Source organism: Phyllostomus discolor, chromosome 5, assembly GCF_004126475.2.
Source record: "Phyllostomus discolor isolate MPI-MPIP mPhyDis1 chromosome 5, mPhyDis1.pri.v3, whole genome shotgun sequence".
NCBI classification, from domain to species: domain Eukaryota; kingdom Metazoa; phylum Chordata; class Mammalia; order Chiroptera; family Phyllostomidae; genus Phyllostomus; species Phyllostomus discolor.
In genome coordinates this window covers 63,635,304-63,923,661 of record NC_040907.2, presented here as the reverse complement: position 1 = coordinate 63,923,661, position 288,358 = coordinate 63,635,304, and the positions used below count along the sequence as shown (strand labels likewise).

Sequence of the window (288,358 nt, the reverse complement as noted above, 5' to 3'; positions counted from 1 at the left end):
TGGGGAAGTAGGAAGAATGGAGGTTTGAGTCATAATCCAAGATACTCTGGCTGGTTGTGTGATGACTTATATGGCAATTACTGTCACGAAGCCCAGTGTGGAACATGGGAGAGACAGAGCCCCCCAAATCCTGAAGCCCACTGTCTGCTGGGGGTTAACAATAACAACACAACGAGAACAGGAAACTCTTATGGAGGGCTTCTATAAGCAAAGCCTGGTTCCAAGCACTTTATATATTCGCTCAATAGGAATAGCCAAGAAGAGTCGGTCCAGGTCTATGCAAGAGGCTCTCTAAAACATGCTGACTTCGCAGACATGATGGAATTGGCTCGGTTTCAAGTACCTTCTCAGGGGAGGTCAAGATTAGAGCAAAGGAGAGTGTGTGTGACCCTTGAAGAATTAGAGAAGCTGCTGGCCTGTGGCCTTAACCTGGCCCAGCGGCCAAGACTCTGGTAGGGGGACCTTTCGGGGTCTCCTCTCAGCAGACTTTTCTGCTGCACAGCTTGGGGAGCTCAGGGAGGCTCTGCCAGCCCCTGGTCCCTGGAATCTGCCCGTCAGGATTACACTCCCTGCTGGGAGGAAAATAAATATGGATGAAGCCTGGCATCTTTAAACAGTGTACAAGAGCAGAGGGACAAGCAGATCCAAATGATAATATTTTGAAAAGCCACAGGGAGCCTCTGCCGCTGTTGAGTTAGAATCGCTCCTCTTCTGTGTGATTAAAGAAGCCCTCCTGGGTTTTTTCTTTTCCTCAGAGGCTTACCAGGGCTTCTCCCCTCCTACTACAGCACTGATTGCTTTTTAAGGCTTCTAAGTGCACTGCATTTACATTTACTCCTCATTCTCTAAATGAAAGGCAGGATGAAACACATTAATGAGCCCTCTGATTGCTGCAGCCCTTAAGAAATTAATTAACGCCAATGCAGCGTGCACTTAGCACACCTCCCGCTCTGTGACTGGAGAGGCCGGGAGCCGTACTTTTCTCCACACCCATGGAAGACCCCCAGTGTGTCCTCAGCCATGAAGAGACCTTTCCTGGGCGCATTCTGGACTGCTGGTCCCAGAGGATATACAATTCCTTGGATACTTACGAGATAATATCTTTCTCATGGCCAGGAATTATTTTCCCCTAAACTAGGTGGTTTTAGCTGGAAGCTTCTTGAATTTGTCTTGTTTTTTTTTTCTTTTTTTCCTCTTCTCTTTTGTTTGTTTTTACACACCAGTATTAAGCACCAGCACTTAAACATTCCTTTCCTTATACTAATAGCCAACACTTAAATGTTGCTTAATTTGTCAGGGACTGTTTGTATGTGAGGGCACACACATGTGCACGCTCACACATTTACTTATTACATCTCACAAGAACCCTGGGGTAAATGCCATCATTATCCGAAGGGTGAAATAAAGGTACAGAGATGTCAGGTAAGTCAATTAAGGTAACACAGCTAGCAAGGGGCAGGGCCACTCTCTGAACTCGAAGGGATTGGTTCAATAGCCACACTTTAACCACGAATCACATCTACAGCCACTCATACATGTATTTGTATTTTGGGTCATTTGAGGTTTTAAAATCCAAAATGTGTTTATTGAGATGATGTCCTACTCATCTTGACTCTGGGTGTTTTCCATGCCGCTTCTGCGTCAGGCGACCAGCATCCTCCAGGACCTTGCCCTTGCTCCTGAAGACGGTGAAGAGCCAGCCCACACACAGAACTGCTGTTCGAACATGCACCACCACCAGGGTGAGGTCACAGCACCCAGGCATTTCCCGCAGGAGATGGCACTGGGCTCTGTCTTGGGTGCCTCACCCGCTCCCTCTCCTGCAGAGGGTGGAGGGGCTCTCTCACAGGGAGCGTCTTCTCCTGGGGGCTGTCGTCACCACTGGAAGGGTAGGAAGAATGGGGCCTGATCACCCCCGTTTTCCAGCTGAGGACTCTGAGGCTCAGGACTTATCCGCTTCAGATCAAGCAGACTTTCTTTTTTTCCTAACTCTTCAAAACTGCAAGCTTCTGGATTCCAAAGGCTGTTCCTCTCGCCACACTGCACTGTGGCCACGTGGTTCTGCCGAGTGAAGCGTTCACTCCTTCGATAGTCATTTCTGATCTCAGGGCTCACATAAGAATGGAGGAACCCATCCAAGGTGAGTTCCAGATCCCGGGTTCCTGGAAGAGCTGCGTAAGTTTTGGTACCACCAGGAAGCCCTGAAACGAAGCTGAGGACCGCAGTGGCGTCGGAGGTGGGTCCCTGGTAGCAGCCACATGTACTGCATAAAACCCGAAAGGCAGCAGGGGACTCAGCAGCCACCTGAGAAGCAGCTTTGGTTGGACCGTGTTTCCAAGTAAGAGAGAGAACAGCCATCAAAGAAAACACTTTGTGTAGTGAGCAAAGCACTTTCCAGGCAGTGCGCAGCTGGCCCCTGGGCCTGGGAGTGCTCCCTGACGGGTGTTAGATTCGGGTTTGGGACTCAGATTCAGGATTCAGGGTGTTACAGTTCCTACTGACTGTGTCTGTTCCTGTGCCTGGTCCAGCAGCCTGTCACAGCTGTGTCATATGGCACGTGTGTCCACAGGGAAACACTGTCTATGTCACAGACAGCAATTCACAGCGAAGGGCGGAAGGCAGCTCTGTCCTCCTCGCCAACGCCCCTGCTCAGTGCAGACACAGAAATGCTGAATTCTAACATGAACTGTCGGAATTGCTCGAGTTCAAGGAGCACACTCTACCCTTTGCTATTTATTTCATTTTGTCATTTTTTCCCCTTGCTAGACTTCTCTGTTCCCTGCAGGCTTTGGGAAGCCACCCATCACTTATTATAACCTCTAAAAGTGCCTAGAATTTACAGGCCTTGCGCTTTGGAGAAATTCCATGCCCTTTGGGGGCGCCTCTAAATCAATCTCCACTGATGGCTCTCGGCACGTGGTTGCGCCCAGTTCGCCCTCTCTCTGGCTCTCAATGGGCCATGTGAGCCAGGAGCCCTGGCAGGCAGGTGCCAGAGTGTTTACCGTTCCCTGAGCCGTGGCTCCTCTGCCCTTTCCCAGGCACCAGCAGGAAGGAGGCGGCGCTTTGTCCAGAATGCCCTCATGCGGATCCCCACCAGGTGCCATCCTCAGGGTAGGACATGAGGAACATAGGTAGCCACACCTGAGCGGCAGCCAGGCAGAGCCAGGAGCAGCCCTCATGTTTGCTGTTACTGACTGAAAATCATGATCTGGGATGTGTGCTGCCATGAAAAGTAATTCCTGGGTTTAAAAGCATCCATTGCCACAGGTTACTCTGCAGACATGTTTTCTGTCCTTGAGGATGTTGTACTCACTACCCAGTAACAATCCTGGAGGGAGGGAGAGAGGGAGGGAGGGAAGCACTCCTGGGAGGGGAGCTCCTGCAAGGTCGCCTCAGGCTGTAACTTTCCGAGGAAAGAAAGTGGTGCTGTGGCTGACTTGCACTTCAGGGCTGGAGGGCTGGCTCCCAGGACCACAGCTCAGAGCATCACTTTGGGTCACTTTTCTCAGGGATCTGCGGGCAGCTCTGGAACCCGAGGCTTGCATATATCTATACAATAGCTCCTGTGCCCAATGTCTAGTTTCAGGCTCATTGAATGGCATCATAACCTGTTCACAAGAGAGGCCCTGTGCTCGCATGTCTCCGACACATAGTTACTGGACTGCTCATAGGGCAGACACTGCTCTAGGCTCCAAAAATCCAGGAGTGAACTCAACACAGTTGCTGTCAACACAGGGCTACTGTCCTTTGGGGGAGACGGACAATGAACAGATAAGCACAGTGAGTGCAGTGTACATCTGGTAGTGATCTGTGCCGTGAAGAGCAGGAAGCAGGTGGGAGGGTCTGAGCTGCTGGGGGTGGGGGAGAAGGTCAGGGAAGGTCTGGGGAGGGGCTGCCCTCTGGGCCAAGTCCTAAAGGGAGAGCCTTTCAGACGGGACAGCAGGCGCGGGGTAGATGGGAGAATCTGGCGAAGGGCACTGTGGCCTCTAAGTGCATTGAGCCTGCCACGTGCTCCTGACGTACATTGTCTGTGATCATCACAGCAGTCCTGTGACACAGGTACAATTACCCTCCCAGTTTATAGATGATGAAACAGAGTCCGAAGGATGACGCGGTCGTCCTCACTGCATAGTCAGGGCATGCCAGAGCTGTGGCTTGAGTCTGTGTCTCTGTCAGGTCCGACTCCAAACCTCCAAGTCCCTGACCTCAGAGACAAAGTGCGCTGTGCTGCTCCAGACCACCGTGAGGATGCGGTAGCGTGGGCTGGAAGTGTGCGCTGAAGTGTTTTTTCTTTAATCATTCCACAGAAAATCACAAAGTGTGGCTCACTAGCTAGATTTCCTAGGCAATGTTCAGGCCTCTGACCATGGGTGGGTTGCTTCTTCTGTTTATTTACTTATTTTCTCCCCAACTCGAAGTATTTCTTAGATACACATAGCTCTTAATGAAGAAAACCTCTGTCTGGGATTTCCTGGGCAAGGTTCTGCCAAAGTGGGAGTGGCCTCTCCCCAGACAGCCGTGCTCTTAGGAGGGTGCTGACAGCCTGTTGTCCGACCCTCCCCTGGAAGCTTGGAGAGCTCAGTCCCTGCCCTAGACACTGGCCCCACCAGGCTGGGCAGACAGACAGCCCATGACCTCAGGGCCGGAGCCTGGCCAGCTGATCTAAGGGTACACGGGAGAGCTCCATGTTGCCACTTTTACTCCCAAAACAATTGCAGGTGGTGGGAAGCTTCCCCCACTCCTGCAACTTCTTCCCCATGGAGGAGCCATTGCTCCTGCTTCGTGCCCAGTCCTGAACCAAAAGCGCCCTTCTACATGGCACCTGCAACATTTTGTACTGGGTTTTTTTTTCATATGTGCAAGCTTCTTGGGGTACCTGGAACATAGTGGATACTCAGTACATGCTTATTCACAGATTTGTCTGAGGGCCCTTCCTGCTGAGGGTGTCGGGGAGTGCCTTTATGCGCAGCAACGGCTTCCGCCTGCAATGAAACGCAGAGACATTCGTGGTGGATCTGCACACTAAATGGGGCCAGGGGGATAAAGAAACCCGACAAGATGGCTTGGGTCAGAATGCTTACAAAAAAGGCTTGACCTCGTTCCATGCTCGACCAGCTGGGACTCAGCTTGGTCTGAACGACAGTGTTCCCTTCTCTCTTGCATGGCCCCCATGGAACCCATAGAGACAGAAGCAAAGCCCTAAATCTTCACTGGCTGATCGAGAGTCTGCCTTTGACAGTGAGTCCAGGTCCCTCGGGATCCAAATGATGCTTGGTGTCAAAGCCTGTGTTGGCAAAGTCAACACACCGGCCTCTCAGGGCTCCCCTGGTTGAGGAATGTGTGCCCTGGCGGCAAAGAAAGGAATAACCCTGTGGAAGAAAAGCAAGGCCCCTTGGAGAGGCAGCAGTAACTGGGTTTCTTCAATTGTTGGTTGCCACACCAGGCCTGGGAAGGCTGTTACTTTGTTACTCCCAGCCTGGTGGGAGCTGGGTCGGCCCTGAGTGGGACGGAGGAGGAGCGGACGGAAAGACCTTGTCCAGGCGCCGACAGGAGGCACGCTCCCTCAGAAAAGAGAGGCTTTTCCCTCCTCCTAAAGCCTGGATCCGGAGCCCTTTCCCTGGCGGCTCAGAGACTGGGTTGTGCCATTCCTCGCCTGAGGAGAGGGGGTGGCGAGTGTGTCTGAGGAAGCCCACGTGCACTAAACCAAGCCCAGGCCTTCCCTGGAGGAGGAGTCATGGCCCACAAAGCTGCAGGAATTCCTCCCTAGCAGCGTGTCAACTGCACCTCTTTTACCTGGGATTCTGGCAATAGTGGATGCTTTCTAAAAGATTAGATTTCATTTCATTGCAAACAGAGGGGCATTCAGGCTCCTGGGCCCTGGATGGGTGCCAGCGCCTCCCAGGCCCAGAGCCTAGGCTGCCTGCTCTGCCCAGGCAGCATCGTCCCTCCCGAGCCTGGTGACCCGCTCCCTGCACACACTCAGGTCAGCCTGGAGAGAGAGACAGTGGACCGCCGCAGGCACGCCTGCTCTGTGGGAACGTAAAGCCCAGGCATCTGCTCTGGGCAGCAGCTCCGGGGTGCCCGTGAGAAAGCCGCCAGCACCCTCGGTGTGCAGTCAGGGGCAGCTGATGCTCTGGGCACTCGCTGCCAGCCGCAGAACACAGAATGTTCCTTCACAGTACAGCGAGTCCACCTGGGTGGGGAGCCCCCCCCCCCCCCCGCCCCACCAACGGCCAGCCCCTCTGGGACTGTGCCTTTGCCATTTGCAAGGCCACAAGCCATCACTGTTCATTCAGATGCTCCTCTGTGGAGGCAAGAAGGCTGGCCTCGTTGTCCCCCTGCCCTTGCCTCTCCTTCAAAAGCTACCTGTCAGGTGTACAAGTCCTCCCACTACATCCTGGGAGCCTCTCATCCTGCTGCTATCTGTCAGGTGTACAAGGTGTATCTTCCAGAAGTCTCTCCTGGGACTGACCAGGAGGAAAAAGGCACATATTAATGGGAACATGAGTCTTTAGAGCATTTATTAAAGTCCCCTGGTCAATCTCCTGCCAAGTGTAGGCTTTCTGTCCCACAGAAAGGAAGAATCACGTATGTGAGGTGTGCACAGTTTCTCAGAGAGAGCAGACAGAGAGCCTGCTGACAAAGCACCATCTGTTTCTTCTTCTTCATCATCATCATCATCATCATCAAAAAACATCTTCTAAGCACCTGATTGCCATGACACCCAACAAGAGGGAGGCTTGGGTGGGACGCAGCTGAACATGGAGGAAGGAGGCCTGGGTTCCCACCTCTTCTCGGCCTCTCAGTAGCCCTGTGCCTTTGAGCACGGCGTGGTTTCCCTCAAAACCACTGCTGGTTTCAGTTCTCCACTGCTGTCAGAGATGGAGCCCTGAGCTCCCACACTTGCCCAGCCCATGCCCACGGCAGACGTGGCTAATCGATCGGTCTCCTGTGGAGCCTTACAGCATTGCCTCAGAAACGCTAACACGAGCTCCCGACAGCCAACGCTCACTCAAGACGAAACACGTGTCATCACTGCCCTGAAGGAGTTTTAACCTGGGAATGGAATTCTGTGCCAAAAAACAGGCCAGGTCACTCAGAGGGAGAGAACAAAAGAAAGGGGGGGTGGGGAGAGGATTTAAAAATCAATGAAGAAATAAATCTACTTGAACAATCTGATCTGGCCAGGTGAATGATACTTAGTTACTAAGCAAAGATATTCTCACTGAATTGCTTTATTTGGATAGATCAGGATTAGCGGTATTAAAACTCACAAATCAGAAACATGCCTTTTCTTTATCCACAAGGAGTCTTGGAAGGCAAGGAGCCTTCACCAGCCCTTTCTTTCTGAGACGAGGAAATGAAAGCCTCAGTGGCTGTGATTTCCTGGCCGCTCACCTTGGTGGTGGCCATGTCAGAAAAGAACCCAGACCTTCCCGTTCCCAGCCCAGTGCTCCTTCCGCCTGCTGACCACATTGCCTTGCTTTAAGGCATGGGCAATTGATGGTTTTCAATAGTGTTTGTGGTGAACATTAACCGATGGCCCTTGAGATCATAAAAAAAAATTCTCAAACACTCCATGATTGAACAGGGAGTCAGAACTCCTTCGTTCTATTATCATTCAACCACTCCCTGTTTGGATACCTGCAGAGAGTCACCCAACCTGTTTTTGACCTTGGTTTTCTTGCCTGTACAATGGGCACCTGTAATGCTGTCTGTACTTGACTCACCAGATGCAGAAATCGAAAGCAAAGCCATGGAACTCCCTGTGCCAGAAGACAGCAGGCATCAGGAGAGGGTGCTGAGCAATCAAGTGGTGGCTGTCCTTCCCGGATCAGCAGCAACTTTTGGCAAATGCCAGGATCACTGAGATAAACCATCACAGCTCAAGGACGACTCAGGTGACTCAAACAGGCTCAGGCAGGCTTCAGAAGGAGCCTTTATTTAGATGGGAATGTCCAGGAAAGGAAAACCCCAGAGGGACCTTCCAAATGTTGAAGGATCGCTCCAGGATCAGCAGGAGACCCATGGGGTCCTTCCTCCTCTTTCTGCTGCAGACGTCCAGAGGAGGGTCTGACAGCAGGGGACGGCCCAGGATAGAAGTATTGTATCCATGCCTAATGAATGTTAACTGGGGAGCAGCTGAAAGCATTAAGGACCAGCAGGTAACAGATCAGCACGCAGGGAGAAACCCAAGCACATCTCCTCCTGATTGCATTTATCAGGGCACCTCGCTGGGTGTTCTGAGATCCGGAGCCCAGCTTTGTAACCAGAAGCCCACCACACCAAGGCTTTTGCCATAGTAAGTGGCAGTGTGCTTACAGAAAATAACTTTCTAGGACATGAATTGAACATGCGTTTCTCCCAGGTCTGGCAGTTTGCGGTCCTCCTGCAAAGGAAGGGCTGAACTGGCTTTGTTCTCTTGCTTCAGTTAAGCCCAGACCTATGAGCAGAAGTCACTTTAGGGAGAAAGAGGCCTCTGAGTTGGCCACTAGGTGGCGCGAGAGTTCTATGGATGAGACTGCTGCAGGTCCAACGCCCTTTCAGGGAAATTCTGGAAAGGAATTTGAAGCTTCCAAGAATTTCAAACAAAGCAGGATAGGGCCTTAGGGGTCATCTAGTCCGAACCTATCATTTTAAGCCCAGGTAGGTGATGCTCAGAAAAAGAAAAGATTTCTGCCTGGTGTAAACGCTAGTTAGAGCAAAACTGTCATTAGAAACCAGGTCTCCTACCTGTGGCTCAGTCTCCGTCAGTCAAGTCCCCATGTTTTCCTGCTCTAGTTCTGTGCGTCTTAGATTCTTGGCCTCTACTGAAGCAGGCGGCACCCTGGGTGTTGAGGATTAAACACAGAAAAACAGGAAGAGAGTGGAATTGTTAGGTCTCTTCCCCAGCGATGTGGATCAGGCCTCACCGGGACCAAAAGGACGAGAGAATGGCCCACGGAACGGAGGCTTCTCCTGGGATGCTGCCCACCCAGGCTGTGCCTCTGGGACACTGTCACCCAGCCCGGGGCTGTGGCTGGTCACGTAAGGAGGGTCAAAGGCAGGTGAGAGTTCTACCTGGAGATCTCAATGCGAGCGCTACTCCGCTCACCACTCACCAATGCGAGCCGCTCCCACCCCTCAGCCTTGCTTTTCCAGCTTTACTGACGCAGCAGGGAGGAGGGAGGGCGAACTCTGCCCTCAGATTTCCATCCAAGACCATGGAGACCTGGAAAGTGAACCTGCCACTGTCTGGTTTTGTTTGTTTTTACATGGATGCCCTACCATGTTCCAGAAAGAAATTATTGTACAATTGAACAGTAGAAATAGTTTACTAGTAGAGACAGAGATCAAGATATATTTAATGAAAATAAAGATTCATTTAACAAAATTGATTCAAAAGCATTTCCTGGATGCCAAGTTTGTTTTTATAAATGAGTCTATTTTATTTGACATTCCATCAACCAGAAATCACTTATTTGGCACTTCTGCATTTTTTATGCCAATTAATAATTCTTATTTATAATAAATGAAGTTTTTGCCTATTGGGGAGGTTTGGAGTACAGGATGTGCTCTGGTTTGAACTTTCTCTGCTACTTGTGGACTGGGTGGTACTGGGCAACCATGTAACCTCACTGATCTCTATACTTCTCATTTCCAAAACCGGAATCGCATTTTGACTCTAAACTATCTTCCAATGATATCTAATGCCACCTAGCATGCAGGTCTTGCTTCTACATACCCTCCTCCAATAAAAGGAACCAGAGCCCCTTTTGAAAAGTGGGTGCTTGTAGGACTGAGGCAGGGGAAAATCCAGGGTATGTCTGGAGCCTTTTACGGGTTCCAGAAAGTAAGGAAGTGACACCCTCCCACTCACACCCCCCAGACAATGTCACATCCAAAGGGCATCGGAGCTCATCTGAAAGAGATCTCAATGGCCAGAGCTGGCACAATTTGAGCAGTGAAATAATGATGGTATTGGATTGTGATTCGTAGGATAAAAAAAGTCCCTGAGTCAATATTGATATCAATTAAAGGTACAAATATCCTTTACAGGAGAATTACAATAGTAGGTGAGGGACTGAGAGACAGATAAAAAAAAATCCCCTTTTGAACGCCACAGGCAAGATCCACAGATGGATGCTAAAATTAGTGGGCAGAGGTTTGAAGGGAACAGGTTATTTAAAGGAGGTTCCTGCCAAAGCATCTCCACAGACAGCACCCTAACAAATGGTCACGGTCAACATCACCAGTAATGAGACACCCTGGCATCACATATCTCTGGAGAGGATGGACTGAGAAAGGCACAGGGCATTCTTGACATTTGAGAGTAAAAAATGCATAACCTCAATCTAATCATAAGAATGCATCATACAAACCCAGTCTGAGAAATACTCTACAAAAATAACTGGCCAGTACTTTCCAAAGTGTCAAGGTCATGAAAAGAGAACATTAATGTTCCTCGCTCAGGGGACGGCAAGAGATGAGGCTGAAATGGGCTTGACTCTGCTTCCACACTGCACAAATATTAACATTTTTCACATGAGCCACAATGGGAATGAAGGCAGTGCTGAGAGTAGAGGCCAGACCAACGGTGACCCTTTCTTCTACCCCTGCAGCCTCCCAGGGCAGGCTGGTGACGGTCTCAGAGCAGCCTCCGATGTCCATGACCCCCAGACAGGGGCCATGTGTTCTGGGCAGACTCTGAAATCTGCAGGTGCCCACTTGGGCCTCATTTGACTTTCAATGGACAGTCCAGAATGTACTGTACATTCTGTACATCGTATACAGTAGAGTAGGAAAAGCTCTGAGATAAAACACACCTGAGTTTAAATCCCACTCACAGCTGTGTGATCGTGAGTCACTTAATCTCTCTTGTCTTTGGTTTCCTCACCTATAAAAAAGGATTAATAATGACATTTACTTCTTAGGGCTGTTATTTGGAAGGATTAAATGAGACATGCCAAAGGCTCAATTAGTAGGTTGTTTGCCTCTTTCTATACCTGCATCTTCGGTGGTGCTGGCGAACGAATGGCAGGTTCCCTCAGAGGCACTGGGTTTCTGTTTCAAGAGAGACTGCAGCCTGGCTGGGTGGAGTCGCTCTGTCTGGTCTGTTCTGGCTCAGGTGCATCACTAACAACGCCACAAATGGCCCCTCCACAGGAAGAGTAGATGCTAAACACTCAAAGCAAAGCACTGATTTAAGGAAGAACCAAAACCCAAAGAGCAGAACTCAGACAGACCTTGAGGGTGAAGGAAGGGCAAGCAGAGAGGAGATGAGACAAGTCACATACTGATTGCTTCTATTCAATATCCATTCTTCCCTGTTTCCTTAGCAACGAGGCCACATTCCCCAGCTTCCCTGACACAGTTATGCCCATATGACCAACTTCTGGCCAATGACATATAAACGGACGCTGTTAGGTGGGACTTCCAGGGAGGTTCCTTAAAAAGGAAAAATAATTGAGATGCATACTTTTTCTCTTCCTTTTTCCTCTTGCTTTCTATCTGGAAGGCAGGCTTAATGGCTGGAGCTATTGTGACCATATTTGAAACATGAGGCAGCCTCCTGGCGGAAACCACATGTGAAAAACTGAGAGAGGAACCGAGTTCCTGATGCCACCACAGAATCAGCAGACCAGGCCGAGACCAGCTCTTTCCAAACTACATGTGTGTTACACAAATATATCCAGTCTGTTATTGACGACTAATAGAAGTTTCTAACTGACACAGGGGTATGGAAAGGCACAAACAAAACTAAAACCTGATGATCAATGTTGATCATTACAGTATAATGGGGAGAAGAAATCCATTTGGTGATCTTGACCTATTCAATGCACAAGGAAGAAACCTTGGAGGTAAGAATGAACTGTACACACACACGCTGATTCGTTTTCATAGACAAGCGGTTTTGGGCTCTGCAGGGAAGAACAGGTGATACTCACTGGACCACTTGATCAGAAGCTCAAAATGAGTGTGTTGCATTACTCCTCAGCCTATGCTTCAACACCAGGTTCCAAATTTAGTGGTCTCTTCAGCAAACGAGAGAGCAGCTACAGACACTTAGATACCTGATTAACTTGGCAAGTAGAAGTTTGTTATTGTGAATTTTCTCTTTTCTTTTTCTTTCTTTGGCCCTGATGGCATTATAAAAACACCACTTTTCCTTTGCACTAAGCAGTCTTCTTAAAACTCTTCTGTGCCAGTCACCTCTTTCTTCCTGGAGAAAAAACAAGTCACATTCTATAAAGGCTTTGCAGTATATTGAGATGTTTTATCAAAGCAATAGACAGATCTGTTCATGCTGGGCTGGGAGCACATTTAAGTGTATTCTTACCCAAAGTAGAAACCTCCTTGGATAGACTATAAAACATCACTGGTTAGAGGTTTAAGATCAGAAGTGCCAGATTCCCATAACAATCTGATTTTGATTTATTTTTAATGTTACACAGAACAAGAAATTACCAGACCTGATATCAAGCAAGAGGGGGTTTTGCAGAGGCTCTGGGGTTAGCTTGCTTGTCCATCCACCTGCCCATTCATCTACTGCCCATGTGAGAACACTGCTCGGGGCTTTCTGTACACAAGGCCTGGAGCTCACTGACAAAGACAGTCCCTGGCCTCGAGGGCACCTGTCCCAGGGGTCCAGGTAAGGATATGAGCTACTCAACAAATATTGAACTGATGAGACTTCACCTCATTTCCCAACATGAGCATAAACTAGTGTGCTAGTGATACTGAAAAGTAGAAAGTTAAAAAGCAAGTAATAACAGATCCTTACTTTCCCCAGGTATTAACAGTAATAATTACAGGTCACCACTTAGGCAATGACAGTTTGTGTCAGGCACTGGACATGCAGGGTCTCAGTACGTCTTCACAACATTCCTGGGGGATGTTGTAGGCTGGAACTCGAGGAGGTCACAGTTATGCTTGTCCAAGTCACACAGGTGGAAATGACAGTTCAGAAGAAAGTTCAGGAAGCTCTGATCTTGAGTGCAGACTGAAACACCACTCACCTGCCGTCCAAGACTGCATCCGGTCCCGCAGTGAGCCCATTCGCTGCACTTCCCTGCTCTTCCCCTGCACCTTACCGTGAGGCTCAATGTGGGAAATTCTTCCTTGAAGGCAAAGAGGCATGCGCAGTGTCTCTGCAGCCTAGCAAGGGCACTGAAGCGCATAATAAACATAATAAAGTTTCAGGAAATGAATTTAACGGAGTGATGAGGGAGGTATTTGTGTGGCGTCGGCAATGCGGTGAAGCCGTGAGCTCAGCAGTGATGCTGGAAAACTGCCATTCAGACAGGGATGGGGATGAATGTTTGCTATCCAGTAGCATTTTTGTCATGGAAATAAAGTTTAAGGTAAAGGTCATTTCTCAGCCATCCAACAAACTTGGTTAACACATATGCACCTTGAGCATAGTGTAATTTCAGTGGTTTCTCCCTGTGATTTTTAATACTGCTCTGTGCTCACCGGAAAATGCATTCTAATTTCTGACAGGCTATGCTAGGACTCAAATGCCCCTTGTTGTCATGGTGATTCAACAGCTTCTTCTAGCAAGCATGTGAGAAAGAGTGGGTGGGAGAAATAACTTGCTAACCCTACCCATCAAGCCACAGGTGGGGAGCCAAGCTTAAGGCATAACAGAGAAGAATTATGCCTTGGGGGACTTGAACCCGTGGGTGTGGGCAGAGAGGGTCCCAGCTCCTCGGTTACCCAGAAGGTAGCAGAAGGGCCAGGCTGCCCCAGAGCTGCATGCAGTGCAGGACCCAGGGTGACAGGAAGCCGTAAGGAGAGAGGATGAACGGCTGGAGTGAAGAACTGGAGCCACTCAGTCTCACTGGGGAGGAATGCCGGCAGCACCAGCACCCGGTCCCAGCGGGCTCAGCTTCCCCCTGACTCCTGAGCGACAGCTCCCGAGGCAGCTGGCATCTCTGCCGTGCTGGATGCTGACATTGGACCCTCGCGGATGTGTCAGGCAGAATAATGACCCTCCCCAGATACCTAGTCCTAACCCCAGGAACCTGTGCATATGTTACGTACATGACAAAGAACCTGTCCATGAGATTAAGGATTTTTAATTAATTTAAAATTTCTATTCTTATTGATTTTAGGGAGAGAGAAGAAGGGGAGAGAGAGAGAGAGAGAGAGAGAGAGAAACACAGATTTGTTGTTCCATTTACTTATCCATTCATTGGTGGCTTCTTGTATGTGCCTGGACTGGGGACCGACCCCACAACCAACTGAGCTACTCGGCGATGGGGAGAGCATCCTGGATTCCTCAGGTGGGTCCAGTGGAATTACCAGGGTCCTTATAAGGGAAGAAGGGGAGCGGGCAAGAGGGTCAGAGAGAGATCTGGAGAGGCCTTGCTGCTGACTTGGAAGACAGAGGTGAAACAGGAGCCAGGGGATGGAGGCAGCTTTTAGGAGCGGAAAAAGACAAGAAATGGGTTCTCGCTTAGTCTTCTGAAGGGACCAGCCCTCCAGAACTATAAGAGAATGAATGTGCTGTGTTTGAAGCTACTCTGCGGCATGCAGCAGCAATAGGGCACTGATACATGAAGATGGAAGCGGCACCCACTTGGGTGCCCACAGATAAGGGTGAGATGGCCCAGGTGCCAGGACCCAGACAGGGGGAGGGGCAGGGGCAGGGGGTCTGTGTGAGGACACTGTCCCAGCCGCCTGGAACCTCCGTCCCCCCCGCCCCCGCCTCCCCCTGCTGTCTACATTTGTAAACTATTCTCACCACACCGGGCCCCACCTCTAGTCTCTGTGCTAGACACACACAAAACAGCTTCTCTCAGGGCTGAAAGGCTGATGACCAGCCCTGATTTCAGGGGCTCCTGCCCATCTCCTGGGCCACACTGGATGGCCCCACTGTGTTTCTCTTCCAAAAGTGTTTTCCTTGTTCTAGTTTTAAATGACTCTGCAGATGGCATTGCTTGCTCTGTCTCTGCTTTCCTGGGAGTCTTGGTTCATTACGGCCATTAGCACTCCCCGTTTCTTCCCAACAGATTTGCTGAAGCGTTAGCACCAGCCGGCTCCCCTCCAACAGAGCCCTGGTGTCCTGGCTCAGCTCTGGTTCCCTCCAGGACCTTGGCAGTGAGACATCCCAGGTGGCCTCTCTACATTTCCCAGGCGACCTCTCTGCAGCGTGAGCTGCATTTCTGGTAAAACCAACGTCTGTGCCCTTGGGCTTTACAAGGATTGCATTCCTTTGCACTGGTTCTTCCCTGCCTGGGAAGATAATCACTTTCAGACCATAAAAAAAAACACCCAGAGTGTATAACTCAGGAGTCCCCCTAGTCTCACCTGAGCTGACCTCAATCGCAGGGCTGCTCAGGTGAGGAACCTGCCAGGGAGTGGCTGAACAAAGGCAGGGACCCATCCGTCTGAGCTCCAGACTTCTGCATGTTGCCCCACTGTGGGTGGGCACCCCGTCAAATAAGGATGGGAAGAGGTATGTTGGTCTTTTACAAGAGCATTTGTATCCCAGTGTGCTGGATGAAAATCAAACCGTGCTTCCTTGTTAAGCATCCAGAACACGTCACAGCTGGATGTGAAAGACGGCATTAGGCAGGGCTAGCCATGCAGAAATCAGCAGCATTTGAGGCTCAGAACATTGAAAACTAAGATTACACATGATGATAATGCTTTAATAATTCCAAATACCAACAGAAGCTATTTAATCCAGCTGCATTTTCTTTTTAAGACCTTTATTTTTCTCATTATCTAGCCAGAACTATGAATGATAGGAACTTTGATCCAAGTGGAAGCTCTCGAGAATCTACAGGCCAGATGCAGATGAAGTCAACTGGAAGGGCAACAGGCAGCTGAAAAATGGGCTCATAACAACCAAAACATATTATTATATTAGTAAAAAGTCACAAACAACCAGAACTACATTATATTAACTACAACAAACACGTGTGGCCTCTGAAAGCTTCTAGTGCAATGATAGGGAAATGCCACACCCTGCCACCCGCCTCCTGCGACAGTGGCAGACCTCGTGAATCAGCCTCCATACTCGCCCTGTTCAGCCAGAGTGTCGCCTTGAGATCCTCCTCTGCATAGTCAGAAGGTGGGGTTTTTGGCATGCAAAATAAAACTCCAGTCTGCAACTTAGAGTCACCTGTTAGCAATTTTATTTAAAGTCTCTCAGATTCTGAGGATTTCACTCACCAGGACACCTTCATGGCGAGAGCAGTGTGCTAGTCACTGAGAGAACGGGGATATGATGGATGCTATGGATGTTCTGTTGAGCTACAGGGAGTGAGTTTGTAAGACAGGGGAAATCTCCCCAAGAAAGATCGTATTTGAGCTGACCCTTTGGAAGGAAGAGGGAATAGAGACCATCAGAAAGGAGCAAGAGCACGAACAGCCCGGAGACAAAAGTGCATCCCTGGTACCGTCCAGCAGCTGCAAGGCTGAGGTGGGGGCTGAGGCCAGGAAGGCAGGCTGAGTCATTCTCTGAGGGGCCTCAAATGCCACACCAGGAGTTCCCTGTAGCGAAAGGAACATGGGTAACGGTTTGTGAAGAAACACCCAAGGCTGTCCATGTTTGGAAAGGTGACTCTTTCAGCTGCATACAGCAGGGTTTGCCCGGGGTGAGCTTGGTGAAAGGACTCAAGCATCTTAAAGGAAAGGATGTAATCCTATCATCTCCCTTCCTCTCTGCCCACATTACAGAGCCTTATGATCAGTTCATTTCTGGGTTGATGGCCTTTACACTGTTCTAGGGGCATCTTCCTGAATTCTGGGAGTCTCTCTTCTGCTTCCATTCTCCCCAGGGTCTGGAGGCCTCCAGTGACCTGCCCTTCTCTGGCCTGACCACCAGATTGACAGCTCCTAGAGGGAGGGCAGGGACCAGGGAGAAGGCCCTGCTGTCCCAGTACCTGCCCCTGGCAGGTGTCCCACAGATACTTGTTGAACTCATTCACTGCAGGATAGTCCCCTTTTTAGTAAGTACATCCCTACTGTGTGTCCACCCTAGTTGAGCAGATCTGGATGTTTTACACACGGGGAAGCCACTACCCAGACTCCTTTCGTTAGCCCCCTTCTACGAGAAGAGAAGGGCGTCTCTCCTCCAGTCTTACACACACAGTTCACATCTGTGCCTTCTAAGAAGAATAGTCTGAATAATACACAGACCCACACCACATTCCAGACCCCGGGGTCTGGAATGTACCCCGGGGGTACACTCACTCTGTGCCCCTGCCTCTGGGGGAGGTTTCGCTGCCCCTGTGGTCTCCAAGGGCTTTGTCAGCCCAGAGTAAGGAAATGCCGTTGCAGAAGCAGCCAGGTACAGCCAGCTCTGTTCCAAGCCCTGCTCTCCAGAAGCCTGTGCACTGCAGAGTCAGAACCCACTCAATTCCCACCTTCCCACCGGCTAGAAAAACTCACAGCTGCCCCTCCTATTCACCCAATGCCAGATCCACGGGCTTTCCTCAGTCATTATGGAGGTGACAAGCATGTATAGATTACTGACCTTGAAAGAAACATTTTTTTTCAAATAAAATCCATTGTACACTATAATGGCATGGAACAATTTTTAGGCGGTGGTAGTGCTTCGAGGGCACGTGACAGTGTCATCTCACAGTGTTTGCGTCAATCCCAATCAAAGTCACCACACTGGCAGATGCGGTCGACACAGATGGCTGCCGGAGCGGCAGAATTCGAGGGCAGGCCGCCTGTGTGAGACGTAGCAGTCACAGAGCCCCTGGCACAGGGCGGGCCTGGCCTGTTCTTGGGTCTCGGACTGGTTATTTTATTGCTGCTTGTGTTTCCAGATGCTGTAGATCAGGCCTGAGATGTTACCATTCACCCATGAAGGGTCCAGGAGAATGTTGGGGGGGCGGGAGGGGAGAGGCTCACTGGACTGATGGAGAATGGGAGAACTATCGCTTATTGAGTCCCAGCTCAGAGCCAGGCAAATGCCAGAAACTGTGAAATCTCACTTAGATATCCCTCTTTTGATTGATTTTAGAGAGAGAAAGGACGGGAGATAGAGAGAAAGGAACATGGATGTGTCGTTCCACTCATTTATACACTCAGGTTGATTTTTGTATGTGCCCTGACTGGGGACTGAGCCCACAACCTCGATGTATGGGGACGATGTTCTAAGCAACTGAGTGCCCGGCCAGGGCAGGTATCTCTTTATCCCTCCCAAGCCCAAGGAGGCAGGCACTGTCGTTCAAGTGAACTTTATTAATGCTAGCTGTCAGTTACACACCACTGCTGGGAAATTTGTTGTGAATTGCATGTTGTGTTCATTTGTTTATCTTTGCATTATGCATACTGTTTAAGAACATAAATCATTGCAGTAATGGATTTCCTTTCTGTAAAAGCAGTTAATAATATTTCCTACTTAATAGTGTGGTCATGAAAATTACATGAGGCAACGCAGCTCAGATGCTTGAGTCTGACTCACAGCAGCACCCACTCGAAGTTTCCTTTTAAACTGCAATTACTACCATGATGATGATTGATGCTGTTTTGGTTTATTTGAAGCTACATGTTTTGTTTCCTTTTCAAAATGAAGCTATTTCTTTTGAATAACAAAAGTAATACATGAAAAAGAAAATACAGAGTAATAATGAGTAATATTTAACACTTTTAATGCATTAGTTACATTATTTTAGAACCTTTTTGTGTACCTATGCATATACATATAAGTACACACACAGATTAACCTGGAGGGCGTTGTGGCCAACCTGAGAGATACAAACTCTTTTCTTAAATATTGTTACACATATCTGTTGCATAAGTTCAAGGTCATGACTAGCTTGAACCTTATGGCTTAACATTAGTCATGTATAAACACCTGTGCACCCAATATACACAGTCTGTCCAGAAAAAAATCCAGCCATTGCTAACAAAACAAGGTGATTTGCATGACATCCATGTAACCCGGCAGCCAAGGAGAGTGGACTGCAATGTGCACATGTGTGAACAGTGATGACTTCACTGTACTAGTCAGTGGGGGGTGGTAGACACTGTTGAGTGAGCATGTGTACTGTGTGGCCATAGCATTGAAAATGACTGAGTGAGTAGAGCAATGGATCTGCATCAAATTTTCTCTTAAGCTTGAACGTTCCTCTGTGGAGAATATTCAGATGATTCAGAAGGCACAGCTATGGGTAACTGGTGATTGGTAGGTTCATTGACAACACACCCGCTCATGCATCACATCTCATGCAGAGTTTTTGGCGAAACATCAAATCACTCAGATGACTCAGACCCCCTACAGCCCAGATTTGATGCCCTGTAACTTCTGGCTTTTCCTCAAACTCAAATCACCTTTGAAAGAGAAGACCGTCAATGAGATTCAGGAAAATACAAAGGGGCAGCTGATGGCGATTGGGAGGACTGTGTGAGGTGCCAAGGTGCCTACTTTGAAGGGGACAGAGGCATCACTGTCCTATGCACAATGTTTCTTGTGTCTTGTATCTTCTTCAATAAATGTCTCTATTTTTCATATTACATGGCTGGATACCTTGTTAACGTGCGTGTAATAATATTTAAAAAAAGAGTTTGCATCTCTCAGATCAGCCAGGACCTCTGCAGGGGAAATGTGTTTCCAAAATACAGTTTAAGCTATCAAGAATTTATCTAACCCTAAAAGCAGTCATTCGTGTAACCACTCATTCCCTCATCCAGTAAAAATCACTGAGAATTTAGGATGTGCCCTGCACTGCTAGGACTGGATAAGACATTGAACAAAGCTGTGATGCCTTCAGATGCTTTTCACAGCCTGAAATGGGTGACTTTGAGAAGCATGGAGGCTTTCTGTACACGAAACACACCTGGCTGGCAGACGGCGAGACAGACCTGCAGGGTCCTTCACCTAGGGTTCTTTCCTCAGGAGCCTTGAGGCCCCTCAGACCCTGCCCCCACCCCTCCTGCCTGCATCCAGCCCCCTTCTCCAACACACACAGTGGGCAAGGTGATGGGGACACCCACTGCCCCAGAGGACTTTGTAAGAAGATGTTTGGGTTGCCTGAAAACAAAGATCTTAATTTTCATGGGGAAACATGATTATTTCAGCAAAACAAACAAACAAAAAACCCTCATTCACTGATTAAATATGAGCAAAGCCATAGGAGTACTGTTTTCTGGTGGCAATTCATCAGACTAATCCATCTGGTGGCCAAGGCCAGCACTTGTACCCAGCGGTGCTCAGGGAAAACTTGGGCACTCCCAGCTCCTGCCAGGACTGCCAGCAAGCTCTGCACAGATTGCCAAGGAAGGAGTAGTGGGTGTGTAATATTCATGCTCTCCATTCAAAACAAACTCAACAAAGAACAAAGCTTCCCTTCTGCTGGCAGTGTGAGCAGCTTCGACGTGTGGCACTCCCTGAGCTTCCTGCTGAGGAGTGGGTGTCCAGTTTGCTCCAAGGTGCAGCCTGCAGCCATCTGCTGAGCTGAACTCTAACGGTGAAACAGGGTCCGGGAAGGAGGGGAGTGGGGAGAAGAGGCTTCGATGAAGGCATGTGCCCATTTCGTGATGGGGGAAATGTGCCCATCCAGATTGCCACTTGCTCTCCAGGGGAAGCATGAGACTGCGTGTTTGAGAAGAACAGAAGGTGAAGGGCAGGGATGTAAAGGGAAGGCGGAAGGGAGAGCTGAGAGTGAGAAGCTCAGACACACAAAGTGAAGCTATTTGTAGTTTCCTGACCACAATTTAACGCTAAAATGTATTGTGATATTTCTTGCTGTGGGCACTAAAAATATTCATACATCTCTTCCCACCTTCTAAGTTCTTCTGGCTGGGCCAATAACCAAATTAACAGAGAAAGGTTAATGGGAGAAAGTCAAAGTCTAACATATGTGCATGGGGAATTCACATGGACGTGATAAATCCATGAACCTCCAAAGACAGTGAGGCAATGTCGGGTATGTGAGACCTCTTGGACAAAGGAGAAAAGGGGGCACAGGGATTTAAGGAGTAAGCACGGGCGATTGACTTGTAGTTGAGGAAGAGTGGCGCACGAGCGTGCACACACACACACACACACACAGGCAGGCAAACCCTTGCTAGGACACTCAGAAACAACAGACACAGGGGGTCTCGCTAGTTACCAGCAGTGGCCTGAAAGCACAGTCTATTTACTATGCTTAGTTCAAATTAGGCTAAGGCAGCATCCTAAAAGCTCCTTCCTGAATCAAGTTCTACATCTGAATCTCTTGGATGGGCAGGGGGAGGGTCAGAGATTCTTTCAGAGTCTTGTTTCTTAATAGTTTAACATCAGTACCCCAGACAGCAGCTTCAGGGTGGCAGAATTTGGGTCCTGTTTTAGCCTTTCTTCAGATGCTTATGAAAACAGTCACAGCAAAAGTGCCACAGTGGGTGGAAACTGTGTTTTGAAGAAATGTATTTGGGTCACAAAATTAATGTGCAGTAAACTGATCTGAACACAATGAAACGAAATACACGGAGAACTCATACCAGACTGCAGGTATTAGTCCAGCCTTTCTTTGGCAGGAAGCTTTGCTTCTGTGCCTCTGTGATCAGGCAAGCGGCAGAGCAAGAGGCAGGAGCAGAAGTCAGAGAACTGGAGCTAGGGTGTGTGTGCATGGGGGAGAGAGAGAGAGAGAAATTCCTTGAACCAATGAAAAATACTTAGAATGTGTGACTTTTAACGCCACATAGAGCATGTTGTGCCCAGAGTGACTTGCCGTGTCCAGGCACACTGGTGCTAAGAAACACAAGGACGCGCATTTAAAAATCAACTTGAAGCCCAAATTTGTCCTCGGAGATTGTGAGATCCCCTGGAGACGGCTGCTCTTTGGCTCACCCCCTGAGCAGTGGGATTGGTTTCCTTCGGCGAAGATCACCTGGGCACCCCTGCCTTTGTTTCTCCTCCTCTGGGACACCCAGGATCATGCCCACCTTGCTGAAACCTCCACGTCACAGGTGTGACGGTCACCAGATGAGCCCTTCCTTCTAGCCCCCCCCCCCCCCCCCCGCATGCCCTTAGACCAGAGCCTTTCGAGGACGCTAACCCCTCGGCACAGGCAGAGCAGGTGGGGATTTTCAACTTTTTTTATCTCGTGGCACACATAAACTAATTACTAAAGTTCTGCAGCACACCAATATATATATATATATATATATATATTTGCCAATCTGAAAAAATAGATATGATTTCAATTCATTCACACTGGACGGCTATTGTTATGTTGGCTGTTTTCACTTTTTTTTTATTAAGAATTTAAGAGAAAAGAGGTTAGTGTTCCTGACTAAATCGTCAGGTATTGCATGTTTTAAAAATTCTTGTGGCACACTGGTTGACAAATCACTGCCTTAAGCTAAGATTATTTTCCCCCCAGACTGGGGTGGGGGGAATGCCAAATATTTTTGAGAAATTTGTACCCTTTCATTTTCTTAAGGGTATTTCTCTTTTGGGGCAAAAATACCATGGCGGTCCCTGCTGCCTGCCGCTACCACCCTCCCCGGAGTGGCCCCTCAGCATGGTCCCAGACCCGGGCTTGTGTGCGGGAGCCCTGCCTGGGGAACGTCTCACTGGCCCCGGAGTGAGGGGAGACGCGGGTAACAGGCGCGCGCCCTGTTTCTGCTGTTTGCCTGTGGAGCTCAGTGAGGTGTCTTTCTCCCGAGCCAATGAATCAAGTCCGAAAGCACAGAATTTACTTTGTAAGAAAGAGGAGAGAAGGAGGGATCCAGTGTTTTCCTTTGCCAACAGGCACTCCCTCATGACAGGCGGAGGCTGTTGGGGTGTCCATGTCTCCGCCCCACAGTGAGGCAGTTTTGCTATAGAGTCACTAGGGCTGAGGCCCCATCAGGAAACGCAGGCCCTTGGGTTCACGGCAGCCCAAGTCGGGAAACTGAGTCCCCGCGCCGGGCAGGTGGAGCACTTTTCCTGTAAAAGACCGGAGTGTGCAGGTCTGAGACTTGCCAGGTCAGGAGAGAAAATTGGGTGACTGTTCTCGCTGAAAAGTCAACAGACCTTTGGCGTTTTACAATTTACATTAAAAATGTTTAAAAACTATTTTTAGTTCTCAAGATGCACAAAATGTGTGGCGGATTGACAGTTGAAGTCCCTTGGCAGCCGCCCCACCAGCGGTGGTCGGGACTGCACTTGAATGCCTGTAAGCCACGGCAGGCTCACCACCCCGCCCAGCAGCCGGTCCTTTCCTGGGCAGCTCACATTGCTAGGAAACACGCTTTCTGTTGGACTAGAATTTGTCTTCTGCCTTTCGTTACTGAAAATTTGCTTTAAGAACGGATTTAACGCATGTTAAGAACAGATTTAAGTTCCACAAAGGGTGTTTGGTGTCACCCTCTGTCGGCATGTTAGAGCCCCTGCGACGCAGCCGGAGTGGCCCCAGGAGGGGCCGCCGGCCGCAGAGCCCTTGGCCCGCGTGCTCGGTGTCCCTGCGCCGCGATGAACCACTAATTCTGGTTTCTCTTTTCAGGTTTTCTGCCTGACCCCCGGTGGGCCTGTCGCGCATGTCGTCTGCAGGCCTCCCCAGCGGCTGGCCCCCACGGCTGGCTCAGCTCTGCCCTTCGTCCAGGGCACAGCCAGCTAGCTCCGGGGCCTTCGGGGCTTGGCCCTAGTGCTTTCATCGGTGAAGTATTTAAACCACACAGAAGCAACTTCTTCCTCTTTCTCTCTCCCGGCTGCCCACCCTTTGTAAATGCCAGGTGGGCTGGTTTTCAAGCCAACGTGCAAGTGTGCCAGAACTCACTGTTACCATGTGTGGCATTTCCCGAGGATGCGTTCCTTGAGGGCAGTGACTTTCTTTGTCAACGTCATCGGCGCCTTGGACCCTAGCCAGTGCTCCCAGGACAGGGAGAGCTCGGTGAGTGTTTCTGAACAAGAGTGAGAGGCGGGGGGCAGTGCAGCGTGGATTCGCTTTGACCTATTTTAGTTTGTAGTGCAAGGTTCTGTTGTTTGTTTTATGGGCAGTAAGATTAGAACTACAGTATTGTGTAACATGGTTTAGAACCTGAAAGAAACCCACCCTTAGAGACAGAATTGGATGGCGACAGAGACAGCCAGCTTCTCCAGTGCCGTCTGCACCCGCAGGGCTGGCACTGACCGCCATCCAGCACAGAGCAGCTGCCCGGCGCTGCCGCCGAGGACGCGGGAGCCGGGGGCGGCAGCCTGGCTGCGTGGAAGTGCGCTCTGTTTGTAGTTCCGGATGCTGGGAGTGAGCTTTAACTAATTACACCTCGCATCACCCCCAGGAGGTAGGTAATGATTATAGACGTGCTTGGCTGAATGTCTTAATAATCACTTAATAGAATCTTATCATGAGAAGCAAATTGCATTAAATGGGCAAATGAAGTTGACTGCGAGAAGCAGAGTGAGGAAATAAAGTGCGATGGGGGGTTTTATGTGGGAAAAATCCAATTAACACCTTTTTAAAAGACTTGTTCCCATGGCTTTTTATATCCTTCCCAGTGCCCATCAGAGGGTTATGTCCTGAATAACGACTCTCTCGGTCAATGTCAAATAAATTACAGGTAAAAATAAAGGATCTGAAAGGAGGCAGGCGGAGTAGCCCGGCGACACACGCCACAATTCCACCCAGAAGCAACATGCAGAATGCTCTCATTGTGGAGCTATGGGGACAAGCTTCACAACAAGGACACTTTTCCCCTTATTTTATTCTGTAGGGGTTCAGAATGAGTCACCCCAAGATGTGTTTCAGTGGTGTGCAGATTATTTTGAGCTACAGGCAACTGAGACCCTTTGGGCCGGAGAGAAGCTTTGCCCACCACCCCTTCTTTACAGAGAAGAATTTAAATTCGAGGGCTTGCCAACAACAACAGATTTTTAGAGGTAACTTTCTGACATATCCATATGGCAGGGCAAATGGCCAGATACTGAGCACCCGCCCTGCTAACCGTCCTGCAATGAGCTCCGTCCCCTCGGAAGCCCCAGGACCCCCGACCTCATCCTCAGCTTCGTGCAGCGAAGGCACCTTATTTTAACTTCTGTCCCTGAACCTCTCATATATGTGTGGTTCCCACAAAGACATGGAATTAAGTTTGCTTATTTTTGCTTGTTAACCTGTCTCACATAGATTTAATTATCAGACCACCTGAAAGCACCTCGAAGGGCAGAAGAGTCTTCCTCCCCCACAATTCTTAAGCAAGAATGGCTGTCTTTATGTCAAATGCCCGACCAAATAGATTGTGTGGGGGAGGGATGGGCCCTCCAATTCCCATGTTAAGGCAGAAAGATAACAAAGTTGGTGCTCAAAGAGAGCTCAGGGGTCCACAAGACGCCCTGTGGAAGACGGGCGTAATCTTGTGTCACAGCCAGAGATAAGGAGACACCATAGAAGCAGCTGGGGAGCAGCTGGGGAGCTCCTGGGATGCTGGAAGTAAAGGAGGGGTGGACTTCACTCAGGTGAGATGATTCTGAGAAGCATGATGGTCAGCATGGGAGCTGGGCCTTTACAGGAAAACCGAAAGTGGCAGAAAGGCATGGACAAAACCCAGACTGCATGCCCAGGATACACAGCTCCAACCTGCAAGGAGCCGGGGCCTGGAGGGTAGGGAGGCCAGCACCACGGGGTGTGGAGGAGTCAGGAGACCAAGGAGGCCTCTGTGTGAGACACAAACTGGACCCAAATGAAGCCGCAATAGGAACTGCACTCAATAAAAAAGCCCAGCAAGAGCACTGAGCCCTAAAGGTTAATTATATACCTAAATTGAATGTGTACACACACACACACACACACACACACAGAAAACTATACACCGAACTGCTCCAAGGTGGCCCCCTATGGAGAGGTGCATAGGAAAGGGATAAGTTAAGGGAACTTTTGGTTTTTCTATCTGTAGTTCTGTGCTCTTTGATTTTTCCTTCTTTTATGTGGAACATACATTCAGGTAAAACAACGACCACATATTTGCCATTGTAAAAACAAAATAGGGAAGGAGTGGAAGCACATACTGCTTAACAGAAAGGACTCTGAGGCTTTGATCTTTGCTTGGAGAAATGACCTCCCTTTTACTTCAAGGACAAGATGGAGCCTAACACGGTTTGATAATGTGTAAGGCTGAGCTGGCATCTATTTTTCTCACAATGCAATTTTTTTTACCTTGGTCTTCTTCCTGGGAGCTCTTGTGCCACTGACAACATGAGCTGCTTGTTTTTTTTTGTAACCCGAATTTCCTTTACTCAATACGTCCATTGCCCATGGCCATGAGACAGTTTAGCTCTGTGAAGCCTCCCTCAATTACCCGCTTTCCCCCAGTCCTGAGCCTGAGGCGTGGCCCGGGCAATTGCAGCCTAATGGCCTGCTCCACGCCCTCATTCCCTTCATGTCTGTGACGGACAGACCTCAGCGGCCCATTTCAGAGTCATTCCGCTTGGGCAGGGAACATTCTGCTTCCCTGTCTTGGAGGAATGACTAATGAGAGAAAAAAAAAACAGGTGTGATGAGCAATCAGGGCCACTTTTCTGGCACCAGGACCAGCCACTGCAGAGAATGAGGCGCGGATGGCAGGAAATGAAGAGACAGGCAGGCTTTTCCATCATCATCCAAAGACTTGTGTCTCCACTGCAGCTTCAGGCCGGTGCTCACTCTGGCCATGACAAGCAATAATGCCCTAATGGGTTTTCAGAACGTTGAGAGTGGTGCCCAGATGGGAATCACTGACGCCTCCGGAATGCAGTGTTTCCTCTCGGTGCCAGCAGATTCCTGCTGACTCCTTCGGGGAGTTTAGTAACATGTCATTTAACAAATTAGAAGGTGAGGCAAATTAAATGCGGTAAATCAAAGCAGAGTTCAAAAAATAAAGTAGAAGCAAGCAGACCTTTTCAAAGCACGCAGATTTGAAAATGTAAGGTTTCCAAGTGCTTAGCAAAAAAAGGGGGGAAGTTACCATAGCAACTCCCAAAGTCGGCTTGCCTAGCTAGCCTTCACAGTCCTTCAAATGTCCTGTTCTGTGGAGGGGGAGAGATGAGAGAGGTTTAAGGGCAATTTTAAATTTTTTAAATAAAGGAAATAAATAAAGAAACAAGCTCAGTGGATGATGGTTCTCCTTTAAACACCAAGAGCAGTATTCTAAATGCCGAGATTTCTGGAAAGGAACAGATGCCTTGGGTAATGGTGACTGGCCACTTGGTGGCGCTGTTGTACCACTGCTGGGCTCTGCAGAGGCCTTTCCCTTATTCCTGAAAGATGAGGGGCTCTTTCTGTGAACCGCTGTAATATTCATTTATTCAAAAAATGTTTACAATGTATCTACAAGGTACCAGAAATCATGTAGATCTCTGGGGATAGGCTGATAAACAGAACGTTTTGTGGAGCTCACAGTCTAGCAAGAGAAACAAGGAATCAAATGAAATAATGACATGTTGTGATCAGGTCTGTGAAGGAAAAGATCAGGCTCCTATGAGAGGGAACAATGGTGGGCAACTGCCTTCATATGAGATGGTCGGAGAAGACCTTTCTGGTGGGTGTCTCGGCTGCACACTCAGCTGCCGAGGGATGGAGGAAGAGTGGGCACACAGAGGGACGGTAGGGGGCCACCTTGGCTAGGGCACAGCTAAGCAAAGAGCGTGGAGAGGGATAAGCAGGTAGGGGCCAGATCAGGCAGAACCTTTGGTCACAGTAAGACTTCAGCTCGGATTTATTCTTAGGGCAAACGGAAGGCTTTGGAAAAGTTTCAGCTACAAAGTAAGGTCATTCAACTTGAACAGCTTGCTTTTCATGCTGTATTGTAATTCTGGTTTTATCTTTGCTCTAGATACATGTAAACACTTGGAAAAAACATTCAGGATTATAACACTTCACATTCACAGATGTGTTTTTCCATAATACAAGCTGTAGGATCTAAAGCTTAACAAAGTCTTTGCTGGCGGGGCAGAGTGTAAGAAGTTTGAGGGAAGGAGACAAACAATTTGGTGAGGGAGCACTGAGTTACGACTGAGTCAGCAAATTGGGGTAACTGCCTCCTCATAGCACTTCTCATACTGCGTTGTCATTGCTCTCCACCTGCTCTTCGGGACTCAGAGGCAGGACTCTCACCCATCTCAGCAACCACGGTGATTAGCACAGGAATGCAGTAGACTGAGTATGTGCTGGATGGATGCATGGGGTCCGGGGGTGAGGGGAATGAATATGTGTGTGGGTGGGTGGATGCTGGATAAGTGAGTCTCCTGCAGAATTTTAGTGACACTTTCTGAAAGATAAATCATTTTCAGCTTCCAGGTAGAAGAAAAGCATTTCTGTGGCTTCCTGGTGTATGTACCAAATATCAATTGAGCACCTACTGTGTGCAAGGCACTGTACTTGATCATGGACACAAAAATGAGTAAGAGATTATAACAGTCCTCAAGCTACTTGTAGTCAATAAAGGAGATAAGACCAAATCCTAACTAATCCGTGGTTTAGTAAGTGTTACATTCACAGAGTAAGGTGTGAACTAAGTGCTGCAGGTGTTGAGGAGGAGGAGGAGGAGGACTTCCTACTCCAAGAAGTTCAAGGAATGTGTTCAGGGAAATGACATTTGAGTTTGGTCCAAAGGGTGAGCGGTGTCCTCCTGGAATGACAGAGCTCCAGGGGCCTGTGCTAAGAGTGAGGAGCAGTGGCTTGTCCCTGGCAGAGCCGTGCTGAAGGAGAAAGAAGGTGAGGCCCTGTCTCACCCCCATCCCCCTCCACCCCCTCACCCCCCCACCCTCCGTCCATTGTGTGAGCACGGGTGCAGCGGCCCAGGGCATGCAGACAGCCTCGCCCCCCAGACCGGGAGCCACTGCTGATGAGTGTGTTCTGGTCCCCAGCTTGTCCAAACCTCCCAAGCGGTCTCTGTGGCTGCCTGTTGGAGTCTTTCGTTTGAGGACACTCTATCTTTCTACTGCAGTATTTTTCCAACTGAAGATCACAGTTCATTAGTGGGTCAGGTAATCAATATAGTGGATGTGACCCGCATTGCAAAAAATGGAGTACAATAGGATGGAAACTATTTAGGTACATGGCATGGAAAGGAAATGTCATCTTGTGAAACTTTCTCAGTTGAATGTAATGTGTGAATGCTGGTGGCCCTGCTGGGTGGTTCTTTTCGTGGAGACTCCAGGAGACAACCTTGCCCGCAGGAGCGCTGGCACCCTACTTGTGTGGTGCTTCCAGCCTTCCTGATAATTGAGGAGAGAGCTCCCCATTTAAACTTAGATCTCCTGGAGAGCCCATGAATATGTAAACTCATGATATAATTTTAGTGGAATCAGAATACATTTTTGTGCTCAACATAAACTTTTTTTTAAAGATCTCTTTTCTGGAGTGCCACTAAAATGTTCTCAATTCCCCGTCTGTGCACGCCTGTCCTCCCACAGCTGGCCGACGAGACTTTTTTCTTTTATGGAGGTGACATTGGTTTATAACATCGTGTGTGTTTCAGGTGTGTGGCATCATAGTTCAACATCTGCACGTAGGGTGCTGTGCTCTGTCAACACCAAGCAACGGGCCTCATCGGGCAGGAAAACAGAAGCCAAAATACTGGGAGATGTGGGAGCTGGGGGTTCAGCCAGGGCCCCACAAAGCCGTGGGGCCTGTTAAAGGACCTACTTCCATTTTGTTAGAAGTTTGCAAATATGTGGCTTCTGCCACCATAGATTTTATTCGAGATTCTGTAAACTACCAGACAGATGAGCAATGGTCTTTCTTCACTTTTAGGTTTCCTAGAATTTTTATAATTTTGTGGTGCTGTACCTCCTGACCTCAGCCTCTCTTGGAGAAGGGGCAGGGCATGACCTGGTGCAGCTGTGGGTACAGTGGCCCACAAGGGCTGGGGTGGAGCCACCCACCGTGCAGGGGTCACAGGCAGGGGGAGAGGGCTGGGAACACCAACAGATGCCAGGCTATGCCAACCCCCCTTGAAGGCTGTGACCCCAGACCCCACCACCAGCCAAGCGCAGCTCCGTTCCACGGTTCCTGGGTCTTTCTGTAGGAGACTCAAAGAACAGTGTAGTCCGAACCCCCTGCAAACTCTCGCACCACTGAGCTTGACCACAGAGGACCCCCAGCCCAACCGCTGTCTGCCTGCCGCCCCAGAGCTCTCAGAAGCAGAGTCGACCTAGAGATGACCCACTGTTGTGTCTGCACTTCAGGTCCCCATCTGCCTCTGTCCAAGCCCACTGGTCTCAGCGGGTAAGCCAACTGGACTCATTCATTCTGTGCCATCTTGCCTGCGACCAAGAAAGAGGCAGGCGAAAGGGAGTGTGAGCCTTGGGAAGGTTTGTTTTCCTGCCTCACACGAGAAAACGTTTACTCATCCTTGATGAGTAAGATTGCCCATCTAAATACTCCGAAATGAAACCAGAGGTGACTGGCAGAGCTCAGCTGCCCAACAGCAGTCTCGGCCCTGACTGTGATTGGCTCACAGACTTCCAGTGTCCTTCTGTCTGAACGTCAGATGTTTTTGTGACGGGATTTGCACTGAGCGGATAACAGCTGGAAACATACTCCTTGGCTCATGGACCCTCCTCCAGCTGCAAAACCAGCAGTGACTGCTCCCTGCAGGGTCCTCCCTGCATCACACCTCTCTGAGCCTTCCACTGGCATCGCTTCTCTCTCTTTGACCACAGCCAGAACAGGCTGCCTGGTTTTATGGACTCATCTGATTAGATTGGGCCCACCTGCATAATCCAGGATCATCTCCTTATCTCAAGGTCCACAACCTCAATCTCGTCTGCCAAGTGACCTGTGCCATGTACCGTAACTTACACACTAGGCCTGGGGACTAGGGCTTGCGCATCACTGGGGACTCATTATGCTGCTTGCTCCACTGTATATCAGTTTACTCACTGACTTCTGTGGACCAGAATGACTAAAAAGGATAAGCTGTAGCCAAATTATAAATGACATTGTATGTCTGTTGGGTCAAGGAGTATTCAATTTATGCTGTGAGGGACCAAGAACCACTGAAGGTTTTAAGCAGGGGGGTTCCCTCTTAGAGATCTCTTCATCTGTACTGGCTGATTATAAGAGTTCATGGAGGGGGGTGCTTGTTACTAAGATTCTCACACAGACTTGGAGACTCTGACGTAATAGGTGCAGGGTGAGCATGCAGGAATGTGCGTTTGACCAGTCGGCTTGCAGCACGCCACTAGAGAAGATAGTTGAGCGTATAGGAGGTGCGGAGACCACTGAGGAGGAGGCTGTGCTGTCAGTCCTGGTAAGGGCGAATAGGTGCACAATGAAGGTAGCCAACAGCCCTGCAGACGGAGGCAAGAAGGGGCATTTTAGTAGCATTTAACAGGAAAATTTGGCAAACCTATTGGTGACCTATTGGGTGCTACCCTGGGGAGTGAAAAATGCATGTGTTTTAGAATCAGACAAATGTGGGTTCAAACTTGGACCCCACTGTGGACTTTGCTGAAATAACATTTCTGAACCTCAGGATCTTGGACTATTAAATGAGTATAGTAATAGGAACATTGTATGATTTATAAGCACTAGTAATAATGTATATAATAGGCACTCAAAAACGGCCACATCTACCACTATTATGGTGGTGGCTGATGTCGCTACACAGGTGTAAAGAATAATAATGGTGGGAGCCAGGACAGAAGGAAGAAGAAGGCAGAGGACTACTAAAATTTTGGACTTGGAAGACAAATGGGTGGAAGGGCCTTTCGCCCAGATCGAGAAGAGAAGCAAGCTGGGAATGAGAGGCAATGAGTTTCAGCTTTGAACAAGCCGAAGTGGAGAAGAGGGTGGGACTTCTGGGTGGAGTTTCCAGAAAGCAGTAAGATTACAGGTTTGGAGTCAGAAGAAACAACTGGTGAACGCTGCTTTTACCAACCCCCTGACAATTAAAAAGCCTGTTAATAGAACCACAAGGTCCTAAACATTCATTTTGGGCCCTGGCCTGTGTGGCTCAATTGGTTGGAGTGTCATCCCATAACTGAAAGGTTGCTGGTTCTATTCCCAGTCAGGGCACACACCTAGGTTGTGGGTTCAGGTCCTTGGTCTGGGCGTGTACTATCTCCAGTATGGGCATGCATGGCAAACAACTGATCGATGTTTCTCTTCTGCATTGATGTGTGTCTCTCTCCCTTACTCTCTCTCTAGAAAGCAATGAAAAAATGTCCTTGAGTGTGGATTAAAAAAAAATTAAACATTCATTTTGAGCCCTCACAGAGCAGTTTGGTTTATGATGTTCCTGGAAGCAGGTCTCGACGAGACAAACTGGGCTGTAATTCTTCTGGGATGGTTGGCGGGAGCCCAAGTACAAGTCTCTGCCTCCTGCCCTACCACTCCATTCGTTTTCTTGTGTTATTAACCCAAGACTGGACCTTCCTCGTGAAAGTGTAACCAAATGCGGATCCGGGTGCCTGCCACTAGAGAGCCAATACTTGAGAGGCAGGTGCTGATGTAAAGGAAAGTGGTTTATTTGCAGATGCTGACCACCTGGAAGATGGGGGATCCATGTATTGAAGCCCATCTCTGCCTCTCAGTGCAGGCAAAGGTTTTTATAAGGAGGGAGAAGGGAAAAGAACTAAGGGATCAAGGGGAGGTTTTGCAAAGCTCTCTACATGCAGATGAGCACAGTCCTTTCTGATAAGGAAGTGACAGTCTGGTGTGCATCATCCTGGCTTCATGTCATCCTGGCTCCACATCATTCTGGTGCCACGGATGAAGGTCAGCAAATCTCCCCAAAACTGAGATGCTTGGGGGTCAAAGTCTGTTTGAAGTTAGTTCCTAGGATTCTTATACAAGCATGCTATTCACCTACAAGCTACATATTAGGCAGAGTCAGCAGTTACAGACACAATGTCAAAAGAATGGTGGGTGGGTAACAATTTTCTACAAAAGCATCCTGTGCCTTGCCAGTGTCTCCTCTGTGGGGCCTGCTGACGTGACTCTCTTTCACGCGGGAGCTCTAAAGTGACCACTTCCTTCTTTCTATGGATTCTGGGACCTGGGAAGGGGCTGTTCATCTATCCACAAGCTGCATATTATTCAGAGCTACATACAAGTCCCTGACAACCACTGACTTAAGGATGAAGCACTACTGTGTCTGGGTCCCGAGTCTCCCAGGTACGTTGATTCTTTGAACTTGTCTTTCATAGCCAGGCCCCTCCTTTCATGCTCAAAGCTCCCACGGTGCCTGACTTAGGCCCCCCTAACAGATGGCGTCATCTGCTCGCCCTCCCTTCCCTGCAGACCACCACCAGAAAAGTACAGGCCCGGGAGCTGGATTTCTAGGGAACTGTCCCTGCCCTCCTACCTCCCATCTGGGTGACCTGGAATGAGATGCTTAACCTCTGTGCACAGCAAGCCATGCTCTTCCCATGTTTTCATTTTATTATTTTAGACACAAATCCCTCATTCAAAGGAAGTCTGAAGTGGAAGCCCAGAATAGGTAATAGGCAAAGTGCTCCATAGAAGTGGGGATGGCAGTTCAAGGGCCTGTGCACTCGCCCCAGCTCAGCAGAGGCCCCGAGGCAGCCCTGGGCAGCAAGGTCCCTTCGCGCTCTCATGGTCTTCGCTTCTGAAATTCTGCTCATTGCATCTCCATCCCGGACCCCACCAGTGGCCCAAAGATCACGTCTAAACTCATTAGTGTCTCATTGAAAGCTGCACAGCCTGACTCAAATGGACCTCTCTGACTTTCAGTTCTACCGCACCCCTCACAGCAGCCCTCTGGTCTAATGGCTGTCTCTAAAGCATCCTTTATGTTTCCCTACCTTTGCACTCCACTCCCAACCATGTTATACACCTGGTTAGTTTCCTATTGCTGGTTTAACAAATGACCATAAACTTAGTTGCTTAAAAATATAAATTTAATATCTTACAGTTCTGGAGGTCAGAAGTGCAACAAAGTTCTCCCAGGGCTAAAGTGCAGGTGCTGACAAGGGTCACCTCCCCTCCAGGAGGCTGCAGGGGAAACATGTTTCCTGGCCTTTCCCAGCTCGGAAGGTCGGCCCCTTCTTCCATCTTCATACCAGCAAAGCCGCACCTCTCTGTGTCTTCCTTGTGTAGTCGCGCCTCCCTCTCCCTCTTCACCCTCCTCCTCTGCCTCCCTTGTCCACTTTCAAGGATCCTGGTGATTACATGAAGCCCACCCAGATAATCCAGAGTAATCTCCCCACCTCAAAATCCTTAGTTGAATCATGCTGTAGAGGTGTCTAATGTAACCATGGGTTCCAGGGATTGGGACAGGTTTGGGGGCCACTATTCTGCCCACCACCTAGCCCGGTCCTCATTCACACAAGCCATGTGAATGCGTAGCAGACTGTACTGAAGGGCGGAGAAGACTGTGGAGAGGAGGGATGTTTTGTTGCAGCCATGCAGACTGCTTCACGTGGACTCTCAAAGATCGTCCTTTCGGCCATTCTACTACCGGACAGGGGCCTGGCCCTGAGTGGGTCTGCTCGCCCAGGCCAGCTCTTGACTTCGAGTGGGGAAGATTTCACTACACAAGTCCAGGTGACTATGAGGGTACATTTATTAAAGCTGGGGACAGTGAAACGAGGAAGGGCTTAGCATAAAGCCTTCTCTAGGCTCAACAGGGGAGCCCAGGCTGGGCTGCCTTAGCTCACTGGGAAGTCAGAGAAAAGGGGGCTTTGGGGACAGTTCAGGGGCTCAGCCTGGGACACTGCCTTAGAGTTTAGGAGACACATGTCTGTGAAGAAAGAGGTGGGGGGAGGGGAGAAAGGAAAGGGGATGGTGCCAGGGAGAGCGCTCGGGGATTTCTCTCTCTCTTGTGGGCAGGAGTCTTAGGGGAGGTCTCAGGGGAGTGTTTTAGCTCTCCAGGTGTGTCCTTTTAGGGTCATAATTTCCACTGGTTGGTCAGTGACAGGGCGGGGTCCTTAGTCATTGCAGTTGGTTCTGGCGTCACCGCCTGGTTCTGCTGCTTGTCTGGGCCTGGAGCTGAAACACAGGGAGACCTAGATGTTGTCTCCAGGGAGGGAAGGACAAGGGAGAAGAGGTTCCCCTGGGGGTGAGGTCCTTGTTTGCCCAGTTTTTCTCCCCTCCAGGCACTGGGGGCTTTCCGCCCTGGTGACCATCTGCACCCGGCTGTAAATTGTTCAGCCAGTTTGCTCAGCTCTCTGTCTCAGTTTTTCTACTCCACGTGCCAAGGAATTTCCCTAGCTGCTCGCTATCCTGCCTCACCATCCTGCAGGTGGTTCCCTGGCCGTTTCACCACACAGGACATCTCAGCGTCAGCCTTCTCTGACTCCTCCCAGGTGGCTTGGCACGAGAACTCCCAGTTCTTCTCACTATTTTGCAAAACAAACGTCCTCCAGCCCTGCTTCCATGCAGGGGCACACTGATGAAAACGGCCTTCACTGAACAAGAGCCACCCTCAATGGGACATGATCATATTCGTGAATCCCAGTTCATGGGCACGTGATAGCACATTGACTCGCCCGTGGACACGGTGCTGCTGCCCTCCCCTGAGCCACACCTGTGCATTCGCTCCTCTTTAGATGAAGACACCTCAGGAGAATGTTGCAAGAATCATTTTTAGCTGAACAAAAGGGCAGGAATTCAAGTCGATGCTTTCCTTCTCAATATCTTAAAGAAGAGACCGGTGCTCAAATAAGAGATGAGTCTAAACAGAAATGTGGCATTTTAAAAGATTAGTTGGCAGCTAGAAGTTGCATTGCTCTATGGCAGGCAAGTGCCAATGCCCTCTAGACTGTTAGACCTTGAGTTTGGAGACCACTTCATTCACTGTCATGTCCCCAGCACCCTCGCATAGTATCTGCACATCACAGATCCTTAATACAGTTTGATTGATACAATTAATAGATGCAATATAAAATCTATTTTTTATAAATTTCTGTATATAAATTTTTCCCTTACAAATGCAGTCCTTTCTTTTCTAACTCAGCAGGGAGGTTGTCCCACTCCACTTACGACCTGGCCTACTTGAGGGTGAACTGTGTTTCTTGGTCTCCGGTGAGCGCTGGTGTTCAGGGAGTTGAGTGACGCAACAGGAGAAAACCCTCCACAGGGGACGGAACAACGGTGTAATGGAAGTGTTTGAAAGCCACACATTGGCATTAACATATGTGCAAAACAAGCTTTCAAACTGTGAACCAACGGGACCGGCAGCAGACTATTAATCTTCTCTGTGTTCCTGAGCCATGTTTATTCTCAGGAGAGAGTCAGTCACAGACGCAAGCTACAAAAAGCAGCGATCTGCAACACCCCAAGAAGCACAGGGGAGACTGTGGAAAATGAATTCTCACTCTGGTAATTAAGTATAACATTTTACATTTTGTTTCATGTGGTTGACAAATATAACCCTTTCCCCAGGAACAGTTTTGTAAACAAAATGTTAAGCTTTTCTTTATAGAGTAGGGACGGCAGGAGAGGCCCTCAGTGGGAGTGTGAAGGCGTTGCATGCCTTTTCCAGGGAGACGTGCAGTGATGGGCGGCGGGAGCGGGGGGTTGGGGTGCCTGCCTGTTGTGAGTGTATGGAGAACAGCAACACTTTCACTTCTACCAGTGCAGTTAACTCACTGCTGTTTGTGCTGGCAGAAAAAGGGCAAAGCATGGTTAAATCTCCTAACTTCCTAAAATAAATTAGTTTCATACCTTTATCACATGTGCCCACCCAAAGCAAAATACAATGTCTGTCCAGAAAGTATCAGCCATGTAATATGACAAATAGACATTTATTGAAGAAGATACAAGATACAAGAAACATTGTACATAGGACAATGACACCTCAGTCCCCTTCAAAGTAGGCACCTTGGTACCTCACACAGTCCTCCCAACCACCATCAGGTGCCCTACTGCATTTTCCTGAATCTCATTGATGGTCTGAAAACTTCCATTTCAAAAGTGATTTTAGTTTTAGGAAAAGCCAGAAGTCTCAGGACACCAATCTGGGCTGTAGGGGAGCTGAGTCACCTGCGTGATTTGGTGTTTCACCAGAAACCTCTGCACAAGACATGATGCATGAGTGGGTGTGTTGTCCTGATGAAGCTGCCAGTCACCAGTTGCCTTCTAAGTCATCTGAGTAGTTTCCACAGGAGAATGTTCAAGCTTAATGCAAAATTTGACGTAGATTCGTTGCTCTAGTCACTCAGTCGTTTTGAATGCGATGGCCACACAGTACACATGCTCACTCAATGTCATCTACTGCCCTCACTGACTAGTACAGTGAAGTCGTCATTGTTCACACATGTGCATTCCAGTCATTCTCCTTGGCTGCCTGGTTACATCCATGCATGCAAACCATTCTCATTATATTAACAGTGGCTGGAATTTTCTGGACAGATCTCATAGACCAGTTTCGAGAATCACCTTCATCCCTCAAAATTGCACCTATCCATTTGTCAAACACTCACTGTGCACCCGCTGACACCGTGGTTGGTACAATGACGATGTACTCGGCGATGTGAAGACACAGAGAAGCGGTCCTTCATCCAGGCTGGGCAGCAGGGGGAAGGCATAACCTTGGGGTGGTGTCTGTAGAGCTGGGTTGTAAGGGAAGAGTTGTGCAGAGTGTCTGTGGCATGTCCGTGGGTGAACTGGCTGGCTCCTGGGGCTTGTGTAAGTAGGTGAAGCTTTGGTAGATCCATACCATCAGGGAGTTTTCTAAAGTGTTTTACCAATTTTATACTCTCCTGAAGCCTCTATACCCTCAACCAGCATTCAGAATCAGGAGACCTCAATGTTTGACGATCCCCTGACCACGTTCTTGTCCCTGTGGTCATCCACCAAATGAACTGAGCCCAGTTCATTTGCTAATCAGCTGTTAGGATTTCCTCTTAATGTGAAGTGACTAACTTTTTGCCCAGTTTTCTAATTAATTTGAGTGAATTAGTTATGTATTTTACCTATTAGTCCTTTGTTGTTTTCATGTGTTGCAAATATTTCTTCCCATTCTGTGGCTCGTTTTCTTCACTCTTCATAATATCTTTTAATGAACGAATTTCTTGATTTTAATGTAGTCTATTTCAGTGCTCCTTAAACTATCTGTGACAAACTTTTTGTCTTGGGTATTTCGGGGGGGGTTAATTTCCAATCAGTCATAGACTGGTAATTCTGTGAAATAGCACAAAAATAAACTAATATAAAAATTAAATAGCGTCCTTGCCAGGTGGCTCAGTTGGCCGGGCATCGTCCTGTACATCAAAATGCTGCAGGTTCGATCCTGGTCAGGGCACATACCGGAGGCCACTGATTGGTGTTTCTCAATCACATTGATGTTTCTCTCTCTTTCCCCACTTTCGTCTTTCTCTAAAATCAATAAAAACATATCCTCAGATGAAGATTTAAAAAATTAAATAGTAAAAACATTAAATATTTATTTATAAAAGAAATTAATATTCACTTAAAAGAAGAAGAAAGAGAAACAGAGAAGAAAGAGTCTGCTACACTCTCCACATCGAAACAGCTCAGTCTTGCCCTCCCTCATGGATGGCTTGGATCTTGCCATGCACCATCACTCAGGTCTCCTCGCCAAGCCTCCCCTTCCTTTGGGCTGAAAGAAATTGTCAAACCTTGAACCCATGATAGTTCTCAGCAGATTACCTGAGTGATGATCCCAGCCTTACGCAGGATAGTGTGGTACAGATTGTAAGCACCATCCTCCTGAGAGAAAAAAGAGTAAGGAGATCTTACTGCCTCAAAGGATCCCACCTTACACTTTTCTCCTCTTCCACCACGGGCTCCTGGAGAGAGAGTGTATTTCTCAGGCAGTTGTAAAGAGAAGATGGGGGTGTAGAGGCAATTATTGTTAAAATAAAGCCAGCCCTCTCCACTCCCCAAACATGAGTGAAGCACTGGTTGGGAGAACTATCATGTATGCAGTCACTTCCCATAACCACGACAAACAACTACTATAAGATCAACATTATTTGGGTCGTAAAGTAAAATTTCAGCATCAGTGGGAGCTATATCTTCACAGCCAGGCAAAGAAGCTAAGGCCCAAGAGGTTTAAATAATGTCATTCAACCGACAGTACTTTTTCATGACTTTTAATTGTGAAACAAAGCAAAAATACAAAAAATCACACAAAACCAATATATAGCTCAGTGAAGTATTACCAGCCAAACACCTTCATGATCACTACCCAGGACAAGAAATAGAGGTTCGCCAACACTCCAGAGATCCTTCCATGTGCTCTGACTTAAGCCAAGTCACAACCTCCTATAGTTCTCCAAAAGTAGCCACATTCGACTTTCGGCTAATCATTTCCTTATGCTTCTTTATGGGTTTTTTCCCCTCAAGTGTATATCCTTAGACACTAGGGGTTAGTATTGCTTATTGTTAAAAATGTGATAATATCTTTTCAACTATAGTGTCTCTTCCATCCTTTGTTGTTTACACCTCCAGTGAAGAACCCTGCACATTTGACCTTCAGCAGGGGTTCTCAAGCATCAGCCTGCATCAGAGCCACCCATGGAGCTCATTAAAATGCAGGCGCTGAACCTCACTTCTAGAGTTTCTAATTTGGTAGGTCAGGATGGGGCCTGAGAATATGCATTTCTAGTAGTTCTCAAGTGGTGTGGGTGTGGCTGGTATAGGACCACACCTTGAGGATCACTGACCTATGGAATTTTGCACAGTTACGATTTTGCTGATTGCAGCCTTATGGTGCGTTTGATAAGTTTCACTGTCCTCTCTGTTTCTTGCAGATTGGGTGCTAGACTCAGAGTCCTGGCCAAACTAGGGTTTGTTCCTTTGGCAAGAGTATAGGTTCTGTGTTCTTTCATGAGGAGGCATAAAATGTCTGGATGTCTCTTTTCAAATGTTGGTAGCAGCCGCTGATGTTCATTTCCTAGGCTCATTAATTCATTAGTGGTTGCAAATCAGTGATGTTCAAATGACATAATTTGGTTTTCATTTATCAGCTCAAATAATATTATAAAGAGATACTTTTCTTCTCTATTATTTGGTTACACATAATAAAGTTCATGTAGGAAAGACAGGATAAATGTTTGATTTTTTTCTATCTATTTACCAATTTTCAAGGTGACTAATTTAAAGATAATCTATTATTTTTATATTTTTTAAAATAACATCATGCCTTGGCCAGGCGGCTCGGTTGTTTGCAGCATTGTCCTGTACACTGAAGGGTTGTGGGTTTGATCCCTGCCTGGTTCCATCCCCAGCTGGGGTGCAGCCGGGAGACAATCAACCTATGTTTCTCTCTCACATCGATGTTTCTTCTTCTCTCCCCCTCTTTCTCTCTCTCTAAAATTAAAAACATATCCTCGAGTGAAGATTTAATATATATATATATATCAATATAAATTCAATTCAAATATATTTCATGTGTTGCAATCCATGGTAGTTATTATCATTACTGGAGTTCAAATTATTCCATTTTTGGACACGAAGGAACTCCCCAAGTTGGCTTCGCGTCTTTTTGACACAGCCCTGCAGCCTCTGACAGCTGCCTTCTCTCTGGAATGACAGGATGGCACAGGCTTATTCTGTGCACTTCCTGTCCCACACCCGGAACCAGCCGGTTCTTCAAGAATAAGAAGCCTGGCTTCTTGAAATAGTATTTCAAGACCACGATCAGCTCTAGGGGTGTTCATGGTACCTGGGTTGGTCATTGTTTCTAGAACTTTTCAGTAGATTGATATAAATATAGTTACACACATATGCATTATTTGTTTTTTAAATACTTCCTGTGTTCATATTGACATTTTTTCAAACATGAAGACTGCCTATTTCAAGACTCTATCTTTCATGTAAGAATTTTGGTTCTTGAGCACACAATGGATGATAAGATTAAAATATCTCAATTATTCACTTGCTTTATTCCACATTAAAGACTCAAAATAATAATACTAATGCTATCATGAGCAACTACGATTACTAAAAACAGCTTAAAATTTTTTGCAAATGTTATTTCCATTCTTTTTCCTTTAAAAAAGTATAGTGGCTTTATATCTGCATTGTTAGGGTGTACAACCACGCTATATGGTGGATGCTCTATCCCTCTTAGTTTCATGTGGTCTGATTTTACAGGCAGCTACAGCTTCAGTGCTCACCACTAGTCCGTATGTCAATGTCATTCTGGTGATTCTAGTTTTCTGAGAAAGGGCTCAGGGGACAATCATCTCTGGCTTCTTGTATATTGATAACAGCTTGTGCCTTTTGTATTTGAAAGACCATTAGCTGCATATAAAATTCTTGATTCACACTTACTTTCTCTGAGTATCTTAAAAATGTTACTAAAATTTCTTAGGTCATGAAGCGTTACTGTTAAAAAGTCTAAAGCTAATCTAATTTTCATTCCTCTAGTCACACGGCTGGTAAGTGGCAGACATAACATGCAAACCCAGGCATTTGACTTCAGGCTCTGTAGTGAAGACCTTCCATCTGAGGCTGTTAAACGTGTGTCAGGCCTCCTCTCTACATTTTGATAGTTTCCCACATTGAACCCCAAGCATTTCCCAGATTCCCTCACAGCTAGACTGCAGAGGTATGTCATTTGGGTTTCACCAATCAGATGCACCCAGATTTAGCAAATACTGCAGGATGATGACAAGTTTTTGTGTGAACACATGTTTTAATTATCTTGAGTAAGTTAAGTTTGAATTTCAGATAAATAGTGGATAATATTTTAATATAAGTATAGCTCAAATATTGCATAGGACAAACCTATTTAAAAACTGTTGTTTTCTAAAACTCAAATTTAACCTGAAAATTTAAAAAATTTTCACCTGACGTTATATTCATTGATTTGAGAGAGAGAGAGAGAGAGAGAGAGAAACATTGACTGGTTGTCTCCCAGACACGCCCCAAATAGGGGTGGAACCCACAACCTAGGTATGTGCCCTGACTGGGTATCAAACAGGATGACACTCCAACCAACTGACTAGCCAGGGCTGGAATTCTGTATTTTATCTGTCAACTTTACCCAGGTGAAGATTGGATAAAAAGTGAAAAATATAAAGAAGTGCCATTAGTGAATTCTATCAAATATATAAGAAAGAAATAATACTAATTCTATACAATCTGTATCAGAAAATATAAGAAGACGGAACACTTCCCAGCTCATTTTATAAGGCAAGCATCATTCAAAGACATTACAAGCAAAGAAACTAGGGACCAATATCTCTCATAGATGAAAAATCCCTAACAAAAACATTAGCAAATTAAATCCAAAACTACATTAAAAGGATAAGATGGTAACGAGATCCAAATCCTTCAGACTCGGCCCTGCTCTCTCAACCAGCACAGCCCTGGGATTCAAAAGCATCCACGATGCAAGGTTCACGGCCACTATCCTGGGGTTCAAATTCTACCCTTCGATTAAACTTCAGACAGTGACATGCCAAGACTGGGTTATTTTGCTTCACTGTGGAATTTTTGTTTCAGAATTAGTGCTTTAGGATACTTTATCACAAACAGTGGTACGAAAAATTATAAATGTATGTATTTCAGTAGGAATTTTATGAGTGGTATTTATCATATTTCATATCTGTAGGAGACTTGAAATCAAGAGAAATTATTTTTCTGGAAATATTTTATTTTCTTTTTACTTATAGAGCATTCTGAATCCTATAACTGATCATATTTCTCATGTTCTTTTGACCACTGGAAAGATGTGTGAGAGCCAAATTTGTGGCCCATCTCTAGTAAACATTAAAATATGTAGGTAACATTGTATGTGTTAATCATAACTCTGACTTTATTTTCCTTCTGTTCTTCAGAGTCTTGTATTAAAAATTTTGTCATAATAAAGAGTATATTTTTTGCAAAATGTCCCAAATTCCCGAAAGAACAAAAAATTCTGTTTCTATGGGTATATCAGACAAGGCTTATTTTAGGGATACACTAATGTTCAGGATATTTGAGAGCTCAGATGTAGAAAACAATATGATATTTAAAATTATTACTTTGATGGGAAAAAAGGACGTATGATGTCATTGAATTACGAGTTAGAATGTCAGGCTGATGGCATAGAATTAAATCCTGGAGCTCCCTGTTGTATGTCAGTGGGCACCCTTACCATTGGTGAGCAACAGATTCATGGCAAATTATGGCCCCTCTGGAGTTTGCCATTTGGGCAAACTTTAAGAAGGGTGAGAATTTCAATAAATGCAAGTTTTACTGGAACTTCCATATATCTTAGTTACTTTTTGATTACTATTAAGAGGGAGCTATGAGTTTTGTATCTTGTTTACCCTCCTAAAGACAAAAAGATTAAATAACTCCAGGCATTTGGCAAGGTCACAAATGTACATTTCATTTATCCCAGAGTTAGTCGGCTCTAAAAAATGAACAAATAAATAAAGCCTGTGATGGTTAATTTTATATGTCAAATTAGAGAATTTTTTAAACATTTAATAAATTGTTTATTCATAAATCAACAAATGTATGTATACTAAACCAAAAGTTTAGACAATCAAGGCTGCATATAGTAATGTGTGGGCATGTTGAGTGAGACTATTTGCACAGATCTGAATATTTTGTAAACAGCATAATTATTGTATAAAACACACTGAACACACAGTGTTTATAATCTCATTTTTGCTAGCAACTCTCCTCAGAAAAGATCAGCTCTACTTAGTTCTATACTTGAAATATCATAATTCCCAAATCAACAAAACCTCACTATGTTGGAGGACCACTCTGGCTAAGGTACTAATTGCTTCAGCCCATTGTTTCCTGCTAACATAGGTGCACACCGGTAAATTGCATGTGTGTGGTGTTTTGTTTTTAAAGTTTAATACAATGTAACATTAGTAACTGGCACAAATGTGCTATGAAAAATTACCCTTCAGTTCCATTCTAAACATAGATTTTGTGTGTATGATTGTCATGCATGAGAGTAAAACACTGGGACCTTCAGTCAGAGTGGTTATTTTTACTATTTTGCTGAAAATTCATATTTAAATATAAATCAAGATGTTAATCTATGAAGTTTGAGATATTTTAGAATCCTATGTTCTGACCCTATTATTCTTAAAAGTAATGCATAACTTCTGGAAAATTTAGAAAAAAGTTATAACAGTTTCAGCTTGTTAAAAAAAAAGTTCTTCTTTTTATTAAATTTCTCAAAGAGTTTTGGAGAATTTCACTAGCCTTAAGCAAAGGTCTGAAACCTAGCTAACTACCAGGAACCATGAAACCCAGTTAGAGAAGTTTTTCTTTTCTTTTTTTTTAAGATTTTATTTATTTATTTTTAGAGAGGGAAGGGAGGGAGAAAGAGAGAGAGAGAGAAACATCAATGTGCGGTTGCTAAGGGTCATGGCCTGCAACCCAGGTATGTGGCCTGACTGGGAATCCAACCTGCGACACTTTGGTTCGCAGCCCGCGCTCAATCCACTGAGCTACACCAGCCAGGGCGAGAAGTTTTTCAATGAAGCTAACAGTTAAGTTGGTAAACTTTGAGTAAGCAGATTGCCCTCCTTGATGTGGTGGGCCTTATCCAAGTAGTTGGAGGCCTGAATAGAACAGAAAGACCAGCCGCCCTGAGCAAGAGGGAATTCCACAGGCTGCCCGCCTTTGGACTGGAACTGCACGCCGGCTTTCCTGGGTCCTTGCTGCCTGTCTACAGTGCCCATTCTGGCCTTGCTGGCCTCCACAATGGCATGAACCAATTTCTTATAATAAATCATATATATGTATCTGTATAGATATTCTATTTGTTATATTTCTCTGGAGAATTCTTAATAAGGCAAACCCACAAACAAAAACAAGATAGCATGAGCTGCTTTAGAGCAGCTATGAATTCTACTTATGAAAATAAAGCTGTGAGATATGTGACAGATGGATCTACTTTTTACCTTCATAAAGAAGAAAAATCACAAATTCTTTCAAAGTACTTGCGGGTCTCAAAGGAGAAAAGACTCAACATGCTTTCAGAAAAATCTCAGAGAAATGTTACATGCAAGTTTTGTTTAAATCAGTTAGAGGTTCTATTCGGTTGTGAGTAATTGAAACCTCTAAAAACAGAGATTTAAACAAATTATATGCTTGCTTTCCTCATAGATATGAAGTCTGGAGGGAGGGAGTCTGGGGCTAGGACCAAGGACCTAGAAGGCCACCAGGGGTGCAGGCCCCTCCCAGCCTCAGACCCTCACACACTCAGCGTGTGACTTGCCTACTCATAGCCATCTCTTCTGCTGCGGCCCCACACACCAGAGAAACAGTAGGGTTAAGGGCAAAAACTATCTAGACCCACTTTCTTTTAAGGGCTTTCCAAAAGGCCTTCCCAGCAACTTGATTTACAACTCCAAGGCTGAAACCCATGTCTCTTCATCACCCTCAACTACATAGGAAATGGGGTCAGGTACATTGTCACCTTGAACAAAACTGAGAAACTGTCTTTTTAAAAAATTATTAAATTTATTGAGGAGACATTGGTTAATAAAATTATATAGATTTGAAATGCACAGTTCTATAATCCATCATCTGTATATTGCATTGTGTGTTCACCACCCCAAGTGAAATCTTATATCAATCTTATATAAATTTGACCCCCTTTACCCTTTTCTACCTCTCTCCCTGCCCCCCTTTCCCTCTGCCAACCACCACACTGTTGTCTGTGTCTATGAGTTTTCATTTGGTTGCCTTGTTGCTTTCAGTATTACATCCCACAGATGAGTGAAATCATGTTGTTCTTGACTTTCCCATCTCTCAGTATGATGTTTTCAAGATCCAGCTATGTTGTCACAAATGGCAGTATTTTATCTCTTCTTATGGCTGAGCGGTGTTCCGTTGCATGTATGTACCACACCCTCTTTCTCCGATCCTCTGTCAAAGGACGCTGGTTGTCTCCATGTTTTGGACACTATGAATGATGCTGCAATGAACATAGGGGTGTATATACCTTTGCAAATAAATGTTTTCAGATCTTGGGGGTAGATACCCAGAAGAGGGATTGCTGGGTCATATGTTAACTGTAGTCTTAATCATTTGAGGATGCTGTATTCTCTTTTTAATAGTGGCTGTATCAATTTACATTCTCACCAGCGGTGTATAAATGCTCCTTTTTCTCCACAACCCTCTAACACTTGTTACTTGTCATGTTGACAACGGTCATTCTGACAAGTGTGAGGTGGTATCTCACTGTGGTTTTGATCTGTACTTCCCTAATAGTAAAGTTGAACATCTTTTCAAATATCTGTTGGCCATTTGTATGACTTCTTGGGAGAAATGTCTGTTCAGGTCCTCTGCCCATTTTTTAAGTGGATTATTTTGTTTCTTTTGTTGTTGTTGAGTTGTACGAATTCTTTATATATTTTGGATATTAACCCCTATTTGTAGGTGTCATATGCAAATATCTTCATTGGTTGATTGCCTTTTTGTTTTGTTGATGGTTTCTTTTGGTCTGCAGAAACTTTTTAGTTTGATATAGTCTCGTTCATTAATTTTTATTTTCATTTGCTTGCCTTTGAGGTAAAAAAAAAATGAGAATCTCTTAGTCATGAGGGAAGGGAGAATAGATAGTAGGTAGACAACCAGGAGTATCTGTTCCTTATAACTGTGCTCAGGAACTGTGAGGTAGTTTCTGGGACATGAGTTGTTTGGGTTTCCCTGTGCCCTCTGAGGTCAGGAAGGGAATTATTTTTAAATGAAGTTCAGCTTTTGCCAGTTTCCTGGTTACCTACTTTGGGATGTATCAGCCCGGGGAGGACTCTTTGGGAACTGAAATGTCGCTCGAAGTCATCAGAGAGTCCGTGTTCTGTGCCTTGCTTCAGGGTGCCCGGAAGGAGACGCCTAGGAGTGAAATGGCATGGGGTGGGCTGAGGTTCACTTCCTCACACAAATGTGGGGTATAGCTCGGGGCTCCAATGCATATATTCTGGATGAACTCTAAACTCCATGTTTTTTCCATGTTCATTTTAAGGGTAATCTAAGAAGAAATTATTTTGTATATTACATTAATAAAACTTCTATGATAATATGTAATTGAGGGGCATTTTAACAGGATCAGATATCATTTAAGAAAATATTTTTCAGCTTGGAGTTTGCAGATACATTTTAATGGGCCTTAAGGACTGTCTTCCTTGAAGAGTCTGTGCAGAACTGAAATTTGAACAACCTGCTCCCTGCCTGGAGCAAGGGCCTTTGGAGAGGAACCTGCCTGGCACTGCTGTTGCCTGCTTACTGAATAAGTAAGCAGCTTACTGCTTGCCTTTTTGCACAGCTTACTGCTGTGGCAGCTTACTCACTAAATACAAGCAGTCTCCTTGGAGCTGATGCTGAGATAGTCAGCCCTGGGGCTAAGGGTCAAGGACTTCACAAAATGCTGAGAATCAACAGGCACCTTAAGAATGCTACTAAGGGGAACAGGCATTTGGGAAGCTGCTACCATCTTCAGGGAGTTTCTGGAGTCATCTTCTGCTCATGACGTCCTCTGCTGCTGTTGAAGAGGGCAGCAAGGAGGCCTACTCATGTGGCTTGAGCTACCCAACCCCCAGAGGGGCAGGTGGAGTCCTGCCGGGAAGGAGGGACCCCACGATGAGGTAATGAGCACCTGCACTGTGCTCTGCCTCATTTATTGCTGAATTCCCAATGTCTAGGCTACTGCCTAGGTATACATTACTGGCTTTGTATTTTCAAGAATGAAAACACATTGAATAAACAAATAAATGAACTGTGACTAGAAAAAATGATTAATATTCGTGTTTTCACAATTATTTACCATCCCTTCTTGACAGTTCTGTTTTCTGTCTGTTCTTCTCTTTACCTCTCTGAAGTGAATTTGTTTTCTGTCTGTGTAGTTTCTCCTCTTCTCTTTCCACCCTCTGAGATTTCTGCCTTTGACAAACTTGTTCTTTGGGCTTTTGTGATGAAAAAGAGGGAGAGAGATGGGAGAAAAGGAAAGAAGCTCAGAGGAATGGGGAATTGACTTAGTGCAGCTCCCTCCGCTCTTCATGGGTCCTCCCCCATCCGAACCCTCTGGGAGGCTTGTTAACACAGAGATCTATGGCCAGGCTCAGCTCTCTCTGGAAATTGTCCTACATTTCCCAAATCTATATCTATATAGTAATAGATAGAAACCACTGGATTAAAGCTTCCAAAGAGAAGTTTTGACATATTATCATAGAAGTTTTATTAATGTAATATACAAAATAATTTCTTCTTAGATTACCCTTAAAATGAACATGGAAAAAACATGGAGTTTAGAGTTCATCCAGAATATATGCATTGGAGCCCCGAGCTATACCCCACATTTGTGTGAGGAAGTGAACCTCAGCCCACCCCATGCCATTTCACTCCTATCCATAGTAGTTCTCATAGTTCTCTGAAATACGTTCCCCTCAGTTTTCAGTTTTTCTTTCTTTTAGACAGAGAAACTTCTTGTTATTTCTCTTTTATTTGGGAAATGTAGGACAACTTCTAAGAAGTTTATTGTTATTATTTTATTTGTTTAGGCTAACTCTAGCAGCATCAAGAGGGGGCAGGGCCACAGCAGGGGTTTGGGCTGTGTGCCCCTGGCCCGCCCCCCCAGCACCAGTGTACACCAGGCTTGAGCAGGGATGCAGGGTCTGCTCCAGGCACTCCTGGACCGGCCTTTGGGTCAGGGTAGGATGCGGGTGGGAGGGTGAGCACCAAGATGGTAAAACTGTCCTCTAAAGCTAGAGATGGTTCATTGAGAAAGAGTCATCTTGATCGAGGAAGTCGTGAGTTCCACCATCTAGCATGAAAGAAAGAGGGAAGAGGAAAGACGCTTACCCAGTCATTGCTAAGGCACCATTGTCTGTGAAGAAGGCCAGAGAGGGTCCATTTGCGTCTCTGCCACCCTCCTTACCCGTAACACCCAGACAAGCCCATCTTGGCAAGGGCAGCCTGCACAGCACAACCAATGGTGCCTGATCCCTTCCTTCAACTCTTGTGGCATTTATGATCGAGCTAGGGGTGAATGCCAAGTCCCCACTCCTCATCCAGAAGAAAAGAACACAGTCAACTTCCTTCTGCCCATCTAACTTCTCCTCAGGAAAGGAGACTTATATAGTCAGTGAATTTGGTGATGAAACTGAGTGTACTCATACCTGACTCAATCTCTTTCTCTCTCCTTTCCTCTGAGTTTCCAAGTTTCCAAATGGTATGTCTGCTAGTTCTCCTGTATGTTATAAGTTACAGGGCTTGTTCCTGTTGCAGAAACCTTGGTTGCATAATTGAACCAGTGACTTGCTAGATAAAAGGAAGGGTATGGGCAATTCTGTTTCACTATAAATCTAAAGCCATTTTTGTGTCTCCTGTAACTTATTTTTTAAATCATTTGAACTTTGGCAGGACCTACCACAGTGACAGGTGTGGGAAAGGGAGGAACAGTAATTATACCACCCTCAGCCTCAGGGATGGATCGAATGGGCTGACTTCATATCTCTTAGGCCAGGCTGTTCAAATTGACTAAAACCAAGAGACCAGGTGGCACCCTGTGGCATGCCAGCATTTGTGGAAAATAGGGGTATCTGATTACCTCCATCTGGATAATGAGAAAGGAGTCCAGTGTTAACCTTCACGTGCCCAGAACTTCTAATTCCAGCCACAGAACTTGGCTTCCTGTCCATCATGAGAAAACCACTGACCAACTAGCTACATCGAGGCCTAGAAACTGTGGGTGATGAAGACAACCAGGTAAGGCCATACTCATCAAGATGTGTGATATAAATGTGAATTTCAGTGCTCCATCAGTTTATAAAAATTTGGAAAGACAAGGAAAGATGTCCACAGTGCACGTGTTGGAAAATCTTTTCTACACTAGACCTTTCCTGACCCTACACACAGATTCAATAGAGAGAAGAAAGGCTTGGAGTCTAATCCATTTCCAATTAAGCCTGGAAACACTAAAAGAGGGATTTCCAATTGTGAATTTAAACTCTCTAAGATTGCTTTCATTAGAAGTTCATATTTATGGGTCAAAGTGTGAAGAGGATGAAGCTGAAAGCAGATTTGCTGCTTTTTTCAGGGAAAGAATAGTCAACTGGCCCAAATGGAAGAAAGACATAAATCTGGGCATTGGGCTAATTGGAAAAATAGAAAACAAAATAATCTATTGCAATGTAGTCATGGGATTGAAGGCTGTAATTATATCACAGTGTGTATTACCAACACTGGATAGAGTGTTGCCTAAGAAGGGTGGTTTGATCTGCAAGGAAGCCCGGCGACTTTGTGGCAAGGTGTCCGCTTTATCTGGTGGAGAGGGAGGCCCTGAGTCAGCAAGCCCCGTCTGCTCTGTGAGGTCTGTGGTGCAGCCGGAGCGCAGGTCCCTGAGAACCACAGACACCGTACAGAGGTGTTTCATGGCTCTCAGTCGAGAAAGCTGTTTCTTCATTTATACTTTCTCCTATGTAAATTTGCATAGACATCATTTTTATTTCAAAAGGGAGTCCTGAATACACATATGTTTGTAAAACAGGGTTAAGTCTTATCTACAGTTTAAGTATTATAGAAAGGGTCTTCCTTTTTGTTTTTCTTTTATGTATCGAATTTTCAGTCACTAATGCCCAAAAGGAATCTTACCTAAATACTCACTTTGTTTAAATTTTGTGTGGAAATAGGTTTTGACCCCTTAACTATTTGAAAACTGATAACATTATGCCATAGCAAAAAACAAACAAAAAACAAGAAAACACCAAGTAATTCCATAAGAGGACCTTTCTTTCTTTTTAACCAGTCACCTGAGTTAATTGGCTATAAGCCCCATAATCAGCATTAATTAATTGAAATTTAACAGTTTTAACTTTTCACATTGGTGGGGAAAATGCATGATATATAAGGGAAAGGAGTAACAATTTCTTTATTTTCAGTGAGCTGGAAATTCTGGGAGTGTGTGAGACTGATAATGAGGTATATATGTGACCTTTTGGTCACTTAATTGTTAGATTACAATTAGTGCATTTTCTCTTGCTCTTTAGCTAGGGCTAAGAACTTCAAGTTACAATAGGTGTTTATTCCAAGGAGGGAGTTTCTAATGAGTCTAAAGCACAATCCAGTCTGCAGTGTGCTGGTTTAGAATGTGCCTTGGTAATGCGATGTTTTCTGCTGTGGCAGCAGGATTTCATCTCCATTGCTCACCGGATTTGCACTAGAACAATACTTCTAAAATTCATCAGACCAGTAATAACACAGTGGCATTTAACCTGATATTCAGATGACACAATGTACTCTCATCGCCCTGCTCTGTTTGCACAGTTACACACTAATAAAGGGCCTTTTCATTCAATCCTCAGCCTGTTCAGCTGAAAAAACACTGTTGATGTTTTTTTCTTAGTCACACATCTCTTAACTACACATTCCTTAGCCTATAATAATTAATGTTTCTGGCCAAAACGCTGGCTTAATGGTTTTTTAAATTCAGACTCGTCAAGTTGGATTAGGAAACAAGGCCCAATACATACTGAAGAAGGACCAAACAGCCTCCCTCTTCATTGTAACTGAACCCCTAGCACAGGGCCTGGCACACAGTCTTCCCAGTGTTCAGTGAACTCAGGACTGGATAAATAAATGAAAGCACCAGCCTGGCATGATCTCCCAACGCACAACAGAATGGGAACAACTCAGCACTAAAACCACAAACACACACACAAAAACCACAAAATAGATTCTATTTTGTCTTAAAAAAAACAACAACACTTTGCTAAAATTTGAACTTCCACCTAAAATCAAAAGTGCTGTAAGTGTGAAGTCTGAGCTGATTGACTTTTACTAGTTGTAGTTTTATTGGAATAGGTTTTATTAAGGAAAGAATCTTCTTTGTACCTGAAGCCCACACTGGAGGGTTCATCTGTGCTTTTGGGGGCTGGGAGGAGGGCAGACACTCAACAAGGTTCTCATCCTGGATGTTCTGAGACACAGCCAAGCTGTCTTCACTAAGAATGGGAGTTTGAAAAGGTTAAGGAACTCAGCTGTGTACTTTTTCCATTCGAGCATTGTTGGAATGGAAGGGAAAATAACTGAAATACTTATGACATATTCTCCCATCATTTCCTTTCCCGATTTAGTCAGCTACTCTTTCTCCAGTCATTGCCTCAAGAAGGAATATAGCAAGAGAAAGCAGAGAAAACAACACCTTTTTTCAGCACTTGAATTTTAAAGGGACACAGAAAATTATGTGAGGGAGTACAGCTGAGGAAGATCAAGGGCTTCCCAGGCTGCAAGAGAAGGCAGTTTTCAGGGGAAATAACAGATATGTGGGAAATTATTTTGGTGGATCTCAGAGAAAAGAAGCCTCACACCTGCTCCTGGGCTCTGCCTGGACTGGGGAGCAGTGGAGGGGCATGACCCTGGGCAAAACCCCAACTAGGTTTGTGAGGTTCTAAAAAAGAAGTCAGAGCCTTATCTCTCAGGTAGAGCCTCAGAAACTAGGAAAACCCCAGAGAAGAAACAACTTTGGAGAGTCTAATAAATGACCCATTGTGGTGGGAGCAGCATTATGAGTTCCAAGGGCCTGAGACTGACCTGCAATTAGGTTAGACTGAGGCAACTTGAAGAAGGGGAAAAGAGAGAACAGGAAGGCGAGTGGGCTACATAGAATGATGATGTCTCAGCAGATGGTAGGTGTGGAAAAAAAGACATTGAAGATCAGAGAGGCTCACCATAGAGTTAGAGGCCCCCCAAACTCTAACACTTAGATTTCTAGACATCTCTGCGATGTAGGTACAATTACGGGTAGAAGTTAGAAAGAATCTTAGAATTGGCTGAGCTTTGTTCTACCACCCTAATAGAAAATGGGTTTTAAAAAAAGAGATGTTCAGTTGCAGACAAAGAAAGCTGTTTCTTGTATACTTGCATTTGTAGACTAAGATTCAGACGCACTACATGTAAGAAAATGGGAACAGTTAACATTTATTGAACACGCATCAGGTAGTGTACCCAACATCACTGTAAGTGCTTTATGTGTATTAATTCATTTATAAAAGAGTCTATGTTTGTGAACTTTGATTTGACTTTTCCAGTACTGTTATATAAGAACATTAGAAGTACTATAGTATATTTTTGACAAGAATAATTTGTTTTATTATTCAGAGCCTGCTCATTAAAAACAAACCCTTTTATTATGGATAAATTCTACCATATAGAAAAGTAGAGAGGGTAGTATAAAGGATCCCCAAGTATCAAACCCTCGACCTTAATAATTATTAACCAAGGACAAACCAATCATGTTTCATATTTTGAACCACATCTTAGACATTGTATCATTTTATTTATATAGTCAGTGTGTATCTCTGAAAAATACAGCTGCATTTCATCAAATATCCCCAATTGGCTCATAGACTTTTTTAAACATTTGTTTACTTAAACCAAGATCCAGACAAGATTCACACTTTGCATTTGGTTCATATGTCTCTTACATCTCTTCTATTGTTTAGGTTTTCCTTTCTTCTGTTTATTTTTTCCTTGCATTTTATTTGTTGGAAAATCCACGTCCCATCTGTCCTGTAGATTTTTCTACATTCTGGGTTTTCCAGATCTCCATCTGATCATTTAGCACGTTACCCTGACAACTGTGGGTTGCTGTAGTTATTGCTAATCTTTAGACTCATTTTTTGTCCGTTGACTCCATCCTTCCAGCCACACATACCTACCGCATATTAGAGGCCTGACTAAAACACAAAACCACTATATAACAACTTTCGATGGTAGGACCACATCATCTTTATTTGCAATGATTCTAAAGCTTTCACCTGTGAAATTTAAATCTCACTTGTTCTATTGAACAGGGATTGCCCCCTTTCACTCTCACACCACAGTCTAAGCAGACATTTAGTTATAGAAGACTCACCACTGGTCTCAAAAATCTGTATTTGAACAAAGGTAAACATTATCACACGTAAAGCATTCATTTGTCTTGGCTTTTGTGTACTGCTCCTGTGTTTCTAATTTCTTTTTGTTTACCAGACAATGCCTGGTGCCCTGGGATCTTCGATATGCTAATCTGTTCCCCAGTCACTGTGGGATTGAGGTCATGCCTCAGGGAACAGGCTTTTATCTGATTGGACGTATTGAGTGGCTGATTTATTTCCATTCAGGCCGCTATGGAGAAGAGGACAGTGGACTCTCCCCTGGGAGAAGGTGGGCCTGATACTAGACAGCATTGGATATACTCACAGCTGAGAACTCCTGAAAACAGAGTGCAGGGGGAGGGTGTGTTGTGTCTGTTCAGAGCAGGTAGTTGCAGTTTAACAATCAGATGAGCCACCTGCAGCTGGCATATTGTGTATGAATGCTGACTGGTATAATTATTATTTCAGATTTGGCTTTTTGGGTGATGGTAGCATTGACTTACATCCACTCATTTGGCCTCGACATTGTGTCATCTCTAACACTCTTTAATGCCTCTCCACACTCTGTTGTGTAAGACATGTGTATGCTAGTCATCTAAGTGCATCCTTAAACTGGCTTTGTTATAAATAATTCCCAGTTGCATCTAGCTTCAAATCTATTTTATATTTTGGGAGAATATGATTATTTTTACTGCTTCTGAGTTCCAATTATGACAAATGAATTTGCAAGCAGAAAAAAGCTTAAAGAAATGAAAACCCAGAACCATACTACTAATGGAGAAAGCACGTTTTGTGTTTGAATGTCAGTTTCTGAGGGAAAAATGTGGTGTCCTCAGGAGTACAAAATGGTGAACATTGCTAGATTTACTACCTAGAAAGGTACTTCAGAAAGGTTGTCGATCAGTCTAAAGCCCATGTGAAAAATGAGATTTGCTCCACAATTAAAAATACCCATGCCTTTAAAAGGAATGGAAAGTAGCTGCTTGGAAGAAAGGGCATACTAATACTTCATTTTATAACCTTGGCAATTTACAAAATGCTCCATCATTTTAATTTAAGACATCCTTGTGGAGTGTGACATTATGCACATTTTTAAGAGCAATAAATGAAATAAAGGGAGACTAAGTGACTTGCCAAAAATCACAGTCAATAAATAATAGGTTTGAAAGGTCTTTGGATGCCATCTGCATGCGCCCCACTAGCTCACATCACAAAGGCCACATATTTCAGAGTACCTGCTTCCCCATGTCCTTCCCTTTGCTGCCCAGGTGAGCTCTGAGCTGCCTTTTCTGGTTCCTGTAAGAACAATAGGAAATGGCTCCCCTTCCTCACTTCCCTTTGGTGCACTGCTTGATATCTATGTGCTAAGTAACTTAGTGGGTATCCTTGGAGATGAGCTTCATTTTCTTAATCGTTAAGATTTCCTCTACGACTTAAATGTTCTATTTTTTGACTATTACAAAAGTTGATTTAACAAAAGTGTTCAATATAAAAATGTACATGACTCAATTTTTATACTGTGGTACAACAGGCAATGTGGTGAGGGGATGTGTGGAAGCAGCTGGCTTCCCTGGTGAACACAGCCATCCTTCATTCATTCCAAGGCTTCTAACATGACGATAGTATTTCCTCATATTACCACCATTACAGTATTGTTCTGTTGCCCGCTAGGTGCCATCTCCTCATGACAATATTTCTTAGACATGTCTGCCACCATGTAACTTCTTGTCCATAATTATTATTTTTTTTAATATTTTATTTATTTATTTATTTTTAGAGAGGGAAGGGAGGGAGACAGAGAGAGAGAGAGAGAGAGAGGGAGAAATATCAATGTGCAGTTGCTGGGGGCCGTGGCCTGCAACCCAAGCATGTACCCTGGCGGGGAATCGAACATGCGACACTTTGGTTCACAGCCCACACTCAATCCTCTGAGCTATGCCAGCCAGGGCTCTTGTCCATAATTATTATTTTTTTAATTCAGGAGGGTGAGCGGGTGAGCTTTGCTCATGGTGTCTTTCAGAGAGCTCAAAGATACCAAACAGAATTTGTGGTTTCCTTCACACTCCTGTGGGAGACCCCAAATGTTCTATATTCTTTAAAATTAAAACTGAAATGTAAAGCATAATGAAAACAATAGCTACCATTTCTTGAGCACTATTTGGCATGAAGTCCTATACTGAACTCTTTTACATGTATTGATTTTACAGCCTACAACATTAACTTAACTGTATGGTAAGTTTCCTGAGCCACAGAGACATGAAGCAGCTCTCCCCAAGTCTATGAACTCCCATCAGCTCTCACCAGGATTATTACAACAGCCTCTTAATTGGTCTTCTTGCTTTTGCTTTGGCATCACCACTTCCATTTTCCACATTACATTCAGAGTAATCTTGATAAAGCTGACAGCAGAAGAGGTCCCTGCCCTGATGGCTTTCCATCCCACTTAGCCAGCCGAAGCTCTAACTCCCCACCACTCCCTCCTTTACACTCTCTGGTGGTCGGAATAATGCCCCCTCCCCACATAAGATACCTGTGTTCTAATCCTGGAGACCTGTAAAACTGTTACCTTACATGGCAAAAGGGACTTTACATATTTAATTAAGTGAAGGAACTTGAGGTGGGGAGTGGCTTTTGGTATTATCCTGGATTCTCTGAGTGGGTCCAATGTAGTTACAAGGGTCCTATAAGAAAAAGAAGGAGGCGATGGGGAGGGGGACAGGGAGCGGTCATAGAAAGATTTGAAGATGTTAGCCAGCTGGCTTTGGAGGTGGAGGAAGGGGCTATAAGCCAAGGAATGCAGACAGCCTTTAGAAGCTAGAAAAGGCAAGGAAACTAATTCTCACTAAAGCCTATATGGGGCATATGACCCTGCTGACACCTTGATTTCAGTCCAGTGAAACCCATGTTGGATTTCTGATTTACAGAACTGTAAGATACAGTTAACATAAACATGTGTGTTTAAGTCACTAAGTTTCTGGTAATTTGTTACAGCAGCAATGGGAAACTAATATACACATGTGTTCTCTCACGGATGTTCTGTGCTTCAAACATGACAAACTTGTCCTGGCTTCAGGGCCTTTGTACTTGCCCCCTCTGCCTAGAGTGCCCTGCCCTGAAATCTTAGAATGACCACCCCACCTGAGGCATCCCACCTGCCCATCACTCTCTGTCACATACTTTATTTTGTTTTCTTTATGTTAGTAAGACCATGTTAAGCTGCCTTATTGATTAATTTGTTTGTTTTATTTTTGTTTCATCTGACAATAAGTGTAAGCTCCACGAGAGAAGGGTCTTACCTGTCTCTTTTGTTGCTGTATCCATGATGTCTAGGACATTGTCTGCCACACGGTGTCCCTCTGGCTCACTGTAGACAGACGGTGACTTGGGGGAAGTTTAGGAACGGAAGTGGCAAACATATACACAAGCTGGGGTCAGTTTACTCCTAAACATTTGTAAAATGGGCCTATTGCTCAGCCACCTTCCCTCACTCTGTAGATGGTTTCTTCTGAACCCCTGCCAGATTTGGAAATCAGGGAGAAATGAAATCTATTCAGAGGAATAATTTCACCATGCCTTTCTCTTCATTGTTGGCATTTTGTTAGTCACCACAGAAGACCTCCAGGAATGGAGGAGAATGGATCCATTTTAGAGGTCCTTGTTGGCACTAGCACTCTGAGACCTTTACAACATCTAGGGTATCTTTATTGGATATACAGTGAACTCAACACTTACACTCCACACTTCTAATTAGAAAACCTGAATATCCATTTAGCGTCATTCTAAGAGGCTAGATCAAAAAAGAAAACTCAAGTGATTTCTTACAAATGCATATCTGCCCTTATTCCTCCTTGTATGAATATTAGCTGTAATATTACATAGGGTTACATGGTTCTCCTAGAATGTGTGTTCTGGGATTTGTGTGGAAAACATGGAAGTCAGCGCTTAATAGACACCATTAAAATCATTCTAGAGTACTCAAAGAGCTGGAAAATGTCAACAAGGGGCAGCGTTGGCCAGCTCCAAGGGCCCCGGGCAAGAGTCTGCAACGGTGCACCCTGATCCCAGCCCCACAGTGGCTGGTCTCGGTGAGAGTCTGGGGAGATGGAGGGGAGGGGGTGAACAACACCAGGCACACCAGGCACACCAGGCACATAGCACTCCAACTCCATTAGCTTCCCCAGGGAAGGGAGAATTGCCTCTTTTCTCAGTCCCTCTATTCAAAGTCTCATGAATGAATCTCATTGGGTTATATGTCTGTTCCTGAATCAATTTCTGTGACCAAAGGGATGCAGTACTCTGCTTGGTCAAGACTGGATCTCATGACCACTTCCAAGTTTAGGGTCAGAATCAATTCCATTTAACAGCTTCAAGGATAGCTAGGAAGAAGTGCTTTCCTAAGGAAACCAGGATGTTTTTACCAGAAGGAGAAATAGATGCCGGGCAGGCAAAAGCAAGATATGTCTTCTACCTTCTCTAGTTGCTAAAGGAGGAATTTCAAGCACCAAGAATCTTGGATAAGGGAGATATTTCTGAGGTGCTTTTTTTGGGTCCTCAGATATACTGTGTTACCACCAGCCTACTTAAAAAGCATTAAAGAGCCATCTGGCCTGGGTTTGAATATTCTATCCATATGCTTAAAGTTCTAGCTTAAATCCCTTGGCTTGTAAAATCAGGTAGCAGCATTTAAATGTGCTGAATTCTGAAAATGTTGAGATTATAAATAGTTCATCATATTTTGTAAGTGCAAACAGCAGTTCTAAGAACCTTAGCATCTCAAACACTCCAGCAGGATGTATGGGTTTCTCTGTTTCAGTGTATGTTTTTGTTAGGTTTTATTTAGTTGAAAAATAGGATATTTTATTATCAACAATTATTTTTACACTAGACAAATGATATGACAAAAATTTCTGTACAGATAGAAACTTTGAAATGCTTATATCTGTTTCTCAGGACTATGTTTGTTGGATTATTTTAGAATGTCTTTTGTGTTTTTTATTTCCTATACTGGATTGGCAGAAAGCATGTTAAATTTAAACTGTAAAAGCTCTATTTCTTATGAAAATAAAAAGTGAAGGTATTAATTGTGTTGCTCTGATTTGAATGTCTTGTGTTGTTGATTTGCAACATTTAAACTCTATTCCTTTTATCTTTTCTCAAGTTGTACTTTATAGCACTTTGCTTAATATTATTTTATAAAAATGTTTTATGTATTATTTCATTCATCTTATTTATATTTATATTTTATAGATGATTGGACTAGGCATCGAAATTTATTGCACGGACTCCACTTTGGCTATGGACTACATTCTAATCTGAATATGCTGCAGTCATGTCTTCCAAGGTTTGTCTGGTGCCTACTTCCCCAGGTGTCTATTCCACCTTAGGAGCTTATTAGGGGTCTCTGCTCTTTTCGTTTATCCTGCATCCCTTTTTCTTCAGTAGCAGCACCAGCATCCTAACTGCTCCTCCTGTATTCCGAGTGATGCTGCTGGGACTGCTACTTGTGGCAGCGTTGCCTTTGGCAGAGGATTTCAGTAGGTGATCCAGGCAACTCGAGTTGATCACTGGAAATAAAGAGGTTGAGGAATGAAGAAGCCATGAGACTGGGTGGACCTTTCATGTAGGTATTGGAATCAACAAGTATGAGAGCAGGAAACTGGAGGAGAGAGAGAAAGTAAACCTGATGCTGAAATCTCAGAGAGATGCGTGGGAATGGCTGGCTGGGAGGAGGAAAGAGCTGTGGCAAGGAGGGCTGGAGGGAGGGGCAGGCTGATGGCAGGAGCTTTGAAGCCACTGTTGGGGAGAGCAAGAAAGGGAGCATGGTTTGGAGGTGGTGTGAGGAGCAGGAAGAACACCTGTTCCACCATCTGGCCCTGTGGGTCATGGTGCTTGAGAGAACACTGGCCGCCACCACGGATGAGGGCTGCAGGTGCTTTGGTGTCCTGGGAGGAAGTCAGGTCTCCCTCTGAACTGGCGAGGGAAGGGACTGTTGAGAAACGAGTGTGGATAGAGGGGATTTTTGTGATGACAGCAGTACAGGGATAAAGAAGCTGACCTGGGAAGCTCAGACATCTGGAGGTCCCTGAAATAAACATCTAAGACAGGATGAAGTGCCCTGGTGGCAGCTTAAAGAGAGAAGACAACTCTAATTATTCTTGGAACTTGGCTCAGGCAATTCTTAGGTGAGGCGAGAACAGGAACTAAATTTATGAGAATCTAATTGATTCAATAATGCTGTCCGTTCTTCTTCTTTAGTAACTCAGGTTGGCCCCCTTTTCCATCTGCACTGATTCTGTCTGTGTTGACTTAGGTACTCATTAGTTCTTTCCTGGATTATTATAATTGCCTGCTAACTAGTCTCTCTCTTTGGCCTCGCCTCTCCATTCTCCACATCTCTGCCATCGCGTTCTTACTAAATCATTCATTTAATTGGGCCCCTCATCTGCTCTGAGTCCATGGATGGCTGTCCTGCTGTTGCAAGGTAAGATCCAAACTCCTATCCTGGGAAGGTCCTTCAAGGACTGATCCTTGTTCTGTCCTGTAGTCCCGTGGGCCCCAACTCCCCCAGAGGCTCAGGCTGTTTCCTTTGGCCACAGTGCTTGGTCCCGCTTTTTCACTTGATTATATTGTATTCATTCTTTAAAGATAGGATACAAATGTCTGATGGAATGTACAAGACACTGGCAGAGCTGTTTGTCCCAGAGAAGGGAAACGGGGTGGCCCGGGAAGAGCAGTGGGAGGCAGGGGTAGAAAAGAAATATCCACAGCAGGCCCTTTTGCTCATTGTGAACTTTATATCTATTATATGAATGTATTGCCTCATCTTTAAAATTCATGGAAACTTATAAAATTCGAAAGCATCAAACGGACAAAAAGCACACTTACATGTTTCCTTCCATGTGACGTTTCCCCTAACTTGACATTTCCCTCCATTGAGCCCCCACTGTGCCCACCACATTTCTCTATGTAACATGTATCGCTCTGTATTGTAATTACCCGTAAACAAGTTAACAGTCTTACTGTCTTCGTGGCCTAGAAGTGCCCTGAGGAAAGGGACTTTGTCTCATTCACCCTTGAATCTCCAGCACCCTGCACGGCACTGGTACATAGCAGGCGCTCAGTGAAGGTGTGTTGGATTAATGAGTGAATAGAACTTCTGCACAGAAGGGACACAAAGACATGGAAGTAATCCCACTTATTTTATAGATGAAGAAAATTAAGCCCAGAAAAGTTATTCATTAAGGATTAGCAGCAGAATAAAGACTTTCAATAAGATAATGGGCTTAATAAGGATTATACCTATTTATTTTGACTCAAATCCCCAGACTTTGAGGAAATTATGATTTCCTGCCAGTTTCACCCCCCAAAGGACACTTTTACACATATCAGATCATGGGTCCTAAATTTGGGTTTGGAAAGTATATATCCTAAGTAGCTCATAGATCAGGTTTATATTGACAGAGAAATCACAGGAAAATCTCATGGCACATTTATTTATCTTAAAAGCTGTGTTTTGTGGTATTGTTTCCCTGAAACACATACACAGTACGGTAGGTGTAGCTACATAGAGTGTCTTTGGAGATAAAAGAATGGCATTGGGAAATGTGATATATTTAGTTCTCATTTTTGTTAACATTCACTGAATATCCTGGGCATGCAGAGCAGGACCAAGGGCGTCTTGTTTTGCATGTCAGCCTTGTTCTCCTGTAGGAGATGGCAGTGTGGATGGGCACCCGCACCCCGAGGAGATAGGTGGTCAAGGTCAATAGTCTTCAAACTTTTGCTCACATGCTTCCCTGAAAGAATCTTGAAAAACTTATATCCCTCCCACATTTTTATGTTGCCACCTATGATTTTTCATTATAAGTTTGTAAAGGGTGCAATTTCCAAGGTATGGCAATTCATATATTTTTTAAAAAGCTCTTAGCTCACTTTTGTAGTTTTTCCCAAAGAATTTACATCCCACATAATTTGTTACCGTACATTACTCATGTTAAATACAGATGACCTAGCTCTTTAACAGAAAATTTACATTGTTCTTTCTTCTTCTTGAACTCTTATTTTCACTCTATTTCCCCTCAGAATGTTATCTGATCGTGTATTTTCATGCTTGAAAAGTGTTTATTGATCATTTAATCATTCTTTACAGCGGATATTATAATTACAAATTTACATAATTTTACTTTCCTGTGACGATGAGGATCTAAGTGTTAAAAATGCCTCTGGTTGAAGTCACTCCTATAATTGTTAGTAATACACAATTGATCAAACAATAGCTGTATTGCAGATTGGTAACTGTGTATTTTTAAACATAAAATAAGATTTTATTGAGAGCACATCTGTTAATGAAATGGAACTTTTTCTTTCCCAGTGGATTTGTGGAAGAATATTATTTATAGCTAGAATGAGACTGAGTTCTGCCTCAATTTTATTCATGCATCTGTTCTTGGGGATAGAAATGCTGAGGCACTTGGTTCACAGAAATAAGTAGATGGGAATGGCAGGAATTTGTTGTGGCAGTGTTATTCCATTCCTCAAACTCCTTCCAATTATATGCCAAAATTATGTGGTAATCTAGCGTTTAAATTACTTTTATTGGTCTATCGGGTGACAGTTTTTTTTCCAACCATCATTGTCCTTCCCTTTCTCAACACTAAGGCAGGCTTCCAATGTTCTCTGTATTTGTGCACCTGGGGTCAAAGCGCCGGAGTGGGGCGTGGGATCTTCAAGAAGAATGACTTTCTTTTGTTAAGTGGAAAAATGGCAATTGTGAAACGGGGTGGAAAAGAGACCACAAGCATGTTCTCAGGCAGATACAGTTTAGGAAAGTGCAGAAATGAAACTGAGGATGTGAAACTGATTCCCTTAGAATTGTCCACACTCTGGACCACTCAGAGAGCCTTCACTTGCATGGGTAGAAGGTGGCTATCTAGTTTGAAGATTTCTCTAAATTAATCAGCAGGCATTTGAGCCAAAAAGGTGGAGAACAACAGAGATTAAGACAATCCTGAACAGACTGGTGATGACCTGGTGGTTAAATGAAGAGCTCTAAAATTTACTAGATGCATAACCTTGGGCAAATTTTTAACCTCTGTCCTCTTAATTCTTCTTCAGGAAGTAAAGGTAATAATGACACTTACCTCATATGGTTGTTGTTAGGACTAATTGAATTAATATGCAAAGCAGTTACAACACTGCTTGACAAGAAGTAGTTACTCAATATATCCATAACATTAATACTGGGGAACGATTATATATGACATAAAAATGGAGATAACTCCTCAATAAGTTAAAGTTCCATACATACTTTGCTATTAGTGAAGCTAGCTGGTTTAATTTGTAAATTAAATAAAAAGTGCAAGTATTCACAGCAGGTAGGGGCAGAGCCAAGATTCTTACCCTGAGCTTGTACTGTACTCTTAATTATCTTGCTATGCTGACTCTTGAAAACCACATGCAATAAAAATAAATGAAAATACAAGGTATATGAGTTTCTAGATCAATGGGTAGCCTATGCTAGGGAAAGTTTACAATAAGCTTATTTCAAAGAGGCAAAAATAGTGTTTGATGTGTTCTTTCCTCATCTTCCATGACCACAGAAAGTTCCATTAGTTCCACTTAGGACACCTCCCCTCCCCCTACACATACACTTATTACTAAATATATCATTCAACTTTTGGTGCTTAGAGGGTCAGTTGCCTTGCTACTGTTACAGGGGCTTCAAGCAGATCATGTTCAACAGTTTTATCTTTGTTAAATGAAAATTAGGGTTTTTTCCAATACTATTTTATTTTCCAAGTGTTTCTACTTGTTCCCAACCCACCCCATTCTAAATTTGGGTTTTGTGTTTGATAGCACATGCCATAACTTGAAAAACACAACAAAAGAGCTTGAAAAACCTCATTTGAATAACATCAACTTCAAGAACAGCTGCTAAGATAAAATAAATCCAAGAGAGCTCAGCAACCAGAACCCAATTGCTTTCCTTTTTAAAGGGACAGGCAGATTCACATGTGATTGTAAGTCTTAAATGGTAACTTTAAATCAATACTATATTTTAATTGATATCAAATAAGAATTTTCATATGGGTGTTTTACCCAGTATATTGAGGATCCTATTTCACTGTTTTTCAATTTGCACAATTATTTCATGACATCATTGATAGAAGTGCACAAAGCAGAAAATAAAATCCATCAGGAATCAAGTCTCCAGATTCCTCCTTCATTAAAAATGCAGAAAAATAAAATTTGTCTATTACAATATAAATAATGAAATCAAATGGAAATTTATAACTAAGATAAAACAGAATTGCCAGAACAAAACTATTTGAACAGTTTTGTTGATTGAGACACCTCAGCCTTCTGTAGTGTGGTTCATATCACAGAAAACTCATTAAAACAGTTATGGAAAAAGTCTGAGTTTTGAATAATGATACGTAAAACTCTTTTAAAGAAATCTAATGTTAAAATGTAATCTTATACAAGTGATAAATGATAAAGAGATTACTTGTTCTACAAAGGTGCCATTCATCATGCAAAAAGATTACTGTAAGTTTTTAAAATCTAGTTTCATTAGTGCATTTAGAATGTGATTTGATTTCCAAATATATTATTTACACCTGTCTTTTACTAGAAGAGATCTATAAAATGAAGAAAGTACTAGCAGGAAAGATAGTACTATGGCCTGAATATCTCAGCATAGCAAATCATTTTGTGAAAAGATGTATATATATGAATATGCTTTAATTTTTCTGGCCTAGTTAAATTTATATATATGTGTATTTTTACAAAAATTTTAATATGCTAGATATAAATTTATAACTCAAAACATAGAAACAGTTCCACATTTTCCTGCTTCTAATTTAATTATTCTAGTCAATCAGTCCTTTGCAAACAGCTCCTATACTTAATTTCTCACTGACATTTTTTGTTCACTTAACTGTTTCCACTTGGGACACTTGAGTATATTTGTACTAACAAAATAAAATATTATACCATCAGGTCACCTTATGAGAGTTCTCTTTTGGTGTTCTCTCAGATAAGATGCTTTTAGCTGCAAGTAACAAAAAACCTAACTAGTAGTGACTTAGGCCACAAAGTACTTATCGATTATTAAACGGAGTGTCAATAGAAAGGAAGCCCCAGGTTGGTTAGGGAGCCAATGATGCCATCATGAACCTGGAGGCTGAGCCTGTGTTTCAGCCCAGACAGTCTGCCACAAGTGCCTGTGGTACAGGTCACTTCTTCTCTCCAGTTTTCAGACTGTCATTATTCTGTCTTCCTGGGAGACTTGGAGTTTCTCTGGTGAGCAGGCGCCTTGGATCCCTCACTGGTAATCACTGGCACATGATAATTATTAAATAAATATTTATTAAACCATTGAGGAAATTTTCAAGTAAGAGTGAAGGAAACTAAGACTACGTAAAATAAAACAGTGCTTTGGTGCATAATTAAATTACTTAGAACTATTCAAGTTGGTGCTAGATCTTTGTGCTCTGTGGTTTTTAAATAGATTTCAGTACAATAAAAACACCCCATTTTTGGTAATTTATAGTCCCCCCACTTTCTTGGAGGGTCTTTTGTTGGTTGATCAGTGCTGTGGGCTTAAACATGCAAGTTTAGGATGTAGACTGAGCTAAATTGCACTGTGTAAGGAAGGTTTAAGGGCCACTTTCAGCAGCAAGGTTCAGCTGCGTGTACGTGTGTGCTGGAAGGGAAGCGGGGGCCAGCGAAAACCAGGCAGCTGGAGGAGAGACCCAGAAGGAGATATGTATGATTGGTGAGGTTTTAAAAGGTGGAATGTTATGTACTGTGTGATGGGAATCCATAAGATTTCAGTAAATTAAAAAAGAATGATACTATGATTGGGTACTGAAGAAAATGAATTCATGTCAAGGACTTTAGTAAACATGGTCGAAGTGTTATATTAAAATGTTCAAAATGATTACCTATCGTGTGTGTGTGTGTGTGTGCTGTGCGTGTGTGTATGCTGTGCATGTGTGTTCACCGCATTTATTAAAGGAGGCATGCTTTTCTCTTGCAGATACAGGAATTGAGAACTCTTCTGGTTGGTAGCTAACCACTTTTCTACGATAGCACCTTATAAACTGTTTGAGTGATTTATGCATAATCAAGTTTTATATAGCATATTTTAAAATTAATAAATTAATTTGGAGGCAAACGGAGAGTTGGAAAGCGATGTGTTAGCGGTTAATAAAAGTCTATCAGGTATTCTTGCCCAAAAGGAATCCTTTCAAAAGGAATAGTGGGGCAAAACACTCAGCAGGCCAGGCGAAAATCTTAAGTACTAAGAATGGGGCACCCAGAAGGTGGTCAGGCATGTGTCTTCTGCTCTGTGTGTTTGTGTCTGTCAGGGTGAGTTAGGGCAGGGTAGGGCAGGGCAGGGTGGGTAATGAGCAAGGATAGTTTTCTGTTTTGGGAATTTTCACTCCGGAGAGGTGAGAGGGAAAGGGAACCACAGTGGTCTGTTTTTCCTGTACACTCAGAGAGCATTTCTTAAGTGGCACAGGACTGTCATTTCAAGCTGGACTGCTACTGGCCCAACGCCCAAGGGATTGGTCAGAAATGGATCATCCCTGGAAGTGCAGCATGATGCAGAGATTCGCTCAGATAGGCAGAGGAGCCGCACCCAGCTGACTGTAAGGCCACCTTTAGAAGTCAGGAAGCAGAGCTGGCAGCCTGGTGTTACCTGGCTGGCAGAGTGAAGACTGCCTCAAGGCCCTACTCCACTGCCTCCCCTCCCATGGGGTGGCCCTGGCTACGTCAGCCCATGTGTGGGGCTCTGAGGTTTTGTGGCCCTTGGAAGCTGTTCTATACTATCTGACAGTTCATTACTCTCAGCCTTAAACTTATCTTGAGTAAAATGGGATCACAGACATGAAGTTCCCAGCACAGTATCCAGCAAGACTTTGTTTATACACCTGCCACTGCCAGAAAGAAAGTCCTGGCTAGAACACAGAATTAATGAATGTGGGGCCGTTAAGGAAAGGCAGCCCAGCCCATCTTCTCATCTGTTACAGCATACAGGCCCTAAGAAATTCTTCGCTAGATCCAGAAATTGTTGCTGTTATTGAAACAATTCAGCAAGCTGTAATTCATAAAAACCCGTTATTACCCAGATTTGCATACATGTATTAGTAGAAGCTGTGTGGCCTGGATGTTTGCCAGGGTATTTAATACACTAGTTTCTGAGAAACATATATGAATAAATAAGGGTAGATTATTAACTCAATACATAGTAAAGTCAGAGCCTATTTATTTCAGCAAAATTAAAGTGTTTTAAAATTACAATACATACTTACAAAAATTCATTTATAACAGAAGTTAATAAAGTGAAAAGTGGATGCTCTTTTCCTAATATCCACCTCCCACCTAATTTCCCCATTAACAGTTTGGTGAACAGCCCTCAGTGCAGGCATGGAGGGGCTGGGGCTACGGGGGCTACGGAGGCAAACTCGACCGGTAAAGTCCCCATCTTCGTGGGCTTATTATGTTCTAGTGCAATAATGCAGACCATAAGCAAGCAAACAAACAAACAAATAAAACCAAGCCTGCAAAGTTTGCTTTATATATGAATGTGGGATCCAAATGATGAAAAAGAACCATAGCCTTGAACCCTGTGGGAAGAGCCTTCCAGGCCTACTGAGTAGCAGGTGCAAAGGGCCAGAGGACCAAAACACGGGCTGCTGTGGCTGGCACTTTGTATGCCAGAGTGAGAGTTACAGGTTCGGGGCCAGATCATGTGTGCAAGACTGGGCAGAAAATTCAGTTTCATTCCAAATACAATGAGAGGCCATTAAAGGTTCTTAATTGTAAGGGAGTGGGAGAGAGCATTGGATTTTTATTTTTGAAAGACTCTGATGTAATGGGGGCAAGAATGGAAGTCTGCAGACAGATTGGAAGAGAGTCGTTCCACATACACACAAACATACAGAATATATGTATATGTATATTTTTTCCTGAAACTTGTTACCTGTGTACATTTCTAGAACTCCTCTCTGAAATCATGTTCAGAGTCAGTTTACTGTGTGTCTTAAAAACATCAAATACATCTTATTTTTTTACCTTTCTCTATCCACCCAAATGCAGTAACTTAGTTGGAAAACACAGGTTTGGCATTTTCAACACTCCTCCAGAATGTGTTCGACAGAATTGGCTCTAACTTTTGGATTGTTCTGAAAATTAGACTTCTTCTCAAGGAAAGGATTCAATAACTCAGTGTCGACTGATGTGATCGCTTTTGAGCAGCATCGCTGTAATGAGTATACATTAGCTTGCCAAGGCAATTCTTTGAAATTAAAAAACATTTGTTCGAAGTTATGTTCACCAAATGATTATTGAGCACCAACCACTAAGTACCAAGCACTGTTTTCGGTGCTGGGGACACATCAGTGAACAAGCAAACAAAACCTCTGCCTTTGTTGGGCTGACATTCCATAAAGGGAGGATGGACCAAACAAATGAATGAACAAATAAAATAAGTAGGTGTTATACTATAGTTGAAGATTACATTAGAGGGAGATAAAAGATTTGGAAAGCTGGAGGGGGGTTCCCACTTTAAATAATGTTGTCAGGTTGGGCCTCACAAAGAGGGTGACTTTGTGTAGACTAGAAAGGGGAGAGGTAAATACAGATGTTAAGAGGGAGGACGTTCAGTCAGAGGGCATAGCTGATGCAAAGGTCCTGCAGCACTAATGTGCCTGGCAAGACTGAGGAACAGTGAGGCAGCTCATGGTTACCTGAGAAAGTGAGAGCGCTGCAGAACACGAGGTAAGGAAATGGAAGACCAGCCATAAGAACCTTGTAGTCATGGAAGAATTTTGGCTTTAATAATGAATGAAGGAGAAAGCAGAGGAATGACCTGCTATAAATTATGTTTTAAAAGAATTACTCTGACCACTATGATACAAACTATAGAGAAGTAGTGGTGGATGTTTTGATATGTTTTAGAAAACAATACTTGATAGTCATACTCCCTTAATTTTGCAAAAAAGGGCAAAGTAGCCAAAGTAAAGCATTTAAAAAATAGTCCAGATTGCACCTTTATCCTTTATCTTTCCTTACCATAGCAAAGTTCTATCAAGTCCAATTCCTTTAGCCCTGTGTTTAATGTGTCCTTACATTATTTTCAGGCTGATGCCAAATTCCTTATCTTGTCCTATATATCAGTCAAGATGTCTTGGCTGTAAGAAACTGAATAGCTGACCCACACTGCTTTAAGCAACAGGCCATTTACTAGCTCACATGTGCACATGTGACTCACATGTCCAGAGTCGGTTAACTTAGCCCCTCAGTGACATCTGGGGTCTGGGTTGCCTTTCCTCCCTCCTCTTTTCTCTCATTGTTTTGGGATGCGCCACCACAGCCCTAAACATATTTTGCTCACTGGTGGATGACCAGGAAGGGAAGTAGGGAAAAGACTTCCGATAGGCTCTTGGGGGGAGGGGTCTGTTCACAGAGCCCCACTCCCATCCACCACAGGTGAGAATAAGTCTACCAAGACATGATATGCTTAAGGAGGTGAGAGGTGGCCAGTCTCTCAGAGGAGAAGGGCCAGGAACCTGTTCCTCAATGAGATTTTATTGGGTTCAATTTGCACAGGAATACAGGTAAAGCTCATCAATCATTGTCAGGCAGTACGGATCAAACATTAGATAACATACAAAGGATTCTGAGGGCTTATTCTGAGTCAGGGTCAGTTGACTAAAGGGCCATAAAACTTTGGGAAACAAACTCATTTAATGCTTGGATCATTATCAGAAAATTGAGGGCATTCTTAGCAAAGCAGTTTTCACAGGATTTTATGTATTCTTGCTTAGGCCTGATTGCCCTGGGGAACTGCCAGTTCCAACATAGGGCTGCGCCGCCCTCCAACATTGTTTCAGGCTTAAATCAGGTGGGGGAAGTAAGGCAGCCAAGAGATTAGGAGACTTCTTCCAGACAGAATGAGGACTCAGGCTATATCAAAGCTGAGGGGTGAGGATCCATCACCCCTTTTTTCTATAGCCCCCCAAGTCCTTCCCTGAGGGCCCCTTCGAGACTGTGCCTGTCATAGATCGTCCCTCTCTTGAGGAATCTTACCCATCATTGGCTAACCAGTCATCTGCCCAGGGCCAAACAGGGTGAAGTGAAAGGGGGCAGTAGACTGTGTGCCCTGCCAGGAAAATAAGCTTTGTCTCCTTAGTGGTTTATGGTCCTAAGGTCTCTTTACTCAGCCTTAGCCATGGGGGGGTTACAGCTTCTGAAACCAGGCAGAGCAGTTCCCAACAGGTTCTCAGAGATAAAAGTCTGCCCTTAAAGACCCCTCCCCTACCACACACAAACACATACTTCCCATTATGTACTCAGAGTGGGGTACATTGCAGGTTTAGGAACCTGCTCAGTTCCTAAACCAGTCCTTGAAAAGGGTACGGCATACCAACACAGCTTTGGACCAATAGTATCCCTAAGACCATCTCAGAACATCTATAGACTTACAACTATTTTTTTTTAATGAACCTTTTTTTTTTAAGATTTTATTTATTTATTTTTAGAGAGGGAAGGTGGGGAGGGAGAGAGAGAGAGAGAGAGAGGGAGAGAGAGAGAGAGAAACATCAATGTGCGGTTGCTGGGGGTTCTGGCCTGCAACCCAGGAATGTACCCTGGCTGGGAATTGAACCTGGGACACTTTGGTTCCCAGCCCGTGCTCAATCCACTGAGCTACGCCAGCCAGGGCCCGACTTACAACTATTTTTATTTTAATACTAAAATGCTAACTTTTACTCCCATTCTCTTACAAGTGTACAGTTTTCCAAAGGCTGCCTGAGATAGTGCAACAGATTGAATGCAGCAGGTGTGAAAGTCCAATTGCCTTCCACTAGGCCAGATATTAAAGACATTTGAAAATGTTTAAAATAATGCCACTCTCTTTCAAAAATACAGTTGTTCTCCATTAAAATGTGCTATTTATATTAAGATGTATTTTTATCCTTATTATTTTATAAATAAACAATTTTAAATTTCTCAGTTTTAATTTTTGGTATGGTAAATATCTATAAATACAACCCTTTGGGGGCGGTCTCAATAATTTTTAAGAATGAAAATTGGGTCCTAAGAGGTAAAGATTAAAAACTGCTGATTTATTCACACAGGTCTGATTGATCCCTGGGGATCTGGGCAGGGCTGAATGTTTTGGAGTTTACCTCAGCCTGATCCAAACCTTCTTTAAAATTTGATTCTGTGAATGGTTAGGTCACAAAAGGGTGTGCTAGACGCTGCTTGTTTAATTCATCAGGCTCAACTCCTCTAGTTAATTAGAATGAGCTCTCATTTTTACTGTGAAGAGGCAAAATGGTCAAAATGAACGCTTAAGTGTTACTTCAAAGAAAACCTGTCACATTAATTTGTTTCTTCTTAGTATAGGAAGTGATATGGGATTTTGGGGGTGGACAGTTGAAACTGCAATCCCCCTTTTTGTAGCAGAGGTTACCCCCACTCCAACATACACATCATCAGTACTCTGGAGTAGGGAGAAAGGTAATTATTGGTAATAATTGGTTTCTTCTTCCTCAACAGCCCTGCCTTAACACTGATGGTCCTCAACACTGATGGTGCTCAACACTGATGGTCCCTAAAGTGTTATGGGTCTGTCATCATTCAACTAAGCTTAATAGCATCCAGCCAGATCTCCTGAAAGCATAGGCCACTGGTCCCCAACCTTTTTGGTACCAGGGACCGGTTTGGTGGAAAACAATTTTTCCACAGACAGGGGGTGTAGAGGGGGCGGGGAGACACAGGAGGTAATGCAAGAGGGGTAATGAGAGGCTCGCCTGTTTCCCTCCCGCCGCTCACCTCCAGCTCTGTGGTTCAGATCCTAATAGGCCACGGACCTTTATAAGTCCTTGGCCGGGGGGTTGGGGACCCCTGGCTTATGCCAAAGGCAAACAGGAGGATTTCTTTGGATTCTGAAGTAGTCACTATGGCGTGCTTATTTTCTTGACTTGATCTTTCATCCAGGATTGGGGATATGTGCTTGTAAATTGGGAGGAGGGCGCTCGCCCCTCCTTTACTCTTCATTGTTAACATTTTGGGGGGGCTCATTATTTTGGTATTTTAGTTTCAATGTGCTCTCAGGAGCGTCCTTAAAATAGCAAGCCTGTTTTCCCCCCTCTTGAATAAATAAATCCTCTGTTTTATACACACGCACACGCCATCAAAGCAAATCTTTGTGTTTATAGCTCAACCCATATGCCTGTGATTTCCCATTGGATCTTTCCTTTCTCTGGCCTCTGCTTCCCTGGAGAATTTTAGGCTGACACGGAACCGGTAGGAGCAGGCCTGACCCAGGCTACGGGTGCAGCAGTAGGGATTCACTTTCTTTTCACATATTTTGCTGGGTGGGCGTGGGACATTTCTGTATGGACTTGTGGACCTTAAGAGCCATTTCTTAGTCTTCCCGTTGTCTTCCACCTAGGTAATTTTCTTCGCCTTAGTTTTCCTTGTAACTCCTCCCGCCCCCCGGTTGTTTGCAACCACGATTCCCGAGGCTTGAAACTCCCTTCTCCTGTGCCTGACCTAATTCTGGGTGCCGGCTGTTGTTTGGTTTATTTCTCCACTTTTAAAGCGCACGTGGCTCTACAGGGGAGCTTCACTTTTGCTCCCAGTATGGGTGTTGGGGTTCACCGGTACCCAGAACACGTGTTTAAATGCAACCACGACCCCCTCCCCCACCGGGCCCCGAGCCGGGTCAGCGTGAGGCGGGGCGGGGAGCAGAGCCCGGCCGGGTGAACCACAGGGCGTAACAGGTGCCAAAGCCACAGCTGCGCCAGCATCCCACTTGGCCCTAGGGATAAGGTTTTCTTTTTTCAACGGGTTTTCTGGAAGTGGGGAGGAGACTCCCAGGCCCCCACCGGACCAATGCAGGCCGCGGTTGTTCACTGCCTAGCAACGGGCAGAGCCAATGGGAGGTAGCCGGGCCTGCGGTTTGGGCGGCGCAGGGGCGGGGTGGGAACCTAGAGGACCTGCCTAGGCGGGGAGGCTACTGCGAGGGGCGGAGCGGAGCCAGTCTAGGGACCGGGAAGGCGGGAGCCGGGGCCGGAGGCGGGGCCGCAGGCCCCGGGCGCTGAGTGCCGCGCGCTTCAGCGGGCCCTCGGGGCTGTGCGATCTGAGTACGACGCCGTGCGGTGTCTCCCGGCGGCTCCCGGGGACCGTGACGGTGAGAGCCTAACCCCGCGGCGCGGATAGTGACGTGCCCGCCTGGGGAGGGGCGACTGCACCGGCGGGACCGGGGACCGAAGGTCCGGGCGTGGGCGCAGGCGGGGAGCGGGGTTGAGGGTCGGCGCGGGGTTGAGGGTCGGCACCTGGCTGGGCGCCCAGTTTGTCAGCGAGAGGCTCGGCGCAGCCGTTCGGGCCGTTGGAGCTGGTGAACGTTGACCTCCCTGGCCGCGCCCAAAGGTAGATGTGGGAGGTAGGTGCCAGCTTGGGGATCGCTCCCGCTGGCTGTCTCAGTGCTGTGCCTACGGTAGGGCTCTGGCCCAGGGAGCCTAAAACCCTCTTCTGGATGGAGAGAGGGTGGCGCCTGGCTTGGAATGACGAGCGACGCGGAGACTGGTGGGGAGGAGATGGCAAATTTGGGGCTGCGGTGTCTCAGCAGAGGCTGCGGGTTTCGGAATTTTTTAGCGCAATCCGCAAGAGTTGTCCTTAGAATGAGTTACTAGGCGTCCCATGGTCGCTGCAAAACAAGAAAACCCTGACGATAGTTAAATGTGTAGAGGAAGAACTTGCATCATCTTAGAGGCAGGCATATGTGAGAATATTTCCATGTAGGATTTCGTAGTATAGTACAGTAAACTGAATTATGAGCTCCCTGCCCCCTTTTGAGCCTATGCTGGCTGCCCAGTTATGCAAGTCACTTGGGCCCAGGAAATGGAATCTGCTAAATAATTTGTTCTCAGTACGTGTGATACGGGAATCTTGAGATTATTACCCCACTTCGGGCCCTGTAGTTATGATTGCTAAATTATCATTACTTGCGACGCTGATAGAGTGCTTGTTTAATCTGAGCGAATTGAGATTTCCCAATTCTGGACTCCATATTGGGGTGAGGATTAAAAGAGGCACCCCTCCGAGATGGTTCAGGAGTGTAAGAGGGTGTTTCCTGAAATTTGAAAATGCTGGGCTTCCCTAACAATTCAGATTGGAGTCTAGGTCAAGATTTGGCTATGAATTGTGGGTGCCTTGGAATTCTTCACGACAAAGGAGGGATTGGTTTACTGTTGAGGTAGGAGAAAATCCTGGCACCCTTGACCCTGACCTGAAAAAGTAGGTATGACTTAACACATTTAGAAGACTGAACAAAATATGAAAAGAATGTGAGGTCTGGAGAGAGGAGGGGAAAAAAAAAAACGCCTTTAGAGTTAAAATTTAGGTCAAGCTATCCTGAAATTTAGAAGATGGGCTTATGAACTTGATTTCAGCCAGGAAAACTTAATCCATCCAATCCTATTTTAACCTACAGGCCTGGGAGGATTAAGTTATTTATTCAAACTAAATAAGTAAAATTACTGATTTTGGTGGAAATACTTGACACTCCATTCTGCCTTCTGTCAGTAAAAGTTTCTCAACATGGTTCTTTTGAAAAGAGGATGAAGAAACTGGTAGTTAAAATGAAGGTTCTTTTAATGACTTGGTGGGTCTTTTCAGCCAAGTCATTTTATACCCTTCCGCCTCTTCTCTTCTTCCATGTGTACAATGAAGATAATAAAGCCCTAGGGTCATGTAACATGAGTGAAACAAGTTTGAAGATAACTGCAAGGACTTGGTTATTCTAGGATGAAATGTGAAGACCTCATAACACATTGTGCCTAATGACAAAACTTGTTAAGAGTATATTATGTTCCAAACACGCTGAGGCGTTATATGAGAAAACCAAAATGTTAATTGTTGAGATGACTTGCCAAAGGCCTCAAGGCCAACATGAAATCAGATGATATCCTTGGCCTACCCAGAATCCTGACATAGCTGCTCTTTGACAAAGCAGCCTATGACACATATTTTATAAAAGGAGACATTTGAGTATCTTCTATGTAATATGCACCTACAAATAAGAAGATGGAAAGGCACTGTCCCAGAATTGTGTGATTTTAATTCATTTCCTGTGCTTAAAATGGAGCAGTCCCAAAACTTTATAAGTGATGTTTTTCCTTATCACTTATCAGTGAATATATAAGCCTTGAATATATAAGCCTTATTAGTTTGATAAGTTCATAGAGAGGTTTTAGCACTCTGTGGGTCTGTTTTGTGTCTCTGGTGGTGGTGATCACAATTAGTTGCTCATGAAGGTACAAGTTATCTTGAATTCATGAAGTTATGGATTGAGATAGAAAAGTGCACCGTTCATTATTGATAATGGAAAACTACCTAAATTTTTTACTTGTGATAGTGGGTCAATATTGTATAGTACCAACAGATTTACTGTATTATACTTTAATAATTTATCCTTTTAATAAATGTTTATTAAACACTTACTAAGCCCTCATCAACCTGCCAGACCTGAGCATAAAAATGATGGGTGTTGCCTTATGGAGTTTATTTTAGGAAATTGACAGTATAGTAAAGGAGAGAGCAAAAATAGAAAATCAAAGATGCAAATATGGGAAGGCTTCGGAAGAGAGAATTTCACCTGTGTCCTGACAGAGGGGAGGAGGTGGTGGTGTGGTTCCCCTGTGGAACACACCCTGGCCTGTCCTGTGCGGTACACCTTTGGGGACGCACAGGCAGTTTGCCAGTTAGAGTCGGGCGGGGTGGGTTAGTGATAAGCTTGGAAAATAGCGATATGACCTTTGACCTGTAAGTGATAGGGAATCTTGAAAAGGTTTTGTTCAGGAGAAATATATGTGATTTTTACTCTAGAAGTATTTTCATCAAAATCAGTAATTTGTATGATCCGGAAGTGTTCTGAGTATAGACAATCTAAGTAACATTTGAGGGACAACAGCCCTACACAGCAATTAAAAACTAAAAATATTTTGTTGAACCCCCCAGAAGCTTTTAAAAAGTAAAAATGCTTATTCATATAACCAACCTTTATTGAGTATCTTTTTTGTTTGTTTTTGTGTTTTTTACTGAGTATAATTGACATAACATTAATTTCAGGTGTAACAGTGATTCAGTATTTGTATATATTGTGAAATGATCACAGTTTGTCTAGTATCTTCTGCTGTTAAGATGAGAAGTAGAGATGCAAGACAAATCAAGTACAGCCCTGTTTTCGAGCAACTTGCCACTCAGGAGGAGAGAAAACACAGTTATAATGCAGTGCAGAATCCAAGTGTCATAAGAGGCATAAAAATGTTAGGTCCTAGCAATGTAGGATCTGAGATGAGAGAAGATAAACTCAAATTAAACACAGTTCTTAAATAGAAATTAAACTGTGGCCAGTTTAACAATCAGTGCAAACCTAGCTAACATTTACAATTCTCTGTTAACCCTTATTTCGTACACTGCCCTCCCTCACTCTTAATTCTTTTGAGTGAAATTTTTGGTTTGACCACCATTCTGCTTAGCTGCAGGACCTTGACTCAGTTGCTAGTTGCCCTTTTCTTCTCTGTGTCATGGTTGTCTCATTTGTACATTAGGGATGATGGTGCCTGCTTCATAGGGTTGTGATGATTAAATAAGAAAGTATGTTCGTATCTAGAACAGTGCCTGGAAAAATACATTTTCTGAGCTTACATTCACTGAGCACTTAATATTTCTATTTGATGTAAAGTGCTGTAGTTGAATAAGGACCAACTTAAGGAGAGGATCTTTTTTTTTATCACTAGTGGATCTGTCAATGAGCCTCTGATAAAGTCTGTCCATTCAAAGACACCAAACATATTCTGTCACTCTAAGCTTTGTTTATTATCTCCTTTTCGTGTTTGCTGATCACTTCTCTGAAATCCAATTTCCATTTTTATTCCTCACTAATCACCAAGTTCAACATATTTTTTTCTGTTCAGATCTTACCATTTCAATGGCATTTGTTGCCATTCATCGCACTTCCCACTTGAAAACTTTTTTCCCTTGCTTTTCCCAAAGCCTGGCTACGTGTTTGTTTTTTTTTTTTTTTATCTCTTATATCTAGATTATCTTCACTCACCTGGTATATATTGATGTCCTTTAGGGGTTCCTTCTGTTTCCCCTTTTTTTTCTGTATGAATGCAATGATCACATACATGCCAAATCTGCCTGGATGCCTTTTGACCTCCCAGCCCCAGAGTTTATCCCCGTTTGAATGTTTCATGACGGCATCTCTAAACCCAGTGCGTTCTACACTGAGCTCATTCTCTTCACACTAAACCAAACCCAGTGTTAATTAACCTTACTCCTCTGTTCTCTTCATCTAAGAGACAGTGTCTTCTGTCTGGTACCAGAGACAAGTTTTTTCATAAAGAATAAGTGCCTCCCTTTTTTTTACTTGTCACCAATTTTATTAGTATAGCTTTTGAAGTATTTCTTGTCTGTCCTTTGCCATCCTTATCGTCACAGGCTAAGTTGGCCAGCCAGTCCCTGACCATCAGCTGCCCAGTTTGCTGTAATGTTTTTGTGCTGGGACTGCTGAAAAAGGAGCCCATTTTGGAAACATTAAGATGGGAGGCCACTGCTCGAAGAATATTGTTCTAAAAGAGTTGTAGCACTACATATGATTTTAAAATTGTATACAGAGCTTGAGTGGCTAGTAGATGCTATAACCAAGATGAGTACCAGCCACAGGGCATACTTTCTACCTGAGAGTTAGTCTAGGTTCTCAAGGTCCCCGTCTTGGGTTGGTCAATCTGTTGCTACTTGATAGTAATCTGGTGGTTGTGCTTTCCTAGCTAAAAAGTGGCACCTTCAACATTACTCCTTCTGTATCCAAGTTTTAGAAATATCCTACGTAGGACCTAGCATATAAAAGCAAGAAAATTTAGAAATCATCAATAAATACAAACCATCAGCTGTGTTACTTTATAACAAGGAGATAGGCTCAGAGAATTTATATCTTGCTCTGGATACTTGCTCTGTGTCAAGAGGAGGCCGGGGTCTGTGAGGCTTTGGAATCATTGTTTTTATTCTTATCTTCCAGGTTAAATAGCTGGGTTTTTATACCTGCTTTCCCGGTTTGTAACTGGATAAGTCAACTAATCTCTCTGAGCCTCAGATTCTTCCATCAATAAAATAGTGTTATATCTACTTCTTACTACAGCCATCGTGACACAGATAAATGGCATAGCCGATGAGCCACATCCGGCCGCAATAGGGGCTTAGAGTGGTAGTTCTCTCCTACAGTTCCACACAGTTGGCTAGTACAGGGGTCCTTAACTTCCTGTGCATGGATCTTTCGAAGATTTGTGTATGCTTCATAGATCCTCTGGAACTAGCTCAAAATGCCTATTTCAATACAATGCTTTTAAGGAGGGAGGGTCATTGGTATTGGATTCTGTGACCCAAAACAGTTTAACCCCTGAGTTTGGCAGTTGGCAGGCCTAGGACCCAGGGCTTTTGGTGTCTCGTAGCCAGACTGGGTAGAATTTAGAGTTGTTTAAAATATTTTAGGAACATTATATATTAAAAAATATATTTAAAAGTACTTTAGGTACAGAGAATCAGATTAGTTATAATCCTTGGCTCATGACACAATCTCATAATTGGTCCATTTATTTATTTAGTTTTAATAATATAATAATAAGAACCACCTAACATAAAGCAAAGACCTTGACAGGAACCTCTAAAGAACCATGCGGGCCCCTCCATCCCTTTTTCCTACTTGCCTCTTCTGATGCAACTGTTTACTGAACCCTATATTCATCATTTCTTTGGTATCTTTTTAAATACAGTTTTATTGAAACTTGAAGTTTTTCATACACACTACATTACTAGAAACTGTATGTTATATGCCCTATCTTTTGAGATGTTTTTCACTTTATATAAGGCTGAAATTCATCCACTCAAAAGTATATTGTTGAGGTTCATGTACATTGTACGTCACTGATGTTTTCCCATTACTGTATGACAGTCCATTTTTCAGAGATGCTGCAGTCCACTTTCCTGTTGATGGGCGTGAGGGCTGCTGCTTATTTTCACACCTTCTAGCGTACACATGCAAGAGTGTTTCTTGGATTTATACACAGAAGTAGACCGGTTATGTTGTAGTTATGTGAAAAAGGTACATGAATTTCAACGGTCATGCTGTTTGATTTTCAAAGGTTCTCCTCACCTTCCAGTGTTGAGGAGGCCTTAGCCAGGCGTTCCCCAGGACTGTTACATTCAACCTTTACTTGGTACTTTGGGACACTTTTACATTCTGGAGCCCATTTGATGGCACCCTTAGAAAAGAATACCTTTTTGGCATTCTCTAATCTAAACTGCATAAATAGGGTACTAACTTACACCAAACCAATTTTGTAGAGAACAGCCATGTTCTCAAACTGTACTCGTCAGAATTCCATGGAGGATCTGTTAAAGCACTGATTTCTGGGTCCACCCCAGGAGTTTCTGCATCAATAGATCTGAAGTGGGACTTGAGAATTTGCGTTTCTAGCAGGTGGCTAGGTGCCATTGATGCTGCGAGTCCTGGGACCACAATTTGAGAACTGTACCTAATGACTGAATTTGGGCTAACCACTGAAAAAATATTACAGAAAGATGACTACATTGTTACAGAACAGATTCACAGATGATGTTTAGTTTCTGTGTTATTTCCATTTAGATTTTGTTACTATTTTAGGAATGAAATACTAATAAATGGTAATTGTTTTTAAATTTTATTTGAACTTATTAGCTGACTTTCAGCTTTACAAAGAAAGCTTCTTTTTTGTTCTTTTTCTTAGTAATTCTCATGTAAGAATGTGATCGCTGCTACTCCTACCCCTGCACTGGAAGAATTTGAAGTTGGTATACCGTCTGTAAATTGTCACACTCTTGGTTCATACACTAACTCAGCCTCCTGCTTCTGTAAGCTGGCACCAGTCAAGATCTGACTGAAGGCCCTTCTGAGTCGCAGCGTGGCCTGAGTGTTGGCTCTTCTTTATCATGGTATTGCAGTGGCATGCCTCACACTAATATGTCATTGAACTTTGTTGACATTTATTCAGCAGACTTAATTGGGTTCCTACCATGGGTCAATTATGGTATCTCATAATGAAGCAGGGTGCAAACAGTGCGATGACAGGCCTGCTGACCATAAACTCAGTTTAGGTGCAGAGAGGGGTTTCATTACGGTTAGCTCTGTGCTGTAGTTGGGTTAATGCAAAGTTCCAGAAGCACAAGGAGGAAGGAATAATAGTTTGGGGAAAGCCTGGCAATTGGGCTCTATATTCTAGATTTTTCAAAAATGTTTTTGTGTATTGCTTGTTTGAATTTTAATATTTTATATGCTTTGCAATGCATTCTAGTTACTCAATTGGAACAGTTACTCTCTGATTATAAATTTCATCTCAAGGTGAGCTGGTAGAGAGATGAGTACCTGTGTGTATGTTCAGTCTGAAAAAGCAGCTCACACACTGTATATTCCCTTCTCTTCTACATTAAAGCCAGGAGGGTATAATAATTAAATGTGCTGGACTACTGTGGCTTGAATCTTAGCTTTGTCACATTCTAGTATGCCACCTTGGGCGAGAAAACTCTGGGTGGTCTGTTTCCTCATCTGTAACGGGGAAAATAACTATTTGAGTTATTTTTGAGATTGAATGAGTTAATACATGTTTTTAACTTTGTTGTGCTTTAACTTTCTTGTTCCAAGTAAATGGTTATGCATAATAATTTTATTTTTATTGTTGAAATTAAGTAGAATCTCATTTGTTAAACACGTGGTTGTGAAGACAGTGTGCTCACATTCTGTTATAAAAATGTGATAAAGAGATTTTGATATAAATAGCTATACTTGATTCTATTTTAAGCCCCATGAGGAATGTAAAAATCATAGATGATAGAACTGAAAATTCTTTAGAGGTCATCTAGTTTGACCTCCTAATGTGGACACGGAAAACCAAAGAAATTGGGACCGGCTCAGGGTCACTTAGTGAAATGGTGGGAGTGGCACTGCCCCTGGCGCCCATTCCAGTCATCCTTCAGCACCCTCTGCAGCTCCCTTGGAACAACGGTGTCCAGAAGAAAACTACGTTTAACTGGAGAGCCAAGACCAAAAAGATGAAAACAGAGCACTAAAAAGTCAGTCTATAATGAAATGCCAGATGGTGTGACGTAGATTCTAAGTATATACCTGTGTAACTTCATGCGCTGCTCTCTTGAAGCAGCATGTAATTAACTGATTGACCTGGATGTAAATTATATTATATATAGAGAGAGAGACTATATATAGACTATAACATATATATATACATATATACATATGTATATGTATATGTATATACATATGTATATGTATAATAACATATACATATATATGTTATTGCTCATGCCATTCTGCCATTGGTTTTGGTGTTTGAGAGTGGTGCTATTCATCCCCATTGCCTCTGCTTATTACTAATTTCTTTTTAAAAACTTGGATTTTTTCCTCATATGAAAAATATATTCACTCATAGACAATTTGGAAGATACAAAAAAGTAGAGATTATTCATAATACTTTATGGGTGTGAGAATGTGTGAAGAAAGGGAGGAAAGCCCTGCCCTCATCCTTCTCTTTCCTACTCCCAGGCTGGTCTTGTCTTCCAGTTTTTCCTGTTCTTCGGTCTTTATAGGACAGAATTTATACCTGTACTTATATACTCACATATAATTTTTAAAAGATCAAATAAGATCATGTTTTTGCTGCTCTGCAACTTCTAAAAAGTTACTTAACAAAATATCATGGAACTCTTTCCAAATAGTAAAATATCTAATAATAGCTAACTGGCGTTTTTGGGTGCTTACCATGTACCCCAGGCCTCTTACATGTATATACTTATATTTAATAATGTTGTTGCCTAAAGTTTGCAGCTAACTTTAGTTTTTTATTTTTCAGATTTTATTTATTTATTTTTAGAGGGGAAGAGAAGGAGAAAGAGAGGGAGAGAAACATCACTGTGTGGTTGCCCCTCACACGCCCCCTACTGGGGACCTGGCCCACAACTCAGGTATGTGCCCTGACTGGGAATCAAACCGACGACCCCTTGCTTTGCAGGCTGACACTCAGTCCACTGAGCCACACCAGCCAGGGTGCAGCTAGCTTTATTATTTAATCACATTGTAATCCTTCGAGGTAAAGACTGGTTTTACTCTCCTTTTGCAGTTGAGGAAAATGAAGACCTGAGATTTCTGTTCTAGGCAACTTACCTTGTAAGTGCTAGAACTGGGATTTGAAACCAGGTGGTCTGACTTTGGCTCCTGTGTCATTATAGCATGCTGTTTCTCATACTACAGCAATAATTGGTGTATATAAGGAATGTAATGTAGCATTCTACTCTGTAAAGTAGCCTTCTAATGGCAAATTCTGGCTTGGAGCTTCACTGAGATTGTATTCCTCAACCCAAAGTGATACACCTGAAATATTTTACTATGATTTGTGTCTTCACACTATTTTGGGCAGTCTGTCCGGTTGGGAGATTTGGTGTAATGATTGGTAGTAGGACATACTGCTTCCTGAGTCTCACATCCACTGAAGCCGCAACACATGACAGTTAAGAGAATGGGTTCTGGGGTCTGGAATGGGGAATACACCCCAGTTCTGCCATTTGCCAGTTTTAGGACCTTGGACCAATTACCTAATTCTTCTGTGCCTTGGTTTCCTTATTCTGTAAAAAGGAAATAATATAACACTGAGGGTAGTTGTGAGGGTTGACCTCGTAATATTACAGAGCATTTAGAACAGCACCTAGCACGTGTATGTTAGATTGGTCCCCTGTATCCCAGTACACTCCACTCAGTTTTACCCATTATCTCATATACCCATAGCCACCCTGCAAAGTAGATGGTGTCACCCTGTTTCCCAGGTGAGGAAACAGGCTCATACTTGTCAGGGTGCGAGCCCAGTCTGTCTGACCCAGGACTGTGAGGCTTGCATTGTTCGCACTGGACTTTCCAACTGTAAATTCTCATAGCCACAAACTGAGCAAGGGGGCACATTCTGAGTTTTAGCCATTCAGATATATATTAAAATATAGTTTGTGAAGAATTTTCTTCTGTGGAAAATAGCTATACTACTAAATTATGCCAGTCAAATCAAATCATTTAGATTTTAAATGTGTAAAAAGTAGATTTTCTAGAGGTTGAATTTTTATTGTGTTTCTATTCTGATATGCATGCCTGAACTGGGATTTTGTTTATAGTAGCTGAGGCGTTTGCAGTGGAATTAAGAATTGTATGTAGTCTTCTTTGGAACAAAATTATAGTAGAAGGTAGTATTAATTTTTAAATAATCATAATTTGTTTCTTGAGAGCAAGCATGTCTCTTAAAGTATGCTGATAACTAAATTCTCAAGTTTTATGACTGAGTTTGTAAGATAGAACTAGTGTTTAAATACTTAGTTTTAATAATTTTATTTTCTTAAACTAACAATGTGGTGGCTTTGACTTTGTGAGATTTTAACAAAGACCTTTGTTTGCTATTTGTGAAAAATTCTGCACAATATTTAGAAGCCCAGGTGGTATAATGTTCCTATATAATGAAAAAGTATTATTTTCTGACACTTGATTGAAGTTTGTTAGAATTCTGATTAGATAAGCAAATGCACCTTCTCAAGTTTGAATTCCCAGTGAACTTGAAAAGAACACTTAAAATAGTGTACAGTGTGAAGGAAGTATTGTAATCCTGATGTTACTTAGGTTTCTGCTGAGCTCTTGTCAGTGAGCAGATGTGTTAGGAGAGGCTTGGGGGATGGGGAGAAATGCTTTCCCCTAAAAGGCTCACATCTTTTGCATCGTTTCCATTGCTGTTTTTCTTTAACCACTTTTGCTTGCTGGAATGAACATGTTACTTTACAATTAGTTATTTACCTGAGTATTCATTGATTATTCCATCCATTAAGATAAGTGGGAAGAATACAGAAATATAAAATAAGTGGTATTTAAAGACTAGCTGAGAAAGATGAAACACTCTAGTAAATGGTTGGAGGACCTAGAGAGTGGAGTTTAGAGGGCTGTGTGGAGGGCATGATGGTGGCTGAGCTGGGCTCTGAAGAAGCAGTAGCGTGAGTGAGGTGAGAGAAGCAAGCAGAGATGGAGAGCACAGGCTGGAGTGCGTGTGCCATATGTGGGACTCAGTGCATTTATAAGTATTTACTGAGCACCTGCTGTGTTTCAGAAACTGTTGGATACAGAAATGAATGATTCCCTGTCCTGTAGAAGTTCATATACTAGTGGGGGAGGCATCCAACTATAACAACATGGAGCAGTTAATTACAGTGCTGGATGACATCATCGTCCTAGAACTAAATAGTTGCTTTTGTAGTTTATGTTATTAGTTTAGTTATGTTTCAGCAAGAGACATGTAAATTAAGGAAGGAATTCAGAAATGTATACAGTTGGTGGGTAAAAGTAGGTTTACAGTTCTTATGGAAAATAATACAAGAATAAGCTGTTTCATGTGCTCACAAGTGTAAACCTACTCTTGCCCACCCTATATATATATATATTTTTTTTTTTACAACTTTTATTAATTATTTATTGCTCAGTAACAAGTTACTCTAAAACCTAGAAGCTTTTATCTCCTGATTTTTTTCAGGGACCTTGAAAGTGCTAGGCTGCTTTTTGGCTGAGGTTGCAATCATCTCAAGCTTGACTGGGGGAGGATCTACTTCCAAACTCACTGTTCTGGCTCTGTGCAGGCCTGAGGTCCTCACTGGCTGTTCACGGGAGACATTAGTTCCTTGCCACGTGGCCTTTCCTGGGGCTGCTTGCAACAAGACAGCTTGCTTCCCCAAGAAAGAGGGATCCAGGGGCAGTGAGTGAGAACTGATCCCAGATGGAAGCCACAGCCTTTTTATAACCTAAACTTGGAAGTGAAATCCCATCACTTCTGGTGTATTCTAATTGTTAGGAGCTAGTCGCTAAATCCACCCTACACTCAAGGAGCAGGATAACCAAAGGTATGTATAACAGGAAGCAGGAATAATTGAAGGCCAACTTAGAGGCTGCCTCTTCCAAAATTCTTCAAGTGGTTGATGCATATAGAGAACTCCTGAGTCTTTGTGTAGAAGGAAGAGGAAGAACCAGCCAAGGAAGTTTTCCGATGGGGGAAAAAAAACAGGCATAATTAACCTGAACCACAAATGTTTTTGCTAAAGATCTATAAAGTTACTTTGGATGTTGTCTTAATATTTAGTCTACTGCAGAAAATAGTAAGATGAGTTATTTATCCTCATTAAACATTGTATGTAACTGATCTAATTTCTGGGAATTGTTTTTATGCTTTTTCAAAGCACAGTGTGTGTGAGACACTATTGTTTGTGGCATAGCACAGTTTAAAAGTGTGCCTGAATTTCAAATAGTAGATAAGTTTCTTTAAAATTATGTGCTCTGAATAGAATAATTAATTGATGAGAACTCAGTCTTTTAAAGAAATTATGAAAATATTTTTTATTATATTCTACTTTAAAGATAGGTAGATGGAGAGATTTGAATGTGCAGTGCTGAAAGGTGGAATTGGTGATAAAATGAAAAGAGCACAGTTTTGAAGACTGAGATTTTTGTCCAAACTTCACAACCAATTAGAAATGATTTCAGGTAATACTGTTGACTTTCTGAGCTCAAGTTTCTTGTCTATAATACAGATAAATACATATGAAAGAAAATTCTTTGACATGAAAATACTAGATTTATGAAACTTAAAACTGCTTTCCAATTTTCTGTCAGTTTTCTAACCTAGAAAATGCTACTAGACCATTCTTATGTTCTGCACAATCATTTTACCCAAACAAACCCAAGTCCCCTTGTTTGTTTTATACCTGAACTATATGGCATTGGTACTTTGCAACACAGAGGGAAGCCAAAGTAGTTCTTCAGAAATAGTAAGATGGTATTTTTTCTGAAATGGTTGCCATTTTACTGTAATTAGTAAGATTTTCTATTGTGAAGTGTATGTTAAGGAATACTTGGAACAAGGAAGTTTATGAGATGCCTACATGCATATTACCTACCAGTAAGGTATAAGCTGTCTCTCTGAATAGGAGAATTTTTTTAATAGATCAATTATTTGATTAGGTTCTTTGTAAGAAATTTAGAACACCAGTTTGTGAGGATGAAGCCTGTTTGTGAGAGCAAACACAGAATGGGCTTATCTCTGGAGTTGAGGGACACTGATTTTAGGCAGAATTTACGAGTCCACAGCTTTCTGATCAGCCTTGTGCTACTGTGTAATCTCATCTTCCTCGGTTGAAGATCTCGCTCTCCTGGTGTCTGGGCTGGCACAGCTTCTTGAAGTAAGCATCTGTGGGATGTTTGGGGATTTTCACACACTGATACCAGATTTGGTGGAGGTGGCAATGGCAGACTTCTGGTGTGTTCTCTGTAGAGGTACTTGATTAAGGAACAGAGGTCTGGTCACAGGTAGCTGGCTGCTGCTCAGCTGCTTCAGGAAAACCAGTCTCTTACCTCTGTGACACCAAATATGTAGCCAATTGGCTACACATTCCTCTGACTAGGACAGGGCTTCCGCTGCAGTGGGGCTTCCCCTTCCTAGGCATCTCGGCCTTGAGGATAACCTTCTTAACCTTGCCGCCAGCATTAGCCTTCTTGGCTCCAGGTTTCTTCTCCTTGGTATCTGGTGTCTCAGTTTTTTCAACCCCCATCTTGTAAGGTGGGAAAAAGAGGGGAAAGAATTCTTACTTATGGAATACTTTATAGGTTTTTATTTGTTTTTATATATTTTCCGGTAATTTCCTAACAATCTTAGATGAATGAAATGACATTTACAAGATGTCTAAATTCTTTAAGCTTCAATTTTTGTTCATAAAATCACTTGTGATTTTGACCTATCTTGGAATCTGGGCAGCTGTCCTAACAGCTGGTATATAGAGAGAATTGGGGATTCCAGATCACTTGAACCAAAACATGATCACTATTAATTTTTTTCCTGTTGTCTTCTTTAATGAAACTATAGTAATGAAACTATAGTAACAATGTTAGCATAACCAAATTTGTGCAGTGACTTGTAATGGATAATTGTGTCCACTATATAATGGTTTGCTATGACTTAGTATATTGGGTGGGCCAAAAAGTGCGTTTGGTTTTTTCTGTAAGATGGCTCTAGTAGCACTTAGTTGTCTTTAACTTCATTCAAAACAATTTTGTTAGATTGTATTGTGACAGCTGGCATATCAGTGTGCATTTAAAAAAAACATCAAAATTGGTGAATTTTTGTGTAGCCATTTTACTATTGAAGTTGGAAGAAAGGATGCAACATTTTCATATTATGCTTTATTATTTCAAGAAAGGTAAAAATGCAATTGAAAAGCTAAAAGACTTGTGCAGCGAGTGTATAGAGAAGGTGCTGTGACTGATCGAATGTGTCAAAAGTGTTTAGCAAAGTTTCATGCTGGGAATTCTTTGCTGGATGACGCTCTACGGTCAGGTAGAATGATTGAAGTTAATAGTGTTCAAATTGAGACATCAGTTGAGAACAGTCAGCATTATACCACGCAGGAGATAGCCAACATACTCAGAATATCCAATTCAATAAAGTTATTGGTGAAAATGAAGAATGTGTCTTTCATTTTATGGAAAAAAACATACAGACTTTTTGGCCAACCTATTATAATAATATACATTATATATGAAATATGGAACTTAATTCTGGGCCAATGCCAAGTTTTAATGTAGTCCTTCTTGGCTCCTTTGGAGCTTTCAAGTAGAAATGAACTTGGGGTGGTATAAGATTTAGTTATAATTAAACTAGAATAGACTACTGTGTTTAAATTAGTGTCTTGTTTTTTGAGGTACATATTGATTAAGAGTCTTAAGACTCCTTTCTTGGAAAAACTGAAACTAGTTGGGTAACTTTTTATCACAAGCCTTGTAGTATACAATTAGTTGCATCATTGAACAGAAGAGGTCATAGAAGTTTGGGGGGGCTCTGCCCGCAGGGCCCCCCCCCCCCCCCCCCCCCCCCACGGATGAGAATAAGTCTACCAATACATGATCTGCTTGGGGAGGAAAGGTGGCCGATTTCTCACAGGAGAAGGACCAAGAGCCTTTTCCTCAATGGCTTTTATTTAGTTTGCATAAGAATTCAGGTAAAGCTCATTACTCATTGCCCGGAAGTATGGATCAAACAATAGATAACAAGGAACTCTGAAGGCCTATTTTGAGTCAGAGTCAAAGAGCTGTAAAACTTTAAGGAACAAACTTCTTCCCTGGACCCTTATCATTCAACTGAGAACATTCTAAACAAAGCAGGTTTCACAAGATTTTACATATTCTTTTTTAGGCCTGATCACCCAGGGAACTGGTCCTTTCCAACACAGGACTGCACCACCCTCTGTCATTGTTTTAGGCTTAGGTGGAGCAAGGGAACTAAGAAAACCAAGAGATTAGGAGATTTTCTCGCAGACGATGAGGACTCAGGCTATGTCAAAGCCGAGGGGTGAGGGTCCATCACCCCCTTTTGCTGTAGCCCCCAAAGTCCTTCCTTGGGGGCCTCCCACATAATCGTGCCTGTCTTAGGTCGTTCCTGCCTTGGGGAATCTTACCCATCATTGGCTAACCGAACAAGCATTCGGGGCCAGGCATGGTGAAGTAAAAGGAGCAGAAGTGGTGCTCCTGCCAGGGAGATAAACTTTTGTCTCCTTGCTGGCTTATGGTCCAAGGTCATTCTCTCAGCCTTAGCCTTGGCAGGGGTTATAGCTTCTGATACCAGGCAGGGTGGTTCCCAACATAGAAGCTTCTAGACTGTGTGAAATCATATATTGGAAGTTCTTTGTTTCATAGCAGTTTAAAATGGAATTCTGGTTTTCATTGTGAACATTTAACTAGACCTGAATATTTTGCAGTTGATTTTATCTTAAGCGATTGGACATGCTACAATATTTACTATCTAAATCTGCGGACACTGGAGAGCTAAATTCACAGAGAAAGAGCACCTGACTTAAATTACAGTTTTACAGAATGGATATGCAGTAGACACATTTTGGTGTTTGATCTTCCTGTATGGGGACAAAGGGCACTTAGGGCACAGGGCACTATTGTGTCTTATTTTCAAATATCCTGAAAGATAAGAGGACTTGGAAAGGTGCCGTGTCTGTTTTCTTCTAATCCTGCCCCTCCCCACAACTTAATGATTACAAAGTTAATCTACTGCCTGATAGATTTTTTATAAGGACATCTGTCTTCAGATCCTTTAAGGATTTATGTCCAGCTTTCATTAGGAACAGCAGTGCATTCTGTTACAGGTTTTAGAATTCTGTCATTTCAACCATCAGATCTGTACCTTGATGATGATAATTGCTGATATTGATTCAGTGTGTTTCAGATTCCAGGCAATGTGCAAAATACTTTATGTGCATTATTGCACTAATTCCCAGGGAAAACTGTGAAGAGCCACAATAATGACAGTTTACCTGCGAGGAAACTTGGTTTTAGGAACATTAACTTACCCAAAGCAGAGCTGAGTTAGAGTAGATGGGTTATTATCCCTTGGACTCTGTTTTGCTTATAGCTCCTATCCCTGGAAGCCAAAAGTAAAATCATTGCTGCCTTGATGCAAACTCAACCTTTATCCTGCTCATCCTGTTGTTGAAGGTACCTATCTGGACAGTGGGAAGTGCAAAATGAGTAGAAAAATGGTAAAAATTCAGCACCAGACTGAATGACCTTCTGTGTATATGTATGTGTGACATCATAATGTTCCATACCACTGCCCATAAATTCTAGAGGCAGAGGTCTCATAAAAAAGGAAGTCTTTTTTTTAAAGGCTATACAATTTCTGAAGAATAATGGCTTCTGCCTTATTCCCTTTAAAACGGCCAAAGGTAAATAACCCCACCACCCTCTGCCAGATCAGTTCAAGGCTGTATCTGGAATCCCCTCTCCCATTCAAAAACACTGTCCTTTGGGAAATACAGGTGGCTTAGCTGGTTCCCGGTCACAGTTTGGCTCCAAGTGTCTTTTGCAGTTTTCTAGCCACATGCTGGAGCTCAGTGTCACCATGCTCACCTCCATGATACATGTGTGTTGCGACCTTTTCAGCCTGTGCAGGCTCTGTGCAAGCTGTGTCACAAGCCGCATTAATTGTTTTTACCCTTCCCTGGGGTATGGCAGCCTGTCACTTCCCCGCTGCTGCTTCAGTCCATGCCTTGGGGTTTCTTGCAACCCCTCCCTCACTTTGGGACTGCAGCCTTTTTCTCTGCCTCAGCACTTCCCGATCCCTGTCTGGCGACCCTCCCCTCTGCCCAGCGTTCTGGCCAGACCTCTCTGTTACAGTAACATGTAATACGTAACATCATTTACATTAGTATAAGTAGTATGCTGCTATGTGGCCTAGGAATCATCTGTGATTTCTCTTTTGCTTATATTTTAATCCATCTGGGAGTCCTGAAGGTACTGTCTCTAGCATACATTCCTAACTTGTTCACCTGTCTGCCTTCACTGTCAGAACTTCAGTGTAGTACTGACCTTGCCTGAACAATTGTAGTAGCTTGGTTTCTTTCACTGTTGCTCACCTGCAATCTACTCTGAGGGGAGAGTAGTTGGAGTGATCTTTTTTTTAAGGCCTCAAGGAGATCATATTGCTTTCCTGCCCAAACTGCTTCAATAGTATTTTGTTGCAATTCAGAAAAAGTCCAACCACCTACCATCTATTCTTGCTCATGTACCTGAAACTTACTGACCTTTGCGTTATTCTTACTTACCGAGTTCATTTCCATCTTGGGTCTTCCTACCTACTATGTCCTCTACCTCGGCTGTTCTCATTGATCTTCTTGTGGCCGACCCCTTGTTATTTAGATCTCAGTTCAAATGTCAGCATCTCAGAGCAGCCTTTCTTCGCTGATCTAGATACCCTACCCCAAACTGCTCTCATGTTAATTGTGTTTTATCTTCTTTATAGTTCTTATTACCCTCCTAGTGTTATGTTAATTAGTTTAAGTTATTTCTTATCTATTTCTGTCCCCACTGAATGTGAACTTCCTGAGGGCAGGGCCGCCCTCACTGCCCTCAGTGTACACTATTCTAGTACACTGCTTAGAAGAGTGTACTTGGCACATAGTAGCACACTTAAAAATTTACTGGATGAGTGAAAATTCACTTTAACATTGTATCGAGAATATGTCCCTACAGTTTTACATATTGAGGAAAGAGGTTGTGAACCCTGATCCACAGTCCACATCTGGCCCATTAAAACATGTTGTTTGAGGAATAACTTAGATCCAGTCAAATGTACAAATCTTAAGTGTTCATTTTGATGAATTGCACTAATGTGTATACCCGTATAACTGCCTTTTCATCAAGATGTAGAAGGCTCTTTCATATCCTCCTCCCAGCCCCTCCTCCTTTCCACAGGATAACTTGCATAGTTAATCTTTTTCATTGGTTTCTAACTTTAAACATTGGGAGATTTCACACAAATATCCAGAATTCCAACATCTCTTAAAAAATGGAAAGATGTAGCAACACAGGACCTACTTTCTCTTTGACCACAATTTGTTGTAGCTGAGAAGCAGCTATGCAGAGATTTGGGGTGCATTCTCCAGTGTGCCTTCCGTCTTCACTCTCCTCCTTCTGTCCCTGCCCTTGAAATCAAGTTTAGTTGCCATTTATAGTTTCATTGCATTTTTTTATGATGGAGAAATATTTATTCAATTATTTCTATTAAAAATGGAAAGATGAATGGCAGACTAAAAACATCTGTTTCCTAGTCTATTTCATTCATACTTATTTCTTGCCTTTTATATATTTATTACCACCCTAATTCCATTGGATTGGCCAAAAAGTTCATTTGTTTTTTTCTCTAAGATGGCTGTACTTGTGCTTAGTGTCTTTAATTTCATTCAGAACCATTTTGTTAGATTGTGTTGTGACAGCTGGCATATCAGCATGCATTTAAAATTGGTGAATTTTTGTGTAGCTATATTACTATTGAAGATGGAAAAAATATGCATCATTTTGTCATATTATGCTTTTATTGTTTCAAGAAAGGTAAAAATGCAATTGAAATGCAAAAAATACTTGTGCAGTGAGTGTATGGAGAAGGTGCTGTGACTGATCGAATGTGTCAAAAGTGGTTTGTGAAGTTTCATGCTGTAGGTTTCTCTCTCTGGACGATGCTCCACCACTGGGTAGACCAGTTGAAGTTAATATCGATCAAATCAAGACATTAATTGAGAACAGTCAGCATTATAACACGCAGGAGATAGCTGACGTACTCAAAATATCCAAGTCAAAAAAGTTATTGGTGAAAATGAAAAGTGTCTTTTATTTTATGGAAAAAACCATGCGGACCTTTTGGCCAACCTAATACTTGGTTATATTAAAAAGTTGCACAGTGTCCTGTTGCATAAATGTATCATTTATGTAAACAGTCCCCTACTGTGGGACATGTAAATTATTTTTTTTGATATTGTAAAGAATACTAGATGAATCTTTATACAAATCATTTTATTAGGATAAAATTTTAGAAGTAGAATTTCTGAATTAAAATATATTTTCATTTTTAAGAATTTTGATACATATGGTCAAATTGCTTGGTAGTAGTGTAAGTTGATATCTTTCTGGAGAACAATGTATGGGGGAGTATTCATTTCTGCACATCTGTGTCAACACTGGGGATTAACAAGAAAAGTATTGCTGATATAGTTTGTAAAAACAAAAAATGGGAATTGCTGGCCAGAAATATTTTCATCTTCTTATCTATGTAAATAAGAATTATACTTTTATTTTAAAGGACATAGTATAGAAATACTTATTACTTAGTACAGTGCTGTACCTTGGATATATATTGTGAGTTAAATCATGTATGTACCATGTACTTCGTACATGAAGTAATGTATCTCAGTACAACTGGAGAAGCCCTTACTCTTGACCATCACACACATGTGTGCACAATACACCCAGCAGTTATTACTGAGCTTTGCCGTGTTCTATCTGGCTATATGTGAGAGTAAATAATGCAAAACCTTGCTGTTTTGAAGCATATAGAACTAATTTTTACACATTGGTTTAATATTTGCCTTCATATTTTTAATTGGATGCTGCTGTTCTGTGATTTGCTTTTTAAGGAGATGCCTACATAGAAGAGCGACAGCAGCGGGACTCAATGTTGCAGTGCTGAACTGGTCCCTCAGGTACCCCGGCTCTGGCAATTGCTATGGGAGATTGGATGACCATTACAGATCCAGGTCTGTCTTCAGGTAACTGAGTTTAAAGTAATTGTAAGCTAAAGCAGTGATTGTAACAGTGATTTTTTTCAATGAAACTGTAATTACCACAACATTGAAGATGTGACAAATGAGAGAGACAAACAATTATAAAATATCCGATTTCCATCTTAGGTAAAATTGGGGAGAGCTAAGAATTATGCCATAATTAGTGGGGTTATGTGTTTTAGATGGATGATAGACTTCTTGATTGCTACTATTTTTGAAAAAACTTTTGTGCATTTGAAATAAATTCATTGACTACTTTAATACATTTCTCTGATATATTCCTTCAGTTGCATAAACTTGGAGTGTGTAGACAAGAGATTTTTTCTGTTTTTATAAATGTAAAGCACTGTAAATTAAGGTAGCAAATTGTAGCTTAACATGTTTATTTAGTAAGAGCATCACTTTATAGTTGTATCTTTTTGGAAGAATGTATATAGTCTTCATACAAAAACCAACTTTGTCCTAATTTGAAAATACTTAAAACTATTTATATAATTCAAAATCTTTGATACTGGAGATTATATTAACATTGCATGCATTTTATAAATTATTTATGTAAGTACCTTTTTTTCTTTCAGAAAGCAAAAATCTCTCTCAATATACCTCAGAAACAAAGATGTCTCCATCAAGTTTATACTCACAGCAAGTGCTATGTTCTTCAATACCTTTGTCAAAAAATGTGCACAGTTTTTTCAGTGCCTTCTGCACAGAAGAGAATATTGAACAAAGTATTTCATATCTTGATCAGGTAACATGTTTTTTTTTTTTGTAAGAATTGTAAGAAGCAAGAGTATAAATCATGTTTTATAGTAGAACGTATTCTGTTAACATTAGGAGAACACTTGCCATGGCAAGCATGTTGCCGTGTGGGGGCCAGGCCTTGCATTAGTTTTGTGGAGATATTGGTGATCACCTCTCTAGATTCAAGGTGAATGTTTTCCCCTGGGGCAGGGTGGCCCCCCATCACCCCAGGGGCTCTGAGTGTCCCCCTTATTTTCCTGATGTTGAGACCTGAGTGCCTTGCTGTAAGCGAATGCAGAGCAGAGGCAAAAAGAACCCAGTTCTCTCAATTATGTTTCCTTCGGGATATCTTTCGTTTCTTTACTAAGTTGTCTGGTAACCAACGTTTAGGAAAACGTTTTCTCCCCCCAGGAATTGACTACTTTTGGTTTCCCTTCATTATATGAAGAATCCAAAGGTAAAGAGACAAAGAGAGAATTAAATATAGTTGCTGTTTTAAATTGTATGAATGAGCTACTTATACTTCAGCGGAAGAACCTTCTGGCTCAGGAAAATGTGGAAACACAAAATCTGAAGCTGGGAAGTGACATGGACCATCTTCAGAACTGCTATGCAAAACTTAAGGTAGAAATTACATGTCAATCTGAATTTTAATGCAATTATTATGTAATTTGATGGTATAAATTTTCATTGGCTTTATCAAATTTTAGAGTTAATTTTTAAGTTTTATTATTTTTTAAATGGCTAATTAAAAGTGAACTTAAAGTAACTTGTGCAAATCCATTATACTGCTTCCTAATATCTATATTAGCAACATTGATTTAGTGAATTGTTTAGTGACTTGCTGAATCTGTAGACAGTTAGATTAGGAAATATTTATATCTGAGAAAAATAAGGATTGCCCCACCCCATTCAGTCTTGCTTAATAAATTAGGTGCTTAATTTACAGAAGTCTTAGAGTGACAGGCTGCATTAGTTAATTCCAAGAAAAGTATTCTAGAGGGCATCTAAGTGAAAGTTGCTGAAAATCTCAGTAACAGAAGCAGGCCAGGTTACTCGTAACTTGTAGAAGTCTCTGGGGCTCTAGAGACGACTACAGAAGAATGCTTCTGCAAACTTGCTTGTTTCTCTGAGCAAAGGAAATATTTTTCACAGGGCCATTGACCTCTACCTTAAAATATAGAACATCTGTTGCTGGCTTCTGCTTTACTTTCATTCTTTCCTTGTATGTTTTCCTTAACAAAATTTTTTTTTATTTATTGAGAATGAAAGGGAAGAATGTGTTGAAAATCACATTATGGTAGGGACTCCTGATTGCATATTATGAAGGATGTAATAGAATCAACCAAGGTAAATTTTAATAAAAGCTGTTGAATCTGCATACTCCCAGAGGATCAGCCTCCTTTTAGTTTTTCACCTGTTGGTCCATGCCTGTCTACTTATTTTTCTTCCTCCATATCCCCTCACCCCACACTCCCTCTAAGAACAGAAAACAAAACAACACTTAATACTTTGAATCCCTGAGCTCTGTTGGAAAGCAGTAGGATCTCTGTATGTAATATTTGGAAACCCCTTAGTAGGCAGTGTACAGTAAAGAAGTGGCTCGGAGTTGGCCTCAGTGAGAATACTGGGAGCATTTGGTAATTGACTTAGAGAAGCATCTTAGCTCCTGAGCAACACCTGCTCCTACCAGCCCCTCATCACCTAGTGCTATTTTATATTGTCTTCCAGCTCATGTACAGTAGTAACAGTTTATTTTCTCTTTAATATTCTTGGATTTTGTACATCCTATATGCCTAAGGGATAGAGATTATCCGACTGTGCATCTCGGCACACTGGGGAACTGGAGTGGGCCGGAGGGGCTAGTTGGTACCGCCAGGCTTGTTAATAGGCTGCAAGTTGTGGGTACTACTTTAATTATAATTGAAGAGAACCTGTAAAAGGTCTTATTAATTAGATCAACCCAGAGTTGTGAACCCTAGACTAAGGTTTAAAACTTTTTATATCTGGGCACCATTGGCCAAGTGTCTTACAAGTAGCTACTGATAATTAATTACATAGTGATTTTGGTAATTTGGGGCTGTTGAGCCTTTCCTCTAAGAAATGATCATTTATTAGGACTATGCAGAGCATCGAATGTTTTACAGGATACCTTCTAATTTAGAATTTGACCTGGGTTAAAATCAGGTATTTTGGGTCAACTCTGGACCGAAATGTGTGTTTAGAGGAAAAGTTGTTGATCTGTCCTTGAAGAGTTTCTAGATCTAGATCTAGATCTAGTTCTAGATATGATTCATTCAGTTTTTTGAGCAAAAGTTGTAGAGTGTGTACTAGGCCCTGGTTTTCAAAGATGAATGGAACCCAGTCCCCGCTTTCACAGAGATTGTAGTCTAGTGGAAGGAGATACCTTAAACTGTAATTATTTGTTTCACTAATTGTTCTTGGTGTGGGTGATAAAAAAAAGCTTCACAGGGAGATAACAACGCTTGAGCTGAGAGTTGAGGGATGAATAGAAGTTTGCTAGTGTTTGGAAAATACATTCCAGGTAGAGCATATTACTTGCAGGAAATAGCATATAGTTCTGTAGGGGCTGATGTATATGCTGCATGACGAAAAGTGGTAAGTGGTGAGTCTGGGATCCAGGCCCCAGGTGATGTGAGAGGTGTTGTGCAAAAACCTGGGGGCACTGAGGAATGTAAATGGGAGGAATGTATCATGTAAATATCAATCTGGCAATTGAGTGGAGGGGAGGTGTGGATTTGTACTTGAAATGGAAGTGGAGGGGGTGGGGCTCAGAAAGCCTGGTGGAAGGGACAGCTGTTAGCAGGCCTCAGCAGTCACTCACACCAGGGGAATTTGGACTTGGACAAAGGCAGTGCCAATGGAGATAGCAAGAGGGAGATGTGAAGACAATTTAGGTGGTAGGATTTTATGGAAAATTGAATTTGGGGAATAAATCATGCATTTAAGATACTTTTCAAGTCTCTGACTTGGTTTTGCTGAGGATGGTGGTGTGATTCACTGAGATAAGCAATGCAGGAGGGCAGTGTATGGATTTGCAGGGATGATGATGAGTTCAGGTAGTGTTGATAATGACTCTGAGTGAATCTCTCATTTGACAGATAGAGGACATGTCAGCTGGCCTGGAGGCTTTAAGTTCAGCCATACCAAATGGTCTGGCCTGGTAGGAAGTTTTAAACAAGAGGGTGCTAAAAGTTTAGACAGCCTTAGAGTTATCAAGTTAATAATAGTTCTAAACGTATGGATATCTTATTGAGGTCGATTGTTATAGAGATTGTGCAAGTATCAATTACAACATAACTTGAGTGGCTTTTATATTTTATAAAGATAAAAAGAGGATTTAAAAAATACTCCAGTTTCATGTAGAACTTGGCGCAGTTTCTCTAGAAGCATACAGAATGAATTGAAGGGAGCACCTTATTCTGTACTGATTCCAGCGTCACTGCCATTTCTTCCTGAGGAAAATCTTCAGAGTGTGCCACTGTAAGTGAGAACTGGTGTCACACTGCAGTCCCACCTTTCTGACCTGCAGTGTTCCTCTTTGCTGGTCACCAGTCTTCTTCAGCCTTAGCTTTGTCACTTCTGGCTCTTTATCAGAGTGTGCTATAGAGGGGTTAAAAAGCATTAAAAAGAAATTTTAAAAATCTTGGGCATGACATCACTGGAATAAGTGAAGAGCCTTACAAGGGATCCTCTTTGAAGATCTTCTGAGTATACATTAAAAATTTGGTAGTGCTTTCAAAATATTTTGCGTACCTCCAAAATTTTAGCAAACACTAGCATATGTAGCTTGCTTTTACAATCTTTTAAGAATTTGTTTGTTCTGAATCCTGTGTTAATTTTAATTAAAATTGCATGTGAATGTTTTAGGAACAACTGGAAACCTCCAGGAGAGAAATGATTGGGCTGCAGGAAAGAGACAGACAGTTACAGTGCAAGAACAGGAATTTGCATCAGTTGCTGAAAAATGAGAAAGATGAGGTGAGTTGTCAGGTACCGCAGATAAAGTTTAAGTGAGTTTTAAGAAAAAATAATTTGAGGTGACACTAAGAGCCTCTTCATTTTAAAACAAGAAAAAACAATTTAATCATCCTCTGTCAAATCATATGGTGGACCTCTGTGTACAGTGTTAGATCATATTTAACTGAGGTCAGGAACCCTCTCTGTAATCCCCTCTACCAAGTGGACCCATTTGGCTTAGTATACTAGTCCCTAGCTCATGGCAGCCAGTGTCCTCGGCCATCCCTCCTGGATGCACACACACTGTCACTTTTTCTTAGGCACGGGGTGCTTTAAATGCAGATCTCTTATTCTCTACCATCCCGGTGCTTAATATCTGGCCTGCCTCTTCTTGCACTGTCTTCAGTACTGATGTTGTTCAGCCAGTCAAGCAATTAATTGATTAACTGAGCACAAGAGTTATTGTTTAAAAAAAAATCACATTAAAAAAATCTCATTTCTGAGGCTAAAGATACCATAATCCTAATCTCATTTTTGCTTTAGTGGTTACTTAGTATTTGGACCTGTAGAGTCAATACATTTGAAATTATTTTTTAATTTATGCAAGAAGAAGCCATTATATTTTTATTGTTCTGCAGTTTGATCCTTAACCATGTGATAACTGTAAATATAATACTTAATATATAATTTTAGTGTTGTATATGTTGTTTTAGCTATAATTAAAGATTGATGATATAGTATATTTCTTTAAGGACTTTGTAGTGATTTAGACAGATTTGTTTTACCAAATTTGGTTATTTAGTAGCATATTTAGTAAGTGGTTAATGAAACATCTTAACTAAACCCCAAGGTTGCTTATATATTTCCTTGAGTTATTTCTCAGAAAATTTTGACTTAATCTGTAGGTTACACATACGGTGGTTTGAAAATAGTTCATCTTTAATGAGGATTTAGTTAAACATGATCATCTCCATGATCATAAACATTCATGATCTACATGAATGTTTATGTGGAATAGAGCTTAGTTCTATTAAGGACTGCCTGAGAAGCCATAGTAGAAATTAGTACTGACCACTAGTGTCTGGTATGTAGTAGGTGCTCAGCAAATGTCAGAACTGGGTTCTGCTGTTTGTACTGATTCTAATTTCAGAACTGCTTGTGGTCGGAGAAAAATGAACCCATTTACCTGCTGCCATCCATGTACCGTGACTACTTTGTCTTGTCACAGTTTGATCAGCAATAAAGTGATTCAAGTCCTTTGTAGGGGGAAGTCACTGCAAATGATTGGATGAATTCTGCTTGTTTCAGATGAAGCTTTGATCACTTGAACACTTTCATGAATGAGTTTCTGGCTAAGTGATCAAGAGTCTACATGTAGGCTGAAAGGTGTAGAACAGCAACCTGCAGCCGCTGTGCCTCAAGAATTGTTAAAACCTGCAGTGCCTGACTGTTTAGTCGGGGGCACTGACTTCTTTCCCCTGAGATGGTCAAATGAAAAAATGACAACAGCCAATTCACCAATAGCCATCCAGTGTGAATGAATCAATATTATACTTATTTTTTTGGCCAGATGGGCAAAAAATATGTTTTTTGGTGTCCCTAAGTTTTTGGTGATTAGTTTATGTGTGCCATGAGATGAAAGGGTTGGAAATCTCTGATGTAGAAGATCATTTAGGAAGCAACAACAGATTCTCAGAGTTAAAAATAAAAATTTGATGTGATTAATTTAAATGATATCTTAAAGAATGATTTCAGTAGTTATGGGGAAGGAAGAATAATCCTAGAATGCTGAAACTATTTTATGGGGAACTGAATGCTAGGACCTCTTTTCTCTTTTGAATTTGTGAAGTTTAACTGGGTTTATCAACCCTTAAGGGACAGATTTGATAGAAATTCTTTTTTCAGGTACAGAAATTACAAAATATTATTGCAAGTCGAGCTACTCAATATAATCATGACATGAAGAGGAAAGAACGTGAATATAATAAACTAAAGGAACGTCTACATCAACTTGTTATGAACAAGAAGGATAAAAAAATAGGTAAGCAGCTGGTGAAGACGGAGTGAAGGAAGAAATAAGCTAATACTACACTAAGAAATAAATGTAAAAGCATTAAACACAATTAACTCCTGAAGTGTTATTTTCATACTTTATATAATTTTTAAATGATGGTATATATAGATATAAATTAGAAATTGAGACTTCTGGTGAGTGAAAAATAGTGATTTTGTTTTGCTGATTAGTTGCATATGCAGATTGCATTTCTTGTTAACATGGCAGCTGTAGGATTAATCCATAGAGAAAAACAAAGGCAGAGGATGCTCTAATCTTCCATAATAAAGAACCAGTAGTATTAAAAATCAGGATCAGTTTCTGGTATCACTAGAGGTATGTTTTTGAGAAAACTGTTCATCAGACCAGTAATTTGTCAGTTTGAGTTCCTTTAAGTTGAGTTGTGCATTTTTTGAAACAACTATTCAAAAGGATGGATTATGAAAGTTATGCTTATATTTGTGTCTAAAGTATACTTCTGTCTGGTATTCTTTTGGAAATTAATGTATAACTTCATCCAAGTATGTGCCTAATTTCAAGTAAGTAGCATGGAGTAAGAAGTAGGTCTACATGGAGACAAAAGATAGTTTTGCTCACCTGATAAGTCTCAGGGAACATGAAATCTGTGCATTTATTTATTGAAGCGTGGTTTCTAAGTGGACGATAGTCTGTCCTGTAACCTATATTGTACAGTCATACCCCTAAACTGTCTTTTGACACTAAACTTGAACTTGCATGCAACAGCTGACAAGCAGATGTTTCAAGCTGTCACATGCTGAGCTCTAGGTGCTCCCAGCAAGCCATTGTGTTGACCGCATCACTGTCATGCGGTACAGCAGAGATGTGCATGCAGCTATTCAAATACTTTATTTTAAAAATCATTGAAAACTAAAGTATAATAAGCAATTAAGACAAGGTTGAAAATCTTTTGGTATTATGAGGTAATAAATCTTAAAGTGTATTTGGACACTCATTGGTTTTTAAGATTGGTTAACCTGGTTTTTATTCATGAAGAAAATAAAGAAATGCTAGAAGTGTAAAATGTATTACTTAGTTAGAAAAGTTTATTAAAAATTTTACCTTGGTAATAGAGCCTTTATTTTATGTGGGAGAGGGGTGGTCTGGCTTGTTTCACCTAGTCCAGACCCAGGTAAAAGTGACAGTTTCACAATGATGTTATCAGCTCTAAAATCACGGTAACTGACCCCCTCATCTTATTTCTTATGCCAGCTGCGTCCCATCTCCACCCGGTGCAGACAAGACGTTAGCCAGGCACGGGGCCTTGGCCCTTTCACTGGTGCTTGTGCTACAGGGCGTGGCAAACTTCTGTAAAGTTCAGATAGTCAATATTTTGTGTTTTGTGCGGTCTAAACTATTCATCTCTGCCATTGTAGCACAAAAGTAGCTGTAGACAATGTATAAACAAATGGTGTTCTAATCAGACTTAATTTACAAAATCAGGCAGATAGCCTGTAGGCCTTGGTTTGCCAACCCCTGGTGATAAAATTAATGATGATAAAATAACATTTATTAGGTACCTACTGTGTTAAGTGCTTTAACAGTTTCATTTGCTCTTTACAGATTATCTTTGGTAGATACTTTTGTTATTACCTATATCAGGGAAGAGACAGGCCGAGCAGTTAAAGAACTTGCTACGGTCTCAGTGCTTATCAATGATGCAACTATAATTTGAAGTCTGGCTGACTGAGCCCAAATCTTAATCTGTGTACCAGGTTGACTCACATCCCTGATGTGTTGTAGAGTGTATTATGACTTTAAATACTTTATCGTGCATGGTGAAAATTGGTTCTGTTCTGTGTGTTCACATTTGTAGCTATGGAAGTTTTAAATTATGTGGGGAGAGCTGATGGAAAAAGAGGCTCTTGGAGGACTGGTAAAAGTGAAGCAAGGTGAGATCCAATTTAAATTGATAAACTTAATCAGGCTTTTCTTTCTGTACTGCATTTTCATACTGACAGTTTCTTTTTCAGGAATGAAGATGAAATGTATAAAATTCTCTTGAATGATTATGAATATCGTCAGAAACAAATCTTAATGGAAAATGCTGAACTTAAGAAGGTTCTTCAGCAAATGAAAAAGGAAATGATTTCTCTTCTTTCTCCCCAAAAGCAGAAACCTAGAGAAAGGGCTGATGATAGCACAGGAACTGTAAGTGACTCCTTTCTTTTATACAGTCTTCAGATTGCGCTTTAGACGGTTGAAATGCTAGATAGGTGTTCTCGGTGGGGGCACTGTTGATATTTTGGACAGACATTCTGCTACGCTAACCCCAGTCATCTGTCACAACCAAGAAAATGTCCCTGTGTGTTTTCAGATGTGTCCTGGGAAATGATGGGTATTATTTTCTGAGGACTTAATCTGAGTGCTATCACAGTGCTGAACACTGTGATAAATCCTTTTATAAACATTGTGTCATTTCATTCTTATTATAATTTGATGCTTTTGATACTACATTATCCCCATTTTATAGACGAAGGCACCTGAGGCACAAGACTTAGCTCACTATCACACGTGACAGACCAGGATTTGAATCTAGGTCTGTCTTGCTCCAGAGTTTGTGTTTTTAACCACTGTTACAATATTCTTTAAATATTTTAAGTATTGTGTACTTAAACAGGCTCTACTTTTCAGAGAGTGAAACTTGTTAACTTTAAGAACCAAATAATCATTCAATTCATAAATATATTGAGTGTATATTATGTTCTAGTCCCTGGAAAGAAAAAGCTAAAAAGACTTTTACTTTTCCCTTGTCTTTGTTTGGGCTACTATAACAAAATACCATAGATTGGTTTATAAAGAACAGAAATTTATTTCTTGCAGTTCTGGAACCTGGAAGTCCAAAGTCAGGGTGCCAGCAGATTTGGTGCCTGGTGGAGGACCTCTTCTTGGTTGCAGATTGCTCACTTGTGTTCTTGCTTGGTGGAAAGGGGGCCAGAGAGCTCACTGGTCCCTTTTATAGAGAAGGCACTCATCCCGGTCATGACCCACTCAGCACCCAAAGGCCTCACCTCCTGATACTGTTACGCTGGGGGTTAGACTTTCATCATAGGAGTTTTGAGGGAGTACAACATTCAGTCCATTGCATCCCTCAAGAAGCTCTTTTTGGTACCTGGCTGGTATAGCTCAGTGGATTGAGCGCGGGCCTGCAAACCAAAGGATCCCGGTTTGGTTCCCAGTCAGGGCACATGCCTGGGTTGCGGGCTGGTTCCCAGCAGGGGGCGCACAGGAGGCAACCATACATTGATATTTCTCTCCCTCTCTCCTTTCCTTCCCCTCTAAAGATAAATAAATAAAATCTTAAAAAAAAAAAAGAAAAAGCTCTTTTTCGGAGAAAGACATATGTAGAGAAATAATAATTCTATAATTATTATAGGCTGTAATAGGTGGTACAGTGTGTAAAAGAAAAGTTATGGCAATCAAGGAAGGCGTCACAGAGCAAGTAGCATTTGAATTGGCTCCTTAAAAAAATTAGTAGGTGTCTTTGAGGTAGCAAGTACGAGAAAGCATTTGACAAAGGGAGAATAAAATGCATGGCTCTCTGAAAAAACAAGTTGTATAGTGGCAAAAAGTTCTTTTTATTTAATTGTTTTACATATAAGTTTAAATTCTGGATTCAAGATTCGTGACTAAAATCTGAAAATAGCAGCATTGATGGAAAATGATAATTACCAACAAGTCACCAGAACTTTTTTTTTAAAATCTGTGTTTGAGGACTACAGGTATCCTCCCACTTTTTGAAAGTTTGCGGTATACCACTTTGCTTTTATGGAAAAAAAAAAACTGTATTAGTACATGTTTTCATCGACCAAGAAAAAATCCAAAGAGGATTGTCACTTTTAAATTAGTAGGAATTGCTTCTTTGCTGTACACCATTCCAGTCTATGGAAGGCTTCACAGCAGCACTGTGCTTTCGGATATCAGGGACCCCAGTATTTATTTGTAGTGTCAAAGATCCTTCCAACCAATAAGCCATCTCAACTCTTACTTTTTTCCCTCTTCTTTAAAAAACAACATTACCTGAATGTTCTTTTAAACTCTATGGTTTGGGGCCTGCTTGATGTCTTATATTTAGTCAACCTTTTCTCTCAAAGTCTCTCTTCTGGTCAATTCTTAACATTCACTAATAATACTTCTCCAGGATTAGCATAGTTTCTGTTACTCCTGTAGTCTCAGTTTCTGGCCCAGCCTTTACTAATCTCTTCATTACTAGCTTTCAGTAAGTAAAAGTACCATATTTTGCTGTATATAATGTACATCCATGCATTATACATGGGATTATTATACCCATTATTATACCCATGGTATGTAATCACTGTGCCCATGTATAGTGTGCATCTTTATTTTTCCTTCAAAAATTTGGGCAAAAAAGTGAGCATTATATATGGCAAAATGCAGTAGGTAGTAAATAATGGTCTTCTCAAATAATTAAATTCCCCCCCTCCCTCATTACTCAGCCAGTAGTATCTGTATAATTCATAATTCAAATGTTTAGCTTTGGAGAAACAATCTCTTAGGATATTTTGTGTTTTTAAAAGGTCTGTGTTCTAGCCCTGGCTGTTGTGGCTCAATGGATTGAGTGCTGACCTGTGGACCCAAAGGTTGCCGGTTCAATTCCGAGTCAGAACACGTACCTGGGTGGTGGGCCAGATCCCCAGCTATGGGTGTGTTGAGAGGCAACTGATTGATATATCTCTCACACATCAATGTTTCTCTCCCTCTCTTTCTCTACCCTTCCGCTCCCTCTAAAAATAAATATTAAAAAAAAAAATAAAAGATCTGTTTTCTAGATGCTTCTGTTAAAATTGAAGTAAGTCAACCATGCCTGCCTTTTAAGACAACATTCTGGAGCATTATAGTAAGAGGAAAAAGCTGGAATATATAGATAGGTAACATCCACATTTTATTTATTGTTTTGCTTAATTATAGCCAAAGTTTATACTAAAAATTTACATTAAATGAATTTTTTTTCATTTTGTGGTTTTAGAGTTTCATTCAGTTTGGAAATGTGCAACAATTTGTTCATTTTTCTGAAAAATAATGGATTTGTAGTATTCTTAGAATATATGGAAGAGAAGGTGTAGCTCTTTGGAAGAGTTACTGGCAAATAGGTCTGGAAGATTGACAGCCAAGAACCACTGAGTCCGAATGACCAGCACCATAGGCATTTCCCCACCTGCTGCTGTGGGGTGCTGTGACCTCTATAGCCCATCACTGACTTGAGACTACTAATACAGTTCTTCAGACTCAGGATCATTCTATGTAGATTCAGATTATTATGACATATTCATTTTAATAGTTTCCATGTATTCTTTATTCTGCTTTCATTCTGTTTGATAATATGCAGTTACTAAGTTTGCTACATTTTGCTATAATTTAATGTCTTAGTAGAATTAACAAAGAAAAATAATCTCCAGTTCTATTTTTAAAATTTATACAAGAAAAATAGGATTAACAATTGCTTTCACTTTGGGTATGATTTCATAGGATTGTTTAAGCAGTCTAAGATTGGAGACCAGTGGATCTTTGTCTCGATTCTACCTTGTGGCTGTTGTGCACTGGGCCAGTTACTCTCCTCTTGCCTGCGTTTCCCCATATTGTACCATGACTTGAGGATCATGTAACATGTGAAAGCATCTAACACATTAGACAGGTCATAACTTGCTCACACAGCTCCATGACTCTTGTCACTAACTATATTTGGATTCAAATTCAGGTTTGAAGAGACCTGAATTGAAGAATTTCTACCTTCAGTTATTGCTTTTTCTTGAGTTATTTATGTTAAGTACTGAGTCATATATGCTTAAGGTACAGCACAGAAATGATTTTGATAAGTATTTGACAGTCAATCTGATTGCTACTGCCTTTGCATGGAGGGACCTGGAAAGCGTTAATGCCAAGTGAAATAAACCAGTCAGAGAAAGACAAGTACCATATGGTTTTACTCATGTGTGGTATCTAATGAGCAAACTAAACTAACAAGCAAAATAGAGAAAGACTCATAGAGAGCGGACTGATAGCTGTTGGGGTGGGGGTGGGTGGAAAGATTGAGCAAAAAAGACAAAAACCCATGGACACAACAGTGATTGCTGGGGGTAGGGGGTCTTGGGAGGGTACAAGGGGGAGAAATGGTGATGGACTTGGGGAAGTGAGCACATGATACAGTGTACAGAGGATGTGTTGTGGAATTTTGCACCTGAAACTTGTATAATTTTATAGTAAACCAGTGTCACCCCCAATAAAGTCAATAAAAAGAAAAAAAGCCATTTTAAGATACTGGTCTTTTCATCTCTTGTAGGTTATCTCTGATGTTGAAGAAGATCCTGGGGAACTGAGTAGGGAGAGTATGTGGGACCTTTCCTGTGAAACCGTGAGAGAGCAGCTTACAAACAGCATCAGAAAACAGTGGAGAATTTTGAAAAGTCACGTAGAAAAACTTGATAACCAAGGTAACTACTGTCTAAAGTGGGCAGACTGAGTTGTGACACAGTTAATGTGTCACAACTTTCAGTCACTTAATTTTCAGTCACTTAAAAAGACATGTTATGAGCTCAGTCCTGAAATACTTTAGCTCAGTTTGGTGGTTTAAAAAGCCAGACTGCCCACTTGCAGGCGTGAGGTTTGAATCTCACTGAGAAAATAACGCTTGACTCTCAGAGCGAAACTTTCTCTAAAGAGAGGACACTGTGATTCATGTGCTCTGAGTACAGCATGCAGCTGGGGGAAGTCAAGTCTCTTACTGAGTCTTGGAAGTCAAAAAATATTAATCATCATGTAGTATAAACATGAACTTTTTCTTATTCTAGATAATTGCATTTTCCCAGGTACCTAATAATTTATTTTTAATCATTTTCAAAATAGTAGATGTTAAGTGTTTTTGTGTCAATTACGGAGTACATAAAGTATACTCTCCAGGTTCTGTTCCCTATACACAACACTTAACAGGTTGGTGCATATATTTCTAAACTTTTCTCCTTGCATTTAAAAAATAATTTATTTAAAAATACATACAAAATAAAAATTGAATATTTTAGACCTTCCCCTGTCAATACAGATAGTATAGAAAGATCTACTACATTAATGAATATATCTATAATATTTCATATTTATTAAAGTTTACATGATTTTAAAGCAAGAAAATTAAGCTCCGAGTAGTGAAGTCTATTCTGAATTGTCAAAAATAACAAGCACAGTGTCAGTTGTGTTAAAAAATAAAGAGCAATTAGCAAAATTATTATAAGTACCGAAAGTAGTTTACATGAGATTTTATGGATTTGAGTGAGTCATCATTGTCTGTTGTTAAATAGCAAGTATGTTTGGACTTTGTTAAATGTAATACCAGAGGGCAAGATTTGTAGCACCGCATCGACCTTTGAAGAAGTGTCAAAAGAACATAGTTTACGAATGTTAATTATTTTTCTCTTCTGTAAATGTAGGTCATCCATTTTTAATTAGGACATAATCTTGAATAAATATGGATTAAAAATTAAATGTTGGCACTAAAGCTCTGTTTGTATGGATATCATTAAGTCCAAAAAGAGTACCAATTTATAGTTGTCATAAACTCCTTATAGTTGCTTTGATTTTTAAGAATTTTTCAAGTGTTAAAATAATATAAATTTAATTTCATTATATCTTATGAAATTTCTAAAGGGCAGTGGGAAGTAACTATCTTTCAGAAAACCTATAAGAATCCAGAAAGAGAAAAGTTCTGAGAGCCTTGAGTTTTAAATATATGTCCAACCAAAAAAACAGCATGAACTGGTGACTGTTAAACTTACATCAAGTTACTGCTTCTGTGTTAGTCTCGAAGGTGCACCTAGAAGGTTTCAATGATGAAGATGTAATCTCACGACAAGACCATGAGGAAGAAACTGAGAAACTTGAGTTAGAAATCCAGCAGTGTAAGGAAATGATTAAAACTCAACAACAACTTTTACAGGTAAATGTGTTACTTTTTAAAACTGTTCTCCCTTGAGAAGGACCAGAATGTTACTGAACCTTACTAGATTTTTATTTATTTCATAAGATTTGTAGCATTTGACATTGCCTGATCTAAACTAAGTTCTCTGCTTACTAACAGGTAGATTTTTTTTAAAGATTTTATTTATTTATTTTTAGAGAGGGAAGGGATGGAGAAAGAGAGAGAGAGAGAGAGAGAAACATCAATGTGCAGTTGCTGGGGGCCGTGGCCTGCAACCCAGGCATGTGCCCTGACTGGGAATTGAACCTGCGACACTTTGATTCGCAGCCCGTGCTCAATCCACTGAGCTACGCCAGCCAGGGCAGACTAACAGGTAGATTTCATACCATTCCTTAGTGGGTGCTTTGCCAGTTAGAGTAGAAGAATTTGAGGAACGACACACCTCAGTCGAGTTTCTCATTGTTCATAATTTCCGTCCATCCCCTGAAATTTGGCCTGCCTTCCCTGTTTCATTTCAACTTGTTGGAGTGCTGCAGGGACCTCTGGAGCTTAACTATGTTCTAAAATCCAATAGCAGCAGCTTGCTACTACGTGTGACGATGATACCACTTCACTGCTCCGAGATTGTTATTTGCTGGAAGAAAAGGAGCGCCTCAAAGAAGAATGGTCCCTATTTAAAGAGCAGAAAAAGAATTTTGAGAAGGAAAGACGAAGCTTTACAGAAGCCGCCATTCGCCTAGGATTGGAGGTATCTTAAACAGTTAGCTTTCAGAATGTAGAGCTTTTGAGAATGTAGGAAGGCCTTACTAGAATGGTCTAAGTTCTGTGTTTCCCTGGTGTCCATTTTTTAAAAACAGTATTTTTCCAGTGATTTCATAAATAACTTGAAATATGAGAGATGCTAAACACATGAATTATGGGAAGATATCTAGTTTTTACTTTTAAGTAAACTGTTTAATGCTTCTACTTCGTGTTTGCTCAGCTTCAGACAGTATTAGTTTATCTTTGCAATGAGAGGTGACATTCTCCTGGTTACACTTGTTCCACTTCTCTTGCCCCGGCCAGTACTACCCAGTTTTTGTGGTGTTATTTTTCATTGTCAAGTGTTACCACGTTTATGTTATGTCCTGTCATATAACCCAGGTGTAAGTATTTTGTGTTAGGTTGAGATGTAAAAATTGAAAACCAGGAAAGAACATTGATTACATCATAATTATTTGAATTTTATTCATTTTATTACCAAGTAGTAGGCTTGGACGCATAGAAAATATTCTATATTATTAAGACTGTCAGCTGGAAGATGATGATCTTCTGTGTATCACTGCGTGTGAGTTCTTTGACTTTCTTTGTACAGTGAGTTTCCGTTGTGATTTCCTGACTCAGATTCACTGTCAGGTTTCTTATATCTCACGGGCACCTTCTTTCTTGGGTTCCTTTTTCAATATGCTGTGTTACCTTACTAATTTTCTCACAAGTAGTGTATGAATGAAAAATATTCTGAATTCTGGAATATACAAAAATGTATTCATACTTGATTGGTTTGGCTGGATATAGAATTTAAGTTCCAACTTTTCCCTTTCAAATCTTCAAAAAGTTACTTCATTTCTTCTAGTATTTGGTTTTGCTGATGAGAGAAGCCTGATTATAATGTAACTTACATTAATTTGTAGATACCCTGTGTTCGTTTTCTGCCACCTCTGGAAGCTTTGGAAGTTTATATTTGTGAAGTTCCGAAATTTCACCAGAACCTGTCTCGTTTGGTAGCTCCTTTTAGCCTGAAGATACACTAGATTTCTTTAGGTCAGGGGTATTTTCTTCTGTGTTTTTTCCTCCTCTGACTTCTCTTGCATTCTGGAGCTTTTATTAGACAAACGTTTGGCCTTCTGAATATATCTGTAGGTGGACCTGATATTCCGAATTTGGGGATAGTCTCTCACCTTTACCTTGTGCACCATCAACCTGGTTTCAGCAACATCAGTATCATTCATTTTATCCACTGAATTTTTATTTCAGAGCTTATCTTTTTAAAATTTTAATGTCTCTTTTCTTTTTTGCTTTTCTTTGTATAGCATTGTATTATTTTATAGGTGTTCATAAATGTCTGATAATTTATATTCTAGTTTTTTAAAAAGATTTTTTTCTATCTTGAACTATTATCCATCATCAATTCTTTTTTAATTATTTTTTACTGTTCTACTACAGTTGTCCCAATTTTCCTCACTGCTCTTCCCTACCACCCACCCAGCTCCCATGGTTAGTCCCTGCCCTGTCGTCCATGACCATGGGTGTTTCACACTTGTTCCTTGACTACGCCCTTTCCCTTCTTTCCTCCCTCATCCCCCCATCTTGGCCTTTTTTCTCTTAGGCTATTACTTTTTTTCAAATATCTGGTGATGCCTGATTTTGTTTTAATATCTATGAGTAAAAGACTATTATATGTTGATTATTGTGAGTGGCTGGCATGAATTTTCTCCACAATTATGAAAGTCTACCTCATCAGTAGCTACCTTCCTCAGGAAACCAGAGCAGTTTGCAGCAGCACTTTCTCCTACAGGGTCCCCTCTGTTTCACCCCCTCCAAGAGACACTCTGACCACTTCGCATACCACTCCCAGTTCTCGGCCCGAGAATCTCTGCCTCTGGTCCTTGGGGGACGCCAGGCCCAGTGAAGGATGGGAAGGAAGGAAGGACCAGAACCCTGGGGGCAGGGGGAGAATTCAGTGCAGGACCCATCAGCTGTGCAGAATGGGGAGGTTTGACAGGTGCCCCTTGTGGCTTAGTGGCAGCTGCTAGTGCTGGCAGATGGTTGGAGGACAACAGCAATGCTTGGTGAAGCCTGCCCTCCGTTCTCACCTGGTTAATTTACAGTGGGGTATCTTCTCTGTTTGTTTGTGTGTGTGTGTGTGGGTGTGTGTGTGGGTGATTTTATAATCTTCTATGTGTTCAAAATTTATGCTAATATGCTAATTTTTGTATTCATTTGAATTTATTGAAAATTGACATGAAAAATAGTGATTAGTTGGTTTATTAGGTGAAATGGGTGACTTTTTATTTTTTAAACAATTTTCTTAAATATTTTTTAGTTTTCTAGGTTAATTCATTGGACTTAAGAAATATATACCTGATAGCCAGAAGGCAAACACAAATAGCTAGAGAAATCATGTAAAACGGCAGTTACATGAATGCTAAAATACTGATCAATATTTCTTTGGTTTGCTTGTTATGATAGAGAAAGGCATTTGAAGAAGAAAGAGCTAGTTGGTTAAAGCAACAGTTCTTAAATATGACTACCTTTGACCACCAGAATTCAGAAAATGTGAGACTTTTCAGTGCCTTCTCAGGAAGTGAGTACTTCATAAACTCTGTAATTTGAAAATGCATGTAAATAAAATACTGTAAATTATTAATATAAAACTTTGGAGAGCACCAGTAAGAGTTTTCTAATTGGAGCTTAAAAAAATCAACTTTAGTATTTTATTTATTGTAGTGAAAATGAGAGTGACGGCAGGACTGTGCACACCAAAGACCAGTGTTGTGTAATAAGATTGAGTGTCTTTTAAAATTTATGAATTTATAAAACAAATATTCTTAAAACTAGATCCTCCCAAACGTTTGTGGAATCTGTGTAACAAAGACTGCCTGTCTCCGTCTCACGCCTCACTGAGAACTATGAATGACCGTCATAGTTGATCACCTGTGCTGCATTTAACACCTCACCGCATGCTCTGCCCCACAGGTTCTGACCAGGACAATCTTACAGCGCACTCACGGCCACGACAGAAGCCTCATGGTGTGTCTAACGGGGCTCCAGTTTGTTCCTCTAAATTTACCAAATCTCTTCCTGCTTCTCCGTCGACGTCCGACTTCTGCCACACACGGCCCTGTGTGTCGGAGCACAGGTATTGGTCTACAGCCGTCTCCTCACATAACGGAGCTTCGCTAGAGTTCTAGGAAGAGTTGGCCTGTCTGTAGTACGAGCAATGGTGGAGGCTTTCAGGAGCAATTTAGTCATTTGATTCATTGATTATGCAAATATTTAGTGGGTGTCTATTACATATGGACAGCTGTTAGGTGTTGGAAATGCAGATGTGAACAGGTAGATCTGGTCCCTGTCTTCTGGGAACAAAATGATATAATGTGATTATTTTTATTTCACATCTAAAATACAATTTAAAACATACTCTTATTTCTAGGAATCACTTAATATTTTAAGTTCTGTAGTTTTATTAGATAGAATATTGTTTTGACAGTTTTTATAGAGTACATATTGCAAAGTTTCTTTTGATGTGCCCATTTCATTGGTGTTGAAGGGCAGAGCCCTAAGGAAAGCCCACTCACCCTGACTTGTAAAGAGGACCTGCACCCAGGGGCGACAGGGTGAAACTATTGCTCCCCAGCCCCATCCCAGGAACCCTACATATTACTATTAACTGCTGCATTTTGGCATTTTCCTCTGTCTCAAGTTGTTAAATCATTTTCTAAGGTATAATGTCAATTGTCTACCCCACAGCCTGCTCTGAGTGAGTGTTAACTAAGCGGATAGACCATTCCTAGTGATACAGAGGAATAGAAAAGGGCTAGGAGGCTCGTTGCAAAGTCAGCTGGCGATCACTTGCCTCTTAAAGCAGGAGACAGCGGTGAGGGCCTACAGTCTGCCAGGCGCCCTGGAAAGAGGAGCCAGGCGGGCTGCCCACTTGGCCCGTGGTGGGGAGACACCGGTGTGCAGTGAAGTATCGAAGAAGCCGAATAGCCCAAGGACCAAGAGTTGTTAAACAGATGAATTTTAAAACAAAAATATGAAGCTTTAAAAAAAACAAGATTCTTAACTTATAGTTGATTTTTGAAAGGATTAGGACTCTAAGTAAATATTGGGGGCAAGGAGGGGCTGGGGGAAGAGCCCTTTAGTTTAGGCAAGCGTAGGGACCCTGAGGTGAGGACACTGTGTGTGGGTGGTGAGTGTAGTTAGCAAGCAAGACAAGGAGGTGGGAGTTGGGCAGGAGGGTCCTACCTTTAAGGCCCTGGGTGAATAGGTTGGGATTAAAACATTATTATGTATAAGTTCAAGTGTATATAGATATAGAGAAAATGAGGTCAGGAACCCCTGTATACTCATCACTGTGCTCCGGTAGTTGTCCGCTGGTGATAATATCACCCATATGTAACCCCACTCCGCTGCCCACCCCTGCACGCACTTGGGATTTTATCCATAGAACAATTGAGTCTGTATTTGTAGGTCAGATATTATTTTAAGGGCATTGGAAAAGCATTGGAGACTTTTAAGCAGGAGTGTGAAAAAAATTTAAGTTTTAAAAATATGACTCCACTTTATTATGTAGGAAGCATGCTTGGAGCCAGTAATATAAGCTGGGGGGCTCAGGAGGCATTAGTGCAGCAGAGGTGAGAGGCGATGGTGATTGGGGTGAGGGTCATGACCCAGAGATAGAAACGTTTGAACTTGGGGGTCTGTTTTGCAGTTACAGCTACTAGGTTGACTGATGGATTGAGTATGGGAAAGGAACATTTATTTAATTTATAGTAAAAAAAAAATAATGCGAGCTAAAAGTGTTTTCTTACATAGAATGTTATTGAAACACTCAAATTAGCCCTGGCTGGCATAGGTCAGTGGATTGAGCGCAGGCTGGGAACCAAAGTGTCGCAGGTTCGATTCCCAGCCAGGGCACATGCCTGGGTGCAGGCCATAACCCCCAGCCACCGCACATTGAAGTTTCTCTCTCTCTCTCTCTCTATCTTCCTCCCTTCCCTCTCTAAAAAAAATTAATTAATTAATTTAAAATCTTTAAATTAAAAAAAAAAACACTCAAATTAGACCAATCAGAACCATACTCAACTAGAATGAATGTCTAAATTTACATATATAATTCAGACATACATCCCAATTACCAATTATAAGTAATGTGTTTTATATCTAAAATAGAACATAGCATAGTTGCCTCAATTATCTTTATGTATTTAAAATGTTTACCTTTTTACATAATTATTTTTAGTTATGGAATATTTGCCATAAGTATTTCTTGAAGACATTGTTTTATGTTTAATGAAAGTCCCACATTTAGTACCTATGTATGTTATAGGGTGTGGTGAAAGATAGTACTTGGTACATTGTAAACCTTTAGTAACAGGCTATGAAAAGAAAAATATGTGTAAACATGAATGGATTATAAAAATGCTTTTCTGTTTCTTGTATTCCAAGGTTTTACACTATACAACATAGCATCATAGAAGCAAAATTTTTAACTAAAAGAGATTTCATTAAGCTATTCACAGTTACTGGCCTCTGAGGATCACACATAGAAAAGAGTTGTGTGACTACTTATCAGGAGAGAAGTTGTCGCAGCTTGATGTAGCTCTTGAAATTTTATATGTTTTTTTTTAAATCCTCACCCAAGGATATGTTTTCACTGATTTTTAAGGGGAGGGAGAGGTATGGGTGGGGAGAGAGAAACATCAATTAAGTTGCCTCTTGCATGCTCCCCACCAGGGATCCAACCCACAAGCACTGTATGTGCCCTGGGCAGGGACAGATTCCACACCCTTTGGTGTTTGGGACGGTGCTCCAGCCAGCCAAGCTGCCCGACCGGGGCTTGAGATTTTGTATTACTTGGTAAATTTGGGTTGCTGCTCCTGAAGCACCTTAGATCTTGGTTTGTAATAAGATTATAGCAAATAATTAGGAGTATTTGTGGCTAATTTTTATAACATCCTCATTGCTCCTTCTCTGTAGGATGGAATTTTACATAAAGCCTGTGGCTGGATTCCATGCAGAGTAACTAGGTACTAAGTTAGAGGATTTAGTTGATCATTGATCTTACCTCATCTGAGATGGAAGGGATTCTGAGAGCTGAATTGTAAGCAGTTCCCTTTTTTTAAAAGCAGTCTTGAATTACGTTTTTGGTTTAAATTTGTAGTATTAAAGCAACTTTTTTTCAAAGATTGCCACATTGTAAAATCAAGTGAGTGAGCCAAAGTCAGAACATTTAGGAAAAGAGTTTCTGTGAAAAAAAATTACATAAGATATTCACTTGATAAAAATGTATTATTTGTTGGCTCACCCCTGTAAATTTGAAAGTAATCATTTAACTAGATTTCTTTGTTTTGAAGCTGGTTGCAGAGCATACCTTTCAGAATGTGTCCCTGCAGGTAGGAGCTGTGTCTGTGATCAGACACCAGGTGGTTATGCCCCGACACGTGGCATTGAGCACTATCGTAAGTGCTCCGTGTTTGTAACTCATTTAGTTCCTAGCGCAGCCTGTGAGCTAGGCACTGTTTCTACTTTTGTTTCACGGCTGAGGAAGTTAGAGAACACGGAGGTTTAACTTGCCAAAGTGACATAGTAAGTGGTCCATCTTGGGTATGGACTCTTAACCACCTTTGCAGGCACTCGTTAAATACCTGTGTGGGTGAGTGGGCTGGTAGGTGAAACCATGCTTGAATGAACAGACGAACGCTGAAAGAACCTGTAAAGAGATTATAAAACAGTGGCAGAAAAATGGGGATTTGGGAAACACTAGCTTTCAAAACTCACAAGTTGTCTTGGGCTTTAGTTGGGCAGCATGCTTTAGAGTTAGACTGGAGAGATAATTAATACATGGATAAGGTAAAAGTGAATAATTAGGCTATTTTGAAAGACTTCTTTGCTCCTGATCAGTGTGGATTTAAAATTTACTTAGCGTGGGACAAGGGAGCACTCAGCCTTTAGACACTGAGGCATATCTAAAGTATTAAAGGAGAAGGGGGTGATTTTAAGATCTACTTTTCTTTCCCCAATAGTTCAATCAATGTGCTGAATGTAACTCCTGAAGAGGCCAAACCAAATCGGGCTGGAAGAGAGTGTGCAAGTCAGAAGTGGAGCGTGGCCTCCAGGCCTGGATCGCAGGACGGCTGCTGCAGTGGGTGCTCCTTGACCTACACAAATTCTCACGTAGAGAAAGATGACTTACCTTAGGCACACGGACTGGAATTTTTTCCATTAACGTGTCCATCAAATTTCACATCTCAATTGAAACAGGGTGTGTCATAAAGTCAATCATCTCTAATGATTTAAGATTGTCTGAGTTGTTTGTTTGGACTTCCTGTTCCTCCCCCAAAGAACTAAAATGTTGACTCTATTTAAAAGGATATAAAGGTTTGGATATGTATTTTTAGTAACAGAAGCATCTGGTTCTGTGAATAAAGGAATGTATAGAGGTTTGGATGGAGACAGAAGTACTAGGGTGGGTTTCCTCTGTAGGTATTAAAATAGCACCTTTAGGAAACCGATGGTTGTAAATGTTTTAATTTTGTCCCATATCTAGTTGGCATTGAGAATTTAGCCTTTACTTGAATGTATACTGTAGATTTTTAACAAAGCAAGTTCTATATTTATTATGTTTAGTGTGATTTGAAATTTGCTCTTTTATGGTTTAAATAAAGTGAAATTTATGTATGTTTTGTACATAGATATACATGATTATGTTAAGAAGCTTTAAGATATAAAAATTTTACACATCCATAATTATAGTATTTCATGCCAATAAAATTTTTATTAGTGGTATTGTTTACAGGTGTATTAGAGCCATTGCCACATTATATTTTAAGAGTTTTTTGAACCCATTTGAGCAATAAATACTCAAGCTATTCCATGAAGCCAAGTTCTCTAGATAATTGACATCCCTAGCATACATTTTTGAGATTCTACAATGTTAGATTTTTTTATATATGTAGGATATTATAATTTTTCAAAGGAGTATTGATTATGGGGTAATAGAGGTAAGACAACAAAAGTATCTTCAAATAAAGCAATTTAAGAATTTGGCTTAAGGTATTCGGATAACAGAAAATATTAAGATATTTAAGATGTTTGGATGGTGATATTTTCTTTACCAGATGGGTACCCATACCGTAACAGCTGTACCAGCTAAGGCTTTGTATAGTTGTCAGTCATTTTTAAATAAGTTTTCAGTGAGGTGTTTGCCACTAATGTTAAGAAAATCAGACAGTGTAAAAGCACTGGATTTCACAATCCAGATTCACTCTGGACAAACTGGTGTCATGTCATTTTCAGAACTGGTTGCATGTTTCTTCATGTATGTTATTATGGATAGTAATAATAATATGTGCAGACACAGGCTCTTTCCCGAATTTTCATCAAAAAGTTTTAAGCGCCCAGCCTTTGCGGTCTCTCTGCACAGAAGCCTGCACAGACCCTTCCTCGCTGGCTGTCGTAGTTTAGTCCCAGTGGCTGCCAGCTCAGCGGTGGCTGTTCCATTTAAATTGGTCATGTTTTTAAAAAGTGTTTTTGTCACTCATTCACTATATGTAGTATAATTCTTTGGAATTGTGTAGCAGCAACCATTTTTTCTGGGTTAATAGGATATTACTGAGTATCGTACAAGGTTAATGTAACTACTCATGAGAAAGTAACCACATTTATAGTCTCAAAAAATCTAGCTTTTGAACAAGAGTATATTTGGCACTCACTACCTTCTGCTGGATGCATGGTCATTTCTTCACCATTTAAAATAATAGAAAATGATGCAGTTTCAGAGATGGTTCTATATTCCAAAGGAAAACAGCTGGGATATCATTCTTTTGCTATTGAGCAATAATGTGATCAAAGAAGAACAATCTGGAATTTTTAGTCAGTGATACATTTGTCAAGAATTCTTTTCCCTAGGAGTTTCTGTGGTGTATTTTGCCAGAAATGGGCATTAAAATTTTACAGTAAATCTCTTTAGGAAATACTGTATTCCATGCCATTGGATTTCTACAAAGGAGTATCTGTTTTTTATTGTGTTAACATTTCAAAATCGGTTGAATTCTCATATTGGAAAGAAAATTCCTTGAGAAACAGTAAAATCAAAGCCAGGCTCATTGTCCTTTGATAAAAGTTGGTACAGGCCTGTTGGAAGCTGTCTGTTTCACCCAACGGTACTGGCTGTGCTGTGCTGTGCTGTGCTTCCTGCCCCAGAGGGGTTCCCAGTTGTGCCCACTTCCCAGGGTGTGGGAAAACTCCTGGCTTCACATGTAAAACTCCTAGGATTTTGGTTTCCTTCCTTCTCTGCGTATTTGTAACGTTCTAAAGACACAGCTGCACGGCAGCCTGACGTTTCGCCTGATTAGATGATGGTACCGCAGAGTACTTCAGCCTGAAAATCCTGATAATCCTGTTTCCTTGTTTATCAATCGATGTGTAATTCGGAAGCCTTTTGTACCTGAAGTTTGTTTTTACATGGCATATTCCATTTTGAATTTTCAGAACATAAAAGTGACAAAATTTTTTTTTTTTTAAAGATTTTATTTATTTATTTTAGAGAGGGAAGAGAGGGAGAGAGAGAGAGAGAGGGAGAGAGAGAGAGAAACATCAATGTGCGGTTGCTGGGGGTTATGGCCTGCAACCCAGGAATGTACCCTGACTGGGAATCGAACCTGGGACACTTTGGTTCCCAGCCCGTGCTCAATCCACTGAGCTACGCCAGCCAGGGAAAAGTGACAAAATTTAACAGAAAAACTTTATTTCCTACTCTTAATTTTTTTGTATCTTCAGTTTATGATGATGAGAAACTTAATAGAATAATCATGACAGAAAATTAAAGTTAAAATTTAACTTAATAGGTGTTTTCTCATAGAAGCAATGCATTAAATGTTTAGATTCATAGAACGGTCCAGAGAAAGTCATTTTCCTCATAGTATAATTAAAATACTATTGTCTATTTAGAGTTCCATATTGCCCATCTTACTGGACTTGTTCGTAGGCTTGTGATAACATGGTTTTGCTGGGAAAACAATTCCACGGTGTGTGGTGAGGAGGAGAGTGGAACCCGGGCTCAGCCGCCCCGGCAGAGCAGGAGAGGTTTTGCAGTTGCACGCCCCGAGCCCGCAAGCCCCTCTGGATGGCCCTGCTGTAAAAACCTTCACAGTGTGTTGCCTAATGTAAATCATGCTGTTATTTCTAGACTGGATTTAAAGTAAGCATGGGTTGTGGAAGTCCAGTAAATATACTTTTCTATGTGTTTGCCCTTAAATTTTTTTCAATCTCATGATAAGCATTTATGGACTACCTGCTGTGTGCTGGGACTTATTTATCCATTCTAGTCCATGGGGATTGGAAGACAGCTGAGCACGTTCCCTGCCCCTGAGAACCTCAGAGTGGAGTGGGAGACCAGCTCCGTAAACCTAAATTGTAGTGACGATGATACCTGCTGTTCAGTTGTGTGTTAGTACTCGGACTAACTGTTCTGCCCTGGGACTTAGTAAGAGTGACTTGGCTGGGCTCCCATTCCAGTTAGTCTTTGCGTTATTTCCTATGGGAAGTACTGTGGAATCAATACATTATTGTTTTATTTTGCTGCACTTGGTTTTCAACAAAATAATGACCTGCAAAGCAGTATAAGATTTTCTGCCCACAAAAACACATATTATTATCTAGCAGAAATAGCATTTACAAAGCTTTGGGCCATGTAGATAAGGATAATGAAATAGGTTATTCTAGTCATTTTTCTGAAGACAGTGTTTTTTTACACTGGATGTAAAAGTGGAGTGGGCTGTTGATTAAATTGTTTGATTTATACAGAAACTTTTACTTGGCTGGTTAGAGGTTTTTTTTTTAATTTTTGGCATTTACAGATAATTGATTCAGCCTTAGGAGTTACTTTAATGCCAGTGATACATAAATATCTTCAATATTCATATATTTTATGTTCAGATCTATATGTATATCCAGTATGATGCTTAACATAATAAACATCATTGTTAATGAAAACTATAAAATAGTAATGAAACAAATAGCATATCACTGCATTAGCATAAAAAGACTTTAAATTTCAGGTCAAAATCCTAACACTCTTCTCAGGAGGGTGTGCAGTTTTGTGTACATTTCCAGCCCCACGTAGCTTGGATCCCTGCACAGTATTAGGATGGAATAGGCCATGGTACGGATAAAAGACACAAACTTGGTGCAGCTCAACACAGAAGTTTGAGTCTTGCCCGTGAAACGCCCAACATGGGTCGGGCAGTCCACCCTCTGTGCCCTCTGAAACACCTGGGCCTAAAACACAGTTTCTTATGCTTCAATAACCCTATGGGTTATCAACCTTATTTTTAGAGCTGGTAACAGACTTAGATATTAAGTGATGAACTTAAGGTCACATAATTAGTAAGTGATAAAATCAGAACTTAAAAATCCAGATCTGGCCCGACCAGTGTGGTTTGGTTGTGTGTCATCCTGCAAAGCAAACGGTTGCCTGTTCAGTTCCCAGTCGGGGCACAAGCCTGAGCTGCGGGTTCAGACCCCAGCTGGGCCACGGCACACACCAGAAGTAGTTAATGGATGTCTCTTACATCGATGTTTCCCTCTCTGCTTCCCTTCCCCCTCTCTAAAAAGAAATATTAAAATTTTTTTTCTGAATCTCTAAGTTTTTAACTTATGCCAGACTGCTACAGTGTCTTTTGGTATGGCTTTTTAAGTGAAATTGTTCAATTCTTAATGTGCCACCCTAAAAGGTTACCGTTTGGTTCATGAGTCAGACTCAACCGTGTTTTGTGATGGTTACCCTAGCAATCCTATTAGGAACTGGACCTCTAGCCTTTCAACATTAGGGCAGTAAGGCTGTGACTGAAATAGTTTAGTAACAAACAATACTCTAAAGGCCGCTGGGAGATGCAGGATACACCTGGGCAGCCTGCTTTTCCTGACTTGTCTTGTTCACTCTGGGCGAGGTCAGTGTGCACAGGTCCCTCTGCGCCTACAGTCATGGTGACTAGAAACACTTCTGTTTTGTCCAAAGGTCCAGTAGCCTCTTACACATATTTCATCATGAAAAATAAATGTTCAAGTAGTGGAATTGAGTAATGTGTGTGAATGTTTTTACTCCATTTAAAAAGAACTGCTTGCAGGACAGGTGAGATTTTCTAGTTTCCCTGCTGCATCAGCACTAAGATGCTCAGTTTTCTTATTTCTGGTCTGTCAAGACAAATTTATTTCTGGCTACAGTGCTCCATTAAAGCAAACCATGCCCCAGTCCAGTGTACTGATTGGGAAAAGGTAGACTTTGCATATTCCCGAAGCCCTTACTTAGACTGATGTCCTACAACCTGCCCTCCCAGCTCTGGATCCAGTTGTCTATTAAACCTGATGTCTAAACTGAGGTAGGAATTGTTCATCCCAGCCAGGGTGGGCTCAGATGCTGCTAGTTCTTAGAACCTCAGTATAGTTACTACTTGATTATAATGTCATCATTTATTTACTCTGAAGACCTTGAGATTTTTTTCTTCTGTACTCAATCTGGACCTGGCTCAGAATAATCTTTTATTTTCTCATTTTTTATTAGTGAAGAGTATAAATCAAATGCAATTCTTGAGCAGGCTTGATATTTCCTTCATTCAGTTCCTTTAAAATAATGCTATTTGTAAAATAGCAACCTGAACTTTTTTAGCCTTTATTCTTTACCAACAGCTTTTACCTTGAAAAGCACATACTTAATAGATTATTTTTGGTAGTTTCATTCTTTTTTAAGCACAGTATTAAATAATGATGAAATCTCTCTAAATTATTTTATCAGTGAAATCAACCCCACCCCCCAAAAAACATTTATTCTAGATTTAGTGCCGTTAAATGAAATAGAAATCCACTAACAACTAGCCCTGGCTGGTGTGGCTCAGTGGATTGAGCATGGGCTGTGAACCAAAGGGTTGCCAGTTTGCTTTCGAGTCAGGGCACATGCCTGGGTTGCAGGTCAGGCCCCCAGTGGGGGCCACGTGAGAGGCAACCACACATTGATGATTCTCTCCCTCTCTCCCTTCCCCTCTCTAAAAATAAAATATTTTAAAATATATATCTTTAAAAAACAACTAGTCACACAAGCCTTGGCATATGTTAGTTCTAAGAAAAATTATTTTGATCTTAAAGAAACCATGAAAAACTTTAACTGGAATTTGAAAATTGAGTTTTGATCCTTTGCTTTTTAAGCACTATTGCTCATTTTTATCAAAGGCAAACCTGAGGAAATGACTTATGAGTGCTTTTAATTTAAAATCTGTAATTGTTCAAACTGAAAAGATGTAATTGCCAGATTACATCCATGTCGTGCAAACTATTCTCATTATATTAGTAATGGCTGGACTTTTTCTGGACAGACTTCATATAAATTTTATTCTCACCCAAGAAGAGATACAGACAGACAGACAGACAGACAGACATGGGGCGAGAGAGAAAGAAAAGAAAGGGAGAGAAACATTAGTGTGAGAGAGAAACATCAGTTGGTTGCTGCCAATGTGCATGCCGACCGGGGATCAAGCCTGCAACCCAGGCATGTTAACCAGGGATGGAAGTGGCTGCCTTTCTGTTTCACAGCACGATGCTCCAACCAACTGAATCACACCATCCAGAGCTATATTTACCACCTGGAAGCTGCCTGTGCATGACACCCTCTTGGCAGACTCTTCCTCATGCCTCACAGGGAAGTACATTGAGAAGAAGGGCACAATGGTGCTGATGGCAGGAGTGACAGGAACCCTGGCCTTCTGTTCTGCCTGCACGTAGAGAGGAGAGGAGGGCTCTCTCTCCTCCATCACCTGTGCAGACACCACATCCCCAAAGTTGAGAACATTACCAGAAGATGAATTACTGTGTTTTAGAATTGGTTCAGTGATATCTGGTAAAAGAGAGGGAGCTAGCACTGGCTCAGTTTGGTGAGTCTTTTTCCGGGAGCCTCGTTTTCTTCTCAAGAGCAGGACGATACTTCATGATGTCTTTGTGGCGGCAGAGCTGTCTGAGAAGCCTGCCACAGAGGGGCTGTCCCCCTGGGATCCTGCAGGGTAGCTCAGGCTTCATCCCCAGTGCCTGGATGTCAGATCTGTCCTTAAATCTGTGGCCATGGGGACAGGAGCCACAGTCTGCAAGGTTCACCCTGAACACAATGGAGCACTTGGGTGAGGATTAAGAATGCTATTTATCTTTCTCTCCCCCTGGGGACTTATATTCTCTTTCACAGAGATGACTCAATCCTAATGTAAAAACTCAAGTGAGTTATTGAAATAAGGAGGCAAAAATAAGATCTCCAATAGGTTTCCAAAAAAGAACTCTCAGGGTCTGTTTTTATTTCCAGTACATTTTCACCTGGCCATCTAGTTTGACCCTGAATGCAATCAAATCATGCTAACAGGAGGGGTGAGATTCTCTTTCGTTTGAGTATTTACTGTATGAACGGTCAACATGTGCAAACAAGCATAAGGCAAGTCATAAACTCAGTGGCTTTATGGAAAAATTGTTACGGGTGGCTCAGCCAGGTAAAAATTAGATGGCCATCCTCTGTGGGCTCAAGTATAAAAATCTGAGCCTTACAGACTGTGTCTGTGCCCAAGTCCAGCTCAGGGCTTGGTTTCTAAAACTGGCCAAGAGAGCTGCAGCCTGCAGACCAGAAAGGGTTTAGTGACACACCTGTCATTCAACCGTGATAAAGGTTCAGGTCAGAGCATCTCTACAAATAGTTCCTTCGAGAGAGAATCATCCCACTAGTTCTGAGAAATATAGAATCTTAAATTCAAGTGACTCATGTAGTGTAGAAGCTCCCTATGAAGTTCTCTATTTTGAAATTTCAGTGTATAAAATTTTTAAATGGCCTCTAAATGCATGTTCAGCTCTGTTGTGGCATGTGAAGAGCATTATTTAAAAGATTCTAAATAAATAAATAATGAGCTCATCCTCTCACTCTGCATTTTAGAGCAGACTCTGAGACACCCCCTCCTTCTCTGTGTCGCCTGCTTGGGGATGAGAAATAGAGTGAGCAAATAAAATGGAGTCACTGTAGTCAAGTTGCTAAATTACTCTGACCAAGTAGGTTGAGGTATGAGGAAGAGATTCTGTTCTTGTTTTAACTAGCCTGGTAACATGAACTTTGGACATTTCCAGCACTATATCAATGCCTGGATATACACCAAACCTCCAGATAACCCTCTGATTACCCCCTGGAAGACTGAGGAAAGCGTGCTCACGTATCCAGACCACCAGTCATCTAGAGAACGGCCCCAGAACAATCCAGAGGCGAGGAATGCAGGACTGATTCTTCTCAAGAATGTACTCTTTACTATAAGAATCTTCTTTCTTCTTCAGAACTGTCAATCTAAGAAATGTCCAAATTTGTAGAGAATTTTTATAAGTTTATTTGAGCCAAATGGATGACAATTGCTAGGAAGCAAAATCTCAATGGGTTGAGCAAATGCTCTAGAGAGATGGCAGTTTTACAGCTTATTTTATACATTAGAATTAAAGTAGGAGACATAAAGGGGGTTACATGAAATCCATTGGTGGTAGATTAAGGAGACCTGGGAAATCTCTGAGACTGGACACAGAACAATATGAAGAGACACTTCTTTTACATTGGTGGGTATAGGAGTTATTAACATTTACAGCACACAGAGATAGTAGGTAGGGGACAAGATAACAGTGAGGAGTTCTGTGGCCTCAGGCTCTGGTGGGAGGTTGTACCCCGAGGGGTCCAGAAAAAGAGGATTACACTGACATTACAGCATATGTTGTCTTAGACGCAAAGAGAATAGACAGGCTCACCTCGGGTAAAGAGTGACCTTTGTCAAGAAAGTTGCAGGCCTAGGATGCCACTGTCCTCGATGACTCACTTTTTGGTTAGGAATTTTTATGTTCAGACCACCCTGTATGTTTACTTTTGGTCTCTGAGTTTGCAGGGCCCACTGGGCAGGCCTCTTCTGAGCTTGTCAGGTTTGGCATGTGGCCCTTTTTCGTCCACAGAACCTATCACAGCTATCAGGGAGATCCCTGTAAAACATACTGCAGTTTTTCATCTGTCTTCTGATTAAACCTGCCTCATGGCTCCTCACTGACAGCAGGACAGAGTTCAAGCTACTTGACCTGTTGCAAGCCCTTCACCCGCTCCCAGCCACCCCAGTGTCCTCCTCTGACACCCCCACCCGCATCCTGCAGGAGAGACTACAGACTGTCCCCCAGTCCCCGTCTCTCCTTCCTGATTAAAATAACAACTTTTATTTCAATTATATGTGGCCAGGTGACCAACTATAGGAGCTGAACTATCTAATATAGTAAAGAATATAGGACTCTGGTCTAAACCTGCAGAATGTAAATGGAAGTCTCATCTACGAGTTTCCAAGAACTTTTGCAGGAGAGAGCTGGCACACTCCTCTGCCCTTTTTGCTCCTTCCCACACCCTCAGCCTGGAACACAGATGTGACTGATGGTGTCATTTGGACCATCAAGATCAGGGACACTCTCGAGGGGAGGAGGAGCAGCAGCTGGAGGTGCCATGCAGCCGAACTGCCTCAGCCCTAACCATCTGCCCCTCGACCTTCCTGTGGGAGATGAACTTCCCACTCAGTTAAGCACTGTTGTTCTGAGTCTCTGTCCCTTACTGCTGAGCCTAGTCCTGACTGGCGCATAATTTGGTACCAGATGGAGGGTGCTGCAGGTGACTCCCTATTTGTCCTCTTCTTTCTTTATGCTCCATAGGGATTCAAGAAATCAGCCAACCTCATGATCTTTGAATTCTTCATGCTTGCCATAAATGTTTATTACTACAGACATTTGGCCTAACAATATTTTGCCTTCTGTACATACTTTCCCCCCAAGTGCCCACAAAGGATCATTTAAATGACTGTTCTGCCACTGTGTGCAGCAGATTGGCAGAACCAGTGAATGTTTGCAAAGGGTGTCTGATTGATGGAATCACACCCAGAACCACAGCTTCAAGGCATTTTGGAAATGAGGCTTTATGTCCAGTTCTGCGAGACAGGCAGGCGTACAGAGAATGAGCATGGAGGGGTGAGCCCTGAGTGCCCGACACACACGCCTCAGTGCATGCAGCCTGATAGGAGAAGTCTTTCCTCAGGCGAATCATACATCACTGGCTTGCAGGTGTCCCTTCTCTGCTAAAATCTGAGCTCCTCGATGGCCAGATTAGTAAGTGCCTGTCCTCGTATTTGTGCCCACTTCAGCATCCTGTTCGTATTCTCAGTCTGACATGAGCAGGAGCTAAGAAAATGTTTGTCGAGCTAGTGAGTGTTGATAATGGGTCCAGACAAAGCCACCTCCTGTCTCAGACCGCAGGGTTAAGAGTATGGGCTCTGGAGTAAAGCTGCTGGTGTGGGGCTCTCAGCTCTGCTGTGGACCAGCGGGGGCATCTCCGGCATATTATGTAGTCCCACTGTGCCTCAGTTTCCATCTCTGTTAACTGACTTAACAACACCTACAGGGGTGTTGGGAGGATTAGATGACACAGTCATGCAAAGCACTTAGTGTGGTGCCCAGCAGACAGACAGAACTCAGTGAGTGTGATCTATTAACATTTCATAGTGGTTAATCTCTTGCACACCCTTCACAGTCCCTCTTCTCTGCTCTCTCTGTACTGTGCTTTTCAATAACATTTTGACTCAACAAACATTTTCTGAGCCCCAGCGCTGTGTCAGGACCAACACAGTTCCCACCTTGTGGAGCTTGCTGGCTTTGGGGGAGGCTGTCACATAAACCGTGAACTACAAGGAAGCTTGGCACACGAGCAATAGAATTTCTCAACAGTTTCCATGGAAGCCCAGGGGAGAGAGGGAGTCATGGGGCAGGGTGGAGAGGGCTGCTCAGGAAATGATTTATAGAGGGGTGAACCTTGAGAGGACCCTTCAAAGGGGAGTGGGAGGGAGAGGAGCCTTCTGGGCAGAGAGGACAGCAAGCAGAGAGGTTTGGAGGTGTCCCACACACAGTGTGGCTTAGGGGGCCGCCTAAGAAACAAGACCAGTGGACCTCACACTGAAGCATGCATCCTAATGCCTGGAAGCCTCAGTACAGTGCATATTGCTGGGCTCCTCCCTCAGAGTTTCAGCTGCATTAAATCTGGGGCAGGGCCTGAGACAGTGCTTTTAACAGGTTCCAGGTGGTTCTCCCCTTGCTGGTCCAGGGCCACTCTCTGAGAGCACTGGGAGGCCAGAGCATCTGGGTGGGAGCAGGGAGCCAGGGAAAATGTGGGAAGTAGAGCCAGGCTTCACAAGCTAACCGAGGAGTTCAGATTATATCACATCAAAAACTATAGGCATGTTTAGGGTGAAGAGCGAACAATCAGATCTAGGTGGCAGAGTGGATGGTAAGGGCGCACTACTGCAGACAAGAAGACACATGAGGAGTTGAATCAGGGAATTGTGGGAGGCCTGCACTAGCTGGGCAGAGTCCAGACCCATGCTGGGTCCCAGCCCCTCGGCCCAAGCCCCTTTCCCTCGGTTGTCCCTTTCTCTTCATCACAGAGAAAGAGGCACATCTCACTCCATCTCCTCTGGATCTGATCTCTTTCAGGCACGCCTTTCCTCCCCTATGTCTTGCCTTAAACTGTGTTGGGCCAAACCTTCAAACAAAGACAAGCTCCCAGAATCACACTGTCCTGTCATTGCTATTATTGATCATTTTCATTAACCAAAAACTTCTCAATGAATGGTCATCACCTGCCCCGTTTCCTCACACCCAGTCCTTATCCCTCAGTCCCACTCTGCGCCTGTACAAACAACGAGATAGCAACTTGTTCACTTACTTGCCTTAACCGCACCCCCCGTGTCAGCACCACAATGTCTTAAGAGAACCCGCATGGAGGCTCCAGTAAAAATAGTTAATAAATGTTGAACATGTCACAACAGAATTGAATTTTTAAGCCTCCAACCATTATTAACCTTTCTATTTCAAAACAGCTTGCATGAAATTAATGCAGTAGAAATACATTCTTGTTCCTAACTTAGCCAATATAACCCAAAAATGTCTAAATGATGAAGTTAAAATAAAATGGAGACTTATGTAAAGTATAATTTCATTGAGATATATGTCTTCTCCTGATCTGACTCTCTACCCCTTTGAAATGGATTTTTGCAACTTTGTATTAATTACTGCAATAAAGTATTTATGAATTGTCTGTCCTTCATTTGTTTCTAAATTTTTAATAATTTTTATAGGCTTGAGAAAAATGGGGCTTATTTGACACTGGGGGCATAAGCAAAGCCTACTCCTTTTTTTAAAGATGTTACTTATTTATTTTTAGAGAGGAAGGAAAGGAGAAAGAGAGGGAGACAAACATTGGTGTGAGAGAGAAACATCGGTCAGTTGCCTCTCCTATGTGCGCTGACCAGGGACCAAACCTGCAGCCCAGGCTGTGCCTGCACCTGGAGTCAGCCAGCAGCCTTTCTCTTTGCAGGACAGCACCCAACCTGCTGAGCCACTGCATTCAGGGTGCAAAACCTACTCCCAAAGGCTGTTCGTTCACATGTTGTAAAGAAACACAGGATGTCCATTGAATCCAGCTCAAGCTCTTAGATGTATAAGAGGTGTACACGGGATTGGTTGATTTCCTAGTAGGCAATTTTCTTTGTTGCTTATCACTAGAGATCTCACACTTTTGAACTTTTCCCTTTCCTCTGGACCACTTATATTTCAACCGTAAATCTTTGATGTCTATGGTCGTTTCACAGATACCTTCCAACAGTGAGGGAGCTGGAATATTCCCAAAATAAATTACTGACTGAGGAAGGATGTGTTTTATAGTGTCAATGAGTCAGAAGAGCTAAGTGATACAAATGAGACAGAGAGACCATTTGTTATCAATATATTGGCTCCTTTTCAACGTTTTTCTTCCACTTTCTTTATGTTGTGACTGAAAAAATCCTCAGTTTTCTCAATGGTTCATATTCTTCCCTGGAAGCAAAATGAGTGATTTTATTTTTCTAATCAGTGAGAACACCAGCGGGATTACTATCAGAATTTTCTAGGATTAAGGGTTTCTCTCTTTGTAAGGCAAGACATGTCCTCTTTTAAATACAGTTCTGGATCCCTTTACTTTGTTTGATTAGGGAGAACAGACACCCTGTGATCTTATTTCCCATGATCTCCTTCCACTGGATCCCTCCTCTCCAGAGCGCTCATGTGGGGTGGGGGAGGGAACTCCCCACAAATGTGTAGGCAGGGCTGAGGCTCCCTCTGCTGCATTGCTGAAGGGAGTCCTGAGAAGCCCTGGGAGGTGGTGCTGAGGGAAAGGTAGGGGAGGGAGGAGAGGAGGTGCTCTCTGTCCTCTGACTCCATCAGAAGAGGAAATCAGCCACATCAAACGTGAAGCTCTTCAATGAATTCCAAGTGTTTATCTTACTAGTTTAGTTTCTCTCTCCAGTGCAAAATATTTTAGAGGTTATTTAAAAACTGCCAGATTATTTTCTCTTTCACATTGGTTCCTGCCTACTCAATTTGAAATTGGCTTTCTTGGTTCTCGTTTTTTTTTTTTTTTAATTTTTATTTATTGATTTTATAGAGAGAGAGAGGAGGGAGGTGGGGAGAGGGAGGGAGGGAAAGAGAGAGATTTGTTGTTCCAGTTACCACTGATGAACTCATTGGTTGATTCTTGTATGTGCCCCGACCAGACACTGAAACCACAACCTTGATGTATTTGAATGACACTCTAACCAACTGAGTGACCCCGCCAGGGCCTTGGTTCTCCCTTTGTCATCGGGGAGAGACCCAGCCAACCTCCGCCTGCAGAAATGCCACACTAGATCTGCCCCTTCTCGTTCATATCAGAGGCCAGTCTCAAAATGACAGTGGTGACCACTGGGCCACTGGTGATCCTCCCAAAGGGCAATCCCACTGCTGCCCTGGGCATGGTGGTTTTCCCGAAAGCTTGTAGTTTTCAGGAATAAAAGAGTTGGGGAATTGGTGAGAAATTATAGCACGTGAAGGTCTAGCATGTCTTCAGGTGTGACATCACGGAAATGTTCTCTGGCTCTTTAAATGCTATGTCAAAGTTTAGCCCATTTCTACAGGGTCGGACACCAAGCAGACATTTGATAAATATTTATAAGATGAATGAATAAACAAATTGGTAGAATGAATTAAACAAATGCTTCATAAATGCTAGGAAAATTTGTTATATATTTTTTCAAATGCTTTGATTTGAGAAATGTCTTAGCCATTTCCCGCAGTCCTGTTCCCAGATTCAGTGCCCCCCAGCTGACAACATGGTGGCTACTGGCCCGAAGACCCCCCTTCCTACCATCACCAAAGCCGACTGCCCTAATGGTGCCTGCCTCTTGGTCTCTGTTAAATCTGAGTTCACCAGTGGGACAGTTGGAGACCATTATGCCCCTAAAAGTATTTTGAACACAATCATATTCTGAGGACTCTGTCCATATGTTGCATGTGATGCTGAACTGCAGAGCCACATGGTTGTGAACTCAGCCTTGTACTTGCTGACATTCCTCTCCACCAAAAGGACAACAGGATGATTGTAGGCAAGATCAAGGACGTCAGCCCAGCCAAGAGAAGCTTATGAAGCCCAGTAAGATCATGTGTGTGAACAGCCTCCCAGTCAGCGCTCAGCTCCCCAGCACCTTCCCTGGGTCAGCACCACAGGGGGCATGGCAGTGGTGCCCTCTCTCCTGAACCAGTGCCATATGCATGAGATCAGAGGTTTTCAAATTGTGTCCTACCCAGTCTGGGATGATCTCTCAGGGACCCTGGTGGCCAGTGGGTCTTGCTGTGGAGCTGGTGCAGGGAGACGATCTTCAAGCCCCCTTTTTAGTTGTAGGTCATAAGCCCCCTTTCCTCCTCACCAGGAACAGATATGACAGCCAGGCTGGCTGGGTGCCACGTGATGCACACACTTTAAGCAAAACACAACACAGGTGAAACTCAGAACTGGGTAAGTTATTCACAAGCAAGGCAGCGAGCCCAATGCAAACAGTGAGGGCTCCTTCTCTCCATGGAAGGGATGGTTCAGGCTGGAGGTCCACTCTTAAGCAAATACAATAATGAATGGAAAGGAAAAGAGACTGCAGTAACAGCTGTGCTGTCCGGAGGGCGAAAGCAGGCTCAGCAGTGACGCGCACAGAGTCAAATGAGCAAAAGCAGCCTCGGGGGCAGTGGTAACCAGGGCAAATAGGGGATTCGCTGGTGTCTTTGCAGAAGCAAAGGACTAGAGTTGGTGATAATCATGCCACCAAATTCAAGCACTGGGCTTCAGAAATACATTCGGAATACACTGGATAGAATCTAAATCTACAGTTATTCACTGGACATATTTTGATGAGAGGATATATATTAAAATGTCTTGTAAACAGCAACGTGGCAATTAAAATAATTATTTATATACTTGTTATTAATGATATAATGACCACAAATATATTATTAGTAATTAAAAATGTCAAACTTTTTACTCTGTATTAAAGAGGCATTTAGTCATTTGGCTATACTAATAATTTGATATGTAATTTAAACAGGCCTTATATCCTGAGTTTCTAATTCTTTTTTTTTTAAGATTTTATTTATTTATTTTTAGAGAGGGAATGGAGGGAGGGAGGGAAGGGGAGAGAGAGAGAGAGAGAGAGAGAGACACCAATGTGTGGTTGCTGGGGGTCATGGCCTGCAACCCAGGCATGTGCCCTGACTGGGAATCAAACCTGCGACACTTTGGTTCGCAGCCCACGCTCAATCCACTGAGCTATGCCAGCCAGGGCTTGAGTTTCTAATTCTGCAAACAATCGCCACATGGTAAGGTACCTACCTTGCAAGGACAACCAACTGAACTCTATTAAATAAATCTGTGCTAAATGAGGCCAACATTCTGCATTTTAAAAATTTTGCCCCATTCCTATTCTTTCCAAAATGAGTCAGCCTGACTTCAGAATTCTTCAAATCATCATTTTAATGGTTTCCCATTACATCCAATTTTAGTTTTTTGTTACATGGTATGTAATGAAGCTTCAGTTTTGACCATAGAGTAGACATTATTTTTAAAATTTTACCTGATCTGTGATATCGTGGGCTCTCTCTCCACTTAAAATGACAGCAGTGTCATTTTAGTCTTACTAGTTTATTTCCTTTAGTTCAAACACACCAGGGACCTATCAATTAAAACTCAAATCATCCCACAAATCTAAGGTAGGTCATATTTCTCAAGTGAATTCTAATTCTGCAGGGAACCCATCTTCCATGGCTGAAGAAAGCGAGCCCTTGCTAGGGTCACCTGGGCAAGACATGCACCACCGGGTTTGGGAATGGAGAGCGAGAGCCGCTACTATTGTGTCTCCTGCATGCCAGAACAGCTCAGGGCATTTCTGTTATTTTTTTTTACTGTATGACTCATCTTTTTTGAGGTATCTAAGTAGTCAAATCCATAGAAACCAAAAGCGGAATGGTGGTTGCCGGGGGGACAAAGGGATATTGCTGAAGGAGTACAGAGTTTCAGAAATAAACAAATTCTGCAGATGGGTCGCACAACAGTACGAATACACTCGACACTCACAGCTGAGCTGCACACTTAGCAATGGTTTAGATGGCACATTTTGTTACATGTTTTTAACTACAATTAAAATTTTTAAAAGTCATATGATTTAAATTAAAAAAATAACCAACCAGCAAAGCAGGATCAAGGGGCAGTGGTGGAGGATATTAGCAGTTCTTCCTTCCTGAGAGCAGGAGGAAATATGAGGTCAACCCAGGTTCCCACTCCCCTCACCTGAGCTGCCCCAGCTAAGGACACCCCCTTGCCCCCCTTACTGGGGACGGGTGAGGGGCAAGTGGCAGCTGGAGGGGCAGAAGGATGAGAAGCCCTGACCATTTAGCTGGTACCTGGATGGCTAAGGATAACAGCTGCCGTTTTCCCTAACTTCACTGTCCCCTCTGAACACACATTTACAACTTACTTTCCCCTGAATATGAGTCTTAGCCTATTTCTTCTCTGTAAACATAGTGTGGAGGCTGAGAGGTGAGAAATGTGATGTACCTGACTGGAGTAGCTCAGTGGATTGAGCGCGGGCTGTGAACCAAAGTGTTGCAGGTTCGATTCCCAGTCAGGGTACATGCCTGGGTTGCAGGCCATGACCCCCAGCAACCGCACATTGATGTTTCTCTCTCTCTCTCTTTCTCCCTCCCTTCCCTCTCTAAAAATAAATAAATAAAATCTTAAAAAAAAAAAAAAGAAATGTGATGTAGACACTCATTTGGGGTGTTTCTGCCATCCTGTTTATACCACCTGTTTCTTCTCCCCAGAAAACTGTAGCTGACGTTCACCTGGAGGCGGGGTGGATGGGGTGATAGGTGGTAGGCGATAGGAAGCCTCTTTTGGCCATGAGAGGAAAAGTCAGCCTGGAGGGGAAGGCCACTATTGCTTTCCCTTTTGCTTAAATGTGATGTTTCCCTTTCTCATGCCCCCTCTCCCTAAAGCAGCCAGAGCCACTGGGGGTCCTGGGCATGGGCTTGACTGAGGGCAGACATGCCCTTCACCACCACCTCAGAGGGTTCCTCCAGCCTCCGCCTCCTTCTGCCATTTGGCATGGCCCATTGCATTGTCCATGTTCCCAGGACCTTGACCATGAACACTGGAGTCAGGATCTTGACCATGAACACTGCAGCTGGATTCCTTAGTGTGCTAGGTAGGTTTTCCTAAGCTTTTGGGTCTCTTTTTCTCTCTCTCTTAAAAAAAAACTCCTCTCCATAGGATACATTTATTGATTTTAGAGAGAAAGGAGGAAAGAGAAACACTGATGTGAGGAAAAACATCAATTAATTGCCTCCCATATACCCTGACTGGGAATCAAACTCCCAACATTTTTGGTGCACTGGATGATGCTCGAAGCAACTGAGCCACCCAACCAGGGCTAGGCCTCTCCTGACTAGGATGTGGTTAGTTCCACAGATGAGACAGGAAGGAAGAAAAATGGAAGTAACCGTACATATATGTCTTTTTCTCCCTTCCCTTCCCTTCCCTCCCCTCCCCTCCCTTCCCTTCCTTCCCTTCCTTCCCCTCTCTTCCTCCCCCGCCCCTCTTTCTCTCTCTCTTTGCTATTACAGTTGTCCTGGCACTTTTTTTCCTTACACTGGAAAGGGATATGAGAAAGAAAAAAAAAGCTGTGAACCAGAATTGGATAACTTATTATTTTACTCACAATTTTCAAATATTTAAATTGGTTTTGAAACCAAAACAATGTTATAGCACTGTAAAATATTTTTATTGCCTAGTAAAGGCAAACCATAAATTACAAATAAGCTGTCTTCTGAAGTTTTGATGTTATATCAGGTAAAAACTCAATTATTTTGAAAAGTGTATCTTCATTAAAAATAAGAGATTACACTCTCAAAGCTTTAAAAACAGCACCCCTCTCCCCAACTGCCAGAGAAACATTTGTAGACTGTTCGAGGTCGTTCTGCAAATTCTATACAAAAGTTTTTGTGTCCTTTTGTGTTTTGAAATTTATTCTGGATGTTTGAGAATTCAAAAAGAAAAGATGCGGAGGGCAACGTGAGTGGTAAAGGCAGGAGTATCAGGAGCAGCCCAACCAGTGGCAACCACAGCGACACCCGGAGCTGCGACTCGGGCAGCAGCAGAAGCCACGCCCACAGCGGTCCCCACAGCCACCAACGTGCGCCCAGAGCGGCAGCGGCAGGAAAAGCAGGTTCTTCCAGGGGCAGCAAAGGAAGCGGAGCTCAGGCCGTACCTCTGTCCAACGCTGTCTGCCAGTTTTTTAGAGCAAAAGACCATGCAGCAAAAGCATGAATTAAAAGATGGTTGGTCAAGGTAGAGGGGTGCCCTATGGCCGTGTTTTTCAAATTTTATTTTTTAATCAGTGAAAGCATTTTATAATAGCCAATATATGTTAACATAATACAGACAAAATAGGGGATATTAGAATCCAAATTTTCTACTTGAATTTTTTTGCTTCTTTATTATAGAGTCCAATGTTCTGTTTGAGCATGAGAAAAATGGTCTCAAGTTAACAATCTATGATTATGGCACTGAACACTTTTTATTACGGGAAAACATGCAAGCTAATTCTTCCTTTACTATTACCACTAACATTATGATTACATATTATCATTTTTATGTCTGTCTACTTACTAAAAATACATAATTATATTTTTTGTCCTCTTTTAAAAATAAAGAGCCAACATTCTTTTTAGATGACTGGAAAAATCTGCGGTGTATGTGAAAAAAATTGGAATTCCGAATGTCCAGTAGCTACCGAGCTAAAGGTGCAGTGAGTGTTAGTCAGTCTTCGCTGTCTCCTGCAGAGTGAATCCAGATTTCTGCTGCATAATCTGAAAGGCCAATTTCTTACCATCTTTTTACTTTTCGTTAACCAAACAATATTGCTAGGATTAAACAGCAATAAAGACATGAACCTAGGACTAGAATTCAGGTCCTTTGATTTCATCCAGAGGTGGCCCATCCTGGACCTACTGAATCACAAATTCTAAGGGTGCCCGAGCAATCTGTTTAACAAGTTCTGCCAGTGATTCCTACACATGCTGAAGTCGAGAGAGATCTTAATTCAGCAGAGCTAGGGTGAGGTCCGAGAATGTGCATTTCCAACTAGTTCCCAGGTGGTGCTGATTGGATACCACACTTTGCCAACCACTGCTCTCCGGGCTCTGAGCATCTTTGGGGCGGGGGGGGGGGGGGGGGGGGGGGCGGGGGGCGGAGCGTGAGCTAAGACTGACACATAAACAATTAGCAATCAGATGAGTCTCTGAAACTGGGTGGTGATGCCTTGATGCCTGAGAGCAGCAGAGAAGAGGGAGCAAAGATGACAGGAACTAGGGTGAGAACAGGAGGCTGACTGGAGAGGGCGTCCTGTAAGCAAAGACCCATAGGCAGGACAGAAGGCTGCCACCTGGCTGGACAGAAGGGCAGACGCGGAGAAAAGATTGGCTAATCCAGGTTAGGCCAGATCATGGAGAAATTTGGTAGTCAGGCAGAAGAATACGGACTTGATGCAGGAGTTCCGGCTGCTCTGGAGCAGGAAAATGACGAGAGGGTGCAGGATATCTGACAGGTGGGTCTGGGTGGACTTCAGGAGGAAGACAGGAGAATGGCTGCTGCAGCTGGAAAGTTGGGAGGCAGCAGGATGTGGCACAGGAACTCGCTGCAGTGGGGCGGGGGTGGCACAGCCAGGCCTTGAATGCTGGCTTCGCTCCTTCTAAGGAAAGGGCTTCCAGGGCAAGTCAACCCACGTGCCTTAGTTATGTTATCTGTGACATCTTGGGAAAGTCAACCTATGTGCCTTAGCCTTATTACCTGTAAAACGGAGCTGAGAATCATCCAAGATCTACGATTTAAGAACAAGGATTTGAATTGGTAGCAGGTAATAAAGAGGAAATGTTCCAAAACAAAAACAAACAAGCTCCTCTCAAAGTTCTGAGCCTGAAAGAATGAAAGAATGGTAATAGCAAAAAGTACAAAGGGGACTTCAAGATGAGAAACATAACCCGACTCCCTATGAGAAACAATATTTCAAACTAAGCTTGAATCAAATCTATGAAAAGCAGAAACATATTATTTGTGTTTCTAGTTAAAAAGTATTGTTTTTTCCTGAGAGAATTGAAACAAGATCTTTTTTGATAATATTTTAGTTCTGGGAAAAGAATTTGCATTGTAACATTTGTCATGTACAAACGTGCAGTTAGTCATGACCTTGAACCTATGTATGTACCCAGTATATGTTACAATATTGGTATCTTAATTTTTATTATTTCATGAGGTCTATAGTATTCAATTTCCATTATAGTCATCAAGAGAATTTCTAAAGACAAATCACTTTCAAAATGTTCTTTTCTTCGAGACTACACTGGTATTGATGAGCAGCGGAATCTAGTCCACAAGCCTGAGGATTTGGTAGAAACAGTTGATGCTCTCACTTCGCATTCCTGTAGTAAAATGCAGTGCTGTGTAGGAAACTGTACTCCACAAGTTTAGACCATTGGTCAACTCATTTTAGATTTATTTATTATTTTTATTTTAAAAAGATTTTTAATTATTTATTTTTAGAGAGAGGAGAAGGGAGGGAGAAAGAGAGGGAGAGAAACATCAATGTGTGGTTGCCTTTCATGTAGCACTCACTGAGGACCTGACCTGCACCCAGGCATGTGCCCTGACCGGGAACCGAACTGGCGACCCTTCCGTTCACAGCCCGCACTCAATCCACTGAGCTACACCAGCCAGGATTAGATTTATATTTTAATGGGAGCTCACAAATACTATTTAACTGGATATTTGCTGATGTGAAAAAATATTATTCTATCTACTTTATGGTTTTCCAACAACCTGAGACTTGGAAAAGAATGTCCTTAAGTGTGTCATAGCCAATAAATTCTGATTTTTAAAAAGAAAATGTGAGTGTATAGAAATGCAGCTGATGTTTGTGTGGTGATTTTTGGATCCTACGACTTTAGTGAATTTGTGTATTAGCTCTAACAGCTCTTTTGGACCTCCAGGGTTTCCTGTGTGTGCGATCATGTCCTCTGCTAACGGAGACAACTTTGCTTCTTCCTTTCTGATATGGATGCTCTTTATTTCTGTCTCCTTCAATTTACTTAAGTCTTTTAACATTTCTCTCAATAATTTTTGTACTTTTCTAAACAGAGGTCTTGCACCTTGCACATATTTTTGTTCAATTGAACCCCAGATGGTTGATGTTTTATGTTGCTACTGTAATTTTTTTGTGTGTGTTTTGCTCTGTGGCATGCTACTATAGGATACACAATGCTGGAATTTTGCATGGCTCTTTTTAATAAAAATAGTTAATTAGATTAACTATTGCCAAAAATAAATTTAAATTTATGCTTTGTTTAAAAATGTAATAACAAGACAATTTGCACAAGAATGGTTATGGAAGCTTTGTTCATAATTGCCAAGTTGAAAGCAATTAATATGTCCTTCAGTAAGTGAATGGATAAACTGTGGTACATCCAGACAATCAATGTTATTCAGCACTAAAAACAAATGAGCTATCAAGCCATGAAAAGACATGGAGGAAATTTAAATGCATTTCGCTGAGTGAAAAAAGCCAGTCTGAATAGGCTCTGTACGGTATGATTCCAACCATGTGAAATTCTGGAAAAGGCAACACTATGGAGACGCTGAGAAGATGAGTGGTTGCCAGCAGTGCGGGGGTGGAGGGATGGCTGGGCAGAGCACAGAACACTGTTAGGGCAGTGAAACGATTCTGTCTGATTTTACGGTGGTGGGTACATGTCATTCTACATTTGCTAAAATCCCTGAAATGCACACACCAAGAATGAACCCCAGTGAAAACTGTGGACTCCGGGTGATGGTGATGCGCCAATGTAGGTTCATTGTAACACGGGTACTGCTCCTGTGTGGGATGCCGGCAATTTTGCTGTGAACCTAAAACTGCAATAAAAAAAGGTATAATCATGAATTATTTCATATGTTGCCTATTCTAGGATAAAAATAACCTTTTAGAAACTTAAACACTTTGTTTTACATTTACTTTAATCTACTTTTTAAGTGAAATGTATTAAAATTTCATGTTTTAAACACAACTACATTTAAAAATACAGCTAACTACACTTTACTTTTGAATTCTTTTTTTTTTGTTTATTTTTGTAGAGAGGGAAGGGAGGGAAATAGACAGAGAGAGAGAGAGAGAAACATCAATGTGTGGTTGCTGGGGGTTATGGCCTGCAACCCAGGAATGTACCCTGGCTGGGAATTGAACCCGAGCTCAATCCACTGAGCTACGCCAGCCAGGGCTTACTTTTGAATTCTTAAGATCATTACTCTCAAGAGAATAAAAATAGTGTGAAAATCTTGATTATTATAGTATAATTAGTGACTTTATTGAACCAAAGACATGAAAATAAATCTTATGGAATAAGTAAAAAAAATTTAAAAACCATCAATGTCTATGTAATAATAAGTAAATGTTATCACCTTAACAGTTCATTGATTTTCAGTCATAAAAACAATAGGTTTACAAAACACACACTCACATACGTAGATGTATTTATTTAGTCATTATAAGCCATATTTTTCAAGGTAGAGCATAGTTCCTTGGCTTGGTTATAGCTTTAAAGTCTTTAGTCTTCAAGTGTGTGAACTTCCACGCACCTGTGCCCTGAGGCAGCACAGGTTAGGGGCTCCTCTAGAGATGCCGGGAAGCCAGGGCCCTTGGCAATCATTTTACTGTAAGGGGAAAGCCTACCTGACAATGGAGCCAATTCCGAGAGAAGCAGCGACGAGAAGTGGAGAATGAGACTGAGGACTGGGGATATTATTGGAGTCACTGGGTCCTGAAGATTTATACATGAACTTTTAGTTTCTTAACCTAATAAATTCCCTCTTTTTCACTCAAGCCAAATGGAGTTTTCTGTCATCTGTACTGGGCATCATAACTTACATGGAATCCTGATTTTTGGTTTAGAAAATGTGATACTTTTACATGTTAGCAGCGGGAATAAGATAGCAGTGGGCAAGAAGAACAAGAAGGAGCCGAACCTCGGAAGTTTTGGAAGAAATCTGGCATGAGTGAACTGTGGCAGTAAAATAAATATGAATGCCACTTGAGATCTCTGTCAACGATCACTTCTTAGAGTTGTGCCTAAGATCAAATACTCTAGTAGTCCATAGAGAAACTTAAAGACTATTTACAAAATTTGCATATGTGTATGCACTTTTCTAGAGATGGTGTTCATAGCTATTTTTAGGTCCTCAGAAGGAATTCTGAACTTCTATATGTTTAAGAAACTCTGCTGTACTAAATAGGGAAAGAATTTTGAAAAGGTGGTAGGATGTAAAAAAGAATAAAAACTAGCAAACAATAAACAAACAAACAAAAATACCTTGTACTTTAGAAAGACTATGAAAGCATTAATTATGGCGGTGTTCTCCCCTTACACACCACAACCACCTGCAGGACCATTACCTGGGGCTCTTGTTTCAAATTGCCATTCCTGGTCCCATACAGACCCAGTGAATCAGAATCTCTGCGGGGATGGCCTAGGACTCTGCATTTTGAGCCTGGTAGGTAATTATTATCAAGGCTAAGGTTTGAAAACCACAGAGTTACTACTTGTATTAAGGGGAGGGGAAGATTGGAGTTCAGGAAAGTAGAAGATTACAATAAACCACATGAAACAATCTGAGTGTTCTCATCATCTGAATGTGTTACTGGTAACTAGGCTACTTATAGGTTTCAAAGCAATTTTATTGCAAGTATTCAAGTCTTTGTTTTTTCACCGCATACTAATTAAAGACTACAGGAAATACTGCTTGAGGCTTTGGATGTTAAATTTTGTGAGCTGCACATTCAAGACAGACCTATACATGCCCTTGGAGGAGTTTTTTACTTTAAGAAACAGTTTGCGGCAGGTTGGAGTATTTTGTTCTGCTCACATCTACAGAAACAAGAAAACTTTGAGTAAAGGTATGCAAAGTTATAGTTCTTTAAATATTGCTCTGATGATGTGTATATATGAGTTTCAAAAGGAGCAAGAGAGTAAACAGTGAGAAGCAAGTCTGCCTTAATCCATTATCTCTCAGGTACACAGTTTTCTCTCCTCAGAGGCAAACACTGTACCAGCTTTTCGTGCACCCACAGCATACAGGTGTCCCATGCATAGACAGGCACATGGCAATTCCTCATTTGGGTAGTATGTAGAAAAGAGAGTAACAGGCCTGAGAGTGCCACCCTCAGAAAGGCCTGTTTGCAAGGTTGGCCCTTGGCTGGCCTCAGGGAACTTGGATTTTGGTTGGTTTCTACCATTTCCTTAGTCTCTAATGAGTTTCCATGGTGGACAACATTTCACGGGTCAAAATTTCATGCTGCAGTAATTAAGCCTGTCCTATGTGACTCCATAGGGAGTGAACTCTTAGAAGCTTCTGCTTGGTTTCCTCCAGCCTTTGCCCATGTGTCTTTTCCCGTTGCCAATTTTGCTTTGTATCCTTCTGCTGTAATAAATCTTACCTGTGAGTACAGTTTTTGCTGAGTCTTGTGAGTCCTTCTAGTGAATTACTGAACTTGGGAGAAGTCTTGGGAATCTCCAGCGCAGGGAGATATGTGTTTTCTTCCGTATTACAGAGTAGTCTGACACTATAGGAATCAGAAGTCTCTTTCCTTGTTGGTTACAAGACAATTAGATTTAGTGACACCATTCATTTAAGAATGTACTATTTTATTGAGTTTATCAATCAGTCTCGTTGCTACACCACCATTATTGTATATCTCAGTAATAAAAAGATGTTTTCCCTGACTTTCATCTTGACTATCTGTTTGCTCTGGAGAGAGGTGACTACAGGCAAGTGGCTCTACATGTTATTTACAAATTCTCTAGTATGGTTTAATCTGACCTTGATGTTCTGTGATGCTTAGCAGTTATGGGATTTACCATCATTTTTGGGTGGGTAGGGGTTGGGTGGTTATTTATATCTTTCTCCTGTTTTAAATCTATTTCCTGGGACTCTTTTATTCCTCTTTCATTTTTTGTTTTGGTGAAACACATTCTCTAGTAGTTTCTTAAGAAAGCATGTATAATAGGTAATACTTTGAAAACTTGCATGCCTTTCCACTTGACTGATATTTTGGCAGGATTTTATGTGGACTTATATTCTTTCAGAATTTCAAATACATTGCTTCATTGTCTTTGAGCTTCAGGTGTTGATGTTGAAAAAGCTGATGACATTCTGATTCTCCTACATGACTTTTTTCTCTTTGGAAACTTTTAAAGTTTATTTTTTGCTCTCTCATTCTGAAAACTTATGTCTTTCAGTCCTGAAAGTTTTCTTGAATTATTTAATTGATTTCTTCCTTTCTGGACTGCTCTTTCAATTTTCTTTTCTTTCTCATTGAAGAGTATTTTTGCTCTATTTTCCTCAAATTGTCTTTAATTCCCTCTCATTTTTGCTATCTTCTTTCTATTTTCCAAGAACTCAATTGATCCATCCACTCCCATTTTTTGTTGTTACATCCTATAGAGGCTATATTTTCTCTTAAAGTTTTGGGAGTATTTCTGAGAGTTTTTAAAAAGTGTTCACCCTGCAGTGCCTGTTTCTCCCATATTCATTTTTTAATGGTTGTTGTTTAGGTCTCTTCCTTTTATATTATTGGGTTTTCTTGTTTGCTGTCTATGACTTAAAAAGATAAGAAGTAAAAAGGGAGAAAGCTCTGAGTGGGTCAGGCTCTTGACTTTGAATTGCAGTACAGAGTAATCTGGTGTATGGTTTGTGGAGAGCCCTGATGTCGGTATCTGTGGTCAGGCACAAGGTCCCTTAGTTCCCCTTTTAGGTGCAGTATCCAAGCACTTCTAGAGATTTTACTCCCTTCAGAGAATTAAACCTAAAACTTCAGCCTAGGTGGGAAAGGCGCAGCTGCCTAGAGACACAACACTGGAGGAAAAACATATAGCGATCTAACTGCTTTTCAAGCAGCTTTCACTAATTCCCCCTTATTTTCAGAAACCCACTCCACCCGCCTTGAATCCCATTTTCTCAGTCACCTTTTGCAGCTCCAGAACCTCTCCAGGTGTGTAGTTTAAACTGAGTTCTCAGCTTTCCCCACTGTCGGAGCTGGGGCGCGTACCTGTCATACTTGTGCTTTCCAGCTCCCAAAATATTGTAGCTGTCATCTCCTCCTCCCTGTGGGCTTAGGTCCCCCCTCCCCCAAGGAAGTGGGATTGGATGACCATATTCAAACAGTCATCTTAACTCAAAATGTATATCTCTACCTTAAAAAAATCTTTTGGCCATTCCAATTCCATCATTCTTCCTTCCTTTTAAAGGACACCTACTTCACTTGGGAGCAACTCTGCACCTGCAAACTCCACAAGGAGTACACAAGCGACTAAGAGCTGCAGGGTGGTTGGTGGGGATACGAAAGGTACAGGTGATACTTACTTGATGAGCCCATCTGGTGGGCAGAGGCCCTGGCTCAAGGCAGTCGCCTTTTAGAGAGCCCCTTCTTCTCTATCCAACCCTGAGGCAGCCAGCTTTGACGAATGCCCAGCCCTTCCCCTTCCTAGGTCAGGAGCACCGCCCACGCCCGCCCCCTTCCTTAGAGCTGCAGGCTCCGCCCCTCCGAGCCCGGCGGGAGAAACCCACTTGCGCCACTCGGTGACCCACCAGAATGTCCAAACCGTCGCTCAGACTCCGCCGTGTGCCAACGCAGGGTTGGGGCAGCACGCCTGGGATTGCTCCGCTGCTGCCGCTGCTGCTGTTGCTGCTGCCACTCCAGGCTGGGGCCAACTGCCCGTGCCAGGATCCAGCGCTGTGCCAACCCATCCGCAAGCACCCCAACTTCGAGGTAAGTGCCTTTCGCGTCGCGCTCCCCCCCCCCCCCCCCCCGCCACGTGCCCCCTCGCCCCAGTCTGGTCCTGCAAGCTTGAAGAGAAGTTAGAGTAGAACCTCTAGAAAGAGGTGGTTGCAGCTGCTGAAACCCTTTTGACCACTCGCCCAGGGCTTTTCTATTTATGAATTTCCTTTATCTGGTAGATGAAGAAATTCTGGCTCAGAGAGGTTGAGTAACTCCTCCCACGTCTGAGAGCAAGTGATTGGAAGAGGCAGGCAAGTGTTCCAACCCAGATCTGACTCCAAACACAAGCTTCTCTCATTACACAACAGTGTCTCAGCCGTGCACTCTAGCCTTACAAGCCAAGGGGCTAGGATAACGAGCTGTTCCCTGAGCTGGAAGACCCACTGGTTTTCAAGGGGACGAGGATTGCATTTGAAGGAATCTTTGGGCTCCAAGAATGCACTGGAGGGCAGAATGTTTTGCTTATCTTTGCTTTTCTATACTCACCACGCCTTTCCTTCAGGCACCTCAAAAATCATCCTCGAAGGTGGATAAAAATAGGTCTGTCGATAAATTTTCCTTCTACATCTAGCAATTTGTAAGGCCTTTGCAACTTTAATCAAACTGTTTTGCGGGCAACATGAAAACTGTCTGACTGCTAGATTTTGATGACTGCAGCAGGAATGGACCTCAGAGAGGTGTAAAGGCTTAGTCCAAAGAGTATTATTGTGTAATGTAGGGACAATGGCCAGTTCTTAATCTAGCAGATAAGTTTGATGCTGTGGCATTTCAATGCCAATAAAAATCACATGTAACATTGTTTAGAGAAAAAATAAAAGTGAAAGTGTTTATGATGGAGAACACTCTTAGTAGGTTAGACAGGGTTTGTGGGCATTTGGAAAGTGAGTTATGCAAACAAGCAAAATTGTGTTCATTGTATGTTCATGGTAAATGGTCTTCTTCTCTACTGACCTTCTCTATATTTTTCAAACCCCATGACTAGCTTACATAGCTTTTTTTTCCCTTGTATTTTCAATTAGTTCATCCAGCTATTTTCCAGGATTTCTATTATATGACAGAGTCTCAGTAATTTTTTTAACAAATTTAATTTTAATTATCAGAATTAAAATAGTGGTTAAGGTTTATGATGGAGATATGTGTCTAAAAACAATGAGCTGTTCAATTTCACATTTTCTAATTTTTATCATTTCAACGGAAAACTCCTTAGCAGAAAAATGAGTTATGCACAGTGAATTCTGAAAAGTGAAACAAAACATAAATCTAGAAATTAGAAATTTGAGAAATGTCCAGTTTAACTTTAATAGCTAGCTCTCCCCACCAACCTTCCCCATCTGTTCTACTCACAGTGGACCAGTAATCAATCAATCATGCTCCCCCGTCCCCCCACTTCCCTCTTTTATTTCTTAATGCAAATCTTAAGCTATACCCCTGCTTAAAATACTCTAATGACTTCTCATTGCTCTCAGGATAAAACACCAAATCCTCCCTGGCCTACAAAACTTTACTTGATCTCGCCATGACCTACCTTACTAGTTTTACCTGATCCCATGTACTTACAGGATTGTGTTCTAGCCACACTGACTTTCTTTTGGTTCCATAAAATCAGAAGTCTCTTGAGGGATTGAAACCTTTGCACTTTCTGTTCTCTTTACTGAAAATGCCTTTTTTTTTTTTTTTGGTTCATAGGTATGTCCCTTCCATTCTGTCCAGATCATTCCACAGATTTCAGTCTTCTTTTTAACCTCTTTGTCACTGATGCCTAGCAACATCCTCTCCCTATTCCTTACTGGAGTTCAATAACTATTTGCTGAATTAATTAACACCTTATTTGGGATAAAATAATAATGATCAGTGAGCCTTCTGTGCTTCTAGAATTATCTGTGTGGTAAAAGTACTGGAAAAACATAACATCTCCTGCTTTAGAATTTAACTTGAGCACTAAGAAGTCAGGCTCACTAAAATCATTCATAGCAATGCAGTATCTGTGGCTCCGCCTACAGTAGCCAGAAACCTGAGGATTATCAACTTCCTCTTTTTCTTTTGCCTTACTCATTCAAATAGTCACAAATCCTGTTAACTTTGCCTCTTTAGGATCTTTCAGATCTGTATGTTAATCTCACCTATGTCTGCTGCTCCATGTGTCAGTTGAGGTCACCATCATTTCTTGTTAGGATTCTTCCAACAGCTTCCCTATTAGATATTCTACCTCCAGTTTTAGCCTCTCTTGAATCCATTTCCACTTCAGCTGAAGGGATTGTTCTAAAATGCATACATAAATGCAGACCTAAAATGGCAATGTGTGGATTCTCCTCTAAAACCCCTTTCTTCAAGATAAAATATTACTAGTTTTTCAAGAGGGCTTTCAAGGCCTTTATGATTTAATCCCGCTTGCTACTCTCTGGCTCTTCCCTGCTGTTGCAGTCCAGTTTTAGGGGAGAGCCATTCTCAGGATTTAGTTACACCACTACCATGCTCTCTGCCTCCAGGCCCTGGCACTTGCCACCCTCTCTTCTTAGCTATCCTTTCCTACCTTCCAGGCTGGGTAATTTCCCCTGCCACCAATACACTGGTACTCCTACCCCAATGTCTTCTTCACTGTTATATTCTCAGTACCCCAGTACCTGACGTATGTTTGGTATTTAATATTATTTTGGGGGATCAGCATGATATTCTTCTTGGTTTAAGTGGTGGTGTTTATCCCTGGTCTCCTGACAGGTCTTTGTGTTTGACGTTGGTGGCAAAACTTGGAAATCTTATGACTGGTCACAGATTACAACTGTGGCACTTTTTGGAAAATATGACTCAGAACTTATGTGCTATGCTCATGCAAAAGGAGCCAGAGTAGTGCTGAAAGGTGAGTATAGTTTTCACCAGATGTGTCCAGACAGCTGGTAGTTTACTTGCATCATTTGCTATTGTTGTTTTCCAAATACTTCCCTTTCATTGTTCATCTGGCATATTTTTTAGCATTCTAAACTCAATCTTGATATTTTTAATTCATTTTACAAATGCAAATATTATTAAAGAATTAAACAACCACAGCATTATCTTGAGCCAAATGTGACTCCTCATTGGCACGATGACTTTTAGCTAGTATAGTCCCCAATTTCTGCTTCTACTTTGAGAATGATTTTACTAATTACTCGAAACAGTTATTTTGGAGGTGAATAAGTAATGACTTTTTATTACTTTAGTATATTATTTTTTCATTTGGAAGACAAAGTGGGAGCTTAGTATTCCAAAATAATGAGATGTTTAAAGGACATTTTGATCTCTTTGGAATGGGTTTGTGAAGTAAATGTCATTAAACTGTGAAAAGCATATATGCACAAAAGATGTGTATTTCTTTCACAGGAGATGTATCCTTAAAGGATATCATTGATCCTAATTTCAGAGCATCCTGGATAGCTCAACAAGTTAACTTGGCCAAAACACAATATATGGATGGAATTAATATAGACATAGAGCAAGAAGTTAATTATTCAACACCTGAATATGATGCACTGACTGCTTTAGTCCAAGAAACTGCAGATGCTTTCCATCATGAAATTGAGGGATCACAGGTAAAAAATTCCTTTGATATATTTAGGAACCACCTAAACTTATTTATCAAAATGTATTCTTAAATGTATAACTAATAGCATCTAGGATAAAAGTTCAGCACTTATATCTTAGAAAATATTTCTGGAACTCTGACAGTTTTATTAAATAAATTTTATAGACTTTTTAAAAAAGATTTTGTTTATTTATTTTTAGAGAATGGGGAAGGGAGGAAGAGAAGGAGAGAAACATCAGTGTGTAGTTGCCTCTTGCACACCCCCTACTGGGGACCTGGCCCATTAACCCAGGCACATGCACTATTAGACTGGCAATCAAACCACAACCCTTTGTTTCACAGGTCTGTGCTCAATTCACTTAGCTACACCAGCCATAGCAAAATTTTATAGACTTTTAATGTGCTAAATCTAATCTCTGTGGACATCAAGACACAACATGGATTCCTCCACCTTCTAGCCTTGCAACAGGACTAGAAATATTAGAGAGACAAAGGGATCAGCAAGAATCAGGAAGGGCTATGTTGTTCCAGCCCTGCTTTCACCAGTGAAGGACAGACAGCTCTTGCCTCAGAGTAGAGGCACTTCTGGGTGTCTCAGCTGCTCCACAGACTTTGAATTACTTGTAAAGCACCCAAGGCCCACTAAGGCTCTAAGGACTAACTCCACAGAACTAGGCAGAGCTATGACAAAAGGCAGTATGCTTCCCCACTGCCATAATGAGCGTGATTAGAGCAGTAGATCAGAGCACAAGACATCTTGTCAGGCAATGTATGGGTAACAAAGGATAATGTGGCCCCAAGATTAGTGATTCTCAAACCTGGCCATATATCAAGATAACAAGACAGTCATAGAAAAAGTATCACACTCACACTGGGACCCGCTCCCAGGGGTTATTATTCGCATGGTTTAAGTGAGCCTAGAATCCATTTTTTTTTTAGAAAGTTTTATAGGTGATTATGGTTGATATTCTGGATCAAATGGAGATGCAAGAAACTCCTGCATTTCGCTCCTCACATGGACACACAGAATGTACAGCTACAAATGGAACAATTTCCTTAGAGAGAAATCCAGAACCTAGCTACATATATGGCGACTGAGAAAATAACCACATTGAAATTGGTAGGAAAGGCTGAGACACACTCTGCCATAAACCCCACCCCTAGCACCATATAATAGGGAGGGAACCCTCAACTCCAGCTTCTGAGGAGTGAGGGGTTTGGAATGTACCTTTAGTGCCCCAACTTTTAAGGCTCCTATGTGAGGGGTGAGTCCCCCAAACACCTAGCTCTGAAAGCCAACAGGGCTTGCATTCCTCAGTCCCACAGGATTGTAGCAAACAAAGAGGAATTTCCCAAAGCACCCCAGCAGCTGTAATGGGAATTTGCCCAAGGGCTCAGCTCAGAAAGAGCAGGAAAAAAAACAACCCTATATTTTCCCAGGAAGGGTTTGACTGCATACATTACAAGTTGCTGCCTAAGAATCTGACTTCTAATTAGCCCACATTTAGGTAGTGACTGCAATCCTCCCCAGACCCCAAAGAAAATAACAAGATGAAACATTATAAAAAGATCTTAATGTAACAGAAATAAGTGATTTACTTGATAATGAGTTCAAAATAATAGTCACAATGTGGCTCACTGAGATCAGGACAGCAACGTCTGAACAAAATGAGAATTTCAACAAAGAGACAGAAAATATTAAAAAGTACTAAATAGAAATCATAGAAATGAAGAATAACAATAACAGAACTGAAAAATTCAAGAGGGGTTCAACAAAAGACTGAACCAAACAGAAGGATCAGTAAACTTAAAGGCAGAGAAAGTCATCTAATCAGAGAAATAAAAAGAAAAAAAAAAGAATGAAAAAGACTGAAGATAGCTTAAGGAATTTATGAAACATCAAGTAGACCTATAGGTTACAAATATTTATACATCCAATATTAGAGCATCCAGATATATGAAGCAAATGTTAGCATATCTGAAGGAAGCAATAGATAGCAATGCTACAATAATAGAGGAGGACTTCTACACTCCCCTTTCAGTGGTGGATAGATTATCCAGAAAGATAATCAATAGGGAGACTTCAATAAGGAAATACATATTAGAACAAAGTGATCTAACAGACATACAACAGAACAATCCATCCAACAATAGCAGAATACATATCTTCTCAAGTGCCCAGAAAACATTTTCCAGGAGAAAGCATATATTAAGCCACAAAATACATCTTAATGATGTTTATGTTACTGGGGAGACCTGAGTCAGGGGCTGCCTCTCCTCAGTTCTTGTCTTGCTTGCAATAGAAGAATTCAGGCAAGAGACAACACATGTAGTGGAAATAAGATAGCAAGTTTATTTATGAAACCGTACGAGCACAAACTGCAAGCAGGCACCTGGCTAGTCTGAATGCCCCATGTATAGAGGAAATAAAGTTGTGAGTAAGTTTGTTGTATACACTTGAGCACCTGGCTACAAGTGAGCACTCAGCTAATCTGAGTGCCCTGACTCTCGGGAATCCAAGAGTTATATACTTTAGTCAGCTTCTAGGTTCCCCCTCCTCCTCTTCTTCTAGACCTTGGGATCAATACAGTTTTAAAGATTTTCTTTTTCAGCTAGTGGAGATGCATTTCAAGGACTCCCCTTCTCCTGACTTATCATAGTTTTGGCTATCATAGTTTTGCTTGTGATGTTCAGAACACCTGGCAATCTTATCAGACTAGGCTCAAGACTGCTGAGTTCATTGTTGAGACATATCTATCTCCCTTTTGTTTCTAGCTCCTGTTTTAAGTTCTTTGTTAGATTGTAATGGTGGGGCACTGCCTTTATTTCCCCTCTGTCTGCTCACTCCTAGCTGCTACCTAACATTTAGAAGACTAAAATTATATCAAGCACCCTTTCTGACTACAATGGTATGAAACTAGAAATTAATTACAAGAAGAAAAGTGGAAAACTCACAAGCACATACAAAGTAAATACTATGCTACTGAACAACCAAAGGGTCAAAGAAGAAATCAAAATTGAAATAAAAATATCTTGAGTCAAATGAAAACAGAAACGCAATGTGCTAGAACTTATGGGATGTGGCAAAAACAGCTCAAGAGGGAAGTTTATGTTGACAATTGCCTACATTAACAAGAAAGCTCTTGTCCTGGCTGGTGTGGCTTAGTGGATTGAATGTTGGCCTGAGAACTAAAAGGTTGCTGGTCCAATTCCCAATCAGAACACAGCCAAGGCTGCCAGTTGGGGGAATGTGAGAGGCAACCAATCTATGTTTCTCTTGCACAATGATGTTTCTCTCCCACCCTTCCCCTCTCTCTAAAAATAAATAAATAAAACCTAAAAAAAAAAAAGAAGAAGAAAGCTCTCGAATACCCAAACTCACTTTACACTTCAAGGAAACTAGAAAAAGAACTACTGAAGCCCAAAGTTAGTAGAGGAAGGAAATAACAATGATCATAGTGAAAACAGATGACTCTGGTTAAGATGGAGGTGTAGATACACTCTGCCTCCTCACATAACTAAAAGGACGACAACAAATTTAGAAACAAAAAAATAACCAGAACTGCCAGAAAAATCTAACCGTATAGAAGTCTGACAACCAAGGAGTTAAAGAAGAAACATTCATTCAGACTCGTAGGAGGGGCAGAGACGGGCAGCCTTGGTGGAGAGGACACATGGCAAGGTGGTGGCTGGCATACAGGGCAGTCCCATATTTGCGTGTGGGTAAACCAAGAGGAACAACTGGGGAGCGAGACAAACTGTGCAGGGTTCCAGAGTGGGGAAATAAAGCCTCAAAAACTCTGGCTGTAAAAACCTGTGGGTCTTGCAGTGGTGAGAGAAACCCCTAGCCTCACAGGAAGTTCATTGGAGAGACCCACAGGGTTCTAGAATGTACACAAACCCACCCACCCAGGAATCAACACCAGAAGGGCCCATTTGCTTGTGGGTAGCAGAAGTGACCGAAAGCTGGTTGAGAGCTGAGCAAGCAGCATTGTTCCCTCTTGGACCCCTCCCCTACATACAGTGCCACACCAAAGCATGGGTTGCCCTGCCTTGGTGAATACCTAAGGCTCTACCCCTTACAATGTAACAGGCACATGGAGACAAAGAAATATGGCCCAAATGAAAGAACAGATCAAAGCTCCAAAATACAACTAAGCAATGAAGAGATAGCCAATCTATCAGATGCAGAGTTCAAAACATTAGTAATCAGGATGCTCAGAGACATGGTTGAGTATGGTCACAAAATGGAAGAAAAAGTGAAGGCTATGCAAAGTGAAATGAAGATAAATGTACAGGGAATTAACAACGATGGGAAGGAAACCAGGTCTTAAATCAATGGTTTGGACCAGAAGGAAGAACAAATATTCAGCCAGAACAGAATGAAGAAATAAATTGAAAAAAATGAGGAGAGGCTTAGGAACATTCAGGACAACTTTAAATGTTCCAACATGCAAATCATAGGGGTTCCAGAAGGAGAAGAGGAAGAGCAAGAAATTGAAAACTTATTTGAGAACTTCCCCAATCTGGCAAAGGAAATAGACTTTTGGAAGTCCAGGAAGCTCAGAGAGTCCCAAAAATGATGGACCCAAGGAAGTACACACCATGGAACATCATAGTTACATTACCCAAGATTAAAGATAAGGAGAGAATCTTAAAAGCAGCAAGAGGAAAGGAGACAGTTACTTACAAAGGAGTTCCCACAAGACTCTAAGCTGATTTCTCAATAAAAACCTTACAGGCAAGAAGGGGCTGTAAAGAAGTATTCAAAGTCATGAAAGGCTGGGACCTACATCCAAGATTACTCTACCCAGCAAAACTATCATTTAGAATGGAAGAACAGATAAAGTGCTTCCCAGATAAGATCAAGTTAAAGGAGTTCATCATCACCCAGCCCTTATTATATGAAATGTTAAAGGGATCTATCTAAGAAAAAGAAGATCAAAACTATGAACAGCAAAATGACAACAAACTCACAACTGTCAACAACAGAACCTAAAAAACAAAAACAAACTAAGCAAACAACTAGAACAGAAACAGAATCACAGAAATGCAGATCATGTGGAAGGTTATTGTGGGGAGGAGTGAGAGAAGAATGGGGGGAAAAGTACAGGGAATAAGAAACATAAATGGTAGGTACAAAATAGACAGGGACAAGTTAAGAATAGTATAGGAAATGGAGAAGCCAAAGAACTGATATGTATGACCCATGGACATGAACTAAGGGGTGGGGGTGCTGGTGGGAGGAGGGGTACAGGGTGGAGGGAATAAAGGGGAGGGAAAAAAATGGGATGACTATAATAGCATAATCAATAAAATATATTAAAAAAGAGTGGAAACAAATGAAATGGACTATAAAGACAATAGAAAAGATAAATGAAACAAAGCTGGGTTTTTTTGAAAGAATGTTAACAAACTTTTAGCTATGAAAAAAGAAGACTTAAATAATGAAACTCGCTAGTGAAATAAGAGACATTACAACCAATAAAACAGACATCCTAAGGGTCATAGGAAACTATTATGAACAATTATACACCAATAAATTATATAACTTAGAAGAAATGGATAAATTTTGATGAACATACAACCATGTTACTGTTGGTAGGAATGTAAACCAGTATAACCACTAAGAAAACACAGTTCCTCAAGAAACTTAGAACTAGTATATAATTCAGGAATCCCACATCATATATCCAAAGAAAACCAAATCACTATCTCAAAGAGATATCTGTACTCCCATCTTCACTGCAGCATTATTCATAAAAGCAAAGATATAAAGTAGCCGAAATATCTGTCAACAGATGAATGGATAAGAAAATGGGATCTCACACACACACACACACACACACTGGAATATTACCTGATTTTTAAAAAGAAGGAGAAAAGGAAGGAAATCCTGCCATTAGTGACTACTTGAATAACCTGGACAGAATTATGCTTAAGGAAATATGCCAGGAAGATAAAGGCAGATACTGCATGCTATCACTTATTCTTGACCTTGTGTGGAATCTAAAACACAATTTGAATGAATAGAAACAGAGAGTAGGTGGTTGTCAGGGGCTAGGGGAAATGAGAGGCTAGTAAAAGGGTATAAGCATTCAATTGAAAGATTAATAAATTCTGAGGTTTACTATATAATATGGTGACTATAGTCAATAATTATTGTATAAATGAAATTTGCTTATAAGGTAGAACTTATATGCTATCACCAATAAAAAAAGTAAATATGTAACATGATGGGTGCATTAATTAACTTGATGATGGGAATCCTTTCATAATATTTATGCATATCAAATCATCCCATTGTATACTTTAAATATATTTCAATTTTGTCAGTCATACTTCATTAAAGCTAAAAACATAGATTTTTAAGCCTAGAACATGACTTTTATGAAGACAGGGACCAGCTCCTTTAAACATGTCTAACACAATGTTTAAGAATTGTTTACTGAATGAATGAAGGATACCTGCCTTTCAAAAATTTAAAATCTAGTGAAGGGTGCTCCCTTTGGCAGCACATATACTAGAATTAGAACAACACAGAGATGAGCATGGTCGCTGTGCAAGAATGACATGTAAATTTGTGAAGTGTCCTGTATTTTTTTAAAAAAGAAAATCTAGTTAACTAAAATATATATATATACATAAAATATATTTTATATTATGTATTATATAAGTAATATGAACCAGTGATTCTAAACCTATCTCAGAATCACTTGGCAGTACTTATTAAAAATATACCCAGTGATTGATTCAGTAGGTCTGGGATAGAGGCTAGGAACTGTATTTTAGTCAAGTTGTGCTAGGTTATTCCGGCATATTTGGTCAACATGAATTTGAGAATTGTTGAAAAATTAATAAATGGTATAAGCCTTTATCTGTGGCTTTATGCAGATAGGGGAAGTTTGTCAGTGTGGAAATCAGCTTTGCAGATGAGTACGATTTAGATCAAGAACAGCAAATCTCTGGTATGCAGGCTGCCAATGCTCTCCTCACATAGGTCTCAAAATCTCATTCTTTACATTGCTGTTATTAATAAATTAGAATTGGTATGTGCAAAAGATAAAACACCACTATTCTTTAATGGTAACGTTGGAATGAACCTATCATAAAAATGTAATTGTAAATCAAGGGCTCAGATTTCCAACGCTGGCCAGTTAGCTTGTGCCAACACATGGCCCGTTTAGCCTGCACAATTTAAAGGGAAAACTTTTGTTTTTTAAGTCTTTTAGTGTGCCGCTTTCATTTTCCAGTTGCTGAAAGCCCCCATCACACCTTACTGTCATTACACCTGTTCCTTTCAATCTGTGAGTTTCCAGTGTAACCTCTGAAGACATTTGAGCTTAAAACTCCCCTTCCACACCGTTCTCTACTCCTGGTCATTGTACATATCCAAATATGTCTGGTCCGAATATATGTCCATTATCCAAATGTAAATAAAAAGCATTGTCCAAATATATATATGAGTCTATGTAGGTAAAAAATATATTTTTTAGAACTGTTCTACTTCTACATGAGTTAAACCCTACATTCATATATGAAAGCTGTTCTGTTGTCTTGGGTTGTATGAGGCAGAGAATATGTAATCAACAAAACATCTGATATAATACACATATATTAAAAAAAATGGTGTGCATTTCTCCGCAGGTAACCTTTGATGTAGCTTGGTCTCCAAAGTGCATAGACAGAAGGTGCTATAATTATACTGGAATTGCAGATGCTTGTGACTTTCTCTTTGTGATGTCTTATGATGAACAAAGTCAGGTCTGGTCAGAATGTATGGCAGCAGCCAATGCTCCCTGTAATCAGACATTAACTGGTAAGATACACCAAATAATCATTTATTACTGATATTAATTCCATAATCTAACACTAATATTTCTAAGTCATCTGTATACATTTTCCAAATGTAAAGCTTTTTTGAAACATTTAAAAAGCACTTAATTTGGAGAACTTTAAAGTTTACAATAAGTTGTAAAGTTTTCACTTATTCTTCTGAAAGTCTTGTGGGATAAGTATGTTATTTATTAACTGCCTAATACAGATGAGATGAAAAGTAAGTTATCTTGATTGCATGGCCATTAAGTGTTATGTAGTTGAAACTCAAGCAAGTGTTTTAACTTCAAGTCAACATACTTCCCTCAAACTCACATGAAGATATTTGCCTATCTAGAATCTGACAATATGTTTTTGTTGAAATACCCAATGTTAATTTAATAGCAGAGATAGTTATGATGTGACACTTTCTATACACGATTGATAGGATTGGCTTTACCTTCTTTGACATTTGCTGTTAGTACACATGCTGTATTACAAACTACCTGCATACGCAGGAGATATTGTGGGCTCCATCCTGGATACCGCAATAAAGCCAGGGTCACAGTAAAGCAAGTCATGGTCATTTTGCAGGTGGACAGTCTGTCTTTAAATTGTAAAACAAGCAACTTCTTTTCAATGCAGTAAAGGGGGTATGCCTGTATAGCACTAAAACTGAGAGTACTTCCTCTCATTCATATGATGTGATCTTTGCGTTGTCTGTTCCAAAGTTTGGATTAGTTTGTATTCCATCAGCCAACTGAATAAAAGGTTGCTTGTTATCTTATGGATTCAAGGGAAATTTTCTGAGATAGTTGGCACTGACTAAATTGTTGTTTGGTAAGTAAATAAAAAAATCCTTTCTTTTTCATATAGAGGTAAAACCTTACAACCTGGCCTCACTTTATCATGTTGTAATTGGACAGAATAGTCTGATCACAAGCATATACTCTTAAAAATTTGGCAAATAATGTAACTGTGTTACAATTAGGAAGTAACAATTCTAGCGTTCCCAAACTGTGTTTCATAAAAAAGATGATAATTATGTTTTATCAATAAGTTCATAATTAATATATTTGGGATATATATCCTACCCATCTCTTGGATATTTAATGGTATACAGTAACTTTAAAGGCTCTGAAAAGTACCAAATTTACTTAACATTCTACATAGTCCTGAAACTTCTCTTGGTAGGAAAACATATTTTGTAGCATTAAGCATTTAGAGATTGATAGTACTAGTAATTTGTTTATTTTTCTTTGTTTCTGTAACTAAAGATTATATAATACAGAGTAAGAGGGTGACATTTCTCATACCCAGCTGTAGTTCACCCTTTTAGGATATTTATAAAACATGGAACACTTGTGCTTTCTCTAAGAAATTCTGAGACCTTCCTGGACAGATAATTTAAGACTTAATAGAGCTTTATCAACACTTTAGAATCTTGAATATCAAATATATATCTTAGCAGTTAATAGACACAATCACCATGCTTTTCTGAAATGTATCATTCTTCCTAGGGCTAAATTTTGTAATTTTTGCATCAATTTGAACTTAATTGTTCTGAATGTTTTTATTATTTAAAAGAAAGGGCTTAGAAAACGATTTATAGTTTATAATTCTTAAGGGATGACTTTCAGAATATTAGAGGAACACTGTGCTAGTGTTTTGCATAAATTTACCTGTTTTTATAAATTTAGATTCTGAGCAGCTGTATAGCTTGTATGAACATATTAATAGTCATATAAAGAGAAAAATATGCCTTTTCTGTCCTTATTTGATTAGCATATGATGACTACATCAAGATGGGCATTAACCCCAAGAAACTTGTAATGGGTCTTCCCTGGTATGGTTATGATTATACCTGCCTGACTCTATCAGAGGTAAGAACAGCTCAATAAATTTTATTTATTTATTTTTAGAGAGAGAAGGGAGGGAGATAGAGATAGAGAGAGAGAGAAACATCAATGTGCGGTTCCTGGGGGCCATGGCCTGCAATCCAGGCATGTACCCTGACTGGGAATCGAACCTGTGACACTTTGGTTCACAGCCCGCGCTCAATCCACTGAGCTATGCCAGCCAGGGAAGAACAGCTCATTTCTTATGTAATTTTTTATCTTTATTTTGTATTTTATATCTTGTATTTATATATATGTATATACAATATATACTCTATTTGGAATTTATAAACTATTCTATATATAGAGTATGTAAACTTTAGAATTTCTGAAATAAGTTTGAGACCAAAAAGGAGAGTTTATTTTTAATTATTCAATCACATAAAAGTTCCAAGTGTTTTATATTTTCACTTAATAATGAAATTTTATTTTCATACTGTATAGAAAGGACATCTATTTATAGTATATATTTTTCTAATAGTTTTCTGACTTAGTTTTTAACATATGCTTAATTGATAATCTATAACATGAACAATTTTGTATTTCTAGGATCACGTTTGCACCATTGCAAAAGTCCCTTTCCGGGGAGCTCCTTGTAGTGATGCGGCAGGACGTCAGGTGCCCTATAAAGTAATTATGAAGCAAGTAAACAGTTCTATTTCTGGAATCCTGTGGGATGAAAATCAAAAGTCTCCATATTATAACTATAAAGTAAGACTTTTCACAAGTTATGAACATGTACTTCTATTAGTTTTTGAAGTTGCATATTGTGTATTTGATATGGAGAATTTTTATCAGTTTTCTTTTAAGGTACCACATACAGACTGTTGTTTAAAGATTTTACTTGCTTGTTTATTTATTTACCTAGAAGGAAGGGAGAAAGAGAGGGAGAGAAACACTGATTGGTTGCCTTCAGTATGCACCCCACCCAGTTACTGAACCTGTAACCCAGGCATGTGCCCTAACCCAGAATTGAACTGGTGACGTTTCACTTTGTGGGATGGTGCCAGGGCCAGACTGCTGTTTACAGTAGTGAACTTGTCTTTAAATCTGTGTAAACATTAACTTCCCTGTGAGCAATGCAAGTTATGGTCATTGTGGAACTGTTCTGCACGGGACACTTGTCATTGTGGGTGGTGTAATAAAAACATGCCTATCATAAGCAGGATTACTGCCCTGGCCAGTGTGGCTCAATTAGTCAAAGCATTGTCCCGTAGCCAAAAGTTGTAGGTTCGATTCCAAGTTGGGGCACATGCCTAGATTGCAGGTCTGATCCCCAGTCCAGACATGTATGGAAGGCAACCAAAAGATGTTTCTCACACTGATGTTTCTCTCTTCCTTCCTCTTTCTCTAAAAGCAGTGAGAAAATGTCCTCAGGTGAGGATTAAAAAAATAAGATTTCCTTAGTAATTGACAAATATGTATAATGACTATGGCTTCCAATGAGCTTTGGGCCAAAACAGGTTGCTAGCTCTGAAAGCCTCCATTTCAAAGTAGATAAAGACACTGATAAGGCTCCTATACAGGAAGCTAATGAGGCTGAGAACAAGAGATGCACCATCATGGACTTTATAATAGAAAAGGGCATCATTTCAAATTAATTTCACAATTCAGTGAAACTATATGATATTAGACAAATGAAAGACAATGTTAAAATTAGAGACTGAAAAATATTACAAACAGACTTGAAGAAATGGAGTGAATGATCAGCAATTCTGTCAGGTAGTGTTTGATAAATACGAATTGCCAAAGAGGCAAAGAAGTTATATTTTTTTGTAATTTACCTTTAGTATAATAAGAACTATTCATACCTTACAAATCTAAGTACAGACTGTATTTGAATTTACTTTGGATTGTGTTACTGTAAAAAGGAGCCCTAAAATGATATGCCTTAAGTTAATTCTAGTAAGAATATATATTTTAAAAAGATTTTATTTATTTATTTTTAGAGAGAGGGGAAGGGAGGGAGAAAGAGAGAGAGAGAGGAACATCTATCAGTTGCCTTTTGCACACACCCAACTGGGGGTCTGTTCCCATAAAATGCAACCCAGGCATGCGCCCTAACTGGGAACAGAACCGGTGACCTTTCGGTTTGCAGGCCAGTGCTCAATCCACTCAGCCACACCAGCCAGGGCAGAATATTCTTAACAAACTGCCTGGTACTCTAATTAAAAAATAATTGCAAATATATGTATTTAATAAATTACAATGGATTTAAATCTATACATGCCTGTATATCAATTACATAGAAAGCTTTACTGTAAATTTTTCTAAACTTTAGAATCTAGTGTACATGCCTAGTAATTAAACTATGACATCCTGTAACCTTGTCTTTGCCAAACAGTATTTATAGAACTGTATTCTTGGAACTGTTAATATTACACACAACACACACCCCATGGTCAAATATATTTGGAAAGCAGCGCACACTTTATGTCCCTCTCGGAGATTTAAAATGTACAACATTCTATTAAAGGATTTGAGAAGTGCTGTAGTACATAATCCATTTAATTGTTTCACATAGAATCTTGTTTCCCAGCACTCTTAAAAACATGTAGGGGGATGAGTGTTTCATGGATATCAGTTTTGGAAAGACTGTAACCAATTATACATAGAAATATAGAATATAGAACAACAGTTGACACTGTAATGTAGTATCTTTGAATTCCTGACTTATTTTTTCCTTAGTGAATAAGAAGACACATTCTTTAAGGTCTTAGAATTCAGGAAACATTTTGAGGAGCCTTGGAGGCCATTCATTCACAGGCACTTTAGACAATGATCTAGTTATACCTCTTTTGTTCCTCTTTTTATTCATTGTAAAATTTGTAGCAGCCGAAATTAAGTTTCTGGTGTGACTGAAGAGAATCATTCTGCCTTCTTATGCTGTCTCAGCAATAGTAGCTTCATCTTGGTACTTAATATTCTTGAAGGCATTTATGCCTTAACCAAGCATATATCAATGTTATATATGCTCTGTTTTTCAACCTTTAATCATTCACTATTTTGAGGCATTTGAAATTTCCTAATAGTGTTAAAAGTTCTCAAAGTACTAGCTAGAATGATGGCAAATTCAAAGATATAGGTATTTGGGTTTGTTCCTAAACCCCCCAAAAGAAATATTTCTATATTTAGGTATAAGTTCTTCAAGTTGCCTTTAAATGGTGAATCACAATTGTTACTAAGACATGCATGGCTTTTAAGTTCCAAATATTTGAAAGAACAGGATATAAGATATAGTACAGGATATACTTGAATGTAATGAGTCTACTATACTTAAATATGCCATAGTTTTATTTATTTACCAAATGACTATTGTCCTTCAGTGTAGTCATGATGAGGAAACTTCTAATTCCAGTGGTGCTACCATTAAAAAATGTTACTGGCTTTAGTGGAGAACCGCCTTTAAAAATTTTTCCCCAATGTATATAAAAATCAGTAAATTATTTTTAATCACAGGTTATTCTCTTTTTTACCTCCTATTTTCCCCCTTCTCTACCCTTTTGCCTAGATCTGCTCCTTTCCACTTTCCTTTGTCCTTTATCCAACCAATGATATACCTTCTAAAGGGGACTCTTTGTACTAGATGGAATAACTGTTGGGGAGGAGGACTTTATAGAGTGAAGGTGAGCATCACAGCATTTCCTAGTTCATAGTTCTTCATCAGCTGTGTGCATAAGGCATCCATGGAGTCCAGATCTGACAGCATTCAATGAGTGCTGTAAGACCTAGAAAAGGAGTTACTTTTCTCATGTATTGTCATTACCTTCTTTTGATTTGACTAATTCATCATAAGCAAAAGCATCTGTTGAGGTCCTAACTAGAAACTGTAGAGAATTCAAAAAAGGGGTGTAAGTTGGATTCAGAGAACCACAGCAGCAATCTTCTTTAGTCTTGGCTGCATATCCTACTAACCTAATGGAACATAAAACGCAAAACAGACAAAAACCTATCAGAGCACTAGGCCTGGAAAGTTTTGATTCAGTAGGTATCATGTAGTATGGGTTCCATGAATTCGTACTTTTTAATCATCAGATTAGAGCAAGGAAGGAGTTTTAGGCAAGAAAAAGACCTTAAATATAAGACATTAGGAGGCTTATTTGTAGTAATCTCCATTGTTGGAAAAGTGCCACAAGCAATGATATCTACAAAGTCTCGCATGAGAACCATGGAGTCACAGAACTGGGAAGTGTTGTGCCCTTAAATTTTTATTATTCACTGTATCCTTTTTGAATCCTTGAAATTAAGAAATGCTTTCCCTCTTATTGTACTGAATACTCAAAATTTACATTTTCATTTATTTGTACAGGACTCTGCTGGCCGTTTTCATCAAGTGTGGTATGATAACCCGAAGAGCATTTCTTTAAAGGCAACATATACACAAACCCGTGGCTTACGGGGCATTGGCATGTGGAATGCTAACTGCCTAGACTACTCTGAAGATGCTATAGCCAAACAGCAAACTGAAGAAATGTGGAAAGTCTTAAAACCGAAGCTGTGACGTATGTGAACATCTTTTGTCAAACTTAAGATTTAGAAAATGATCTATGTAAACAGATCTGGTTTCTTGAAGAGACAAAAGAATTTATGTTTTTGTCATGTACCTATATATGTTACTTATCAGTATAATTAAAAACAGACAAAGAATAAAGAGATATTTTCATTGTTTATATTTGAAGATGTATAGATATCTTAATTATCCAGCAACATAAAGGTAAGAAGTCAACATCCTATATTAATTATTCCTCTATAAGATGCTTTAATACTATAATTAGGAACTACTGCTTTCAAAATTTTATTATGCTATTTTCCCCTTAATATTAACATGTATGCTTACAAATAAATGCTAATTTTTAAATATGTGTAATTTGAAGTGAAAATATTTGCTTAGAATAGATTTTTTAAAACCTAGTCTTTGAGAAGCAGTTTACTTTGTACTTTTTTTCAATAAATCTAAACTTAAACCCTGCAATTCATTCTCCTCTTTAGGTTCATCACACTGCTGTAAATAGTTTTCCTGACTCCATATGATACTCATGCTCTCTGAGGCATATGAGTTAAACTCAAACCTCTGGAGAGAGAGGGGAAGGAATATAAAAGATTAAAATGCAAAGTACAAGAAGATAATTTAGTAATATTTTTAATTAATAGGTTAGAGCTACCTATTATTTTCCGACTAGATTTTTACATGTAGTTATGGATGACATTTTTTATGTGTGGGTATATCTGATATAGGATATCAGATACAATAGGAAAAGCTTGCTGTTGAACCTGATTCTACCCTTTGTCACATACCCTTCATCTGTTGTCATTTACCCTTCCAATTACTAATATTCCTTCACTTATGGGCATCTATACTTTACTTCTTGGCTAGTTTTCTTTTCATGGTTAAATTTTTATTTTTATGTATCTGCATTTTACTTTAAATTATCTAAAGATCCTGTTTTCTCAAACAGTTCCTCTTTCGAAAAGAGATATTTTGTGCAAAGAACCTTTATAAATGTTCTTTATCTCAAGGCAATTAAGAAGAACATTGTGTGCACTTTACTAGTTCCTTTAAATACTTAGACTAAAAGTCTGTATCCTTGAACTCTGGACTTACACAAATCCTGCATTCCCTGCACATTTTCCCCTCTAAACTGAAATAAATGATGACTCAGTCATCTGTTATGAGAGTATTCCATCTCCTACTTACACAGTTATTATGGCAGAGGAACAACAACCACTTTCCATACAATTTGCTGAATTTTTAGTGTCTTTATATAAATTACTAAAAAATTTAAATTCTTAGATACTAAACTGTCATAACTCTGAATGCAAGTTCAATATCCTTATTCTTTTGTATTTCCAGATTGCTTTTAATTAAAGTGCAATGAGTACATTAAACAGTACCTATTTATATGCAAATATATTCCTATTTATTAAGAATATGATTTAAATCATATTTACAGTCATATTAGCTACATTTAAGATCATTTAACAATAACCAAATGGACACCATTTTACTTTTATATATCTGTTTCCTGAAATCCTTTTTATTACCAAAGGATTTGGTGAAAAATATAAACTTTATGATTTACATAAAATATTGCCATGGAGAACAAATGTCAAACAAATCTGATCAAATAAATATTTAATATTTTACATACCTAATTGAAGTTGTAAAGATGTATTAATATTTTTCTGTGTCAGTGCAGCTTTCAGTGTGGATACATCTGAAATTGCTTGTTTTCTCATCTATAAAATGAATTATTTTTCATAAATGAACTTCATTTTACCCATCTTAAATTACATAATTGTCATCTGAATGAAGGTTTTTTTGTAACTGTTTTAACTGTCTTCTTTCATTTCCCTTTAATGCCTTCACTTGCACTGAATTACTAGGTTAAACTTATAAATCAAAAGTCCTGCTTATTTACTGCTGGGTAGCCTATCAAATAATTTTACTTAATAACATAGTCATAATAAAATTAAACTGTTCTAAAAAACCTAAAGTGAAACAATTTTTTATCTTTTGCTAAAGCTTCAAACCTTGTTCTAAAGTGAAAAGGAATAGTTAAAAAAACCATAATTACAAAAAACCTTAATTCCTAGCCCTGAGAAACCAAAGTTAAGAAACATAATACAGTAGTGTTATTCCACTCTTCTAAGTGAATTAATCTCCTTGATTTTACCAAAAATGTTATTGAGACCGATACTACTACTTATCCCCTTTTTACAGTTGAGCAAACTGAGATGCCTAGAAGTTAAGTAACTCACTCCAGGTATAAAACTAGTAAGTGGCACAGCCAGGATTTAAACTCAAACCAGTCTGGTGCCACAGCCCTTACTATTCCATGTATTGTCTGTGGACCAAAGCATTCATATCACCTCGGAGCTTCTTAGGAATGACGACTCTCAGGCTTCACCCCAGGACTGTTAAGTCAGACACAGGTGATTTCACATTGAACTTCGAGAAGCACTGCTTATGCTATACCAACTTGAATATGGTTGCAACAGACTCTGGCTAGGTTTCTTGCCCCTCAGTTCTGACTCTTATAGGTAAGTTTGAAGTAAATTATTCCAAATATAATAATAAATAATAATGATGTCTACTATGTGCCAATTAGACACTATGGTTAAATGTAGAATTTTCCCCCCAATCTGTATGCTGAAAACTGTTCTCTTTTTCCTATTAGTCTTTCCTCTTTTTTGTGCTAGAAATTCTGATATGGGTTAAAACCATTCATAAGTGATATTTATAAGGTTAAAATATACAAAGATGCTAAGATCTAATGTGTATCCTTTCCAAAAGAGAAGAACATTGAGACTCTTGATTGAAGACTCTGGAGGCATTTCTATTGCTTTCTTTTACCCACCCAACTATCAGTAAGCGCACAAGTTTCCATACTGGCTTTCTCTCTGTTTTTTTTTGAATATGCAAAGTTTCATTTATTGAACCAATTATTTTTTGAGTATATACTGTATAATAATGCTAAATATTCATGTTTACTTAAAAATGCTCCTTTGCCCTTTTCCTTTTCTGTATTTTAAGTTTCTCAATGCTGAGCCAAGGGTTAGCCTTGAGAATGCCAGTAGTGAAAAGAATCTAGAACTCTGCTGTGCAGTATAGCAGCCATTTGCCAAATGTAGCTATTTAAATTAAAATCTATTCAAATTAAATAAAATTTGAAATTCAATTCCATAGTCATCCAGCAAGCTACATTTCAAGTACTCAATACCCTTATGTGGGTAGTGGCTACCATACTGGACAGTGCAGGTATGGAACATGTCCAGCATCACAGGAAGCTCTCTTGGACAGGGCTCAACCTAGCAAGGGGTCATTATTCTGTCATCAAGCTATTTCCAATGAAGAGGTGAAACGAGAGCATTCATCCAAGTATATAAATGAAAATAACTGCAGAAAGTGAGATAATTACCCAAGAGAGAGGGAAAATTAATGAAAATTAAATTTAAAAAAGTCAAAACTTATTCATGAATGACTCTAGCATATGAAAACTACTTCTCTGAAAATATTTTATTGAGCCTTTGTAGTGATTCACAGGGTCCTTTTCCTTTAATTCTTACTGGAATTTTTACTGAATTTTACTTTGACCTTGATTTAACATGCATCTTTTCAGGATTTAGTGGTCATTCTTGCATTTTTTTTCACATGTGCTCTTTGTCAAGGTAACAATATTAAAACAGTCAATCCTTCCTTCTTATGCTATTAACACCCCAAGTTAAAACACCAACAAGATAAGTGTTACCATTTAATCAGGAGAAATGAAAATTACCTTAGCTTGTATGATGAGTTTTATTTTCTGAATATCTGATTTTCTCTTAAGTTGGTCAATTGCACACTGTACCTCGGTGATATGAAGTATAAGGTTATTCTGTGTGAGATATATTAAGATGTCTTTATTAAGGATAACACCTATACATTTTAATTTTAATTGCCTTGCTAACATAAACTATGATGTGGTTAACAAAAACCAAAAGTGCAAATCGTGAAAAAAATCTATTCCATAAAATAAACATTGCTTTGAAGTAAATTACTATTAACCTGTTGACTTCTTCAGTTTAGGGACTGCTTTCTCTTTTGTTCTTCTATCATCATTCATGTATTATAAAAATAAATAGGCAATTTGCAAAAATTACCATGAAATTAGTACCACAGATGCCAACTATTACTACAAAAGGAATATGCTTAAGATATTAGCAAAGCTTTATAAATTGGCATAATGCTTTATTAGCTGAATGAGATTAGCATTACTTTAACATACTTAATAATAAAGTGGTACATTTCATACAAGAAAACTTATTTAGTACAAGTAAACCTATTTAATATAAGAACACTTTTGGTTACTTTTGTTTGAATAATTTATGAAGTATATGGTCAACAGAAATTACTTAAAAATTTAAGTAGCCTTTATGAAAATAACTGTTATATATTGAATTGATATAATGGCTAAATAGATACTACTAGGTATGCTAAAAGTTTGTATCAGCTAATATGGACAAAGCATTACTTGAGCTTATTTAGATTTTACATTAAATTTATCTAAAATGGTAAACATTTGCTCTGGCCAACTAGCTTGGTTGATTGGAACATTATCCTGTACACCAAAATGTTGCAGGTTTGATTCTTGACCAGAGCACATACCTAGGTTTCAGGTTGCTGGTTCAGTCCCAGGTCAGGTGCCTACAGGAGGCAACCAACCAATTTTTCCCTCTCACATTGATAACACTCTCTCTCTCTCTCTCCCTGCTCCTCCCTGCCTCCCCCTTCTTCTCTTTCTAAAATCAATAAAAACATATCCTCAAGTGAGGATAAAGTAAAATAAAATAGTAACCTTTTACTCATAGAAACAGAACAGATTGGTAGTTGCCAGGGGTGGGGCACAGGGGAATTAGGTGAAGGGGCCATAAGGTACAAATATCTAGTTATAAGTTAATAAGTTCTGGTGGTGTAATATATAGCATAATGACTATAGTTAACAGTACTATATTGTATATTTGAAAGTTGCTAAGCAAATAGGTCCTAAAAGCTCTCATTACAAGAAAAAAAATTGTAACTATAAGGCAATAGATATTAACTAGACTTATTGCAGTAATCATTTCACAGTATATACATATTTCAAATCATTGTGTTGTGCACCTTAAATCAATACAATATTAAACGTCAATTATATCAATAAAATGGGGAAAATAAATGAGGAAATTTTTAGTATTTGTATTATATTTTACTGATTATGCTATTACAGTTGTCCTGATTTTTCCCTGTTTGCCCCCCTCCACCCAGCACCCCCACTCCCTCAGGCAATCTCCCCACCATTGTTCATGTCCATGGGTCATGTGTGTAAGTTTTTGGCCACTCCACTTCCCATACTGTATTTTACATCCTCATGGCTATTCTTTAACCACCTATTTGTGCTTCTTAATCCCCTCACATCTTCACCATCCTCCTCCTCCCCCTCCCATCTGGCAAACTTCTGGTAACTAACTTCTTTTCTCTTGCTGCTTTTCAGAGTCTTTATCTCTAAACTTTGTCCTTTTAATAATGATGTGTCTTGGAGTGGGCCTCTTTGCATCCATCATAACTGGGACTTACTGCACTTCCTGGACTTGCATGTCTGTTTCCTTCACCAAATTAGATAATTTTTCTTTCACTATTTTTTCAGATAGATTTCCAATTTTTTGCTTTTTCTCTTCTTCTGGCACCCCTATGAGGCAAATGTTAGACCTCTTAAAATTGTCCCAGAAGCTGTTTATACTATCCTCATTTTTTTGGATTCTTTTTTTTTCTTGTTCTGCATTGTTGTTTTTTTTATTCTGTATGTTCCAAATCATTGATTTGATTCTTGGCTTCATCTACTCCACTGTTGTTTCCCTGTAAATTGTTCTTAATTTCAATTAGTGTATCCTTTGTTTCTAACTGGATCTTTTTTATGCTGCTCATTAAGTCCCTTGAGCATCCTTATAAAGTGTTTTGAACTCTGCATCTGATAGATTCCTTAACTCCATTTTGCTTAGCTCCTTTTCTGGAGTTTTGATCTGTTCTTTCATTTGGGCCATGTTTCTTTGTCTCCCCATTTTGGCAGCCTTCCTGTGTTTCTTTCTACATATTAGGTAGAGCTGCTTTGACTCCATATCTTGATAGTGTGGCCTAATGTAGTAGGTGTCCTGTAGCGTCCAGTCGCAAAGCCTCCCCTATCACCCAAGCTGGGTACTCAAAATGCACCTTTCGTGTGGGCTAAGTATACCCTCCTCTTGTAGTTGAGCCTTGGTTGCTGTTGACAGATCAATGGAAGGGATTTACCCAGGCTAGCCAGCTGCAAGGACTGGCTGTTAACCACTGACCACCCACCTCCACCCTCCGTGAAGGATCAGCTGTGCAGGGGCAAGGTGGTGGTGCTCTGACGTGGTCTGTAGCTGTCCACTGGGTGTGTTGGCTCTGGAGTTTCCCGAGTGCTGCAGGCCAAGGTCATCCCCCACCTGTGTTTTGCCCAGTGCACCCTGCCTGAGCTGTAAAGCAATCTGAGATGGCTGCTACTCGTGCTGGGCTTGGAGATTCCCAGGTGACACAAAGTTGTGACTCTAACCTAGCTGCCAAGAGGGCTCACTAAAGCCAGCTGTTGCTTGTTTGATAAGATTTAGGAGCTAAGACCAGCCATTCTTATGGAAAAGCAGCTTGGATGAGCCCATAAGTTAGTTGGGGTGGAGCCTCTGTGGATCTCCAAAGTAGGTCACACAGTGTTAGCCAGGTTGATGGAGTCTCAGATATGGCACCAGCCTACTGATTCTGTAGGGGGAGGGGTCAGCAAAGGGACAATGGCCTCTGCTCACCCTGATGTCAGACATTCCAGTCTCTCCCTATATACCACTGGTGCCCTTCAAGCTGCCAGCCCAGTGCTGGAGCTCACAGGGAGCGAGTCTGAGTGTGTTAGTCCATGTGTGGGTTTCCCAAGAGGAAATGCTTAGGGATCCAGCAGCCACCTCCACTGATTCAATCCCTGCCAGTTTTTGCAGCCAGAAGTTGTGGGGACTTATCTTCCTGGCACTGGGATCCCAGGCTGAGGGCCTTGGTGTGGTCTGGGACTCCTCACTCCAAAGACATCCCTCCAGAATTTTTATGTATGTGGGTGTGTGGCCAGCCTCTCCTACGAGACTGGGTGGATGTGGTTTCTTCAATTCCATGGTTGTCAGACTTCCATTCAGCTCTATTTCTGACATTCCTAAGTGATGGCTGTTCTATATTTTATTTGTAATTTTGATGTGGTTGTGCAAAGAGGCAAGCCATGTCTGCCTACATCACCATCTTGACCAGAAGCTGAACTTGTTAATATTTCATCATGTCTAAAGTTAACTCGATAATCTTAATCATGATTAAGTTTTTATATGGTTGACATAAAAACTTTTTTGGGTAAGTGGAATTGGGTAATGAAAATTAAACAGATAAGTGACTCCTGGAATTTGTTTTTTAATTATATGGTGGAATTACTCAATTTAAAAAATAAACTTCATGTCTCTGATTTTTCAATACTCAAGACTATCTTAAGAAAAAATAGACAAAATTTTATATAATTTAATAATTTCTTTAGAAAATCAGTAATTTGAAATTCCATGAATGTTATTAACCTCCCCACACATAAAAGAGGACTGTAGTAAATAACTGTTTGTCTCTCACTGTATTTCATCATGTGTTCATCTCTTTCCCATAGAATCAGAGAAAATAAGCCTAACCTCAGGGACAGAGTTGTTTATAATTGATCTAAGTCAGCATATAGCATTCCCTGGAAACTATTATTATTCCAGGGTAGGCCTGGTTGATCCCCCACCAAGCAAAAGGGCAAGTTTTGTATATTCCATCTGTCTGGAAGAGGTTTGGAGGCATATAACCCTACTTGCCATTGGCAACTCTATTGCTACCATGAAGGAAAGGCATTTTGAAATCAAACCAACATTTGAAAATAATCAGGAAATACTGGGTTGGCCAAAAAGTCCATTATGTTTTTTCCATAATAAAAAAGACACATTTTTTTCATTATCACCAATATCTTTTTTGACTTGGATATTTTCAGTATGTTGGCTATCGCCTCACGGTATAAAATTGATTGTTCTCAATTAATGTCTCGATTTGATTGCTATCAACTTCAACTGTTCTACTTGACTATGGAGCAGCATCGTCCAGTAAGAAATCTCCAGCATGAAACTTTGCAAACCATTTTTGACATGTTTGATCAGTCACAGCACCTTCTGCATACACTGCACAACTCTTTTTGCATTTCAATTGTGTTTTTACCTTTCTTGAAATAATAAAGCATAATATGTTGAAAATGTTGCATATTTTCTTCCATCTTCAATATTTAAATGGCTACACAAAAGCTCATCAATTTTTATAAGTTTTTTAAAATGTACTCTGATATGACAGCTGTCAGAATACAATCTAACAAAACTGTTTTGGACAAAGCTGAAGACGACTAAGTGCTATGAGAGCCACTGTAGGGCAAAAAATGATACAAACTTCTTGGCCAACCCAGTACCAGAAGCACCTAGACATTTAAAGACATCATCACACAGGTGATTGTATCTCCTCAGCATCATGAATTTTCTTATTGTTTAAGCCAGTTTAAGTCAAGGTTTATTTTATCTGCAGCCCAAAGCACCCTAAATATAATAATACTAACAATTATAAAGCAAATATTTTAAATAGAATTTCTCTAATAGAATGTGAACACATTTAGTAGCACCTTAGAGTTTGTGATGTTTGCTATAGTCTTCAGTCTTATCTTGATCTCCCTAGCTTTAAGCTGCAGGAGCAGTTTTTTATAGTAGAGTTCTAAATCTTCTTGACATTTTACTAAAACCTCCTCCAATGATGCTGTCACTTTCTTTGTTTCAAAGTATTTTTTCTTCGAACTATCACAGGCTATAAAAAAAAAAGCAAAGGATATAGTTTGAGTTTGATCAAAGGATTCAACTTTTACATCTAGAAAGGACCCTAGAGTTAAACTCTTCTATTCTCTCTTCTCCCTCCCTTATATGCTCAGAAAATTAGAGCTAAGAGAAATATTTCTTAAATAATAAAAGTATTTATCTACAAATATAGTGAAATAGTAGTATATACAAAATCCATGACCAAGTTTTTCTTTAAGCTTATAATTATTTCTGGAAAATATTGATTAAGAATATTATATATAGCAAAGTGCCCACAATTTTTATTTTGATTACTATTCTATAATCAAATCAGATTATGGAAACTTTATTTATAATTATGAAAGAGGCATAACATACTTTTTCTGATTTTTCCTTAATTTCTTCAGCCCTCACAATGACATGTTTTGTGATATCTGGTGATGCTGATTCTTCTTTTATCAAGATTATATCCCCAAAATTGTGTGGATCAGATATCTCAAACCTGACACTCTGAATCAGAAATTCAACACTACCAGCTAGGGAACTGCTTTGGCATTGATGAGATTCTAACTACAAACTTAACAGCAACACCAACTGCATGCTAGCATACCAGATTATGTTCATGTTCGTTTTTTTCAGATTATCAAAAAGAATGTAAACCCCATATTTAAAAACTCTATATAGTGATTTTATTAAAAATATACAACTACATTGAACTTAACTCAAAATTTTAACTATTGCCCTATATATAATCTTTATACCTTATAAAAGAAAGGAAAGAAAGCATTTCTTTCTTTCTTGTTTTAAAAAAGATTTTATTTATTTATTTTTAGAGAGAGGGAAGGGAGGGAGAAAGACAGGGAAAAAAGAAACATCAATGTGTGGTTGCCTCTCCTACGCCTCCCACTGGGGACCTGGCCTGCAGTCCAGGCTTGTGCCCTGACTGGGAATCGTAATGGTGACCCTTTGGTTTGCAGGCCAGTGCTCAATCCACTTAGTCACACCAGCTAGGGCTTTTTTCTTTTCTTTTTTTTTTTTTTAAGATCTTTCTAACTGATCTCTCTGCTTCTGTTCTTGTCCCTCTAAAGGCTACCATATAACAGCCATTCTGAATATTCTAACATATTTTAAAAATCACATAAATTCCTAGCTTAAAAAATCCTCCAATGGATTCCCACTTTACTTAGAATAAAATCCAAATTCCTAGAATTGGCCTATCTGTTCCTTGCTGGACTTTTATTTTTTAATACCACCCAAGGATATGTTTATTGATTCTTTTTTAAATATTTTATTTATTTATTTTTAGAGAGGGAATGGAGAGAGAAAGAGAGAGAGAGAAACATCAATGTGCGGTTGCTGGGGGTCGTGGCCTGCAACCCAGGCATGTACCCTGACTGGGAATCGAACCTGCGACACTTTGGTTAGCAGCCCGCGCTCAATCCACTGAGCTACGCCAGTCAGGGCTTGTTTATTGATTTTTTAAGAGAGAGGCAGAGAGAGAGAGAGAAACATCGATGTGAGAAAGAAACATTGATCAGTTGCCTCCCATATGTGCCCCAACCAGAGATTGAACCCACAACCTAGGTATATGCCCTGACCAGGAATCAAACCTGCAAACCTTTGGTATATGTGACAAGTCTCCAACCAAGCCACCCAGCCAGGGCTTCTTGCTGAACTTTTGATGTTAATTCTCTCTACATTCCTCCTTAGTTATCATACTCCAGCCACATTGGCCTTTTTTCAGGTCCTAAGACTGAAAACTCATTCCTATCTTCAGATCTTGACATTTAGTATTCCTTTTGTTCCTACTGTTTTCCCCTATCTCTTTACATACTTGCTTCCTTAAAAAGCAAATCTTAATGGTATCTCCATAGAAATGTTGCTCTTGGAAACCCTAGTTAAAGCATCTCTCCTGCCCATCACTCTACTACACTTTTTTCAATTGACACCTCAGCTCTAATTAGTAGCTGATATTGTCTTATTTGTTAAGCAAGCTCCTTAGAGGAAGGGCCATGTTTGTTTTATTTACTGCTATATCCTCAGCAGTTAAAACAATGCTGGAGCCCTGGCCAGTGTGGCTCAGTTGGTTGGGCACTGTCCAGTAGGGCATATGCTTGGGTTGTGGGTTCAGTCCCCCTGTCGGAGAAAGTCTCACATTGATTTTTCTCTCCCTCCCTTCTCCTCCATCTAAAATCAATAAGCATGTCCTTGGGTGAAAATAAAAAAAAAATTTAAATCAATGCTGGAACTCTAACTGGGTAGCTCAGTTGGTTAGAGCATCATCCTGATACTGCAAGGTTTCAGGTTCAATCCCTGGTCAGGGCACATACAAGAATCAACCAATGAATACTCTCTCTCCCTCCCCCTTCCTCTCTCTCTCTAAAATCAATAAATAAAAATAAAAAAAACAATGCTGGAATTGAAGCACATAATAGGCTCAATAAAAATCTAATGGCTAATACAGGCCTTTAATTTGAAATGTTCCTGTTAAAATGGAAAGTGACTGATCATTCTCATTTTATAAACCAAAAGAGTGAGGCACAAAGAGGAGGAATAACTTACCTAAGTAAAAGACTGATCTAGTATTAGAATCAATCTTTCAATTTCTAGTCTATTCCTTGAATCTGTCTAATAAAATTGCTCATTTAATGTGCAACAAGGTTGAGTCACTGCCATCACTTTCAGATAACTAGGATGTAGAACATTCAAAAATGTCTCTTGAAATTGTCTATAACCTTCAGTCAATTCTAGTACTGAAGCAATAATTTTGCCGTAAATTGAGAATCCTAAAATCAGTTAATTCCATATGAACCTGTTACCCTTATAATTCTCAAGTACAATCCAAAACGCAGGACTCTAAAATCGTTTGACATCTTTCAAACCATTAGCCTATACTTTCTCCACCCTGGCTCATTTTTTTTCACTTCTACCAGTCCTAACAACAACGTTTCTATTTCTATTGCAAGGAAACTACCTACTTCTCCTACCTAATTCCTATTCCTTCACTCATTCATTCATTCTTTCATTCATTCAGTTTAGCAAAACAGACAGACACACATCAAAAAATTAAGCACCTTGAGCAGACTAAGGAAACCCAGGCTTCTAGGGTGAGATTTAAGCTGAGATTGAATGGTTAGTGAGAAAATAGCCAGTTGAAATGGGGAGAAGAGGATAAAAGGAGAAGGTAGGACAAGCAGATGTACATGGCAGAGGGAAAACCATGCCTGAAGGCCCGAATCCAAGAGGAGGCACACTTCAGATGCTGGCACACCTTTTCCTGGATGTGTTTCTTATCTCTTCCATCTAGTTTAGGTGTTCTTCCTCTTTATTCCTGCATAGAGTTCTTTAATTTCTTTATCACAGTACTCATTAGGATGTATACCATTACTGCTTAACTTGATTATCATTTCCCCATTGGACTGTAAACTCTTGAGGGCAGGGACAAGACTGGGCCCACCTATTAGTATCAGCTGCTAGAATGGTGGCCAGAATCAGTAGGCACTTTATAGTTATATAGTAAATGAGTAGAAGAATGAATAATGAATGTCCCTTATTAAAAATGTTTGAATTTTAATAAAGAATACTCTATATAAAGCATGTTGCATTTATTGTATTAAACAGAGTTGAACAATGATTTAATGTTTTCTGAATTGGACTCAGATCAAGTATACCACTTAAACCATAACAGTAAAATAGTAAATACCAAAAAGCATAAATTCTATAAAACTTAAGCTTTTTATAGTGATAAAAGATATGTAATAAACTTTACCACGATATTGTCTCAATATGCTTTGTTCATACTGCTTTTCAACTTTTATTAGCTCCTCTTTAATTCTTTGCAGATACCTTCTTTCTTCCTTTACTTGTTTTATTTGTTTGATAACCTTCCTTCCTAAAATATAACCCATGCTCATCAATGTCTGAAAGCTAAAAGATGCTTCATTTCCTAAAATATAATGTATAAAACTTAAATGTAGTTTAAAATAAGTTCTACCCAAAATTCTATTTTTCTTCCTGCAATATAGTATTTGCTGCTATAGAAAACTCTGAGAAATCAATTCCCTTTCTGAGAATGATACCTAAGAGGATTTACATATATGTGAAGAACACAGATGTCCCATACATGTGTAAAGCTAGGTAAAGCTCAAGTAGTTATATGTCTTGGTTTAATTCTTTTGGTAAATTTATCTTGGGCCTAAAGTTATTGCAATTAAATCTTAAATGAAAAATGTAAATTTTAGAGTGTATTTTTTAAAGCAGAAATCATATTAGTGACCAAAGATATGCACTAATTAACATAAAATGTGTATACTTTAAAATAATGTAACTTCTTTGTGGTAAAATATGCATTAAGTTATAATTTTAACCATTTTTAGTGTATAGGTATTATCTTACTTACAATATTATGCACCCATCACCACGACCCATCTTTGGAACTTTTTTTAAACTTCTCAAACTGAAAGTCATTGCTCATCACACAATAATTCCCCATTAACATCATTTAACTTTATCTCACAGAATCATCTGTACTTACGGTATCATCATACTTACTATGAATCTCTAGTGAAGAGATTTCAGTTATTCCTGGAAAATCAGCAGGGACATCACTTCCTTGACAAGGAAGTGAAGGAAAATCTTTAAGATCTGGTAAGGTGATGTATTCTTTTTTACCTATCTGAAAGAAAACATGAAAATCAGTAAGATTTGGTAGGGCAATACATTATTTTCCCCCCATCTGTAAGCATTTGATAATATGTGACAACAATACATTTTTTTACTTATATGGTGATTTTATTTTTGCTTATAAGTATTTATACTTACAGACTCTTTCTTGTGCTCTAGCTTCTCCATTCCACTGTTACTTAGAATGGCTTCCAATGTAAAATTTAAGAAAAAGAATCTATTATTGCTTTCTGAATATGATTTCCTTCTAAGGTTTCTGGCCTTAGTTACTTTTTATGGTAGATAACGTTTACATTTTTCTAAGCTGGCTATGATTTTTTTCCATATTGAGTAAATTTTGATCATTTAAATTTGCTTAGGAAATTGGATTCACTATAGCATTTTCAAATTTTTGCACACATCTTGTTTTCATATATTTTATCTCTTCTATATTTGTGTTATAGCACCTTTATCTTTTCTGATTTTTGTGTTTCTGCCATTTTTGATAAACTACTACAAGCCTTAGCAATGTTGACGTTTCTCTTTCTACCACTTTATAGATTTTGAATTGTTTCAATTCTGCTAGTTTTTTCTACTTCTGTAACTTATTAGTTTCTACTTTATATTTCCTTAAGCCCTTACTACTACTTTGTTTTATAATTCTTTTTCAAGTTTATGTTATTTTATTTTCTTAACTTATAAAATCAGTTTCTCACAGGATAATGGCAACCTCCTAAATCAGAATCTTTCCATGTATCCTCCCAACTACTATAAAAAGAAAGCAAATAAAAGTACCCATAATTTATACCTACAGCACAGCTAGGACACAGAATCCTTTAATTTACACATGCTTTAATCTACATGTAAGTGGGGAAATAAACACAGTGGGCCAGCAGAATGTGTTCTGGAGCCAACAACTAAGCAGAGTCATACGTGACTATGCATTAAAGAGAAGTATGTGGATCCTGAGAAAGAAGATAACTATGAAGAAGGGCTTCTAGTGGCTAACTGGGCTCAAATTCTAAAAAAAAGAGTCTAGCAGCCATTTCTATACAGGGGCCTCTCATGCATACTGCACTTCACAGAGAAGCCTGCATGCATCTATGCTGTCTCTGCACTTAACTGCTTGCCTGCACTGTCTGAGCCAGCCCTTACAAAGGAGTTCCTAGAATCCCATTTTAATCCTAGGAGCTGCTTAGTGATATCTCCACCTGCATCTTCACTGACCAATCAGAGAAGTGCCATTTGGACCACACTGCAAGAGAATTTGGAGTCCTCATTTGCATGAGAACAGACCAATCAGGGACCAGGGGCAGGGACTTCCGTGTCCACAAGCAGCTCCCTCTTTGGCTCAGGGAGCACACTTTCCTTTCCACCAGAGGCTGAAGGTTGTTTCCCTGGCTGAGCTGAAACACAGAGATGTCTCACCACAGCAGAGTAGAACAGACCAACAAAGGACAGAGCAGAGTGGCATAGAATTGGAGCAGACCGGTGCAGTGCAAAGCAGATGATAATGGAACACAACAGAGTAGAGCAGACCATCCTGAAAGCAAAGCACAGCTGTCTAGATGAAGAGGGGCCTGGTCCCACATCACAGCCCTGCTGCATCACCATTGAGCTGTTTTGCACTGAATAAAGTTTCTGTCCTCACCATAGACCAAACTGGAGATTTCTGTTGGTGTTGAGTTGGTGCCAACAACCATGAAATGACAACTATGAACAGATGACACAGGAAACATCAACCACGGTTTTATCTGAAATAGGAGGCCCTTTCCATGCAGTGAAGAAATACTGAGAGTAAGAATAAGATCTGGTAAATCAGAGCACTTTCTATGAGGAATCTAGAAGAAAAGGGCTTGTAAAATGTAGGGGGCCAGAGGTGGTAATCGTGAGAAGACGTAACTTCTGAGAGGAAAATGCTTTGACAATAAGAATTACTATTCCTTTGGGCCTAGATGGTAAGAGAGAAGGAGAAAGTAGCTAAGATAAGACCTGTGAAGAATTAAATTAGTAAGAAAAGTATCCAAAGAAAACAAACTCCTTCCCTGCCAAACCCCATTTATTTAAAAATAAATGTCTGCATTTTGTTGTACCAACAGAAGAGGGTGCTCCTAACTAAGAAGCAGAAGAGCCATCAAAATATGGCTCTCTCCTCCTCCGTAAGAACACCTGTTTGTTATTACTGATAAAGTCCAACACAAGTAAACATGAACAATATCTATAAAACGATCTAGCATTCACACAGTTTTTTTTAAACCCTCAAAACTGATCTAACAAGCAAAATAGAGATAGACTCATAGATAGAAAGCGAGCTGACAGTTCTGGGCGGGGGAGCTGGGAGGGTATAGGGATCGAACAAAAAAAGAGAAAGAACTCATGGGCAAGGAAACAGTGTGGTGACTGCAGGGGTAGGGGGTTGGATGGCGGTGGGGGAAGGTATGGGGGGATAAATGTTGATGGACAAAATAAAATAAAAATAAATAAATAAATAAATACCCTAAAAAATAAGCAAGTTTTTGCAGATATTAACACTCTAAATTAAAAATTTAATAACTAAGAATAACAATAAAAACATAACAGGAACATGTGAAATAAAGTTGGCCAAGCAGAAGAAACTAAGGAAAAAATAAAATTGCCTCAGAAATAAATAAATCAGTAATTATCCAAGGAGTATCAGATATGACCAAATATATAGTAAGGATAATGAAGAATATAAATTAAATGGGCAAAGAAAATGAAACATAAAGATAATAGTAAAATATATCAGAGAAACAGTAACAAATATAAAAGGCAAAGATAACACTAATTGTGGTCACTGAGAAAAAAAATGGAATGGATCTCCTCTTTCAATTGTTTGCTAATTTTAGAAAACATTCCTGAAACAAAAGAATGGCTGTGTTCCATATACAGAATGGAACATTACTCAGCCATAAAAATGAAATTTTGCCATTTATGAAAAATGGTAAAATGAAAGCATGAAACCATGAAAGCATGGTTGGACCTAGAGGGTTTTATGCTAAATGAAATGTCAGGCAGAGAAAGTCATGTATTGTACCATATGATTTTCCTTATATGTGGAATCTCAAGAACAACATAAATGAACAAATGAAATTGAAACAGACTCATACACAGAGAACAGACTGATGGTTGCTAGAGGGGAAGGGAGTTGGAGACTGAGTGAAAAAGGTAAAGGATTATGAAGTACAGATTGGTAGTTACAGAATAGTCATGGGGATGTACAGTAAAGCATAGGGAATATAGCCACTAATACTGTACTATGTATTGTGCCACACGGGTACTGGAAATACCAGGAAGACACTTTGTAAAGTATAGGATTGTCTAACCATTATGCTATAAACTGAAACTAATAAAAAATAACACTGCATATAAACTGTAATTGAAAAATTAAAATAATAAAAATATAAAAAACATTCTTAAGTCACAGGCCTTACTAAACAGGCTGCAGGCATAGTTTGCCTACCTCATTTCTACACAAAATTTTAAGTGTGGAAGCAGTAAGGGAATATTGTACCAACAAGCTATTTCTATTATAAGTTGAGACTTATCCATCTAACTGATGATGGAAAAAAACATAGAGAATTTGGAAAAAATAATATGTGGAATACTTAAACAATGTACTCAGCAAGGTACACTATATGGCACAGAATAGAGGAAGACATTTGCAATATACATAAGCATCAATTTTCAGTGTATACTAAAAATTCCCACTAATCAGCAATCTATGGCAGGTAACCCAATAGAAATACTTGAAAAGTTACTTCCAAAAAAGTTTTCAAAATGGAGTCCACATAATATAAAATCATGATCAACTTTAAGGGTATCCTGGGAAGTTAAAATTCCAACCTCAGTGATATAGCATTAATCACTCACCAGACTGACAAAAATTTTAAAGCATGAGGGTAGCATGTTTTATTAATACCCAATAACAACAGAACATAATTTGTTGGAGATGGCATGCCTTTGCTCCAATACATATTTAATTGTAAATCTTGGGGGCTCTGAGCTGTGATTCTCCTACCAGTGCTTGTCTCAGACTCCATTCAGTATTCCAATCCATGACACATTGAGCATCACTGGATCAGCTGGACTATACAACACAAGTGGCAGCTCTACTTGCAATACCTCTGGGGTCACCTAGTGAGCCGTTTTGTTTTGGGCCCACTCAAAGTTGGCAGTCATTTAGATTACTTGATTGAAAAAAGAAGATTGGCACAGCACATCCAAATGTGGTAAATCTCTCTCCAAATTCCAAAGAAGTCCATCAAGTGACTCAATTCTCAGTGGTAGCTGGGGCGAGATAAAAACCTAGCTTTCCTTTTAAAGGGCATACCTCAACATGTCCCAGACCATGGAACTTCCAGAAATTTCACTGAATTGTCAGGTCCCTGAATTATCTTGACGCTTATCTCCCCTTTTCTAACCTCTAAGGTTAGACAATTTAGATATTTTAATCTGCAATTTTATTTTAGTTTCAGTATAAATATTAGGTTTCAATATCACACTTAAACAAACACCTTAAAATCATACCTGACTGTCATGTCTTCTAATGTTATTAACTCCATCATCTTCATTTTTCCAAAGAAACTGACTTAAAAGAAATGAGATTTGAAAGTCATGTTAAAAATGATTCCATGTATATTAGCCTTTCATATTTTATTTCGTCTTCTATAAACAGATATAACACTAAAATTTTTTAAAGTTAGCCTGAGATCATTATCATACATATTTTCAATCTCTTTAATAATCAATATAAACTACACTTAGTATTTGCAATAAAATTGTATTTCATTGTATTACAGCTAAATTAAAATCATAGTCCAATGTCTATTGCAAAGGAAATAACTGGAAAGTCTATAAACATATTTTGTTTGTGGTTCTTTCGTAAAAAATAGTTTATAAAATTCCTTATTTTTTATATAATTTAAGTACTATAATTTTTAAGTACTGATTTGAATGAAATGATAACAATGTGAAACTCAAGCATACTGATTAGTTTACCCATAACCAAGAATCAAAGAGAGGCTGAAAAATTAGTTCTAAGAAATGCAAATGAAGACAGAAAGTTTTCTGTAGTTAGGTTGGCCCTAATGACAAAAGGATTACAACTGAAATAAATTTAACTTAAAATATCACTCATTTAACTCATATCTTTGTTTTAGTTAGAAATCCTTATAACAGTACTCTAGATATCTCACTCTTCTTCTTATAGTTTAGATTATGATATGTGCACTGAATATTTATACTAATTACCTCTTTTTGGTGCTAAAATAGTCATTATTTGAATCTTCCAGTGATCCTGGCAATTCAGAATTCCTGAATTCATTTTTTAAAGTCTGGTTTTCTTTCAGAGCCTCTTTCCTCCCAGCTGATGTTAATGTTCATCCAGGGCAAACAGAGTTCATAACATATTAGAGTTTATAACATAACAAAGAAAATATTAAAATAAAATTTTGTTTTTATATGAACATATTATTATCTTGTCCTATGACTCAGAATATTCATGAAGTTTACTATACATAATAAAAGGTAACAATTTCCAAAGTAAATTTTATGAGATATTTCATGAAAGTGAAAGGAGAATTCTTTGGTCAATTCAGTTTGGGAAAAATTGGTAAGTAACTCTAACAGAAACACAACCGTGTACACACACACACACACACACACACACACTCCTACTGCAAGATTTCTCTGTTTTTATGTACAATGTGAATTTTCAAGAGGGAGGTGAGTTGGGTTTTACTCAAACTTAATTGTCAAAGTGTCTTTTTTTTTCATGTAGCATTCTGAAGAACCCTCTTTGGAAATTTCTGGTGTAGAGAGCATATATTTTCATTTGCATTTCACTTACATTTCCATTTATAACATCTCCCTTTATGTTAACAGAATTATGAATCTGGCAGTGATTATATAGATTTTTCCCCTTGGACAAATCAACTTTTTAATTTAGAAAAAATTAATGAGTCATATTAATATTTGAAAAGTCATTTTATAAGGACTGTCACAATATTCTGCAACATGAAAGTCTATTGGTTTAATTTTAGTCTGGCTGCTACCATTTATTTCCCAGGTGGCACTAGAATAATCATTTAAGGACAGCAAACAGAATTTTTGTAAAAAATATACTCAATGCAAAATGAACAAAAATAGGTATGTCAGCTGTTTAAGAGCTACTAGTAAAGTACCACCCACCCAATCCACTGCCCCCAAAAGAAACAATACAGAACTGATTTGATTCTGAGTGACAGTTTGATTGGTGTGGGACATGTTCCTCTTATTAGTAGTAGCAGTTTGGAGCATAATGCACTGCATTATTTTTAAAAATAGAGAGGGGGTTAATAACTGTGTTTTTGAACTGTGAAATGTTTGCCTGGAAAAGAAAAGAGTAAAGGATTTAAGCAAAGAAAATAGCATTTGCAGGATACAGAGTAGTGATATATGTAGCATTTTTGGCAATCAAGAAAAATTCTGTATGACTCTAGCACAATGTTACAAAGCATGGGCTTTTAGTCAACCCATAAGATTTCAAGTCCTGGCACTGTCATAGTAGGTATGACCTGAGGTAAGTTATTGCTCTAACTTCAGTTTCCTTATCTCTAAAATGACACAGTGCATGTAAAGCACCCTGCACAACACACAATCCTTAGAAGTCTCTTCAAGTTCTGATTTCTATTCCACTGCATTTCCCAATTCAGTTATTTCCTCAGTCTGTTCTCCATATGGTTGCCTAAGTTGTTTTTCTGGAACTTAAATCCAGTCATGCCACTCCTGTTAAAAATTCCAGAATGCTTCCCACTGCTTACATAATTCCTTAGCTCTTAGCAAGCAAGGTTCTTAAGGTTCAAATCCCTACCTACTTCTCCAGTCGTACTTCATGGTACTTGTTCCTCCTCTTCCTACCCCTAAACTATAATAATAATAATAGTGCTAATAACAATAATAGCTAAAAATTATTGAACCTACTACCTTATTGAGAAAATCCTGAAAGCTCCATTCATATCATGATCTATATGAAAGGAAGGCTTCTGGAATTAGGCAGTGACCAATCTGCACAGCCCGACATTTGTAACCCTGGGTTTGAAGTCAGAGTATGAGGGTCCTCTGTGCCACCTTAAGGAACTTGGGCTTGAAATAGTAATCAATGAGTGTTTCAAAGGTGTTTAAACAGGGGGACAGATAATCCAACTTGTAACAAGAATGATTGACAGGATCTAGAGGATAGACTGGAAAGGAAATAATAAGCAAGGGGGGCAGTTAAGATGGTTTTTAAGGTTCTTTTACCTCAGAATTATTCTACAATAAAGAAAATTTCAAAGCTTAAAGTCTGAACAACTGGAAATATGATGAAAGCAAAGAAAGGAGTCAAGAAAATATACTGCTTTGGGGGCAATGATGGAGTTAAGTATTAAACATGTTAAAGTTATGTCAACACTGAGCCCTGGCTGGTGTGGCTCAGTGGATTGAGTGCTGTCCTGAGAACCAAAGGGTCACTGCTTCAACTCCCAATCTAGGGCATATGCCTGGGTTGCAGGCCAGGTCCCCAGTGGGGGGCGTAGGAGAGGCAACCACACATTGATGCTTCTCTCCCTCTCTCCTTCTCTCCCTTCCTCTCTCTAAAATAAACAAAACCTTGAAAAAAACCCCAATCTTTACAAAATGAGAAGACATAGTACACAGACTAGCAGGAAAGGACAGAAGATAACTAATATAAGGGAATACCCATTTCAATGTGCAAAAATGAGTAAAGCAATACTGTACTCTTTTTTTTCCTTTATTAAAGGATTTATAAAACACACTGTGCATGTTCTTATCAGCCATATTTGATAATATCACGATATTATCATGAGGGCTCAGATAGTTTGAATTCTCAGGCAGTACTAAAGGACAATTTGTCAATTTTAAGAACTACACAACTATCATCAATAAATGGTAGTATATATATGGAAAAATACTAAGAAACCCTATCTCACATCACACATAAAAACTAATTCCTGGTAGACTAATTAATACTAAATCACATGAGAACAGTAAATGTCAGATGTGCCTGTGGTTAAAGAAGGTGCTAAGTTTGGAAGGTCACCGGGTATAGTGTAAACTTAGAATATAAGAACTGCTTTAATTGCAGATAGAAAACAATGCAACTGTTTAAGATCAAGTGTATTTTGCAGCTGGAATGGCTGCTGTCATTAGCCTTGGCTAGGGAGATTCATTTCATTCGCAAATGTTTAGTATATTTACTTTTTCATTACCAACAGTTTATTTAGTGTATAAATTAAGGAGGAAAAATAGAGTGTAGTACCAACTTTATTTATATAAGTTTAACTTTGATTTTTAAAAATTACCTACCAGTTTTTAAGAACTGAATTTTTAGTAAATTGATGGGCATAGTAAGATTAAAAGTTTAACATTTTTAAAAATACAAATGTCTACCAAGATTAAAATTGTTTTGCATTGGTTTAGAATACTGTTTTGCTAACTAAGAGCCTTCTGGATTTAAAATAATACCAAGATTTTATGCAGTAATCACTTCCTTCTTCTCTCATTTAGCCTTAACTTTATCTGCAACTATAATATTATAAAAGAAGTAAAGGTGGTAGAGTTAATTTAAGCACAGTAAATGTTTTGATTTTGTTCCTATTTTAGCATAGTACTTAAATTACTTTTTTCTCCCACCTAGTGAAACTATTTTAATATCCCCAAATTGAATTGTAGCTTTCCCTTTTATGGTGCCTATATTTTTTACAAGACTAAATTGGCTCAGAATTTCCTTGCAGAGCTGAATACTAAAATATACTATAATAACCTCTTTGTCTCTCCCATTGCAGTTGAAATCACCTTTTTCCTTATTTTTGTTAAGAGGCTTTTTCAAAGCATTTTCTAAAAAACTTGGATCTGTCCTGGGTTCTTCCTTTGACAGAGTTACACTAACTGGTCTGTGAATTACTTCGACAGCCTCAGTAACACCATCATCAGTCTGCCGCCCATCTAAAGAAATTGTTGATACTGAGTAAATATTTCCAAAATGATCCATTACAGGAAGCAAATATAATTCTGATTGAAGAGCCTAAAACATATAGGAAATATTAAATAATTAGAAATTTAAAAAACAGTAAGTTAAAAAATTAGCCAATAAGATAAAATTAGCATAGATTTAAAATGTCATGTTACATACATATGGAGGAACAATTTGAGTTTCAGTTCTGATTCTTGTGTTGCCTTCACCTAGAAATAAATAAATGAGAAAAAAATGAAAGCTTTTGTGAGATTTTTCAATTCTTTTACCTCTACTTTTTTTCCCCCGAAGGCACACACCTATGTCATAGAAATCTAACCTGAAAGCTGGTAACTAAGGCTAGATTCTAGAAAATGTAGAATATAGTCCTATTTCTATTTTCTGTACTAAACATAATAGAAACTCTTTGTTATTTAATAATAATTATGGCCATCATTTGCATGAACTTACTGTGTGCCAGGCACTATTCTAAGTGTTTTTCATAGGTTATTTCAGTTAATACTCAAAATTTCAAGTGATAGTCACACATATTGTCTATAGTTCACAGGCAAGATTGACGCAGAGAGAAATTAAATAACTTCCCAAGATTTTATAACTAGAAAGTTTCCAAGTTGGGATTCAAAACCAGGTAATCAGGCTCCAGAGTCCAACATTGTACTCTTTATTTCTTAAATATTTATTTGTCACCCATTCATTCAACAAATACTGAGGGCATACTATGTGTCAGGCAGTGTTTTTTATAGTAGGGGTACAATGGTAAACAAGGCTAAGTTCCTGCTCTTATGTAGCTTAACATTCTACTTTGGGAGAGCAGATGTTAAGTAAACATGACTTAGTATAGGGATTTGTGATAGAATAATGTAATAGAGTATGCCTTAGAGAATGAATATCTGAAAACTAGGTGGTCAGAGAAGGCCATTTTAAAAAGACGATACTTGAGCTGAGACCTCAATCATAAACAGGCAAGCTACTCGAAAATCAGGGGTGATTTCTAGGCAAGTACAACTATATTATAAGTCAGAAGTGAGTTCGCTGTTGGAGACCAAAGGAAGATTTTTGTGTCTAAAGTATGGAGCCAAGTAGAAAATAATAGTATATGAAATCTGAAAATCAGCCCATTCTTTAGGAACTCCTTATCACTTGCCTAACTTTGCAAGAGTTTCCTGATTACAACCCCTGCCTCTAGTCTCTGAAGGCTTTCATCATGTCATCTTTTGTTCAAAAAGTCCAACATTTCAAAAAAGAAATCTAAACTCATTAATCTGGCATTCAAGACATTCAACAAACTACTTTTACAACTTATCTACTATTCCCTTTCACATGATCAAAAATGAACCACTTACTCTTTCTTAGCTGCCTGCTTCTCCACTCCCGTGCTCATTCTATTTTCTCTGCTCAGAAAGCTTTTCCCACCCAACATCTTTGCAAGATCAGATATTTATCTTTTAACATCCAAAATGAACATCACTTCTTCCTTGAAGTTCTCCATCTCCCCTTTTCTCCTGCTGGAAGTAATCTCTTTTTCTTCTGAACATACAAAATATGCTATTTTATTTATTAATGTATTTTATCTTCACAACATTGAATATTCTTTAAGGGCAGAATCACTATCAAATTCTTTTCTCACTTTATATGCAGAAAAAACATCAATAAATATTTGTTGAAAATAATAAAATATTAGAAGAATTTTAGAAGTTGACTTTAAACTACCTTTAAGATCCCTTCCAACCTAGGATTCTGTGATTAATATTTTATAACTTTAATATCATGAAAAAAGTTATGAGAGTTATTATTCATTTTTTCCTCATTTGAGGAAAACTAACCTAAAAATCAGTAATTTAATATCCTGGCAGATTAAGTACAACTCTGATGACAAAAAACATCAAATCTAGCTGTTGATTCTAAAAATTCCACATAGCAAATTCCTCTACAGTCCTACTTTGGGGGAAAATGTTTACTTTTTCCATTAAGAGTCATAACTTAATTTGTTCAATTAACATTTAAATGTCTCTTGTTAGGTACTGATTATAAATATAATAATGAATAAAATAAACTCCCTCCTCATAGGGAACTAGAGTCTAATGACAGAGTTAAATGTTAAACAAATAATCACATTAATAAATATAAAACAGTACATATGATGTTAACTAGAGTGGAATAGGAATATACTGAACATTTACATATGAAAAATCTTGACTAAACAAATAAACCTTATGTACATATGAGAAACCACAAAATTTAAGATCTGATGGATTCTTGGATTGAGAATTTCAGCTAGGAAGCTCTCTGCTTAGAAAATCCTGGAACTAAATAATAGAAACTACAAATAGGAGCAATCAGTAGATAATAATAGCTGATGCAAAAAAAAGATACGTAGGAGTTATATCATTTCACACCAACCAAGGCTAGTTGTGGCACATGCAATGAGAACCCATTTTTCTTTAGAACACATGTACTTTGTTTAAAAAGCGTTTAAACACTATCATTTAAATCTAAAGATATGGCCCTGACTGGTGTGGCTCGTTGGGTTAGGCATAGTCCCACAAACCGAAAGGTCACCAGTTGGGTTCCCGCCTGGGTTGCAGGCCAGGTCCCTGGTTGGAGGTATGCAAAGGGCAACATATTGATGTGTCTCTTCCTCTCTTTCTTTCCTTCTCTTTCTTCCTCCCTTCCACTCTCTTTAAAAATAAATAAATTAAAAAATACATTTTACTTATATGATTACATTTTAAATTTGTCTTCATGTTCTTCCCAGGGAAATTTGCACATAAAAAAATACCCTCTTCATTTTAGTGCCTAATAATATGCCAATAACATCCATCTGTTCTTGATGATTTTAGTGATACTTTCATTTCATTGTGATTGTGTAGTTAAGGAGCTGAGTTGATTAGCATTTAAAAATATTATTTGTTAAGATATACTTTTCTTTAATCAAAAGGAAACAAAATTTTAAAACTTACCACAGCTAGATTATTTCCAATGTATTCAGAAATAAAAAGTTTTCTGCAACAGCATCTTCACCAGGGAATTCACCAAGACACTCCCCTCAGGGCTTGTCTTATAAGTAAGGTGAGGAGATGCTCTGAAATATCATGACATTGCCTTATAATGTAAAACAAAGTAAGTTTCAGCTGTATTAAAGATTGATAACTTGCCCTGGCTGGGTGCTTCAGTTGGCTGGAGCGTCATCTCATGTACCAAAAGGTTTCAGGTTGATTCTCAGCGATGGCCCAAACCTAGGTTGCAGGTTTGATCCCCAGTTGGGGCACATGTACAGGAGGCAACCGATCAATGCTTCTCTCACTTCGATGTTTCTTTCTTTCTGTCCCCTCCTCTCTCTCTAAAATCAATTTTTTAAAAATATCCTCAGGTGAGAATGAAAAAAAATTGGTAAATTTACGTAGCTATCTCAAACACAAATACTAATTAAATGTATCACATATATCTGAATATATAATTTCTATGTTCCTTGGCACTTTGTAGGCCTTTTAAGATAATTTTTAAATTTTATTTATTTTTTATAGAAGGAGTGTAATGGGGAGGGGATGAAGAGAGACACAGAGAGAAAGAGGTTGATTTGTTATATTCATTGATTGCTTCTTCTATGTGCCCTTCTATGTGACCAGAGATCGAACCCACAGCCTTGGCATATCTGATGAACTGAACTAACCAACTGAACTAGTTGGCCAGAGCTATAAATATTTTGAAAATATATGATTAAAAGTCTGCCTTTTTAAATTATGCAAATGAACACTTAATTAAAAGCCCTTTTTAAAAAATCCTCACCTAAAAATATGTTTTTTATTGATTTTAGAGAGAGGGGAAGGGGGAAGAGGAGTAAGGGAGACAGAGAGCCCAAAACATCCATGTGAGAGAGAAACATCAACTGGTTGCCTCCCATCCATGCCCCAACCAGGGACTGAACCTGCAACCTTTTGGTGTACAGGACGGCACTCCAACCAAGGGGACCACACTCCAATTAACTGAGCCATCTGACCAGGGCAAAACTTTTTTGTACTAAAAGAAAAATGCAGAGCAGAAGATGGTGGTGAGATAGGCAGGAGCTGAACCCACTTGCTCTTGCACCCAACTAGGACACCTAGCCGATCTTCCAAAGAACAGAGTGAACAGCCAATAGAATTCCAGCTGATATGAAGTTTGAAGCCAAAGGTTGCCAAGGACATTTAAAAGCAGATGTGTAAGATGATAAGATGTAGAGCTGTGAGAAGACCAAAGACAGATCCAGAAAGAAGTCAGATGGCTAACACCAATAGCTGAGACAAATTTCACTTCGCTAGCCCTCAGAACTTGCATTTTATTTTATTTTTTTGTTTTTATTTTTTTAATTTCTTTTTTCCATTTTTTTGTTGTTTGTTTCTTTGTTTGATTCCATTGATCAGTTTTCTTTATTCTCCCTCTCATATTGCAGTTTAATTTTTCTTCTTTCACTTCACTTGTATTCCAATAACACACTACTCTTGGTCTTTTACTTTTTATTCTTTTTATTCAGATGATATGTTCTTTAACATATTATTGTTATTCCAAATCCCACACAGCACCCTTCCCTGGTCTTAATCCATTTTGCCATCTTTCTGAGCTTTATTATTGTTGTGGTTAACTTTATTCTCTCACACACTATGCCAAGTTTCTATCCCTTACTCTCTATCTCACCATCTAACCTCACATAAGTGTTCTGCTTTCCAAAGTCAGTTCACATTCTTTTTCCCTTCTAATATGAGTGTTATTTCTTTTTCACCTTTTATAAAAAGTGGCTAGTTGGGTGAAATATCATGGTTATTGCTGTACTTCTCCAAAGGATTTCCTATCTGTTCTCTACTTATTAGTACTTTAAATCCCATAGAATACTCTCCTGCTATCTCACTCCATTTTGCCTTCTCCATGCCCCCAATCACATACAAGACAAGGTGGGAGTTGTGAGTAACAGCAAACCTGCTGGAGGAGAGGACCCACCAACAAAGGAGCCACTAACAGGTAAAGCCCAAGTACAATAAGAGAGCCCACACAAATGGAAGAAAGAGCAACCCTAGAGCATCAAAGCAAGGAGAAAATGACACTAGCACTGAATCCCATACAATTCCTACCACAGAAGTTCATCCTACGAAGACAGCTGGCAAAGCAGAGCCTCAAGGATCACAGAAACAAACAAAAAGAGTCACCTAAAATGGGGAGACAAAGAAAGAACTTGCAATCAAAAGGAATGGAAGACTCCCCAGTAAAAGAGCTAAATGAAATGGAGGCTAGCAAACTATCAGATACAGAATTCAAAAGAATGATTATAAGGATGCTCAAGGAACTCATACACAACTACAAGGAACTGAGTGGGAACTACAACAGTATGAAAAGGAAACAGAAAATATACACAAGAATCAGGAAGAAATGAATAATACAATATCTGAAATAAAAAACACATACACACTAGAAGGAATTACAAGCAGGCTGGATGAAGCAGAGGACAGAATTAATGAGCTGGAAGACAAGGTAGAAAGAAATACCCACATAGAGCAGTTGCAAGAAAAAGACTAAAAAAGAATGAAGGGTTACGGGAACTACAGGACAACATGAAACGCAGCAACATTTGAATCATAGGAATGCCGGGAGAACAAAAGGAACAAGGGATAGAAACCCTGTTTGAAAAAAATAATGACAAAAACCTTCCTGAACCTGGAGAGGGAAAGAGCCACTCAAGTTCAGGAAACACAGAGGGTCCCAATCAAGATGAACCCAAAGAGGCCCACTCCAAGACACATCATAATTAAAATGCCAAGTTTTGAAGGCAAAGAGAAAATCTTAAAAGCAGCAAGGGAGAAACAAGAAGTAACATACAAGAGAGCTCCAATAAGGCTAGCAGCTGATTTCTCAACAGAAACGCTTCATGCCAGATGGGAATGGCAAGAGGTATTTTAAGTAATGAAAAGCAAAGGCCTGCAATCAAGACTACACTATCCAGCAAGGCTCTCAGTTAAAATGGAAGGCCAAATAAGGAGTTTTCCAGACAAAAGTAGACTGAAAGAATACACCTCCATCAAATTAGCACTGTAAGATATGTTAAAGGGATTGCTTTAAGAAGAGGGAGAAAAAGAGTGAGAAAGGATATAGGTACAAAGGGGGAAAATAGCAATAGCAATGAATAAGTACCTATCAGTAATAACCTTAATGTTAATGGATTAAATGCTCCAATCAAAAGACACAGGGCAGCTGAATGGATAAGAAAACATGGCCTGCACATATGCTGCCTACAAGAAACCTGCCTCAGAAAAAAAGACCTACACAGACTGAAAGTAAAGGATTGGAAAAAAATTCCCCAAGAAAATGGGCAGGAAAAGAAAGTTGGTGCAGCAATACTTATATCAGAAAAAAGAAATTTCAAAACAAAGGCATAAAAAGGCACATGGAAGCAGACTTCCTAATACTCAAGGGAAGAATTTATCAAGAACACATAAGCATTATAAACATATATGCACCCAACATAGGAGCACTTGATTATGTAAGAAAAATCTTGCAGGACTTCAAGAGATATATAGATAGCAACACACTTATACAGGGGGTTTTAACACCCCACTGTCAAAAATGGAAGGATCTTCCAAACAAAATATCAACAAGGATACTGTGGCACTGAACAATGCCCCAGATCAAATGGACTTAACTGATATAAATAGAACCTTTCATCCAAAAGAAACAAGATACAAATTCTTTTCAAATGCACATGGAACATTTTCAAAGTTGGACCACATGATAGGATACGATATAAAACAAGCCTCAAAACATTCAAGAAAACTGAAATCATATCAAGCATTTTCTCAGACTACAAGGGCCTGAAACTAAAAACCAACCTCAAGGAAAAAACTCAAAAACACTGAAATTCATGGAAATTGAATAGCATGCTATCCAACAATGAATAGGTTAATAATGAGATCAAGGAAGAAATTAAAAATCTTCTGGAAACAAATGAAAATAAACACACAACAGTCTAAAACTTATGGGACACAGCCAAGGAAGTCATGAGGGGGGAGTTCATAGTGATATAGGCCCACCTAAAAAAGATGGAAACATTTCAAATAAACAACCTAACCCTACATCTACAAGAACTGCAGGAACAATAACAAACAAAGCCCAGAGCAAGTAGAAGGAAGGAAATAACCAGTATCAGAGCAGAATTAAAAGACATAGAGACTAAAAGAACAATTCAAAGGATCAATGAATCCAGGAGTGGTTCTTTGAAAAAATAAACAAAATTTATAAGCCTTTAAGCAAACCCATCAAGAAAAAAAAGAGGACCCAAATAAATAAAATCAGAAATGAAAGAAGAGAGATTACAACTGATACCACAGAAATACAAAGAATTGTAAGAAATTACTATGAACAGATATATGCCAAGAAATTTGAAAACCTGAGTGAAATGGACAACTTTTTAGAAAAATATAATCCTCCAAAACTGAATCAAGAAGAAGGAGAAAGCCTGAACAGATCAATAACAGCTGGTGAAATTGAAGCAGTAATCAAAAAACACCTGGCACTCAAATGCCCTGGACTGGATGATTTCACAGGAGACTTTTACAAAACATTAAGGAAGAGATAACCCGTATCCTTCTCAGACTATTCCAAAAAATCCAAAATGATGGAAGACTCCCAAATTCTTTTTATGAAGCCAGCATCATCCTAATCCCAAAACCAGATAAAGACACAACAAAGAAAGAAAACTACAGGCCAATATTGTTGATGAACACAGAGGCTAAAATCCTCAACAAAATATTGGCAAATTGCAACCAGCAATACATACAAAGATCATACATCATGATCAAGTGGGATTCATCCCAGGGAATGCTAGGATGATACAATGTTTGCAAATCAGTAAATGTAATACATCACATAAACAAAAGGAAAGACAAGAATCACATGATCATATCAATAGATGTGGAAAAAGCATTTTACAACACCCATTTATGATAAAAACACTCAGCAAAGTGGGAGGGAGCATACCTCAATGTAATAAATGCCATATATGAGAAACCTACAGCCAACATCATACACAACAGGCAAAAACTAAAAGCTTTCCCACTAAGATCAGGAACAAGACAAGAATGTCCACTTTTACCACTTCCATTCAACATACTATTGGAAGTCCTAGCATCAGCAATCAGACAAGAAAAAGAAATAAAAGGCATCCAAATTGGAAAGGAAGAAGTAAAACATTCTTTGCAGATGACATGATAGCATACATAGAAAACCCTATAGGCTCCACCAAAAAAACTACTTGAACTAATAAGTGATTTTGGCAAAACTGGGGGATACAAAGTCAATATTCAGAACTTGAAGGCATTTTTGTATACCAACAAAGGAATATTAGAAACAGGAATTAGGGGAAAAAATCCCATTTGCTATAGCAGCAAGAAAAATAAAGTACCTGGGAATAAACCTAAATAAGGAGGTAAAAGACTTGTACTCAGAAAACTACACAACTTTGAAGAAAGAAACTAAGGAAGACATAAGTAAATGGAAGCATATACCATGTTCATAGATTGGAAGAATTAACATCATCAGAATGTCCATACTACCCAAAGCAGTTTATAGATTCAATGTAATCCCTATTAAAATACCAATGACATATTTCACAGATATAGAACAAATATTTCAAAAATGTATATGGAAACATAAATGACCCCATAGCCTCAGTGATTCCTCAGCGAGAAAGAGGAACAAAATAGGAGGGATCACAATACCTGATATCAAACTATATTACAAGACCATGGTAATCAAAACAATCTGGTACTGGCATAAGAACAGACACATACATCAATGGAGCAGAATGGAGAGCCCAGAAATAAGACCAAGTGTCTATGGTTAATTAATATTCGACAAAGAGTACAGAAGCATAAAATGGAGTAAAAATAGCCTCTTCAACAAATGGTGTTGGGAGATCTGGACAGCTACATGCAAAAAAAAATGAAACTTGACCACCAACTTACACCATACACAAAAATAAACTCAAGGTGGATAAAAGACTTGAATGTTAAGTCATGACACCATAAAAGTCCTAGAGGAGAGCATAGGCAGGAAAATCTCAGATAGTTCATGCAGAAATATTTTCATCGCTATGTCCCCTAGAACAAGGGACATAAATGAAAGAATAAACAAATGGGACTTAATCAAAATAAAAATTCTGCATGGCTAAAGAAAACATCAGCAAAATGAAAAGGGAACCAACCATATGGAAAAATATATTTGCAAATCACACCTTGGACAAGGCTTTGATTTCCAAAATATATAAAGAACTCACATGACTTCATTCTAGGAATATAAACAACCCAATTTAAAAAATGGGCAAAAGACCTGAACAGACACTTCTCCAAGAAGGATACAGAAGGCCCAGAGACATATGAAAGAATGCTTAGCATCACTAGCCATCAGAGAGATGCAAATTTAAACCACAATGAATTACCACTTCATACCAGTGGGAATGGCCATCATAACCAAATCAATAAACAACAAGTGCAGGTTAGGTTGTGGAGTAAAGGGAACCCTAGTACACTGTTGGTGGGAATGCAGACTGGTGCAGCTACTGTGGAAAACTATGGAATTTCCTCTGAAAACTAAAAATGGAATTGCCTTTTGACCTAGCAATTCCACTTCTGGGATTATATTCTAAAAATCTTGAAATGCCAATTGAAAAGAACCTATGCACCCCAATGTTTATAGCAGCACAATTTACAATAGCCAAGTGTGGGAAGCAACCTAAGTACCCATCAGTAAATGAATCAATCAAAAAACATGGTACATTTACACAATGAAATACTATGCAGCAGAAAGAAAGAAGGAGCCCCTACCCTTCAAGACAGCATGGATGGATCTGGAGAGCATTATGCTAAAGGAAATAAGCTAGGTGGTAAAAGACAAATACCATATCATCTCACCTGTAAGTGGAACATAATCAACCAAACAAACAAACAAGCAAAATATAACTGGAGTCATTGAAATAAAGAACAAACTGACAGTAACCAGAGGGGAGGGAGGAGAGGGATAATGGGGGAAAATAGGGGAAGGTTCATCAAGGAACATTTATAAAGGACACATGGACAAAGCAAAAGCAGGTAGGATTGAGGGTGGTAGGTGGGGATGGGTGGGGCAGGGGAAAGTAGTTGGGGGAAAATAGAGACAACTGTACTTGAGTAACAATGAAAAAAAAAGGAAAAATGCCTGTGTACTTTTATTAACTACCCCCCAATTTTATTGTCAAAATAAAACTTTGCTATTTATATTTATTTAATTTTTTAGAAAGAGGGTAAGGGAGGGAGACCGATGAAAGAAACATACATTGGTTTTCTCTCACACACCTCCAACCAGGACCTGGTCAGCAATCCAGACATGTGCCCTGGCTGGGAATCCCAACAGTATCTTTTCGGTTCATAGAGAGGCACTCAACCCACTGAACCACATCAGCCAGGAGGAAACTTTGCTTTTTATGTCCTTTTATACATATATTAAAGAATGATTTAGCCAAAGATATCTATTTTGAAAGTTTGATAGGACTAGCTAGGGATTAAAAATTTCTTTGATATTCAAATATTGTCAGGCTCCAAACAGCTTTGTTTATTTAGGGATACTTCATTCCTTAACATCTAAAATATAAAGCCATCATTTATGCTATTTGTTCTGAGTTCCTTTTTTTTGGATCCCATTGGAAACATTATATAATTAATTCTTAAACAATAAATATTTATTGAGCACATATTAAGTGTCAGGTATTTTTCTAAGCAATAGGAATATGACAATCAACAAAACAGACAAAAATCTCTGTCCTTATAGACTTTACAATCTAGTGGTATGATAGAAAAATTAACAACATATAAAAAATACAATTCATAAGACACTGCTAAGTACTATAGAGAAAAATAAAACAGGGAAGGCAGTTTAAATTACAGTGATCAGAAAAGATCTAAACAAAAGATAATACTTGAGTAAAGACCTGAAGGAGATGAGATAGCATATGCAAAGGGAGAAAGAGCATTCTGGACAAAAGGAACAAGTACAAGGGTCCTGAGGAGTCTCCATGTCTTGCGTGTTCCAGAACAGAAAGGAGGCTAGTGTACTTGAAAAAAGTGGTGGGGAAGACTGAGGTACACACAAGAGAAGTAAGAACAAGCAGTCAGATCACGTAATGTAATGTGTGTGTCTGTGAATGTGAAAGTACATATATATGTACATATAAGGGTACATACATATATAAATATACTGTTTCTATTTTTAAACACCAGTGAAACGTCATTGTTGATATACTAGTTTAGCCACTATTCATAGCTCTTCAAAAGGTTTCTAATTTCAGATAATTTCTCTCTTAATTATCTTTGTGTATAACAATAGTAATGCAGATTATACCCTGTTTTTTGGGTTGTACAACTATGTCTAAGTGCCATCTGTTCCTGTAGAATTTTTTGATTTAACTGTTATATAGCACTAGTTATTGATAGTATTCATTAAGTTAAGAACTGGATCCATCACATGGGCAAGATATTTTTCACTTACAACTTTAAATTTCCAGAAAGCATTTTTTCTGTAGAAAAAAAGATTGCTGTTTCAGGAATGTTGTAACATGACCACAAAAATACTCGCCTTAGAAATCCAGCTGAAATGAATTCGTCAACAACTTCTACTAAAATTGTATTCAACTTATAGTTCCAAGATCCCTCAGGGACATAAAACACATGAAGTTCCATGAACTAAATACACTGAGAAGAACATCAGCTAAAATATTTTTCAAGTGAAAAAACCTCAACTGATGTCCTCTAAATTTTAAATTTAATAAACATAATTGAAATGAAGATGTACTACATTCATCCTTCTGAATAAACACAAACTGAAAAGCAAAAATTTGTTAAGTTGGCTACTTGGATCACATTTTCCTTTTGAAACAAGGTCACAGATGTGGTCCTAGATTACTCTAATCTCTCTGATATACAGTGTTCTTTCTGCGGCTTGCAGTAAGCATACTAGACTACCAAGGTCAGTTTTCTTATTACCAACACTCCCTACTTCCCCAATTTCCTAACTACTTAGTTCCATTGGGGTGACCTTGTGGACTCCTTATCATTTATGTATTGTTCTCATAGCACAGTGTGAGCCTTGCTAGTTCTCAGCACCTACAAAAGGGTGTTTTACTGTGGTTTAGGGGATATTTTGGTTTCCAAGAATTCCAGGAAGAATCTATTCCTGACCAGTGATGGGGAAAGGCATGGTTATTCTTAAATAGAGCATGACTATAAGCTTAGCTTCTCCGTACTTACATATACTATCTTCTTTTGTATTAAAGTTACATTATGACTTCAATTAAATTTATCTATTTAGAAGAACACTTAGATTACTACATATTAAAAGTCAAAGCATTTAAACAATCATTCTCTACAATATTAAATATCTGAAAAAGCTAACATTTTGGAGTAATAATGACACAAAATGTTAGTAATTTTTTATTTATTCATTTTAGAGAGAGAGAGAGGAAGGTGGACATAGAGAGAAACATCGATTTGTTGTTCCACTTATTTATGCATTCATTGGTTGATTCTTGTATGCACCCTGACCAGGGATTGAACCCACAATCTTGATGTATCAGGGCACCATTCTAACCAACTAAGCTACTTAGCCAGTTGGCTAATCAAAGATAAAAATGTGTCTTGAACTGAATGTTTTGCTCAAGCTATTTTCATAGACCAAGTAATTTACTTCCCTATTTTTTATGACAGAATATTAACCAAGAATTAAAAATGTCTCTACAGCTCTGATAGTTAAGTATGCCATATGCTACATGGTATTTTGAACACCAGAGTATTTAAATATTATTCCAACCTTGGCCAGGAGGATCAGTTGGTTGGAGCCTCATTCCTTATAACAAAATATTGTGGGTTCAATCCCCAGGTCAGGGCTCATACCTAGGTTGAGATTCAATCCCTGTTTGGGACACATACAGGAGGCAACTGATCGATGTTTGTCTCTCTCCCCCTCCCCCACTTCCTCTCTCTCTAAAAGCAATAAATATGTACTTAGGTAAGAAATAAAAAAAAAGATTATTTCCTAGCTATGCTCTATTGTTAATAGCTAATACTACATTATACTATTATTACCCTAACATTTAATAGCTATTAAATATTTGCAAAACTTTCAAAAGTCTGAAGTAAATATGACCTTACCTTTTATAAAAACATATTAATATTTTATAGGAGAAAAAGTATCTCTGGAAATAAGCATTTTACTCTATTTGCTTTTATAAACCAAATAAATTACTTCAACATTATTATAACAATTCATGAACTAAAATTCAGGGATTTGTATAGATTTTAATTCCATAATTGAATAGGCAATACAAGAAAAAATACAGCTAATAAAACATTTCTTAGCCATTGAAACATTTTGTGATGTAAATTTACTTATGGTGAATTTATGTTTATTCACTTATTCAACAAATATTTATTGAGTGCCTACTATGTGTCAGCACAATTCTAGACACTAGGGATATGTACTGAATAAATCAAATATCCTTGCCTACAACACAGCTTACACTCTAATGAGGTACCAGGATAAGAAGAAGGGTGGTGAAGGGTAAATGGGGTCAAATATGGTGACAAAAGAAGATCTGACTTTGGGTGGTAGGCACACAATACAATGTACAGATGATATATTATAGAATTAGATGCTTAAAACTTATATAATTTTATTTACCAATTTTACCCCAATAAATTTAATTTTTAAAAATCCCCAAATAAATATTCATTTTGAGCAAATCCTCATATTCAGCACATAGATTGACTTAGTGTGTATTACTAAACATTTTAAACTATATTAGAAGCAAGCTAGAAAGCTAGGAAATAAAAAGGTAGTTTTTCTTCACATAACGAGTAGCAGCCTGGTTGACAATGGGGAAGGAAGAGGAGGAGGAGGAAAAGGAGGTGGAGGAGGAGAAAAAGGAGGAGGAGAAGGAAAAGAAGAACAGGAACAGTGAGGCAAGTGAGGCACTACCCTCAGGTGCAAAATCTAAGAGGGCATCAAAAGCTCAGTAATTAAGGTAAATATTTTTAAAAATCTATTCAATGCAAAAAAATCATCATAAATAAAATATCAAAAACTTAAAGTACTATTAGAGCCTGAGGAATAAGGAAAAATATGGACCCCAATATACATATTTCTTTTTTCTACATTTGGTTTATTTTTATTTTTTTAATATATTTTATTGATTATACTAACACAGCTTTTCCAGTTTTTTCCCCCTTGGCCCCCTCCACCATGTACCACCCATTCTCTCTGGTAATCCTCCAGGCCCCCTTAGTTCATGTCCATGGGTCATACATATAAGTACTTTGGCTACTCCATTCCTATCCTGTTCTTAACATCTCTGTTTATTCTGGACCTACCAATTTGTACTTCTTAATCCCTGTACCTTTTCCTCAATTCTCTCCCTTCCCCCTCCCAACTGATGACCCTCTAAATGACCTCCATATTTATGATTCTGTTTCTGTTCTGCTTGCTTGCTTAGTTTTTTAGACCCAATTGCTGATAGTTGTGAATTTGTTGCCATTTTAATGTTCATAGTTTTGATCTTCTTCTTTTTCTTAAATAGGTCCCTTTAACATTTCCTATAATAATGGCTTGGTGATGATGAACTCCTTTAGCTTTACCTTGTCTGGAAAGCACTTTATCGGCCCTTCAATTCTAAATGACAGCTTTGCTGGAATGAACAATATAGATTGTAGGTTCTTCTTTTCATCACTTTGAATACTTCTTGCCAACCCCTTCTAGCCTGCAAAGTTTCTTTTGAGAAATCAGTTAACAGTCCTAACAGTCTAACGGGAACTTCATTGTAGGTAACTCTGCTTTTCTCTTGCTGCTTTTAAGATTCTTTATCTTTAACCTTTGGCATTTTAATTATGATGTGTCTTGGTGTGGTACTCTTTGTGTCTATCTTGTTTGGGACTCTCTGTGCTTCCTGGCCTCTGGAGTTTTATCCATGAGGAAGCTGTCTGCTGGTACTTGCCCCGATACCAGACACTTCAGTTTCTCCCTGTGTGCCTGTGTGCCCTTCCACCTGCTGCCCTGCTGCTGGAGTCTAGAGGGAGTGAGTCTGCATAAGTCCTAAGTCCATTGTGGGACCTTTAAGAGAAACCTGACAGCTTTTTTCTGCTGCTCCAATACCTACTGGTTTTCACAGCCAGAAGTTAGGGGGACTTACCTTCCTGGCACTTGAACCACGGGCAGGATGATCTGGTATGGGGCTGAGACCCATTGCTCCTGAAGTATCCCTCCCAATTGTTATTTGCCACACAAATAACAATGGGTGTGGGACTGCCCATATTTCTAAAAAAATGCATTTTTTAATGGTTAACTTTTTGCAGGACAACAAACTAACTGAAAAAATGTTGAACATTGTAAAAGTACATATTAAAACTCATAACATTATTTTAGGTTAACTCTTCTATTTATATCAAACACAAATTTATTATAATTTCACTCTTCTTTTTTTCTTTATTCTTACTTTCCTTGTTTTAATGGAAGCAAACTCATCAATAATAACTTCATAAAACTTAACCACTTAAAATACTGGAAAAGTTATATACATATAGGGGCACATATTTTGTCTTTTTTCTTGGGCCCTAAAGTGGCTAGGCATGGTACTATCAAAAATGTTGATATCTTGTTCATCATGGATTTTTGGCATTAATGTTTCATTTTTGAAATCTTGTATTACAATATCTTACTGAATTTTTGGTGACCCCCTTATATTTTTCACGCAAGGCAAAAACTGATACATTATACAGTACATTAGAAAGTGATAAGTACTGGGAGAAAAGAGTAAGATCTGGGTAAGAAAATTGGGAAGATAAAATAATCCAGATAGTTCTCAGAGAAAAGGTGAATGCTGAGTACAAACTTGCAGGTGAAGAAGGAACTAGCCAAGGGAAGATATATGGAAGGGAAGATCTCTGGGAAGATCTCCAGGAAGAAGTAAAACAAAGGCATCAAGGTGAGAGAATTGTAGTACTAGTATAATTGAAGTAGACAGTGCAGAGGAAAGAGTAGTAGAAGATAAAGTAAGAAAAATGGGGAGGATGAGGAACAAATTATAAAAGGCCTTCCAGGACATTGTTAGATCTCATCTTACAAAATGGGAAGCCAATACAGGGTTTTAAAAGAAGCATGAAAACATCTGACATATTTTTATTGTTTTAATATAGAAAATTCTAAATATACTTACAAATAAAAGGAATAATACTAAGGATGTCCAAATACCTACTATTTAGATTCAAAAGTTAACACTGGGCCACATTTACTTCCTCTCTCTCTCTCAGCCACTCAAAGTAAATCAGACATCAAGGCCATATACTCCTAAATACTCTGGCATCCATCTCCTAAAAATAAGCATTTCTACAACATGATCACAATACCATTTTCACATCTAGGAAACCTAACAATTACTAAATGTCAACTAATATCTGGTCCATATTCAAATTTCCAACTGTCCTCAAATTTTTTTTTTGGATCTAGGATTCAAACAGAACACACTGCATTTGTCAAGTTTTTTAAAAATCTTAACCTGGAAGACTTTTCCCAAAGGCTTTTTTTTTCTCCTTATAGCTTTGACTTTTTAAAGACACTAGGGGGGTTTTCTTATAGCTTCTTCTGCATTATGAATTTACTTTATAAAATCCTTATGGGCCAAGAATACTTTATAAATGATGCCCTGTATGTATTTATTTATTTTTCCTTCCTTTCCTTTCCTTTCCTTTCATTTCCTTTCCTTTCCTTTCCTTTCCTTTCTCTCTCTCTCTCTCTCTCTCTCTCTCTCTCTCTCTCTCTCTTGCTTTTCTTTTCATTTCTTTTTTCTTCCTTTCCCTTTTCCTTTCCTTTCTCCTTTAATTTCCCTCTTTCTTCCTTTTTTATCCTCATCTGAGGACATTTTTTCATTGATTTTAGAGAGAGAGGAAGGAAGGGTCAGAAACATTGATGCAAGAGAGAAGCATCCACTGGGCTTCTCTTAGGTTACCTCTTCAGGAGACCCATTGCTCCTGAAGTATCCCTCCCAATTGTTATCTGCCACACATGGGTGTGGGACTACTCATATTTCTAAAAAATGCAATTTTTAATGGTTAACTTTTTGCAGAACAACAAACTAACTGAAAAAATGTTGAACATTTTAAAAGTACATATTAAAACTCATAACATTATTTTAGGTCAACTCTTCTATTTTTAACAAACATAAATTTGCAACTGGACTGGAGATTCAACCCGCAACATAGGCATGGTCCTGACTGGAAATCCAGCCCTCATCCTTTTAATTATGGGATGACACGCCAACCAACTGAGCCACAATGGCCAGGGTTGGTGCCCTGTATTTCATATTGCTTCACATCAGGACACACATAATACGGTACTTCCAAATCTTGTTATATTTAATAATGACTAAAGGGACAACAGAACCACCTTTAAGGGACAAGAAAATGGAAACTGTTATGAAGCTATTTGAATAAAGTGTTAGATGATGTTGGCTCAGTCCAACATGTTAGGAGTAGACGTGATGAGAAGTGGTCAGATTTTGAACATAATATAAAGCTAGAAGTCAATCCTTTAGAAGTGAAGTTTAAGATAGGAATCAAGTATGACTCCAAGGTATTTGGCTTCAAATACAAAAAGGCTGGAATAGCCATCAGCTAAGATAGGGAAAGGGTTTCGGTAACAGAGGTTTTAGGATGGGGCAAAGATCCATAGGTTAATTTCACAAATGTTAAGTTTCAGATGTCTATTGGTCATCCAAGTAGAGATGTAAATAGGCAACTGAAAATATGAACATGGAGTTTGGGAAAGAGGACTAGGATAGGGACTTAATTTTGGAATCCTTAGCATAAAGTTAGTATTTAAAGTTATTGGGCTAGATGAGATAACCAAGGACTAGTGCACATAGAGAAGAGAACAAAGGTCTGATCCCTGAAATTTTCCTATATTAAGAGATCAGGAAGAAAAAGAAGACTGAGCAAAAAAAAGACTGAGAATGAATAACAAAAAAGAGAGGAGGAAAAACAAGATAATGTGTATATCAAAAGCCAAAGGAAGGAATTACGTTAAGGAAGAATGAGTGATCAACAGTGTCAACTGCCGTGCACAGATAGATCAAGTATGCAGGGGACAAGAATTAAGCAGTAGATTTAGTAATGTAGAGGTGAATTTAAAAACAGCAGTTTTGGTGGAGTATTGGAGTAAATGGTTGGAGTTGTTTTAAAGACAAAATGGGGCAAAGCTATGAAATAGTTGTCTAGAACAGCGAAAGACTGAGTGAGTGAGTAGAAGATAGTCTGGTTGCCTACTAGCAAAAGGCTCCAATGGAGGATCATGGTCATGAATTTAAAGTGAGAATAGTCCTTAAGCTGGTATATTTTTCTCCAGCCATGTTCTGCTATAGCCATAGGTGTAGAATTAGATTAACCAGGGTTGTGTGTTGCCAAGGAGTAAAATGAAAAGAAAGAGGAGCTAGGAGTCAAAAGCATTGGCAAGATAGTGATCAACCCTGTCCTATGGTATTTAAGCCAGCTAAGGAGGGCATCACAAGGTAGGAATAAAAACAAATAAACAAATGACAAGCAAATAGGTGACTGGAGCTCCCAGTACAATAGGGGTATTTAGAGGAAGTGAGCTAGAGATCAGACAATGGAATACATGGAGTTGGATTCAAAGTGAAGTTAGTATCTAATACTTTATGTAATCCATATTTTTGCTTTGTCAAAACTTTTCAAAAATAGGTTTTTCTTATATTTTAGTAGTAGAAAAACATTTTCTTACCTCTGATGAGGAAGGAAGGTTGACTTGGATTGAGGGACAAATTTGCCAATGTCTAAATGGGGTAATTATCAGCTGGAATTTTGTGGGTGTTTTTACCATTCATCATTTAAGTAATATAAAGGTCATCACAGATTTTTGACTTGTTTAAGATAGTATTCCACTCATTTCTGGTCCTTGATTCATTCAAAAAGTGAAAAAAAATGCATAAAAGGCTTTAAAATAAGGTCAAAATGACAACTTAGGTATGTATACAATCTTATTATAATTCATATAGACATATTACTAATAAAAAGGGCTAATAATTGCAATACAATTACCATACATCCTATACAACTAAATAAAGTGGTAAATTATATTATAATAGACTTGTGACCAGACACATTTTAAACAATTCATTTTCTGTTGGTCAGAAATGAAGATAAATATATATAGTATCTTCTATAAAATAGAAATATACTTTTGGAAGTGAGAAGACTAAATTTATACAAGTTGCTGTAGGATGATAAAAACTGTTTCACCATATGCATTTCTTCCTGGCCTTGTATATCTCAATAATGAATGTTAATGATCATTCCAGATGAAAATGGTACTCTTTAAGTACACCAGGCTGTATTTTTGTATTATTTCCTGTGTTTTTCCTCAGAGAATTTATGATAACTTACAAGAATACACAATAAAATTTAAAATGTATAATAAAAATTAAAAATTGGTAGCTGAAAAGTATTTATCAAAGTTGGAAATGCTTAAGAATATATACATTATCTTATATTTCTGCTCCCCATGTCAAATATTAATTGACCATAGAGACTTGGATTTATTTCTGAGCTTTCTATTCTGTTCCATTGATCTATGTGTCTGTTCTTATGCCAGTACTAGACTTTTGATTACTGTGGTACCCTAATGTTCATAGCAGCACAATTCACAATAGCCAAGTGTTGGAAGCATCCTAAGTGCTCATCAGTAAATGAATGGATCAAAAACTATGGTACATTTACACAATGGAATACTTTGCAGCAGAAAGAAGGAGCTCCTACCCTTCATGACAACATGAATGGACCTGGAGAGCATTATGCTAAGTAAAGTAAGCCAGGCAGTGAAAGACAAATACCATATGATCTCACCTATAAGTGGAGTATAATAAAAAAACAAAAAACAAGGAAGCAAAATATAACTGGAGTCACTGAAATAAAGAACAAACTTACAGTAACCAGAGGCAGGGGGAGAGGGGTAATGGGGGAAAACAGGGGAAAGCATCATTAAGAAACATGTATAAAGGACCCATGGACAAAGCCAAAGTGGGGGAAGGATTGAGGGCAGGAGGTGGAGGTTTGTGGGGCAGAAGAAAATGGTGGTGGGAAAATGGAAACAACTGTACTTGAACAACAATAAAAATAGATATATACATAAATAAAATAAAATAAAATTTGCCCCTTTTGGCACACAGACACAAAAGAATATATACACTATCATGGCAACAACAGAGCAGAAGACTTTTCAAGATTTCAAAGCATTGTTCCACCTTGGTTTATGTTAAAATAGTGACATGAATCCAACAAAACTTAAAATTCTTGTGATCTGGTACTGATTACTGCTCTGTAAAGTCCTGCCAGAAATGACTAATTGTTCTAATGGCACAAAAATTAAACGATCACATATTGGAACACACAAGCTTTTAAATCAAATTAGTTTCACATTGTACTTCCTATATAAATTTCTTACAATTAAAAATTTAAAAATGTGCTTTGTGATGGTTGTACCGGTGCGTTGAACAGGAGAGGTGGCTGCTGCAATGGATGTGTTCCTCATGATCCAGTGCCACAAGACCACCATCTTCACAAACATCAAGGAGTCTAGCACCATGTTTGAGCTGATGTACATTGTCAAGGGCATCATCAAGTGGCCACACCTCAGAAGTGGCCCTGTGCAAGGATGACCAACTTCTGGATGAAAGCAAGACACTGGTGAGTATGGCTTCACCAGTCAACAGCTCTGCTGCAGGCCCCAGCCACTGTGGGGCTGGCCTTTCAGGCAGATGATGCATTTGAGGCCCTGCCCATCAAGCCCTTTTCCAGCCTGCCAGAGCTGCCTGTTGTTTTGAAGGCCTGAGGCCTGCCCTGCTCACCCAGTGCCCCATTCCCCCATCCAGTGTTCTATTCATCTCCCAAAGAGAGATTTGGGTGCCAAAAAGAATGTGCTTTGTCATTTTAACCATCTCAAATATTACTTAAAATATATTAATACTTTAAGAAAACAAAATCTGCCCTGACTGGTGTAGCTCAGTGGAGTGAGCTCGGGCTGAGAACCAAAGTGTCGCAGGTTCGATTCCCAGTCAGGGTACATACCTGGGTTGCAGGCCATGACCTTCAGCAACCGCACATTGATGTTTCTGTTTCTCTCTCTCTCTCTCTCCCCCCCTCCCTCCCTTCCCTCTCTAAAAATAAATAAATAAAATCTTAAAAAAAAAAAACAAGATCTTTTCCATTTGTGTATCTACCCAAAAGCTCTTTCTCCCATTGTACTAATATTAATCTCTATTATAAAACTAAGTGAACCACAACTCAGATACATCTATAGTAACTTCCTCATTAGGTAAGAATTAGTAGTAATAATCTGTAATAATTACAGTACATTAACTGGTATGCAAATAGAGGACAAATTTTAATTCCTGTGGGTACATTAAAAACTTGATATTTTTAATAAGAACAAATTTCTAATTAAGCAAACTCAAGAAAGATCAATCAAGACCTGCTTTATTATTGTCCTAAGGTAAACTGACCCACTATACTATGGAACAGCAAAGAAGGTATGTTTTAAACTATAATTCTTTTTACCATTTCTGATTGGATCAACACTGAAGATCAAATCCTGGCTGGCCAGAGACAAGTAAAATGGCCTAGCATGAAAAGGTGAGCTCTTGGAAATTAAAACTGGAAGAACTCAAGATTCAAGTATGTAGTTAGTAGATACTGAATCAAAAACAATGGAGAAAGGGAAGTCACGAAGTAGTATCATAGCCATGAGGTAAGTCTATGTTACGAGAAACCAGTAATTATTTGTAAACAAGGAGAGAAAAAGAGATAAAGAATAGAGAGAATAACTAACTGGCAGTGAGGAGGAAACTGAGAAGATACATAGGCAATTCATGTTTATAAGCACTAGAGAGGAGAGTCAAAACTTTTGTGGTTAAGCTCTCTAGCCTTGCATCTACTCCCAGTTTGGCCTATCAGTGAAGTACAGTATTTGTTTTATGGATTTCCATGAGATAAGTCTCTCCACTACTGCTCTGTGTTGCTCTTTACAATAATATCTTAATTGCTTGAGGTAACTGAAGTCTCTACTATACTGAACCAACACAGGCTTCATTAGCCTCTTTAGGCATGCTTAGAATTTGTAGTTGATCTTAACCAAATCACATTTCACTTACTAACTCCTAACACATAATCTTTGATATTTTCAAATTCCTTACCTATTATTAATTAGCTAATTAACAAAACAATGACAACTCATACAAAAGAAGATTGAGAGCTTAATAGCCAAATACAAAGTGATGGTAGAGTTCTAGTCTAATCTCTCACTTACTGCATAATTTTGCTTCATAACTAACCCCCTGCCAGAAATAAAAAATTAGCTTTATCTTGCATACTAAATCCCATCAACTGATAATTGGCATATTGGCTGCAGAAAAGTGAGAAACTGAAAAGGACCCCAAAGCCACATCAGGCCTCAGGAGGAAGATACAGAAATAGATTATTAACCACAGGATTAGGAGGAGTAACTGTTGGTAGATATATCATCTATCTGAGTTTTCTGATTTACTCTCTACTTTAAAGACAATTAGGTATCATGCATTTCTCTGTACTTTCCCAAAATGATTTTGGGAATCCGTAGCAGAGCTGAAAATCAAGCTTAAGAATTTCGTATTTAGCTGTCCAGTGTGGTTAGATTGGTTGGGGTGTCATCCCATAACTAAAGGGTTGCAGGTTTGATCCCTGGTCCAGTCCAGATGAGAATGGGAGGCAACCAATTGATGTTTCTCTCTCACATTGATGTTTCTCTTCCTTCCTGTCTCTCTAAAAGCAACGAAAGAAAATGTCCTAAGGCAAGGATTTTTTTAAAAAGTAATTTATTGTTTTACTTTTTTATTGTATTAGGGTGACATTGGTTAATAAAATTATATAGTTTTCAGGTGTACAGTTCTACAATATATTATCTGTACACTGTATTATGTGTTCACCACTCCAAGTTTCCTTCCATCACCATTTATTCCCCCTATATCCTCTTCCACCTCCTCCAACCCCTCTTTCCCTCTGGTAATCACCATACTATATTGTCTGTGTCTCTGAATTTTTATTATTTTTTTACTTAATCCCTTCATGTTTCTTACCCATCCCAAAACCCTCTCCACTCTGACAGCTGAAAAGTTTGTTCTCTGTCTAGGAATCTGTTTCTATTTTTTTAGTTTATTTTGATTTTGTTCATTAGATTCCATATATGAGTGAAATCATATGATACTCGTCTTTCTCTAACTTATTTCACTTAGCATAATTCTACATCCATCTATGCTCTCACAAAGGGTAAGATTTCCTTGTTTTCATGGCTGAATAGTACTCCATTGTGCAAATGTACCACAGCTTTTTAATCTACTCATCTATCTACTCATGGACACTGGGCTGTTTCCAAATCTTGGCTATTGTAAATAATGCTGCAATGAATACAGAGGTGCATATATTCTTTTGAATCAGTGTTTTGGGTTCCTTCAGATATATTGCTGGAAGTGGAATCAGTGGGTCATGAAGCAGTTCCATTTTTAATTTTTTAAGGTTAACTCTGTACTGCTTTCCATAAGTGGCTGCATCAGTCTACATTCCCACCAACAATGCACAAAGGTTCCCTTTTCTCCACATCCTCACCAACACTTGTTCATTGATGTATATAGCCATTCTGACAAATGTGAGATTATATCCCATCCTGGTTTTAATTTGCATTTCTCTGGTGATCAGTGACATCAAACATCTTTTCAAATGTCTACTGGCCATCTTTGTGTACTCTTTGGAGAAGTGTCTACCTAGGTCTTTTGCTCATTTTTTTCATTGGGTTAGAGTTTTTTTTGTGTGTGTTGAATTGTATGAATTCTTTATGAAGTTTGGATATTAACCACTTATCAGATGTATCATTGATGAATTTGTTCTCCCATTCAGTGGGTTGTCTATTCGTTTTGTTGATAGTTTCCTTTGCTGTGCAAAATCTTTTTAGTTTGATATAGTCCCACTTATTTACTTTGTTTGTTTCCCTTGCCCAAGGTGACATATCAGAAAAAAAATACTGCTACAAGAAATGTCAGAGATTTTACTACCTATGTTTTCTTCTAGGATTTTTATGGTTTTGAGTCTAACATTTAAGTCTTTAATCCATTTTGAGTTTATTCTTGTGTATGGTATAAGAAAGTAGTATAGTTTCACTTCTTTTGTATATATCTGTCCAATTTTCCTAACACCACTTATTGAATATACTATCTTTACCCATTGTATTTTGCCTCCAAATATTAATTGACCATAAAGGCAAATGGGTTTATTTCTGGGCTCTCTATTCTGTTCCATTGATCTACATGTCTGTTCTTATGCCAGTACCATGCTGTTTTGATTACTATGGCTATGTATTATAGTCTGATATGAGGTAGCATGAGTCCTCAGCTTTGCTCTTCTTCCTGAAGACAGCTGTGGCTATTTGGGGTCTTTTGTAGTTCCATATAAATTTTTGGAATATTTTTTCTAGTTCTGTGAAATACACCACTGGTGTCTTGATAGGAACTGCATTGAATCTCTAGGTTGTTTTGGGTAGTATGAGTATTTTAATGATATTAATTCATCCTGTCCATGAACATGGTAAATGTTTCCACTTATTTGTACCTTCTTCAAATGTTAATCATAGTGTTTAAGGGAGCTGGGGTTGGGGTTATTGATTCTTCTTCAATTTTTTTCTTCAGTGTCTTATAATTTTATGAGTACAGGTTTTTCACATTCTTGCTTAAATTTAATCCTAGGTATTTTACTTTTTTGATGTAATTGTAAATTGGATTGTTTTCTTAGTTTCCTTTTCTGATAGTTCTTTATTAGTGTATAAATATGCAACTAATTTCTGGATTATTTTGTATCCTGCTACTTTAGTGAATTCATTTATCAGTTCTAGTAGTTTTTTGGTGGAATCTTTAGGGATGCTTAAGAATTTCTTATTCTCTGTTCAGTGCCCAGAAATAAGGATTCTGGTGATTTTTATTTCTTGTCTAATTTGATAATAGGGCACATAAAGAAATGTTCAAGGGATTTTAGAAAATTCTAAATAAATACTAAAGTTAGAAACCCTGAATGGGCTACATTTAAACATAACAATACAGAATCTCAAAAAAAGTAATTAAATTGACTGAGAGGGAAGCAGGTTTCAAGTTCTATATAATCTATAAGACCATTCATTCATGTTATCAGGCTAGAGGGATTCATTTGCCTATGCACATCAAAGCACAGTAAGATGTGAACAGGAGTTTGAAGAAAAGAAAGTAAAGATTGATTTAAGGAAATGCACCAAACCGAGTCACAGGTGAGATATTGTTCTAAGACCTGGCTTCCTGATGGCCCACACAGGAACAGATTGTATATGGAAAAAATAATTAACCACGGTGATTAAGGGAGTTGGGATTGTGAGCTCTATTGATTGGTTGGGGTCAGGGTAGAGAGTATTAGATCATTAATATCAGGTCCTGATGTCAGCCATGGAATCATTCTGTCTGGCTTCATGAGGGTGTGGCTAGTAGGGTCTTTGTGCTTTCATGCACCTGGGGCTGAAACACAGCTAAGGTCAAGATATTATCTGTAGTTTGACTGAAACTCTTTTCTTGTGTTCAACATGCCTGAAGCTTATTCTTAAACATTTGGATGCTGACCAGAATCTGATATCCTAAGGGCTTAAATACTACAGGAGTGGACCTGTAAGGAAGGTAGTGGGTAGGTCAGTCAGGTACTATTAGACTGGATGAGGCCAGCTGGAATCAAGAAAAAAGGAGATAAAGTCATAGTAAAGAAACAGAGTTTCTGTACAGCTACATTCCTTCTAAGCCTCAGTTTCCCAGTCTGTAAAGAAAGTGGCTATGACCTTTACAGCTCTAATATTCTTGACATAATTCCCAATTCTTTTTTTGTGGGAGAGCTGGTGTAGAAAAAAGCTTTATTCAGTGCAAACAGCTCTTTAGTGCTACAGTGTAGCTGTGAAAACAGCATGGCTGTGGAATAGCTCTGCAGCATAATTCTTCATTCTTAAATCACCAAAGCATGATGTCAAATCTGTTCAGGATAAATTCAGGTTACATGTATGTCTTGAGAATTCTGCCTCATTCATGGTTAATCTGTAAATAAAATTCTCTAATCTGATTTCCAGCCAAGATGGAGCTGTAGGTAGATGCACTTTGTTTCTCTGCACAACCAATAGAAGGACAACAACAAATTAAAAAAACAAACAAAAACCCCAGAACTGCCAGAAAGTCGAACTGTATGGAAGTCCGACAACCAAGGAGTTAAAGAAGAAACATCCACCCAGGCTAGTAGGAGGGTCAGAGGTGGGCAGCTGGGGAGGAAGGCACATGGCAAGGTGGCAGCTGGCAGACTAGATGGGTGAGGCAGCAGTGGGAAGACTAGGCAGTCCCATATTCATGTGTGGATAAACTGGGAGGAATAACTGGGGAATGAGACAGACCACACAATCCAGGATTCCAGCACAGGGAAATAAAGTCTCAAAATCTCTAGCTATAAAAACCTGGGAGGGCGGTTGTGGCAGTGGGAGAAACTCCCAGTCTCACAGGAGAGTCTGTTGGAGGGACCCACTGGGTCCTAGAATGGACACAAACCCACCCACCTGGTAATCAGCACAAGAAGGACCAAATTCACTTGTGGGTAGTAGTAGAAGTGACTCAAAGTGAAGCAAGAACTGAGCAAGTGGCATTGTTCCCTCTCTGACCCTCCCCCACATATAGCACCACAATGCAATGAAGTCGGTTGCCCCACCCTGGTGAATACCTAAGGCTCTGCCCCTGATAATGTAATAGGGCACTGAGACAAAGAAGAGATAATAGAAGAGAGGCCCAAATAAAAGAACAGATCAAAACTCCAGAAAAAGAACTAAGTGATGAGAAGATAGACAACCCCTCAAGCACTGAGTTCAAGACACTAGTATTCAGGATACTCACAGAAATTATTTAGTATGAATGTAAAATACAGGATGAAGTGGAGGCTATACAAAATGACATAAAGGAAAATGTACAGGCAACCAACAGTGACAGGAAAGAAACTGAGTCTAGTCAATGATTTTGAACAGAAGGAAGAAATAAACATTCAACAGGAACAGAAAGAAGAAACAAGAATTCAAAAAAATGAGGAGAGGCTTAAGAACCTCCAGGACAACTTTAAACATTCCAACATCTGAATCATAGGGGTGCCAGAAGGAAAAGAGGAAAAGCAAGAAATTGAAAACTTATTTGAAAAAATAATGAAGGAAAAACTTCCCCAGTCTGGTGAAGGCACTGCAGAAGACTAATGCAAGTCCAGGAAGCTCAGAGAGTCCCAAAGAAGTTGGACCCAAGGAGGAACACACCATGACACACCATAATTAAGTTACCCAAGATTAAATATAAGGAGAGAAATTTAAAAGCAGCTAGAGAAAAGGAGACAGTTACCTAAAAGGAGTTCCCATAAGACTGACAGCTGATTTCTCAAAAGAAATCTTATAGGTAAGAAGGGGCTGGTAAGAAGTACTCAAAGTCATGAAAGGCTAGGACCTATATCCAAGATTATTCTATCCAGCAAAGATATCATTTAGAATGGAAGGACAGATAAAGTGCCTCTCAGATAAGGTCAAGTTAAAGTTCATCATCACCAAGCCCTTATTATATGAAATGTTAAATAGACCTATCTAAAAAAAGATGAAAATCAAAACTGTAGTACTAAAATGACAACAAACTCATGACTATCAACAACTGAACCTAAAAAAAAAAAGAAAAGAAAAACCTAAGCAAACAACTAGAACAGGAACAAAATCACAGAAATGGATTCACATGGAGGGTTATCAGTGGGGAGCAGGTAGGAGGAGGAGGCAGGGAAAAGGTACAGGGAACAAGAAGTATAATTGATAGGTACAAAATAGATGGAGAGGTTAAGAATAGTATAGAAAATGGAGAAGCCAAAGAATGGCCGAAGGACATGAACTAAGGATGGGGGGTAATGTTGGTGGGAGGGGGGGCAGAGAAGGGGGAATAAAAGTGAAAAAAGTGGGACAACTGTAATAGCATAACAATAAAATATACTTAAAACATTCTCTAATCCATTTAAAGAAATACCAGTTCTAGGCAAATAGATTAAATGCCTGAGGGCAGTCCAGAATTCCTAAGTATTTTATAGTCCTTAGACTTGTAAGACCGATAGAGGAACAAAGTTAATTTTCCATATAGGCCCTAGTGTAGACAAAATGGTACACATCTTGATTTGGGATATTCTCAGGATTGTGGACAAAACCCTTACTTGTCTGCTTTTGTCTCACTGATCTGTAATTCATTACTGTGTCAGTAAGAAGAACCCAGTTTCCACTAACACCATGATGAAATGGAGCCAGGATGGCATGAATCCAGGATGACTAAATCAGGATGATACACACCAGACCATCACTTGCCTTATGCGAAAGAACTGTGGTCATCTGCACATAGAGAACTTTTCAACCCCATTCCTCAATTTTTGTTCTGTCCCCCCTCTCTCCTTATGAAAATCTCGTCTCCACTGAGATGTGGAGATGGGCTTTGGGACTCAAGTCCCCCATCTGCCAGGTGGCCAACACCTGAAAATTAACCACTTTCCTATACATCAGTACCTGCCTCTAGAGTATTGTCTTTCATGGCAGCAGGCAGACGGACCTGCTTTTGGCTACCATATCAGCAAAAAGTATATATTTTTTGGTGTCCTACAGAATTTTCATAGTTTATGTGTGCCACAAGATGAAAAAGGTTGAAAATCTCTGATCTAGATGATCACAGCCTTGAAAAGCCCCTTTTCAGACCCCTCCTTTTAAGATGTAACTACCCTAAAGAGAGCAAATAATCTTAACTAATCCTGTTATGCATTTCTGCCCTGCTTGTTCCCACCCTCATGTAATCTTCCTCAGATTCCCTCCTTAGTTTCAAATGTATAAAGAAACTGCAAAATCATTCTTGGGAACATTTGAGATTTTGTACCTTGGTATATATCCTCTGTTTGGTCCAAATAAACTCATATAAATTCTCTACAGGTTTGAACCTTTTTATTTTTTTACATTAACAGGATATATTTGAGGCATCTGAGGGTGGAGAAGGGTCTCCCAGAGAGTAATAGAATCATAAAGAACTAGAATCTATGTTTGAAAAGGAATTATAGAGTATGTTTATCCATATATCTTTTCAAGCTCTTTTAAGCAAGTATAATTTTCATAATCATAAAACAGAACATTTACACAAATTTCTGCTGTTAAAATTAGCTATTAGTTTTTATTAAAGATTTTATTTATTTATTTTTAGAGAGAGGGAAGGGAAGGAGAAAGGGAGAGAAACATCACTGTGTGGTTGCCTCTCATGCATCCCCTACTGGAGACCTGGCCTGAAACCCAGGCATGTGGCCTTACTGGGAATCTAACTAGGGACTCTCTGGTTCACAGGCCAGCATTCAATCCACTCAGCCACACCAGGCAGAGTAATATTTATTAGTTTTTAAAGAGACATAGACACCTTCTTGCCCAGAATAAAACTTGATGTCTGATGCACAGTGCGATGTTTCTCTTGGTAAATGGTATTTGAATGCCCGCTTACAGGACATCTCAAAGTTTATATTCCCCAAAAGGGAGCTCAAGACCGAAATGACTGAAATAATTGAGCCTAAAACATATTTAGAGCTGAATATATAAAACCAAACCTTGTCTCATTTTTTCCTCACTGTCAATACCAGTCAATATGGAAAGCAAAGTATGGGTTTTTAAGAGGTAGAAAAAATACATCCCCTCCCTGTGCCCCCAATCTCATTCTGTGACAGCACAGGGACTTGGGCCCAGGAGTTTCCACTGGGTGGCCAGGAAGCCAAGTTAGAAATAGGTCGTCAAAAGGAGCTCAGGATAAGCTGACCATAAAAATGTCAACACCCCTCCACTACCTGCTCAAAAACTCTCAGAGGTAGTTGATTTTACCTCTCCTCTAACTGCCTGCTTAAGCTACTGGTCCATAAGTACAGTGGATCAAGATTTGACTACTACACAGGATCAAATAAGCAGTCCATCATCTTGCCCCCACAGGGCAGGGGTGGACATAACAACCAGGCAAGTGCAATGAAAAAAGGAAGTCACAGAGCCCTAATGAAAAATTTGGCAAGCCTACTTTTCCAAAAAACCCACTTTGGCCCCATCTTATAAAAGCAGCCAAGCTAAACCAGCCCCTGAGCCAGTAAAGAGAACTTTCCTTTGTGCTGCCTTCCTCATGCTTCTGCATAGGCTTAATTTTCTGGAAATGTATCTGGGGTTTCCTCTTGATTTCCATTTTGGGGAACCCAAGAACTCCAAAACCATTAATAATTCCTTCCTATGAAAAAACAGAGTTTTGGAACTACACACATGTTCAGTGATGAAAAGAAAGGCTGTTTTCACTTCTGCATGTATCTTCTGGGAAACCTTCCAAAAGGGGACAAAGCACAGTGATAAGGTGTTTCTGACATTCTGCTCTAACTGGTGTGGTTCAGTTGGTTGGGCATCGCCCCTCAAAGTGAAAAGTCGCTGGTTTCATTCCTGGTTGGAGCACATGCCTAGGTTGTGGGTTTAGTCTCCTGTCAGGGCACAAACCAGAGGCAACCGATCAATGTTCCCCTCTCTTTTTCCCTCCGTTCCCCTCTCTAAAAATAAATAAATAAAATCTTTAAAAATTGTTTCTATCATTTTTTGGACCAGAATTATAACTACTGAGATGACATGTTTCTATAACATGAAGTAACAGAAAAAGTAATAGAAAAATGTATATTTTAAAATTAAAGGGTATTTCATGATCTCTCCACCCATCCATAGATATTGATTTAAACATGCAATAAAGTCTTATGGTGCTTGTACTGGGTACCTAAATTAGGTCTTTGTTGTTTCTTTTAACTAAATTTCATTATAGTTCCATACCCAATGAAAACGAATTATTGCTCTGATATATGAGCAGCTCCATGGAAACAAATGTTACTTACATATAATGGGATAAAAATCAGGAGGTCATAGTTCTAGTCTATGCCACAAACTAGCTTAGTAACAGTGGGCATGGGCCCCATTCTCTCCAAACCCCAATCTGCTTGGTGACTACAGAAACAAAGAAATATAAAGTCACTCTTTGAGGACGAAGTCAGAATTCTGATTTTCCCCTTAGAGATTCAACTTGGGGGGGGGGGAGGAGAAAGAGAGAGAGAGAGAGAGAGAGAGAGAGAGAGGGAGAGAGGTGTGTATGTTGACCTTCAGCTTTTAACTATAAAGCAAGGCACTTAAAACTTATAAGTATTGGATTTATTCAAATAATGAATCTAGATTCGATAAACTAAAAAACTTAGGGTACTAATCGAATAAGGCAAAGATTTCAGGTAAATTTAAATTGATTATGCTCTGCTGACAAAACAAAACAAAAAACTGGCAGATTTCTTGGTTGTGTTTTCTTGCCACTCATTGTTAATAAGAATTCTCTTGAAGGTCTTAGTTTTAAATCACTGTGCTGGGTCAAAAACCATGGCTCATTTAGGAGATATTGATAGTTCATAAACTGTATTTATTGCTAATTACTTCAGATGCAACTGCATTTAAAATGAACTCAATTTTTTCTTCTTTCCTACTCAAAATGAATCCTTTATAGATGGACACTGCACAAATTTGTATATCTTAACCTGAGACAGCAATCCAAACCCTGTGGTCAATTTGTGCAGTATTTCTTAAAAAACCTATAAAACTTTTTCTGTGGATATTTAAGCTCAAAACAACACAGGCTTTGCTTATTCCTCAACACTCTTCCTCATAGAAGAGGAAATTGAACTATGTATTTCCTCCTATCCCTTCTAATACTAACATTTCACGGTTCTTAGAATTTAGAGGCGTATTCTACAACTACTGTGAAATGAAATAAAACATTCTTTGAGTAAAGGTATTTATTTTTAATCTTCTAAATCTGTAAAGCATAAATGACATTAGCCAACAAGCTACCCAAAGTAAAATAATTTAAAATGCTGCTGGGAAAGAGGGAGAAGTGACAGTTATCAAGATATTTTGTCATATTCTTTACAAGTACAATTTCATCTCATCCTCAAAAACAATTTTGCGAAATAAGTTTTATTACTTATTTTTATTATTTATTATTTATTTTTGAAATGAGAAAACAGAGTCTCAGCCAAGTTTAAGTAGCTTGCCCCGGGAGACCAACGTCAAATCCCCTTGGTTTATAACCCTAGTCATTACATCCATTATATGAATTAAGTACAATGCTAAAGTACACTGTACATGTTTTGTGAAATGATTTAAATTGTTCAAAAAATAAGTTAGGTTTTGTTGACATACAGCAAATTATATATGGAATTTTTCATTATAAAAAATTGAAATGCATTAATAATGAAATTATTCATATTCATAGAAATCATCAGTCTATTCGTTGATAGGCTATCCCAACAGAATAGTAAACATTTGTCGTAAATGCTGTGACATAACACATAATTTTCCCATGGGTGCAACAGCCTATTTTGCTTGATAAGATACTACTTTCTCTTCAGAAACCCCCCCTGGAAATCAATTTCAAGCAGCAGGTAATAAGTTACAATTGAAACACAAATGAACAAACTTTCCAGAAACATGCACAAAAAATCAGTTTTATTTTTTAAAGTAAAATCAGCACTAACCCCCCAAATGAAATAGGTAACAAGAGAAGACACATGTATCTACAACCAGCACCTTGGCTTTTCCACAACCTCTTCCAGAAAACCAAGACGGTAAGAGGCAGCAGAAGCTACACCTTGAGAAGATCCTTTTTTCTCTAGGTAACCGGCGCCCCTGCTCCCCGCAAACGGGCTGCTCCCCTCGGTGGGTTGCGGCGACGTCCGCACTCTTTCGGAGTTTGGGCTCCGACCCTGGGGAAGCGGGATGGGTCGCCCATAGGGCAAACTTGGGTCTATCAGAGACGCGTCTCCGTGGAGATGGGCTCCAAGTGACGAGCCGGTTACTTCTAGTTCCCACGTCCCGGCGGGGCTCTCACGTTCCCAACCTCAACCTCAGCCGCCAACTCCGTCAGGAAAACTGGAACTTCCTTGTCAACTCGCCACGAGGTATTTTATATAACTCCCTCAAGCGTCTGACTTTCACTCACCAGTCCTCTTCAGGGTCTCTCTAGAGTGTCCGCGGCCATCGACTGTCCGTACTTCTCCCAAATCGGCCTCCCGGTAGAGAGAGAACAGCTGGGCTAGGTGTCGGCGCACCCGGCCCGCAGCTGCCACGCCCACCGTCCGCTCCGCCCCCTTCTCGATCCCCCCCCCCCCCCCTCACCGCTTTCCTCCAGCTGGCGCGAGGGCGAGGAGCAGAAACTGCGCGCGCAGAGGACGCGCATGCGCGCCGAGGGTGGAGCCGCTGCGCGAAGAACCGGAAACTTAGAGACAAAGTTCCGAGCCCCGCCCCTGGCTTTGCTCCCCCGCCGTCTGGCTTTGCTGACCCACTACCGACAAATCGGCCTAGCTTGCCCGCACAATGTCTGGTTCCTCCAGTGTCACCGCTATGAAGAAGGTGGTTCAACAGCTCCGGCTGGAGGCTGGGCTCAACCGCGTGAAGGTGTGCGGGGGCGGGCGGCCGAGGGGGAGGGGAAGGCAGCGTCGGTGGCGAGGGCTGGTGGGAAATCGGCGGCCGAGCTCGCTGGGGCGGGCGGGCGGTACTCCCTTCCCCTGGGGAGGCGTCCGCCGGCCCGGGCGTCGGCCGACATTTAGAGACCGACTCGTGTGGCTCGGCGCTGTGGTTTTGAGGCAGGTTAGAACTCCCTTCCGCCCCAGAACTTTGCAAAGCGGCCGGCCGCAGGTCTGGACTGCGACTTTCCGCATTCCGACCCTCCTTCCCTCTCCCTTTCTCCGGAGAGACTTCTCGGCTGGGCCAGCCGGCAGCTGCCCCGCGCGCGGTCCGCACCCTTCCCGTCCCTCTCTACCAGCCTCCACCGTCTCTTGTTACCCGACAGGGTTTTATCGTACTTTTGGTTGACAGTAGACGTATTTTTTCTTTTCGTGTTCGTGTCGAGCCACTCCCTTTAGTAGTAGGTTTTTTCCTTTCACCCAACGAACACATATTTGGGAACGAATTCTTGAATAACTTGAACTGTAGATTAAAGAAGCATGTTTGTTTTTGAAACCTTCCCGGTGTATAAGGCCACCACTGGTGCCCTGTATAACCAGCCTCATACAAAGCGTGCAATTCATACCTATTTGGCAGTTTGCCGTGACCTGACCTTGGGGATATCTACAGGTCTGCATACCCCAAAAGTGGTTAGTGTGGGCTAGTTTTACTTATTTTGGTGTCTGGTTAGCATTGACCTTGTCTTTTGTTAATGAACTTTGGGGAAAAAGCTTTTTAAGTGTGTTGATGTGACAACCTGATATGGAAGTGCTAGTTCAAGTTTCTCCTGCTTTTTAAAAAAATTCCAAGTGGATTCGCTTCGTTCTGGTACGTTAGCTTACATGAAAAACTACTTGTAATTAAAAAAAGAAACCAAAAAAAAAAAAAAGAAACGGGAGTAGAATGTAAATCATTTATTCTGTTCAAAGCAGCAGCCATTTTCCAAGATGATTTGATTCTTTGCTCATCAGTCTACTCTTGACTTCTCCCAGAAATGTTTTGTAGAGTAAGATGGTATCTCACTTACTTCCTTTAGTAGAAACGTCAGGGACCTCAGGAGGACAGGGAAATTCCCATTAGTCTTGGGGTGGGATTCCCCTCCCTGTCCTGTAAGTTCTGTGGACCCTTGCTGATGGAATTCATTTCTCTGATCTCCAGATTCCTTATCCTCTGGGATTTATGGTCAGTCTTGGTTGGATTTAACTTTGAAGTTTGACATACATTTCTTAACCGCCCATTACATTATCATTCAGGTGTGCCTTTATCAGCCCTGGAAAGAAAAAAAAAGGCTGACTGAACTAAGCTGTGTTAATTTAATTAGGGGTACTTAGCTCTCATCTCCAAAGAAAATGAGGTGAAGTACTCAGAATAAAGTACTAGAGGACTTTGTTATGAAAACCTTAGCCCCTCCAATAACTCCTCAGCATGATGCCTGCATCCTATACTTAATTCTATAGGAGGCTTCTGGTTGGGATCATTAAAGCCACCACAAGTGACTTGGTTTTAGAGTCCTCAGTTTGTCTGATGCTAGGGCTGGGGAAGGAGGGACACATTCCACCTTGGGACTTGAAATGAGCTTTTCTTTAGATGAGTTGCAGAATGTGGTTAGTTCATTTTGTGCATCTTTTTTTATCCCTGACCACTGGCTAACGCCTTTTATTTTTAGTGATATTTTTAAGCTATCACAAGTTTACTGTTTAAGCCTTTGAGTACAGTTGATAGAAATTGCCACAAATGCTTGATAAATTCTCCCATATGTAGGATGACCATACAATTAGTTGCTATCCCAGGACACTTTTGAGGTTGAAAGAGGGCACTAGTAATTATGCAATATTATAAGGTTTTCACCTCCTGGATGGTTACTATTACAGTGTCTTAGGGACTAGCAACTTGTTGAGTTTCAGAACTTTTATCTCAGTTTCCCCACTCCATGGGAATTCTCAGTGACTACTTTCATGTTGATGGATACTTGGCTGGATTTCTGGGCATTGAGATCAGTTTAAATGTCACCTCCTCAGAGACAACTTCCTGTAGGTCATATTCTAACAAATCACTTTAGAGCATCTTGTTTGTCTTTTTCTCTTAACTGTCAGCTCCATAATGGCAGGGGCTTTTACATATTCTCAGTGCCTAGAGGTATATTTGTGAAAGGGAGTTACATTGGATCTTACTGTACTTCAGGCAGAAAATTAAGATACGTTAGTGTATTTTTACTGCTGTTGAATGTGAATGAAATCAAGTTGTAAGATTGTGAAAAATGATACTTTAGCTTTATACCTTCTTTTTGGAGGGAGCAGAGTGGCCATTTAGCATAGTACTTGGTACCAGGTATTTGAAAACTACTTTATACAATTACTAAATAAACTTGTGGAACTCTTTACTTGGATTGTTGTATAAGTCAAACATACAAATAGATTCTGAGAGCAGAGTTTAGATTCCTGTCAGAGTGATGGATCCTTTTATCAGGTTAATGTTTGGGGTACAGCAGTAGTCTACCAGCCGTCTTGGTATAGAGACAATCTTTGATGCTCTTCTTTTTCGAAGGCCAAATACCCCAGCTGGACTGGACACCTAACTGCTCTCACTCTCCTTGAGGATAGTTAAAACTGAGAATAAATGATTATTTTTCCCATCTTCCTGAACTTCAATTCAAGACTTAGGATTTTATTCATTTGGGGCATCTTTTAGGCACCCATATTCCACACCTGAACCATTCAGTTCACTGTTTTTATACCCGGCATCTCCTTACCAGAATATATACAAATAGTAGGTATTTAAATGATACAGTATACTGTAAAGCCATGAAGTTCCTTAAGTCCTGTTTCAGTGGCATTGCATATATATAGAAAAATTATTAAATCACATTTAAGGCAAATACAATTTCTTAAAGGCAGGCTGCTCAGATTGTTAAAATTAACTGAAGTTTGCTATCAGCTTTTCAATCATCTGACACTGGGGAGAAAGCTGTCACTTTCCAGTAACATTAAACAGCTGCTGATACATAATGCCAAAACAATGGACTGAGTGGTTTAGATTTATTTATTTTTAAATTATTTTACTGTTCAAGTACAGTTCTCTGCATTTCCCCGCCACTCCTCTCCCCACCCCCCCTGAATGGTTTAGATTTAGAACACTGTATTAATTCACAGTAGTAGCATTTTTTTTCCAGTAATACTGCTTTCAAGGTGAAATAATAGTTTGCTAGAATTTTAATGCTTTTTGCTTTTACCTATTGTATGTACTGTTTTTAATAAAAAGCAAGATGTTGCTTACCTTCAAGGTTGCACTTGAACAGCCTGCTTATTAATAAACTAGCAAAATGTGCTGTACTTTGCAGCTAAATGGAATTGTACTGTTTGTACTGAATCATTTGATGCCTTTAATAAGCAAAAGAAAACATAAATTATAGTCTTACATGCAGTGCTTTAAGAGCTCAGTAGTGACCTTCAGTTAGCTTGTTTTGAATTAAGAGAAATGTTTATTGCAGGTATTTTGAAAGATTTGAGAAAACTTTTCCTTAAAATATTATCACCTTCTACTCTTTCCCCCTTTGTTATGTATAGGTTTCCCAGGCAGCTGCAGATTTGAAACAATTCTGTCTGCAGAATGCTCAACATGACCCCCTGCTGACTGGAGTATCTTCAAGTACCAACCCCTTCAGACCCCAGAAAGTCTGTTCCTTTTTGTAGTGAAATGAATCTTTGAAGGTAAGTTAAAACAACAAAACCCACACAGAGCAGGAATAACTAGTTGTCTCTTTCTTTGCCGTTGTGCACTCGTTTGGCACTGCAAGTTTCCCCGTCTTGTTTTGTGAGAATTGACGAAATTTACTGTTTTAGTAGTCATGAAGACTAATTGTTTCTATTTTATCATAAAGAGGGTTAAATAGATGATTTAATAAAGAGTATAGAAGAATAACTAGGAAATTTCACTGCTATAAGAAGTGACAGTTCTTACAGCATAGCCTAGTGGTGTATTTCGAGGCCCCTAGATACTAATTTTTGTGTATGTAACAAATAGTTTTAAAAAATTGGCACTGTTTATGGTGATTAATAGAATTAAACTGTAGGGCAGCATAGCAAAGAATGGGGATTTGTGAATGCAAAGTGTGACAGTTGAATACGCTGATTTCTAAATTGTAATGTGTGCCTTCCAGATCAAATGTCAGTATGTGCAAAAACATATTAGTCCAAAAACAGATGTGACCAACACATGCTCCAAATAATTTAAGAGTGCTTTTAATAAACCTTCGTAGTTAGTCAGCCTGTGTGCTCACTAGTATTGACCTATGAGAAGCAATCTTAAACTAATAGTGCTTTTTTTAAAAAAAAGGGTATGGTACACACCCTTTACAAACATTCTAACTCCTCAAAGTCCAGGAAGCTGCTTCCTAAAATACCATGTTACATAGTTGTGCCCTCCCTAATTACTCTTTGTAGACTTGGGAGTGTCCAGGAAGCTTCTGTAAGTGCAACCTGTTTCCAGTAAATGCAGTGATTGGTTAAGTAGGTTGATTTTTGAAACAGCAAGGGGGTTGGGGGGGCACCTTTGAATAACAGGTTTCCATACAAAAGTAATTCTTTTTAAGTCTATCTCCTATTTAATAGTTCCTTGCTTCTGGAAGTATTAGTTGTTCACGGCAGTTTTTGGAAATTGCGTATTTTTATGGTATATGAAGATTTTTTTGAAACTTGTTTCAGTTCTATTCATTTTACAAAATGGCTTATTTTCATTTGATATAAAGTACTGTTAAGAAGCCTGGCTCTTAACTGGCTGTTAAGTCTATATTTCACAGCAGTCTACTGATAAGTGTTTAAATATGGCTGGGATAATAACCCAGATTTCAAAGTAAAATAGTGGTTATTAATCTTGGCAGTATTTGTGGCTATAAGGATTTGAGACGTTTTTTGCCAGTTAAAAAATATTCTGATGTGAAAGCATTTCTTCTTCTCCAATTTGATGTATCTACAAATCACTTTGTTAAAATGCAAATTCTAAATTAGTGGTCTGGAGTGAGGCCCTAAATCAACATTTTCTACAAGTTCCCAGGTTATGCTAGTGCTGGTGGTCCTAGGCCCACAATGAGTGGTAGTAGCATGGGTACAAAGAATCTACAGGTGAATCTACACTCATAACTTTTAAAAATATATGATTTTTATAATTAAAAAACAAAACAAAACCCCAGCACAGGTAATTTATCAATAACTAGTATAAGGAAAATGATAAATTACCATGATCAATATTCTTAGAAATAACCATGGTTAGCAGGTATTTCCATTTAAGAGAAAAAAAATTAAAAAATGAGTATTGCCCTGGCTGGGTGGTTCAGTTGGTTGGAGCATCATCCTGTACACTTATAGGTTGAAGATTTGATCCCCTGCCAGGGTCAGGGTGCATACAAGAGGCAACTGATTGATGTTTCTCTCTTTTTCTCCCTTCTTCTCCCTCTGAAATCAGTAAACATATCCTTGGGTGAGGATTTTTTAAAAAACGAGGATTATAGTATGTAGGTTTTCATTCTGCTTTTTAAAAACACGTATTTTCTTATTTAATATTACTTGTAAATGAGATGTTTGGTGGTTATATTGTAACTTAATTAAACTTTACTGAATATTGAAGTTTCCAAATTTGAGGCTACACTAAAAGGGATGTTTTGACATTTAAATTTTATTAACACTAGTCTTATGAAACTTTGGTATTCCACCGGGATCTTGATGCTGGTCCCTTGCCAGCCTATTTGCTACTATTTTTCTGCCCCCCACACCTTTCTTTATTGGGTTGGCCAAAAACATCTGTATGGATTTTTCTATAAAATAAAAGATACATTTTTCATTTTTACCAATAGCTTTATTGATTTTGGATATTTTTAAGTCTGTTGGCTGTATCCCGAGTTATATAACATTGATGGTTCTCAGTTAATGTCTTGATTTGATCACTATCTACTTCAATTGGTATACCCAACCATGGAGCATCATCCAGCGAGAAATCTCCAGTACAGAGCTTTGCACACCACTTGTGACAGGTTTGATCAGCACCTTCTCCATACATTGCACAAATCTTTTTTTGCATTTCAGCTGTATTTTTAACCTTTCTTGAAATAAAGCACAATATGCTGAAAATGTGTATTTTTTTCACCTTCAATATTGGTTACATAAAAATTCACCAGTTCTGATAAGTTTTTTTAATGCACGCTGATATGACAGCTGTCACACAATACAATGTAACAAAATTGTTTTGAATGCAGTTGAAGACAACTAAGTGCTACTAGAACCACCTTAATGGAAAAAAATCAAACGACCTTTTGGGCCAATCCAATAATTTGCACTGACTGCACACTTTTGTTATAGAATATCTCAACCTTTTAAGTATAAAGATGGACCTTATATCTACCATCCTGAATTAAATAATTTTCCCCATCTCCCCAACCTTTGTCCCTAAGCCTACTTTTCTTTATCCAGGATTGATTTGTTCAGTAAACACACAAGATTAAACCCATCTTTAAAGAGTTTAATAAAAGATAAACTTTTACTACCTTTCCACATAGATAGCATCTTAAATTTGGTGTGCCTGTGTTTTTGCTTTTTACAACACACATTTCTTAGTTTATCTCCCGCATGTAGATATTTTAATGGCTGTGTATCTTTTTATCTACTACCCTGTTGAGTTGCAGTTAGGCTACTTCCAGTTCGTTGCTGTTAAACATCACTATAGTGCCTATCAGTGTACAAATCTCCCTTTGTGTATAGATTTATCTAGGTAAATAGAAGTGTGATTGCATGTTCTATCTTACCAGATATTACCAGACTATTCTCTGCAACGCTATTGCTTATTTTGTAGGGGTGTTCAGATTTTTCTCAGCATTAACAGATTTGTGTATTAACCTTTTTAAAAATCAGAGTATATTCTGGAAATCATCTTGGCAAGTTAATCTTTAAGTCTCCAGTTAAAAACCATAAATGATACATACTTTAGAGTAGCTTTGAAATTAAGTTATAGTCATTTCCCATCCTGTTTTTCACTTTTTCCTAGAAATTCTGTGATGTGTCTGCTTAAAAGTACTTGATAAACTGTCATTTAGATGAATGCTGTGAAAGTAATATAAAATATACTGCTGTTAAAAGAAAACAACTTGCTCTTTGACACTTTACCCTAATTCACCTTTTTTTCCATTTCAGGTGTTCTAAACCACTTTTCATGAACCAGTGAATATTTGAAGAGAGCTAAATTTGAAGCTTGTACAAAAAGCTTATCCCTGTAACACGTGCCACACTATACAAACTTCTGCTTTGTCAGTCCTTAACATCTACCTCTCTGAATTTTCATGAATTTCTATTTCACAAGGATGATTATTTTATATACACTGAGCGCAGCATTCAAATAAATACTTAGTATAAAAGGGTTTTTGCTTAATTATTGGTAGTATACGATATATTAATTTGTTTTGAACACCTAAGATAAATGGCAATTTTCCCATTGTCATGATGGGTTAAGTTGTTACTGTTTGTTCCACCAACTCCTCTCACATAACTCTATGCTTGCATTTCCAAGACTGCTATAGAAGTAAAGGTAAGTTGCATACTTCTTTTAAGGGTCAGGGGAAGTTACATTTTCTATTCATGAGTTATTTATAGGGTTAACTGTGTTTTAATAACAAATTAATAAACTCCTTATAAGGGTATTACCATTATACATAAAAACCTAAGAACTTACAACCTGGAGTACCACAATACAACAAATGAGGTACAATGTAGTAAGAAAAAAGGACCAAAGATTGGCTTTAATAATTTGTAACTTTGCTTGAGTCCTTGGGAAACTTTTGCTTTAAAATATTTACCTTTCTGACAGGCTTAAGGGAATGTTAAAAACTGCAGACACCTGGCCTCTTAATCATTCAGAAAACTGAGTTAAAAACTAGGTGCCAGATCAAAGATTAGTCTGATATAAAACCAGTGTGTTGGTTACCTAGTAATCTATCAGGCACCATTTTTCTGACTCACATGTTCCATGAAGGTGCATAGGGGAATACTATATTGATTTTTGATTCCAACTTAATTACTCAGTTATCAAAAATTTAAGAAACCTAAATTGCAACAACTTAATCTCTTACCAAAATGACATTTATTTATATTTCTTACAGAAACAGTAAGTGGTAGGTAATTCATGGCACTAGGTAATTTGTGCAGATTTGAAAGGTGTTATCAGCAAATGCCCTTTTGAAGGGTCTTCTGTCACAATCTCAAGATAGACCTGCTCAGCAAAATCCAATATTACTCCTTCAGTTGCTTTATAAGTGGAATTTTCTTCTACTTGTATCCATTTCCCGGGGCTGAAAGTTAAGGGGTAAAAAAAAGTTAGTAAACAATCTATGGATAACAGTGCTTAAAAATTTGGGTCTCTGAAGTATCAGTCTTTAGGTCTAATATAAAAGGTGTTGGAAGTTAACTTTTCCAATAGATGTATGTGTAAAATATATACAAATTTAAAGTAAAAATCACATATCAGTGAAATACCGGTTACTAGACAGAAAAGAATGTTTTAAAGTAATGTTTTCATTTATAATTTATTATGATCTCCAAATGTCTACATTTCTCAAGCACGTACTAGAATCAGGGTAACACGGGCTTATAGATTGCTGGGTCCAATTCAGTAGATCAATGGCCAAACAGTTTACCTTAACAAATTTCTAGGTGATGCTCCTGGTCCTACTTTGAGAAGCAATGATCTTTAGGATACTTCAGTTGAATGAGGATTAATCACCAGAGCCAAATATCACATCAGTGAGGGAAGACATTCAGAAGCATAACTTAAGGTATAAAACCCAAAGTTTAAAAAGACATGGTTTCCTTCTCATTCCATAATTAAAATCATCTAAATGGCTTTTCAAGAGCAAGCACGTACCTTATGGACCCATTCATATTCTCCATATTTAGAATCAAAGGTTCCTTTCTGAAGAGATCTTAATTTTAAGGTAAAACGTGGTCCTAGTTCCTGAATTCCCACTTTCTTTTCACTCTTGAATATGTATCTTCAAAGGCAAAGAAAAAAGGCGAGGATGTTAGTTTGCATAAACCCAGCTTCATTTACATTATGACAGGGTTCAAAAGACTATTTCTCATTTACAATAACTGTCATAACACATTAGAAAACTGGTTTATGTTGAAAACATATTTCATGATTAAAGTCAAAGTCCAAGGAGTTGAGGTACCTCCCTCACCTGTGAAATCTGAAGAAGATATAATCCCTTTGATTGTGGAATGTGGCAACCTGCCTTCCAGTAAACTGAGGATTATGGGGGAAGAGAGATGCAAACATCCGTCCAATAGAATGACCCAGCCGTGTTGTAAAATTATTCAGAATTATTTCAGGTATGTGTTCTGTGGGGTCCTTGCCTCTTCTCTAGAAAAATGGTGAAAAATCAAATGAATTAGCAAAGCTAGATCACTGCAATTTTAATTTTATAATTTAAATGACAAACATGAAAATTTATCTTAATGACAGACCACAGATGGCTAACCAAACCTGTGAATTAAGATATGTCTAAAAGTATTCTATATGCTGCGAATGCACCAACATGTTCTAGAAGAGGAACATGTTTTATAGTGTTGAAGGCTATTGGCCTGTCTGCCATAATCAGTCTCACAAGGAAACTGTTAGTAGGTGAAACTATTGTTTTAATCAGGAGAGCAAATGCCATTATTAAAACCAATCTCTTTAGTTACAGCATTCACTTAAGCAAACATGAGACCAATGCCAATCAAGCAATACCTAAAACTTACCTTTATTTCTTTACGCAGACGAACACTGCTCATTTTAAAATGAGCAGTTGGTCCATTTGGCAAGTGACTCAGAATTAATCCATCTGTTCAGAAAGCTAAGAACATACCGAACTCCAATATAAATCTTGAATTGTTTAAGTAATTGGTCCTCTATGCCCAAAGGCTGCTAAAACCTGTAGCTAAGTGAACAGGCATGTGTTCCTCTGGGTTAACAGATTTTCTTACGAAACCTCAAACTCAAGACACGTAAGTCAGCATACATCTTTCAGAAAAATGTATTAACCTGTTGTCCTACCTTTTCTCTCTTCACAATATGAAAAATAGCTCATCATCACTTTCAAAAGGGTATTTGAGTATTCAGCTGAAGTCCACCACTCTTAACAGGAATGAGGAGACAGGAAGGGATTCTAGAGTAATTAAGTTCACCTCCATGTAGATATTTTATAATCCTAAAAATGCACTTTTATGTTTATACAGACATGTTTGTAAGGTTAGGATATGCCATCAGCTTTGACTGTCATCCCACAAAACCAGAGACTCCTAAGCTCCCCTCTTGATATCAAGGTTATTAGTGTGGCACTCACAATGTGGCTCTGACCTGCCTTTCTAAGCTGTCTCCTCATGGTGTTCCCTAACCAGTAGGCAGTGATACAATGTCTTATACACCATACACATTAATCTTACCACAGCTGTCTTTTTTTTTTAACTCTTGCTATTTCAAATACCTGCAATAGTTTACTCATGCATTAAGTCCCACTTCAAATGCCCTCTTTTTTACAGTCAAAATTAAGCTCTGAATCTGTTTTCACTGTTACTATAGCACTTGTCACTTATTTTGTTATAGTCATGTAAATGCCATTTTTCCCAGCTCTTGAAGGCTTTATTTTTGACAGATACCAGTGCCTACCACATAGCAGATTACCAGTAACTGTTTGAATATTTCTTTTCAAGATTCACCACAGGTTCAACTTCATGACACACAGCCAAAAGTACTACTGTGTCATCTGCACACTGAAAAATTTAATCAAATCTTACAGGGGTTAAGAGAGGTAACAGTCATTTCTTGCAACCTAAATCAAGGTTTAAATCCTTTTGAAAACATTCCTACTAAATATGGTGTGTGTCAATAAGCAAACTACAAAATCCAAATTTATTAATTCCTAAGTACCTGTACTGTACAAAAAGTTGCTATTACTGATAATAATCTCTTAACACAAACCATGTAAAATAGGGGCCCTCCCTTAAAAAACAAAGGATACTTGGGGTTTTACGATCTTCATTAATAACGATCAGATCTGTGAAATCTCTTGAGATGCACTGTGGAATAATTTTTTTCAGAGCCAGTCCTCTTCTGTAATAAACATGTGAATTTGGTATAACTGTGGAGAGCTGTTCACAGAGTCGTACTGTTCTCTGTAAAACAAAATTACAAAAATCTTCAAAAGTGAAGACGTTAAGAATTTACTTATCAGCAAAGATACAATAAGTATTATAAAATGTTAATAGAGAGCAAGGCCAGGAAAAGAATGAAATCTGAACAGTGTTTCATTCTTTACCACAGGCTGATTATCCTAAAGCAGTGACTTTCATTGGTGGTGACTCTGTTCTACCAGGAGACTGTTGGCAATGTCTGAAAACATCACCATTTCTGGTGATTATGGCTGGGGATGGGGGATGGCTGATACTGGTGCTATCTAGCAGGTAAAGGCCACAGATGCTGCTAACCTTCCTATAATGAGCAGGACTACCCTCAAAACGAAAAATTATACAGCCCAAATGTTAACAGTGCTGAGGTCGAGAAACCCTATCCTGAAGAATCATGCTTGGTAAACCTACATTCCATCAGTGTTACATTTTATTTAGCTTATTCACAGGCATCATCTAAGGCAATTACTAATTAACTCTTCTGAACAGGGTTCCTTTAAGTAGTCTAAGTAATAAAAGAACATTAGGAATTCAAGAACTATACAAATTAATGTATTTATTACCCCATGAGGTCTATCTGATGTTGTAATGAGAATCTTGGGAGAAGTTTGTCTGTTGAAGTAAGAAGCAAATTCATCTGTAGCTTCATCATAAGCAACCTTAGAATACAGAAAAACAAGATAATTTTAATCAAATACTCTCCTGTGTCAAAATTTTAGAAGTAGTTCTAGAAGGATTCAGTGACACTGACTACCTAGCTGATGGGATTTAAATAAGGCCTAGAAAGGACTTACATTAATAGCAACATGAAGAAGTTAGGTGATTTCCTCTGGAAAAAAAATGTCACAAACAATTTCAGGTCACAGACTGAAATGTGTTTGTCCTTGAAAAATCGCTTCAGCCATAGCCAAGAGTATCAGGAATCTTCCTAGAGCTATTCTCTCCCCCAACGACGTCAGTAAAAAGAACTTTTCATCAACTTTAGGTCTGATGGTAGTCAAGAACCAGAAGTCTTGACTCCAAAGGTGGTGGGGCCCAATTCAGGGCGGGAGGATGTGTGTGTGAAAACCCTAGCTTTGCTAGTCCACGCTTACAGATCCACTTCAGGATAGCTGTGGAAATTTAAAGAAACCATAAATTTAAAGGAGAGCTTTGGAAGTGAATGAGCCATAGAAAGGCTGACAATGTCTTCACAGATCCCTGCCTGATGGCTTACCTATACATGGAAGATATTACACATGGGAGAAACCCGAGACTCTAGCACACATGACAGGCAACGGAGACTTGAGAACTGGCTGCAACTTTGAAACATCCCTTAACCCAGACACAGCTTAGCTGGCAGAAGCTATGTATGTCAGAGTGGTTCAAAATGTCTAAACTTCTGTCCAAATCACTGGCTGACCATTAAGCCACACAAACACAGGGGAAATCCCCACAGAGTCGGTTTAAAAAAAACTGGGTACAGACAGTGCAATTGTCAGACATAAACTACATTTTAGTTCTAGGCAAATTACTAAAACAATAACAAACCCAATAACCCTTAAGAAAACAATCCAGATATTACAATACGATGTCCAGTTTTAAAGCAAAAAAAAAAAATACAAAGGAAATATATATATATATATATAAATAAAATTGCAAATTCTACTCCAGGTAGTCCTGAATCTCCTTTACCACTTGTTAACTCTAGTAACCTATCATCTCCTAACATATAATAATTTATTATATTCATTGTTTGTATCTCCTCCTGCAATGTAAGCTCTGGGTGGACAATAATTTTGTGTGTATATGTGTGACAATGTTTTATGTACTGATGGATCTCTAATACCAAAAACAAATTCCAATACATAGTAGGCAATCAATAAACATTGGCTGAAGACTGACTGACTGAGTGATTATATTGGGAGATATGTGAAAACACTTTGATAAAATGCATGGTTTGAAAACAAACGACATAACAAAACCAAGTTTCCCTTATAAAGATTTAAAAAAATATATTCAATGTTTTAAAAACCTTGATTCTCTGACTGTACTGTTACAAACTAAAGATAAAATGTGAAAAGTAGATTATTTTGAAATGAAGAGTTTTATGAGGACACAAAAAATAACATCAAATATTATTCCTAAGTATCAAAATGTGTAACAGGTAATACAAAATTCTACAGTATGAGAAGTACTTTTCAAATGATGTATAAAAAAGGAGTATTAATGACAGGATGTTTATGTAGGCATAAAATAGAATATATTTCTGGAAAATAAATCACTGCCTTTTTCTATAGCATTATTGGGAAATTTAATTATTATAAAGTCTATAGCAAATAAGATAATATGCCAACAGTAAAGCTGTATCAATCCATTACAGAAATTCACCAGCAAGTACTTTAAACAACATATTAACAGATAATTTTTCGTTACCTCTTCATCAGTAGGGTCTACTGTGGTTTCATCATACACTCGCTGGTTGTCAATGGTCTTGGGTATAGGTTTTGGTGGAGCCTAAATAAAAGAAAAAAAGATTAAGTTGTAGTAAGAAACATTTTACATAAATAATTTTGCATTACAGTGGGAAGAATAACAGAAATTTGTAAACAATCCAAAAACTCAATCTGTTCCTGATTTCAACACAGTGCTAAATCAATCCTAACAACTCTGAGTAAAAAAAGCTTTCTAACTCTGAGCAGAAACACACACATACTAAAAAAATTGCCAACATTGGATCAAACGACTTAAAGCCAGACAGAAGTCACAGAGAAAAAAGTGAGAGCAAAATAACTGTCCATTAAGAACAGAGATATCAAACAAAATGGAAAAAGTTACAAAAGTATATATACATGTCGTTTTGTCTCAAGACTTCTAAAAAACTGTTCAGAAATATATAACAAAAGCTTCAAATCTGTTTCCATCTGCTGAACGAGTAATTCTGGTTTGGGGGATTTAAAGAGGGGAGCAATTTACATAAAGAAAGATGTAGGATCACTATTCTTAATAGAAATGAACAGCAAATAGGGCAAATGTACAACAGCAGGATAATGACCATAGTACTTCAACATAATGGAATATTGTTGCAATCATGCATACTCAGCTTAGACCAAAAATTGGGTAAATGAAATGGTAAGGAGTAGGCAAGAGAATCATAAGCATATAGTAACTGAAACAGATTTAAAATGTATGCACACTAGCAGAGATATGAATTGATGGTATTTAGGATTTTATTTTTTATTACTCTATGAAATGAATATTAAGTTTTAAATAGTTTTTTAAAGGAGATAGTTCTAGGAAGTCATCGTTCAATACAAAAAACCAGAATGGTAGTAGTTTCAAATGGTGATCAGCATATTGTTACTGTAACTGACTGATTACTGAGAGCTAAAAAGAGACTAACATTGCTTAATAGAATTTTGCAGGTAAAAATAGTGTAATATTGGCAATTTCATGTCATTTAACATAATACTATTAAGAGAATGCATTAAAAAGTAGTGTTTTATTTCTATACTGTCTATAATTTTCCCTTCAAACACTTATCTTTACTTGGTACCTCATCATAAGAAATGGGAAGGAGGAAGAGTTGTATGTTCTTTTTCTTTTTTTTAAAGATTGTATTTACTTAATTTTTAGAGAGGGGAAGGAGAGAGAAAGAAAAGGCGAGAAAAATCAAGGTGTGGTTGCCTCTCATGTGCCCCCCACCAGGGACCTGGCTCACAACCCAGGCATGTGCCTTAACTGGAAATCAAACCAGCAACCCTTTGGTTCTCGGGCACTCAATCCACTCAGCCACACAAGCCAGGGCTAATGCATTATATCTTAAGCTGGGTAGAAAGGGGTTTGTTATGTTATTACACATCTGAAATACTTCACAAATTATGTCACTCAACATAAATATCACTGAACATTCCTTAATATTAGAAAGCAGATAGCTAAAAACTTTATTTACCTTATCACCAAGAGCCTCTCTCTCTTTTTTAAGTTTTTTCTTAGCTGCCAACTTTTCCTAAAGGGTATGAAAAAAGAATAATATTGAGAAACCATCAGTTATATCATAAACACAGAAACTACAAATTACTAATGCTACAAATACTTACATTGAGTAATCTTCGTAATGTATTAAAATTAAAATGTTGACGTAGATTTCCGTTAAGGTATTGTAAAACAAACGAGCTGGCCCATCAATAAAATTTCTGTAACAAAAAGCCTGCTTCTTCAAAAAAAAAATCTAAATTGGCCAATTTTTGAATATTTAAAATTTCACTAACTTTATTTTTTATTGTAAAATCTGAAACTAAGTGAAAACACACAATGTATATCTAAAAAAACTTTTGCTTTTTTTCCCCTGCATTCCTAAAGAAAGCCATGGCTATGCTGGTTGTTTCTCTGGGAAAGTACTAAAAATAAATGGGAATGGGAGATTCATTTTCACGTTGCTTCCAATAAAAGCATCACTAGCTCTCCATGTATTTCATAATCAAAATGTGCTTTTAAAGGTATTAAGAACTTGAAAGGTGAGTTAAGATTGTACTGTGAATGTGTATATTCTGGACATTTCTGAACAGAACGCTTGACACACAACAGAAAATGCTCCCTCCCCTCCTCCCCCGGTGTTATTAACTCTCAGTCTATTAGGTCGCAGGAAGTCCAGGTCTCAGGTCTTCTAGGGCACCCTTCCCCCATACTCGCACAACAGAATGGGTAAGATGCTCCTTCAATGTACTCCTTACTCAGCAATCAGGCCGAATAAGACTCAGTTGAGGGCTTCAAACAGCTCAGGAGGCAGACAAATAAAGAGTATTATGTGTATGAACTTTTACAATGTGCAAGAATAAGCAAGTTTTACTTTTAACTGCAATTTAACCACAAATGAGCACTGTCAGCTTGGGCTTTATTTATCTCTCCCTATTTGATTACCTTCCAGACGAGTATGAGGGCAACGCTGTAAAGAGTAAATACAATTACTAGAAACATTACAGCACTAATTTCAGTTAAGAGTTGCATCAGAGAAACATCACTTTGAATTTATGTACTGCCTCCGTTAGATTCCGTGAATTAACCAACCGGAAGCGGACGGGACCAAGGAGAGGGAAACTTGCTTCCTAGATCAGTAAGAAATAATTTTCACTATTGGGAGAGGAGTAGTGAAAATTGCTTCATTCTCAGCCAGAGTCCCCCTAGCAAAAAGCTGGTAAGAAAAGGAATCACGGACGCTCAAACAAAAAGCAGGACGAGGGGACCGGGACAAAACAAGCCCGGCGAGGGCAATCCTTCGGATTAGTCACCACAGCTCGGAACCCTGGCAAGGGGACCACGCAAATTCAACAACCCCATCCACTTCCCCACAACCCGCGAGCAAAAGAAGCCGCGCAAGCGCTCTACAGCCTCCGCCCCTCCCGTACCTTCCGCTGTTGCTGTTTCCACCGCGTGAACATTAAATGTCTCCGCTGTTTGTTTTTGATCTCGGAAATGCTGAAGCCTGGAGGAAAGGCAGACGCTTTGGGGGGTTGGACCTCGCTTTCTGTCGCCCCATCCTTAACAAATGCCGCCTCCTGAGGTTCCTCGGTAGCGCCTTTGCGTTTCAGGGGTTTCTTTCGGCTACCGCCAGTCTTCTCCATAGCGTTCGTTCCTGGGCGTCTGTACGGAAACGGAAGTAGTTTCCTACTCTGAGACGCCTTCTTAGACTTTTACTTCCGGGGGAGGGAAGTTTTTAATGAGAATTGTAGAATGCTGCGTGAGCTTTAGCCATTTAAGAAGTTTATGAAATTTAGGTCTGAGGATAGTTAAGTGGGATGCCCAGCTGTATGGACAATGAAATGATGAATTCGTGGAATTCTATATTGAGCGTTTTCTTTGTGCCCAGCCCTCAAAACATTGGAATAAAATCTTTTACATAGAAAAGTTTACATTCTACTACAGAGACTTAAAATGAGCTCACAAATATGTATGTGTATATATATACACACACACATATATGTATGTATTACTTTATATGTATATATAAGTAGAACAGGGTAAAAGAAGATGACAGGGTAGAAGGGCATGTTGCAGCTTTTAAAAAGGAAATCATACGTGCCCTGGCTGGGTAACCTGGTTGGAGCCTCCTCCAGATGCATCAGTTGCTGTTCTATCCATGGTCAAGGCACATGCAATAGTCAATCAATGAGTGCACAGATGGGTGGGACAACAAATCTGCATCTTTCTCTCCCCATCCTCTCTAAAATCAATACATAAAAAATAAACAGGAAATCATATAGGCTTTGTTGAAAAGGTTACATTGACCAGAAATTTGAAGGAGATGATGGGGGTGGAGCTGCTAATCTGAGAAAAGCTCTGCAGGCAAAGGAAACTCACAGCTCCAAGGTCAGTAGCAAGCCTGGTGTGTTTGGGAAATACCATGGAGGTTGGGAGTCAAGTGAGAAAGGAGAATAAGGGGAGGAAGGTGTTAGGAATGACAAATTGTGTAGGGTTTTGTAAGGACTTTGGTTTTTATTTTATGTGAGATGCATATCTCTTGGAGGATTTGAAAAAAAATGGTAACATGACCTGGCTTGTATTTTAAAGGTAGCACTCAGACTCTTCTTTTGAGAATAGACTCCAGGAGAGAGAAAGTGAAAGGAGGGGAGAAATGATAATGTCTTGAGCCAGTGTGGTTCTAATGGAGATGGTAAGAAGTGATCAGATTCTTTTTAAAGTATTTGATGATTAGAATGAAGGACATGAGAAAGAGAAGAGTCCAGGACAACTCCAAGACTTTTGAACTGAGCAACTGGAAGAATGGAGTTAAATCAGTTGAGATGGGAGAGACTTTGGGTGTAGCAAATTTGAAGGGTAAGATCAAGATTTCAGTTCTCCAAACGTTCAGGTTGAGACACTAGTCATGAATGTTGTTTTCAAGTAGTTAATTGGGATGTATGATTCTGCAGCAGGAGACACATAGGCTAGAGATCAAAAATTGGGAGTCATCAGCATATAGGGAGTATTTCAAACCATTACAGTGAGTGTAGCTAGAGAACTGAAAAAGAAAAGAGCATGAAGGAATGACCCCTGCGAAAGCCCCACATGAAGAGCTGGAGAGAAAAGGAGGATCCAGTACAGAAGAACGAGAAGGGAAAATCAAGGTAGTAGAGTACCATGGAAACCAAGTGAACAAAGTGATTCCCAGTGGTTAACTTTTGTTTTATTCTTCATTTCAATGTTATGAAAATTCCCTTCAAACAGAGAAAAAAAAAGACTTCTTTTTGGTTGCCTATTAGTAGTTAATTTTCCAGAAATTTCCTGAATTTCAAATTATATGTTTCAATATCAACACTGTTTTGATAATTTAACATTTTGATGTCCATACTGCATTTCTCACTCATCCTTGTTCTTTTTTTAAAAAAAAATATTTATTTTTAGAGAGAGGGGAAGGGAGGGAGGAAGAGAGGGAAAGAAATATCAATGTGTGGTTGCCTGTCATGCACCCCCCACTAGGGACCTGGCCCATAACCCATGCATGTACCCTGACTAGGAATCAAACCAGTGACCCTTTGGTTTTCAGGCCGGCACTCAATCCACTGAGCCATGCCAGCCAGGGCTTGAGGTCTCTTAGACAGGATATGAAAAACATCAATACTACATCTTCCCAAATAAAGCCCTATCAAAGCCTGCCTTGAAGCCATAAATCCAAAATTGTGATTAAGAAACAACCCATTATGTTTAGATCCCAAAGAGCTGCTGCTTCTACTGGACCTGGGGTCATGCTGAGCCAGATTCTGCTTGTTTGAAAGATTTTAGGAAAGTCTGCAGCATCAGTCAAGACAGGCCATTTGTATGGTTAAGCCCCTGGAAACAGTTGGGTGGGCTGGGGTCTCAGGGGATCACCAGGCAGGGTGAACTGTGTGAGCCAAGTTGATAGAGACTCAGATATGGTGCCACCTTTCTGGGAGATGGGCTTTGGAAAGGAACAATGGCCTCTGCCAGCACTTTCGTCTGGCAGACAGTTGTGCCTACCCCCTGCTCTCATCCTGATGCTGGACAATTCAGGCCCTCCTCGTATGTCCTTGGTGCTTTTCAAGCTTCTGCCCCAGTGCTGGAGTACAAAGGGAGCGAGTCCAAGTAAGTCAGTGTGTGGGCCCTTTAAGAGGAACATCTGGGACTCCAGAAGCCCTTCATCTTACTGATCCAAAATCTCTGTTGGTTTTTACAGCCAGAAGTTACGGGGACTTCTCTTTCTGGCACTAGACCCCTGGTGAAGGTTCTGGAGTGGGGCCAGGACTCCTTACTTCTCAGGATAGGCAAGATATGTCTCCCAATTTTTTTCTACCACTTGTGAGTGTGAGACCAGCCCACTCTGAGTCTCTGCCCTCCTACCAGCTTTGATGTGGCTTCTTTAAATCCCTAGTTGTAAAACTTCCATTCAGCTAGATTTCAGGCAGTTGTGAATGATTTTTTTTTGTAGTTTAGTTATAGTTTTGATGCCTGAAAGGATTTCTATGATCAGAATAAAATCCTTATTCTGAACTCACAAAAGCATTGATCAATTCAGCAAACGTGCATTTAATGCTATCAATAAATTACTATGGTGAGTGAATATGACAAACAGTGGGCTCTATGTTCATATCTGTGTTCAGATCTTGACTCAGTCCCTTAGATGCTATAAAATCTCAGTTAGACCACATTATCTCTGAGCTTCAATTTCTTCATCTGTAAACTGAGGCTACTTATACTGCCACATAGGTTCTTGAGATTACATATATTGAATAAACACACATACTCAGTAACTGCTAACTAGCTATTTTTATTAATTCTAGATATAAGAAACTATGCTAAACATTGTGGAGAAAATAAAGACATCATGTTGGCTCTCAAGAAGCTTACAGTTTAGAAGATGAAACACAATTCTAGAGTAAGTATTGGATAGTGGTCAATAAAGAGTGCTCCTGAACTTGAGATCCATTTCATCCATCTACTGTTTCTTACTAAGCATGCATTGTCCATTATTTTCAGGGCCCATTCACAATAGAGTATATATTATTTTTAAATAAAACACTTATTTTTAATATTTAATAAATATTTTTTGCTTACTTGTTTTAGTTTTGACATTTCAGAGTCCCTGTAATACAACGCTGGGACACCAGATGAGTTCAGTGAACCAAACAAATATATGACCAAGATTCTGTTCAGAAAATTTGATTTACTGTTTTACAGTATGATTTAAGCTCTTTACATCAGAGAAATCATTCCTAAGGCGCAAAATATTAATCCACTGCATAGGAATAAGGGATACCAGTTTTGGGGTTAGAAGTTTTTTTATTTACAGTGTGATATAAATACTTGACAAACATAGAGCAAATTAATGCTTCCTGAACTTGAATTATGGTGTACATTTAGAACAGGTAAGAACTGTTAAGGAAAAAACAAAAAGGAGGCCACAGTTCGAATATACACTTAGACCAAGCCTCATAGTCATGTACCAAAACTTAGGCAAAACTGTCCTGATTTCCCTAAATGCTGACTCTGACCTGAAACAAAACTTAAGCTTTCTTCATATTAATGTGACCTTATCACTTCCTAGCTAATCAGCTATATATACACAATTAAGCTTATACAGTGCTACTACCTTTAAAAGATTTTAAGTTTCTAGTAACCAATCACAATAAAATTTTGTATTCCCTCATTAGTGCTTTACAGACTGACCTATAGCTGCTAAAAGTGAAGCTTCTGGTCTCTTTCAGCTTTAAGTCTCCCTATTTGTGAGTATTTTGTTTCTTGCTCAATAAAAGATTCATACCAAATAAGGCTCTGAATTTTCTTTTTTTTTAAGATTTTTAAAATTTACTTTTAGAGGGAAGGGAAAGGGCACGGGAGGGGGGAAGAGAGGGAGAGAAATAGCAATGTGCCAGAGATATATCAATCCATTGCCTCTCACAGGTCCCCATCCAGGCCCACAGTCCCATCATGTGCCCTGACTGGAAATCAAACCAGTGACCCTTCAGCTTGCAGGCCAGCACTCAAGCCACAGAGCCACACCAGTCAAGGGTGACTTTTCTTTTGACAAAACTTTATATAACTAGCCTCTCACCTGTGGATATTTCATTGGTATCAAAGAGATATTTTGGGCATTTAAACTACTATCTCAAGCAATTTTGGAAGTTCTCTTTTCTTGTTTATTCTATACCTTAAGTTATCTTAGTGACTGATGAGGTTTTGTTCCCAGACTTTACCGACTCAGGAGATTGGTTGCAAAGTTGTCACAGGGATTTGTAATGCCAATAGAACTTGCACAATGTCAACTCTCCTTCAAAAGATCGTGAAGTGAATAAGAATAGAATTAATACAAGTTTGTGAAGATATATTAGAACCACACACCTTCCTACCAAAAACTGAATTAGAGTGACTGAAATATGAAGACTTTTCAAATATCAAAAACCTGGAGGGTAGTTATGTGGTGAATACCATCATCTCTATATAATTCACACTATGAAGTAAACATAGTGCATGTGATGGCCTTCCCAGAAACCAGACATGTAAGGAAAGCAGAAATTCTTTTCTCCAGAAATAGGTCTTCATATTGTGTCTTTGAAATAATTTCTAATAATTTCCTCAAGGCATTTAACTTTTTTCAACACTCTAATCATGATGGTATAGGATGCAAAGGCAAACTTCAATGTATTTTCCAAATAGCTTGGGCCCAAGCAATAAGGTGAACTGTTTGGATAAGTGTGATGTTTTTCTGCCTGTTACCATTTCCAGAAAGTCCTACAGTTCCACATGTGCATTTTCTTGTGATACACATTTCTAATCCTTACTTGACCACAGAATGTGATATCACAATCAGTGTAGTTTCACTAAAATATCATCCCAGAAAGGATTTCTAGTTATTTGAATTCATCAAAGGATCTTTTGTTTATATCTTTGAAAGACATATAATTCCTTAGGCTGCTATTTCTGACTATGGAGGAACATAAATATGTTTAAATATCACTCTGGAATGACTTTTGTGTGTCCAAGTATTTATTTTGTTGATTGATTCATTCAACAAATATTTATTAAGTTATACTTTGTGCCAGATCCTCTGGCTCTAGCAGTCAAAAAGAAACCACTCTGTCCCCAGAGAATTCCAGTGGATCAAGATTAACAAGTATGGAAGCAAATCCAAAAATTGTGAGAGGTTCTATGACTACTATCTTGTTGTATAATCAAGTCCAAATTTAGAAGTACACCTTCTCTCGTCTTTTTCAAAGAACCAGAATAGGTATATTTGTAAGGCACCTGTTGATCCTGAGAATATACTTTCCAAAGAGTAACTCATGTGTAGTGATTATATCACTCAGGCCAGAGACACAAGTATTTGTTTGTTTGTTTGTTTTTAGCCAATACTGTTTATTTTTCCTTATACTTATGTGTCACTTTTCCAAAATCATAGAAAGAATTACCATGTGAAATAAAATATCTTATATAATATTTAATAAACAAAATATAGCAAATATTCTGTACAATTATCAAAGATACATATTTAAAATAAAAGGTAATGAAGCATAGCCCTTAGCTTAGACTAACAATTTTCAAACTTTCCTCAAAACTCCATACACTCTTAAAAATCATTGAGAACCCCAAAGAGATTTTGTTTAAGTGAGTTATACCTATCAATATTTACCATGTATAAATTAAAACTGACAACAAATATGTATGCATTTATTTAAAATTAATAACAACAAACCCATTATATAAGAAACATACTTTATGAAAATGACTGTATTTTCTTTAATTTTTTATTATTAATTTTAGAGAGAAGAGGGAGACAGAGACAGAGAGAGAGAGAGAGAGTCATCATTTTGTCGTGCTGCTTATTAATGCATTCACTGATTGATTCTTGTATGTGCCCTGACTGGGGATCAAATCTGCAACCTTGGTGAAAATGACTATATTTTTCAAAACAAAAAATTGAGAAGAATCATTATTTTATATGTTTTGCAAATCTCTTTATGTCTGGCTTAATAGGGGATAGCTGGTTTTATATCTACTTCTGCATTTAACCTGTTGTGACATACCCTTTTGGTTGAAGTACATGACAAAATCTGGCCTCAGACAGGCATGTAGTTGGAAAAAGGAGGAGTATTTAATAGCTTTTTCTAGATAACTATAGATATTCTTTTTTGATATTACACCAAAATTTGAGAAGTTGTTAGTGTCTCAAAGGTTAGTTATAATGTGTAATGTGAAATATCAGTGAGCTCTTCTTACTTTATTACATTAAAATCTATTGGTCTATCTTGGCTTTGGAATGGATCTTTTACCACCAGATAATTTTGTAACATCATGCATTCATTGGCAATTCAAAAATATTGATTCACTGAGTTATGCATATCTTCCAAAAGTTAACACATTTCATTATACAATATAAAAAAATCACATTTGTTAAAATCACGACTAATTTCATCAGAAAAACCTTCAAGTCAAATTTACACTGCCAGATACAAGTTTTCGGAAATTCTGATTTTCAGTTTAACAGATAGCCATTCTCATAACACAATGCAGGAGGTGGAGTAAGAGGTTTAAGACAGTGAGGAGTTATGGGTGATGCGGGCTTCTTGTTGATGTACATGACCCAGTGCTATTTCTCAGGCCAAGCCATCTCCCTGTTAGCTTTTATCCGTGGACCCCTGAAGACTGGCTTACTTTTCCATTGCCACCATCATTATCAAGGGCAACCTTATTGTAAAATCTGAATGTATGCTGGGAGTCTGATCCTAAGGCAGCAACTTGGGGAGCCAAAGTTATACTGTTTATTAAGGTCTTCCTTCTTTTTTGAACCCACTATAGAAAAGGATGCATTCTCATAGCCTCTCCTCTTCTCCTTGAGGCCATCAAAAAACTTTTAAACTTTCTCAAGTTTCTTTTTCCTCCTATAGCAACCAGATTAAATGGAGGTAAAAGGTTCCTTATACTTTATTTTTATATAGCCTAATAAGGATTATAAATTCTATAATGTTGGTTCTTGGCTCCACAAAAATTGAAATAAAGCTAAGCTTTATTAGGGGGAATAACAAAAGTCAGTAGCTTTCTTGGAATTTCCATGACAAGAGCCAGGAGGGTTACTGGAAGAGAGAGGTAAGAAGATAGAAGAGAGGTTTGAAAAACTGAAGATGTATTTATCAGATAAATATTAACAGTGGTGATATGGGCAGAAACTACAGAATTGGATTACACGCTTATCTTCTATCTTCTGTATTTTTTTTCTCTTACTTTCTAGATAGATACTAGGGTAAAGAAGTGGAGATTAGAGATGAAATACCCCTCAGTAAGTGACCAGGTTTGAAAGTTTCCACCAGATTCCGTTAGACTGCAGGGATATTTTGTGGATTTAGGTTCCTGACAGTTATTCCTTTGTATTCTAAAGCCAAGAGTTCAGGATACAGATTAGTATATTCCAGAATTTGCCTTAGTTAAAGGCTATTTCTATGACACAGACATGCTAGGAAGTTCCAGTGTTCTCCAGGGATCTCTAGATACTAAAACAACTTGTATTTGCTGAAACTTCACAAAAGGCCTATAAAGCTACTTGAAGTATGATTGATGGACTGGCAACAGTGGCATCCTGGAAGCCTGATAGAAATTCAGGATCTTCAGGTTCACTCCCAGACCAACTGAAATATTACCAGGTGATTTATAAACATATTGAAGTGTGAGAAACACTTCTGAAGAAGATATGTACTACATCTCTCACCCCTATTAATTTATATAGATCAATCAAAGGCCTTGTTTCAGGACAAAAATTATGGTTGGCTTTTAAGAAAATTTTACTATAATTAAAAATAATATTTTACTATTTTAGAAATTATTGCATTACTTGAAGGGAATACAGACTAGTGAGAACTATTGTGGAAAATGAATATATTTGTTTTCTTAGTCCTTGCACAGGCTTGGAATGATTATTTAATAGATCCCTTATCTGACTCATAGGCTAGATATCAATCCAGGGACCTATGATTATACCTCCTCAGAACAAAATGGTTTTTCTTTCCTTTCAATCAACTATCAACAGAAGTGATTCTCAAAGTGCAGTACTAGGACCACCTCATCTGGGAACTAGTTATAAGTGCAGGCCTCATTCAGAGGGTCTGAATTAGAGGCTTTGGAGATGGGACTCAGAAGTGTGTGTGTGTGTTTATTTTTAGAAAGAGGGGAAAGGAAGGAGAAATTGAGGGAGACAAACTTGATGTGAGAGAGAAACATTGATCAGTTGTGTCTCACACGTGCTCCAACTGGGGACTGAACTTGCAACCCAGGCACGTGCCCTGGCCAAGAAGACTAGGAATCAAACCAACGACCCCTTAGTTTGTGGGACAGAACCCAACCAACTGAGCCACACCAATCAGGGCAGAAAACTGTGTCTTAACAAGCCTTCCAGGTGATCTGATGCATGCCAAAGTTGGAGATACACTGGTTTTGGTCCAGTATTATCTTCCGATACATACAAGCAGACTATTTAAGGTTTTGTTTCTGCAGTGGCTATGGTAAGCTCCCTTAATGGGGAACCAAATGTCTTTTCCCATGTCTTCATATAGGAAAATCTAGGTGCCCACACTTGGAGGTACCTAGTAAATGTTTTCACAGATATAAAAAAACTGTAATAATGATGGTAAAACTTGCATTGATATAATCACTATCTTTAGGTAAATAAATAGAGATTAATGGAAGCTTCCAATCAAGATGGCAGAAAAGGTAAACACTGTATTTGCCTACTCCTGTAACCACTTCAAATTTACAACTAAACTATAGCCCCTCACCAGGCCCTCCAGCCCAGGATTCCGGTGCCAGGAAGAAAAGTCTACATAACTTCTGTCTGTGAAAACAAGCAGGGATTGTGGCTGAGATGGAGGGCTTCTGTGATGTCCCAGGCATTCCTCTTAAATGGCCCGTACTTAGACTTACTCAGATTCACTCACTCTGAGCTCCAGTGCTGGGGCAGCAGCTTGAAAGGTGCCAAGGACATACAGGAAGGAACTGAATTGTCTGGCTTCAGGGCAAGGGCTGGAAGGGCAGTTTCCTTCAAGATAAAAGTGCTGGCAGAAGCCATTGTCCCTTTGCTGAGCCCTACCCCTGCAAGCTCAGACAGGTGTCATATTTGAGTCTCCATCAACCTGGCTCACACTGTTAGTCTGGCCCTGGTGATTCCCCGCAACCTCACCCCACCCAGCTTGCAGGCTCACCCAAGCAGCTTCCAGTGGCTTTTTCATATGATCAGCTTGTGGGGACTTTCTAGAATCTTTCAAATGTTCACAAACCCCAAACAAGAAGCATTTGGCCTCTGGATGCCCCATACCTCTTATTAAGCAGTGTCAACTCCAGCACGAGTGGCAGCTGACCTCAATTTACAGCATGATTTCTCTGGGGCACCTCCAAGTACCAACCACCTGCAGATAGTTACATAGAGGGCAAGCATAAGCTGACCAAGACCCGTACCTCCCTAGAGGTCCCAGGGCCAGCACACTCAGTGGACAGATTTAGACCACGTGGAAGTACCAGCCAACCTCCTCCACAAGGGACACACTCAAGGGGCAGACTCAGCAGGCACTGGAGCCCTGCCGAAGTAATCCTACTCCTGCTTCATGGGGTGGGTCCCTGAATAGCTGATCCTCCACAGTGGTTGCAGTCAGACCTTGCAGCCAGTCGGTCTGGGAGTAAATCTCTCCAATTGAGATGGCAACAGCAATCAAGGTTCAATAACAATAGGGGGGTATACACAGCCCACATGGTGGTGGGGGGATACACCTGGAGCGTCTAGCTCAGGTGATTGAAGAGGCTGTGCCATTGGGCCCTACAGGACACCTACTTCATAAGGCCATTCTGCCCAGGAGATGTAGCAGCTCAGTCCAATACATTGAGACAAAAATAGGGAGGCAGCAAAAATGAGGAGATGAAAGGATATGTCCCAAATGGAAGAACAGAACAAAACTCAAGAAAAAGTACTAAATAAAATGGGAATGAGCAATCTAATAGACGCAGGGTTCAATACACTGGTTATAAGATGCTCAATGAACTTAAGGGAAGAGTAGATGAACTTAGTGAGAACTTCAACAAAGAGATAGGAAATGTAAAAATGGATATAGAAAATATAAAAAAGAACTAGTCAGAAATGAAGAATACATTATTGGGAGTCAACAATGGAGTAGATGATGCAGAGGATTAAACTAGAGATTTGGAAGATAAGAAAGCAAAAATACCCACTCAGAACAGCAAAAGAAAAAAGAATCCAAATAAATGAGGCTAGTGTAAGGAGCCTCTGGGACAACTTTAAGTATAACAACATTTGCATCATGAGGGTGCCAGAAGGGGAGGAGAGACAGCAAGTCATTGTAAAACCTTTGTAAAAAAAAAAAATAATGACAGAAACCTTCTGTAACCTGGTAAAGGAAATAACATACAAGTCTAGGAAGTGCAGAGCATCCCTAACAAGATGAACCCACAGAGGCCATCACCAAGACTCATTATAATTAAAATGCCAAAGGTTAAAGACAAAGAGAGAATCTTAAAAGCAGCAAGAGAAAAGCAGTTAGTTACCTACAAGGGCGCTGTCATAAGATTGTCAGCTGATTTCTCAACAGAAACTTTGTAGGCCAGAAGGGAGTGGTAAGAAATATACAAAGTGATGAAAAGCAAAGACCTACAACCAAGAATATTCTACCCAGCAAAGCTGTAATTTAGAGTGGAAGGACAGATAATGAGCTTTGCAGACAAGAAAAAGCTAAAGGAGTCCTGGCTGGTGTGGCTCAGTGGATTGAGTGCTGACCTGTGAGCCAAAGGGTCATTGTTTTGATTCCCAGTCAGGGCACATGCCTGGGCACATGCAGGCCAGGTCCCCAGTTGGGGGCGCACGATAGGCAACCACACATTGATGTTTCTCTCCATCTCGTTCTCCCTTCCTTCTCCTCTGTCTAAAAAAATAAATAAAATCTTTTTAAAAATTAAAAAAGAGAAAAGCTAAATGAGTAATTCACCTCCAGCCAATATTATAAGAAATGTTAAAGGGTGTTTTAGAAGAAGAAAAAGAAGAAGAAGGAGAAGAAGAAAGGATAAAAATATGAATAAAATCACAATAAATGCAATCTATTTTAGTTGTTTAAATGTCTAACTACTATGTATAAATGTCTAATCACTATATGATATGTCAACTTCAATTGAAAATTTTAAAACATTATTTTAAAAATCAGAAAAAAGGATGAATTGCTGGCTACAAAATCATATTTACCTTTTACTAAATGTTTGTTAAGAATCTGACACTATTGTGTTCCCAAGTGGCTCCTGGACACTGAACTTATGTTTATTACTGCTCACAAAATTATTTTGTCAGTGATTACTTTTACTGCCCAGAAATGGCTGATTTTTGAATATCAGCACTGAGACATTAAAATGTGTGTCTGCTAAATGCAATATCATATATGGACTGACCCTTAGAACAGAAGACAGATATTACTGGAAAACAAAATGAAATCGGAATAGTGTCCAAAATTTAGTTAGTAGTAATTTACCAATATTGGTTCTTAGTTTTGAGAAGTGTATTATGGCAATATAAAATGTTCATACTAAGTGAAAGTGGATGAGGGTATATAGGAACTTCCATAAATCTAAAATTATTCAAAAAAAATTCTTAAAAAAATCTCTCCCAGATCTGTCACTTAACAAACTGTTTGAATTATTTCCAGGTAAAAGAATTTAAGCTACTAACAGTCATAAAACACATTTTCTATCTAGGACAGGCATTTGAACTTATATGTATAGAGTTTCCACTTAAGTACTTTGCACTTGATGATATGTTGTTTTAATAATAATCTTCAAATCTTTTCATGGATGACTGATTTCATCCACCCCCGCCCTCCCTCAGAGCACTTAATGTAGTGTGCTGCAGGAAGTAAGGCATTCAGAGCTCAGATGTCTCTGACTAACCAACTGACTCAATGTGCTACCTGTAATTATATTTTAAAATTTATTCAGAACAGTTCTAGGAGCTCAAGAGGATAAAGTCAAAATCAGCTCTTCAAGTCAGGTTTGCATAAATTGTCTATAGTGAATAGACTTCATCAAAACTTGTCAAAATGCAGGATTTGTCAGTGGAAACCAGAATATCAGAAATTTAATCATCCATATGAAATATGCTCAAGACTGAAGGTGAATAGTTCATGATGAAGTTAACATTTCTAAAATAAATTTTGCACTGCAGAGAAAGTTATCAGTCTTACTTCTTTCATGTTTTTTGTTTTATTGTATTTTGTTTTTTAAGGTAGTCAAGGATAACACATATTATCTTGCTCTGGCAGTAGATATGTGTTGAGAAATTCTGAAAAAGGCCTGCAATAAAAGGAACCATTTATCTCCCTGATCTTTTTCAGTCATATTTATGTCAATTAAAGACAAAGCTACTTAAAAATGCTAAGAATTATGATACATTTTTGTGGAGGATACTGTCCTGCAGTATCCATCTCAGCTGCGGATGTTCTTTGGAACACGAGAAAAACATACACAGAGACAACCAGGTACTGTGGGGGAATAGGGACAAAAGGGCCACTCCTCACTTGGGGAGTGCCTTTGGCCACCCTCTCTCCTGAAGGGTGCCCCATGTCCATACCCAAGCAGATTTTTATTGAGAAAACAGACTTAGATTGTGGATTCACAGTCTGGCAGAAAAGATCAAAAGATGTAGACAATTTACAAAGGTGGGGCAGAACTCCTGCTGAGATTCTGGGCAAGGGTTTGGGGTTTTAACATATGGCTCAAAGGGCTAGTTTTGGTTTCCTGTCTGTGCTTTTAAATTCCAAGTTACTAACATCCTCCAGAAAACAGATCTCACAGGATCTTGTATATTCTATGTCCCAGGCCAGACCACCCCAGGGGTCCGCCGTTTCTGGTCTGGCCTGTTCTGCCCCTGTAGGCCTGAGAAGGGCAGGAGACAGAGGCAGCCAGGAGACTTTGGATTTCTCACATCTAAGAATAAAGACTCAAGCTTTGACAAAGCCAAGGGGGGAGGGGGTTGATGTCGATCACCCCTTCATTTCCACAGCCCCGTAAATTTCTTCCCTCAGGCCATCCCACATGATCGCGTCTGTCTTAAGTTCATTCTCTTTCTTAGAGAATTGTTACCCATCATTGACTGCCAATCATGCCAGGGAAATAAGTTTTTGTGTCCTTAGTGGCTCCTGGTCTGGAGGTCTTTCACTCAGCCTAAGTCAAGGGGGGTTACAGCTTCCTGAGACCAGGCAGGGCAGTCCCGGACAACATTTAATATTAGAAGTTTTTAAAGTGTTTACAGTTAACATCTCAATCTTCCTAAAATTCCTGTAAATAGATGCAAGGCAGGAATTACCAGTAGGAAAATGGAAATTTGAAGAGATTAAAAACAGCACCAGATAACCCACTAATCATAATTCTTAGGCTCTATCTCTTTCAACTAATCATCTGTCATGCCCTTAGACCCATGGGCTTACAGTAAATTGTTGAGTGAACAACCCCATACATCTGCATATACTCATTTTCTTTTCTTGTTTCTGCAGTGTACTTCCAGGAACAAAGCACTTGATGAAGTGCAATATGTATTCTTTAAAAGAGGCAAATGCATGATGTTTGGAGCAGTAAATATAAGGGCAATGCTTCTCTTTTATTTAACAATTTCAACCGATGTTTTCTATTGCAGAGAGGGTAGAGGTTGATACAATTTTGGCAAAATGAGTTTAAGCAAAAAAATGTATATTTGATACATTGCTTTCCATATCTATAATTAAAGTATGCAGACTTACCTTAGGGAGTCCCAATTATAGAAAGTGGGAAAGAGTTTTCTTTATGATTTCCCGAGATGAGGTACCACATTGAGAAGCATTTGATTGACACCATTACAACATTGTTGGTCAGACATCTGGAAGAATTATCGATTTTTCTTCTAGGTTTTTTTCTTGGGAGTAAAATAGTTTTTACCTGAATTAGATTTTATGTTGAAACCATTCATAAGGAGGTTTAATATTTGAGCAGAAAACAAGAGGTTTATCATTTGAATTGCTAGCAGATTGTACCTCTAGCTTATAGGTGGCAAATACAAGGCCCGTGAGCTGAATCCGACCCTCCACCTTGTTTTATCCCGCCCAGCACCTTGTTTCTGCCCTGCAGCAGTGCCGAGCTCCTTGCCCCTGGTTAAGGAGTAGTTACATTTGTACAGTCCTAAAATTACATTTGGCCCTTTGAAGGCAACCGCGAGGGTGGTGTGGCCCCCTGTGAAAATGAGTTTGACACTGCTGGTCTAGCTTATACTAAATGAAGATATACCTAATGTACCTTACATAGCTAATAAAAGATACCATTTATTTCATATTTTATCTCAACTTAGGATAAGCATTTCAGTATTTGTTGTGAAATTAACATCTAACATGGTGCAGTCAGGGCTCGGTGCTCTAGATAAGGAAACACAGTGTGTTATCTTTTTCAGAGGGACATTGTAGTGTCATATCACACATTAGATAGGAGTTATAGTACTGATCCACAGTCATCTTCATTAAAAGTAGAAATCGTCCTGAGCTTGGAGTTGTATGTAATGAATATAGCACATTTGGTCTACATGAACTATTAAGATGAGTCCAATACTTACTTATTCACTCATTCTGTAAATATTTATGAACCTTCACAACCAAGCACATCATTGTGAGGAACCCAAAGGACAAACAAGGCCCCTTTCCGCCTTAAAATATAATGAAGGAACTTAAAATGTAATGAAGAATCAAAACATACAACATGAAATCTTTTACCTCAATTCAGGCATTAAATAGCACTGGAAAAGAACAGTACTGTAGAAGTTAGAAGATTACATCTGTCAGTAAGTACTGTGATATTACATAAAGAGAGACCTCTGGTTTTTGGAAGCAATGTATTATAATGCTTAGGAAAAAGGTTTAATTTTTTAAATTTTATAGTACAATATTATTGTCTATATTCATTATACCATGCTTAGATCTCCATGGCTTGTTTACTACTCGTTGCAAGTTTATACTCTTAAACACCATCATTCTCATCGCCTTCCCCCACCCCAACTCCCTGGTAACCACCATTTTACTCTTTGTTTTTCAAAAGTGTAACTTTTTTTAGATTCCCCATATATGTACTGTCATACAGCACCTGTCTACAACTGACTTATCTCACTGAGCATACATGATATGCTCAAGGCCCATCCATGTTGTCACAAATGAGAGAATATCCTTCTTTCTCATGGCTGAATAATATTCCATTTTGTATATGTACCATATATTTTTTATCCATTCATCCACTGTTGAGCATTCAGACTGTTTTCCTATCTTGGCCACTGAGGAATACAAGTAATACAAGTTTTAGGGTCAGCCAGACCTGGGTTGCAGTCCCTGCTTACTCACATTAGCTGTGTGATTTTGGGAAAGTCCCTAGTTTCTCTGAGCCTCTGTTTCCTTTTCCTGTATAAGAAGTGATAATGAAAGCATCTAGCCCAATGGATGAGTTGTGATGGTTAGACGAGATCAAAATCCATAAAACAACTTTAGCACAATTTGTTTGTCATTTAGTGTGTTCTCCCTGACTACCTCCTATTACAAGTAGTTTACTATCATAATCAAGTAAGATTTCCCAAGAAGACAAACTAAGGTGGACCTGCTCAGTGTCTGAGTTGAGTGCAAGCCCTACCTCATTGCTGACACTGAGGAAAATTGATGATCAGTGATGCCTCAGTTGGAGATCTACTCAATGACATTGGGTAAGTTCATGCATTCATTCATTCCCTGGTTCATCAAATATTTCTTGTGCCTTTTCTTTGTTGGCTACTGTGCTAGGCGACAGGAATACAAATGTAAGTAAAAACACTCAGTTTCTTCACTGAACAAATACGTACATATAAGCATTACAATAAATGTTATGAAGGTAAGGTCTGAGCTCTGAGAGTGTGTAGCAAGGGGATATCTCCCTAATTCAGGGAAGGCCTTCCTGAGGTGGCGATACATGAGCTAAACTCTAGAAGGGTGGGAAGGGAGAAATGGAGAATGGTGTATGGGCAAGGGGAACAGCATCTGTGAAGGCTGAACTTCGTGTACCTGAGTCTGAAGAGACCAAATATGAATGGAGTGCAGAGAGGGGAGGCAGGTCAGGTTAGACTGGAGGCAGGGCTTTGGGGCCAGTAAGGACTTAGATCATTATCCCAAGTGTATTAATGGTAGGAAACTAAAGAGGTTAAGTAGGGTCATGCCATAATCCAATCTGTTTTACAAGAGCACTGTGGCTGCAGTGCAGGAGGGCCAAGCGTGCTGGAAGAAGAAAGAAGTCTCTGTGATTGATTATATAACCAGGTGATGGAAGGGACTGAGTTCAGTGAGGCATAAACACGAAAGGATTCTGCTGTTGTTGCTAACTACTGTCTTGAATGTGCTGATACAATTTCCATTAAAATTCCTTGCAGATAATTATAGATTCTAGATCACATTTTGTTATTAAAAATCCTGTCTGGCCTTGTCCAATCTTATACCAAATTTAAACCTTTCTCTGCCCACTCCACTCCAAAAACCTTCCAGTTCAATCATGACCCAAGCACTGGGAATGTTCCTTGGAAGTGGGGTTATATGCAGTCCTTTTTCTTACCTTCCCTGGTATTGGTTTTCCTTTCCCTGGCCAATGGAGTCTTAGTGGAAGGCTGGGAAAAGCCTCACATATCTTCCACTTAATCTGTTGGGTAGGTGTCTAAATGCTGCCTCTGTCTGATGCGGCATTTTTCACAAGGTCCTGCAGAGGCCTCAGCATCATTCTCTGATATGGGAAGGACCACCTCTTTGACACTTTACTTTAGCAATGTACCCCACAGCCTCTTGGTGTTGGGGTCCCTGTGCTTGAGTATGGCCCTCCTGGTCAGGCACCAGAAATTTATTTCAAGCTTGGCTTCTTTTGTGTCTTCTGAAAAATCCAAGTATCTTGCCACCTCCACTGGTATCACTTCTTTTTGCCCTCCAATTCTTGTTTTTCTGCTGCTCAGAGTGGCTCAGAGAGCAGATAAGCAAGTCCACTACCAAAGTAGATGTTCAACCCAGTAACGAGATGTTCCTTCATGTTACTTTAGTATATAAATGTATAATGCAGGGTGAAGGATAGGAGACTGATACTTGGAAGAGCAAAGCCGTTCTGTTTCATCCCATTAACCCACTGGTTCTCTTTAGAGATGGGGATTCCTTGACTCTCTGTCTATCAGGACACATGCCTGGGTTGCAAGTTTAATCCCTAATCTGGGCAAGTGTGAGAAGCAACTAATTGATATTTGTCTTTCACTTTCTTCCACCCTTTCTTTTTCTAAATGAATGAATGAATGAATCTTAAAAATAAAAACACTACCCCTGGTTGGACATGAATTTTGTGTTTATTCTGTTTGTCCCATTTCTTTATCAGTTCCTTAAGAGTCCCTCTATTGAAATGTTTTTGAATTGTTTCTTAAATCCTGATAATCATATCACCAAAGAATCTGAATCCTGGAAACAAATAAACTCATGTTTGCACACATTTTGTTATTATAGTTCTCATTCACTGTGTTATTTTAATGACCAAAAAATTGTGTAATATAGTAGAGGGTACATTTTATTGTGATGATAATGGTGGCTAACATTTATTTAGCACCTTTTACATGCCAAACAATGTTCAAAGTTCTTTACAATATGACTCATTTAGTCCCTTCAATAGTCCTGTGCATTGAGTACTATTATGGGCCTCACTTTTAGGTATCTGAGATGCAGAGAGATTATATATATTGTCCAGGGTCACCCAACCAGAGCTAGGATCCACGTGCAGGCAATCTGTCTTGTACACTCATCTTCTTTGGGGCTATACTATAAAGTGATCCACCATATAAAGCCAAGTGATTCATTAAAAATATGATAATATTTTGGAATATAAACCTTATCACTACAGATCTGAAGTGAGGATAAATAACAATCAACAAATGAAGTTGGTGCATTGTACTTGTAAGTAGACATGGAAATTAAGTAAGATAGAATATTTGGAAATTCTAATGAAAACCTTGTGTCCTATCTAGACCACTCTTTTATCCTCACTGATGGTCTGCACACTCTTAGTAGAGAATTACTGTTTTGGTAAACATCCTACATACTTCCTACTATGCCTTCTATATATGATTCCAAGCAGAGTGGGATCTTGGTGAGTATTGTTCACGAAGGAATATTCACTAGTTCATTAAACAACCATTTATTCAGAACCTGTGGAGGAGACAAACATAAACAAATTATTACAATATTGTAAAATAAATTTAAAAAACAGAGACATGTGCAACATATATAGTGGTGATACCAAGATGAAGAAGAGAAGCAATGGAGGAAAGGATGATATGGAGAAGAAGGTATCAGAAAGGCATTGTTAAAGAGGAAGAGTTTGCGTTGGACAGGTGAGTTCTCCAGGCAGGTAAGAAACAGGGAAGGCCATTCCAAGCAGAGGGTGGCACGTGTGTAAAGACTCATGGATATGAAATAGGGTAATGTGTTCAAGGAACTATAAGTCTTGTGAAATCACAGGGACATAAGTTGCAGGGAAGGAAGGGAGTCGAAGATTAAGCTGGAGGGATAGGAAAGGACAAGAGGACTGTGAAGGAACTGAGAGCTTTAGGGGACAGAATGGGGAGTCACTGAACAGTGGCAAGCAGGGCAGTGCCACAGTGAAGGTAATGCTCAGACAAATTGAACTCCGGCTTTTTCCAACTGATGATCACACATGAATAATATATTAAAAAGTAATCAAGCATATGAGATTTTTATTTATCTGAAGTGGCTATCTGTAGTGAGCATATATTGCTTATGTCTGCCCAGCATCTATTCTTTTATTTATTTATTTATTTATTTATTTATTTATAGAGTGAGAGGAAGAGAGAGAGAAACATTGATTTGTTTCTCCACTTATTTATGCATTCATTGCTTGATTCTATTATGTGCCCTGACTGGGGATCAAACCTGCAACCTTGATGTATCATGACAATGCTCTAATCAACTGAGAACCCCAGCCAGGGACCTTTTTTTTGGTAATAACTTTGGGCTGGGGATTAACCTTTCTACAACGCCTATAATCTCCTACAACTACCAAACAAGTTATTTATACAGCTCTCCTTAGCTGGAAGTTGAGCAAGGGTTCTGAGCAAGTTTCCTCCACCTCATCCGGAAACAAATTTCGTGAAGAGTGTCTCAAGGATGGGGAAATGTTGTAGTTGATCCACTTGGTGTTATGTTAACACCCTGAAGGAAACCCATATTATTCAGGTCACCCTAAAGGAAACCTGTTACTCAGGTCACCAAAATGCCCAGAATTACCTCAGTCTTTCCCCTTCTGAAGCTAGGTGCTCCCAGATTGCTTTTGGTTCCTTGACTTTTCCCATGACTATCTGATAAATTACATTTTGCTGAGTTAATACATTCTCAAATCAGGTTCTGTTTGCTTCGTAGCTAAGAGCCATGATTTACACATCATTTAGGGGGACAATCTTCTTACCTTTACCTACTGGAATTAGCTGGAAATTTTTACTGAGGTTGTTGTGCTGTAGCACTCTAGCAGGTTTTTACTCTCTGGGTGTTGACGCTTCACTAGTAAACTGACAAGTACACTCAGGTTCACTTTGCTCTGAGAACCTGCCGTCGTCCTACTCTCTCCTTCTCTTCTTCCCTCAGCCACCAACCTGGAACTGAGGGAATCTCAACTTATGAGAGTCTTCTTTCCTTTATATTTCTGACCAAGACACATTTCCCATGTATAGCACAGAAACTTTCACACCTTTCACAAAACTACTATGTTCTCCTAAGGTCCAGGAAGAGTAACAAAAAACTTGTAGGCCTTTCTGCTTTCCACTTTGCCCCAAAACTATGCAGAGGCAATAAACACTAAACTAACATTTCTTTCTTCCTTCCTTTCTTTCTTTCTTTCTTTCTTTCTTTCTTTCTTTCTTTCTTTCTTTCTTTCTTTCTTTCTTTCTTTCTTTCTTTCCTTCTTTCTTTCTTCCTTCCTTCCTTCCTTCCTTCCTTCCTTCCTTCCTTCCTTCCTTCCTTCCTTCCTTCCTTTCTCTCTCTCTCTCTCTCTTTCTTTCTTTCTTTCTTTCTTTCTTCTTTCCTTTCTTTCTTTCTTTCTTTCTCCCTTCCTTCCCTCCCCTTTCCTTCCTTCCTTCCTTCCTTCCTTCCTTCCTTCCTTCCTTCCTCCTTTCTTTTGTAAAGATTTTATTTATTTAGCTTTAGAAAGAAAGGAAGGAAGGGAGAAAGAGAGGGAGAGAAACATCAATCAGTTGCCTCTCATGGGTGCCCAAATTAGGGACCAAACCTGCAACCTAGGCATGTGCCCTGATGAGGAATTGAACTGACAATCCTTAGCTTTGCAGGATGAGAACCAACCAAATGAGCCGCACTAGTCAAGGCAATGCATAATTTTCCAAGTGCTTGAATTGGGAAGCAGGTTGGAGGCAGGAGAAAAATGAAAAGACACAAAAGAGGAAGAGAAAAGAAGTTAGCACTTCAAAATACTTCAATAGTTTAATAACAAAAATAATAGCTTTCAAGATATCTTTATCATTATTCTTTATTGTATTTTTGTTTGTATTTTTTCTGTTATTTTATATTTTACTCATGGATGGAGAGGGTACAGTTATTACTAGATGTATTGGGTTGTTTTCTTGGGTACATAGCAGGATCTTCTTAGTCACTGTAATGCTAGCAATGATTAAGCCTGTGCCCAAAGATGAACCATCTTCATACATTTTTCAAATCTTAGATACCACTCTCTTAGCAGGATGTTTGTGACACAGCCTGTCCATCTTAATTTCTAGCTTTTGGATCATCGGCTAGATGTTGTCCCTTAGTCATCTTTGTCATGCACACCTTCTGACCTCTGGCATTTAAAGGTTCCTATATGCTTTTATGTGATATCAAAGCCAGGTGGTAGAATGTGTCAGGGTACAATAAATGACTGGGAGTGTTTTTACAGGTTTTGTAACTAGGATTTGTAATGGTGGGGCTTTTCCCTAAGTCTCCATCGCTGCCATGCTTTGCAGTCATTTTCACTGGGTTATGTAGATATCCTCATAGGACCAAAGCTCATGGGAGAGACATGGCTCAGCCTGTAATTCTGGTCACACTCTCATTCTCCCTTCTCATTTCGTTTCATTTTTTAAATTTTTTTTTGCCACAGAAACTGGGAATTTTGAGTACAAAGAAAATGAGACACAGAGGAAAAGGCAACAAAAAGAGAGAAAGCTAGTAAAGGAAGCTGAAGAGAAGAATGAAAACTTGAAAGAGGTGGAACCAATACCCGTAAAATATTTTGAAAGTATTCCAAATAATTATAACTACTCAACAAACGCACAAAGAAGTGTTACTTACCTCTGCTCTCCTCTTACATCTGCACACCCACCATCATCCGTATCTCCTTCCTCAAGCCTTTCTGATCAGGACGTTTCCCCAGGCCACAATGGCTTTGAATATGGTTTTTCAATATACATATTAGAGTTACTGCTTGTCATTACTTGGGTGCCTCTAATTAAAAAAAAATAAAAGAATTGCTCTTGACTACTTTATCATTAGTAGTAGTGAAGTTATCTTTCTTGCAAGGGACTGCCTGAGAGATGATCCAAAAAGGGAATTGAGGTTTGAACCCACCTCTACTACTATCCTCAGGATGGAGGTAAGCTCATACTCTGGACTTCATAAAGTATTTTCTATTCTGGTTTATGTTTCTACTTTATTTTTAGGCTTTCTTTTTATCTGCATATTGTTGATATTATTTAAAAACTTCCGGCCCTGGCTGGTGTAGCTTAGTGGATTGAGCACAGGGCCTGTGAACCAAAGAGTTGCTGGTTCTATTCCCAGTCAGGGCACACACTTGGGTTGCAAGCCAGGTTCCCAGTGGGGGGTGTGTGAGAGGCAACCACACATTGATCTTTCTCTCCTCCTCTTTCTCCTTCCCTTTCCCTCTCTCTAAAAATAAATAAATAAAATCTTAAAAACAAACAAACAAAAAGAAACTCTTGAAAAAAACTCATTTGACTTCAGCTGTTTTCTTGGATATGAATATAGCTGATAATAATACTAATGGTACTTTTCTCAAGAGGGGCGGCAAAGAAAGCTTAGTTCATTTTTTTATTATAGGTTTGCCTTCTAAGGAGAAGCCACACTGAGATGACGGTGGCATTATTCAGGCTAGCCAATGTGATTTGCCTGGGGTGTTCTGGTATTTCCTACTTTCCTTCCTCCCCCCTCCCTCCCTCCTTCTTTCTTTCTTTCTTTCTTTCTTTCTTTCTTTCTTTCTTTCTTTCTTTCTTTCTTTCTTTCACTTCCTGATGTAATAAGAAATCTGTTTTTCTTTCATCCAGGCATCTTAGGGGAAGCTAGTGAGAGGTAGCTTCCTCCAATGATGGGATTGCTTTTTGTGGAAATTTGTTTTAATAATTGCCCAGGCTTTAATGGCTATGTTTCCATATTTGTTGTCATTCCTTGATGCCAGACGTGATTTCCCTCATAATCTTTTATCCTCGTAACTTTACTCCCCAGAGGCAAAGGACATGCTCTGTGCCTGACAGCATTACGAAACACCTGGATCCGTCTGACCCATCCCTCCACGGGCTGCGCCACCCAGGACAGGACATTATGAAAATAAGGTTGGCACTGACTGGAAGTCAGTAGCAATCTGCTGGATTAATCAGATGAACTTGAACAAACATGGAATCACAAAGACCAGGCTGTGGAAGATCATCTCTGAACCTCCTTGAAGTAAGTTTTCAGACAGATTATTATTTATTTTTGTATTGTTTTTTGAGATGCCACTTCACTGGGTTTTTAAAAACTTGATGCTCAGCATAGAAGTATGTAGCCTCTAAATCTAGGATTTCACTGAATGAGGGTGACCATTAGTAGGATCTCCCCTTTTCCTCTTTGCAAAGTGTCTTTGTCCTCTGTTATATTTTATTCTCAGTGCCTTGGGAGAAGCACTTCCCAGAAATTACTTTCCAGAAAGAAAAAGGAGAGAAGGTTGATGGAGATGAAATTCAAGAATTGATTTATAAAATATATACATTTTAGTTTAGGTTTTATGTGGCCCATCTTTATACTGTAATTTGTCTGATTCCCACATATTACCCCAAATATCATTTATCATTTATTCATTCAATAAACATTTATTAAATTGGACACTTTAAAGACAAAGAGGGAGAGATTTCAACCAGAGTGTAAGCTTCATCAACACAGGATTTTAGTGTGTTTCATTCACTGCCATGTCCCTAGCAATCGGAACGGCTCCTGTGCATAGGAGGCACTCAGTAAGTATTTGTTGATGAATGAATAAATGAATGAATGAATATTAGTGGGACATTTAAAAAATCATCTTAGAGTAAGGGATATACTGAATATATTGGCCCTGGAATCATAAATATCACAGAGCATGTCATTCAGAAAAGGACCCCAAGGAAGACTGGAAGCACCCAAGTGTCAGAGGAGGTATGCTCTCATACAGCCAGAGTTGGTCTCTACTTTATGTTTCAGATAGTTTTTGCCTCAAAAGGGGCATGTGGTTAATTAAGTTCATCTCTTGTTTAGAAGGTAAACAGATTATGGTATATAAAAACAACGAGTTGGTTGTATTGTCTTTTCTGTGTTTACTTCATGTCTATCTCTAAGGAATTCCAAGGTGTACCCCAGGTGGTTGTATTAAACCCCACAGCTCAGCCGAACAGGGATTGTGAGCAGAGCCCATCCTTGGGGTGGGCAGTTTGTGTTTCTGCTCACAGCTCCCAGGCAGCGCCAAGCTGATCTCACTAGAGTGTTCATTTTTAAATTTTGTAGGATTTGCCATTTCTCTATTTCTGTATCCTTCTTAGGGCCAGCAGTAAAGAGAGGGGTAATTGAAGACAGGGACCGGGGATTTTTGCGAAGGACTTACTTGACTGGTCCCCTCTGTCACCTACTTTCTCTCCTGCCTACCCAGCTCAGAATCTGTCTCTCTTCTTTGCTCCTCCAGCGGCAAAGTAAAAGTGGGAACCAAATGCAGACTTGGCCAAGAGCACTCCCCAACCAGGAGGGCCCTATCCCCTTCTTTTTTTTTGTCTTGGGAGCCAAGGATTCAGAGTGACTTTTCTGAGGTTATGCTGGTGTCTGCTGTGGTGAGACCACAAGTTCTATCCGAGGATTTAGCCATTATGCTGTGCTATAAAAAAGCACGTAACACCATCTACTACTTTTATGTTGCAGTTCAAGTGTTATGGGGTTTCATTTTATAAGAACCTTCAGTCTAACACATAAATCTCTCTTGGGTCAGCAAGGCTTTGTGTCTATGCGTGTGGTTTTTTTTTTCCCCCTTATAATTCACTCCGAGTTCATCCAAGGCAAACATTTTTAAACTAGACCATTAGAAAAGACGCTGTGTGTTGTGGGGAAAGCATAAGATTGAGAACAAGATCTCAGTTCTAGAGAGGACTTTGTTGCTCACTAGCTCTTTATCTGGAATGAATCAAGACCCCAACCTCATTTTCTTGATTTATAAACAAAGAGAACTTGCATAAAATGAACTGCAGCAACACTTCTAGCTGTAATGTCTATTGGGGCTCAAGACCTTTTTCCCTCCTTCCTACCGTTTTGAATAATGGACTGTAAAACAGTGGAAAGAAGCCTAGCATCTATTCAGTAAACATTAGTTAAGTCTGAGCTAAATTGATCTAAATGACCCACTTAGTGTACAGAGGAGGAAACTAAACGAACACAAAAAAGTTTAGTTATTTGTCTAAGTCACAAACTAATTAATAGCAGAAACCTGAGATTTTAAATCAATCATGATTTTTCTTCTCAGAAAAATGTGCCTTCATATCTTTTGGTGGTGTTTGAGGGGGGTGATGGGTGTAGAAGAAACAGAAGTTTTCTCCAAAAGGTAGAACTATTATTTTTGCTAAGATGGCAATGCCCATTATGATATTCCCTAACTCACCTATAGGTGGCTATTGTACAGAGGTATGTGTTGGTTGTTTTAGGGTTAAACACAGGCCAGAAGCTCCTGGAGAAAAAAGAACCACCCTGTTCTTTAAGAAACTAACACCTTTTTCGATTTTTCCTTCTGAATTCACTTTTAAAACCATGCTCACTGTTCAAACAATAAAGGAGGTGAGAAAAATTCTGTTTAGACGAGCAAGAGCCAAGCAAGAGTCCAGTCTGGCCTCTGCATGGATTTTGGGCAATCTGATGCATGAGTAACATCATCTAATATGAAAATGATAACTCTGTGCTCCACACACTACTTCCCTGCTCTGAATGAGTGTTGTTGAAGTATGAACTCATCGAGCTGTCAGAGGCTGCCTCTTCCTGACTTTTTTTGTCTTTCAGCCATGGCACTATTCTCCAAGCTTTGTTCACATTTCAGACTTTGTGGTCTTTGACTCCTCCCCTTTCCTCAACACACTGGAACAGTTGCTAAACTCTATGGACTCCTTGTTTGCAGTATGTCTCATATCAGTTTTACTTCATTCTTACTATTTTTCACATACGTTACATAAAGTCGTAATTTGAGAGCAGCGAAGAACACGGGTTTGGGGTCAGAGCAAGGTTTACGAGTCCTAGATCTGCCAATTACTATCTGTGTGTCATGGCTTAATCTCTTTGACCCTTACTTACCTTCTCTGTAAAATGGGGATCACAATTACATTGGCCTTAAGGAGGTGTGAGAATTAAATGTCAGAATGTATATGAAATACTTAGTAGAGCACTTAGCATGTAATCAGTGCTCAACATGTAATAGTAATCATAGTAATCTCCCCTGGCCCTCTGTGTTGCTTCCTGCAGGTTCAGTGACCGGTGGTCCACCACAGCCTGAAATATTAAATGAAAAATTCCAGAAATAAACCATTTATAAGTTTTAAATTGCATGCTGTTCTGAGTAGCATGATGAAATCTTGCACTGTTCTGCCCTGTCCCACCCTGGATGTGACTCCTCCCTTTGTCCACTGTATCTGTGCTATATCCTTCCCATTGGTCACTGAGTAGCCCTCTGGGTTATCAGATAGACTGCTGCAGCCTCACAGCATCTGCATTCAGGTAACCCTTATTTTACTTAATAATGGTCCCAAAGCACAAGAGTAGTGATGCTGGCAATTTGGATATGCCAAAGAGAAACTGTAATGTTTCTTTTAAGTGAACAGGTTAAAGTTCTTGACTTAAAAAGGAAAGAAAAAAATGTATGCTGTAGTTATTAAGGCCTATGGTAAGAACATATCTTTAATCTGTGAAATTGTGAAGAAGAAGAAAAAAATTCACTCTGGTTTTGCCACTGCCCTCAAACTGCAAAGCTATGGCCACAGTGCACGATCTGTGGTTAGTAAAGATGGAAAAGGCATTAGAGTTTTAGGCAGAGACATAAACAGAAAACTTGTTCCTATTGATGGCAACATGTTGTGCCACAAAGCGTTGGGCCTGTATGATGAATTCAGTAAGGGAGCCCCTAAAACAAGTGGCGCAAAGCCCTTTATTGCAGATGACAAAAGGCTGCCCAGATTTAGGAATAGATTTGGGCTGAAAAATATTACTTGAGAGAGAGAGCGAGACTGCATTCACATAATTTTTATTGCAGCATTATTATAATTGTTCTATTTTATTAGCTATTGTTAATCCCTTACAGTGCCTAATTAATAAATTGAACTTTATATATAGGAAAAAACATAGTATATATAGGGTTCAGTACTATCCGAGGCATCCACTGGGGGTCTTAAAATGTTTCCCTTGCAGAGGAGCGGGGACTACTGTAGTGCTATTCACCCCTCCTTGTCCAGTCTACCTCCTGCCATCACATTATTTCTCTTAAAGCCAACTCTGACATTCTTTTTTCCACACTCCCAAAGAGAAGCCTCCTCTCAGAGTGGTAAAAAGCTGTCCTCTGCAGCGACTCTGGTTGGGTTACCATTTACTAGCTGTGTGATCAAGCTAAGAAACTAGCTCTGGAGCAAGTTTCTTAACTTCTCTCTGCATCCATAAAATAGAGACGATAGGATCTACCTCAAAAGGTTACTTTGAAGTTTATATTATTGAACATTAATAGTTAATATTTTAAAGTGCCTGGCACACAGTAAGTCAATAACAACTTTTGATAAATAAAAACCTGCACTGGCTTCTTTTATTTGCTATTTCATAAACATGCTCTGTATTAATTTCATTGGTCTTGCTGTTTCTTCCACCTGGAACGCAGGGTGCTTCAATGGAAAGAGTATTTGCAGCCCAGGGAGAAGAGTAGGTGCCAGCTTTGACTTTGTAGTAGAAGCTATGTGAATCACTTACAAGACATTCAGGGTCTTTGTGTGGTTTTAGCAGATCAGTGGCTGTGTCTCCAGTGGGCCCTAGAGAGAGAAGTAAAGACACATGATTGTATTTTGCCACAATTAAGCAAAATTCATAGTCATTTATAAGAATCACAATGTTTTCATGATAAAAACATGCAGTTCAGGGTGAGAGAGAAATTTTCTTAATACTGAGGGCTGAAGAAAAGAATTCTGCCTGTGTGGCTCTTGGTAAAGAGCATTCTTCTCAATGCTGCATGGCCTTGAGTTTATTTGTTCCTCACAGCATTCTCTGAGGTCGGTATTGTTTTGTCCTCATTTCCTTTCTATAGATGAGGAAGCAAAGGTACAAGGAGATCGAATAACTCACATGAGATGATGCAGTTAATAAATGGTAGGGAATGGGAAACATGGGCAATCTAGTTCCAAAGTGAACACTTTGGGCTGCTATATTATACGTGACTCTTGGTCCTTGGGCTACTTGTTAAGTAAATTTAATTTAATTTAAAAACAAGGTACCTCAGTGCAATTTGAGTAAATCTGATTCTGAATTTTCAGACAATTCATTCTATAAAGGCCCAAATCACTGTTCAAATGTGTGTCTTTCTGATGGTTTGGTTTGATCCATCAGTAATATTAATGATATCTTGAGCAATGGATTTCAGCTGCTGCCTGCAGAGCTCTGGGGTTGTACAGAGTTTTTCCTGGGGTCTGAGGGCTGGTAGTGGTGGGTGTGAAAGGAGATCTATGCCTCCACTCCTATTTCAACCAAGGTAGCCTTGTTTTATCTGTTTAAAAAGTGAGAGGAATCCAGGGAGGGCTCTAATTATATATACCCTGGTTTTTCTCCAGCTCCAACTTATTGAAATGCAAGTTATTGGGTCACCAAGGGTCTAGGCCTTTATGTGTATGCATAAAAAAACCCCATCTGTCTTCAAAAATGATATAGGCAATGGAATAGCCAAAGAATCTATATGCATGACCCATGGACATGAACAATAGTGCGGGGATTGCCTGAGGGAGTGGGGGATGATGGGTGGATGGGGCAAAAGGGGAAAATTGGGACAACTGCAATAGCATGATCAATAAAATATAATTAAAAATGATCTAAGTCTAAAGCAAACATAAAAAGAAAAAAATAATATAATTCCATTAACAGTATCATAACAAGCAGGATTGTGGTGCTTATTATTTAAAACCTAGAGTGAGAAGTTTATTTTTCCTTGGGATGTGTTACTTTATTGTCCTGTAGTAGATTTCCCTTTCTCATTTTCATTTGCCTTAGGCAAATGACATCTAAAATGACCCTACTTTGAGATCACCCACAAGCGGGGGATGGCCCAAGTACATCTGGGAGAATGCTGATGGCAGGAGAAAGCCCACCTGGCATTGACATTTTATGTGCAAAATCTATTGATACTTAATAGTAATTCACATAGGGAATAATTGAGAGTTGATGTTACAAACAGAACATATTGCTCGAGTTGATCTGTAAGTTTGTTCAGCTGTAGTTAATCTCCAAGGCATCGCTCCTCAATACCTGTATCTCCAAGAGTGAATTAACAGAGTACTGACAGAGTATGAGAAGGGCCCTCAGCCCTCATCTCTGGCACTGCCAACAAAGCCTTGGACACCTGCAGACGATTTCAATGAAGTAAGACTTGAATTCCTGCTGAGACAAGTTTAACACTTCAAACACTGTGTAATTTAAATGTCTGCTTTTTTCATTTAAAGTTACCTTTTTAAATGAGGTCCTAAAAGAAAATCTTCCGGAAGATTATGGAAGACAAAATCCTGATTTGAAACAAGGTTGTTTTGAGTGAATATTCAAACAGATCACCTTCCAGTGGGGCTTCATAAACGCATTTGTGTTGGTTTTTGGCAACATCGGTTTTCATTCAGAAGGCAATGACTTTTGAAGGGGCTGAACCAGTAGTCAGATGGGAAAGCATGCTGCTCCTCTCTGTAGTGATTTTGGGTGTGTGATGATTCATTTTTATGACTTAGCTAAGGAAGTAGAATCTTTAGTTTTTCTGAGCAATACTGCCTCCTTGTGTGATGAGGAGAACTACGTTCTAGTCCATTAGTCTATAATTTTTTAAAAGTATTTTTACTTGAATATAGTGGCTTAAACAACTCAAACTATATAGGGGGCCTCACTGAAGAAAATTTCTCTGTGCCCGTGTTTGATTAGTTCTGTTGATAAGACCAACAGTCTTTTTCTCAGGGACTGTTTGTATCTATATTTTTTTGCTCTTACTCCTAATCCCTCTCATTATGCCTTGAAAGTAGTGGAAAGTAATGAAGTGGATGAAATACAAAGTGATTTTTTTTGCTGCTCATTACATCACCTTTGGGGTTTTCCTGGGAAAGAAAATAGAAATCGCCCTGGCTGGCATAGCTCAGTGGATTGAGCGCGGGCTGGGAACCAAAGTGTTCCAGGTTCGATTCCCAGCCAGGGCACATGCCTGGGTTGCAGGCCATAACCCCCAGCAACCGCACATTGAAGTTTCTCTCTCTCTCTCTGTCTCCCTCCCTTCCCTCTCTAAAAATAAGTAAATAAAATCTTTAAAAAAAAAGAAAATAGAAATCTTTGAATGCATGAAAAAATCCACTAATCAAAAAATTGAAATTATATAGGTGTTTTAACTTTATCAAAAGCAGTTCATGCAAAGTAGTAAAGCCTAATGAATATGTTACATATTTCCTCATCTTGTTTCTACTTATTTTTGGTTGAGGAGGTTGGTTCTATTTGGCGTTATGCAATTCATTCAGCAAATATCCATGTGCATCCGTTAGCTACCAGGAACTCTTTTAGGTGCTGGAGATACCACAGGCAACGAAACAGAGAAACATCTCTGCCCTCATGGAGCTTCTATCCTAATTAGGGAACAAATCACAAAGATACTAAAGTGAAATATGTATTATTTTAGATGATGGTATGTGTGCTGAGTAGAAAAATTAAAGAGAAAAAGGGTAGACAATGTCCAGAGTGAGGAGTGAGATTATAATGTTAAGGCAGCAGGGAAGGCCTTACAGAGGAGACGGCACTGAGTGGAGGTGTGGAAGAGCAGAGAGAGCAAATCGTGATGATATTTGGAAGAAGAACGTTCCATGCGGGGGCAACACATGCAAAGCTCTGGAGCAGGGAGTGTGTATCTGGCTTATTTGAATGACAGCAGGATTTTAGGCCATTGTGGGATTTTGAACCAAGGAGTGAGACATTCTGACCTCTTTTTAAGTAAAACAGAATGAAAGCAGGTAAGAGTGACAACAGAGTGGATGGCTAGAAGACTAGATTTCAATTTTATTTTTTTTAAGATTTTATTTATTTATTTTTAGAGAGGGAAGGTAGGGAGATAGAGAGAGAGAGAAACATCAATGTGCGGTTGCTGGGGGCCATGGCCTACAAACCAGGCATGTGCCCTGACTGGGAATCGAACCTGCGACACTTTGGTTTGCAGCCTGCACTGAGTCCACTGAGCTACACCAGCCAGGGCTTTAGATTTTGATTTTATAATCATCCCATCCCCTATTTTGGAAGTTGCATGCTCTCACGAACTGAGAATCTGTAGTAATGTGCAGGGGTAGTTGTTATGGTCAAGGTTGGTTAATAATAATAAGCCACCTTACAGTAAAAAAATTAAACACTAAGCAGAGAATAATCTTTAGAATATTTAACTGTGATCATCAAGGAGATTTTTATTAAAACAACTGAATGATTAGATATGGGAAATAGAAATACAAATATGATTCTAATTAATATTCCAGTTGATAAAAACATAACCCATTTTATAAAATTGTGATTTATGCAGAAAGAAATTTGGGACATTTAGGTGTATTCATCCTCTAAGAGAGCAGACCTTCCTGACTGTGTTAATCTAGTCCAAAAACTTCAACTAGGAAGGTCATTTAACAAGAAACAGAAAAAAACCTGCTTTCTTACCTGTTATGCATAGAAACACAGCCTTTGCACCAGCTCCACCCTCCAGCAAAGTCTTTATTTACATTGTAACTATTTGCGTTTTTCTAGAATTAGTCCTAATGCAGTGCATTGTCATTGTATTCATTTTAATTCTGTAATTAATGCTTGGAAAACTTAAACATTATTGCCCCAAAAGCCAGTTCCTGGGAGTGGATGGATTGTAGTCTCTGTATATACTGCTAGCAAAGGGCTTAGCACATTTTTAGATTTTCCAGGTTCCTTTATATCATCCAAGTTCCCTTGAGTATTATAGTCTACAATGATGTTGATGTTCAGCTAACATTGATGTGGGGACTTTCATCATGCCCTCAAAAGAAGCTATTAGTCACTCAAGGTAAGAAAAGCCTCAATGTTCTCATGGCTTAATACTCACAAAAATCTCACATTATTTGTTCATTGAGTGTACAGGGGTGGACCAAAGTAGGTTTACAGAGTTGAGTACATGAAACACAGAGTTTATTCTTGTATTATTATTTATTTATTTATTATTATATCATTTATTATTATTATTAACCTACTTTTGCCCACCCCTATATTTTATTGAATACATGTGCAAGCAGCTGTGAGAGGATACAGATACTCAAGAATCAAAAGAAATAGCCTAGCAAATGCATGGATTATCTGCAGTTTATACTGCTCTAGTACAATAACTTGGCCCCTGTCTTTAAGCATTATTATTCATAAACTAAAAATGAACCCTAGTCACATAAAATGTTAGAAATATAGAACATTATCTTTTCTATATTGAACCTGGATTTGAAAAGCACTGTCTTCTCTCCTCCACAGGCTTAGAATAGACAAAGATCAACTATCCCTTATCCTTCCACTTCTCATCCACGCCCAAAGCTCTTACACACTTATTTCCTCTTGTCTGACCATAGTTGCTGATTCCCTCCGATTAGCCAAGTTTCATTGCTTCACACAAACTCAGTATATAAGCCTTTGAGGAATTTTTTTGTCAATTCTAGGAGGAATTATGATCTGTGTCCCTTAATTATGTTTCCTTGGAAACCAGAAAAAAAATTCAAGCTTTCACTTAAGCTGGGTTTGGGCTCAGTCTTAGCTAAAATACAGGGTTTTCCTACGTGTCCAAGACCTTTCTCCCTTGTAGGCTATCAGGGCCCCTGTGATTTCCCCAGGTTCCCTGTCGTCAACTCAGGATCACTTGATAGGTCCCCTTCTTTCCCAGAGCAATCTGAACCTCTCCCAGCCACCTCTCCTCCTTCAATCATTTGTTTAGATTTTTATAGGATAGACTTTTGAGCAAACAAATCCTTGTGAGTCTTCTCAAGCCACAGCAAATCACAGCATTCCGCCTTCTGGGTTGCTGCTCCCTAGATTTATAATCATAGCATATTTTAAAAACTAGAAAGAACCTTAGAGCTTTCCTGTTTTTGTTTTTAATTCTCACGACCTTTGCTTAAATGACACCTTATTTGGAAATCCAGTGTATAAAACAAGCAAGGGCAGACCTGTGCTAGATGGGGGGGCAGTGGGTCGCCATCTTCCAATTTACCCTCCGCATCCCCATGGCAGCCTAGAGAAGCCACAGAAACACTCTCCCAGGCAGACTTCTGAAAGCTGCCTGATTTGCTACATGACCATTGGCCAAGAGCTACATTTTGTACTTCCTCCTGCCTCTTGGAGGTCTGATTTCCATTCTCATGATCTTGAAACCATTTACCTGCCCCCCAACCTACTTGGAGGGTGAGGTGTGAGCCCTTGGCAGTCACGGCCCTAACAACTCCTGCCATAGTGAGTGTCATGGGGCTAGTCTGCAAGAGAAGAAGGGTCCCTTATTCTATTCCAAGAGCCTACACACAAGTGCTAAGTTTTCTCTTATTTATAACATTACACTCTTAAAAATATTTGTCAAAAATAGAGACTTGTGAAAATGTTCTTCTTTCCCATGACTGTGGTGAGAAAGCACTTCCCTGTGTTTGCAAGGACACAAACATTTCGCACAAAACTGGTCATTCAGTTTTTGACCAGCAAAATCCAGCTTCATGTCAACTGTGTCTGTCCTCAGAGGAACCTGAGCCCATTTTCATTATTTTAATGGAAGTGCAGGGAGGATTGGAACGAAACTGATAGTGGTGATTATTTCTGGAAAGGTCCATGTTAGGGAAGAACAGATTGTTTTTATTTATTTACATGACAACTTAGGACAGAGAGAAGATAATCAGGAAGGCTTGATGTAAAAAATTCAATTTAGTTTAGGCTCTGATTTAAAAACAAAACTCCATGTTTAATGGCAAATGAAGAGGAGGGGAACAACTGGGGGTGCTCCTCTGTTTTTTATTGCTGGTAGTTAGATTTTGCGATCATATTAGACCATACCCTTCTGGGGAGTAAATAGGGATCAGAGAAAAGCACCTGGCCTTTCAAGTCCTTCCTTCTTTCTTTTTTTAATCATTAATTTATATGTTCTTTTCCTTCTTTATTTCTTCTTGACTAATTTTTTAGGCTCTTAAAATGTGCTTGGTATTGTTAGCTGCTGGGGACAAAACACTGAATCTCACAGCGTGATGCTTGTGGCCTGCGGAGGAGTCCTGCTCCCTCTTTGCCATTGTGCTCCCTGAGGGATTTGGGGCAAGTCACTTAATTTCACTGAGCTTCAGTGTCGTCTTTTGTAAAATGGCAGTGATGGCAACTCCACTGAGTAGCAACAATGAAAAGAGAATTAAATGTGGTAACATGCTTGGCACATAGTAGGAGCTTAAAAAATAGGAGTCTGTTATAGATTCCCATCTTTATAATCATTATAACCTGATGTTTAGGTTTATCTTCTCACAGTCTCTGAGGAATTCTCTAAAGGTTTGTTGTTGTTGTTTCTTTTTTGGCAACCAGCTCTAAGTTTTATTCTGCCTCTGAGAGCCTCATGAACACTCCCCTTCAGCAACCCTTAGACCAAGAAGTGCTCCATTTCAGAGATCCTGAATTCTCAAAAGCCCTTACAGACTCCAGCTTGTGTCCTTCAACCTCTTTCCAAGTCCACTCTCCCACGAAATGAGCTTTTCAGACCCTTCAGCATCTCTGGTCTTTGGATCTCATCTTAGTCCCACCCAGTCAGCCACACTGCCCACCCTCCACCCCATCCCTTTTCTCCCTGTCAGTTTTATTTCCTTTCATGTTCTTCCTGCACTCCACAGTCAAATTATTCACTGCCACAAGCTCGCTGGGACATTGCTCTTTTGTCCGCTTTGTTGGCCATGGCAATCTATATTTCCGAATGAGCCAGTTACTTGTTTTGTGTTCTCATGCCTTTGGTTTACCTGTTGCTGCTGGAGCAAACCACTCAGCCGTGCCGATGCTCATCTCCTTCAGCTTGTATTTCCAATCTTACCGTTCCCTCAGTACTGCCCAGGGAATCTCTCACAAATCTCTGCTTGGTTTGATTTTCCTTTCCTCCTGTATAGCAACTGCTCTAACATAAAACCATGACCAGTCTCCTGAAGCTCTCTTCTCGGTGCTGTCCTCCTGGAACCCGCACCGTGCCGCCATCCCAAGCCCATTTATTACATCCTTCCCTGCGGTCCAGCTGTCCCGGAAGAAACGTGTTCTTACTCTTTTCCAAGGTTCCAACGGTGCTCTTAGTCCTTTCCACTCTCAGTGTCTCTCGACCCTGTCTGACACGATGATTGTTCTCCCGTCTGTCTCTTCACGGACTCTTCTTTATTAACTAACCTTCAAACATGTGCAAGTCAGCTGGTCTTAGGAAACTTTCCCCGGCCCCACGCTTTCTTCTGGGCACCACGCTATCTCTGCCTTCGACTTCACGGCCAACATTTTCCATAGTATTGTTCATCCCCATTATATTTCCTTCTCCTTTATTGTTTAAACTGTTGCAAAAATTGGGTTTTCACTCCCACCACGATACTGAAACTCGCTTGGAGTCACCAGGCACCTCCTCGCTAGCAAAACCAAGGGCCTAAGTTCTCATTCTCCTTGGCTTATCTTTGGTTTTTGACAATATTGACTTCTTCCTTCTTGAATCTTCCTCCCCCTCTGGTTAATATAATAGTAATTTCTCTTGATTTTCTCCAAAAATGTTGAGGTTTCTGCCTCAGTTTCCAGCAGTGGTTCCTCTCTGCCCGTTCTTTAAATGTTAGCAATGTTCCCCAAGTCTCCATGCACAGACCGCTTCTCTTCATTTTCTTTATTTTCCTTTTGGACGACCTCACCCACACCTGTGATTTCAACTCTGACATAGACTGATGATTTTTAAGTCTATAACTCCATTTCCTAATTCCTCTCCTAGACTCTACTTCTTCTGGTAACAGTTAGCTGCGTAGGTTGCAGATGCTTCAAATTCAGTGAAGCTCACCTGCCTCTCCATAACCTGACCACCGCATCCCTACCACTTCCCAGCTTTACTGTTAGAGGCTCCCAGTAATTTCCATGAGGAAAGAAACTAAGATATTTGTGGAACCCTCTTTCTTTCTCCTGCTCCTCTATTAGAAGTAACTAGTGATTAGCAAAAATCACTAGTTAATATTATAAGTCATTTCCTGTCCCAGGTGTTTTCAAAATTTAAATGGCACCCAAAGAACTTAATAATTTATGTCAAAGTGAGAATGGCCTTAATCACCAGGCTCACCCTGAATTAAAAAAGAATAAACAAAGAAATAGCCCCAGGCAGTGAGAAATCTGGCACCTGGTCAGAATTTGCCTTATGTTTCTTCATATATAGCAGGAAAGAAAATTTCCAGTGTCAGTTAAATAGTTTTTAATATCCTTAGAATACAGTCTTTCAAGGAATGTCCAAAGCTATATACACAAGGCATCTAATTGCTGAATTATTTTGTTTTGTTTTAAATTGAAAAACAAAACAAAACGGAACACAACAACACGACCTGTTCTTGTCCGTCAGCAGGGGGAGCACTGCTACTTTGCTCTGGGAAGATTCTCACCAAGGCAACAACTATCTTTAATATAGACCACATCCTAGCAACAAGCAGGAAAAAACAAAGATACAATCGATAAATTTGCTCCCTCGTGGTTGCAATATTTAAAAATAGCTTTTTTCGCCTTTGTAATTCAATAGTGTTTGCTTGGGAAGGAGTCATCTGCTCCCTTTTCATCTTCTGTCCTTCCTTTCAGTCATATTCCAGTTAGAGAGACAGGTGTTTATTTAATCTAAAAGAGGGGATTTAAAATGGGTCACAGAGGCTAGTGTTACAGCACCTGGTCAGTACTTAGGCTGTGTATGTGACACAGAAACAAAGATACTGATTTGCTCATTTAATTTAAACCGGACAATACAGTGAAAGAAATCAGTCAAACTGGATTTCTGTCTAAAGTGACCTTTTGTTTCAGTGAATTAATTTACTGAGATCAAAATGGGGACACGGTGTCCTTCTGAGACTCAGCTGGAGTGAAGCCTATCAAACAAGCATGGCGGCATCGTAAGAAGGAAGAGTCAGCAGACCAGGCTGTCGTCTGGATTCTGCTCTGTGATTGTGGGCAAAACATTTAGCTTAACTCTTTGTACTATGATTTCTCCTTTTATTGATGTAACACACTTGCATGAAGAGGAAATTTTATATATATACACACACATATATACACACATATATGATTTGAAAATACCTCAAAAGATCAAGAGATATCTACATAATAATTTTTTTAAAAAGACCTGGACCTTTTTTTTTTAAAAAAACACATATGTGAGGGGAGAAAAGAGGGAATTTCAGGGGAGAATGGGAAGGGTTCACAGGAACAAATATAAAGGACACATGGACAAAAACTGGGGGGGTTGGAAATGGGAGGCAGGTGGGGAGGGATGGGTGGGGGGCTGGAATGGGAATAAAAGGCAGAAAACTGTACTTGAACAATGATTAAAATAAAAAAACATGTATGTTGTACACATGTAGGTTATAGATGCATATATATAATACATATATACCCAATGTGTATATATGTGTGTATATATAGCTAAACAGATTTATTTATACATATATAAGATATATGTGAACTCTATGTCTATATATCTATATAAGAAATCTATACACAAAGAAGAGGTGAATAGGAAAACAGTTCTTTCTGAAAGTATTAATCTGTTTATAAAAATTATTCAACTCACTCACTGAGAATTATAAGCTTTCAGGCAGAAATAATAAAGAATTCAGGGCTGTACTGATATCATTTCCTTCTTAAAATTCTTATTTGGTGAGACGTTTTCTTATTTTTTGTAAAATATTTCTTATTCCCCATGCACATTTCCTGAGGAAAGAAGATGATGCTGTACACGCCCACCCTTCTCTAATTCTGGACCTGGCAAACACTCCGCCAGTTCACGTTTCCCCTGTCTCATTTGTACCATGAATGGAAGCACAGCATCAACATATTTTTGTAACGATTTTAAGAGGAATAAGTGCTTAAAAATACATGATTCTGAATCAAGAGAAATACCAACATGATAAAAGTGTGCATTTTATTCACTTAGTTTCTAAAATGGCTGATTTTTGTAGTTAATCTTTTTCTTTTTCCAAGTGACAGCAAACGGTTTGATATATGACTTTAAGTTTGCTTTTTTTAAGTAGTGAATTTTAAAGAAACAAGTGGAATAGCTTTTATTTTTACCAATATAAAGTACTATTTGATCTGTAGCTGGTTAACACAGAAGTTCAAAGTGAGATGCTAATGAAGTCAAAGTAATACATTAAATCCTGTGAGCTTTATGTTTACTCATTACTGTGGCCACAGACACATCTCTAATTCTATCTGATCATTTGTGTTACAAATTATTGTTGAGGTCCAGATTTGAAGCCAGACCATGAAATGCCATCTGAACAAGGCAAAACTATCTCCATCAATAAGAGGCAACCAACTCAAGTCCCTTACCCCACTCTAAGTGTTTTCAGTATTGTCTTGTGATATGTCATAAGTATATTTTATATTTATGTTGTTCTGGGGGAAGCTTATAGGCTGAAGAGTATCAGGCATTTTAGTTTAACCGTAGAGAAAAATTGATAGCGCACCAGAGAGAAAGCTGAAGTGCAGTGAAAATACGCTGGACTGGGAACTAGACATACTGTATTTGCATCCCAATTCTTCCATTTGCCACCTTCGAGTACTTACGTCACTTAACATTTTTTAGCCTCAATTTCCTTTTGAAAGTAGGGAGAGAAGTAGCTCAGCTGATTGTAAGGATTAAATAAGATAATGTATATAAAGTATTTAGCGTAGGGCTTAGCACACAGTGAGTAAATAGTAGCTATCTTTATTCTCCTCACCATCACTATAACCCCTACTGAAGAGGTATTGTAAAAATTAAATGAATATGGAATATGGACCACATTCTTTCTTGAATTCAAAATATTTTGTTTACCAGTAAGCATCAAATTCATGTAAAATAGTACTATTTCACTAAAAGGAAATGAGGCTAAGAAAAGTTAAATGATTATTCATTAATTACAAACTTGGCAAGTTATTGTATATTATGCACAAAATAACGAGATAGTTATCAAAAAGTCTTTTTATTCTTACTCACTATGGTTTATATTCTCAGACATTCTTGAATGACATAAGCAAATCTAGGTACATATGTTTACAATTTGCACAATGAAAGATTAAAGTTAGCAGGTAAAAAACAGGTAATCAACTTCATATATGTACCACATTTTCTTTATTCATTTGTTTATGAATAGACATGTACTTTGCATTCATGACTTGGTGGTAGCAGATAATCCTGGATCTAGCATAGGTGATATAGTCAATAATATCACTCATAATATCAGTCATAATAACTACATATGATTCAGATGGGTACTTGACTCATGGGGTTGAACCCTTTGTAAGTTGTATAATGTCTAATCACTATGTTGTACACCTACATTTAAAATAATATTCTATGTCAACTGCAATTACCAAAGGGGGGTAGGATTGAGGTTGGGGATGGCTGGGGTGAGGGGGAGAGGAGGGAGGGAAATGGAGACAACTGTACTTGAACAACAGTAAAAAATTCAAAAAAAATTTTTTTTAAGTTACCAATTTTTGTTTTATCTATGTATTTATCTATGTACCTATCTATCCAGATACTGCTCTCAACTATTTCAGTGTTGGATAAAAGACACTCCTATCCTAAAACCATGTTATCTTGTTCAGTATCACAAAAATGATTGAAGGATTGACAATTTGTATTTCAAAAACAAAACTCTTACTACTAACCTGATACATGGCAACAACTGTGACATCCATGTTGTTCATAAGTATATATTCTGAATCTAAGAAAACATGTCTAAAAGAACAGTACTTAAAAATTAAAAACAACAACAATAAACCAACAAGTTATTTTGCAGTTTAGGCAACTGCTTAACAGGCCTTTCCAACCAAAAAGTGAAGACTCCACCTTGAGTTCAGTGAGGGTGGGCATGGTGGCTGCATGTGGCTGCACAGTGCTCGCTGGTCCTGGGAGGGGTGCCAGCCCTGGCTGCAGCCTGAGCTCTGCCTTGGGTTCTCTCTTCTTCCACTTTCAAAACCTCTTCATAGTAACATGGGAAGGCTGTGGGATCACTATCATTGAGCTTGGCCAGCAACTCAAGGATTTTCATCTTGCTGCTCTCGGCTTGGGCTCTCGAACTCCACAGGAATTCGCAGCATGGAGGATCACTGTTGAGCTCCTGCTCGTACACCAGGTATTTTCCTGCACCAAATCTTGAGTGATAAGCTTCCTGGATTCCCCCCAAATTGACTTTCTCCATCATAGATGACCATCATATTCAGGAATTCCCAGATCTCCTCCTCAGAGGCACGATTGCCATTTAAAAATATCACACTCAGGAGAGGCATCAGAATCACTTTTGTAGGAAATCTCCAACATCTACTCAAATTCTCCTCGTTGGTGTCATCTTGATTGTGGAAAAGGGTGTAGAAGTTACTGTTGGACTTGACTTCTTTCAGTTGTAGGCCATAGCCAGATCCCTGTGCTCAGAGGCTTTCCTGAGAATCTTAGAAAAGTCCCTCCTCTACCATTTGTGGATTATCTTCAGCATGTCTGCCTTCTTAACAGGCTCCTTCATTTCATACCAAGTAAGAAGATACTCTACCAACTTAGTCGCCTTCTGAGATGGAATACGTAGGCCAGAGGCCTTTGTAGAAGCTGAGGCCCCAGAGGAATTTTTACTTTTACCCACATGGCCCTTGGCTCTTACAGCAGATCTTGCACATGAAACACCTGCAGCAGCACGGATGGTGGCCCCGGCACTCAGAGACACCTACAGAGTGCCAGCACCAGTGGAGCCTGAGGGCCTGTCCACCAGAACAGAAGAGGAGGAGCAGGCAGCTTTTGCTTCCTCCCTGTAGTGGCCTGAGCACTATTAAGATATTGGGTCTCGGCTCTGTTGTGGCAGCGTTTCTCACGAGCACAGAGCTTGTTCTTCTGACCAGGAGGCACGATGGCTGTTGTTCAGGACAGCGGACAGCAGTGTGAGCCTAGGAAAAGGTGATTTGGGCACCTTGACTAGAGGCCGGTCCTGCGAATCCGCCCTCAGACAGAAAGCCGCCCTCAGATGAAAAGCCGCCCTCAGAAAGTCTCATATGAGACTTTTTTTCTTGGTAACATATAGTACAACACTAGGATGACCGGGATAAATGGCAAAATTTATATTTTAAAAACATCAAGTTGCTATGGAAGCAATGAAGATAAGATGAACTAAAATTTCAGAGAGAATAGAATCCTTTCCAAATAAGCTGATGCTATCTGATATTTTTTCCTTAGGGCATTTTTTGATCCCGACTGAGGGGTGAAGGGTTTGCTTAGGCAAAGAACTTATGCTGGGTTAAAAAGCAAAACAGTAAAGTTCTTAACAGTCTCAAAGGTATGATGTGAAAAATAGGAAGGAGGAGACTCAAACATATGGTTGATTTTCCCTGTATTTGCTGAATGGTGGTACTGCACAGGAGTCTACAGAACTGGGGTAAAGCTCCGAAAAGACAGAGTCAAATCTACTTCTCACTGTCTTGAAATGCTTAGGACAATAAGGCCCTCTAGGGAGACTTTTTCTCAAAATGCCTCCAGTCTCTCTCAAGAAGTTTCCCAGATGTTGAAGCTGTGGGGGACCAGAGGCTGAAGAGCTGGGCAGAAACTTCTGGAGAGCAGACAGGATCTGCTACAGCTTTGCAGGGCTGAGGAGATGATGACTCTCAGGTTCACAATCACCAACTCAGGGGAGCCATGCCCTGTAACAGGGGCAGACTAGAGGGAGAGCAAATCTTAGTGAAACTGAGATTCAGGCCCAACACACTTCAATTTCTCATGTAATTGCAATGACCAGCCTCCTACCCTGTGTGCCTAATAGAGGAAAAGGGGAATTCTCTCTGGTAGAATATAACATTTGTTATCTTTATGGTGTTTTTATTACTAATGTCCGGCATATGATAGAGAATTAGTGAACATGTGATGAGGCAATAAAACGTTGCTAATAATCAAAAGAAAAAGCAGATGATAGACGCGGTCCCATTGATGATCTATATATATTGAAATCAGCAGTCAAGTATTGTCAAGTAATTCAGAGCACAAAGTGCACTCTAACAAAGGGACCAACAGTTCCCAAACAGAATAACAATTCCTTATGACTGAGCTATGGTTTGTGGGGAAGTGCCCTCAATCAAGAGAAATTGTCCAGTTTCCTCTTTACGGAGGGTGGTGGTAAGAGTAAGGGCAGAATGGTCTTTAGACCGTACACCAGGACCAAGGCTTCATGTTCCGGATAGTGACTGAGAATAAATCCAGATTACCAAATCCAAAATTCCAAAGGGGAGCCAAGGAGTACAAGCAAAAAGGGCAGGAACCAAGAACTGAAGTGTGACAGTGAGGACTGAAGACACACACTGATACAATATGCAGATAAAGCGGCTCACAGGAGGAAGGCAGGAGGGACCGTACAGATTTGAGGTCTGTTAAGGAAGCAAAATCAAGAGGAGGCAATTGTTTGGATGAGTGAGGGAAAGGGAAGAATCTACAGTGTCTTCAAAGTTGGGTTATGGGGTGAGTGTTTCTCAGACAGGGAAAAACTGAGAAGGAGCCCGTCTGAGGAGCAGGAAGGAGGCTTGAACATAGGACATGTTAGGTGCCCTCCAGATGATGTTCACTGCACTGTTTTTCACACTCACATATGTATGCATGCACAAGTGAGAACTTTGTCAGAAATATAGATGTGAGTGTCATCAAAGCAACAGTGGACAAGGCTACCCAGGGAGAGTGTTTCAGGTAAGAAGAGCAGAGATAGAATCCTGAGGAATATCAACCTTGAGGGTTCAGAGAGGGGAAAGAGTAACTTCAGGGGAGACCCTGGTAAGGCAGAATTAGGAAGAAAATAAAGCAGAACAGCTTTACAGGGATCTGGAGGAAAGCATGGCTTAAGAAGAAGAAGATAGAGGATTTGATTTTAAAATAGGGGTATGTGAGTGTATACATTTATATATCAATAAGTACATATAGATAAAAATCAGTTCTCAGTGGATGGGATTTTTAATATAGTAATATATAATATGTCTAATATTTTAAGTGGAAATACTATTAATAGCCAACATAATATATCCAAACAAATGCCAATTTTAAAATTTTATTTGGGAAAGTGATTTTTACAAAGTGCTTTACTTTGCCTTCTTAAACAAAATGTTCTGAACATAGCTTGGCCTTTGCTTGATGACTCACTTTGAACATCAATCACTGTCCAGAGCCCTAACACCGCCATGCCCCCGGCCGCATCTGAGGTCTCCAGGGCTGCTATCTCTGTTCTAAACAGCTCCAGACAGCTGTGCGTTTAGAGTTCTTCTTCTTCTTCCCACCCTGTCATTTGCCACTTCTCTGCTGTTGTTGGTGTGTCCTGACTCTCTGCTTCTCATATGTTGCCTTCACTTTATACACACCTGCTGGGTGAGGGCCTGGAAGTGGCTCCAGCCACCCCCAAAGTGCACACACAGATGCAGAGGCAATGTGTTGAGCTACTCTGGTACCTTTATGCAGAGTCCTGGCCCAAAGGAACTCTGACCTTCCTGCCTCCAAGTCCTCACCTGGGCTTCAGAAGGGAGTTGTGGGAGCTACAAATCTGACTTGTTGGACATAGAGACACAATAGCTGGCCCGGCATCATAGCCCAGTCTCCCCTTAGTTACCAGGCCCTGGTCCTTCTCCTGGAGGTGTGGAGACCTGAGTCATCAGGAGGCTGTGGTTAAACCCTTGTTTGTATGTGGTCCTGAGTCACTGAGCACTGCTAGGAATCAGTCATGAAATCTGACCAGTGTTTTATTTTTGTTATTCAGTCAATAGGGCCAAAGTATTTTGTCCCTGGTAAAAGTAGATGGATTTTTATGGCTTCGTTTCCTGCTTTCTAGGAACCAGCCACAGCGGGAACAGATTACATTACCCTATAGTTAGCATCTTTGTCTAACTGCCCCAGTAGAAAGGACAACTCTCTCTGGCTAGATGACCCACCTGCACACAGGTACCCACTAGAGTGGAGGTGGAAGTCAGATGGTAGCTGCTGCCGCTTCCCCTGCCATTGGGCTTTTATGCCAACATCCATATTAACTGCAGGGATGGTTTGGCTTCATATCCTCTGGCTCCTTCCTTACTCCTGGAGTCTAGAATGCAAAGGAGGGAACCAGCTCTCAGGGGCTCATAACCATAAAGGAAACAGAATGTGTCTTCCCCAAATATGCCATTTTGGTTTAAGAAATAGTTTCGGCTAAAGGCACTTGAAAAAGAGCAGGAATAAGAAGGGTATTCCGACCTGCCCTTTTCTTCCTAAATGCAGGAGATAAAACTCTCATGTGAAAGATTCCTCTCTATACCAGGAGAAAAGAAACATACTCAGGAAGTTAAGGCCCAGATAATTCTGTACAAACAGACTTGTTAAAATAACTCTTTTCTAGAAGAAAATAAACCAAGAAACAAAATTGAAACAGACTCACAGACACAGAGAACAGACTGATGGTTACCAGAAAGGAAGAGGGTTGGGTACTGTGTGGAAATAGAGAAGGGCTTAAGAAGTACAAATTGGTTGTTACAGAATAGCTTTGGGGATATAAAATATAGCATAGGGAATATAGTCAATAATATCGTAATAATTATGAATAGTGCCAGGTAGGTACTTAAAATATTGGGGGAACTCTTTGTAAAGTATATGATTTGTCTAACCACTATACTGTACATTTGAAACTAGTATAAAATAATATTGAATGTGAACTATAATAAAAAATAAAACATTCTAAGTTTACATTAATTTCTTTTAGATTTTATTTTTTTATCTTTAGAGAGAGGGGAAGGGAGGAAGGAAGAGAAGGAGAGAAACATCAATGTATGGTTGCCTCTTGTGTGCTCCACCTAGGGACCTGGCCCACAACCCAGGCACGTGCCCTGACTGGGAATTGAACCAGCGATCCTTTGGTTTGCAAGTTGGCACTCAATCCACTGATCCACACCAGCCAGGGCTACATTAAAATTTTTTAAAAACACAACTGTTTTCTTCATTTAGTCTCCCCATTTATTTTAGTTACTTTTTCACAATTGCCTCTCTTTGTTCAACTTAGTATAAAAGTATTTCATTTTTTCCACTTCTTTGGGTCTTCATTTCCTTATGAAGTTTGCATGTCACATAAACCTATATTAAATAAAGCTTGTATGAGTTTATTCTGTTACTCTGTCTTGTATCAGTTTAATTCTTAAACCCAACTGGAGACTCAAAGAGGGCAGAGGTAAAGTTTTGCCTCCTTTAAAATTACTTCCGGAAAATAATAGGTTTGTCTCTGAAAGAAAAGGCCAGCATTTTTTTTTTTTTTGCTGTCTTCTTCTTTAAAATGTCTGGTAAAACTCTAGGTGGAAGAGTCTTGCAGTCATGTGTCAGGCACACACATGTAGGTAGAATCACATTTCCAGAGGCAGATGTGATGTAATCAAGGGTGCTGGCAGCCACTGCCAGTGGGTTTCTCAGCAGTCAGTTGCCATTAAATTTTGATGGCAAATGTTGCTCCAACGTTTATACAGCAAGACCCTGCCTAGTAAGTATGCAATGATTGTTAAATCAGCAACAATGAGACCGTGGAGGCTGTAAAAGTCAAAATAGCTTCATGTTTCTCTCTCCTCAAAGCAATTTTTCCCACTTGGGTGTTATGTAATAAGCTTTGTGGGAGCAGTTGGTTACGGTAGTAAAACCTACTTCTAGGTAGGAGAGTAAAAAATAGAAATTAATAAAAATCAGTTACATTTGATCAAAATGATACCATTTTTGTGTAGACAAATATGTTTAGATATAAACACATAGAAAATCATTTGAAAAAATGCACATAAGGGTATTAACAGTAGTTTTGTATGGGGTGATGACAGAAGTACTTTGAAAAGTTATCAGTCAGCTTTATAGTGGTATTATTTACATACAGAGATATGTATGTAAATACATAAAACATTTTTAATGTTTTTTAATTGATTTTAGAGAGAGAGGAAAGAAGAGAGAAACAATGAGGCGAGAAAGAAACACTAATTGGTTGCCTCCCATACATGGGCCTTGACCAGGGATTGAACTCACAACACTTTGGTGTGCCGGACAATGCTCCAACCAACCGAGCCACCCAGCCAGGGCCAGTTCTATGAACTTTGACCATGCAAACATATTTTTAAGCAATGAATGCAGAACATTTGCTTCTCCCTCCAAAGGTTTCTTCATACCCCTTTTAATCATTTTCACACCCCCCACCCCCAGCCTCCAGCTCCTGTCTGCCATTGATCTGCTTTCTTGCAAAGTAGTTTGAATTTTTTTTGCTTATTTGTATATTGTAATATTCTCCAGTTAACAGGTAATTCTTTTTTAAAATTAAAAATCTATTTTAAAAACTGAGTAATTTTGAAACTAGGTTAAAAATAGAAAAGAAATGCAAAACGTTAATCTGTGAGATAAAGTTATTTCCGAATTGATTTATATATTTCTTCTCCACAACATATGCACCAAAGGGTGGAATTTCTATTTTCTTACTTTGCCCCCTACCCTAAAGGAACCCCCCAACTGCCTACCAACACTCCAGTCATTTGGCTGACTCAGAGTTGCTCAGACCCACCCTTCCCCCAAAGCCTACAGCTCCCCACCCCCTCACAAATGAGTGGCCTCTAGGGGTTATAACAATCTTCTTACACAAAATGGAAAAAAGGGAGACAGCTCCCTTTTCAGAAACTTATAGATATGTGACATTGATACCAATTTATTGCCTAGGACAATCTCTTAAATGATTCTTCTTCCTTCAATTCTATTTGAAATACCTCCCCACCACAGAGTGATGATTAAAGATAGTGGAAGCTTAACACAGTCCAAATATATCAACAAGATTGCCTCCCATAGATAGCTTTCCTGAAAAACTACTGGAAACTTTTGAGACTATAGGAAGTGAAAGAAAAACAGTGGGGAATGAAATAGACCAGATCTTGTGACTAGGTTAGGATGTTGCAAACCTAAGAAGCTGGTAGCTTCCTTACCCACAAAGGTTATGGAGGAGATCCTAGACTATGTATTGGGCACACAAGGTACTTCCATGAAAGCCAAAACAAATGACCAAATATTTATTGAACACCTGCCTGCCTCCTATTCAGATACAAAGTCCTCCTTTGTACCAAAGCACCATGTACACTTCAGATGATGCAGCCTAGAAACCCTGATCAGAGCACACAATTTTATTTGTTTAACGTTGCCCTAAGGGAGTAGTGATACAGTATACACTTCTTGCTTACTGTGTAAAAACTTTACGTATCTTTTTCTTAATTTATCCATTTTACAAATGAGGAAATCAAAGCTTTGAGGGTTTGGATAAATTGCCAGACACATCATGGAAAGTAGCAGAACTGGAATTTAAACTTCCAAAGCCCTGCTCTCCTGAATGGCTTCACGCCTGTTTGCTTTGCAAATAATGGCAGCAGCACCCTTTAGGTGGCTTGTCAACGTTGTACTGAAAGCATTTGCGAAGAACTCTCATCCATGTTTATAAGCCTTATGCCTGTACCTTTCCCTTCTCTTGAGATTATTTCTTTCATTCATTTCCTCTTGATTCCTCAAGTAGGAGATAAAGTAAAAAATGACTGGCTTTTATATGTTTGTCTATTTGTTACTGAGGAAGCACTATCACCATGGAGAAAAGGAACAATTCAAGCAGCATTCTTGGTTCCTTTGCTTTATTTGCACCAATCTGTTAGACTGATTTATTCACAGAATTGAGTAGTTGCTACAATGTGATGCAGGCAGAGCATTTACTTTTCCCTCAACCTCTGAATTAATAAGATTAATATAGGTAATATTTATTATTTTTCTGATAGTTTAAAATAAAAGATAAGGGGACATTTTTATGTGCTAGGCACGAAATGTTTTACATAGATTATCTTATTCCTATTATTATCATTCTTGTTTTTCAATTGAGAAAATTATTTGGAGAGGTTAAATAATTTGTTCAAGGTCACACAGCTTGTAATTGCTCAAGGTCGGCAGGGCCAGGGCTGTGTGAATACAGAGCTGTTGTACTATGTTGTACTATGCTCCCTCTCAAATTCAGCTGGGTTCTCATTGAATGGCACACTGAATCCATTCAAATAACACCCATGTGGTAAACATGTCCTTTAAAGTACCTTATTAAAAAAAACTGTGAGGAAAAACCAACAAAAATCAAGAAATATTGGAAATAAGTCAAGTGGAAAAAGAAGAAATGAGAGGCCAGTAAACAAGGAAGAGGGGGTGAACCGGGGTTAGGGAGAGCTGGGGACTAGATCTCTAACTACCGTGGCCTAATGCAGGGGTGGGGGAGGGGGGGTTGGCCCTTAAAAGGAGATTTGGCAGTGACATAGCACAGGCTACTGCCTGCAGTGATGAGACATTTTTATTGTTTGGCTGGTGTGCAGCTTCTGAAAATTTTTTTAAAACAGAAGTGTCAGAGTGGGAAGAATAAGACTAAAGGATAGGCTTTTAAAGAATTAATTGAAGAGGACCAGATTCATTGAATGTATAAGGGCTGGAAAGATGGATAAGATATCATTTTAATCCCTTTATGGTGTTGCCTCCTATAAGTCCGGTCTGGTCATGCAAGGTTGTAGCAGCTGGTCTGGGGGGAACATAGAGGTCATAGAGGCCATCTGTTTACAATAGAGGACATCTTTTCCATGTGGCCATAATCAGCCAGCCACCTGCAGGACACTGGTGACAAAGGAGTCTGAGTGACATAGTATGTGTAAATTCATTGTCATTCTTACACAAAGGCTTATAGATATTCTTGTCAGAGTTCAGTAATAGAATCTTTTTATAGCAGCAAGCAAATATTTATTGAGCATCTACTATATAAGCACATTCCCATTATGGAAATAACTATAATTATTATTAATTTAGGCATGAAATCTTCACAGCTTTTAAAAAATGTGTCTCACATTTACCTCTGCTCCTTTTACTCATTACAGTCTTAGGCTAGAACATCATATTGCATATTGGGATTATTGTCAGAGCCTCCTAAAATGGAATAGAATAGAAAAGAATACATTATTTTAGAGTTGAAAGGATATCATTTAGTCCAAATTGATTACAATAGCTAAGATGGCTAAGACAGCTAAGATGCTATCATAGTCTAACTTCCCTTAAATTATTGCCTCTATCATGGTGTTTATCTATATCCTCAAGAATACTCAGGGATGCTCTGGCTGGTATGGCTCAGTTGGTTGGAGTGTCATCCTGTAACCGAGGGGTCGTGGGTTCGATTCCTGGTCAGGATACATGCCTAGGTTGTGGGTTCAGTCCCAGTCCAGTTGCGTACAGGAAGCAACCACTCAATGCGTCCTTCTCATATCAATGTTTCTCTCCCTCCCTTCCTTGCTCTCCAGAAGCAACAAAAAAAATATCTTCAGGTGAAGATAAAAAAGTAAACTTAGAATTTGTCTGTTGAATTTAATTCATAGCTTGGCTTTAAGGTTCCACCTCACATTGTGGCCCTCTACTTTACCTATCCAGTCTCATTATCTTCAGTTCCCAAAGCACATCCTCTCCTTTAGTCAAGCCTCATTCCTTACAGTTGCCTCCTTCTCATGTGCTACCCAAGTCTACCTCCAAGACTTTGCTCATAGTATTGCTTTCTCCTAGAATATCTTTCCTCCCACCCTTGAAGAGCCCTTGATTTTCCACTTCTTCAATGAAGACTTCTTGACTGTTCTTCATTAACCACCTCTCTCTTTGAACCAACAGTGTAATTATTATACATCCCACAATTTAGTGCTTATTATAATAATTTCAGTGTTGAAAAGCAATTTACGATCATCCAGCCAGTTCTGCCTTTCAAGTTATGTGTGAATCCTCTCTACCACAGACTGCCGATGCCATTTTGCTCTTCACTCAAACATGTATGTACTTGCCATCTCTTATGTTCACTCATTCATTCATTCATTCAGCTGATATTTACTGAGTACCCAAAGTTCCAGGCATTCCACTAGGGACTGGGCATTCAACAGTGAATAGAACATAAAAACCCAAGTTCTTTCACAAAGACAATGTTATATAATGACTGGTAAATGCTAAAATAGAATAAAAATAACAAAATGGTGTTGTGTTAGAAAGTGACTGGAGATGCTAATTTAAGTAGTGACCAGGAAAAACCTCTCGAAAGAAATTACTTAATTGCTGAGGGACTTAATGACGAGAAAAGGCCAGTCGTGTACACATCTAGGAGAAAAGTTTTTCAGATAGCAAAACAGCAAGTGCATGACTTTGAGGTGGGGCTGGGTTTGGTGAGTTCTAGGATCGGGAAGAACAGAGGGGGTGAAGTGTAACAAGTGTGCAGGAGGGAGCTGGGAGAACAGCTGGAGAGGAGCCCAGGGTACATCATAGGCCAGAGCCAGAGGTTTGGACCACACCGTCTGTAGTTAGTTTGAACTAAATATAGATCACTTTATTTTCATTTTTAAAATGCCTCTGCCTCTAGATGTCATATAGAATAAGTGTAGATGCTCCTCCCCCAAATAGCCTGTCATATATTTGAAAATAACTATCCTGTCCCCATTGAGGCCTTTTAGAAATAGACATTTTCATTTCTTTCTACTGTTCCTTCTGCTGTCTTAGGAGCCATCAGTATTCTGGCCAGTATCTTCTATATCCTCCACTCTTCCTACATTCCTCATAAAGGCGGTACTTAGGCCATTATCATAAGATAGAGTATGTCTGTTTCCTTACTTTCTAATATATGTTCTGTTCATACATCTCAAGATTGTATTATCTTATCCCTTTTTTCTTTTTTCAGCAAATCACACCGTTTAGTCATATTGAGTTTCCTGCCAAAACCTCTGGATAATTTTCTACATTATCTGCTGCTAAACTGTATTTCCCCTCAACCTATACTTCTGTGATGGCCACTGTGGGTAGTAGTTGTTGTTTAGGATTTAAGGGCAGAGTCTTACACTTATCCTTATTATATTAACTATTATTTGGTTTAGCCCATGACACTGGCCTTTCAAATTTCATTAGAATGCAATTTCATCATTTCTTGGATCTGCTATTCCTTTTATCTGCTTGTCAAATCCAAATTTAATGAATATATCTTCTGAATACTGACCAAAGTAATATACAAATGTTTATGAACAAGGCTAAGGACAGACTCAAATATAAGAGCAGGGACTGCCTGTCTTGTACAGTGTTGTATTTTTTACTCACCACAGATTCTAGATTAGAGTATGTTTGATAGATTAAATTGGAAAAAATGCTTGGGCTCTTTGGTATGACACCAAGATCCTCCTTTCAAATTGACACAGATTCACTATCACTACCCTTTGAATAATGCATAGATTCATTGAACTGTACTCAATTTCACCCCAAGTTACCATCTTGACCATAAGGATATCAAGAGAGACCTTTGTTTTGTTGCAGCTCAAGGATATTATACCTACATTTTTATGTTCTTCCAGTCTTGTAACTCTTGTCAAAAAGGAAATGAGGAGTTAGAGATGCCTGACTCTTTGAGGACCTGGCTCATGCAGACACCTGCAGATTGTCTAGTTCATCATTTTCTGAAGGTTTACAATCTGGCCCTTTAGAGATCCACTGAAGATTTATGCTGAGGATTGAGACCACACCTTCCATTCAGTTTTGAAAATTAAAATTATATTAATCTGTCTTTCATGTTTTCTCAAAGATTTCTGGTCTTTCAGTAGTTCTCACTATAATTGATTGGGCCTGAAAACATAAGCTCATTGCATTAAAGGAGTGTAACGCAATGTTTAAAACTGCATTATAGTGCTCTTAATTTCCTTGTCTCCGACCATTTTTTTTCTGCCTTCTTGGTTTGAATACCATTCATTTTTACTGAAAAGACAAAGATAAAGGAGATGGCTTTTTTTTTGTCATTCACAAACTACTATTAGTTCTAATGTAATTCTGATCCAAAAATAAGTATAAAACATTTTTTGTTAACCTTCACATTTTTTGCAATAAGTAACCATTATGATTTCATATAATTCTGTGTATAGATTGGTAGCATTCTTTTATTCTTCTCTGTTCACTGTTATTTTTCCTCCCATGCTATGTGTACCTAAGGGAGCTTGTGAGAAAGCAGGCTATGTAGTTACATTGTGGGTACTTGCTCCTTTCCTTTCTCATGGACACATCACATAGTCAGGATTTCATTCTTGATACCTTCTTAACCTCTTGAACTGCATTCCCTTTAAGAGTCTTCTACCATGGGATCATTTTTTCCCCCTATATCTCAAGCTCAGACTTTCTAAACTTCGGCTATATTCAACTTTTCTTTCCCTAATACTCATCTGGGGATATTTTTCTCCTGGGGAACCATTACTTTAATTTCACCAACAAACCACTCCTTTTTTTTCAAATCTTAGGTTCTGGTCACTTCATCTACTCTTTGGGAGATGAAATTGTCAGTGTGTCAAGTCAAAAGTTAATTAAGAATTATTTTAGTTGAATAAAACCCTTAGTAAATGTCTGAATATTTGAATCTCATTACTTTTTCTTATTCTATCCCACTCAATTCTTCCTATTGCTTCCTATGAAGCACATTTATTATTCTATTCCATAATCTCAAGTTTACTTCCTTTATAAGCCATGTACTGTGTTGATATGTAAAACACTCGAAATTGTGAAACTGTGAGAACTGTTTATGACCCATTTTTCAATTATTATTCCAGTTGAGGTGATTTGGCATTATGCTCACGATGCCATTCTTTCGTTTACTTGAGTTAGACAAGATTTGCTTGCTTGCAAGAAACAGGAACCTACTCAAGCTAGCTTAAGCTAAAAATGGGGTATTTAATAAAGGAATGTGGGGGTATGTCATCCTCATAGAGTATGTGACTGGGGAAAATTGCTGGGTGCCACAAGGAACTCAGCTGACTTCTAGACCGTTGGGAATTGCTATCACTTTCTCTTTGCCCTTTGATCTTGTGGTACATATATGCCATTCTCTAGCTTCTGCAGCCCTGCATTCTCTGCTTCATCATGCATAAGACAGAAAATGGTGATGTTATGTTTAGTGGACATGATCCTCCTGATCAAGCACCCTAGCCCCCAAGCTCCATTTTGGTACCCCTGCTTTAAGCTCTCTTTCAAATCTGATGCCTTGGCTTAGACTAGGGCTTAGCCTATGGCTCATTTTCTTTGGTGTCATATGTCCACTATTGGCCTACTTATTTGGAGCTGAAGAGGAAAGGGTCGCTTGATACCAACAGTTTGTGGAAAATAGCTTCCTAAGAAGGGTATGAGGGCATAGCAGAAATGATTTGGAATTTTCATGTTAGAACTGCCATCCTTCACTCAAATCAGTACCACAGGTTTATTTTTGTTTTTAATTTTCCACTATCACATTAAGTAATATCCAGCCAAACACATCCTACCCTTTTTTGTAAGATACACTCACATCTTAAATATGAACCTTTCATTCCAAGACTTACTTTAAACCATAGTTTAGAACTTAAATTTTATTCATTAATATCTCCCATATCGTCCCATTTCACCCAAACAGAATCAACAAAAACATTCCCTATAGTCTCAAATGTTTCAGGTTTCGTCCAATAATGTCATTCTCCTAAAGAAGCATCCCAGTCTCCCTATAGGAATCAGCATCACTGGGTAGTGTTCCTGAGCGTATGCTTGAGAAGGATAGCAATGCTAGCTTTCTTTGGTTTATTGCTGCTGCCTCTGAGCTTTATCACAGGAAACTTCCAACAGCAAGATATAATTTTTCCTCCAGGGTATGTGGAATCCTTGAACTACTGGGGAAGTTTAATTTCTTTTTAGCATTTCTTTTTCCTTCCTCAAGGAGGGTGGGGATAAGAGGGCTAGTCACTCCCTGTCTCCCCCTTTAGAAGGAACCATATGCATTTCTGGTGGGTCATTATTTTTCTTCTCTCTGTCACATGTCTATATTCCTTATTCTATGGGTTCTGATTTTGATTCTCTTCTGCTAAGCTTGGAATGAAAACACTTTTTTAGAAAGTGTGGATTTGCCTTTTGGGAAAGTAGGCTCATATTTATTGTGCATTTTTCACTCAGTAGAATTTCTTCACCTTTGCTTTCTTTTACCTTTTCATTTATTCTTTATAGGATCAAATTTTGAAACTCTTCACCTTTGAAGTCAGGATCTTCTACTTTGTATTTCTCTTTTAATACTATTTTATTATAATTGTTTATACTCAGATGCTCTTTGAGAGGCCAAAACATATTTTTTAGCCTCTTCAAGTTTTTTTTCATATTTTCAAGCATTTAAATTTATTCAACATACACATACCTCATGCTTGCTTCTGACAGAATATAAATTTAGCTTTATCTCTCTGCCTGTCATTAAACCAGTGCCAGTAGGTCTCATGAGCCTTGGTTGTTATAGAGATATCAAGATACAAATTATCCCATATTACATCATTTTCTTTTACAGTCTTTTGGAATAGAAGTTAAAAGCATAGCCTTACAGGTCAGATAGACTTCTGTGATGCTGTAGGCAATTTTTTTGGAACTCCATAGGCTTCAGTTTTCATATCAGTAAAATGTTAAGGTACTAACAGTTCTTACTGCATGCTATTGTT

At 39.8% G+C, this 288,358-nt stretch overlaps 5 protein-coding genes, 1 long non-coding RNA gene, 1 other non-coding gene and 2 pseudogenes across 16 annotated transcripts; 6 read left to right on the top strand and 3 right to left on the bottom strand.

The window, feature by feature from the left end:
• The first annotated feature begins 52,518 nt into the window (after nucleotides 1-52,518).
• Nucleotides 52,519-59,403, top strand: LOC118500670. The gene is made up of 3 exons (XR_004903246.1): nucleotides 52,519-53,927; nucleotides 56,907-57,015; nucleotides 58,886-59,403. It is a non-coding gene; the product is annotated as an uncharacterized LOC118500670 (long non-coding RNA).
• A 13,300-nt stretch (nucleotides 59,404-72,703) lies between these two features.
• LOC114497542 (SSX family member 2 interacting protein) lies at nucleotides 72,704-117,942 on the top strand. 9 transcript variants are annotated; one of them, XM_036026355.1, is made up of 14 exons: nucleotides 72,704-72,851; nucleotides 92,804-92,923; nucleotides 93,529-93,698; nucleotides 94,103-94,315; nucleotides 97,583-97,693; nucleotides 99,578-99,713; nucleotides 101,560-101,635; nucleotides 101,717-101,894; nucleotides 106,042-106,192; nucleotides 107,549-107,685; nucleotides 108,242-108,415; nucleotides 110,896-111,010; nucleotides 111,403-111,565; nucleotides 115,452-117,942. In XM_036026355.1, exons 2-14 carry the CDS (start codon nucleotides 92,893-92,895, stop codon nucleotides 115,627-115,629), a joined length of 1,833 nt encoding a protein of 610 aa, XP_035882248.1. In that variant the 5' UTR covers nucleotides 72,704-72,851; nucleotides 92,804-92,892; the 3' UTR covers nucleotides 115,630-117,942. The 9 variants fall into 9 exon arrangements, with proteins under 9 accessions (XP_035882248.1, XP_035882247.1, XP_035882246.1 ...); XM_036026354.1 differs by having other exon boundaries at nucleotides 92,804-92,935; nucleotides 108,245-108,415; nucleotides 115,455-117,942; XM_036026353.1 differs by having other exon boundaries at nucleotides 92,804-92,935; nucleotides 108,245-108,415.
• A 24,575-nt stretch (nucleotides 117,943-142,517) lies between these two features.
• Nucleotides 142,518-163,322, top strand: CTBS (chitobiase). 2 transcript variants are annotated; one of them, XM_028513678.2, is made up of 7 exons: nucleotides 142,518-142,751; nucleotides 145,476-145,614; nucleotides 146,115-146,323; nucleotides 153,964-154,135; nucleotides 155,917-156,014; nucleotides 156,579-156,740; nucleotides 160,339-163,322. In XM_028513678.2, the coding sequence occupies exons 1-7, from the start codon at nucleotides 142,575-142,577 to the stop codon at nucleotides 160,528-160,530; spliced, it is 1,149 nt and encodes a 382-aa protein (XP_028369479.1). In that variant the 5' UTR covers nucleotides 142,518-142,574; the 3' UTR covers nucleotides 160,531-163,322. The 2 variants fall into 2 exon arrangements, with proteins under 2 accessions (XP_028369479.1, XP_035882241.1); XM_036026348.1 differs by lacking the exon at nucleotides 156,579-156,740 and having other exon boundaries at nucleotides 142,560-142,751.
• Nucleotides 152,816-152,919, top strand: LOC114498242. Its single transcript, XR_003684686.1, has one exon. It is a non-coding gene; the product is annotated as a U6 spliceosomal RNA (small nuclear RNA).
• On the bottom strand, nucleotides 162,179-202,587 carry SPATA1 (spermatogenesis associated 1). The gene is given in 16 exon segments (XM_036026349.1): nucleotides 162,179-162,206; nucleotides 162,208-162,266; nucleotides 164,306-164,404; nucleotides 169,262-169,440; nucleotides 173,197-173,319; nucleotides 173,979-174,102; nucleotides 178,638-178,698; nucleotides 179,361-179,475; nucleotides 182,943-183,171; nucleotides 183,276-183,329; nucleotides 186,081-186,103; nucleotides 186,106-186,165; nucleotides 186,521-186,542; nucleotides 190,684-190,689; nucleotides 194,742-194,852; nucleotides 201,949-202,587. Coding segments are annotated over 16 exon segments (1,392 nt in total). The 5' UTR covers nucleotides 202,048-202,587.
• A 788-nt stretch (nucleotides 202,588-203,375) lies between these two features.
• LOC114496280 lies at nucleotides 203,376-204,054 on the top strand (annotated as a pseudogene).
• A 12,569-nt stretch (nucleotides 204,055-216,623) lies between these two features.
• GNG5 (G protein subunit gamma 5) lies at nucleotides 216,624-224,260 on the top strand. Its single transcript, XM_028512954.2, has 3 exons — nucleotides 216,624-216,813; nucleotides 220,425-220,568; nucleotides 224,037-224,260. Exons 1-2 carry the CDS (start codon nucleotides 216,733-216,735, stop codon nucleotides 220,548-220,550), a joined length of 207 nt encoding a protein of 68 aa, XP_028368755.1. The 5' UTR covers nucleotides 216,624-216,732; the 3' UTR covers nucleotides 220,551-220,568; nucleotides 224,037-224,260.
• Nucleotides 224,261-224,370: 110 nt separating this feature from the next.
• RPF1 (ribosome production factor 1 homolog) lies at nucleotides 224,371-233,681 on the bottom strand. Its single transcript, XM_028512953.2, has 9 exons — nucleotides 233,447-233,681; nucleotides 231,994-232,050; nucleotides 230,478-230,558; nucleotides 228,626-228,721; nucleotides 227,897-228,050; nucleotides 226,638-226,720; nucleotides 226,076-226,257; nucleotides 225,760-225,886; nucleotides 224,371-225,187 (listed from the first exon to the last, which is right to left on the bottom strand). The coding sequence occupies exons 1-9, from the start codon at nucleotides 233,660-233,662 to the stop codon at nucleotides 225,146-225,148; spliced, it is 1,038 nt and encodes a 345-aa protein (XP_028368754.1). The 5' UTR covers nucleotides 233,663-233,681; the 3' UTR covers nucleotides 224,371-225,145.
• Nucleotides 233,682-268,754: 35,073 nt separating this feature from the next.
• LOC114496281 lies at nucleotides 268,755-277,026 on the bottom strand (annotated as a pseudogene).
• Nucleotides 277,027-288,358: the final 11,332 nt, after the last annotated feature.

Coding starts and splice junctions, on each gene's coding strand:
- LOC114497542 (XM_036026350.1), top strand. CDS start 92,893: ATGGGAGATTGGATGACCATTACAGATCCAGGTCTGTCTTCAG. Junction 97,694..99,577: donor TGAAAAATGAGAAAGATGAG/GTGAGTTGTCAG, acceptor TTCTTTTTTCAG/GTACAGAAATTACAAAATAT. Junction 101,895..106,041: donor CTGATGATAGCACAGGAACT/GTAAGTGACTCC, acceptor CATCTCTTGTAG/GTTATCTCTGATGTTGAAGA.
- CTBS (XM_028513678.2), top strand. CDS start 142,575: ATGTCCAAACCGTCGCTCAGACTCCGCCGTGTGCCAACGCAGGGTTGG. Junction 142,752..145,475: donor GCAAGCACCCCAACTTCGAG/GTAAGTGCCTTT, acceptor GTCTCCTGACAG/GTCTTTGTGTTTGACGTTGG. Junction 156,015..156,578: donor CCTGCCTGACTCTATCAGAG/GTAAGAACAGCT, acceptor TTGTATTTCTAG/GATCACGTTTGCACCATTGC.
- GNG5 (XM_028512954.2), top strand. CDS start 216,733: ATGTCTGGTTCCTCCAGTGTCACCGCTATGAAGAAGGTGGTTCAACAG. Junction 216,814..220,424: donor CTGGGCTCAACCGCGTGAAG/GTGTGCGGGGGC, acceptor TGTTATGTATAG/GTTTCCCAGGCAGCTGCAGA.
- RPF1 (XM_028512953.2), bottom strand. CDS start 233,662: ATGGAGAAGACTGGCGGTAGCCGAAAGAAACCCCTGAAACGCAAAGGC. Junction 232,051..233,446: donor GGAAACAGCAACAGCGGAAG/GTACGGGAGGGG, acceptor CATACCCTTTAG/GAAAAGTTGGCAGCTAAGAA. Junction 226,258..226,637: donor GTCTGCGTAAAGAAATAAAG/GTAAGTTTTAGG, acceptor CCATTTTTCTAG/AGAAGAGGCAAGGACCCCAC.